Below are 288,358 nucleotides of genomic sequence, written 5' to 3'. Positions count from 1 at the left end.
AGCAGGTCCGTCATTATATTATATATACCTGCAGTAGTGATATATATATATTTTTTATATCATTATCATCTCTATACTAGCAGACGCAGTACGGTAGTCCATGGCTGTAGCTACCTCTGTGTCGTCAGTGCTTGTCCATAATTGTATACCTACCTGTGGTGGGTTTTTTTTTTCTATCTTCTTCATACTAGTAGTTTAGGAGTCTGCTGACAGTGTCCAGCAGGTCCGTCATTATATTATATATACCTGCAGTAGTGATATATATATATATATTTTATATCATTATCATCTCTATACTAGCAGACGCAGTACGGTAGTCCACGGCTGTAGCTACCTCTGTGTCGCCAGTGCCTCGTCATCCATAAGTATACTAGTATCCATCCATCTCCATTGTTTACCTGAGGTGCCTTTTAGTTGTGCCTATTAAAATATGGAGAACAAAAATGTTGAGGTTCCAAAAATAGGGAAAGATCAAGATCCACTTCCACCTCGTGCTGAAGCTGCTGCCACTAGTCATGGCCGAGACGATGAAATTCCATCAACGTCGTCTGCCAAGGCCGATGCCCAATGTCATAGTACAGAGCATGTAAAATCCAAAACACAAAATATCAGTAAAAAAAGGACTCAAAAATTTAAAATAAAATCGTCAGAGGAGAAGCGTAAACTTGCCAATATGCCATTTACCACACGGAGTGGCAAGGAACGGCTGAGGCCCTGGCCTATGTTCATGGCTAGTGGTTCAGCTCCACATGAGGATGGAAGCACTCAGCCTCTCACTAGAAAAATGAAAAGACTTAAGCTGGCAAAAGCACAGCAAAGAACTGTGCGTTCTTCGAAATCACAAATCCACAAGGAGAGTCCAATTGTGTCGTTTGCGATGCCTGACCTTCCCAACACTGGACGTGAAGAGCATGCGCCTTCCACCATTTGCACGCCCCCTGCAAGTGCTGGAAGGAGCACCCGCAGTCCAGTTCCTGATAGTCAGATTGAAGATGTCAGTGTTGAAGTACACCAGGATGAGGAGGATATGGGTGTTGCTGGCGCTGGGGAGGAAATTGACAAGGAGGATTCTGATGGTGAGGTGGTTTGTTTAAGTCAGGCACCCGGGGAGACACCTGTTGTCCGTGGGAGGAATATGGCCATTGACATGCCTGGTGAAAATACCAAAAAAATCAGCTCTTCGGTGTGGAAGTATTTCAACAGAAATGCGGACAACAGGTGTCAAGCCGTGTGTTGCCTTTGTCAAGCTGTAATAAGTAGGGGTAAGGACGTTAACCACCTCGGAACATCCTCCCTTATACGTCACCTGCAGCGCATTCATCATAAGTCAGTGACAAGTTCAAAAACTTTGGGCGACAGCGGAAGCAGTCCACTGACCAGTAAATCCCTTCCTCTTGTAACCAAGCTCACGCAAACCACACCACCAACTCCCTCAGTGTCAATTTCCTCCTTCCCCAGGAATGCCAATAGTCCTGCAGGCCATGTCACTGGCAATTCTGACGAGTCCTCTCCTGCCTGGGATTCCTCCGATGCACCCTTGCGTGTAACGCCTACTGCTGCTGGCGCTGCTCTTGTTGCTGCTGGGAGTCGATGGTCATCCCAGAGGGGAAGTCGTAAGACCACTTTTACTACTTCCACCAAGCAATTGACTGTCCAACAGTCCTTTACGAGGAAGATGAAATATCACAGCAGTCATCCTGCTGCAAAGCGGATAACTGAGGCCTTGGCATCCTGGGCGGTGAGAAACGTGGTTCCGGTATCCATCATTACTGCAGAGCCAACTATAGACTTGTTTGAGGTACTGTGTCCCCGGTACCAAATACCATCTAGGTTCCATTTCTCTAGGCAGGCGATACCGAAAATGTACACAGACCTCAGAAAAAGACTCACCAGTGTCCTAAAAAATGCAGTTGTACCCAATGTCCACTTAACCACAGACATGTGGACAAGTGGAGCAGGGCAGACTCAGGACTATATGACTGTGACAGCCCACTGGTAGATGTATTGACTCCCGCCGCAAGAACAGCAGCGGCGGCACCAGTAGCAGCATCTCGCAAACGCCAACTCTTTCCTAGGCAGGCTACGCTTTGTATCACCGCTTTCCAGAATACGCACACAGCAGAAAACCTCTTACGGCAACTGAGGAAGATCATCGCAGAATGGTTTACCCCAATTGGACTCTCCTGTGGATTTGTGGCATCGGACAACGCCAGCAATATTGTGTGTGCATTAAATATGGGCAAATTCCAGCACGTCCCATGTTTTGCACATACCTTGAATTTGGTGGTGCAGAATTATTTAAAAAACGAGAGGGGCATGCAAGAGATGCTGTCGGTGGCCAGAAGAATTGCGGGACACTTTCGGCGTACAGGCACCACGTACAGAAGACTGGAGCAACACCAAAAACGCCTGAACCTGCCCTGCCATCATCTGAAGCAAGAAGTGGTAACGAGGTGGAATTCAACCCTCTATATGATTCAGAGGTTGGAGGAGCAGCAAAAGGCCATTCAAGCCTATACAACTGAGCACGATATAGGAGGTGGAATGCACCTGTCTCAAGCGCAGTGGAGAATGATTTCAACGTTGTGCAAGGTTCTGCAACCTTTTGAACTTGCCACACGTGAAGTCAGTTCAGACACTGCCAGCCTGAGTCAGGTCATTCCCCTCATCAGGCTTTTGCAGAAGAAGCTGGAGACATTGAAGGAGGAGCTAACACTGAGCGATTCCGCTAGGCATGTGGGACTTGTGGATGGAGCCCTTAATTCGCTTAACAAGGATTCACGGGTGGTCAATCTGTTGAAATCAGAGCACTACATTTTGGCCACCGTGCTCGATCCTAGATTTAAAACCTACGTTGTATCTCTCTTTCCGGCAGACACAAGTCTGCAGGGGTTCAAAGAACTGCTGGTGAGAAAATTGTCAAGTCAAGCGGAACGCGACCTGTCAACATCTCCTCCTTCACATTCTCCCTCAACTGGGGGTGCGAGGAAAAGGCTCAGAATTCCGAGCCCACCCGCTGGCGGTGATGCAGGGCAGTCTGGACTGAAGGACCTGACAACGATTACGGACATGTCGTCTACTGTCACTGCATATGATTCTCTCACCATTGAAAGAATGGTGGAGGATTATATGAGTGACCGCATCCAAGTAGGCAGGCAGTATACTGGCAGTAAAAAGAGGCAATTTGGAGGCCCTTGCACAAACTGGCTTTATTCTATCTAAGTTGCCCTTCCACAAGTGTGTACTCCGAAAGAGTGTTTAGTGCAGCCGCTCACCTTGTCAGCAATCGGCGTACGAGGTTACTTCCAGAAAATGTGGAGAAGATGATGTTCATTAAAATGAATTATAATCAATTCCTCCATGGAGACATTCACCAGCAGCAATTGCCTCCACAAAGTACACAGGGAGCTGTGATGGTGGATTCCAGTGGGGACGAATTGATAATCTGTGAGGAGGGGGATGTACACGGTGATGAATCGGAGGATGATGATGAGGTGGACATCTTGCCTCTGTAGAGCCAGTTTGTGCAAGGAGAGATTAATTGCTTCTTTTTTGGTGGGGGTCCAAACCAACCCGTCATTTCAGTCACAGTCGTGTGGCAGACCCTGTCACTGAAATGATGGGTTGGTTAAAGTGTGCATGTCCTGTTTATACAACATAAGAGTGGGTGGGAGGGCCCAAGGACAATTCCATCTTGCACCTCTTTTTTCCTTCATTTTTCTTTGCGTCATGTGCTGTTTGGGGAGTATTTTTTGGAAGGGCCATCCGGCCTGACACTGCAGTGCCACTCCTAGATGGGCCAGGTGTTTGTGTCGGCCACTAGGGTCGCTTAGCTTACTCACACAGCTACCTCACTGCACCTCTTTTTTTCTTTGCGTCATGTGCTGTTTGGGGAGTGTTTTTTGGAAGGGCCATCCTGCGTGACACTGCTGTGCCACTCCTAGATGGGCCAGGTGTTTGTGTCGGCCACTTGGGTCGCTGAGCTTAGTCACACAGCTACCTCATTGCGCCTCTTTTTTTCTTTGCGTCATGTGCTGTTTGGGGAGTGTTTTTTGGAAGGGCCATCCTGCGTGACACTGCAGTGCCACTCCTAGATGGGCCAGGTGTTTGTGTCGGCCACTTGGGTCGCTGAGCTTAGTCATCCAGCGACCTCGGTGCAAATTTTAGGACTAAAAATAATATTGTGAGGTGTGAGGTGTTCAGAATAGACTGAAAATGAGTGTAAATTATGGTTATTGAGGTTAATAATACTTTGGGATCAAAATGACCCCCAAATTCTGTGATTTAAGCTGTTTTTTAGGGTTTTTTGAAAAAAACACCCGAATGCAAAACACACCCGAATCCGACAAAAAAAATTCGGTGAGGTTTTGCCAAAACGCGTTCGAACCCAAAACACGGCCACGGAACCGAACCCAAAACCAAAACACAAAACCCGAAAAATTTCCGGTGCACATCTCTAGTTTGCAGGGAGAGTTCCTGATGTCAATTCCGGTCCTGAACAGGCTGAAGTAATCGCAGCGGCTGAGTAAGTCCTGGGCTGTGCAGAGACTGCACAAGATCTGTTTGTGCAGCTCAGCTACACATGCGTTCACACACTTGCACAGCTAAAATACACTCCCCCTGTAGGCAATGACAATCTGATTGCAGCAATGCAAAAATCACTTGCTAGCGATCAGGTCTGAATTAGACCCGATGTGTATTATTATGTATCTTTTTTATGCTGTATGTGAACACAATGGTAAATGAATGTTCCATTCCTTGAATTGACTCTCACTCATTTTTAATGTTTATTGTGTGCAATGATATTACAATTTTTAAATAGGTTGGTGTTATTATCAATATTGTGGAACTGATGGATCGGTTACTATATATTTTTTATATATTGTTTTCTATCTGGAAATTTGTATGTATAGAGATCTGATGGGTATTTCTATGTATAAATATCGCCCCCAGCATCAGCCTCGCCAGCCTCCTGACGAAGTCTATGATGAAACCGGTCGGGGCATGGCGTGGCTTGGCTGACGCACTCTTCACCTGGTGATCCACTTGTCTGTGTCCTGCAGCTCAAGGTCCCGGCGAGCTGTCATTTTTGAAAGGAGCAGTGGTGCGGTGTGCAGGTCCCAGCATATGTAGGAGCAGCTTGCCTTGGATCTATACCATTGTGGTGATGTACTATGCCATGTGGTTTTAGCCCACAGTGTTCTTTTATATGGTACGAGCAATGTCCTATGCTTGGTTTTAAAGTGAAAATCATTCGTTTATTAAACGTTTTTCATGCAGGATAGAGCACCCTCTTATATATTTTTATATATATATATATATATATATATATATATATGCCATATGTACATATCTGGTACTCAGGGTGAGCAGTAGCAGCATACTCAGGTGCCTTTCACAATAGTAGTATAAATACACACACACACACACACACACACACACACACACACACCTCTTTCACTTACACACACACACACACACACCTCTTTTCCTTGCACACACACACATGCCTCTTTCACTTAAAACACACACTTCTTTCACTTACACACACATGCCTTTTTCACTTACAGTTACACACATGCCTCTTTCACTAACTCACACTTGCCTCTTTCACTTACACACACACACACACACACACACACACACACACACACACACCTCTTTTTTAAGCTAAGCGACAGCAGTGGGCAACAAACACGTGGCAGTTAACAATATATTTTTAAATGCTATAATCATCTGTTCAAATTATTTTAAAATTAGGATCAAGTTCCTCTGTTCCTCAAAGATATCTTTTACATGCAGAAGGTTAGTTATATTCATTTAATTTAAATTAAGTTAATTTATAATTATTATTAATAATATTAATTCTAATTAATCACAATGTGGAGACATGCAGAGTTATGAAAATAGGACAATAAGTTATACCATAGGAATATGAGCTACAGGCACAGCACCCTGAAATGGACAGAGCACGCCCAGATGTATACTTGGAGGAAACAAATTTTTAATTTTTTATTTTGGGTGGACTGACAGAACACTCTTAGATGGAGGGAGCAGCTGCAGTCCCTGGACATATACTGGGATGACACAGCACAACATATAAAAAGAAGAATGTATTTAAAAAAATTCATTAGGCAAGGCTCAAGATTTCAGTTCACAAAAAGATGAATTGGGCAAAGAAGAATAAAAAAGACAATTTTTTAGATACTGTAATCATGATTTTAATTTATTTTGGATCAAGTTCTTCTGTTTCTCAAAGATATCTTTGATATACAGAAAATTCACTATACAAGTGTGGAGAGTTTAGTTATATTCATTTCATTTAAATGTAGTTAATTTATAATAATAATAATAATAATAATAATAATAATAATAATTATTATTATTATTATTAATATTAATTTAAATTAATCATAATTTGATGATAAGAAGACTTATGAAAATAGGATAATAAGTTATAACATAAGAATATGAGCTATGGACACAGCACCCTTAAATGGATAGAGCACTCCTGTAAGTGTACTGGAAGGATACAGCACAACATATAAAAAAATGATGTATTTATTTTGGGTGGACTGACAGAAAACAACTAGATGGATGGAGCAGCTGCAGTCCCTGGATGTATACTGGGATGACACAGCACAAAATATTAATTTAAATCAAAATATATATAATATTTTTTATATCACACACTGCGGTTACAGTGTCACACAAATGAGTAAAAAATATGTATTATTTTTTTATATCTCACACCGGCGTTAACAGTGTCGCACAAACGAGTCAGAAATATATATTATTACACAGTGCGGTTTAGCTTCACCAACAGCATCGCACAATACGTGTATGAATAGGAAATAATATACTGCGGTCTGACCGGCAGTGTCACAGTACTTATGAAAATAAAATAAAAATTGTAAAGCACACTGGGGTACAGCACAAACAAATATATATATATATATTTTTTTATAATGATAATTTTAGGCGTTTTGTTTTTAGCTTTTATTAATTTAATTTTCACTGTCAGAGCCCCTGGAAAGATCAGACAGAGAGAGCAGCCTTATTTAAGATACAGCAGACAGAGAAAGCACCCATTTTTCAGATACAGCAGACAGAGAGAGCACCACTTTCAGATACAGCAGACAGAGAGCACCCCTTTTTCAGATACAGAGACAGCACCCCTTTCAGATACAGCAGACAGAGAGAGCACTCCTTTCAGATACAGCAGACAGAAAGAGCACCCCTTTCAGATTCAACAGATAGAGAGCACCCCTTTCAGATACAGCAGACATAGAGAGCACTCCTTTCAGATATAGCAGACAGAGAGAGCACTCCTTTCAGATACAGCAGACAGAAAGAGCACCCCTTTCAGATTCAACAGATAGAGAGCACCCCTTTCAGATACAGCAGACAGGGCACCCCTTTCAGATACAGCAGACAGAGATAGCACCATTTCAGATACAGCAGAAAGAGCACCCCTTTCAGATACAGCAGATAGAGCACCCATTTCAGATACAGCAGACAGAGCACCCACCCCACACCAGACAACACAGTACTGAGATGGGCACATCTTTTCAGTACACTATCCACAGCCGGAGAAATCCACCACTGCTTACTAAGGACCTCTTTAGGACATTATAGTGCAAACTATTTTACCACAGTTGTGCTGGGGATACTGCGTGTTTGGGCTGATATATTAGGACAAGTAATTCTCCCTTCTACAGAGCAAATAAGAAACTCTGACCAAGCAGACAAGGGAAGCAAAGAGCAAACATTGCATTCTATGCTGCCTTTTAATAGTATAACACACACCCAGTGGCGTAACTAGACATTTTTCTCTCCCAAGCCAAAATATTCTCTGGCGCCCCCCACCCATAATTGCCATTAGTAAAGTGATGAATCTGCGCGTGCCGCAGGCGTGCACTGCAAAAAAGGGGCATGGCCTTCCTGAAATGGGTGTGGTTTTGCTTAAAGGGTCATGGCATTGCAGGAAAAGGATAGATTATACCCCAGTTTTGCAACCTGCACGCCCAGACATTGGCCACCACAGGAAAAAAAATAATCCTGATTCATGCCCCTTACATTATTTGTCATTTTTCCTCCTTATAGTAATGCCAAGTTTACATTATGCCACATACTGCAATGACCCTTAGACATTATACCACACACTGTAATGCCTGTGACACATTATGCCACGCATTGCAATGCCCATTATACATTATGCTACACACTGTAATGCCTGTGACACATTATGCCACACATTGCAATGCCCATTATACATTATGCTACACACTGCAATGCCCCTGAGACATTATAGCACATACAATGGCTGTGATACAGTACACCACACACCGTCATACCTGTGACACATTATGACACACACCGCAATGCACGTTATACATTTTGACACACACAGCAATACCCCTGAGACATTATACCACATACGACAATGCTTGTGATATAGTATACCACACACCGTAATGCTTGTGACACATACCGCAATGCCCGTAATACCTTATGCCACACACCACAATGCCCTTTATACATTATGCCACACACTGCAATGCCCCTGAGACATTATACCACATACCACAATGCCCGTGATATAGTATGCCACACACCTTATTGCCTGTGACACATTATGACACACACCACAATGTCGGTGACACATTATGACAGACACCGCAATGTCCGTGATACATTATTCCACACACCTCAATGCCCATTACACATTAAGCCCTACAGTAAGACTTCTAATTACTTTTAAATTGCCTGCTCGTTGCCGGGGGTTTCATGCTCTTGGTTCCATGCACGGTGCCATGCCAGGGGTTTTCATGCTCAGGGTGTCATGCTTGTTGCCAGGGGTTTCATGCGCTAGGTATTATGCTTGTTGCCAGGGGTATCATGTGCTGGGTGTCAAGCTCATTGCCCGGGGGTAATATTTGTTGCCAGGGGTTTCATGAGCTGGGTGTCTTGCTTGTTACCAGGGGGCAATGCTTTTTGCTAGGGCTGTGCCCCCAGTGCCACATAAGCCGCCAGTGCCAGATATTCCCCCACATAGCCAGATAAAAATATGCCTCCATAGTGCCAGAAACACATATGTCCCCACAGTACCAGATACACATATGCCCCCAGTGCCAAATATGCCCCCAAGTGCCAGATACACATATGCCCCCAGTGCCCCATATGCCCCCCCAGTGCAGCTACACATATGCCCTCAGTGCCAAATATGCTCCCTTAGTGCCAGGTTTCCCCCCCTCCCCCCACTGCTCTGCTGTCCAGGAAGGAAGGTACAGTCTGTGAGTCCGGGAAGGAGTCGGAGGGCACAGCACGCACCTATCCTGTGTCCGTAATGTGTCTCCAGCGGTGTGTCTGTCAATTTAAGTGCCGCTTCATGAGCCAGTCAGAGCTCTGATTGGCTCTCGAACCGGCACTTCATTTGACAGACACACCGCCACCGCAGCTGGAGACCCAGGAGGGCCATAGGAGAGGCGTGCTGTGCCCTCCAGCTCCTTCTTGAACTCACAGTCACACACACACAGCAGGAATCAGTGGCTGCGCCCCCGCAGCCCTGCACCTCCAGGCCTCCGCAGTGGCTGCGGGGTGGTAGTTACGGCACTGCACACATCACAGAGCTATGTGAGCTAAGATACACAATTTCCATTATAGCATAAGCAGTACTAGTTTATTACATGAAAAATGTCACTCCCTTAATGGTTCATCTTTAAGAACATATGAAGCTGTAGTATATACAGTACATTGCCAGACAAATACTTAATATACTGTACAATATAGTATCCTTCATACAATACAGAAAATATTCTAGTGACCACAATATTACACTGAGCACATTTTAGATTATACCATACAAAACGAACTATTCTACCCACTTACATACAAAACAAGCTATCCTTCTCTTATGCAACCTAGAGAATGTTTCAATGACCAATATCAGGGCCGTAACTAGGTGTGTGCGATTGGTGCCTTGCACACAGCGCAGATCTCTGGGGGCGCACCGTCTCTCCCATTTTGTTCCACTTTTTTCCTCCCTGCCATGCTGTCAAGTCACTTTTTACCAGCACTCCTCCACAACCTCCTTATGCATCTCCCTCTACTCCTACCCTGTGCCGCTATGTCTCCTCCCCATGCCGCTCCTTCTCCTCCTCCCCTCCTACCCTGTGCCGCTATGTCTACTCCCCACGCTGCTTCTTCTCCTTCCCATGCCACCTCCGAGTCCTCCTACAGCAGCAAAGAGCTACCAGTGATTGGAACCAGTGGAGTGCTAGGCTGCCGGCATGCAGCTCCTAGCCGCCAGCTATTAACCCATGGGAGCCATCAGGTCACGTGGGAGGTTCGTTGCCGCAGGTAAGATTTTACCACAAGGCAGTTTAGATCGGCGCTGCTGCTGGGACTGGTCACCTATACAACTCCTGGCAGACACTTTTGGCTCAGCCGCAAACACTACCCGTGCCGTCCAGATAACCTACAGGAACGGCCTCCTATGCATCATACAGCTGTCCAGCCTCCCTTCTGCCCTGCCTCTTTACCATGTCTGCTTAGCTGTGAGTGTCATCCGCTGACACACTAGTTCAACAGCCTCCTGCCTGTCTGACGCTGCTCAGTGGGATAGGGACACAGGACTGTGGTGGAGTTCAGCCTGTGAGGATGGAGGAGGAGCAGCGGAGACATGAGGACCACAGTGCTCTGGCCAACTGACTATGAGATGCTGCTGGACAGACTGGACAGGTACAACTAATCATAGACCAGGACGTTCACCTGTTATTCTGAGTGGGTCACATTAGGATTTGTGGGGCAAATATTTTACTACAAAAAAAACCACAAGAAAAGTTTAATATGTACTCTTCCACAGGACACCAGCCTTCCACAGGACACCAGCCAGTCCAACACCAGCCACTCACATATGTCCTCATACTCACCAGCCTGTGACACTGGTCCCCATGCCCGCCAGCCTGCCACACTCGTTCCTATGCCCACTAGCCTGTCATACACTTGCTGCTAAGATGACATCACAGTCTTGGCAGGGCAGATAGGAATAGCCGTCCTGCCCCTGCCTGCAGTTCCTGTGCCCTCTCAGACTGAACCAACCAAGCCTGCCATGCTGCTCTCATACACTGCCTCCCCAGTCACCCACTATCTCTCTGTCACACCTGCCTCTACCATCACCCAATGCCTCTCACTGTTACCTGGTGCCTCTCTCCCACTATCTCTAATGTGTAAAATTTGACTCTACCTGCCGTAATTTGTGACAGAGGCTCCACCTTGTGTTATGTGTGTAAGTGGTGCTACTGTGCGGCATAATTTGAATAATAGAGACTACTGTACAGTGTAATATGAATTGGTATTTTTGGCCATGCCCCATCCCATGAAGCCACGCCCCTATTTTTGATGCTTGCACTAGCCCTATTTCATATATATGGGGGAGTGTGTGTGTGTGTGTGTGTGTGTGTGTGGGGGGGGGGGGGGCGGGGGGCACCAATGCTGTTTCTTGCACACAGCGCTAAAATGTCTAGTTACGGCACTGATTAATATACAGTATAATACACAGGGGGGGATGATTTCCAAATGCTGGATTTCGCCATAAACCAGAGGTTCTCAATTCCAATCCTCAAGTACCAGCAACTGGCTATGTTTTGTGGATGTTTTTAGTAGAGATGTGCACTGGACACTTTTCAGGTTTTGTATTTTGGTTTTGGATCTGGATCTCCATTTGTGTTTTGGATCTGGATTGGTTTTACCAAAACCACCCTTTTGGGTTTTGGTTTTGGATCTGGATTTAAAATAAAAAACCCATAAAACAGCTAAAATCACAGAATTATTTTTTTTTTTGTTCCTACAGTATTCTTAACCTCAATAACATTCATTTCCACTCATTTCCAGTCAATTCTGAACACCTCACACCTCACAATATTGTTTTTAGGCCAAAATGTTGCACCAAGGTAGCTGGATGACTAAGATACTGTAAGTGACACAAATGTGAGGCACAAACACGTTGCCCATCTAGAAGTGGCACTGCAGTTGCAGACAGGATGGCATTTTTAAAAACTAGGACCCAAAGAGCACATACTGCCAAGAAAAAAAAAGAAGCACAAGATGGAATTGTCCTTGGGCCCTCCCACCCACCCTTATGCTATATAAACAGGAAATGCACACTTTAACAAACCAATCATTTCAGCAACAGGGTCTGCCACATGACTGTGGCTGAAATTATTCGTTTGTTTGGTCCCCCCACCAAAAAAGCATCAATTAATCTCTCCTTGCACAAACTGGCTCTACAGAGGCAAGATGTCCACCTCCTCCTCATCCTCCGATTCCTCACCCATTTCAGTGTTTACATCTTCATAGAGTATTAATTCGTCCCCACTGGAATCAACCATCACAGGTCCCTGTGTACGTTTTGGAGGCAATTGCTGGTAAAGGTCTTCCTGGAGGAATTTATAATTCATTTTTATGAACATCATCTTCTCCACATTTTGTGGAAGTAACCTCCTACGCCGATCGCTGAGAAGGTTACCGGCTGCACTAAACACTCTTTCAGAGTACACACTGGAGAGGGGCAACTTAGGTAAAATAAAGCCAGTTTGTGCAAGGGCCTCCAAATTGCCTCTTTCCTGCCAGTATACATAGGGACTGTCTGACATGCCTACTTGGATGCTGTCACAAATATAATCCTCCACCATTCTTTCAATGGTGACAGAATCATATGCAGTGACAGTAGACATGTCAGTAATTGTTGGCAGCTCCTTCAGTCCTGCCCAGATGTCAACACTTGCTCCTGACTGTCATGCATCACCTCCAGCAGGTTGGCTAGGAAATTTTATTATTTTCACAGCAGCCCCAGTTGCAGGAGAAAATAAAGGAGGAGCTGTTGACAAGTCATGTTCCGCTTGAGCTGACAATTTTCTCACCAGCAGGTCTTTGCATCTCTGCACACTTGTGTCTGCTGGAAAGAGAGATACAGTACAACGTAGGTTTTAAACCTAGAATCGAGCATGGTGGTCAAAATATAGTGATCTGATTTCAACAGATTGACCACCCTTGAATCCTGGCAAAGTGAATGAAGGGCTCCTTCCACAAGTACCACATATTTAGCAAAATCGCTCCATCTTAGCTCCGCCTTCAATTTCTCCAACTGCTTTTGCTAAAGCCTGATGAGGGGAATGACCTGACTCAAGCTGGCAGTGTCTGAACTGACTTCACGTGTGGCAAGTTTGAAGGGCTGGAGAACCTTACATAATATGGAAATCATTCTCCACTGTGCTGGAGTCAGGTGCATTCTCCCTCCTTTGCCTATATCATATGTGGATGTATAGGCTTGAATGGCCTTTTGCTGCTCCTCCATCCTCTGAAGCATATAGAGGGTTGAATTCCAGCTCGTTATTACCTCTTGCTTCAGGTGATGGCAGGGCAGGTTCAGGAGTGTTTGCTGGTGCTCCAGTCTTCAGCACACAGTCGCTGAATGTCGAAAGAGGCATGTAAATTTTTCGGGACACCAACAGCATCTCCTGCATGCCCCTGTTGTTTTTATAAAAATTCTGTATCACCAAATGAATTGTGTGTGCAAAACATGGGACATGCTGGAATTTGCCCAGATGTAATGCACGCACAATATTGGTGGCATTGTCAGATATCATAAATTTCCAGGGGAGCATAAGTGGTGTAAGCCATTGTGCGATGATGTCCCTCAGTTTCTGTAAGAGGTTGTCAGTGGTGTGCCTCTTATGGAAACCAAACAAAACCGATTGTTACACAGGGTAGCCTGCCTAGGAAAAGAGATGTGAGATGCTGCTGCTGATGCCGCTGCTGTTGTTGCTGTGGAAGGCAATACATCTACCCAGTGAGCTGTCACAGTCATGTAGTCCTTAGTTTTCCCTGCTCCACTTGTCCGCATGTCTGTGGTTAAGTGGACAGTGGGTACAACCGCATTTTTAGTACACTGAGGACACTTTTCTTAATGTCCCTGTACAGTCCGGGAATCACTTTCCTAGGGATTTGGTACCGGGGACACAGTACGTCCATAAACTGTCTAAATTGTCTAAATACCACTGCACTAATGGCAGATACCTGATGCATGTCTAACACCAGCATAGTTGTTATAGCCTCAGTAATCCGCTTTGCAACAGGGTGACTGCTGTCATATTTCATCTTCTTCACAAAGGACTGTTGGACAGTCAATTGCTTAGTTGAAGTAGTATAAATGGTCTTCTGACTTCCTCTCTGGGATGACGATCGACTCCCAGGAGCAACAACAGCAGCGGCAGCAGTAGGCGTACCACTCAAGGATCCTCCGGAGGAATCCCAGATAGGAGACGACTCATCAGTCATGCCAGTGACATGGCCTGCAGGACTACTTCCATTCCTGATTGAGGAGGAAATTCACATTGAGGGAATTGGTGCTGTGGATTGCAGGAGCTTGGATACAACAGGAAAAAGGGATTTAGGTGTCAGTGGACTGCTTACACTCTTACCCAAAGTTTCTGAAATTGACAATGACTTCTGATGAATGCGCTGCAAGTGATATATAAGGGAGGATGTTCCTAGGTGGTTAATGTCCTTACCCCTACTTATTATGGATTGACAAAAGCAACAGATGGCTTGACACCTGTTGTCCAGATTTGTGGAGAAATAATTCCACTCTGAAGAGATGGATTTTTATGTATTTTGCCCAGGCATGACAATGGGTTTTTTCATCCCATGGACAACTGTCTACACTGGTGCCTTCTTCAAACAAACCACATCACCATCAGAATCCTCATTATCAACTTCCTCCTCAGTGCCAGCTACACCAATATCCTTCTCATCCTGGTGTACTTCTACAGTAGCATCCTCAATCTCAATGTCAGCAACTGGACTGGCGGTGCTCCTCCCAGCACTTGCAGAGGGTGTGCAAATGGGGGTGGGAGCCTCCTCTTCCCATACAGTCTTTGTAAGGTCAGGCCTAGGCATCGCAACCACGGACACACTTGGACTCTCCTTGGGGATTTGTGATATCTCTGAGTCTGAATGCACTGTTGTTTTTTCCTGTGATTTAACAAACTTTATTTTTATTTTTTTTCAAGAGGGAGGAGGGTTTCCATCTTCATGAGAAGCTGAACCACCAGTCATGAACATAGGCCAGTGCCTTAGCCTTTCCTTGCCACTTTGTGTCTTGAATAGCATATTGCCAATTTTATGTTTCTCATCAGATCATTTCTTTTTTTCTTGTTATTAATTTTTGATTCTTGGATTTTACATGCCCTCTATGACATTGGGCATTGGCCTTAGCAGACAACATTGATACAATTGCATTATCAATGTCATGACTGGTCGCAGCAGCAGCTTCAGTACTTGTACTAGGAACTGGAAGTGGTTCCTTATATTTCACTATTTCTTCCTCCAATTTTTGGTTTTCGATTTCACAGGACAGCGCCCCTTTATTATAACAGCACACAGAACAGTGCCCCTTTATTTTTACAGCAAACAGAACAGTGCCCATTTATATTTACAGCACCCCTGTATTTTTACAGCATACAGGACTGGGACACAGCACCTGTCACGGCTGAGGTTATTTGTGAACCCGGACTGGTACTGGACACTGGGTTTGGTCTTGAGCGCTGTGAGCAGAATCAGGCTGGCTTAGTGAACGATCGCTCGTCCAGATGTGGCAGTCAGGCAATGTTCTCTATGAGGGAAGGTGACCAGCTATGGGTACTGGAACACTGGTAGTGGATGCCACCAGTGCAATGGGTAGCTGGGTTGTCGCCTAATGGAGAGTCACGTGAGAACTGGTGAGTTGATGGCATGCTTATGGAATCAGCAATGCAGGAAAGTCACAGATCACTGGCTGGAACCAGTGTAATGGCTGTCAACAAGGCTGAGGACAACATCAGTACTTGAAGATGAAGCAGAGGATGTCAGTGATACTTGTACAGGAAGCCAAGGATGTCAGCAGTGCTTGTAGCAGAAGCTGAGGATGTCAGCAATACTTGTAACTGAAGCTGAGGATGTCAGCAATGCTTGTAGCTGAAGCTTAGGACGTCAGCAATACTGTATTTGTTACTGAAGCCAAGGACGTCGGCAATACTTGTATACAGAGCTGAGGTCATCGGCAATGCTTATAGCAGAATCTGAGGATGTCATCAATACTTGTAACCGAAGCTGAGCATGTCAGCCACACAGGTTTCCAGATGCTGGGCAGCTGCAGTGTCGGCACTGCTGGTTTCCCAGTAGCTGTGATGCGGTGGTTCTGCACAATGGATACTGCAATGTTGTAGACAGCAGTGGCAGGTTTTCTGGAAACTATGGAGCGCTACCTTGTGCAGCGGAAAACTGGAAGCTGGCAAGAACCAGCAAAGTCTCTAAGGCCGCTAGGGATATAGGACTGTCCCTCTGGTTTACTGGAGAATCTCCAGTAAGTCTGGAGATGCCAGGATGTAGTGGCAGCGAAGGCCCTTTAAATCATCCATGGAGTCAGGAAGTGCATGAGTTGACAATTGCTAATGCCACTAGGGATATAGGATAGTCGCTCTGGATCACTGGAGGACTTCCAGTGAATCTGGAGCTGCCGGGATATAGTGGCAGCGATGGAGCTTTAAATCATCCAGGGAGTCAGGCAGTGCGGGGAATGGTAACTGGCACAGAGTCTATTACCAGCAGGAGATTCTGGAGCTCACTCCAGGCTGAGAGAAACCAAAGTACTGACATCTTTATTAGATGGTATTTTTATTAGATTATTGTGAACAATAAATACATATACTTTTTATTAACTTATTTGATTCATTGGTTGTTATTGAACCTGTGAAAACATGGTGTGTGGATTTCATGAGCACCTCTATTAATCTCTGTATCTGCTAGTGCTTGAGACCTGGAACTTATACCCAGTGCTTACAGCTGAGTGGATGAGCGGCTCACATGATGCAGAAGTGAATCCGGATTGGACCCTAGAAGGTCAGCTGACCAGGAACTGTCATGGTGATGTCCATAGCTGGTTTTAGAGGGAACTCTAGCGTGGTGTGTGCATAGACAGGCAATAATGGCAACGGATCCTGAGAGCACAGGAAGGTATATCTGGTAACCACTGGACTTGTGGATACAGCATGAGAATCCTCAATAATTGCTATGCAGGCACACTATGCAGAGACTTACTGAGTTCTGAATTCACACAGAAGATTAATCACTACAGCTGCACTCGTTATCAGAGAGTGAGCTCAGCACACAGAGAACTCATGATACTGGTGAGCTGTTTATCTCAGCCAGCAGAAAACATGCAGGTTACAGGACAAATGGCAGAGGTAAGTCACCAAATGATATGATTTTAGTCAGGATTGTGACAGCACCCCTGTATTTTAACAACACCCCTGTATTTTTACAGCATACAGGACAGGGCCAGTGTTCCTTTATTTTTACAACACCCCTGTATTTTTACAGCATAGAGGACACAGACACAGCACCCCTGTATTTTTACAGCATACACGAAGGGACACAGCACCCCTGTATTTTCACAGCACCCCTGTATTTTCACAGCACCCCTGTATTTTAACAACATCCCTGTATTTTTACAGCATACAGGACATGGACAGTGTTCCTTTATTTTTACAACACCCCTGTATTTTTACAGCACACATAACAGTGCATTTGTACAGTAGAGGACAGCAACACCCCTGTACAGCACCCCTAACAGCACAGGACACCCCAAGACAGCACCCCTGTACAGCACCCCAAACAGCACAGGATACCCCTGTACATTACCCCAAACAGCACAGGACACCCCAGGACAGCAACACTGTACAGAACCCCTAACAGCACAGGACACCACAGGACAGCACCCCTAACAACACACAGGACAGAGAGATGGGATGTAGTTAATATTCTGGTGGTTGGGATCCCAGCGGTCAGAACACCTATGCCAGGATCCCGACCGCCAAGAATGACGGCAGCTGCACCAGGGCTATTCCCACTCATGGGTGTCCATGACACCCATAGACTGGGAATAAAACCTCTGGCTAGCCCGCAAGGGGCTTTTTAGTGATCGCCCTGCTGCTGGCATTTTATATATATATATATATATATATATATATATATATATATATACATACTGTATAAATATATACTGTTGATACGCCCCTCAGGGAAGTTACTGTTCTTGGTCTCTGACAGGGTGGAAAGTACAGGAAGCAGGCTTTCCTCCACTATGAAGTGCTCTTCACTTGTGCCCTGTCTATCTTTCTCCTCCCTGGATGCAATAAAAGCTCTGCCTCTTTTTTCAGCTCCTCTTCCCCCAGACTTTACACTCCCCCGATAAGCAATCCCTTTTCTCACTCTCTAGCCTCTTGGTTTTCTGGGAAGGAAACCTGGCTTCCCATTGATTAACAGAAGCCATCTTTATGTAGCCTGCTATGAGGACAGCCATTTTCTGTTAGCCCCTGCTAGCTGAGCAGCAGTCAGAAAACAAGATCATTCTCTGCCTGCCTCAGTGCCTCGTACAGCCATGCAGCCCTGGAAACTAAAATCGTACAAGCCCGAGGGGAAGATGGAACCATGCCCCCTTACCAGTCCTGCTACTGCTCTATGATTTTAGTGAAAACAAAACCAGGCTTTCTGGCTGTGTTGTAGCTTGACTGATACTGAGAATGTTCAAGATACAGTATAGTGTAAAGTCTAGGCTGAGTTAGAGGAGGAGAATAGAATTGTACAGCAGATTATCCTTACCTATCTGAACAAGCAAATGTAAAAACTGTAAGCAAGATTCAAAACATACAAACATGTGCTAGGCGCGGTAGAGAAAACATGTGCATAATTCTAAATGTACAAGTTTTACAACTGCAGCAAAAATCTGTAAATCAAGAAAAAATCCAGAACACTCTGACAGCTCTAAGCTCAAGTCATTCTACATCATGACCCTCCTCTGAGACCTTCTCATTTACATGACTAATGAGATCATAGTGTTTACAGCAGAAGGCAGTAATGGCTGAGAGTGGTGTTTCACCGCTGGAGCTCATAGGGAGATCTGTCAGATCAGAGGAATACAGCACCACGGATAAGAACAACTATGAATTTTTATTTTTGTAAATTACACTCACAGCTAGATTTCATAATTTCGGTGGAAGTAATTATATTTTAAACTAGTGCGTGGAAGATACTGTTTATTAACACAGGAAATTATACATAGGGAATTCAATTACCTCCTGCAATCTATTTTCGCTGTAAAAAATTGTGTTATAATCCTGTCATATTGCAAAATTTTTTGGGGGTAATTCATTCACCCCATGTTTTTTCACACGAAAACACACAGGTTCCAGGATAAGTTCCCAGATCCATGTGTTTTCGCAATGTGTTTTCTGGGCAGGTGAAACAAAATCCCCAATACTGCCGTTTATCGGGGAAAATTGAATTACCCCCCCTGGGATCAAGTAACCACTGTAATTTACCGAACTTAATTGAATCCCCCCCCTCAGTATAAAATAATCGAATTTGGGATATGTTATTAACAGGGACGTGCGGTGAGGTAAATGGCTCAAGAGACACTGGCTAGTACAAGAGCCAGATTTTGCACACAATAGGCTAGATGTAATAGTTTTCAGATTTTGGAAAACGTGCGATTTTTACCACAAATTTGCACATTTTCCAAATATCGCAAATGTAATAGGATGTGATTTTGGACAAATTTGCATCTTTTTACTTGTTCCATAAATTGCAAGTGTCAAAATCGCATCCAGATGTTTTCCCATTGAAAACACTGAAAATCGCAAATGTAATAGGATGCAATTTTGACTCTTAGACAGAAAACCTTACCAAAAATCACCAGAATAATAGACCAGGTTTACACTAGCGATTTCTGGTTAAGCATGCACAGATCAGTGATATCTGTGCATGCTTCTACATTTAAAAGTGTTTAAATAGGCTCAGTCTTAGGTCCTCTGCTGTTCTCAATCTATACCTCCTCTCTTGGTAAACTAATCAGCTCCTATGGATTTCAGTATCATTTATACACTGATGAATCTATAATCTTCCTATCCTCCCCAGATTTATCACCATCTGTATTGGCCCATGTCACTGGATGCCTGTCTGCAATTTCATCTTGGATGTCATCTCGCCACCTCAAACTCAACATTTCCAAAACCAAATTATTTTCCCACCAGCCAAGAGTAGTTACCAACCTGATATCTCCATAACTGTTGACAATGCAACTATCCACCCTAACCCACAAGCTCGCTGCCTAGGTGTCACCCTTGACTCTGAACTGTCCTTTGTTCCACACATTCAATCTGTCTCTAAATCATGTTACATGCACCTTAAAAACATATACAAAATATGCCCTTATCTTACACAAGAAACTGCAAAAACTCTAATCCATCCACTCATCATCTCCCGCATTGATTCTTGTAATAGTCTCCTTACTGGTCTTCCCAAACATAGGCTCTCACCACTACAATCCATTTTAAATGCAGCTGTGAGGCTAATCTTCCTCGCTAGATGTTCTTCCTCTGCTGATCCGCTCTGTCAGTCCTTCCATTGGTTACCGGTATTCTACCGTGTTAAATATAAAATACTTTTACTTACATAGAAGGCTATTAACCAAACTGCACCATCATACATCTCCTAACTCATCTTAAAATATCTCCCTACCAGACCTCTCTGCTCTGCACAAGATCTGCGTCTCTCATCCACATGTATTACCTGTTCCCACTCAAAATTACAGGACTTTACCTGGGCTTCACCCACGCTGTGGAATGCCCTCCCACGCACAATATGACTCTCCTTTAGTCTCCAAACCTTTAAATGTTCCCTGAAAACTCATCTCTTCAAAAAAGCCTACCAAATTCCAGACCCACCCACATAACCTTCAATGCTTCCCTATCCAGTTACATCCTCTCTGTACAGTACACATAAACTCACATTTTGTCTTCCAACATTGCTGGGTGATCATATCATACAACCCATTAAGAACCTAGCAATCTGGTGGACCATTATGTAACAGGTAGCATCTTTCCTTGTGTATCAATGCCTATTTCCCTATAGATTGTAAGCTTGCAAGCAGGGTCTTCCTACCTCTATGTCTGTCTGTCTGTCTTTGCCCAGTTTTGTTCAATAACTGTTGTTCTAATTGTAAAGCGCAACAGAATATTCTGCACTATATAAGAAACTGCTAATAAATAAATAATAAATACAAATGTAAAAAAAAAAGTGCTGGTCCCCCGCAAGAGCATAACCAGCCTTGGACTCTTTGAGCCGGTCCTGGTTTTAAAAATACAGGGGAAAAATTGATTGGGGGTTCCCCATATTTAAACAACCAGCACCAGGCTCTTGAACTGGTCCTGGTTCCAAAAATATGGGGAACAAAAGAAGTAGGGATCTCCCAGATTTTTGAAACCAGCACCAGGCTCCACTAGCCAGTGAGGTGATGCCGCAGCTGGGGGACACTTTTATATAGGTCCCTGTGGCCAAAGCATCACTCCTCCCAACTAGTCACCCCAGGCTGGAGTTCCCTGGGGGAGTCGGGACCCCTAAAATAAAGGGGTCCTCCCTCAAGGCACCCAAGGGCCAGGGATGAAGCCCGAGGCTGCCACCCCCATCCCTGGGTGGTGGATGGAGGGCTGATAGCCTTTAAAAGTTTAAAAAATAGAAAATTGTCTTTTTCTGTGGAACTACAAGTCCCAGTAAGCCTCCCCGCATGCTGGTACTTGGTGAACCACAAGTACCAGCATGCAGGGAATTAATGGGCCTGCTGGTACTTGTAGTTCTACAACAGTCTCCTGGGAGTGACGTGGCAGTCTCTGACTGCTGAAATCACTCCTGAAATCATGACACAGAATGCCTTGCCAGTGGTATTCCGGGGCGCATGCACTGAATCTAAATGTGCTGGGTGAGTAACATACAGTAGTTACATCCCCAGCACATCTATGCTGATCTCTGCATGTGCAGAGATAATTTGAAGCAGGGGGGACTAATGACCGGCACCCATGCTCCACTGCACTCTGCAAACAGGTGAAGGGCTACCACAAGGGAGGAGGGTAATGGGGGGCATCTTTTGGGGCTGAGGGGGGGGGGGGGTGTATGATGCCCCACAGTGTATTTGTCTGGGATATATATATATATATAAAGAGATCTATTACCAGTAGGGGGTGGGGGTTATAATACTGGAGATTATTTTGACACTGGGGGGGGGGTTTCTACTTGGGGGAGGGAAGTATTTTGCAATGGGGGTCCATGGACACAGGAGTGGGGGGGAGGAGGTGCAAAACACCCCCTTATTATATCTTTTTTGTAATAAAATATTTACAAATATATTTAAAAATACATTTTCAACTTTATTAAATAAAAAAATAATAATAATTCTTAGTGGTTTTGGGAAAGAAAGTCAGTTAAGTGGGTAATGAGATGGAAAAGCCTAGAACCTTAATCTACTTTATTTGAACACGACAGATAAAAACACTGACACAAATAAACAAATACAGCTATAGAAATGAAATACAGTTTCAGTTAAATAGGAATTACATTTCCTGTATTTATAACATTTATTGGGTATTAGAGGTCATTCTCCAGCCTGGCTTTCCTTTATCAATGTGAAAAGCACAATAAGTGTGATAATCTTGGCTATATGGAAAAATATATCTGATTCAGTGGAACTAAATACACATGAGTATTCTTGGCAAGTGCCCAGCAGATGGTAACCTCAATCATAACATAAATGAGATAATTTTGGTCATAGCCATTTATTTCATGGGGGATTGTGGCAAAATCTAACAGAACGAAAAGATTACGTGGGCTTTAAAAGTGGAGATATTCATTTCTTAAACATCCTGAGCATTGATCTTAAAGCAAGAAAGCTTAGTATTTTAAAAATTGTAGTATATTGAGGATCTTAGGAAATATGAATATAAAATGTTTTCTTTTCAAGGACTGACTAATTAATCTCACATATTTTGGTATTTTAAACAAACTCAGGGGCTAATTCAGACCTGATTGCAGCAACTAGTTTGTTCTCTAATGGAGAAAACCATGTGCATTGCAGGGGGGCAGATATAACATGTGCAGAGAGAGTTAAGGGCCCCATACACTACAGCAATGGGGGTCATTCCGACCCGATCGCACGCTGCACGTCTTCGCAGCGGTGCGATCGGGTCAGAACTGCGCATGCACGGCGCGCTCATTGCGCACGCGCGTTGTTGCCCAGTGACGCCCATCGCTGGGCAACGATGCCGGGAATGAAGAAAGCGGTCGCAGCGGCGATCGCAAGAAGATTGACAGGAGGAAGGCATGTCGAGGCGTCAACTGACTGTTTTCCAGGAGTGGTCTACTGAACGCAGGCATGTCCAGGCGTTTTGAGGGTGGATGTCTGACGTCAAATACGGGACCTGCATCGCTGGATCCGTCGCAAAGGGTAAGTAGGTCTAGGGCTACTCTTGGTTTGCTTTAAACTTTTTTAGCATATCAGCTCTGCACAAGCGATCGCAGCCCTGCTATGCTAAAATACACTCCCCCATAGGCGGCGTCAAGTTGATCGCATGAGCAGCAAAAAGTTGCTACGTGCGATCAACTCGGAATGACCCCCAATATGTCTGATGGCTGAAGTCTGATGCGATTTCCCTTGAACTCTCCCGGGAGCTTCCCGGGAGTGGTTCCATATGATTCTATACGATTTGGTACATGTGTGACTTTTTTTGCATGTGATATATCACGCGGTGACATATCGCATGCGATTTATCGCAATGCATTCACATGTACCATAAGATATATCTGATGGGCTGGATTAGGGTGCTAGGGGGGATGTGCCAAATAGGCATATAAATAGCAGCAGCCATTTTAGCCATGTGCAAACTGCTGCTCTGTGATTAGTGAGGCTGGTTTATACCTTCTGAGTATTCAACATTGCTACCGTGCTTTGCTTTGTCTGATTTTTCTGAACAAAGTGCTCTTTATTCTGTTCTGTAATGGATTGCTACAGGTATCAACTTCTGTTAGCCTATGGCTATATGAAGCTGAAACGTGACAATGATCTTAAACGGAAGAGGATGAGGTCTGTTTGGAGCAAGGAGTGGCTGCTGAAGAGCAGGACTCTCTCTCACATGTCGCCCCTGACCGAGATTAGGGATAATAACCCTGAAGATTATTGCAACTTTCGAATGGATGACGCTACCTTCCAGGAGTTGCTGGGCCTTGTGACTCCCTACATCAAGAGACAGGATACCAAGATGTGGAGAGCCATCACTGCTGAAGAGAGGCTGATTGCTACGCTGAGGTACCTGGCTACTGGCGGTCGCTGGAGGACCTGAAGTTCGAGACCCTCATCTCCCCCCAGGCTTTCAACTGTGCAAAAACTATGCAATGATTTGCCAACATGGCAAATATAACTATAAAACATGACATCACAATTTGGATATATATGTAATAAAATAATTAAAATGATTAAATAACATTTTATTTTACTTTTAATTCCCAATAAATATGGTGCGGAACTTTCACTCCTAAGGTAGAGGGCTTTATGGTGTTTTGGTCACAGATTGGATTGGGAGAATACACACATGCTGTAAAGTGCAGAATGAATGGACCCGGTCCCATTATTATGCACCTACAGCATGAGTGTATCCTCCGCCAAAAATCTGGGCCCAAAACACCATATAGCCTATACCGCCCTATATTTATTGGGAATTAATAACTTTAAAACAAGACCCTTAACAATGTTAAGTGGCCTGGCCCCACTATTATTAGAGATGAGCGGGTTCGGTTCTCTGAGAACCGAACCCTACCAAACATTACGACCCAAGCCCGGATCCGAATCCGGCTTGGGACTTCCTGGCAGACTTGGAAACCAGAACGAGGCAAAATGTCATCATCCCACTGTCGGATTCTCACGGGTTTTGGATTCCATATAAGGAGCCGTGCATCGCCTCCATTTTCACTCTGTCATTGGAGAGTGTAGCAAGATGACGTGTCTCCGTCCTCACTCAGTGTCTGTGCGGGAAAGTAGGTTGGTGATTCCAGTACTGTCTTGTGCTGCTCAGTCCAGTGTAGTGTATTATGCTGCATCAGTTCAGTCACAGTGGTGGTGTCCTCTGCTGCTATATGTCCAGTGCTGCTGTATAAGTCCAGTCCATTGCAGTGGTGCTGTGTTGTCCTGCATCAGTCCAGTGGTGATGTCCCTGTGCTGCTGTATATGTCCAGTGGTACTGCCATATAAGTCCAGTGATACTGCCGTATATGTCCAGTGATACTGCCAAATATATGTCCAGTGTGGTACTGTGGTATAAATCCAGTGATACTGCCGTATATGCCCAGTGGTGTACTGCCGTATAAATCCAGTAGGAATGGCATACTGTATATGTCCAGTGGTACTGCTGTATATGTCCTGTGGTACTGCCGTATAAATCCAGTGATACTACCGCATATGTCCAGTGGTACTGCCGTATAAATCCAGTCCCGTGATACTGCCGTATATGTCCAGTGGTACTGCCATATAAATCCAGTGGTACTGGCATATATGTCAGTGGTACTGTGGTATATATGTCCAGTGGTACTGCCGTATAAATCCAGTGATACTGCTGCATATGTCCAGTGGTACTGCCATATAAATCCAGTGATACTGCCGTATATGTCCAGTGGTACTGCCATGTAATTCCAGTGATACTTCCGTATAATTCTGGTGATACTGCCGTATATGTCCAGTGGTACTGCCATATAATTCCAGTGATACTGCCGTATAAGTCCAGTGATACTGCCGTATATGTCCAGTGGTCCTGCCGCATAAATCCAGTCCAGTGATACAGAGCCCGGTGCTGGTTGTATTAATATGGGGGAACCCCTGTGCATTTTTTCACCTGTATTTTAACAACCAGGACCAGCTCAAAGAGCCCGAGGCTGGTTATGCTTAGGAGGGGGAACCCCACGCAAGCCATTCAGACCCTTTCCCATAGATAAGCATGCACGGATCTCACTGATCCGTGCATGACTATCTGAACACGCCACCAAAAAGCAGGTCTATTTTAAAACTACTTTTTCTTTATGAATTCTATGCTTTCCCGGCAGTGTTTGGCTATTGTCGGCAAAGATTGAGAATACAAGTTTTTAGTAAATTACCGAGTTGTATCAAATAACAGCCGCATTTGACCGATGGTCTATTGATTCGTATTTGTGACCTCTGCTGAGAAAAACAATACAAATAGCCCCAACACTGACGAGATTTGTGTTTAGTAAATTCCCGAGATGACACTTAGAAAAAAAAAGAAACATCAGAAAAAATCAGTAGCTTCGTAAATATACCCCCAGATCTTTTGGACTGTTTTTTTTGTGTTCTTTGAGGAACACAGTACGCAGGTTCTGTATCTTTTTCTTTACCCAGTCCTTGTCAGCACCGGACACAAAGGGCCTGCAGTACTCCACTGGCTCCTCCAAGGCCGCATACTGTCACACTTTATCAGAATAACCCTTGGCTTTGATCTTCCATAAACATTCATACCCACGGTACATGCTAGTAGGCCAGTGATGAAGTCTGTATGTTTATCCAGAGACATATCTATAATGAAAAAAAAGTGGTGCACAAACTGTTATATATTTTGTGTTTAAAAATGGTTTTACTTAAGTTATATGGTTATATGGTTAAATGGTTATATGGTTATGGTTATATGGTATATGGTTAAATTTGGATAATATATGGTTTTCTAATAAAGTTGTTTTTTGGAAATAGTTTCCTCATTACACAAACATCAATGGTGCAGCATTGGGGTACAGTGGTGGTGAAAACACATGGGCATTTAGGGGTTAAAATTACTTTTGTGCCAGAGAAACACATGGTGCAGCATTGGGGTACAGTGGCCGTGAAACACATGGCCATTTAGGGGTTAAAATGATTTTGGGGACACAGAAACACAAGGTACAGCATTGGGGTACAGTGGCGATGAAAACACATGGCCATTAGGTGGTTTTAAAATGATTTGGGCCCACAGAAATGAATAAAATGTGAACAATAATTTAGAATACATTGGTGGTCAGTGTGATTACATTGGTGGTCAGTGTGATTACATTGGTGGACAGTGTGATTACATTGGTGGTCAGTGTGGAAATATACATACTTGGGACAATGTGAAATCCAATCCAATCAAATCGATATCTTTGATATGCGCTCTCCTCCTCCTGCGTCGTAGCGTGCCGCTGATGCTGCTGCCGCTGATGGAAGTGTCTTGAGAATGCCAATCAAACTTCCTACGATATATCGCAGGCACAAAAAACACACCTTTTTCCATATGATTCCATGCGATTACGATATATCAAGAGCGCAGCACTTGCGACATACGGGATCTGACACGACACTCACGGGAATGCGCATCATATCGGATGGATACACATACGATTTGATACTTTTCATCCGATGTTTCGGACCGAAAGGTCAAAATCTCAGGAAATCGGCCTTTATGGGGTTCTTTAGATTTGGGAATGTAAATTGCAGTGTAAAAATAAAGCAGCCAGTAATTACCCTGCACAGAAACACTATAACCCACCCAAATCTACCTCTCTGCATATGTTATATCTGCCCCCCCCCCCTCCTTCCCCTTCAGTGCACATGGTTTTGCCCATTAGAGAACAAATTTGCTGCTGCGATCAGGTCATATTTAGGCCCTTAGATTTCTAGTGGTACAGTATTTTACAGTGACCTGAACAAATGTCCCATTCTTGTAAACTGTAACATACATTACCCAGCAATAATAGGTATTCCAGATCAGTGATCAACTCAAATCATACTTGCCTACCTGACCCTTTCCATGAGGGAGAAAATGCTCTGCTCCCGGACTTTCCTGGTAATGTATGATTGCCATCACCTGTGGTGAGCTAGTTAATTGATAAGAAAAGTGTTTCACCACAGGTGATGGCAATCATACATTACCAGGAAAGTCCAGGAACAGAGCATTTTCTCCCTCATGGAGAGGGTCAGGTAGGCAAGTATGTCTCAAATAGTTTGAGGTTCGTTACAGTTATTCATTGACATTTATAGTATTACTGTTGCTGAATGAGTCTCAGGTACTGGTTATTAGTTTTGGATGAGAGCCACAGCAAGTGAAAGTAAAAACCAATTCATTTAAGCAGAGGCGTCACCGGGTGTGGTGACACCCGGTGCGCACCCCTGATCTCCTGCCGCGATCGCGGTAAAAAAGGGGCGTGACCTTGTATGTAGGGGGCGTGGCTTCGTGGGGATCCCGGAATTGTCAGTCTGGGGGCGTGCCCAGCATCTCCGGAGATGCTGGGCTTCCCCCAGACCCAGTCTCCGTCCGCTGTCGGCTCCTCTTCTGTGACAGGAGCCGGGTGCTGTAAGAGACTTTCTCACTGCAGCACCTGGTTCCTGTCAGTGCGGAGGAGCTGACATTTGGTGTCACCCTCCTCCAGGCGTCACACCCGGGTGCGGGCCGCACCCCCCGCACCCGCCTTGTGACGCCACTGCATTTAAGACAGCCATCAGCTAGAGATAATGCTGCAGTTCCTGACAGCTAATTAAATCAACAGACCCTAACTACGGGGGTAATTCAGAGTTGATCGCAGCAGGATTTTTTTTAGCAGTTGGACAAAACCATGGTGGTCATTCCGAGTTGTTCGCTCGTTGCCAATTTTCTCTGTATTGCAATTAGTCGCTTACAGCACATGCGCAAGGTTCGCAGAGCGCATGCGGATAGTTATTTTACACAAAAGTTAGGTATTTTACTCACGGCATAACGAGGATTTTTCATCGCTCTGGTGATCGTACTGTGATTGACAGGAAGTGGGTGTTTCTGGGCGGAAACTGTCCGTTTTCTGGGAGTGTGCGAAAAAACGCTGGCGTTTCTGGGAAATACGCAGGACTGTCTGAAGAAACGGGGGAGTGTCTGGGCGAACGCTGGGTGTGTTTGTGACGTCAAACCAGGAACGAAACTGACTGAACTGATCGCAATGGCTGAGTAAGTCTCGAGCTACTCAGAAACTGCTAAGAAATTTCTATTCGCAATTCTGCTAATCTTTAGTTCACAATTCTGCTAAGCTAAGATCACTCCCAGAGGGCGGCGGCTTAGCGTGTGCAATGCTGCTAAAAGCAGCTAGCGAGCGAACAACTCGGAATGAGGGCCCATGTGCACTGCAGGGGAGGCAGATATAACATGTGCAGAGAGAGTTAGATTTGAGTGGGTTATTTTATTTCTGTGCAGGGTAAATACTGGTTGCTTTATTTTTACACTGCAAATTAGATTGCAGATTGAACACACCACACCCAAATCTAACTCTCTCTGCACATGTTATATCTGCCTCCCCTGCAGTGCACATGGTTTTGCCCAACTGCTAAAAAAAATCCTGCTGCGATCAACTTGGAATTACCCCCATGGTTTTGCCCAACTGCTAACAAATTTGCTGCTGCGATCAACTTGGAATTAGGCCCTATGACTTTTAAAGCATGTAAAGTGGACCTATCACCAACACACATTAGACGCATACATTTTATATTATTATCTGAAACAGAATCACTTAGTAGGAACCAGTAAGTTTATTATATGACATATTTAAGAGGTATGTTCATTCTAGAAATACATTCCAATTAGTGATGTGCACTGGAAATTTTTCGGGTTTTGTGTTTTGGTTTTGGATTCGGTTCCGCGGCCGTGTTTTGGATTTGGATGCGTTTTGGCAAAACCTCCCTGAAAATTTTTTGTCGGATTCGGGTGTGTTTTGGATTCGGATGTTTTTTTACAAAAAACCTCAAAAACAGCTTAAATCATAGAATTTGGGGGTCATTTTGATCCCATAGTATTATTAACCTCAATAACCATAATTTACACTCATTTCCAGTCTATTCTGAACACCTCACACCTCACAATATTATTTTTAGTCCTAAAATTTGCACCGAGGTCGCTGGATGACTAAGCTAAGCGACCCAAATGGCCGACACAAACACCTGGTCCATCTAGGAGTGGCACTGCAGTGTCAGACAGGATGGCAGATTAAAAAAATAGTCCCCAAACAGCACATGATGCAAAGAAAAAAAGAGGCGCAATGAGGTAGTTGTGTGACTAAGCGAAGCGACCCAAGTGGCCGACACAAACACCTGGCCCATCTAGGAGTGGCATTGCAGTGTCAGACAGGATGGCAGATTAAAAAAATTGTCCCCAAACAGCACATGATGCAAAGAAAAAAAGAGGCGCATTGAGGTAGCTGTGTGACTAAGCTAAGCGACCCAAGTGGCCGACACAAACACCTGGCCCATCTAGAAGTAGCACTGCAGTGTCAGACAGGATGGCAGATTAAAAAAATTGTCCCCAAACAGCACATGATGCAAAGAAAAAAAGAGGCGCAATGAGGTAGCTGTGTGACTAAGCTAAGTGACCCAAGTGGCCGACACAAACACCTGGCCCATCTAAGAGTGGCACTGCAGTGTCAGACAGGATGTCACTTCAAAAAATAGTGCCCAAACAGCACATGATGCAAAGAAAAATGAAAGAAAAAAGAGGTGCAAGATGGAATTGTCCTTGGGCCCTCCCACCCACCCTTATGTTGTATAAACAGGACATGCACATTTTAACAAACGCATCATTTCAGCGACAGGGTCTGCCACACAACTGTGACTGAAATGACTGGTTGGTTTGGGCCCCCACCAAAAAAAGAAGCAATCAATCTCTCCTTGCACAAACTGGTTCTATAGAGGCAAGATGTCCACATCCTCCTCATCGTCCGATTCCTCACCCCTTTCACTGTGTACACCCCCTCCTCACAGATTATTAATTCGTCCCCACTGGAATCCACCATCTCAGGTCCCTGTGTACTTTCTGGGGGCAATTGCTGGTGAATGTCTCCACGGAGGAATTGATTATAATTAATTTTGATGAACACCATCTTCTCCACATTTTCTGGAAGTAACCTCGTACGCCGATTGCTGACAAGGTGAGCGGCTGCACTAAACACTCTTTCGGAGTACACACTGGAGGGGGCAACTTAGGTAAAATAAAGCCAGTTTGTGCAAGGGCCTCCAAATTGCCTCTTTTTCCTGCCAGTATACGTACGGACTGTCTGACGTGCCTACTTGGATGCGGTCACTCATATAATCCTCCACCATTCTTTCAATGGTGACAGAATCATATGCAGTGACAGTAGACGACATGTCAGTAATCGTTGGCAGGTCCTTCAGTCCGGACCAGATGTCAGCACTCGCTCCAGACTGCCCTGCATCACCACCAGCGGGTGGGCTCGGAATTCTTAGCCTTTTCCTCACAGCCCCAGTTGCGGGAGAATGTGAAGGAGGAGCTGTAGACGGGTCACGTTCCGCTTGACTTGACAATTTTCTCACCAGCAGGTCTTTGAACCTCTGCAGACTTGTGTCTGCCGGAAAGAGAGTGTCAAAGTCAGAAAAATATCATGCTGCACGTTGCCATATATTCACCTCATGCGCTCGACCGCTGCACATGCACTTTCTCTGGCGTGCGTGCACATATTTGCAGTTGCGTGACGGCGCCCCTACGGGCGTGCGCTTGAACGCATGGTATGTGCATTTACGGTAGAGTTTGTGTGCGTCTAGCGAGCGACACAATCGCTACTTAATAAATCCATATAGCAGGTTTAATAGATAATGTTCCCCTTAATAGTAACAGTAAGTTTGGTTAGTGTAGTTGGTCCCTGGACAAAGGAATTCCTCTTTTTGTTGTACGAAGGGCCAGACAGGGTTTGAGCAGATGTGTTTGGTACCTAACCGAAGAGTATTTTAATAGCAACAATCCGGTGTTGGTTAGTAAAGATTAATTGCTCCTGCATATAGTTATGGCCATTAGTAGTTTCTGGACATTTCTTATATTGCAGTTCATTATCCATGCGGCGGGAATCCGGCGATTCCCTCCCACCTGAGCTGTTTGTAATAGTCACAGCCCACCTGTTCAAACTAACCTATGACCTTTTGTTATGATGCGAGGAGACATTCCTGTGTCCAATGAACAATGAGATTATAGGTCCCTTTGTAGTATACTGTATGCAGTGTATATAAGATCAGCCAGCCTGGACAGCTCACTCTCTCACTCCACAAACGGTTTTCATATTGACTAACTTGGAGCTGGTACCAGGAATAGCGCAGCGATCGTTCCCAGTGTGTGTGTAAGTAATTCTCTGTAAATCAACTTGTTCTCTGTATTGGCCATTCTCTCTCTCTCTGTTACAGTATAAGATTGTGACGCTATTGTATATTCCTGTCTAGATATTCTGTTAGAATTATATGTTAGCTTGTAGTGTATGACTTGTAAACTGTTTACCCCTTTTCGATATAACTAAAAGCTTGTTAGTAAAGGTGTTGGAACCTTAGCACGGTATCGTGTGTTCATTACATTGCAGAGGGTAATAGGAGCGTCTCGATCGCTCAAACAGCTTTAGGATTAACAAGGTTAAGCAGCGTTATATCGCTGCAGTATTTCAGTACAAGGTTTACAGCATAAGAGTATCCTTTCTGTGTGTTACATTCAAGGTTTACTGATTGTCATCCTGTGAGCGTCTGCGCCGTTCGTGATCTCCTCGTGGTCTCGAGCATCCGCTACGCTGGTAGCGTAGCATTACGGTAGTCGCCCGCCTATAGCGTGCTCGACACCACGCATTAAGCTGTGAGCGAGCGTGCCGCATGTGCGTCTCGATCACGGCCGAGCGTATGCTACGCTAAGCGTGTACCCTTACGGTACCCCATACGCCAATTGCGTACTGAGTCTCTTACCCATATAGTGAAGGTTCTAAGGTAATCAAAATCAGCATTATCAATTGGCGGCTCGTCCGTCCTCCACATATCCGCACTAGCGAATAAAGACTTTATCTGTCAGCAAGGGCGGGAAGGCAGTATCCCTTCGTATCGGGATACAGTAGTGCTGGCTAGATAAGCGTCTATTTCGCTACGTTGAAGGAGTGCTGGTGGAATCCGGAACCGGAGGTAAGAACAATACGCTATTGTCTTTTTAAAACTGTTTTATTTCTGTTTTGCGTACGCACGCATACATCTGCATTTCTTTTCATTTGTGTATTTTCACATCACTCTCCTGGTTGCCATTTCATAATTGATAACGTGCTGAGAAAGATTTGTTGCTATTGGTAGTTAAAAGTAATATTAATACGTTAAGGAGTAATTTGTAAAACACGCGCACGGCTTGCCTAAGATACAAGGAGGTCCGTGTGGTGTTCGGTAGATGATTACAGTTAAAGATCATCTACATTGATATAAACGTGTTAATTGTATTTCTGTGGACATATCTGGCTGGCGTACACGTGTCTCTAACAAAAGGGTGAGACTAGCGTACGCGACGCAAGGGCCGACGCACGGAGCGTATATTACGCAACGGAGCGTCTGGGCACGCCCACATAATACAAATCACACGATAGTATTATTTTAAATAGGCGAAAAGGAGGCAACGCGATAATAGCGCAAATCGATCTCAGTGTCCAAAATTTTAAGCTAATAGATCCTTCTCTAATTTGCAACTCATCTGGACTAGACTGTGTTACTGAATGAAAGGGATTTCTGCGCAGAAACAAAAGTAAAGTGTACATGAGGTGAAAGTGTGTGTATACATATATAAGTATTCTCTTTTTGATTGGAACGTAGAAGTCGAGTTCTCGTGAGGACATTCACGTAAGTGACGGCGTGGTGGCTTGGGAGGCATCCCTTGTTAAACATATACAAAAGCATTAGAGTATAGCAGAGTAAAAGTCTACTGTAGACACCGACCAGGAGGTCACGGACCAGGAGGTCCAGAGAGACAGACCAGGAGGTCTAGGTACAGCGGACTAGGAAGTCCGTTATAGATAGAGAAAAGAGGCACAACCCAGGGGGTTGGTGCAGTACCCATATAGGCCATTAAGCTCCGGCTGAAGGAATTCGCAGCCGCAATTTTCGATTCCACTGGTCGTTCCACACATAAGATTAGTTGCTTATGTGCAGTACGATTGTACCGCACGTAATTGTGTGCATTAGTTAGTAACTTGACCCAGTACCGTTTGCGTACGCTAGAGGGGTCATAAACGCTATTTGTACATTCTAACGTGATTTGTGAATTTTTTTTTATTTTAAGGGAGGTTCGCTGGTCACTCGGGAATTCTCTAACAACCGATACTTGCTGGGGACGGGTAACCTACTCCCACACGCCCCAGAAATAAAGGTTTATAGGGGCCCTAGGTTGGGTACAGCAGCTCTGAGTCAGTGATTGCAGTATTGGCCAACGTGGGCGAGAGTTTGTAAAGGTACTCGGTAAATTTTCACCGTCGGCCTACCGGACATCTTGGTTTTTGTAAGGGTTCGCTGAAGACCCTGATTTGAAGGTCAGAGGTAGTGAAAGCAACACCTGCAAGGATGGGGGCCAGTTGTTCAGGTAGGGGGCGATCAACCATGGTTCCGGTTGATGTCATAAACCGGCCAATAGGGTCGGCAAGGTATATCATGTGTTAAAAATACGGTTCACACACAGAGGTTTTGTGCAATGAATGGGAAAGAATGACTGTGCATGACGGGGAAAAGTTCCCACGGGTTGGCAGTTTTAGCCCAGATGTGTTACAAAATCTAAGGAGAAGGATATGTCTCATTAAATCTGCAAAGAGACGAATCAAGCATTATGACTATTTACAGTTATGGCAACAGGAGGGTGAAATACAGAGAGGATTGGCTCAAGCGGGTGGATCTAACCCTATCAGAAAACTGATAGCCACCGCGCCACCACCACCATACATAACGGGAGAGCAGGTGGTTACAGAGAATGGCACACTGGTGAATGATAAACATGCACTTAGTAACTGTATAAATGTTAAGAATAATGTGACTAAGATTATTGATGCAAATACTAATCCGTGCAAGCTGTACCCTGTTTTAAACTTTCCCCAGGAGTGTGATCAGGAGGATGAGCCAACAACAATATCGGCACTCTCTCTAGCAGCCACCATAGCAGAAACAACAGTGGGCACGGCCCAACACGTACGATTAGTATCAAAGGCCCCTAGCGGAGGGACAGGTGAGGTCGTATCAACCGGTAAGTACGGCACCATACACTATGCTGAAACCATTTCACCACATGTTGTAGAATCTACTCAGAATGATGTTATTGAACTTAATCCTGTTAGGATAATTGCAGTGCCAAATGGGAAAACTGATACTTCAGGAACCACTCCCATCAGAAACATCGCCATGCACTTCCCCTTTTCCCGAACAGAATTAAGATCAATGGTGTCAGAATTCCCTGATCCTAGGAAAGATCTAGTTGCAAGCCAGAAGTACATTAGAGAGCTAGGACATACTGTAGAACCCAATAACAAAGATTGGCGGACATTGCTAAGGGCATGTTTACCCCCCAATGTCGACTCAGCGAGTTTTATAACTGACTGTAGACTACATGAAGTAGTACCCCTTACTGAGGAGTACAATCAAGATAATGTGAAAAGAATTAACTTGCAGCTGGGAGTATATTTCCCAGCAGTTGCTAAATGGAACAAAATTTTCTCCATCAAGCAAAAGGAGGGAGAAACAGCGGATGATTATTTTCATCGGGCATTGCAGGAAATGGCTAAGTATACAGGGATAGAAGACATTAAAACAAATTTAAATCATAGAGAAGTAGCAGTATCTGTGTTAATGGATGGTTTAAAGGAAGTATTGAGGACGAGGGTACAGACCACCCAACCATGTTGGCGAGGTTTGTCGGTGGCTACTTTGAGAGAGGCCGCTATTGATCATGATCGGAATATCACCAAACACAGGGAGTCACAGAGTGATAAGTTAATGGCCGTAAGTATACAGGCCCTGACCACAAGGCCACCTCAGAATAAGTTTCAGACCCCTGTGGGTAAGTCAAATGTGGTAACTTGTTATTGCTGTCATAAAGAGGGACATTTTGCACGAGACTGTAAAAGTAAAAACATACAGCGCTCATACCAGACCCCTAGACAACGACATGACACACGAAATTGGTATCAAGGACCGCAGAGACAGAGTTATGAGCCACATGCAGGGGAAACAAGAAGGTATCCCCCAAGGAGAGACTGGCAAGTCTCCGACAGTTCCCATTTATCCCCTTCACAGGTAATAGCTGCCAGTGCGATACAGGGAGGTCACCATACACCATAGGGGTGTGGCCACACCTGTAATCTGCAGCCAGTGAAATTGATTGCGAGCCTTGGAAGCGAACCCGAGGTCACAATTGATATAGCTGGTAGATCTCTAAATTTCCTTGTAGATACGGGGGCGGCCAAGACAGTGATAAATTCGACCGTGGGCATGAGAACCACTGGTAAAACAATTCCAGACATGGGAGTAACAGGAGTAGTACGACAACATCCTTTAAGCAAACCAGCAGAGATTACGATAGGGCCTTTGCATACCAAGCATTCTTTTCTGCTGGCTGCATCGGCTCCGACTAATCTCTTAGGGAGAGATTTACTGTGCAAAATGGGATGTGTCATATACTGTACTCCTGAAGGTGTGTTCTTGGACATACCCGAAAACCACGCTCAGGAAGCGCAAGATATGCTAGACTCCCCAACAAGATTAATGTCACACACTGTTATTGTAAATAGGTGTCCGTCCAAGGTAGAAGAAATGACGTCCCAGATACCAGAGTCACTGTGGACCAAGGACGGACAAGACACTGGATTGATGGCAAATGTAGCCCTAGTAGTTGTGCAAGTAAAAGATGGTAGGATAGCTCCAAAAATCCCACAATATCCTCTGAAGCCAGAGGTGGAGTTAGGAGTTTACCCGGTAATAGAGCGCTTGCTACAACAGCGCATTCTGGTAAGGACGTCCAGCACTGAAAATAGTCCCATCTTCCCTGTTAAAAAGAGTGGGGGGAGGGGTTACAGATTAGTGCAGGATCTAAGAGGGATCAACAAAATAGTTGAGAGTCAATTCCCCGTAGTGCCAAATCCAGCTGTCATCCTTATGCAAATCCCTCCCACTGCCAAATTTTTCACTGTAATTGACCTTTGCTCCGCTTTCTTCTCAGTACCTCTGCACCCTGACAGTCAATACTTATTCGCATTCACATACAGAGGAGTCCAATATACCTGGACTCGCTTACCACAAGGTTTCATAGACAGTCCAAGTATCTTCTCACAAGCTTTGCATGATTGTTTACAGTCTTTCCAACCAGAGAGTGGATCAGTATTGATCCAGTACGTGGATGATTTACTACTGTGTTCAGATTCACTGGAAGCATCCCTGAGAGATACGAAACAGCTCCTGTTTCATCTTTCAGACACAGGACACAAGGTTTCCAAGGACAAGTTACAATTATGCCAGGCCCGGGTGAAGTATTTGGGACACTGTCTGACACAAGGACTGAGACACCTCACCGCTGATAGAATTCAAGCAATTCGTGACATGACCCTGCCACAAACCCAGCAACAGATTAGAACGTTTTTAGGAATGTGTGGGTATTGCCATAACTGGATCCCAGGTTTTTCCATACTAGCCCTACCTTTGCAGGAGATGGTCTCATCAAGTAAACCTGATCGGATTTCGCACACAGACGAATCTGAGATGGCATTTGAAAGACTAAAACAGTGCCTAACACAGGCACCGGCATTAGGTATGCCTGACTATGGGAAACCCTTTGAGCTGTACGGAACAGAGAGTGCTGGTTGCGCAGCAGGTGTCTTAACGCAGAAGCATGGTGATGCCAGCAGGCCGGTAGCCTACTACAGCGCTCAGCTAGATACGGTAGCGCGATCCCTCCCCACATGCTTGCGAAGCGTTGCAGCAATAGCATTGCTAGTCACAAAAAGCGAAGATGTAGTGCTAGGACACAACCTCACAATTCATACACCACATGCAGTGTCAGCCTTACTGAATTCTGCCCAAACCAGACACGTCTCATCAGCGCGGTTTACAAGATGGGAATTGGCATTGATGGCCCCCGTAAACATTACCATAAGGAGATGCAGCGCATTAAATCCTGCAACGTATCTCCCAGGTGTGCCTGGACAGGCACAAAGGGTGGAGGATGAGAGTGATGGTGAAGGAGGATTTAATACAGGGGATGACACGCATGATTGTATGGAATATTTGACCCAAAATTTCACGGCAAGGCCTGACATCAGTGACAACCCACTGGAAGATGTAGATTTTACTTTCTACACTGACGGTAGTTGTCACAGACAGACGGACTCGGGAGACTTGTGTACTGGATACGCAGTCGTAGATGACCAAGGTACCATAGAAGCAGAACCGCTAGGCCCACCACACTCAGCACAAGTTGCTGAACTGGTTGCCCTAACCAGAGCATGTGAATTGGCTAAGGGCAAGTCAGCCAATATCTACACAGATTCTAGGTACGCCTTCGGAGTAGTCCATGATTTCGGAGCCCTATGGCGCCTCAGAAATTTCATGACGGCAGCTGGCACACCCGTAGCGCATGCAGCCCACATCAAAAGACTTCTAACAGCGATACAGGAACCCGACAGAGTGGCTGTTATCAAGTGTAAAGCTCACACATACAGCCAAGACCCGGTATCACTTGGTAACAGCCGAGCAGACGAAGCTGCTAAATCAGCAGCCGGTACCCCCATACAGACAGACACCACACAGCTGATGGTATTTAATACTGTAAACACACAGAAATTGCGTGAAATGCAAAATTTGTGTTCCCCACACTGACACACTCCCCCCCCCCCCGCGGCCTGCGCTACATCACACTGACACACTCTCCTCCCGTGGCCTGCACTTTACCACACTCCCTCCCCCCGCGCTATATCACACTCACACACTCCCTCCCCCCTCACTCTATTACATTCACACTCCCACCCCCACAATACAATTTATTACATTAACACACTCCCCTCCCCCACGCCCTACGCTTTAGCACACTCTCTCCCCACATGCTCTATCACACACTCCCTTCGCCTGCTCTTTATCTGGACAGATGGACATGGTAAACCAGTGGCACCCAGAGCATACCTTCCAAGTCTAGCGGAAGCAGCACATGGGCTGACTCATCTAGGCAAAGAAGGGATGTGCAAGCTAGTAAGAGCTTATTGGTGCGCCCCAGGATTTTCTTCCCATGCGGGTAAAAGAGCGATGACATGTCTCACCTGCTTGAGGAAGAATATCGGAAAGGCAATACCAACAGAACCATCCCAAATCTCTCCGACAGATGGCCCTTTCCAGGTAATACAAATTGATTTCATACAATTGCCACCTTGTAGAAATTTAAAATATGTTTTGGTCTGTATTGATGTGTTCTCAAATTGGGTTGAAGCATTTCCCGCGGCCACAAATACCGCTGTATTTACTGCAAAGAAAATTGTGCAGGAATTTGTGTGTAGGTACGGTATCCCTAGTATAATTGAGAGTGATATGTCAGGAATCCACATTTTCCATTGCATCTCTGCTGTGGAACTACAGGTCCCAGCAGTTCCAGTTCTGGTCTTCAGTCTCCTGCAGCCCACAGCTCACCGTGCTCCATCTAACCAGTTCAGTTCTGTTCCAGTTCTGGTTTTCAGTCCTCTGCAGCCTGGAATGCTTCAGCCAACTCACAGCTGATCTGGACACCTAATCCAGCTAGTATCTCTGCCTGCAGTTTGTGTCCAATCACTGCTGGGCAGGAGGTATAACTTCCAGTTTGTGGCTCTCTCACATCGCCTTGGACAACACGTCACATCCCGTGAACAGACGGTTCCTGTTTGCAATCCTCTGAGTACAGAGATTTCCTTGTGTGTTAGACCTGTGGAACAACAGGTCCCAGCAGTTCCAGTTCCCAGTGGTTCCCTGTGTTCCAGTCTCCAGATCCCCTGTGTTCCTGGTTATCCTTCTGCATCTGTGGAACTACAAGTTCCAGCAATCACTCCAGCTCTCCTGCTGCATCCAGTGGTTCCCTGTGTTCCAGTCTCCAGATCCCCTGTGTTCCTGGTTATCCTCCTGCATCTCTGTGGAACTACAAGTTCCAGCAATCACTCCAGCTCTCCTGCTGCATCCAGTGGTTCCCTGTGTTCCAGTCTCCAGATCCCCTGTGTTCCTGGGTCTCCTCCGTGTACCTGGCTATTCTCAAGAGACTTAGTACTCCTGGTTACTTCACTCTGCTCCGTGGAACTTCAAGTCCCAGCAATACCTGCATTCATCAAAAGGCTTCACACCCATCATTACCTGGTGTGCTTCAGCCTTGCAGTAGAGACTGACTCCAGGTGTGTTCCATCTCTCACCTGTGATACAGCTTGCTCGCTGTCAGTGCTTCTCCACCTGCACTGTGGACACAGTCAGACTCCTGCCTCTGCTATCAGGTTTGCCATACTACAAACATCACTGTTAAGTTCCATGATTCAACCTGCACTGGTTCCTATACCAGAATATTACTACAAGTTACCTTCCCATCTGTTTATTATCATTACTGGACATTATTTCTTCAAGTCATTATCCAACCTGTTTCAATAGACTTTCAGCTATCACGCTGTATAACTGACATTTGCATTTATTATCATTTCTGCTGCCGTATTGTTTACCTCCTGTATAATAAATACCATTGTGCACATGCGCAGAGACCCAGTACTGCCTCCTCACTTCATTCTTCCATCCTACCTCCACTGACCCACTAGCGCCCCCTCCGGGGACACAAACCAGACCGAACCTGACAGTTTGTCCAAGGCCAATGGACTCGGATGGTGGTCAGAATGTGGGGTCAGGGGCCTTACAAAATCTGGTCTCCCGTTTGGATGGTCAAGAGGCTGCGCAGCAGCAGATGTTCCAGTTCCTACAGGGAATGTCTATCCGTTTGGATACCTTGCAGCAATCCCTTTCAAGTTCAGTTGTTTCTCCAGTTCCTGTTCAAGTCACTCCTGCTCCCGTCATTTCAACTTTCCCTGCACAATCCGTTCCTGTGGATGGCTGTTGCTCAAGTCAGTCCTATGGCAGTCCCTTCGCAGCAAATTCTCCTGAGAGAGCGACTTCCTCCTTTGAAAGCTTCAAGACTCCCTTGTTGTCTGCTGTGAACTCTGAACCACTAAGCACTCTTTATCATCTATTGGAACAACTTCAAAATCTCCTAACAAAAATCATTCCGATAATGCCAGAAATCCTGAGTGGTGCTTTAAACGCAGTGAAGAGTACTGCTCAAAGTATTAAGACTAGTGCGACCTCCGTGACAACTTTTTTTCAAACTAAAGTCTCTCCTCTTGTGCAAAGAGAGGGCAGATTCCAGAGCTACCCGCGCTCCAAACTCACGGAAGCTGAACGCCGCCATCGCAGGCAGCTTCACCTCTGCTTTTACTGTGGGAGTCCTAGTCATCTTATTAAGGACTGTTCCTTTCGCGACTCAAAAGTTGGTGACAGGTCCCAGCATCACAGTGTTTTCACCTGCAAACCTTCCAACGTATCCTCTACAGTTTCAAGTTCCTTTACCCCAGACAGAAGTGTCCAAAAAGTATACGATTGGGGTCCTGTGACAAATAGACCCAATCCCAAGTTCAGAAATCAACAGAGACTATCTATGTTGCCCATAACTAAAGTAGCGTCTGTGCCCACAGCCCGAGAAGGGGCGTCTGTGCCTACAGCCCGAGAAGGGGCGTCCGTGCCTACAGCCCGAGAAGGGGCATCTGTGCCTTCAGCCCGAGAAGGGGCGTCCGTGCCTACAGCCCGAGAAGGGGCATCCGTGTCTACAGCCCGAGAAGGGGCATCCGTGTCTACAGCCCGAGAAGGGGCATCCGTGTCTACAGCCCGAGAAGGGGCATCCGTGTCTACAGCCCGAGAAGGGGCATCCGTGCCTTCAGCCCGAGAAGGGGCGTCTGTCTCTACAGCCCCAGGTGGGGCATCTGATGTTGTGACCCCAGTAGGGGTATCTGATGTTCAGGTTCCAGAAGTGGCATCCGGGCATGCAACTCAAAGAAGTGTGTCCGATCTATTAACCCCAGGAGGGGTCTTTGGAGTTTCATCCTCAAGTGAGGAATCCAGGGCCAAGATCCCAGGAGGAATTCTTAAAGCCACAGATACAGACGTGAACTTTTGTTTGCCAACTTCAGAGAGTGCTACCAGCTCAGTACCACTCCAAAAGGGATCATCAGAACATCCGGATTCTGTCTATACAGAATCAAGTGTCAATGGACCTAGCCCGGTTCCAGCCGTCGGTCCAAAGTCTCCACTGGTTCCAGCCAGCCTGAGTGGCTCCAATGATGGGCTACCTCCTTCGGTTCCAGCCGATTCCAGCATCCTCGGATCAAATCCGGTCCTATCCGTCAGTCCGAGGACTCCACCGGTTCCTGTCGCTTCAAGCTCTTCCGGACCCAATCCGGTCCCATCCGTCTGTCCGGATCAGCCTCCTCTGGTTCCAGCCAGCCCGAGTAGCTCTGTTTCCAATGCTGAGCTGCCTCCTTCGGTTCCAGCCGATTCCAGCATCCTCGGATCAAATCCGGTTCTATCCGTCAGTCCGAGGACTCCACCGGTTCCTACCGCTTCAAGCTTATCTGGACCCAATCCGGTCCCATCCGTCTGTCCAGATCAGCCTCCTCTGGTTCCAGCCAGCCCGAGTAGCTCTGTTTCCAATGCTGAGCTACCTCCTTCGGTTCCAGCCGATTCCAGTCTCTTCGGATCAAATCTGGTCCTATCCGTCTGTCCGAAGACTCCTCCGGTTCCAGCCGGTTCAAGCTTTTCTGGACCCAATCTGGTCCCATCCGTCTGTCCAGATCAGCCTCCCTCAGTTCAAGTCAAGTCAAGTAGTCCTGTACAAATCCCGGATCCATCCATTTGTCTAAAGTTGCCATCGGTCCCTACCGATTCCAGTTCCTCTGAACCCGGTGTGGTTCTCTCCGGTGCTTCAAGTAAACAACTCCTGTCGCTATGTCCAGAGTCTACAGTTCTTGCAGATGTTGCAGTTGCCTCAACCCAGATGGAGGCTCTACGCATCTCACCCCAAGATGAAGCTTCTAGCATTCTGTCAACCTCAGCAGAAAATTCCCGTCAGTCAATCCAGGAGATGACGTCCTCTCTCCACCCTCGAGCATTTCAAGTTGATTCTACTCCTGCTTTTGAATGCTTATTCCAGTCCTCAACTCTCAAGTGTCCTACATTGTCTTCCGAGACTTCAACTGACATTCAGCCTTCCAAGTGTCCACCAGATACAAAAGCTCCAGTCTACTTTGATGGTGACTATGCTCAGTTTCCTGCAGTGGCGAGCCAATACCTCGCTTTTACTGAGTCTGAACCTTCAGTGACTATTTCTCCAGCCAATGCAATCAGATACTTCCTCCTGTTCTTCAAAGGTAAAGCATTGGACTGGGCGAATCCTCTCATTGAATCTAAAGATCCGCTACTGAGTGATCTTCCCGCTTTCTGCGAAGCCGTAAAACAGGAGTTTGCTCCAAAGTTTATGCAGTCAAAGTCATCTGGGCATTCCGGCCAATTTGTCAACAGTTTGTCTACTGCTAAATCCTCTCCAACATCTCTGTCTGTGCAAGATCAGGATACATTAGACCAAGCTATTAAAGATTTCCAAGCTGTAAAGTCAAGACAAGGTTCTCAGTTTTTCGACTCAATTCCTTCCAAACATGAACAGGTTCTGTTGAATCAATGTATCAGAGATTTCAAGAATCACAGGCTTTGGAGAGCTCCAGAATCAGTTCAAAGTCTACCATCTGACGTAAGTGTTGGCTATGCTGCCGTAAACCCTAGTCCTGGTGTCTCGCATAGCTTCAAATTCACTGGTCCACAGATTGTCTCAGATTCTGTTGTTCCTAAACAAAAGGCTCCCATGACCACACTAGACCTGGACTCTGACTCTGAAAGTGAGTTTGTTGATGACGACTCAAGTTACATTATGGGGGGTTCTATCCTTCCGAGTTATGCCTTCTCCCAGGAAGTAAAATCTGTCTCAAATGACCATGAATGGTCTACTTATTCTGAAGATGAAAGTTGGGAAGACTTTTGAGGACCTCTGCTTTTGTGTATTCCTAAGCTCTTTTTCAAGGATCCTCCAAGTTCCAGCGTGGGTGTTCGGTGCCCACCCATAAAAGGGGGGGTACTGTCAGGAATCCACATTTTCCATTGCATCTCTGCTGTGGAACTACAGGTCCCAGCAGTTCCAGTTCTGGTCTTCAGTCTCCTGCAGCCCACAGCTCACCGTGCTCCATCTAACCAGTTCAGTTCTGTTCCAGTTCTGGTTTTCAGTCCTCTGCAGCCTGGAATGCTTCAGCCAACTCACAGCTGATCTGGACACCTAATCCAGCTAGTATCTCTGCCTGCAGTTTGTGTCCAATCACTGCTGGGCAGGAGGTATAACTTCCAGTTTGTGGCTCTCTCACATCGCCTTGGACAACACGTCACATCCCGTGAACAGACGGTTCCTGTTTGCAATCCTCTGAGTACAGAGATTTCCTTGTGTGTTAGACCTGTGGAACAACAGGTCCCAGCAGTTCCAGTTCCCAGTGGTTCCCTGTGTTCCAGTCTCCAGATCCCCTGTGTTCCTGGTTATCCTTCTGCATCTGTGGAACTACAAGTTCCAGCAATCACTCCAGCTCTCCTGCTGCATCCAGTGGTTCCCTGTGTTCCAGTCTCCAGATCCCCTGTGTTCCTGGTTATCCTCCTGCATCTCTGTGGAACTACAAGTTCCAGCAATCACTCCAGCTCTCCTGCTGCATCCAGTGGTTCCCTGTGTTCCAGTCTCCAGATCCCCTGTGTTCCTGGGTCTCCTCCGTGTACCTGGCTATTCTCAAGAGACTTAGTACTCCTGGTTACTTCACTCTGCTCCGTGGAACTTCAAGTCCCAGCAATACCTGCATTCATCAAAAGGCTTCACACCCATCATTACCTGGTGTGCTTCAGCCTTGCAGTAGAGACTGACTCCAGGTGTGTTCCATCTCTCACCTGTGATACAGCTTGCTCGCTGTCAGTGCTTCTCCACCTGCACTGTGGACACAGTCAGACTCCTGCCTCTGCTATCAGGTTTGCCATACTACAAACATCACTGTTAAGTTCCATGATTCAACCTGCACTGGTTCCTATACCAGAATATTACTACAAGTTACCTTCCCATCTGTTTATTATCATTACTGGACATTATTTCTTCAAGTCATTATCCAACCTGTTTCAATAGACTTTCAGCTATCACGCTGTATAACTGACATTTGCATTTATTATCATTTCTGCTGCCGTATTGTTTACCTCCTGTATAATAAATACCATTGTGCACATGCGCAGAGACCCAGTACTGCCTCCTCACTTCATTCTTCCATCCTACCTCCACTGACCCACTAGCGCCCCCTCCGGGGACACAAACCAGACCGAACCTGACATGATAGGGGTACCCATTTCACCGGTGAAGTCTTTCAAACAATGTGTAAGTTGATGGGAATTAATAGTAAGCTGCACACTCCGTACCGCCCCCAGGCGAGTGCGAAGGTGGAAAGAGTTAACAGCACTATTAAAAATAAATTGAGCAAGGTAATGACTGAAACAGGACTGTTATGGCCCGAAGCTTTGCCAATTGTATTATACAGCATCAGAACCACTCCCAGGTCCCCTCTTAATCTGCCTCCTTTTGAAATTCTGTTTGGTCGACAACCCCATGTTATGATTAACCCCCAGGATGATTTGAAATGTAACAATGAAGTAACCGTAAAGTACTTGGTTAAGATGAGTAAGCAATTGAGGAATCAGAATGATAATCTAAAGTTGGTGATTCCTGATTTGCCAGACAGTAATTGTCATGACATTGAACCTGGGGATTATGTAATGATACGGAATATTCTACGCTCAGGTTGCCTTATTGGGAAGGACCATATCAAGTCTTATTGACCAGCACAACAGCATTGAAGGTTGCCGAGAGAGAGACTTGGGTCCATTCGTCTCATTGTAAAAAGGTCACTGACCCAGAGAGGTCCCGTGATAAAGAACAGACGGTAGAGGTTGTATCACTAGAGTGTCTGTTCAGGGAGGATTGAGACGACACCTGAGTGCTGAGAATAATAAGACCAGAAGCTTGTCGAGCTAGATTTCTTTTTCCCATTTGTTATTTTCTCCAGTTCCCACCTCCCTCCTATTTCCGTTCCCCCTTCTTATTTTTCTCCTTTTACTCCTCTAAGATGGACTTGCCCCAAGAGACTGTGATACGGATTTTCCTGTTAACCATGATGTTGACCAGAGCAGTCTGTTTCGGTGAGAGTACCATGGAGGTCGAGGAAGGATCTGGAATGGGTTCTGATGACCAGGATGGAGGCGTAGATTTCCAAGAACAACATAATCACTGAGTAAAGGCGAGTATCAGAAAACGATCTGGTAGCATTGACAATAGAAGGGATTGTGAAGGATTGTTAGCTGAAGAGAACTGCATCTGTAGGCATTGTGACAATATAGTTGAGGATGGGTGTATCAAGAAATGTCAATCCAGTTTTAATATCCATATGGACCGGCATCCATTGAGTGACTATCACTCCTTAGTGGGTAAAGTGTTAAACCAGACAGACTGTTTGGTATGCTCTCAAGTACCTCAAGGCCATAGCAAATCAGGACCAGTACCATTCCCTTTAATGGTAGGAGAGGTACTTGAGCTAAGTGGTGGGAGGCCGGTGGACAGGAGGTTTAATATCTCTAGTCCTCCTAGTTTGAAGCTCCACCAATATCATGTGGATAGGTCCTTAGTGTGCTTTAACATTTCCAATCCCCGAAAGCCGGGAAATTGGGAAGTGTCATGGAGTAATCAAACCATGACATTTTCACATAGAGCCGACAGAATGCCCATAGACACACAACTTATACGCCAGATAGCCGACCATAGGAAATTCTTTCGGTATAGGTACACCTTAGGAAGTAGGACCATGCGAGTTGGAGAAGTATCACCAGGATACTGTGCACAGATCGTACAAACTGATACGTGTACTAAACAGATGGGAGAATTAGGGTTAGGAGATTTCACATGGAATATTTGTAACATGATAATGTCATACTCCGTCCCATATGTTCTCCCCGATGATGCATATTTCATATGCGGGAGGAAGGCGTATAAGTGGCTTGCCCCAAACTCAGAAGGGTTATGTTATATTGGAAAAGTACTGCCTGAATTAATGACTGTATCCCATAACAAAATGAAAGATATTCACCGCAGTGCACAAGCTCCTTATACTCACACCCATTACGAGCACATCGTTAAACGGCACCTGATAGAGAGAACAGAGCATCCGGCCTCTGACCTGATCCATGAATCCACCGGGATTCAATTCCTAATCGCGTTAGATATCACTCGTACCGCCAGAGGAGTGTTAAACTATAGATATATATCTGCACTTGCAAATTTATTAGACAATATCACCGAAATGTATGACGACACATTCAGGTATACTGGAAGAGAGTTACAAGCCTACAAAACAGAACTGGTTCAGCATAGGATGGTTCTCAATTACCTCACGGCAGTAACAGGCGGGTATTGTGTTACCCTAGCGACTCAGTATGGAATAAAGTGCTGCACGTACATTACAAACAGCACTGAGGACCCGGTCGAGATCATAGACCAAAAGATGGATGACATTTTGCAATTAAAGTGGGAGTTCCGAAGGAGACATAATCTCACTCTCGCCGCTGTGGGCAATGAGCTGACCGGTTGGGTGTCATGGTTGAACCCACGAAATTGGTTTTCGGGCTTAGGAGAATGGGCCCAAGGTATTATCATGGATGTAGGGAAGTTTCTCTTGTGTATATTGGGAGTCGTCATATTTGTTGGCCTGATATTTAGATGCGTTCGGATTTTAACGAAGTGTAAACGTAGTACCCGAGTGATGAGTCTAAGGAGTGAAGACACTGTAATTACAACGACTAATTTGATTTATGACCCAACGATAGAGACAATGTTGTGATGAAAATGTGATTCCACGGTCCATTTCTTTCACCCATTTCTTCTTTGTTTTCCTCCAAGGTACGAAGACATCCGCTTGGAAGAAGAATTTGACAACCTTTTACACAGACCACTGATGGACAATGCCATAGACCCCCAATATCCCTAGTGACTTTAACTTTTACGATAGCCCAATACTTTAAAGATTGTAAGTCTATGGAGATTGAGAAAGCTTTTTGCACACCATTTATAGCAAAAGCAACGGGAGACTACAGTCAACATGTACATCGAGACAAGACACAAGACAAGACCTCAATCGGCAAATGTATATTAAACTCACATAGTTTATGACTGCATTTACCATAATTGCTTCTTATCTTAATTTCTACAACCTTCAGGTAATAACACACACATAGTCAATAGGGAACATAGGCACAGATATCAGCACTCACATACCTCCCCATTCATGTATCATCAACTAAAATGTGCTCCCCCATTTTGTTACAACCACAAGCCGAAAAGAGCTCGGTAAAGTTTGACAGCCCATCCACAGACCCTTGATACGGGATAAGAAGGAATTCAAATGTATACTTCGCAATACCTCGAAGCTTGATTTAAAACACGTACGGCACGATGATACATGACCCCTCAAACATGGACTCATACACACATGCTTCTACTATTTCACTAGGTCATACTTTTTTCCCACCTTCTTCTCTTCACCCTCACCCAATCATAGAAATGTATTACATATGACATATATTTTTCTCTTTTTGAACTGTTTTAGGAAGTGGCAGTTATTGATGACTGCCAAAGGGTGGACTGTCAAAGTCAGAAAAATATAATGCTGCACGTTGCCATATATTCACCTCATGCGCTCGCCCGCTGCACATGCACTTTCTCTGGCGTGCGTGCACATATTCGCAGTTGCGTGACGGCGCCCCTACGGGCGTGCGCTTGAACGCATGGTATGTGCATTTACAGTAGAGTTTGTGTGCGTCTAGCGAGCGACACAATCGCTACTTAATAAATCCATATAGCAGGTTTAATAGATAATGTTCCCCTTAATAGTAACAGTAAGTTTGGTTAGTGTAGTTGGTCCCTGGACAAAGGAATTCCTCTTTTTGTTGTACGAAGGGCCAGACAGGGTTTGAGCAGATGTGTTTGGTACCTAACCGAAGTGTATTTTAATAGCAACAATCCGGTGTTGGTTAGGTAAAGATTAATCGCTCCTGCATATAGTTATGGCCATTAGTAGTTTCTGGACATTTCTTATATTGCAGTTCATTATCCATGCGGCGGGAATCCGGCGATTCCCTCCCACCTGAGCTGTTTGTAATAGTCACAGCCCACCTGTTCAAACTAACCTATGACCTTTTGTTATGATGCGAGGAGACATTCCTGTGTCCAATGAACAATGAGATTATAGGTCCCTTTGTAGTATACTGTATGCAGTGTATATAAGATCAGCCAGCCTGGACAGCTCACTCTCTCACTCCACAAACGGTTTTCATATTGACTAACTTGGAGCTGGTACCAGGAATAGCGCAGCGATCGTTCCCAGTGTGTGTGTAAGTAATTCTCTGTAAATCAACTTGTTCTCTGTTTGTATTGGCCATTCTCTCTCTCTCTGTTACAGTATAAGATTGTGACGCTATTGTATATTCCTGTCTAGATATTCTGTTAGAATTATATGTTAGCTTGTAGTGTATGACTTGTAAACTGTTTACCCCTTTTAGATATAACTAAAAGCTTGTTAGTAAAGGTGTTGGAACCTTAGCACGGTATCGTGTGTTCATTACATTGCAGAGGGTAATAGGAGCGTCTCGATCGCTCAAACAGCTTTAGGATTAACAAGGTTTAGCAGCGTTATATCGCTGCAGTATTTCAGTACAAGGTTAACAGCATAAGAGTATCCTTTCTGTGTGTTACATTCAAGGTTTACTGATTGTCATCCTGTGAGCGTCTGCGCCGTTCGTGATCTCCTCGTGGTCTCGAGCATCCGCTACGCTGGTTGCGTAGCATTACGGTAGTCGCCCGCCTATAGCGTGCTCGACACCACGCATTAAGCTCTGAGCGAGCGTGCCGCATGTGCGTCTCGATCACGGCCGAGCGTATGCTACACTAAGCGCGTACCCTTACGGTACCCCATACGCCAATCGCGTACTGAGTCTCTTACCCATATAGTGAAGGTTATAAGGTAATCAAAATCAGCATTATCAAGAGATACAACGTAGGTTTTAAATCTAGGATCGAGCACGGTGGCCAAAATGTAGTGCTCTGATTTAAACAGATTGACCACCCGTGAATCCTGGTTAAGCGAATTAAGGGCTCCATCCACAAGTCCCACATGCCTAGCGGAATCGCTCTGTTTTAGCTCCTCCTTCAATCTCTCCAGCTTCTTCTGCAAAAGCCTGATGAGGGGAATGACCTGACTCAGGCTGGCAGTGTCTGAACTGACTTCACGTGTGGCAAGTTCAAAGGGTTGCAGAACCTTGCACAACGTTGAAATCATTCTCCACTGCGCTTGAGTCAGGTGCATTCCCCCTCCTTTGCCTATATCGTAGGTAGCTGTATAGGCTTGAATGGCCTTTTGCTGCTCCTCCATCCTCTGAAGCATATAGAGGGTTGAATTCCACCTTGTTACCACCTCTTGCTTCAGGTGATGGCAGGGCAGGTTCAGGAGTGTTTGCTGGTGCTCCAGTCTTCGGCACGCGGTGGCTGAATGCCGAAAGTGGCCCGCAATTCTTCGGGCCACCGACAGCATCTCTTGCACGCCCCTGTCATTTTTTAAATAATTCTGCACCACCAAATTCAATGTATGTGCAAAACATGGGACGTGCTGTAATTTGCCCACATGTAATCCACTCACAATATTGGTGGCGTTGTCCGATGTCACAAATCCCCAGGAGAGTCCAATTGGGGTAAGCCATTCTGCGATGATGTTCCTCAGTTTCCGTAAGAGGTTGTCAGCTGTGTGCCTCTTCTGGAAAGCGGTGATACAAAGCGTAGCCTGCCTAGGAACGAGTTGGCGTTTGCGAGATGCTGCTACTGGTGCCGCCGCTGCTGTTCTTGCTGCGGGAGGCAATACATCTACCCAGTGGGCTGTCACAGTCATATAGTCCTGAGTCTGCCCTGCTCCACTTGTCCACATGTCCGTGGTTAAGTGGACATTGGGTACAACTGCATTTTTTAGGACACTGGTGACTCTTTTTCTGAGGTCTGTGTACATTTTCAGTATCGCCTGCCTAGAGAAATGGAACCTAGATGGTATTTGGTACCGGGGACACAGTACCTCAATCAAGTCTGTAGTTGCCTGTGAATTAACGGTGGATAACGGAAACACGTTTCTCACCGCCCAGGCTGCCAAGGCCAGAGTTATCTGCTTTGCAGCAGGATGACTGCTGTGATATTTCGTCTTCCTCGCAAAGGACTGTTGGACAGTCAATTGCTTACTGGAAGTAGTACAAGTGGTCTTCTGACTTCCCCTCTGGGATGACGATCGACTCCCAGCAGCAACAACAGCAGCGCCAGCAGCAGTAGGCGTTACACTCAAGGATGCATCGGAGGAATCCCAGGCAGGAGAGGACTCGTCAGACTTGCCAGTGACATGGCCTGCAGGACTATAGGCTTTCCTGTGTAAGGAGGAAATTGACACTGAGGGAGTTGGTGGTGTGGTTTTCAGAAGCTTGGTTATAAGAGGAAGGGATTTAGTTGGCAGTGGACTGCTTCCACTGTCACCCAAAGTTTTTGAACTTGTCAATGACTTCTGATGAATGCGCTCCAGGTGACGTATAAGGGAGGATGTTCCTAGGTGGTTGACGTCCTTACCCCTACTTATTACAGCTTGACAAAGGCAACACACGGCTTGACACCAGTTGTCCGCATTTCTGTTGAAATAATTCCACACCGAAGAGGTGATTTTTTTTGTATTTTGACCAGGCATGTCAATGGCCATATTCGCCCCACGGACAACAGGTGTCTCCCCGGGTGCCTGACTTAAACAAACCACCTCACCATCAGAATCCCCCTTGTCAATTTCCTCCCCAGCGCCAGCAACACCCATATCCTCATCCTGGTGTACTTCAACAGTGACATCTTCAATTTGCCTATCAGGAACTGGACTGCGGGTGCTCCTTCCAGCACTTGCAGGGGGTGTGCAAATGGTGGAAGGCGCCACCTCTTCCCGTCCAGTGTTGGGAAGGTCAGGCATCGCAACCGACACAATTGGACTCTCCTTGGGGACTTGTGATTTAGAAGAACGCACAGTTCTGTGCTGTGTTTTTGCCATCTTATGTCTTTTAAGTTTTCTAGCAGGAGGATGAGTGCTTCCATCCTCATGTGAAGATGACCCACTAGCCATGAACATAGGCCAGGCCCTCAGCCGTTCCTTGCCACTCCGTGTCGTAAATGGCACATTGGCAAGTTTAAGCTTCTCCTCAGACGATTTTGATTTAGATTTTTGGGTCATTTTACTGAGCTTTATTTTTTGGGATTTTACATGCTCTCTACTATGACATTGGGCATCGGCCTTGGCAGACGACGTTGATGGCATTTCATCGTCTCGGCCATGACTAGTGGCAGCAGCTTCAGCACGAGGTGGAAGTGGATCTAGATCTTTCCCTATTTTACCCTCCACATTTTTGTTCTCCATTTTTTAATGTGTGGAATTATATGCCAGTAATATATCAATAGCAATGGCCTACTACTATATATACTGCGCACAACTGAAATGCACCACAGGTATGGATGGATAGTATACTTGACAACACAGAGGTAGGTAGAGCAGTGGCCTACTGTACCGTACTGCTATATATAATATACTGGTGGTCAGCAAAATTATGCACTGTCCTCCTACTATATATATATACTGTGCAAAACTTAAATTCACCACAGGTATGGATAGATAGTATACTTGATGATACAGAGGTAGGTAGAGCAGTGGACTACTGTACTGTACTGCTATATATTATATACTGGTAGTCAGCAAAATTATGCACTGTCCTCCTACTATATATATACTGTGCAAAACTTAAATGCACCACAGGTATGGATGGGATAGTATACTTGATGACACAGAGGTAGGTAGAGCAGTGGCCTACTGTACCGTTCTGCTATATATTATATACTGGTGGTCAGCAAAATTATGCAGTGTCCTCCTACTATATATATACTGTGCAAAACTTAAATGCACCTCAGGTATGTATGGGATAGTATACTTGACGACACAGAGGTAGGTAGAGCAGTGGCCTACTGTACCGTACTGCTATATATTATATACTGGAGTCAGCAAAATTATGCACTGTCCTCCTACTATATATATACTGTGCAAAACTTAATGCACCACAGGTATAGATGGGATAATATACTTGATGACACAGAGGTAGGTAGAGCAGTGGACTACTGTACCCTACTGCTATATATAATATACTGGTGGTCAGCAAAATTATGCACTGTCCTCCTACTATATATATATACTGTGCAAAACTTAAATGTACCACAGGTATGGATGGATAGTATACTTGACGACACAGAGGTAGGTAGAGCAGTGGACTACTGTACCGTACTGCTCTATATTATATACCGATGGTCAGCAAAATTATGCACTGTCCTCCTACTATATATATGCTGTGCAAAACTTAAATGCACCACAGGTATGGATGGGATAGTATACTTGACGACACAGAGGTAGAGCAGTGGACTACTGTACCGTACTGCTATATATATACTGGTGGTCAGCAAAATTCTGCACTGTCCTCCTACTATAAACTACAATGCAGCACATATATGGAGCGTTTTTCAGGCAGAGAACATATAATACTGGTGGTCACTGGTCAGAAAAACTCTGCACTGTCCTTCTACTATATAATACTGCTGGTCCCCAGTCCCCACAATATAGTAATTAGCACACTGAGCACAGATATTCGCAGCACACTGAGCACAGATATGGAGCGTTTTTCAGGCAGAGAAGGTAGATATTTGCAGCACACTGAGCACAGATATTTGCAGCACACTGAGCACAGATATTTGCAGCACACTGAGCACAGATATTTGCAGCACACTGAACATAGAAACTGAGAGGACGCCAGCCACGTCCTCTCACGATCATCTCCAATGCACGAGTGAAAAATGGCGGCGACGCGCGGCTCCTTATATAGAATACGAATCTCGCGAGAATCCGACCGCGGGATGATGACGTTCGGGCGTGCTCGGGTTAACCGAGCAAGGCGGGAGGATCCAAGTCTGCTCGGACCCGTGCAAAAAATGGTGAAGTTCGGTGGGGTTCGGATCCCGAGGAACCGAACCCGCTCATCACTAATTCCAATGAATATTGGTTCATCTGACAATGGGGGGTCATTCAGTTCTGATTGTCACAACTGAGGGCCTGAGTTGACGGGAGGCAACCTCAGTTGTAGGGGCTGAGATGTAACGGAACCTGGGAGGTTGTATCAGACCCCTAGACATGTAAGTAACATGTAGAATAACTGCCCGAAGGCGTGACCACGACAACCAGGATAAAAGTCAATGATGTTTATTATGACAAACTCCGTAACACAGCAGAAAATAAGAAAACATAAAAGTCAGCAGGGCAATAATACAGTTCCTGGGTACTACAGGGTGGCAAGGGCCACAGGCACTGGTAGTGTGAGACAGTTCTAATAATCTTCTAGTTGGAAAGTCCTTACCAGGCCTGACTGTAGCAATGGAGAGAACCCAGGATCGTACCAGCTGGTGTTCCAGGAAAGGCTGGGCTGCTGAAGATAAAACGGCTGCTGTGGATACTGGCTGGAACCAGACTGTTGTTGGTACGGAGTGGATACTGGCTGGAACCAGTTAAATAATAAACGAACTTGAGAGCGATGAAATAATAATACCGGTGGAGAGTGGTAAACTGCAGAAAGGACACCGGCCCTTTAAGGGAAGCTGTACACTGCTGGAAGCTGGGCTGGAAGCAGGTGATTGACTTGAGAGCGATGAAATAATAATACCGGTGGAGAGTGGTAAACTGCAGAAAGGACACCGGCCCTTTAAGAGAAGTTGTACACTGCTGGAAGCTCGGCTGGAAGCAGGTGATTGCTGTAGCTGGAAACAGGTGAGTCCAGAATGGATCGGAGAGTCAGGCTACACCGCAGATGGAATGCTGGTGCGGGTCTCTATAGCAGAAGTCTGGAGACAGGAGCTGGAACCTGGAAGACAACCACAGGAGAGAGACAAACTGGAACTAGGTTAGACAACCAAAGCACTGACGCCTTCCTTGTTCAGGCACAGCTTACTTATACCTGCAGCAAGGAAGGGGTTGGCTAGGCAATTATGCAAATCAACAATACAGACAGCAGATTGGTGGAAATGATCAGATGACAAAAACCAAGATGGCTGCGCCCATGCAGACACTTGGAGGGAAGTTTGGTTTGTAATCCATGTGAGAATTGAAACAGTAATGGCGACGCCGGCCACAGGAGACAGGAGACGCCAGACTGACAAGCGCACATTTAACCACGCGGGCACAGCGGAGGCCGCGGCTGATGAAATCACCACTCTGACATTCTGCATGTGGAAACTCAGAAACAGCGGGATCCGGTCCTGGAATGCTGAGCCAGCCTTAGGAGGCATCTGAAGGGTAAGTAATGGCGTCCAGATACCCGGATCGTGACAGCACCCCCCCCTTTAGGAGTGGCCCCAGGACACTTCTTAGGCTTTAAAGGAAACTTTGCGTGGAAATTTCGGACCAAGGCAGGAGCATGGACGTCTGAGGCATTGGTCCAAGAGCGTTCTTCAGGACCATAGCCCTTCCAGTCAATGAGGTATTGTAACTGACCGTAACGGAAACGTGAGTCCAAAATCTTGGCCACCTCGTACTCGACTCCCCGTTGAGTCTGAACTTTGGGAGCTGGAGGAAGTGCGGAATGAAACCGATTCAGGATCAGCGGTTTCAACAAAGAAACATGAAATGTCCTGGGTATTTTCAAGAAGGATGGTAACTGTAACCTGTAGGCAACAGGATTGATGACTTGTTCAATCTTGAAGGGTCCGATGTAGCGAGGTGCAAATTTCATGCTGGGAACTCTCAACCTCAAATTCTTCGTGGACAACCACACACGATCACCCACCTTGAGAGCAGGAACCGCTCTACGCTTCCTATCGGCAAACTTTTTATACCTGAATGAGGCTTTAAGCAGGGCTGCGCGGACGTTCTTCCAGTTATTTGAAAACTGACGCAAGGTGACATCCACTGCTGGAACAGAAGTTGCGGGAAGCGGTTGGAATTCTGGGACTTTAGGGTGGAATCCATAATTAATGAAGAATGGTGTAGAAGAAGATGAGGAATGGTATTGATTGTTGTGGCTGAACTCGGCCCAAGGAAGGAGTTGAACCCAGTCATCTTGAGAGGAAGACACATATATACGGAGGAAGGCCTCCAAGTCCTGATTCACCCTCTCGGTTTGACCATTGGTCTGAGGATGGTAAGCCGTGGAAAACTTTAACTTGACTTGGAGGGCTTGACACAAACTTCGCCAAAATTTGGCTACAAATTGTACTCCACGATCCGAGATGATCTCTTCAGGAAGACCGTGAAGTCGGAAGATCTCTTGTATAAACACTTGAGCCAACTTGGAAGCTGACGGAAGACCGGTGAGAGGGATGAAATGTGCCATCTTGGTGAACCGGTCAACTACCACCCAGATGGTATTAAACTTGTTGCAGATAGGTAGATCGGAAACAAAGTCCATCGACAAATGGGTCCATGGTCGACGGGGAACAGATAATGGAACCAGTTGCCCCGCAGGCGACTGGCGGGAGACTTTGTGTTGGGCACACTTTGGGCAGGAGGCAATAAATTCCATAACGTCCTTCTTCAGAGTTGGCCACCAGTAGGACCTAGAAATAAATTCAAGGGTTTTCTGAATGCCTGTATGTCCAGCAAAACGGGAAGCATGGGCCCAATGCATGAGCTTCTTCCTTAGAACTGGCTTAACAAAACTTTTCCCTGGTGGAGGCGTAGAGTCCATCCCTACCGTGGAGAATGCCAACGGATTAATAATAGGATGCTTGTCTGCAGACTCGGACTCATTTTCTTGCTCCCATGAGCGGGAAAGGGCATCGGCCTTACGATTCTGAGAACCCGGACAGAACTGGAGTTTAAAGTCAAATCTGGAAAAGAAAAGTGCCCATCTGGCCTGACGAGGGTTGAGACATTGTGCGCCTTTGAGATATAAAAGATTTTTGTGGTCGGTAAGTATGGTGATTGAGTGGGAAGCTCCCTCCAACAGGTATCTCCACTCCTCCAGAGCGAGCTTGATGGCTAGCAACTCCTGATCGCCAATGGCATAGTTGCGCTCAGCTGGGGAGAACTTCCGGGAGAAGAAACTGCAAGGATGTAGATGTCCATCTTTGGCCCTCTGGGATAACACTGCTCCTACTCCAACGGAGGAGGCATCTACCTCTAAGATAAAAGGAGAGTCGGTGTCAGGCTGTTTCAGAACTGGTGCAGAGATGAACCGTTGCTTCAGAAGGTGAAAGGCCTGTGTAGCTTCCTCGGACCACTTGGACGGATTAGCACCTTTCTTGGTTAATGCAGTGATAGGCGCCACAATGGTGGAAAAGTCTCGTATAAATTTTCTATAATAATTGGCGAACCCTAAGAACCTCTGGACCCCTTTGAGGCTTAAGGGTATAGGCCAATTCTGGATTGCTTGGAGTTTCTCAGGATCCATCTCTAGTCCGGAACCGGACACAATGTAACCTAGAAACGGAATGGTTTTAACTTCAAACACACACTTCTCCAATTTACAATAGAGGTGATTGACACGGAGACGGGAAAGAACCTCTTTTACCCAGAAACGATGATCTTCGAGATTATTAGCAAAGATGAGGATGTCGTCTAGATAAACCACGACATGGCGGTACAAGATGTCCCTGAAGATCTCATTCACGAAGTGCTGGAAGACTGCTGGAGCGTTGCTCAATCCGAAGGGCATGACGAGGTACTCATAATGTCCGTCACGGGTGTTAAAGGCGGTCTTCCACTCGTCACCCTCACGGATTCGGATGAGATTGTAGGCACCCCTCAAGTCCAGCTTTGTGAAAATGGTTGCACCACTAACTCTATCAAAGAGCTCAGTAATCAGGGGTAAAGGGTATCGGTTCTTGACGGTAATGTCGTTCAGACCCCTGTAGTCGATGCACGGACGCAGACCACCGTCTTTCTTCTTAACGAAGAAGAAGCCTGCGCCGGCTGGAGAAGAAGATGGTCGGATGAAACCCTTCGCCAGGTTCTCTTTGATGTACTCTTCCATGGAGTGTGTCTCGGGCAGAGACAACGGATAAGTTCGGCCTCGCGGTGGAACCTTCCCTGGAATGAGGTCGATTGGGCAGTCCCATTCTCTATGAGGAGGAAGGATATCAGCAGAGGCTTTACTGAACACATCCGTGAAGTCTTGATATGGAGGAGGCGGAACATCAGTTGACCTGGGGAAGGAAGAACAAACAGGAAGAACTTTGGCTAAACAAGTCTCAGCACAGGAGGGACCCCATGCCAGTATTTGCGTAGTCGTCCAGTCAATTGATGGGTTGTGGAGACAGAGCCATGGAAGGCCTAAAACCACTGGATGTGTGGCTCTTGGAATCACTAAAAAAGAAATATACTCAGAATGAAGAACTCCCACTCTCAGACGAACTGGAAGAGTCCTTAAGGAAATGACTGCGTCAAAAATCTTGCTGCCATCCACGGCAGTCAAAGAGATGGACGAGGACAGTCTCTCGGTGGGTAGGGACCACCGTTTAACATAAGCTTCGGTTATGAAATTCCCAGCTGCTCCGGAATCAAGGAGGGCAATGACGTTCCTGTAACGTTGAGCAATTTGGAGCGACACTGGGAGGTTACAGTCATGAGGAGATGGAGAGGAGATCATCACTCCTAGCCGGCCCTCTCCTTGGCGAGCTAGGATCTGGAGTCCCGGACGTTTGGGACAGGCATTGATAGTGTGCGACGGAGCTGCACAGTAGAGACAGAGAGACTCAGAGAGACGTTTTCGGCGCTCAGCAGGAGATAGACGGGAACGACTAATTTGCATAGGCTCATCCTTGGATGGAGATGGTTGACGAGAAGGAGGAGCAGAAGATTTAGGAGTAGATGATCTTCCTCGCTCGGTTGCTCTCTCTCTAAAACGTAGATCAACCTTTCCTGCAAAGAGAAATTAGCTCATCCAACTTAGAGGGCAAGTCTCTGGTAGCTAACTCATCCTTGATGCGTTCTGATAAGCCATGCCAGAATGCAGCATACAGGGCCTCGTCGTTCCATGCCAGTTCGGATGCCAGGATTTTAAACTGTATAAGATACTGTCCCACAGTACGTGTTCCCTGGCGTAAACGAAGAATCTCAGATGAAGCAGATGTTATCCGGCCTGGCTCGTCGAAGATGCGCCTGAATGTAGCTACAAAGTCAGTATAGGAGGATAGCAGGGGATCAGACTTCTCCCATAAAGGTGATGCCCAGTCAAGGGCTGAGCCACTGAGAAGGGAGATGATATAGGCAATTTTGGTACGGTCACTGAAGAAATTGCCAGGTAGAAGCTCAAAGTGGATTTCACATTGATTGAGAAATCCCCTGCAGAACCTTGGAGATCCATCAAATTTTGCTGGCGTTGGAAGATGAAGATGTGGACTGGAAATGGGTAAGGTGGGTGGGGTTACAGCTGGTGTCACTGTAGTGGACGCACCGGACGTGCCAGGTCCACGGAGGGTCGTTTGAATCCCATCCAGCCGTGTGGAGAGATCCTGGAGACAGCGGATGATGTGGCCCTGTGCAGCCTCCTGATGTTCAAGTCGGGCTGCCAGTTCTTGCATCGGCCTGGCCGCTTGATCCTGGTCTCCGGCTGGATTCATTAGGTCAGTGCTTACTGTCACAACTGAGGGCCTGAGTTGACGGGAGGCAACCTCAGTTGTAGGGGCTGAGATGTAACGGAACCTGGGAGGTTGTATCAGACCCCTAGACATGTAAGTAACATGTAGAATAACTGCCCGAAGGCGTGACCACGACAACCAGGATAAAAGTCAATGATGTTTATTATGACAAACTCCGTAACACAGCAGAAAATAAGAAAACATAAAAGTCAGCAGGGCAATAATACAGTTCCTGGGTACTACAGGGTGGCAAGGGCCACAGGCACTGGTAGTGTGAGACAGTTCTAATAATCTTCTAGTTGGAAAGTCCTTACCAGGCCTGACTGTAGCAATGGAGAGAACCCAGGATCGTACCAGCTGGTGTTCCAGGAAAGGCTGGGCTGCTGAAGATAAAACGGCTGCTGTGGATACTGGCTGGAACCAGACTGTTGTTGGTACGGAGTGGATACTGGCTGGAACCAGTTAAATAATAAACGAACTTGAGAGCGATGAAATAATAATACCGGTGGAGAGTGGTAAACTGCAGAAAGGACACCGGCCCTTTAAGGGAAGCTGTACACTGCTGGAAGCTGGGCTGGAAGCAGGTGATTGACTTGAGAGCGATGAAATAATAATACCGGTGGAGAGTGGTAAACTGCAGAAAGGACACCGGCCCTTTAAGAGAAGTTGTACACTGCTGGAAGCTCGGCTGGAAGCAGGTGATTGCTGTAGCTGGAAACAGGTGAGTCCAGAATGGATCGGAGAGTCAGGCTACACCGCAGATGGAATGCTGGTGCGGGTCTCTATAGCAGAAGTCTGGAGACAGGAGCTGGAACCTGGAAGACAACCACAGGAGAGAGACAAACTGGAACTAGGTTAGACAACCAAAGCACTGACGCCTTCCTTGTTCAGGCACAGCTTACTTATACCTGCAGCAAGGAAGGGGTTGGCTAGGCAATTATGCAAATCAACAATACAGACAGCAGATTGGTGGAAATGATCAGATGACAAAAACCAAGATGGCTGCGCCCATGCAGACACTTGGAGGGAAGTTTGGTTTGTAATCCATGTGAGAATTAAAACAGTAATGGCGACGCCGGCCACAGGAGACAGGAGACGCCAGACTGACAAGCGCACATTTAACCACGCGGGCACAGCGGAGGCCGCGGCTGATGAAATCACCACTCTGACATTCTGCATGTGGAAACTCAGAAACAGCGGGATCCGGTCCTGGAATGCTGAGCCAGCCTTAGGAGGCATCTGAAGGGTAAGTAATGGCGTCCAGATACCCGGATCGTGACACTGATCGCACGCTAGCTTTTTTCGCTGCGCTGCGGTTAGGTCAGATCTGCGCATGCGTATGCACCGCAGTGCGCAGGCGTGTCGCTCGGGTACAAAGCAGATTGTTACTGTGCGATGGGATACAATGAATCGATTCACACAGCCAATCGCAAGGAGATTGATAGGAAAAGGGCGTTTGTGGGTGGCAACTGACCGTTTTCTGGGAGTGGTTGGAAAAATGCAGGTATGTCCAAGCGTTTGCAGGGTGGATGTCTAACGTGAATTCCAGTCCCGGACAGGCTGAAGTGATCGCAGTGGCTGAGTTAGTCCTGGGCTACTCAGAAACTGCAAAAGATCTTTTTGTACCACTCGGCTGCACATGTGTTTGCACACTTGCACGGCTAAAATACACTCCCCTGTAGGCGGCGACTATCTGATCGCAGCGCTGCTAAAAACTGCTAGCGAGCGATCAGGTCTGAATTAGGCCCAATGCCTCTATGCTTTTACTTATACAAATTAAGTGGCTAATTGAGGTTGGATCGCAAATTGCAATCCAACCTGAATTATTACAATCGCCCCGCGGGTGCATGCAAAGCACTCATCCTGCGCATGCACCTGCACTTTCTATGGGGGGGCCACAGAAAATGTGATCACCTCTGTCTGTCAATCAGGCAGAGGCGGTCGCAGGGCAGGGGGGCGGCAACCCTTCTGTTTCTAAGGTGGAGACGGAGCGTTGAGGGGGTGGTGCCGCGTGAATGGGGGGCAGAGGCAGCCAAACAGGGGGTGTGATCATGGCCGCTGTGTGACATCACACACAGCCGCCACGATCGAGAACATGGTGGCGGGCCTCCTGCTGGCGCAGCTAAGCTGCGCCAGCAGAAGGCTTCCTCAGTTTCTGCTAACAAACAGAAATTGCGATGTTTCACAAATTTCTGCTTGTTGAATGGGGGGAGATGCTGCTCAGCATGCTGGACGGCCTTGCCCAGCGATGGGCGGACCCCAGCATGCACTCTAAAGGACTGCAAATTCTGCTAATTAGCAGAATTTGCAGTCCTTACTGAATTAGGCCCTAAAAGTACAATTTAGAGAGGTGACTGATCTCTTTTTGTTATTTACAGTCTGTGCAAACCCTATTCCAGAATAAAATGCTTTCTTTGCTCCATTTACACTTTTATATCACAACATTGTTCTTACATCAAGGCAGGGTTGGATGTTTGGTGCCAAGTGTGCAAACCAATAAGGCGCACATCTTCCTTTCCCATGTTTTGATGGCAAAGGAGGTACTCAAGTGTGCCTGGATGGTGTCTCTGCAAAAAATGCTGTTGTCAACAAAGAGTCTACAGGCACTAAAAATCTTTATGAGAAGAAATCCTCAGTGTAAGTGTCCATAATTCTTTTTCTTAAGAATCATTATCTCCATTAACATGTTCCCAAAATAGAAGGAAAAAACACACAATAGTGTAATACTGCAGCACCAGAGGAAATATGTTCAGTATACACTCTGTTATGATAAACTCGTACAGGAACATATACCTGTTGTCTACCCAAATACTGTAAATTGACAATACGCATGAGGGGTAGACAGATAGTTTTTCCTTATAGTAGGCCAACTGTTCCTTCCTATCACCTCTTTTCCTGGTAATCTTTCAGCTCCAACCAGCATACAGTATATAATCATATGGAAAGGAGACTCCAAATAGTTTAATATGGCATTTATAAACACACAAAATAGAAGGTGGAAAAAAAACTTATTATACTTGTGGCAACCTTTTTCTTTCCAGTGTCACATACCACACTTCAAATAATATTGGTTTGGCATTGAGGTTGGATGTTCATATCAGTTTAACTGAAAAATATTTTTTCGCTGGAAGAGATTCATGGAATATGAGAAAAGGACATGGAGTAATCAGAATTCTATGGTTTCAATTTCCATATTAGGACTGACAGGGCAGAACGCACATTTTATCTGGACACCTGTTATCTCTTCTTCTGCTGAAGTGGTATATATTGTGATAATTACTGTTTTATCCTTAGGAATGAAAGCTATACCTTAAACATACCTTAAATACACTTTACCATGGAGCCGCTGCGGCCGCTGTACTTAATACACACTCTACGTACTTTGTACGCTATTAGCGTACAAAGTCCCGTTCTGTGTACGGACTTAGCGTACAAACGCCGCGCTGACGGTACAAAGTACTCACAGCGCGTACACACCCAGAGATACACTTTAAACCTTTTACAGCAATGCAATGCAATGATAATACACTTTAAACCTGAGCAGGGCAATGAAGACACGACACCAGATTGTAATTAAACCACTGTGTTCCGACACCACAGCGTATTATTGCTGAAAGGGGATTACAATACAAATAATACAATACAATATAACAGAGTAAATGGCTACATTCAATGGTACATACGTGAGTGGTTTCGCTTGCGCTACCCGGTCCAGTTCTCCGTCATCTGATAGATAACGTTGTGAGTCTTGTGTCTGACCAGGCCCGCAGCATGCTCTCTTTATACAATTCTTCCAAAAGCAATACAATTGATACTGTAATCTCTTTGTCCATTGGACACAGGGATGCACATTTACAGTACAGGAGAGGTCATAGGTCAGTTTGAATAGGTAGGCGATGTCTTTCCCAACTGCTCTTGTGGGTGGTCTCCTCTGGATTCCCGCCGCATACATAATGTACAGTAAATACAGTTTATATCTATATTCTGCTCCTGCACATAACTATCCGCAGGAACATGCAATATTTCTCAAACCAACACCGGAATGTTATCCTTAAAATACCCTTCAGCTGGATACCAAACACCACCTTATAACCTTGTTCTGTCTCCTCCTATTCTGTAAAGGTGAATCCCTTTGTTCTGAAACCATTTAAACTGCTGTCATTTTCTGATGTGGTGCAGGGAAGCTATGTGTACATTGTGCACTATTTGGATTAAATATGTAATGTGTTTTGATAGCTTTCCATGCGTTCACAAACTCTACCGTAAATACCCATACCACGCGCTAATGCGCAGGACCGCGGGAGCGATCATACGCAAACTGCGAATATGTGCACACACGACAGAACAAGTAAACGCTCGGAGGCCATCTGTGTGTAGTTTGTATGTGATGTGTGTACCGCAATGTTTTTCGACTTTGACAGTCCACCCTTTGGCAGTCACCAATAACTGCCACTATCTAATCACTAAACAGAAAAATATATACACAATATCTACAGAAGTTTGGATGGTCGGGGGAGAGTGGTAGGTAGGAAATGTATGACCTAGTGGGATAGTAAAAAGCATGTTTGTATGAATCCATGTCTGAGGGGCATGTATCATCGTGCCGTATATGTTCTAAATAAGCTTTGAGGTATTGCGAAGTATACATTAAATCCTTCTCATCCCGTATCAAGGGTCTGTAAATGGGCCAAAAAACACTACCGAGCTCTTTTTGGCTTTTTTTTTGTTAAAACAAATGGGGTGCACATTTAGTTGATGATACATGGAGGGGGAAACATATGTGAGTGGTAGTATATGTGGATATCACCTGTCGACTATGTGCGCTATTAACTGGAGGTTGCAGAGGTGAAGATAAGACACATATCTAAAATACATTCATATAAACATTTTGGGTAGGGCAGATGTCTTTTCCGGATGGATGTATCTGGGCAGAGGGGGAAACAAAAGAAAAACGGGTGAAAGAAACAGGCCATGAAATTCATTTGCAATCCTTATCATATCACTGTCTCTATGGATGGGTCATAAATTAAATCTGCTGCTGTAACAGCGCCCTCGCTCCTTAGACTCATCAATTTTGTGCCGTGCTTGCACCGCGTCAGAATTCGAATACACCTAAATATCAAACCAATAATTATGACGACTCCCTGGATACAAAGGAGAAACTTCCCTACACTCATAATAACATTTTGAGCCCACTCTCCTAAACCTGAGAACCAATTTCGTGGGTTCAACCATGAGACCCAGCCGGTCAGTTCATTACTCACAGTCGCCAAGGTAAGGTTGTGTTTCCTCCTGAACTCCCACTTCAACTGCAAGATATCGTCCATCTTTTGATCGATAATCTCCGTTGGATCATCAGTATTGTTCGTAATATATGTACAGCACTTCACCCCATATTGAGTTGCCAGAGTAACACAGTACCCACCTGTCACGGCTGTGATATAATTTAGATCCATCCTGTGCTGAATCAGTTCCTTCTTGTAAGCTTGTAACTCCCTTCCCGTATACCTGAAGGTGTCGTCATACATCTCAGTGATATTATCTATCAAGTTCGCTAGCGCATGGATATACCTAGAATTTATAATTCCTCTGGCAGTACGGGTGATGTCTAAGGCGAGAAGGAATTGAATCCCGGTGGATTCGTGGATCAAATCAGAGGCTGCGTGCTCTGTTCTATCTATGAGGTGTCTCTTGATAATGTGTTCATAGTGAGTATGAGTATAAGGAGCCTGAGCACTGCGGTGAACATCTTTCATCTTATCATGGGTTATGGTCATGACCTCTGGTAGTACTCTCCTAATACCAATATAACACAATCCCTCTGAGCTCGGGGCAAGCCACTTGTACGCCTTCCTCCCAAATATGAAATAGGCATCATCTGGGAGAACATAGGGGACAAAATATGACATCACCATATTACAAACTTTCCAAGTAAAGAAACCTATCCCTAGTTCTCCCATCTGCTCTGTACAAGTATCGGGCTGGATGATATGAGCACAATACCCTGGCGATACTTTTCCAACCCACATGGTCTTGCTTCCACGAGTATACCTATACCGAAAATACCTCCCACTGTTGGCTATTTGGCGTACAAGTTCAGTGTCTATGGGTATCCTATCAGCTCTGTGTGAAAAGGTCATTGTCTGGTTATTCCACGTCACTTCCCAATTTCCCGGTTTTCGGTAATTGGAAATATTAAAACATAATAAGGATCTGTCTACATCATGGGTCTTCAACCTGCGACCCTCCAGCTGCTGTGGAACTACACATCCCAGCATGCCCTGCCTCAGTTTTAGCATACCTTAATAGCAAAACTGTGGCAGGGCATGCTGGGATGTGTAGTTTCACAGCAGCTGGAGGGCCACAGGATGAAGACCCATGGTCTACATGATACTGGTGGAGCTTCAAACTAGGGGGCCTAGAATTATTGAATTTCTTGTCCACCGGTCTCCCACCCCGTAATTCGAGTACCTCATCTATTGCTAAAGGGTACGGTACTAATCCTGACTTGCGCTGACCTTGAGGTACCTGTGAGCACACCCAGCATTCTGTCTGGTTTAAGACCTTACCCACTAGTGAGTGGTAATCACTCAACGGATGACGGTCCATGTCGATATTAAGGTTGGACTGACATCTCTGGATGCACCCATCCTCAACTATATTCTCACAATTCCTACAAATACAATATTCATCAGACAATAACCCCTCACAGTGCCTCCGAGCTCCCTGACTACCAGAGCGCTTACTGATGCCAGCCTTTACCAAAATGATGCGCTGATCCTGAGATCCTACAAATTCATACTTGCCATCAGAACCCATTCCAGATCCCTGCTCGACCTCTCTGGGACCCTCACAAAAACAAACTGTCCTTATCAAAACCATAATTACTAATAGAACCCGAAACGCAGTCTCTTGTGATTGATCCATTTCGTTAGGGGAAAGGAGGAAAATAAGAAGGAGAAAAGAAAGGAAAAGAATGCAGGGGGAGGTGAAAAAAGAAAATGGTATGACAACCGTTCTAGCTCTTGTTACTCTCTGTGCTCAGATGCCATTCAACAGTCCTGCCTCTCAACTTTCCCGGAACAGACACTCCAGTGATACGAGGTTCTCTACACTCTGCTCTTTGTTACGAGTTCTCTCCGGGTCAGCGACCTTCTTGCAGTGGGACGAGTGGATCCAAGTCTCTCTTTCGCGACCTTCAATGCTGTTGTGCTGGTTAACAAGACTTGATACGGTCCTTCCCACCTGTCTATGAGGCAACCTGAGCGTAAGAAATTTCGAATCATCACATAATCTCCAGGTTCAATGTCATGACAATTACTGTTCGGCAGGTCAGGAATCACCAGCTTTAAATTTTTTTGTTGATTTCTCAGCTGCTGGCTCATCCCAACCAAATATTTCACAGTCACTTCATTATTACATTTCAAATCATCCTGGGGGTCTATCATTACACGAGGACCAAAAAGAATTTCAAAGGGTGATAGGTTAAGGGGAGACCTGGGAGGGGTTCTGATGCTGTACAACACTAGTGGCAAAGCTTCTGGCCACGACAATCCAGTTTCAACCATTAACTTGCTCAGCTTGTTCTTAATAGTGCTATTCACTCTCTCCACCTTTGCAATCGCCTGTGGACGGTACGGAGTATGCAGCTTGCTATTAATTCCCATCAGCTTGCACATGACCTGAAAGACTTCACCTGTAAAATGGGTACCCCTATCACTTTCAATTATTCTAGGGATACCATATCTACACACAAATTCCTGCACAATTTTCTTTGCAGTGAACGTAGCAGTATTTGTGGCAGCAGGGAACGCTTCTACCCAATTAGAAAATACGTCAATACAAACTAACACATATTTTAAATTCCTACAGGGTGGTAACTGTATGAAATCGATTTGTATTACCTGAAAAGGTCCGTCTGTCGGAGGGATATGGGATGGATCTGTTGGTATTGACTTTCCAATATTCTTCCTCAAGCAAGTAAAACATGTCATTGCTCTCTTACCTGCATGAGAAGAGAATCCTGGTGCACACCAGTAGGCTCTCACCAGCTTACACATACCCTTTTTACCCAGATGAGTCAGACCATGTGCTGCCTCAGCTAAGCTTGGAAGACATGCTCTGGGGGCTACTGGCTTACCTTGTCCACCTGCCCACAGTCCCTAGGATTCCTGGCCATATCCCTTTGACCTCCAGACTGTATTTTCCTGTAATGAACACAAATCTTGTATTTCAATGTGTTTAACTGTTGTGTATTATCAGTTGTGTGAAGCAAACCGTCTGTAGAAAGTGAAAAGAGAGGGGAAATAGTAAAAAGAAAATTTGTCAGATTTGCGTTCACCATCAGGCTGTCACACCATCATGCATATCGGTATCTATGCACAGTCTCCCTTCACCAGTATTCTCATTCTCCACCCTTTGTGCATGACCAGGCACACTGCGTAAATACTGGTGTCCCTATGCTGGTGAGACATACTGGATTTGGGCAGAGTTCTGAAAGACCGAGTAGGCATGTGGCGTTTGAACTATAATCCTGTCAGTGAACGTAAGAGATGGAGAGGAAGCTTTAAAGACAAATCACATAGAGTTTAGTAACAGATAATTTTGTAGAGGCAAAGAATATTTTACAAAATTTGACATCTGGATTGGGCACTACGGGGGAATGATTCTCTACTCGGTCTGCTCCCCTAAAAGAAATTCTATGTGTGTTATATCTCTACTGGGACTATCCCAGCCATCAATCCAGTGTCCTGTCCATTCTAAGTTCATAGGGAACCCGGTATCTTTGAGATCATTTCCTCTACCTGTGATGGACATGCATCTAGAACAGTGAAATGCAACGTTAGTCTTCGTGGGTATCCCACATACTTTGTGCTTCCTGGGTGGGAGCACTCTATATGTATACCATCTCTAACAAAAACTCCTGTTAAGTTAATTAGAGGTCATTTCTGCTAGAGAGAGAAGCAGAAGTTTAGAGACCTCCTCCTAACCCCAGTAAGTTCTGTCAAAAGAGTAAAGTTACATTTATTCTGTTCTTCCCATTAACCGAATCTGTGTTTTCTATATGGCTCGTGATTCCATACTATATGTCTCTTGATCCCGTCTATGTGTTTAATAACGTGGCTTGTTTTCTCTGTCTAGGGGTCTATATTGGCTATGTGTTCTACTATACCTACAATCTCTGGCAAAATGCCCTTCCTTTTTACAACTGTAACATATTCTCGGTCTTTTCCAAACAGCAGGGGTCTGGGGTTTAGGCTGATAAGACTTTAGTGTAAAAGCCTGTATACTTTCAATCCTCAGCCTCTCCTCCTGTTGTTTTCTACGCCTAACAATATTCTTGTGGTGTACAATTGCGCACTATCTAAGACAAGCTACTGTGACCCCTTTCCAATTAGGCAAAGATGTTTGTACCCTGTCCCTTACTGTCTTATTGAGTCCGTCCATTAGCACAGAGACAGCCACTTCCCTATAATTCGCATCGTTCCCTGTATCTGATACCCCAATGTATCTATCCATTATTTGCAGGGCCCGATGGAAATATTCAGATGTCATTTCATTTTCCCTCTGTTTTATGGAGAAAATTCTTCTCTACTTAACATTAATGGGGAAACACAATTCTAGTTGTCTATTAATTCGTTCTAAGTTCTCCTGATTGTTTTTGTCAGTCATAAGACTATCCGACTCTAACCTACAATCAGTGATACATTTTTGGGTGTCAATATTAGGGGGCAGGCACGCTTTCAAAAATATCCGCCAGTGTTTGTTTGTCGGTTCATACGCATTACCCAGATCTCTGATAAATTTCTGACATCTTGCTAAATGCTTCCGAGGGTCGGGGAATTCTGAAATGATTGACCGCAGCTCATCTCTGGGCCACGGGCAATACATTGCATTATTCCTGTGAGGATTACTCCCTGACTATTGGTTCCCCCATTGGGAGTTACTATTTCCAAGACAGGGTGTAATTCTACCATTCCGTTCCTAATCTGTTTACTGTGAGGTGTTGTTGTCTCTGTGCAATGAACTGTCTCACACTTACCGGTAGCTGTGACCTCACTAGTTCTTTCATTGGGGAATATTGGCCATCATTCCGAGTTGTTCGCTCGCAAGCGGATTTTAGCAGATTTGCTCATGCTAAGCCACCGCCTACTGGGAGTGAATCTTAGCATCTTAAAATTGCGAACGATGTATTCGCAATATTGCGATTACACACCTCGTAGCAGTTTCTGAGTAGCTCCAGACTTACTCGGCATCTGCGATCAGTTCAGTGCTTGTCGTTCCTGGTTTGACGTCACAAACACACCCAGCGTTCGCCCAGACACTCCTCCGTTCCTCCGGCCACTCCTGCGTTTTTTCCGGAAACGGTAGCATTTTTTCCCACACGCCCATAAAACGGCCTGTTTCCGCCCAGTAACACCCATTTCCTGTCAATCACATTACGATCGCCAGAACGATGAAAAAGCCGTGAGTAAAATTCCTACGTGCATAGCAAATTTACTTGGCGCAGTCGCAGTGCGGACATTGCGCATGCGCATTAAGCGGAAAATCGCTGCGATGCGAAGATTTTTACCGAGCGAACAACTCGGAATGAGGGCCATTGTTACTGCTCTACCTGGTTGGACAGGCCCCACCTGAGTGTCCTGCAAAGTGACTGCTTGGAGAAGAGCTGCGATTTGGCTGGATCCATCATCTTCTTGTGACCTATAACCTTGAAAAGACTTTAAAACAGGATACATCTTGCAAAAATTAGGGTTAATACATTGTTTTTGCATACTACTATCATTTACGGATATACCATTGATTGTAGCCATCTCTTCCCCTTCGACCTGTGTCGACAATGGTGTGTTTGTGTTCTCATTCCCGCTAGGTTTTGAACCTGTTTTGCAAATTTGTTCTCTTTGCATATCCCCCTCTTGCTGCCATAATTTTAAACAATCATTATGTCTAATCCTTTGTTTTCTGGATTTAAGAAGACATATTTTACTGCTTACATTCTGCAGTACCTCTGGTTCAAAGCTGCCCACCTTAGGGAATGGTTCCCTATCTTTGTCAGTCACACGTTCCCATTCAGACAAAAAGTCTTCAATACTTTTTCCTTTAAACTTCGCTGACCCCCTGGGCCGCGGCTCTTCAACCTGAACCCTGGTTACAAAACGTCCCTTACTTGAGCAACTGGCTCCCATAATTGTGGGCCTTTTCCCACAAACACCAAAATACTCAATATAAGGCAACGGTGAAAGTTCTCCGAGCGCTCTTCACCCGCTCACCGCCCACGTTGGCCAGTACTACCATACACTGTCGATAGAGAAGGCAATGTACCCAACTTAGGGCCCTATGTGACCTATATTTACTGGAAGTTTTTAGGAATAACTTACCCTTTCCAGTAAAGTATCGGCCGTTGGAGAATTTCATGAGAGAGACCAGCGAAAACTCCCTATGCACTTTATTATACACAAATCAGGCTTGCGTATGCTCTATGCAGCGCTAATGATACCGCGATTTTACGCAAAAGCTCGTAAAAAGGATATCAAGTTGTGCTATCTATCGCACCCACAAACGCGCGGTCCAATCGTACAGCGTATAGGTACTTGTTACTTATCTGCCGTATGACCACTGGAATCAAATTTCAAGCTGCGAAACCTCAGCCGGAGCGTATAAAAAAAAACTATATGGGTCACAACACAATTCACAATTCCCTACCACGCTCCTGTAAGTCTCCTCACGACTTACGTATTAAACCTTATACTAACGTGAGTCAGCCGCGTCACGCCACCAAGTCTCTACTCACTTGATGTACCAAACGACGGGAACCCGAATTACTGGGTTCGAATTTCACTCACTCCTACGTTCGCTCACTCAGGTATACTTGGTTTTTCTGTACAGAAAATTAGGATTCATTCAAGTTGGCAGCTTTACCCCCAGAGGCAATTAAAAAAAAATATTTATACTAAATTTTGTTTTTATACTAAATTTCTTTAGAAACCGGGTAGTTTGGTGCTATTGTAGCGTGGCTACTGTCCCGCCTTTAAACTAAACGAACTATTATGTAATTTGTACTTAGCGACCGTATTCTTACGCACTTTGCGTAAACACGCGATCGTGCGTGTCTCTTACACTGCATGCGCAGTCCTGTACTTTGTCGGAGACACGTGTACAAAACCGTACGTCCGCAATAGCGCAAATCACACAATTCTATAAATGTGAGCAATAAAACTACTATTGCCCACTAAACACAATCCACACTTGTTCCATTTTAACCCTCTTACTACTGGGCCAGAAATGCGTTTTGTGATTTTACTCTTACTTCCTTAAATACTTATTTTATTTTTAACTATATAGCAACAAATATCTCCGGTTTCACACAGGTTTAAATGAATCTAGCAATTTGAATGTTATGGCAACAATGTGAGAGAGTATGCAAAGTATGGGTGCTGTGTACGCTTTTGGCGCCCAAAAAAATTCACAGATTTTAAATAGCTTTTTTCCTGTTTACCTTACGAGTTCTACCAGCATCTCTACAAACCATACAGAGCAGACGCCATCTAATCAGCAATCAAGTAGGGTTTTTAGTGCATCCACCGACCAGGAAAAGGATACATAGGATACTTTCTGTCCACCCTTTGCTGATAGATTACGTCTGCTGTGACCTGTTAGGTAGTAAGTATGTGGAAAACCAGAGGAGCCCCCATTTGATAATTACTGTTTTATCCTTAGGAATGAAAGCTATACCTTAAACACACCTTAAATACACTTTACCATGGAGCCTCTGCGGGCACTGTACTTAATACACACTCTACGTACTTTGTACGCTATTAGCGTACAAAGTCCCGTTCTGTGTACGGACTTAGCGTACAAATGCCGCGCTGACGGAACAAAGTACTCACAGCGCGTACACACCCAGAGATACACTTTAAACCTTTTACAGCAATGCAATGCAATGATAATACACTTTAAACCTTAGCAGGGCAATGAAGACACGACACCAGATTGTAATTAAACCACTGGGTTCCGACACCACAGCGTATTATTGCTGAAAGGGGATTACAATACAAATAATACAATACAATATAACAGAGTAAATGGCTACATTCAATGGTACATACGTGAGTGGTTTCGCTTGCGCTACCCGGTCCGGTCCTCCATCATCTGATAGATAACGTTGTGAGTCTTGTGTCTGACCAGGCCCGCAGCAGGCTCTCTTTATACAATTCTTCCAAAAGCAATACAATTGATACTGTAATCTTTGTCCATTGGACACAGGGATGCACATTTACAGTACAGGAGAGGTCATAGGTCAGTTTGAATAGGTAGGCGATGTCTTTCCCAACTGCTCTTGTGGGTGGTCTCCTCTGGATTCCCGCCGCATACATAATGTACAGTAAATACAGTTTATATCTATATTCTGCTCCCGCACATAACTATCCGCAGGAACATGCAATCTTTCTCAAACCAACACCGGAATGTTACCCTTAAAATACCCTTCAGCTGGATACCAGACACCACCTTATTACCTTGTTCTGTCCCCTCCTATTCTGTAAAGGTGAATCCCTTTGTTCTGAAACCATTTAAACTGCTGTTATTTTCTGATGTGGTGCAGGGAGGCTATGTGTACATTGTGCACTATTTGGATTAAATATGTAATGTGTTTTGATAGCTTTCCATGCGTTCACAAACTCTACCGTAAATACCCATACCACGCGCTAATGTGCAGGACCGCGGGAGCGATCATACGCAAACTGCGAATATGTGCACGCATGACAGAACAAGTACACACGCGGAGGCCATCTGTGTGTAGTTTGTACGTGATGTGTGTACTGCAATATTTTTCGACTTTGACAATTGTATGTTAAATTAGGTATGCACCAAGATGCACCAAGTGCCAATAAACTGGAAACATATCACTTCTACACTAGTTGGGGGGATGAATATCTGTTTTTTTCTACTTCCATTTCACAATATTTATGCCTCATTTCCCAATTAAATGTAGCAATCACAAAAATAAAAGGAATCTAATGTAGCACTTGGCAGTATAACAGTGACCTGTTAAAGCGAACACCAGAACTGTATTCACAGTACGAGAAGCAGACAGCTACAATTCCATGCTACTGCATGAATAACATACTAACAAAGCACAATACATTTTTTTATGATGATGAAATGTTCAAGAACAGGCATTTTTAGCGGAGGCAGATTTATATTTTCTGCATATTGAAAACAAGTCTGGTATTATTCCCACTGCTAAGGAAACATGAATGTATAAGAACTGTAATGCAACACATTCTGCACATTTGCGCTAAAGCACATGAAAAATTACCAATACTGTTTGCTGTCTTTTCACGTCAATTCCATGAATCAGGAATCCTGACCAACAAATTGTTAATATGGCATTTGAATATATGTCTTCTAAAGAGGAGATTGTCAAAAACATATTTTCAAAGGAAGAACATAAAAGGGAAAAAAATCTTGCATTAAAGGACATGTGAAAATGATATATGTGTATTCATATCTGCTGATGCAGCACCAACAATGACTGTCAGGAACAGAGGATTTGCAGGGGATTCAGTTAATATACTAGCTGTCGGGATCCTGGCGTCCAGGAGACCGTCGCCGGAATCCCATCAGCCGGTGTAATGCCACCGGACGGAATCCCGACAAAGCCGAGCTATTCCCACTGGGTTGGTGGGTCAACGTCACCAACAGGGCCAGTTCCGGGGCTTCTGGCGCCCTGGGCGGCATTATGGGGCGTGGCTTCATACAGGGGGCGTGGTCAGTTACGCCCCCTGTACTGTAGTAGGATGTGCGGTGCGCGATGACGTCATCGCGCACCGCACAGCAAAGGTCCTCTTCACGAAGGAAAACTAGACGCTAAGCTTCTAGTTCCCTTCGTGGAGAGGACCTTTGCTGTGCGGTGCGTGATGACGTCAACGCGCACCGCACATCATTACAGTTAAGGTCCTCTCCAGGAAGGGAAACTAGACGCGTAGCGTCTAGTTTCCCTTCACAGCGGGCAGCCGACGAAGGGAGACTAGACGCGTTGCGTCTAGTTTCCCTGGACAGCGGGCCGAGGCAGTGGGGGGCACCACAGCAGCAGCGGATCTTGCCATGGTGCGGCACCCTCCGGATGGCACCGGCGCCCTCCGGAAGGCGGCGCCCCGGGCAAAAGTCCTGCTTGCCCGTGGCAAGATTCGCTACTGGTCACCAACTGTGTGGGAATATAACCTGTGGCAAGCAAAGCAAGGCATTGGGCCTGAAGAGTGGGAATCGTAGCAAGCCGGCAAGATTCCGGCAGACAGGATGCATTTTTTTAAGCAGTCCAGTTGATGCCAGAAGTCTCCAAAGGTGTTAATTCTACTTACAAGACAATAAAACAGAACATACAAACCATTCTCTGCACAATGTTGTCCAGTGGATAAGCCAAGGTAAATGTTTGCAAAACTGTGGGGATTTACTGACTGAAATGACAATAAGTTCTTCTTAGAGAAGTGGGTTACAAGCAGTTGCAAAATAAAGTGTGGCTACTAAATTTAGTTTATTTACCTGACCTCCAGATATATTGAATGAACAATGTCACGGAAAGTTCTGTTGAAATGAATATTATTTTAAACATAAACTAAAGTTGATGTGTTTGCAAGTGCAGCAGTACGAACAGCAATGTAATGTCCAAGCTGGATCTTCAGAGGAAATAGTGTTTTCAGCTTGATATTGGTAGATATATGGGACAAATGCTGAATTTCACAGCACACTTTGACAGGCATTTCAAGGAATTTGCAGGTCTTGAACCTGATTTGTGTTCACATTGATGTCACTGACATTTCAAAGAAAATTTCATCTTCAGTGACAATGAGATGATAACTTTGCAAAATGACAACCGCATTGAAGCCAGGGACTCCGGGGGAAACTTTTAAAACCTACTGGTTGAGCACAAATATCAAAACATAAGATAAGCGCATTATACTTGACAGCACTTTTGGATTCACATACCTTTGTGAGTCACCATTCTCACTACTGAAAACAATTAGATGAAAATAACAGTCATTCCTAACTGATAACTGCCAGTGTGCTTGCTTACGGCTAGGAATCCGCAGCACCTACATGGCTGGTTTTGCTGACACCATGCTGTGCAAGTGCTCTCAATGAAATAAAATGCAATTGTCATCATGTATCCAGACTTTTCTGCTCTCATGATAAAGTATTAATCCCATTATATAGAAAATTACATTTAAGGTTGAAAATGTTTTTATATGAAGTTGTTATATGCATACCTCCCAACTTTCTTCTTCGGGGAAGCGGGACACTCGCGCGGCGAAGCCGCGCGCGCTCCCAAAAAGGGGGCGTGACCTACGAAAAGGGGGCGTGGTTTCGCGGGAGGACCCGCGATCGCGAGTCACGCCCCCGTTTTCGTCACTGAGGGGGCATGCCCAGCGCTCTGTGAGCCACTGGCATGCCTCCTCTCCCTCTGTCTGCACTGAATAGACGCTGTGCGCATGCGCACAGCTACTAATCACCGCTGCTCTGCTAAGCAGGGCAGCGGGTGACAGAGACTCCCAACTGCCCCCCCCCACCGCGGGACACTGCGGCCCGCGGGTGGGACAGCGGGACAGTCTTCAAAAAACGGGACTGTCCCGCGAAAATCGGGACAGTTGGGAGGTATGTATATGTGCACCCATCTGTTGGGATGCTAATAAAGCTGTAGCTGGTATAAACAATATAAACAAAGAATATAGCACTGGGCGCTTTTATGAACTTGCAGAGCAGTGGTTGTAAAACGTGGTCCTCAAGACCCCAAACAGGTCATGTTTTCCAGGTCACCTAGCAGGTGCAGGGGTGTAATCATTACTCACTAACACATTTTAAAAGATGCATAGGTGGAGCTACTGTAATTATTTCACGTATGACTCTGTTAGGAGACCTGGGCCAAAATTTACTAATATTCGTGTTTGTGTCGGTTTGTGTAGTGTTTAAACTCGTCTTGTATCGGGTGCATTTTCATGCAACTTTTTGAAACTATATACGCCAAGTTACTAAGCATCCGAGTTTATTGTTTTCGTGTTTTCCGATGTCGATGCCAGTCATTTTTTTTGGCACATTTACGGCAGTCATTGTCGTTTGCGTACGTGTTTTTGTTGTTTTTGCTGGGGTTTTTTCTAAGTTAAACGCAGCAGGGTTTTTTTTTCCCGCGGCCGCATTTTCACTTTTAGTTTAGTTTTTCATCCCCGTTCGTGATTGGTTGTGTTTCAGATGGTAGGAGTGTCTGTGCGCAACCATATAAATACGCCCTAAACCGTCCGCACCTCGTGGGTTTAGTTAGTGGTGAGGAGGGAGGTTGTGCTGTGGAGGTTGGTGAGTAGTTGGTTTGGTGAGGAGTTTTTTGGGCGATTTCTGAGTGTAGTATTGTGTTTGAAAGTAGTCTTGTCATTCTTGTAGTCTTGTTTTTTGTGGTTTTGTCTCATTTTTGGTCCAAGTATTTTTTATTTATAGTCCCTTGTCAGTGTTTGTATGTATGTGTGTGTGTGTGTGTGTGTGTGTGTGTGTGTGTGTGTGTGTGTGTGATTTGTGCAGTGGTAGTGGAGGAGTGTGTTGTTTGACTTTTTATTTTTCTCTGTTAAGTGTTTAGACACACAATTATGTGTGACTCAGAGGTGGGTGAGGTGGAGGGTGTGAGTGAGGGGGAGGAGGTCGGTCAGGTGGAGGAGGTGAGTGTGAGTGAGGTTAGTGAGGTGGAGGAGGTGGGTGAGGTTGCTGCATCAGCCTCAAGTGACAATGATAGTGACAGTCAGAGTGCTCCGCAGCCACGCACCACTACTAAGACTGGGCGGAATGTCAAGTTTAGTTATGCTGAAAATGTGGCATTGGTGCGGGAGCTGATGAAGTATCAGCGGCAGCTATTTGGGCCTGAGTCCGCCAAGGTGCCAACACGGAAGAAGACGGTGTTGTGAGCGAAAGTTGTTGCTGCTGTCAATAGTGAGGGGCTGGTCAAGCGGACGGAGGACACGTGCTGCAAACGGTACTATGACATAAAGCGACGTGTCAAGTCCAAAATGGCCAAGGAGGCGAAGTCGGCTCGAAAAACCGATGGTGGGCAGCCCTATATTGCAAGATATCTGAACTATGAGGAGCCCATGCGGAGTGTAATACCTCCTGAAGTAATCTTTGCAACCCATGTCCGGGATTCAGATAGGCCCAGGAAGAATGGTGAGCATGTGTATTTGCATTAACATTCTATGACCTTAATTTTTTTTTTTAAATGTGTGTCATGTGATGTTGCATATTACTTCCATCTTCAAGTGTGTGTCAGCAAATAATTTTTGTTTGGTAATGTTTTCTACAAAAGCCAATGTAACATCTTACTTTATTGTATGTCATGTGTTTTTTTCTGTATATTTTCCATGTGTAGTTTGGACTTGGTGTGTCATTGAATTGTCCAGCAATAATGTTTTCCTTTAGCACATTTTTTAGTTTTTAATTTGGACTATGTTTTATATGTAGGTTATCCATGTGCAATGTTGCAAAAACAGTGGTTGTCATGTTAGAGGCTGGAGTAGTGGGAAGTGGTTTGGAAACCACTTACATGTGTACTGTCATTATTACTGAATGTAATAATTTGTTTTAAAAACCCACTATTTGTTTGTTGAGTTTGAGTCTGTATTTGTACCCTGACACAACACTGCAGGTTTTTTTGGGTTTTTTGTTTTTGTTTTTTTTTGGCTCATATAGTGGTAATGTGTGTTTGGAGTGCCACATCACAGAGCAATTTCTATATTGCATCTGTACATTTTTTCCTTTCATTACAAAATGAAGATGTGTGTGTTTTTGGTTGTTAGTGTATGTATTTTTACTTGTGTCCTATGTCTGTGTCATGTACATGCTTTCCTGTGTTGCACTTTCCATAGTGCATATGGCTATTGGACAATGTTTATTGTTTTATGTAGTGGTTTTTTGGTTTACGGTCCTTATGTTTTTTTTTATAATAAAACAAGCATTTTTTAAAGAATTAATATTTATAAGCATAATGGGTGGATCTATCAACAATAGCATGAATACATGAGATTTTATTTTGGTTTTACAGTGTTGGAAAAAAGCAGTACTGGTCATCCTACAGTAACTCCCATGACATCTGATGATGATGACGCTGCGGAAGCAGGTAAAGTGTCCATTGTAGTATAGGGTATGTTTGTAAAGGAATGGCCATAACAAAATTTAACTTTCAATACTAGGTCCATCAAAAGAAGTCTGGAGCAGCAGAAGTCGGACTTCTGTAACACCAAAAAAAAAAACATGTGGCAGCAAAGAAAGCAAGGTCTGATGTCCAGGGCCAACCGCAGCAGGCTACCCCGCCACGAAGATTATCGACAGTATGTTCGGTCCCCCCACTCCAAATTTTGGACACACCTCCAAGACGTGTACCACACTCCCCTCATCTTGATTGTGAGTATCAAACTGAAAAAAATTAAATAAATTTGAGTTCGTAATAAAACTTTTACTTAAACGCATTAAGTCAAAACACATCAAAATCTGATATACTTACCAAAGTCAGTAAAACATGAAATGGAATCCTAGCAAAATGGCCTTGTCCACATCCTGTAAATATATGTATGTCCACTTCAGCCATACAGTAGCACATTGTGTGGAAGATGCTGCAACAGAAACTCATGTTTAAGCTTGGCAAATAGTAAGGTTGTTTAACAAATTATCACATGTGTGTTTGACCTAACATTGCAAAATACATATAAAAACATTACTATGTTTTTTTTTGGAAAAGCTATAAGGTAACACATTATGGATTACAATGTGTTTTTATGTTGGAGTATGTCTGATATACAATAAAACTAATGTGTTTGCTTTCACAATGAAGTAACCAGACACATTTGCCACAAACAGGCATATGTATGTATTGAAGTTATGAGTGATGATGTTGCTAGGCAGGATATCTGAAAGAAACAGTCAATGACATGTGTTCCATGTGTAGTGATTTGTTTAAATTTTTCAAACATATGGATAGCTAATGTCTAATTTTTCCAAATTTCAGCTTCTAGTCCTGGTAACAGCATCCCTCCGCAACAACAGCAACACAGTGACATGGATGAGACAATCATGTTAGAAATGCAGCCATTAAGCCAAGGAATCAGGCCCCCAGCACCTGTGAGTACACCACCACAGCAAAGCACACCACCACCACAACACAGCCCAACCACACAGGTAACACATGGCCCTGATCACGTGTTTTGGAGCAATTGGGCTAGACAGCAGGCCACTAATGAAGATTGCCTGCGTAGGCAGACACAAATGTTTGCAAGCCTACCATGTCACCTCAGAAGAATAACCAGAAATATGAGTAGACAAAATGAACAAACCACGAGAATTGGCAATACCATGGAACTCATGCGTGCAGACATTACACAGATCATGGGCAACTTACAGCGCATAATGGAAGAACAGCACAGACTAATGGAAGAACAGCACAGACAACAGCAAAGCTATATGAACATTTTTCAACACAATCAAAAGATAAATGAATCTTTATTCCGAATTGTAGACAATCAAAATGCTGCTACACGTGAACTCAATGCCACCCTCACTAACCTCAATGAAACACTCAGATCCATGCACCAACAGCAAACAAGCAGCAGTTCAGGTACGACTACTCCAAATATCACGCCAGTGTCCTCACCACCAAGGCGCTCCACCAGAGCACGCCAACACGACAGTGGTAAAGGCAAAGGCCAGTCCAAGCAGCCAACACCAAATAAATAAAAATTAGATACACCGATCTCTGTATAGAGAAGAAAATAAACACAGTTAGTAAGTGTAGGTTTTTCACAATATATATAACACCACCTTGACAATTTGTTGAACATTATTAATTATAAGTGTTACAAACAACAACAGGATTTTGGCCAACACATTTATTCTTTCACATCTTAATGTTTTTTGTGAGGAGGAGAAAGTTATTGGATCTGCATATTGATGTTAGCATGCAGTAACAAGACCACTTGATTTTTTTCTAATCATTACTCTTTCTAGATTCCAATCATTCTCATATCCTGCAGGCAGACTATTTGGCAGCCATGCAGAATGTATTTAGCATGCAGTAACAAGACCACTTGATTTTTTTCTAATCATTACTCTTTCTAGATTCCAATCATTCTCATATCCTGCAGGCAGACTAATTGGCAGCCATGCAGAATGTAGTTAGCTTCAGTAACAAGACCTCTTGATTTTTTTCTAATCATTACTCTTTCTAGATTCCAATCATTCTCATATCCTGCAGGCAGACTAATTGGCAGCCATGCAGATTCATCCATGACCAATACAAATTACAATGTGTTTGTTAACTCATTTACCTTTCTTCTGTATACGACATTACAAGAATAACACAATTGAGTTGGCTAAAAAGGTTGTAATATGTTGTAATAGCATTTAGATAATTCAGTGCCAAAATGAATGTCATTATTGTTGTGCCATGTTTGTGTGTCTTAAAAATGAGTAATCAGTTTAGTACATATGATGCAGAAACAAATAAATGGTATTTGTATTTAATGAGCACAAATAATGTGCATAATAATGAATATATGTGGGAAACTGTGTATTGACTTACAAATCAGCAAGTTTACTGCAGCAAACATTACGAATTAATTTTTTTTTTGATGATACTAAGTTTGTGTCCCTTAAATACGATGGAGCATCACACATAGGGACACATGTATTCCTCAAGGCTAACATATTATATGTGGAGGAGTGTTTCATTAGAACACAGGTTCTCTAACTCGGTCCTCAGGACCCCAAACAGTGCATGTTTTGCAGGTCTCCACACAGAATCACAAGTGACATAATTATCTCCACCTGTTCAACTTTTAAAATGTGTCTGTGAGTAATTCATACACCTTTGCTCCTACTGGGTTACCTGCAAAACATGCACTGTTTGGGGTCCTGAGGGACGAGTTTGAGACCCTGTGCATTAGGACGTTACACACAATCTTAAAGTAAAATACTAAAACAAATACTTTGTGGATTATGTGTGCTTGTAATAAGTTATCAGTGCAAGTTTAATAACACTTATCCAGACTTCATGCATGCCACTCATAATCTGTTTTGAGTTGTAAAATAAACACAATACACATGCTACATTTGTTTTGCATAAAGCGAGGGTATGTTTGTTTGTCTCAAGGAGACAGAAACATTCTGAGTATTGGTTTTTAAAAGAAAAATGGGATAACATATATTAATGCTTACATAACAAATGAAAGAAGCAAACAAAACTTACCTTAAAAAAATATTTATGAGTTCTTGCCTAACCTGCCTCCCTACATCTGTACTCCAAGTATCACCAGATGTGTCTAATTCCTCTGCTTGCTGGCTGCTTTCTTCCTCCTCCTCCTCCTCATGTGGCAGATGTTGCTGCAAACACATGTTATGAAGAAAGCAGCAGCAGAACACAATTTGAGTCACCTTCAAGGGACTATACAACAAAAGGCCACCAGACTTATCCAGCCACCGAAACCTAGATTTCAGCACACCAAAACATCTTTCTATCACATTCCGCGTGGACTTATGTGCATGATTGTAATTGTGTTCAGCAGGGGTATCAGGTCGGGACAATGCAGTTAGAAGCCAAGAGAAACAGCCATATCCTTCATCACCTAAACAAAAAATATAGTAGCATGATTCATGTTAAGATACGGCAACACATAAGTAACACCTAGTGGGGCAGATGTATTAACCTGGAGAAGGCATAAGGAAGTGATAAACCAGTGATATGTGCAAGGTAATTAAGGCAGCAGGCAAACAGATCCTAACTGATAATTGACATATTGGAGCTGATTGTCTGGTGCCTTTATCACCTTGCACAGATCACTGGTTTATAACTTCCTTATGCCTTCTCCAGGTTAATACATCTGGCCCTGTATTTGGACAAAGTATACACATGCCTACACATATCAAATTACATACCCAGCAGCCACCCATCTGGCATTTGTCCGTCTTCAAACTTATCAAAGAGGGATGACTGACTGAGGATGAAGGAGTCATGGCAGCCTCCAGGGTAACCAGCAACAACACTCATTATTTTGAGATTTGCATCACAAACCACCTGCATATTTGTGGAGTGCTCTAGATGTCGATTGGTATAGATGTGCTGCCTGCCCCTAGGTGGTCTCAGCTGAATGTGTGTGCAATCTATGGCTCCAAGTACATTGGGCATGCCAGCCAGCTCATAGAAATCTACCCTGACGGCATGCCACTGAGACTCCTGAGTAGGGAAGCAGATTGAGGCCTCGATGTGGGGCTGCAAAACAGCCAACACCTGTGTGTATATTTTAAAGAACAATAAACATGAGATTTTAGGACAGAACTGGCAACTGAGAAATTAAAACAAACACAAACAGAAGAGGTAGTTAGGTATACATCACCTGTGTTAAGATTCTGGAAAATGAGGGCTGTGAGATTCCTATGACATCCCCAGACACAGCCTGAAAGCTGCCAGTAGCCATAAAGTGCACCACAGCCAGGAGTTTGTGCAGGCCTGAGACAGAGCGAGAGCGTGCTGTCTCAGGGTCTAGGCCCAGTTTGACAAGGTCATACAGACAGAAAATGTTGTTACGATTTAGACGGAACATCTGTATAACCCTATCATCGGACAATGCGTTCAAGTTTAAACGCCCCCTAAAAAAACGAGGCCTGCGCAGCCTCCGCGGAACCTGTACCACCTGCTGACCATGTTCAGTTTGTTGGCCCTGGTTACTTACAGGCTGATGTCTGAGTCTGAGGAATCCCACAGCACACAAAATATCACTGGCCCACAGTCCTGCTGCCATTTCTGAGAATAGGTGGATTGAAATGGGCCTAAGATCCTTTTATAGGCATCCTAATTCAGGTGTGAGTGATTTGTTAGTTGCAACACATGTAAACACGCCTGGAAAAAGCAGGTCTATTTTTTTGCAGCTTTTTTTAATGAATCGCAAAAAAATATGACCGCAATTGAGCACTCAGAGACTTACACCCAAATACGAATGAATAGTGAATACCCATGTTGTATGAAATAACAGCCGCGTTTGACCGATGGTCTATTCATTTGTATTTCTGAACTTTGTCATTCAAACCATTACGAATAGTCCAAACACTGCCGAGATTGGTGCTTAGTGAATTCCCGTGTTGGGACTTAGAAAAAAAAAAACACAAATCGGACAAACACGATTTTTTAGTAAATATTGGCCCTGGAAAACAAGAACTGTTTGGTGTCCTGAGGACCAAGTTTGAGAACCTATGTTGTAGAGGATGCAAAATATCTAACATGTTAGAATGAGCTGAATTCTGCAGTGGTCACATGATCACAACTCTGTGTTCAGCTAGGGATTGGTTGACTGGTGTTAGAAACAACCAGACAATTCTATACGTAGCTGATTATGCATTAGTAGTAAGATGAAATTTTGCCTCCAGTTCATTGGTTATCAAGCCTTTAAATTAGAGATGTGCGGCTGGCACTTTTCGTGTTTTCTGTTTTGGTTTTGGTACTAATTCCACTTTCGTGTTTTGGTTTTGACTTCGTTTTGCCAAAACCACCCTTTCATGTTTTGGTTTTGGATCAGAAATGATTTTTGAAAAAAAAACATAAAAATGGCTAAAATCACAGAATTTGGTGGTAATTTTGATCCTACAGTATTATTAACCTCAATAACATTCGTTTCCACTCATTCCCAGTCTATTCTGAACACCTCACACCTCAAAATATTGTTTTTAGGCCAAAAGGTTGCACCAAGGTGGCTGTATGACTAAGCTAAACGACACAAGTGTGCGGCACATACACCTGGCCCATCTAGGAGTGGCACTGCAGTGTCAGACTGGATGGCACTTTTCAAAAACTAGGCCCCAAACAGCACCTCATGCAAAGATGTAGAAGAGGTGCAATGAGGTAGCTGTATGACTAAGCCAAGCGACACAAACATTTGGCCCATCTAGGATTGGCACTGCTGTGGCAGACAGGAGGACAGATATAAAAAAAGGCCCCAAACAGCACATGATGCAAAGAAGAAAAAGAGGTATACCGAGGTTGCTGTATGAATATGCTAAGCGACACAACCACCTGGCCCATCTAGTAGTGTCATGCGGTGGCTGAATGTCGAAAGTGGGCCGCAATTGTTCAGTCCACTGACAGCATCTCCTGCACACCCCTGTCATTTTTCAAAAATTCTGCAATTGGTGGACTTATACAGCAGTACCCCAGGTCTAATACAGCAGTATCCCTGGACTCATACGGCAGTGTCAGACAGGATGGCACTTCTCAAAAACTATGCCCCAAACAGCACCTCATGCAAAGATGTCGAAGAGGTGCAATGAGGAAGCTGTATGACTAAGCCAAGCGACACAAACAATTCCCACTGGAATTATACGTCAAAATCACTGGAATTATATGTCCAAATCATTGGAATTAAATGGCAAAATCACTGGAATTATACTGCAAAATCACTGGAATTATACTGCAAAATCACTGGAATTATACGTCCAAATCACTGGAATTATACATCCAAATCACTGGAATTATACGGCAAAATCACTCGAATTAAATGGCAAAATTTCTGGAATTATATGGCAATACCACTGGAATTATACGGCAAAATCACTGGAATTAAATGGCTGTACCACTGGACATATACGGAAGTGTCAGACAGGATGGCACTTTAAAAAAATAGTCCTCAAACAGCACATAATGCAAAGAAGAAAAAGAGATGGAATTGTCCTTGGGCCCTCCCACCAAGCCTTATGTTGTATAAACAGTACATGCACACTTTAACAAACCAATCATTTCAGTGACAGGGTCTGCCACACGACTGTGGCTGAAATTAGTGGTTTTCTGGGCCCCCACCAAAAAAAGAAGAAATCAATCAATCTCTCCTTGTACAAACTGGCTCTACAGAGACAAGATGTCGACCCCATCCTCATCCTCCGATTCCTCACCCCTTTCACTGTGTACATCCCCCTTCTCACAGAGTATTAATTCGTCCCCACTGGAATCCACCATCACAGGTCTCTGTGCACTTTCTGGAGACAATTGCTAGTCAGGGTCTTCCTGGAGGAATTTATAATTCATTTTGATGAACATCATCTTCTCCACATTTTGTGGAAGCAATCTCCTACGCCGATCGCTGACAAGGTTACCGGCTGCACTAAACACTCTTTCAGACTACACACTGGAGGGGTGGCAACTTAGGTAAAATAAAACCAGTTTGTGCAAGGGCATCCAAATTGCCTCTTTTACCTGCCAGTATACATACAGACTGTCTGACTTGCCTACTTGGATGCTGTCACTCATATAATCCTCCACCATTCTTTCAATGGTGACAGAATCATACGCAGTGACAGTAGACATGTCAATAATCGTTGGCAGGTCCTTCAGTCTGGACCCGATGTCAGCTTTCGCTCCTGACTGCCCTGCATCAATGACAGCGGGTGGGCTAGGAAATCTTATCCTCTTCCTTCAGCCCCAGTGGTGGTAGAATTGAAGGAGGAGCTGTTGACTGGTCACATTCCGCTTGAGTTGACAATTTACTCAGCAGCAGGTCTTTGCACCTCTGCACACTTGTGTCTGCTGGATAGAGAGATACAACATAGGATTTAAACCTAGGATCGAGCATGGTGGCCAAAATGTAGTGCTCTGATTTCAACAGATTGACCACCCTTGAATCTTGGCAAAGCGACTGAAGGGCTCCATCCACATGTCCCACATACTTTGCGGAATCACTCCGTCTTAGCTCCTCCTTTAATTTCTCCAGCTGCTTCTGCAAAAGCCTGATGAGGGGAATGACCTGACTCAAGCTGGCAGTGTCTGAACTGACTTCACGTGTGGCAAGTTCAAAGGGTTGGAGAACCTTGCACAAGACGGAAATCATTCTCCACTGCACTTGAGTCAGGTGCATTCCCCATCCTTTGCCTATATCGTAGGTGGATGTATAGGCTTTAATGGCCTTTTGCTGCTCCTCCATCCTCTGAAGCATATAGAGTGTTGAATTCCACCTCATTACCACCTCTTGCTTCAGTTGATGGCAGGGCAGGTTCAGGAGTGTTTTCTGGTGCTCCAGTCTTCGGCACGCAGTGGCTGAATGTCGAAAGTGGCCCACAATTTTTCGGCCCACCGACAGCATCTCCTGTACACCCCTGTCATTTTTCAAAAAATTCTGCACCACCAAATTAATAGTATGTGCAAAGCATGGGACGTGCTGGAATTTGCCCAGTTGTAATGCACGCACAATATTGGTGGCGTTGTCCGATATCACAAATACCCAGGAGAGTCTAAGTGTGGTAAGCAATGTGCGATGATGCCCCTCAGTTTCTGAAAGAGGTTGCCAGCAGTGTGCTTCTTATGGAAAGCGGTGATACACAGCGTAGCCTGCTTAGAAATGAGTTTGGATTTGTGAGAAGGTGCTACCAGTGCCACTGCTACTGTTGTTGCTGCGGGAGGCAATACATCTACCCAGTGGGCTGTCACAGTCATATAGGGGGTCATTCCGAGTTGATCGCTATCTTAATTTGTTCGCAGCACAGTGATCAGGCTAAAAAAACAGCAGTTCTGCATGTGCGTATGTGGCGCAATGTGCATGCGCGACATACGGGCACAACGAATTATGTAGTTTTGCACAGGGTCTAGCGATACATTTCAGTCGCACTGCTTGCCGCAGAGTGATTGACATGAAGTGGGCGTTTCTGGGTGGCAACTGACCATTTTCAGGGAGTGTGCCAGAAAAAACACAGGCGTGCCAGGAGAAATGCAGGCTTGGCTGGGCGAACGCTGGGCGGGTTTGTGACGTCAAATCCGGAACCGAATAGTCTAAAGTGATCGCAAGCGCTGAGTAGGTTGTGAGCTACTCTGAAACTACACAAACATTTTTTGCAGGCGCTCTGCGATACAATCGCTCGCACTTCTGCTAAGCTAAAATACACTCCCAGTGGGAGGCGGCATAGCGTTTGCATGGCTGCTAAAACTAGCTAGCGATCGATCAACTCGGAATGACCCCCATAGTCCTTAGTCTGCCCTGTTGCACTTGTCCACATGTACATGGTTAAGTGGACACTGGATACAACCGCATTTTTCAGGACACTGAGGACACTTTTTCTGACGTCTCTGTACATTCTCGGTATCGCCTGCCTAGTGAAGTGGAATCTAGATGGGATTTGGTATTGGGGACACAATACCTCCATTAATTGTCTAAATCCCACTGCACTAATGTCGGATACCGGACGCACGTCTAACACCAACATAAGTGTCAAGGCATGAGTTATCCGCTTTGCAACAGGATGACTGCTGTCATATTTCATCTTCCTCACAAAGGACTGTTGGACAGTCATTTGCTTAGTTGAAGTAGTACAAGTGGTCTTCCGACTTCCCCTCTGGGATGACGATTGACTCCCAGCAGCAACAACAGCATCGGCGGCAGCAACAGCAGCAGTAGGCGTACCACTCAAGGAACCTCCCGAGGAATCCCGGTTAGGAGAGTACTCGTCAGTCTTGCCAGGGACATGGCCTGTAGGACTACTGACGTTCATGGCTGAGGAGGAAGTTGACGTTGAGGAAGTTGGTGGTATGGATTGCAGGAGCTTGGGTACAACAGGAAGAAGGGATTTAGGTGTCAGTGGACTGCTAACGCTGTTACCAAAATTTTCATAACTTGACACTGACTTCTGATGAATGCGCAGCAGGTGACGTATAAGGGACAATGTTTCTAGGTGATTCACGTCCTTACCCCTACTTATTACAGTTTGACAAAGGCAACACATGGCTTGACACGTTGTCCGGATTTGTGGAGAAATAATTCCACACCGAAGAGGTGGCTTTTATGGTATTTTGCTCAGGCATCACAATGGGCTTCTTCATCCCACGGACAACAGGTGTCTTCCCCGGTGCCTGACTTAAACAAACCACATCACCATCAGAATCCTCATTGTCAACTTCCTCCTCAGCGCCAGCAACACCCATATCCTCATCCTGGTGTACTTCAACAGTGACATCTTTAATTTCAATATCAGGAACTGGATTGTGTGGTGATACTTCTAGCACTTGAAGGGGGCATGCAGATGGTGGAAGGAGCCACCTCTTCCCATCCAGTGTTGGGAAGGTCAGGCATCGCAACTGCTGACACACTTGGACTCTCCTTGGGGATTTGTGATACCATCTTAGAATGCACAGTTCTTTTCTGTGCTTTTGCCAGCTTAACTCTTTTCCTTTTTCTAGCGGGAGGATGAGGGCTTCCATTGTCATGTGAAGCTGAACCACTAGTCATGAACATAGGCCAGGGCCTTAGCCATTCCTTGGCACTCAGTGTCGTAAATGGCATATTGGCAAGTTTACGTTTCTCCTCAGAACATTTAAATTTATTTTTTTAGGTCTTTTTACTGAACTTTGGCTTTTTGGATTTTACATTCCCTTTACTATCACATTGGGCATCAGCCTTGGCAGACATTGTTGATGGCATTTCAATATCTATGTCATGACTAGTGGCAGCAGCTTCAGCACTAGGAGGAAGTGGTTCTTGATCTTTCCCTATTTTATCCTCCAAATTTTTGTTCTCCATTATTTTTCTGGAGTTATATAACACAATATGTGCACAGGAAAGCATACCCCTACACCTCGCAGGGCAAGCCCTGTAAAAATTATTTGGATTAAATATTAATAACCCCTTTATTTGGAGTAAATAGTATATAGCACAGGACAGCACCACTGAATTTATATGGCAACAGCACTGGACTGGATTTATACGTAATTATATGGATTATACGGCAAAATCACTGGAATTATATGGCAGGATTACTTAAATTATTTGGCAATATCACTGGAATTATACGGCAATATCACAGGAATTATACACCTGTATTCCGAGAATTATACGCCAATATCACTGGAATTATACGCCAGTATCACAGGAATTATATGGCAATATCACAGGAATTACTGTATACGCCAGTACTCTGAGAATTATACAGCAATATCACAGGAATTACACACCAGTATCACGGAAATTATATGGCAATATCACTGGAATTATATGGCAATATCACAGGAATTATACTCCAGTATTCCGAGAATTATACGGCATTATTGCAGGAATTATACACCAGTATCACTGGAATTATACGGCAATATCACAGGAATTATACGCCAGTATTCCGAGAATTCTATGGTAATAGCACAGGAATTATATGGCAGTATCACGGGAATTATATGGCAATATCACAGGAATTATACGGCAATATCACAGGAATTATATGGCAGTATCACGGGAATTATATGGCAATATCACTGGAATTATACGGCAATATCACAGGAATTATACACCAGTATCCTGAGAATTACACAGCAATATCACAGTAATTATACACCAGTATCATGGGAATTATACGGCAATATCACGGGAATTATACGGCAATATCACTGGTATTATACGCCAGTAACACTGGATATATGGCAGCAGAGGACACCACCACTATGACTGGTCACTGGACTGATGCCGCACAAGAGAGACACTACCCCTGGTCTGATGCAAGACAACACAGCAAAACTGCAAGGGACTTATACAGCAGTACTGGGTACATATAGCAGCAGAGGATACCACCACTGTGACTGGTCACTGGACTGATGCTGCACAAGAGAGACACTACCCCAGGCCTGATGCAAGACAACACAGCAAAACTGCAAGGGACTTATACAGCAGCCAGCAGCACTGGGGACATATTGCAGCAGAGGACACCAACAGTGTGACTGGCTGGACTAATGCAGCAAAAGACACTGACTACACTGGACTGAGCAGCACAAGACAGCACTAGAATCGCCACCCCACTTTCCCGCCCACACAGACACTGAGGACGGAGACACGTCCTCTCACTACACTCTCCGAGACTGGAGTGAAAATGGCCGCGGTGTGCAGCTCCTTATATGGAATCCAAATCCCGTGAGAATTAGAGATGAGCGGGTTCGGTTCGTCGAGATCCGAACCCCCCCCTTCCCCCCCCAAACTTCACGTGGTTTACACGGGTCCGAGGCAGCCTCGGTTCTTCCCGACCAACACGCAAAACCCGAGCGGGGGAAAACGTCATCATCCCGCTGTCGGATTCTCGCGAGATTCGGACTCCATATAAAGAGCCGCGCGTCGCCGCCATTTTCACTCATGCATTGTCGATTGAGCAGAAAAAACAAAAGTTCAGTAAAATGACCCAAAAATCTAAATTAAAAGCATCTGAGGAGAAGCGTAAACTTGCCAATGTGCCATTTATGACACGGAGTGGCAAGGAACAGCTAAGGCCCTCTCCTATGTTCCTCATGACTAGTTGGTCAGCTTCACACGAGGATGGAAGCACTCCTCCCTCCGCTAGAAAAATGAAAATAGTTAAGCTGGCAAAAGCACAGAAAAGAACTGTGCATTCTTCTAAATCACAAATCCCCAAGGAGAGTCCAATTGTGTCGGTTGCGATGCATGACCAACACTGGATGGGAAGAGGTGGCTGCTTCATTTTCTCCCACCACTGGAGCTGCCAGGAAAAGGATAACATTTCCAAAACCACCCACTGGCGGTGATGCAAGGCTGTCAGGAGCGATAGCTGACATCTGGACCGGACTGAAGGACCTGCCAACGATTACTGACATGTCGTCTACTGTCACTGCATATGATTCTCTCACCATTGAAAGAATGGTGGATTATATAAGTGACAGCATCACTGTAGGCATGTCAGACAGTCCGTATGTATACTGGCAGGAAAAAGAGGCAATTTGGAGGCCCTTGCACAAACTGGCTTTATTTTACCTAAGTTGCCCCCCCTCCAGTGTGTATTCCGAAAGAGTGTTTAGTGCAGCCAGTAACCTTGTCAGCAATCAGCGTAGGAGGGTACTTCCAGAAAATGTGGAGAAGATGATGTTCATCAAAATGAATTATAATAAATTCCTCCGTGGAGACATTTATCAGCAATTGTCTCCAGAAAGTACACAGGGACCTGTGATGGTAGATTCCAGTGGGGACAAATTAATACTCTGTGAGGAGGGGGATGTACACAGTGAAAGGGGTGAGGAATCGGACGATGAGGAGGAGGTAGACATCTTGCCTCTGTAGAGCCAGTTTGTGCAAGGAGAGATTGATTGCATCTTTTTTGGTGGGGCCCAAACCAACCAGTCATTTCAGCCACAGTCGTGTGGCAGACCCTGTCACTGAAATGATGGGTTTGTTAAAGTGTGCATGTCCTGTTTATACAAAATAAGGGTGGGTGGAAGGGCCCAAGGACAATTCCATCTTGCACCTCTTTTTTATTTATTTATCTTTGCATCATGTGATGTTTGGGGCCAATTTTTTTAAGTGCCATCCTGTCTGACACTGCAGTGCCACTCCTAGATGGGCCAGGTGTTTGTGCCGGCCACTTGGGTCGCTTAGCTTAGTCATCCAGCGACCTCGGTGCAAATTTTAGGACTAAAAATAATATTGTGAGGTGTTCAGAATAGACTGGAAATTATAGAGTGGAAATTATGGTTATTGAGGTTAATAATCCTATGGGATCAAAATTACCCCCAAATTCTATGATTTAAGCTATTTTTAAGGGCTTTTTGAAAAAAAAAAACACCCGAATCCGACAAAAAAATTTAAGGGAGGTTTTGCCAAAACGCGTCCGAATCCAAAACACGGCCCGCGGAACTGAATCCAAAACCAAAACCCAAAACCCCAAAAATGTCTGGTGCACATCACTAGTGAGAATTCAACAGCGGGATGATGACGTTTTGCCTCGTTCTGGTTTCTGAGTCAGATGGGAAAACCCAAGCCTGACTCGGATCCGGACTCGGGTAGGGAGGTTCGGTAGGGTTCGGATCTCAGGAATCCAAACCCGCTCATCTCTAGTAGAAATACAGGTGGGTAGGGAAAGCATAGGGAAATGCAGATCATATATGACTATACAGACCCCTCCCCCTATATAATATCACATACTCAGTGTGTGTGCTGAGGGCTTATTACTCATGCACAGGTACAGGGAAGATGTCAGGCGTGGGTGTCCCTCTCCCTACCCGGACTCTCTCCCCCTTTGGCCACAGGGTGCAGTCCGGCGGTGGATTTATCATCTGGCGGAGGTGGTGGGGTCCAGGCTCTAGTCTAGCATGTCCATGTGTCGGGGCTTGTGTGGCGCTGGTGGTGCAGCAGCAGGCTTAGGACCGTGGTCCGGGGCAGGGAGGAGGAGGTGGAGGCGTGGCTGGTGGATGGTGTGCTCACAGGGGCAAACAGGGATTCCTCGCCTGCCTCTCCTGCACCGCTGCCTGGACACTTGTGGAGCAGGGAGGTAGGGAGAACACTACAGCACTACCAGGTTCAGTGGCTGCAGCTCGAACACACGGAGGTGGTACGCACCAAGCATCACCGGCAGCACCGAGGATGGAGGCAGGAGCGGGAGGAAGGACGGACCCGACACACACAGCGAGCACAGCAGGAGGGTGATGACACGCCAGATCTGTGAATCCGCCCAGCATTAGCAAATGAGTCACAAAGTCACAGATCTGGGCAAATATATAGGAGATTTCATGTGACATACTGTAGGTGCTAATATTGCATTAAACTATTTCATTGTTTCTTCTGTTGCTTTTTTTCCCTTAGAAACTGTAATGTCCAATGGGCCTAATTCATGTTTGTACACAATGCTGAAGTTCACACAATGGAGCCATTATCAGCAGACTGCACGTGTGCTGCAATCGCAATGTGCATGCATCAAGGTGCTGCTGCGATCATGCTCTCAATGAGGATGTCATGGAAAAGTGATTGACAGGAAGTGACCATTTGGAGCTGTTAACGGGGAGTGGTTGAAAGGGTGTCTATCCGTAGTTAGCTACCAGCTCTTATGTGCAAAAACATAATGCCTGCATCGCTACTCCTATGTCCAGTCTGCGTAGCCATAGACCTACCCTTAACCTCAATGTTCCTCATTTTTGTGTACAGGCTGTGAATGTGTAAGAAATGGTGAATGAGTTTGCGATGTCCTTGGTGGACATCTATCTTCATATCTGGACTGCCGCTTCACTTGCTAACATTAGCAGTTCCGAAGCCTAAAAAAAATCGCAATTATGCAAAATGCATACAAACATGAATTAGGCCCAATATGGGATCATAGTTCAGGTATTGCCGTTCCATTTTAAATGTTTCCTACCATTAGAGGAGTGCAAAAAGTAGGTGTTATTATTTAAAAACAGAACAAATCAAGCAAACTTTTAAGTTGTCCATTTTCTAGTATTCTATGACTACTCATGACTGGGAGTGTAACACACAATCACCAGGCACCATAGCAAAATTATTGATTTATCCACTCTAGATGACTGTGTACAGATTTTCTGAGCCTGTTCCAGGAATGGTGCATATTCAGAAAAGCGCATACTTGCCTGGCTCTCCCAATCCCTAGGAAGAGTAAGCAAGTCTCCCAGAATAATCAGTGCACTGCTGGCAGCAACTGTGGAAGAATAAGTAATCCCAGAATCAGTACCCTGATGCCTGCACCTGTAGAAGAGTAAACAATACCCACGGAATCAGTGCCTGCTGGCAGCACATGTGGAAGAGAAGGCAAGTGTTACAACTGAAGGATCCTCTTCCTAAGAGTCTGTGTACTCCAAAGATCTTCTGACCAGTAACCCTTGTACACCCCGGTTAAGACTCGTAGAACACACCAGCAGGTCTTCTAGACTATAATAGCCACTTTATCTATAAGGCGTGATGTACCTACCGGTACTGGGATGCCACCAGGACTTACGCACTGGTGGTAGTATGAGCTTAACCATGAGTGACCCAAGTTAATGCCGGTAGAAGGAAAGACCCAAGGAAGAGAACAGTAACTCAGAGACAGATGACGAGAGAAATAGAATGTCACTGTAGTGTCAGGGGAAAGACCCGGAGAACCAAAGAAATAAGGACTAAAGAGTAAGTACAAAGACACGACTGGAGAAGCAAGGTCTAAAATGCAAAGAGAGTACGGGAGCACATGACAGGGAGGGCCCAGGACCAGCAGGTAGAATTACTGGAAATGGGAGCACTGGAGAAAGGGAACACAGAGAGGCACTACACTGTAACAAATAAATGAGAGATTGAATAGCAGAAATAGGATGCAATAATGTGGCAGATGCCACTGACACTGGGCTGGACACAGGTACTCTGTGGAAGATGTTAGTAAGGTACCCAGGCAGAGGAATCCATGGCTAATACTAAAACCAACAGACAAGGGCTCCTTCTGCAGCCAGGAACCATGACCAGCACAGGGGAAGAGGCAGACCAGGAAGATAAAGGGAGCATGAGCTAATCAGAAATCAAATGATGACAAGCCTCTCCTTAATTCCAATTCATCACAGTTGCCCCTCAGAATGTCCCTGCTCCCCTGTGAGTGCCTGGCATCTTTGTAACCAGGCAACTCACAAGGACGCCGGGCGGAAGCTTCCCCCACCTGCTGCAGGCTGAGCGTCCTGGTTACCATGGAGTCAGTGGCCAGGGATGAAAGGACGCAAGCGTCCCGGTTGCCTGGCAACACCTGGACACTGCCGGAGACACGGCCTGCACTCCGCAACAGCGTGGCCCATTACAGCAAGTCACCCAGAATCAGTGCCATGCTAGCAGCACCTGTGGAAGAGTAGATAAGTCTCCTGGAATCAGTGCCCAGCTGGCAGCACCTGTGGAAGAGGAAGCAGGTCTCCTGGAATCAGTGCCCTGCTGGCAGCACCTGTGGAAGAGGAAGCAAGTCTCACAGAATCAGTGCCCTGCTGGCAGCACCTGTGGAAGAGTAAACAAGTCCCTGGAATCAGTGCCCTGCTGGCAGCACCTGTGGATGAGGAAGCAAGTCTCACAGAATCAGTGCCCTGCTGGCAGCACCTGTGGAAGAGTAAACAAGTCTCCTGGAATCAGTGCCCTGCTGGCAGCACCTGTGGAAGAGGAAGCAAGTCTCACGGAATCATAGGCAAGTCTCCTGGAATCACTGCCCTGTGGACTTCCTGAGTGAAGTGTTCAGTGGGGGCTTGAAACTGCAACTCATGTTGAATCACATCATCATGGCCTCAAGACCCTCTTTTTAATGTCAGGGAATTACATAGTTACATAGTTACATAGTTTGTGAGGTTGAAAAAAGACAATCCATCCGTCGAGTTCAACATATTTATGTTCTCCTAGTCTGTATTATTTTCATGAGTAATTTTATCTGTTGATAAAGTCAGCCATTGTGTTGTGTTTCCTCATTTTATTATAACTATGGTACGTGATCTATCCACCATAACCCTGTATATCCTTATCCATTAGGAATTTATCTAGGCCATTCTTAAAAGTTTTAACCAAGTCTGCCATTACTACTTTCTCAGCCAGGGAATTCCAAACTCATATTGTCCTTACTGTGAAAAAAACATTTCCGCCGCTGTGTGCGGCATCTCCTCTCCTCTAACCTAAGTGGGTGTCCACGTGTTTTCTGTGCTGGTCTTAACAAAAAACAGATCTCCCGAAAGCTCTGTTTATTGTCCCCTTAAATATTTATAAATGTTTATCATGTCCCCTCTTAATCTCCTCTTTTCTAGTGTGAACATGTCAAGCCTTGCAAGTCTTTCCTGGTATTCCAGCATCTCCATCCCCTCCATTAGTTTAGTCGCCTGCCTCTGAACCTTTTCTAGTTCCAGGATATAATTTTTGTAGTAGGGTGCCCAAAATTGTGCGCAGTATTCCAGATGGGGCCTCACTAGGGCTTTATATAATGGGAGTATAACACTCTCATCCCTTGCATCAATACTCCTCTTTATGCATGCTAGTACCTTGTTTGCCAATTTTGTCGCTATCCTACATTGGGTGCTGCTGCTAAATTTTTTATCTATATGAACACCTAAATCTTTTTCCAGTATGGAGTCCCCTAAAATCACCCCATTAAGTATGTAGGTGTTATTTTTGTTCTTGCTACCAAGGTGCATTACCTTACACTTGTCTGCATTAAACCTCATTCTCCATTTTGCTGCCCATGATTCCAGTTTAAATAAATCGTTCTGGAGAGACTGAGCGTCTCCCTCCGAATTTATAACCTTACATAGTTTGGTATCGTCTGCAAAAATTGACACCATGCTCTCTAGACCTTCCGCTAGATCGTTAATGAAAATGTTGAACAATAGCGGTCCGACAACAGACCCTTGTGGCTCACCACTTAGAACTTCAGTCCAATTTGAAAAAGTTCCATTTACCACAACGCGCTGCTCCCTATTATCTACCCAGTTACTAACCCAAGTGCATATTGTGCTCCCTAGCCCTAGTTCATGTTATAGATGTGTGGCACTGTGTCGAAAGCTTTAGCAAAGTCTAAAAATATTACATCCACCGCCTTACCCTGATCAAGATTCGCACTATTTAATAAAAACGTAGTAAGTTTGTTTGACATGATCTATCCTTCACAAATCCATGTTGGTTTTTAATAATAATCTTTTTGGCTTATTAAAGCATAATGATGCAATCGTAACACCATGCCCACCACACTCCCCTTATTCTGGGCCTAATATAAACATACAGGGCCTGATGCTTGTCGGCTGCAAATGTATTTGCATTGAGAGTATGGAACTAAGGGGGTCATTCTGACCCGTTCGTATGCAGCGTTCAGCACTGCGTTCGGGTCAGAACTGCGCATGCGCAGCACCCGCAATGCGCTCGCGCATCGTTGCACAGCGACAGCTGTCGCTGGGCAATGACCAGAAGAAAGAAGAAAGTGATAGCTGGCGTGATCGCAAGAAGATTGACAGCGGGGAGGCGTTCCGGAGTGGATACTCACCATTCAGCCATGTCCCTATTTTTTCACCCTGGCACCACAAGGTCTAGATCCGGCCCTGTGTACAGTATTTATATTTAAAATCTCATTTAACCCCTACAAGGAGTTACATAAAGTAGGCTACCAGTTAGTACACTGAAGCAGTTCTTGAATTTTCTGTACCCTATCATGTCCTGTGAAATGAGAGGCATGTGTCCATTTAAGCAGTGCCTTTTGGATACAAATATGTTGACCCTAGAAAGGGTGTTGTTGACTGAATTGACTGCAATGGAGATTGGACTAATAACCGGACGATCTTCAGGAAATGTAGAAAACCCCTCTTCCATAGAACCGGACAGAGCATCTGCTTTTCTTTAGCTGATAACCGGGTGAAAGGTGATCTGGAATTCAAACCTAGAGAAAAATACTGTAGAGAACATAGCAAGAGTTTACCCATTGTGGTAAGAACTGCTTCTGTCACAGGAGACCTACAGTGCATCCGGAAAATAATCACAGCGCATCACTTTTTCCACATTTTTTTTTATGTTACAGCCTTATTCCAAAATGGAATAAATTATTTTCCCCCTCAAAATTCTACACACAATACCTGCCATATAATGACAACATGGAAAAGTTTTTTTTTTTTAGATTTTTGCAAATTTATTAAAAATAAAAAACCATGACGCTCAAACTTGAACTCAGGTGCATCCTGTTTCCACTGATCATCCTTGAGATGTTCCTACAGCTTAATTGGAGTCCACCTGTGGTAAATTCAGTTGATAGGAAATGATTTGGAAAGGCACACACCTGTCTATATAAGGTCCCACACTTGACAGTGCATGTCTGTGCACAAACCAAGCATGAAGTCAAAGGAATTGTCTGTAGACCTCCAAGACAGGATTGTCTCGAGGCACAAATCTGGGGAAGGGTAAAGAAAAATATCTGCTGCTTTGAAAGTCCCAATGAGCACAGTGACCTCCATCATCCGTAAATGGAAGAAGTTCGGAACCACCAGGACTCTTCCTAGAGCTGAGTGATCGGGGAAGAAGGGCCCTAGTCAGGGAGGTGACCAAGAACCCGATGGTCACTCTGCCAGAGCTACAGCATTCCTCTGTGGAGAAAGGAGAACCTTCCAGAAGGACAACCATCTCTGCAGCAATCCACCAATTATGCCTGCATGGTAGAGTGGCCAGATGGAAGCCACTCCTTAGTAAAATGCATATGGCAGCCCTTCCGGAGTTTGCCAAATGCACCTGAAGGACTCTTAAACCATGAGAAACAAAATTCTCTGGTCTGATGAGACAAAGGGGTACATTTACTAACATTCGTAATTCCCGAAAATAGGTCAAAGTTCAATCACGAATGACATCGACAGTGTAAAACTGCAACTTTTTGAATTTATTACGATGGATTTACTAAGCTGTCGTATTCGTGTTTTTCTTTTCTTCCGATGTCGATGTCATTCGTTTTTTTTTTACCTAATTTTACGGCAGTGATTAGCAAAACACTGCCTTTTTTTTTTTACAATCAATCTCGGCCGGATCTGTGTGATCCGTGCTGGGGTTCTTTTTTTTTTTTTTTTTTAATTAAACAATGTAAAATCCCCAAAAAAAATGCGTGGGGTCCCCCCTCCTAAGCATAACCAGCCTCGGGCTCTTTGAGCCGATCCTGGTTGCAGAAATATGGGGAAAAAAATGACAGGGGTTCCCCCATATTTAAGCAACCAGCATCGGGCTCTGCGCCTGGTCCTGGTCCCAAAAATACGGGGGACAAAAAGAGTAGGGGTCCCCCGTATTTTTAAAACCAGCACCGGGCTCCACTAGCTGGACAGATAATGCCACAGCCGGGGGTCACTTTTATATAGTGCCCTGCGGCCGTGGCATCAAAAATCCAACTAGTCACCCCTGGCCGGGGTACCCTGGGGGAGTGGGGACCCCTTCAATCAAGGGGTCCCCCCCCCCAGCCACCCAAGGGCCAGGGGTGAAGCCCGAGGCTGTCCCCCCCCATCCAATGGGCTGCGGATGGGAGGGCTGATAGCCTTTGTTGTAAAATAAAAGATATTGTTTTTAGTAGCAGTACTACAAGTCCCAGCAAGCCTCCCCCGCATGCTGGTACTTGGAGAACCACAAGTACCAGCATGCGGCGGAAAAACGGGCCCGCTGGTACCTGTAGTACTACCACTAAAAAAATACCCAAAAAAACACAAGACACACACACCGTGAAAGTATAATTTTATTACATACATACACACATACATACATACATACTTACCTTATGTTCTCACGCAGGTCGGTCCTCTTCTCCAGTAGAATCCAAGGGGTACCTGTTGAATAAATTCTACTCACCAGATCCAGTGGTCCAGGCTCCTCGGCAAATCCAGGGATAATCCACGTACTTGAATAAAACAAAAAAACGGTTGCCCGACCACGAACTGAAAGGTGACCCATGTTTGCACATGGGTCACCTTCCCACGAATGCCAGAAACCCACTTTGCCTTCTGGCTAAGTGGGTTTCTTCAGCCAATCAGGGAGTGCCACGTTGTAGCACCCTCCTGATCAGCTGTGTGCTGCTGTCCTCACTGACAGGCGGCACACGGCAGTGTTACAATGTAGCGCCTATGCGCTACATTGTAACCAATGATGGGAACTTTCTGCTCAGCGGTGACGTCACTTTAGGTCAACCGCAGGGCAGAAAGTTCCCATCATTGGTTACAATGTAGCGCATAGGCGCTACATTGTAACACTGCTGTGTGCTGCCTGTCAGTGAAGACAGGAGCACACAGCTGATCAGGAGAGTGCTACAACGTGGCACTCCCTGATTGGCTGAAGAAACCCACTTAGCCAGAAGGCAAAGTGGGTTTCTGGCATTCGTGGGAAGGTGACCCATGTGCAAACATGGGTCACCTTTCAGTTCGTGGTCGGGCAACCGTTTTTTTGTTTTATTCAAGTACGTGGATTATCCCTGGATTTGCCGAGGAGCCTGGACCACTGGATCTGGTGAGTAGAATTTATTCAACAGGTACCCCTTGGATTCTACTGGAGAAGAGGACCGACCTGCGTGGGAACATAAGGTAAGTATGTATGTATGTGTGTATGTATGTAATAAAATTATACTTTCACGGTGTGTGTGTCTTGTGTTTTTTTGGGTATTTTTTTAGTGGTAGTACTACTGGTACCAGCGGGCCCGTTTTTCCGCCGCATGCTGGTACTTGTGGTTCTCCAAGTACCAGCATGCGGGGGAGGCTTGCTGGGACTTGTAGTACTGCTACTAAAAACAATATCTTTTATTTTACAACAAAGGCTATCAGCCCTCCCATCTGCAGCCCATTGGATGGGGGGGGACAGCCTCGGGCTTCACCCCTGGCCCTTGGGTGGCTGGGGGGGGGGACCCCTTGATTGAAGGGGTTCCCACTCCCCCAGGGTACCCCGGCCAGGGGTGACTAGTTGGATTTTTGATGCCACGGCCGCAGGGCACTATATAAAAGTGACCCCCGGCTGTGGCATTATCTGTCCAGCTAGTGGAGCCCGGTGCTGGTTTTAAAAATACGGGGGACCCCTACTCTTTTTGTCCCCCGTATTTTTGGGACCAGGACCAGGCGCAGAGCCCGATGCTGGTTGCTTAAATATGGGGGAACCCCTGTCATTTTTTTCACCATATTTCTGCAACCAGGATCGGCTCAAAGAGCCCGAGGCTGGTTATGCTTAGGAGGGGGGACCCCACGCAATTTTTTTTTTAAAAAATAAGCACTTTCCCACCCCTTCCCACTGATATACATGCACGGATCTCATGGATCCGTGCATGCCTATCCAAACACGAATAAAAAAAAAAGTTCTGTTTTTTTTTAGCACTTTTTTACGAGTTGTAATTTTTCACGGCAGTGTTTGTTCTTTTTTTGCTTTGCACTTCTTAGTAAATGACCGAGATTCATACTTAAACTGCCGCGTTTTGACCGATGGTGTATTCATTCGTAATTTTTTACCTGAACTAGCAAAAAATTACGAATGCCCTCATCACTGCCGTGATTAGTGTTTAGTAAATGACCGAGATTAACCGAGATGACACTTTGAAGAAAAAACGGCATCTCGGTCAAAATCGGGAGCTTAGTAAATATACCCCAAAGATTGAACTCTTTGGCGTGAATGCCAGGCGTCATGTTTGGAGGAAACCAGGCACCGCTCATCACCAGGCCAATACCATCAATACAGTGAAGCATGGTGGTGGCAGCATCATCATGTGGGGATGTTTTTCAGTGGCAGGAACTGGGAGACTAGTCAGGATAGAGGGAAAGATAAATGCAGCAATGTACAATGAGACATCCTGGATAAAAATCTGCTCCAGAGCACTCTTGGCCTCAGACTGGGGCGACAGTTCATCTTTCAGCAGGACAACGACCCTAAGCACACAGCCAAGATATCAAAGGAGTGGCTTCAGGATAACTCAGTGAATGTCCTTGAGTGGCCCAGCCAGAGCCCAGACTTGAATCTGATTGAACATCTCTGGAGAGATCTGAAAATGGCTGTTCATCGACACTTCCCATCCAACCTGATGGAGCTTGAGAGGTGCTGCCCAAAGATAGGTGTGCCAAGCATGTGGCATCATATTCAAAAAGACTTGAGGCTGTAATTGCTGCCAAAGGTGCATCAACAAAGTATTGAGCAAAGGCTGTGAATAGTTATGTACATGTGATTTCTTAGTTTTTTATTTTTAATCAAAACTTTTTTCACATTGTCATTATGAGGTATTGTGTGTAGAATTTTGAGGGAAAAATGAATTTATTATACAATTTTATGTTAATTATATATAATTATATATGAATTTATTTATATAACAAAATGTGGAAAAAGGGAAGCGCTGTGAATACTTTCCGGATGCACTGTAAGAGGTTAGTTGTACTAGCAATGGACAAATGATGCAGATAAATTTGAGTAGGGAGCTCTAGCACAGGATTGGATGTGAAAGTCATGAGCAGCATACAGACACTTTTGAATGGCTGAATCTGTTTCTGCTGATGTCATGCAGCTATAAGGGAATCCTGAGATGACTGGTCAGCAGACATGCACCACTCAGTAATTCACCAGCGCTGGGTTGGGTAAGATGGTCTAAGTACCTAATTTGGAACACAGTACCTATTAACATTAAGTATGGAGGGCAGGTTTGGTATAATTTACTGGCGGTTGGGATCTCGGCGTTCAGGAGACCGACTTCAGAATCCTGACAGCCCGAATATCTCAGCAGCGAGCATAGCAAGTCCCCTCGAAGGCTCGCTGTGCTCACCATGCCTCGGGCCGGTGGCAAGTTTATCTCACCACACTATTATATTTCCCCTCGGGTGGTGGCGTTGACATCCACCCGAGTGGGAATAGCTATCGTGGCTGTCCCTGGCTGTCGTGTTTCCGGCATCGGTATGCTGAACACCGGGGATCCTGACAACAGGTAAATTAACTGCATTCCTGGAGGGCAGTGTGATCCTGAATCAGGTTACAGATATCTGCAGTCCTGGGACAAATGGTGAGCAGCCCTGCAGTTTCAGCATTTATACATAGATGGCTTAACACAATGGTTCTCAAGCTTTTTTGAACTACGGTGCCCTAGAGCAGGCATTCCCAACCACGGTCCTCAAGGCACACCAACAGTGCAGGTTTTAGTGATATCCAGGCTGCAGCACAGATGGTTAAATCAAAATAACTGAGCTACTAATTAAGTCACCTGTGCTGAAGCCTGGGTATCACTAAAACCTGCACTGTTAGTGTGCTTTGAGGACCATGGTTGGGAATGCCTGCCCTAGAGTATCAGAATGTTTTTCATGGCACACCTAGGCCCAAAGTTTGTTACTGAGAAATTTTGAAAGAAATATTAAATGAAGTAAATTGTGTTTATGTGTCATCCTTAGGGTCAGTTATGTGTTGAGGGACAAAATTTGCCTCTGTTTGTCTACATATTTTATGAATAGCAGTCACCAGCACTGGTTATGCCTATTACATTGGGGGTCATTCCGAGTTGGTCGCTAGCTGCCGTTGTTCGCAGCACAGCGATCAGGCTAAAAATCGGCATTTCTGCGCATGCGTATGGTGCGCAATGTGCACGCGCGACGTACTTTCACAAAAGGCGATGCAGTTTTACACAAGGTCTAGCAACGCTTTTCAGTCGCACTGCTGATCGTTGAGTGATTGACAGGAAGTGGGTGTTTCTGGGTGGTAACTGACCGTTTTCGGGGAGTGTGTGTAAAAACGCAGGCGTGCCAGATAAAAGCGCAGGAGTGGCTGGAGAAACGGGGAAGTGGCTGGGCGAACGCAGGGCGTGTTTGGGACATCAAAACAGGAACTAAATAGTCTGAAGTGATCGCAAGGTAGGAGTAGGTCTGCAGCTACTCTGAAACTGCACATTTGTTTTTTGTAGCAGCGCTGCGATCCTTTCGTTCACACTTCTGCTAAGCTAAGATACACTCCCAGAGGGCGGCGGCTTAGCATTTGCACTGCTGCTAAAAGCAGCTAGCGAGCGATCAACTCGGAATGAGGGCCTTTGACCATAAATAATTTGCATTGGTCCTGACGACTAATCCAAGGCACCCCTACAAGTGTCCTGAGGCATCCCAGGGTGCAATGGTACACAGTTTGAGAACTATTGGCTTAACACTTTATCTTTTACAATACACAAAGTGGAAAGCTGCTCAATCAGATTGTAATGTCACTCAGGTGCTAAAAGGGGAGGGGTAATTCTGTGTAGGAAAAAAACTGTGTTCCCTAATGCACACCGAGTGAATAATATTACTACATAATAATAGTCAGATAATACTACTATTATTATGTAGTAATATTATTCACTCGGTGTGCATTAGGGAACACAGTTTTTTTCCTACACAGAATTACCCCTCCCCTTTTAGCACCTGAGTGACATTACAATCTGATTGAGCAGCTTTCCACTTTGTGTATTGTATATAGAGAGGCATAAATGGGTCAGCATTAGGAGGGATTGCTGACTCCAGAAGTGCCATAGGGGAAGCCAGAGGTATCCCCAGGTAAGCTGGCTCTCAGATGCTGTAGGTGCCATTACCATGTGGCCTTACACTGGGAATTTAACCCAGATATATTTGTAATTATTTATGGGGTGGGTGTGGGGTGCGGTGGCCCCTGTGTCGGTGTGGCTGGGCTGCTTCAGGTCGGCACACCCTAACACTTTATTAACACTTATTATTTTTCCTATCACTTTGTATATATTATTTTAATCACACCACTTACATAGCACTTCTGTGCTTCTTATTAACCCCTATTAATTCTCACCTGTGTGCTGACCTGGGGTGGCCGACCTGTGCCGACATCGTGGGGTCCTGCACCCCAGGCCCATACCTAGTATTAGGGACCCCCAGTGACGGAGAAGCCTTGTCGATCGGCCTGGGGGCTTAACCCTATATCTGCAGATATACGCAACTAAGATCTCCGTATTATCTGACTATTATTATGTAGTAATATTATTCACTCGGTGTGCATTAGGGAACACAGTTTTTTTCCTACACTTTATCTTTTAGCCAGTTATGGTGACATGGATTGTGGCACTAACTGCTAAGTCACCTTGTGGCATTTATTGAGATTTAAGGTACCAGCTCAACCTACTGTACTTCTCTAGCCTTCTAAAGTTCTTATTCATATTTAATTTATTCGCGTACAGTATAATGAGACATATTCATTAATTTTCTGTAGAGGGAGCATTATATTTGATTAATGCATATACTGTAGGTGGTGTATTATACGGGTGTGGTTCATCAAATCGACAGTGTCTAGGTCGACAATGTTTAGGTCGACCACTATAGGTCGACAGTCACTAGGTCGACATGGATGGAAGGTCGACAGGGTTTCTAGGTCGACATGTGCTAGGTCGACAGGTCTAAAGGTCGACATGAGGATTTTTTTTTTTTGGTGTAGTTTTCTTCGTAGAGTGACCGGGATCCCAAATTAGTGCACCGCGTCCCCTCGCATGGTGCCTTCGCTCCGCTACCGCTTCGCTCGGCACACTTTACCGTTCCAATCGTAGTCCACGTGGATCGTTAAGTATGAAAAAATTCAAAAAAAGAAACAAAATGTGAAAAACTCATGTCGACCTTTAGACCTGTCGACCTAGCACATGTCGACCTAGAAACCCTGTCGACCTTCCATCCATGTCGACCTAGTGACTGTCGACCTATAGTGGTTGACCTAAACATTGTCGACCTAGACACTGTCGATCTTCAGACCGAATCGCGTATTATACAGCAAAGCCTGTTTGCTATTTGAACATTTACTATTTGAACATTTACTACAGTTTTCTGACACAAAACCCCGGATTCACTACATCTTCATATTCAAGTTTGGACTCTAAACAATTTATATGGGGTTAATGTCAAAATGAACTTACATTGCTGCTTGATACAGTACAGTACATTTGAAACTATTCCCAGTTTGATTTTATGTATATTGTAATAGTGTGGTCTTGTAATGACTTTTATCTGCTATTTCATTGCTACACTTGGGACTTTCTGACTTTAGATCCTGAAGCGCTGTTTATCACTTTGTTTAGGCTCCTTCCTTTTAAACAACATAGAAGTTTATCTTAAACAGCTGCTGCGATCCGAGTATTTTTATTTAATTTAGCAACATTTGGTAATTTGTTTTATTGACATAATGTGGTGTATGTTTTAAAATCTTACTTCACTATTGGGTGCTTCTATTTCCTTCTTTTTCATTTATTATTATTATTTATTATTATCCTTTATTTATATGGCACCACATGGGATCCGCAGCTCCCAACTACAGAGCACATAAACAAATAAGCAAAACAACAGTGACTTACAATTCAAGACAATATAGGACACGTACAGGGTATATAAACATAGCTGTGTCAGCAGACGACACTGAAATAAGTGTCAGGGTGGCAGAAAACAGAGGGATTTGGTGCCGCCAAAGGGAATATTGAAGAGAGGATAGGTTGGGTGTAGTATGTTATGCCGGCGCTTGGAATCCCGGCGCCTAGCATACTGGCGCCGGGATCCTGACCGCTGACATGCAGGAAGTGGGGTGAGTGCAAAATAGTCACTTGTGGGCTTGCTGCTCTCACCACGCTGCGGGCATGGTGGCACGCTAAGCGTGCCGCGCTATGTAGTCTTTCTCCAGGGGTGTCGTGGACACCCAAGAGGGAGAATAGTTGTCGGTGTGCCAGTACACAGAAAAGATCACTCCAAACCAATTGCGCCCTGCACCCAGTGAATAGGTATCACTTTTTACCTTAAACATCTTTCTACCAGACCTTAGTATCACTAACTTTCTCAGGCGCTATACAATTTAGGGATCACTGTAGAATTTTCTCTAATTCAAAGACATAAATATACAAAAACCATCATAGTGTAATTGTGTCTTATTTGTCTTGTTGAATTGAATGTCCCATATTGGACTCTTACCAATAATAAAGTCTAAAAAAACGTAGGCTATTCAAGAATATAGTGGCGGACACAGCCGATAAGATCGTCAATCCAATGGCAAACCTCCAATATGTCTCAGATGTAGCATGCAAGAGAAGGTAATAATCCAAGAGTGTAATCCTGATATTTACCCTTTAGTAGATTCCAAAAATCCGAATAATTGGACTCTTACACTCACGGGTGGTCGACCATGAATGTAGACTACTGTGCAGATAATAAGAATTTACTTACCGATAATTCTATTTCTCGTAGTCCGTAGTGGATGCTGGGAACTCCGTAAGGACCATGGGGAATAGCGGCTCTGCAGGAGACTGGGCACAAAAGTAAAGCTTTAGGACTACCTGGTGTGCACTGGCTCCTCCCCCTATGACCCTCCTCCAAGCCTCAGTTAGGACACTGTGCCCGGACGAGCGTACACAATAAGGAAGGATTTTGAATCCCGGGTAAGACTCATACCAGCCACACCAATCACACCGTACAACCTGTGATCTGAACCCAGTTAACAGCATGACAACAGAGGAGCCTCTGAAAAGATGGCTCACAACAATAATAACCCGATTTTTGTAACAATAACTATGTACAAGTATTGCAGACAATCCGCACTTGGGATGGGTGCCCAGCATCCACTACGGACTACGAGAAATAGAATTATCGGTAAGTAAATTCTTATTTTCTCTGACGTCCTAGTGGATGCTGGGAACTCCGTAAGGACCATGGGGATTATACCAAAGCTCCCAAACGGGCGGGAGAGTGCGGATGACTCTGCAGCACCGAATGAGAGAACTCCAGGTCCTCCTCAGCCAGGGTATCAAATTTGTAGAATTTAGCAAACGTGTTTGCCCCTGACCAAGTAGCTGCTCGGCAAAGTTGTAAAACCGAGACCCCTCGGGCAGCCGCCCAAGATGAGCCTACCTTCCTTGTGGAATGGGCTTTTACAGATTTTGGCTGTGGCAGGCCTGCCACAGAATGTGCAAGCTGAATTGTACTACAAATCCAACGAGCAATAGTCTGCTTAGAAGCAGGAGCACCCAGCTTGTTGGGTGCATACAGGATAAACAGCGAGTCAGATTTTCTGACTCCAGCCGTCCTGGAAACATATATTTTCAGAGCCCTGACTACGTCCAGCAACTTGGAGTCCTCCAAGTCCCTAGTAGCCGCAGGTACCACAATAGGCTGGTTCAAGTGAAACGCTGAAACCACCTTAGGGAGAAATTGAGGACGAGTCCTCAATTCTGCCCTGTCCATATGAAAAATTAGGTAAGGGCTTTTATAGGATAAAGCCGCCAATTCTGAGACACGCCTGGCTGAAGCCAGGGCCAACAGCATTACCACTTTCCATGTGAGATATTTTAAGTCCACAGTGGTGAGTGGTTCAAACCAATGTGATTTTAGGAACCCCAAAACTACATTGAGATCCCAAGGTGCCACTGGAGGCACAAAAGGAGGCTGTATATGCAGTACCCCCTTGACAAACGTCTGAACTTCAGGAACTGAAGCCAGTTCTTTCTGGAAGAAAATCGACAGGGCCGAAATTTGAACCTTAATGGACCCTAATTTTAGGCCCATAGACAGTCCTGTTTGCAGGAAATGCAGGAAACGACCCAGTTGAAATTCCTCTGTAGGGGCCTTCCTGGCCTCGCACCACGCAACATATTTACGCCAAATACGGTGATAATGCTGTACGGTTACATCCTTCCTGGCTTTGATCAGGGTAGGGATGACTTCATCCGGAATGCCTTTTTCCTTCAGGATCCGGCGTTCAACCGCCATGCCGTCAAACGCAGCCGCGGTAAGTCTTGGAACAGACAGGGTCCCTGCTGGAGCAGGTCCCTTCTTAGAGGTAGAGGCCACGGGTCCTCTGTGAGCATCTCTTGAAGTTCCGGGTACCAAGTCCTTCTTGGCCAATCCGGAGCCACAAGTATAGTCCTTACTCCTCTCCTTCTTATGATTCTCAGTACCTTGGGTATGAGAGGCAGAGGAGGGAACACATACACTGACTGGTACACCCACGGTGTTACCAGAGCGTCCACAGCTATTGCCTGAGGGTCCCTTGACCTGGCGCAATACCTGTCTAGTTTTTTGTTGAGGCGGGACGCCATCATGTCCACCTTTGGTTTTTCCCAACGGTTCACGATCATGTGGAAGACTTCTGGGTGAAGTCCCCACTCTCCCGGGTGGAGGTCGTGTCTGCTGAGGAAGTCTGCTTCCCAGTTGTCCACTCCCGGAATGAACACTGCTGACAGTGCTATCACATGATTTTCCGCCCAGCGAAGAATCCTTGCAACTTCTGCCATTGCCCTCCTGCTTCTCGTGCCGCCCTGTCTGTTTACGTGGGCGACTGCCGTGATGTTGTCTGACTGGATCAGCACCGGCTGACCTTGAAGCAGAGGTCTTGCTAGGCTTAGAGCATTGTAGATGGCCCTTAGCTCCAGGATATTTATGTGAAGTGATGTCTCCAGGCTTGACCACAAGCCCTGGAAATTTCTTCCCTGTGTGACTGCTCCCCAGCCTCTCAGGCTGGCATCCGTGGTCACCAGGACCCAGTCCTGAATGCCGAATCTGCGGCCCTCTAGAAGATGAGCACTCTGCAACCACCACAGGAGAGACACCCTTGTCCTTGGTGACAAGATTATCCGCTGATGCATCTGAAGATGCGACCCGGACCATTTGTCTAGCAGATCCCACTGGAAGGTTCTTGCGTGGAATCTGCCGAATGGGATTGCTTCGTAAGAAGCCACCATCTTTCCCAGGACCCTTGTGCATTGATGCACTGAGACTTGGCCTGGTTTTAGGAGATTTCTGACTAGTTCGGATAACTCCCTGGCTTTCTCCTCCGGGAGAAACACCTTTTTCTGGACTGTGTCCAGGATCATCCCTAGGAATAGAAGTCGTGTCGTCGGGATCAGCGGCGATTTTGTAATATTGAGAATCCAACCATGCTGGCGCAGCAATATCTGAGATAGTGCTACTCCGACTTCCAACTGTTCCCTGGATCTTGCCCTTATCAGGAGATCGTCCAAGTAAGGGATAACTAAAACTCCCTTCCTTCGAAGGAGTATCATCATTTCGGCCATTACCTTGGTAAAGACCCGGGGTGCCGTGGACAATCCAAACGGCAGCGTCTGAAACTGATAGTGACAGTTCTGTACCACAAACCTGAGGTACCCTTGGTGAGAAGGGTAAATTGGGACATGTAGGTAAGCATCTTTGATGTCCAGAGACACCATATAGTCCCCTTCTTCCAGGTTTGCAATCACTGCTCTGAGTGACTCCATCTTGAATTTGAACCTTTGTATGTAAGTGTTCAAGGATTTTAGGTTTAAAATTGGTCTCACTTAGCCGTCCGGCTTCGGTACCACAAATAGTGTGGAATAGTACCCCTTTCCCTGTTGTAGGAGGGGTACCTTGATTATCACCTGCTGGGAATATAGCTTGTGAATGGCTTCCAATACTGCCTCCCTGTCTGAGGGAGACGTCGGTAAAGCAGACTTTAGAAAACGGCGAGGGGGAGACGTCTCGAATTCCAATTTGTACCCCTGAGATACCACCTGAAGGATCCAGGGGTCCACTTGCGAGTGGGCCCACTGCGCACTGAACTTCTGGAGACGGGCCCCCACCGTGCCTGAGTCCGTTTGTAAAGCCCCAGCGTCATGCTGAGGATTTTGCGGAGGCGGGAGAGGGCTTTTGTTCCTGGGAACTGGCTGTTTGTTGCAGCCTTTTTCCTCTCCCTCTGCCACGGGGCAGAAATGAGGCGCCTTTTGCCCGCTTGCCCTTATGGGGCCGAAAGGACTGCGCCTGATAATACGGCGTCTTCTTAGGTTGAGAAGCTACCTGGGGTAAAAATGTGGATTTTCCAGCAGTTGCCGTGGCTACCAGGTCTGATAGACCTACCCCAAATAACTCCTCCCCCTTATAAGGCAATACTTCCATGTGCCTTTTAGAATCCGCATCACCTGACCACTGCCGCGTCCATAAACCTCTTCTTGCAGAAATGGACAGCGCGCTAACTCTTGATGCCAGTCGGCAAATATCCCTCTGTGCATCACGCATATATAGAAATGCATCCTTCAAATGCTCTATAGTCAGTAATATACTGTCCCTATCTAGGGTATCAATATTTTCAGTCAGGGAATCCGACCACGCCAGGCCCGCACTGCACATCCAGGCTGAGGCGATTGCTGGTCGCAGTATAACACCCGTGTGAGTGTATATACATTTTAGGATATTCTCCAGCTTTCTATCGGCAGGTTCCTTTAGGGCGGCCGTATCAGGAGAGGGTAGTGCTACCTGTTTAGACAAGCGTGTGAGCGCTTTATCCACCCTAGGGGGTGTTTCCCAACGTGCCCTATCCTCTGGCGGGAAAGGGTACGATGCCAATAACCTTTTAGGAATTATCAGGTTTTTATCGGGGGAAACCCACGCCTCATCACACACTTCATTTAATTCCTCGGATGCAGGAAAAACTACAGGCAGTTTTTTCTCACCAAACATAATACCCTTTTTAGTGGTACTTGTATTATCAGAGATATGCAATACATTTTTCATTGCTTCAATCATGTAACGTGTGGCCCTAGTGGAAGTCACGTTTGTCTCCTCGTCATCGACACTGGAGTCAGTATCCGTGTCTGTGTCTGCCATTTGAGGTAACGGGCGTTTTAAAGCCCCTGATGGCGTTTGAGACCCCTGGACAGGCACAAGCTGAGTAGCCGGCTGTCTCATGTCGTCAACTGTCTGTCGTAAAGAGCTGACACTGTCACGCAATTCCTTCCATAAGCTCATCCACTCAGGTGTCGACTCCCTAGGGGGTGACAACTCTATAATAGGCAATTGCTCCGCCTCCATCTCATTTTCCTCCTCAAACATGTCGACACAATCATACCGACACACCGCACACACACAGGGAATGCTCTGATAGAGGACAGGACCCCACTAGCCCTTTGGGGAGACAGAGGGAGAGTATGCCAGCACACACCAGAGCGCTATATATAGACAGGAATACCACTATAAAATGTGCTTTTCCCTTTATAGCTGCTGTTAGTATTAAAACTGCGCCAAATTAGTGCCCCCCTCTTTTTTACCCTTTTCTGTAGTGCAGGACTGCAGGGGAGAGTCAGGGAGACGTCCTTCCAGCGGAGCTGTGATGGAAAATGGCGCCCGTGTGCTGAGGAGATAGGCTCCGCCCCCTTCTCGGCGGCCTTTTCTCCCGCTTTTTGGTGAGTTCTGGCAGGGGTTAAAATACATCCATATAGCCCTGGGGGTTATATGTGGTGTATTTATGCCAGCCAAGGTGTTTACATTGCTGCTCAGGGCGCCCCCCCCTAGCGCCCTGCACCCTCAGTGACCGAAGTGTGAAGTGTGCCTGAGTAACAATGGCGCACAGCTGCAGTGCTGTGCGCTACCTTGTTGAAGACTGATGTCTTCTGCCGCCGATTTTTCCGGACCTCTTCTTGCTTCTGGCTCTGTAAGGGGGCCGGCGGCGCGGCTCTGGGACCGAGCTCCGAGGCTGGGCCTGTGTTCGGTCCCTCTGGAGCTAATGGTGTCCAGTAGCCTAAGAAGCCCCAGCTGGCTGCAAGCAGGCAGGTTCGCTTCTTCTCCCCTTAGTCCCTCGATGCAGTGAGCCTGTTGCCAGCAGGTCTCACTGAAAATAAAAAACCTAAAACTAAACTTTCACTAAGAAGCTCAGGAGAGCCCCTAGTGTGCACCCTTCTCGGCCGGGCACAAAAAATCTAACTGAGGCTTGGAGGGGGGTCATAGGGGGAGGAGCCAGTGCACACCAGGTAGTCCTAAAGCTTTACTTTTGTGCCCAGTCTCCTGCGGAGCCGCTATTCCCCATGGTCCTTACGGAGTTCCCAGCATCCACTAGGACGTCAGAGAAATTGGAGCGGTCAATGCCAATTACGATATCCAACCATAGTCATCCAGATGAATATACAAAAAAAAGAATAGAAATGCTCCCAATAATGTATTACAGAATTAATAAAATAAAACATCCATATAAATATCTTTAAAAACAGTGGGATCAATTGGACTCTTACCAAAGTTTTATGTCTACATACAAGCAGACAAAAAACGCTTGAATACAACAGGCATCCCCGGATAACTAATCATGTGAAACCTATTTTCAGACATAGACTTCCTATTATGCTAAAATCCTATCCTGCGGCTCTCTAGGGATTCTGATCCTAAATCCATATGTTTGTTATGTCCAATTAGAGCACGTTGGTAGCGGATATAGATAGCCACGGCTAACCGTGGTCCGGAAGTGTCCGTCCCGATATGCGTTCCACCAACCGGAAGTGTATTGCCCGGTGAGCTTTACTTCCTGTGACGCACTTCTGCCTCGGCCAGTCCGGATGCATCATCACGGTTGAGCCCATAAATGCTATATTGCAGAGGTGTCCCTTATTCCTCCAGTTGGTTTTAGTTGGTTTTCCTAACTCATCTTATACATGCATCTAGTTTGTCATAGTCCGGAGTGAATGATTCATATAATACATGAAATATAAAATTCATAATTAGATTACAATAATAATTTTAAACAAAACAATTTTACTATAAATTCAATGTATAACTAGGGTACATTTCAATATTAGTAAAAAATTCACCACTAAAGAAACCATTTAGTTTACAAATCCTTGTTTAGTCCCCAGGGTAACAATGTGTTATAATTGTAAATCATTTGCATTTAATTTCTGGTGATTTTAGAAGTGATATCATTACTTTTCACATCTTCTTCTATCTTCTTTAGACCATAAAAGTTTTTTATGTATTTGGTATTACTCTGATGTACTGATTTGAAATGCATTTATAAAGCATGGGTTTCTAACCCGTTACGGATATTGCAAAGGTGCTCGCTGTCGGTATGCTGGCTGTTGGGATTCTGGCATCGGTATGGTGAGCGCCGGGATCCCGACAGCCGGCATATCAAATGCCTCCCGATAGGTTAAGTAAGAGATGGAAAAGCACAAGAGGTAAAAGGGCCTTCCTTCTGAAAACTTACATTATAAAGAGGAGGGGCCCACAGACACCGGTGACACAGATGGGGTAGAAAGTGAACGTGGGACAGAGGGCTTAGGATGAGAGATGGCTGGCTTTGGTGAAGAAGTGGGTCTTGAGCGCCCATTTGAAATTTTGTAGAGAGGCGGAGAGTCTGTAGCTGTATGTATAGATACTGTATTTGGTATCCGGACTCTGGGTCGACTCATTAGTCGACAGTGAATAGGTCGTCACTAGAAATAGGTCAACATGACCATCATGTCGACATGAAGAAGGCCGACATGCAAAAAGGTTGATATGAGTCTCACTTTTTTTCTTTTTTTGAACTTTTTTCATACTTTACGATCCACTTGGACTACGATTGGGAACGGCAGCCTACCCAAAGCATGGCGAGTGAAGCGAGCCATGCGAGGGGGCACGGTGCAGTATTGGGGTTCCCGGTCACTTTGCGAAGAAAACGACACCCCAAAAAATTAAAAAGCCCATGTTGATCTTTTTCCATGTCGACCTTGTAAAGGTCGACCTAATGGCCATGTTGACCTATTTTTTAATGTCGACCTAGACACTGTCGACCAATAGGTGTTGACCCAGACACTTTTGACCCTGAGTGCCATACCCACTGTATATATACTAATATTTTGGACCCGTCATTTACCAGGTTTGCAAGCATATAGTATTTATTGAAATATTTTACTTTAATGGGTACTTGGTAACAAATATTGTCATTCGGGAATCCTTTGCTGAAGAAGAATAACCTTTTGATACAGGACAATGAATGTGGTTTGCCTTAAGAATTTTGTCGTAAAAGGTCTGCTAAAAAAAACATGCACATTAAATATTATGAAGCCACTAATGTTTGGTTACGTTAAGTTACCGAGTTAGACTTTCTTGTATACACCGTTTTAAATAAATAATGGTGTTGCTTTTAGCTTACTCTGCTAATTATTCGGTTAAATGTGAACTTTGACTTGATGATATAATATTTATATTAAAAAGGCAGCATAAAGAGCTATATGAATATTAATGTTATATGTAAAATGGGAAGAAATGTGGACAGTGTTGAATTTGTTAGGTTACAGTTTTTTTTAAATAGTTTTTTTTTTAGATTTACATAAGCCATAAATAATATGTTTATATAAAGCAAATATGTCTATGTAGACAGCATTTTTTATTATATACTCATTCTTCTTGTTTTAGAATATCTTGACTTTAAATCACTGAAGTGATTTTGTTTGTGAAAAGTCAACATAAAGTTGTCCATGACTATAATGGTAAAGTTTGACACTGACTTTATTTTATGCCATGGTGAAATAAAGTTTGAGAACTTGTTTTGCTTTAATGTGAAGAGTAGGACAGAGGGGTAGATGTACAAAGTGGTGATATTGGGAGAAGTGGTATCAGCGCACTTTATGTGTGGTGATGCCGCTTCTCCCCCATGTATTAATGCAGCAGTGTGTGCCCAGTGGGGATGGATTCAGTATGGGATCCCGACGGTCAGGATATCGGCGGTCATAAGACCGATGGCGGAATCCTGACAGGCTGGATTCCGATGGCAAGCACAGTCGGTCCCCTTGCTCACCGCGCTTTGGGCCTAGTTTTTGCTTGCAACACTAATTTATTCCCCATCAGGGGGTGGCGTGATCCACACCCCGTGTGGGGATTCCGGGCCACGGTCTGGATTCTGACCGCCGGCATTTCCTTGGATGTTGGGATCCCATCGTCGGTATCCTGACAGCCGGGATCCCAACAGCCGGGAAACTATCTATTTCCTGTGGGGACAATGTATGAATTTTCAGTGGCACTGGCCATTCCTACACCTGCAGCTATCAATTTTGACAGCTGCAGGTGTCATTGCTGATATACCACAGCAGGGACAGCGCTCTGGGCTGCATTTGAGATCTTGCACGTAAAGACTGGAGCTGGCCGGGGAAGAGACACAGTGCATCAGCACTAAGCTGATGCACTGTGGGCTCTAGCAGGGATTTCCGGAGGAGGGAGCTTTCTCCACCCACTTCAGCATCCGAGATTTTTATATGTATCGGCAAGTTGCTGCTTCCTGCTTCTCCTCGGTAAAGAGGTAAAGCAGGACGCATTATACCCGCACATATCATGCGGGAATAATACATTCACCCCAGGATCACTTGGTGTTAGTACATTTCTAAGGACAAATATTCTTTTACTGTTTGAAGAGCCTGTAAGGACTTCATAGTCAATCAACTTTGACGTCATTTACTTGATAACTTGTCTGGTGCCATTACACGGGGCCGGGCTAGTGTCAAGAATTTGTAGAAAAATAACTAATGCTCTGACATTAAATACAGCTTATGAGGAGGCATTCTTCAAGGAGTCAGATTGTTTAGAAATGTAAGTGGGCATTTTTAATTTTCTTCAGCATTACCACTATTCTGTGGTACTGAGTCTATGCTAAGATATGTTTTTTATTATCCTCCACATTGAACTATTAAAAGAACTTCTCTATTGATTTCGGTGCATCCTCATTAAAGGAATGAGAACTATGCCTTAGGTGAAAAGCTATGCACTTTATCAGATGAAATAATTTTTGGAAAAATTGCATCTATAATTGAATCTTTGACAACACAAATTGGATGAAATTGCAAATATTCCTTTGGTTACTTCAGACTTTTGTCAGTTTTGTTCGCCAACGTTGTAAAAGCCTTCAGAAAAATTCAGTGAACTGAATATTACTTTTATCATATTTGTTTATCAAATTGCAAAAGTTGATGTTGTCCCAGCATTTGCTATATATAATGCAAGCTGAAAGTATTTGTGTTTGAATACCACGAGGAACAACTAAAGTTTGTCTAAAGTCACCACCTTCAAAGAAAACTGCATTTCCAATGTCTCTGTACGCTTGAACAAATGGATATTTGGTAATTTGACATAATTTCTAGCAAAAAAGTGTCCCCGGCATTGACACTTGGTGCTGGCGCCATTGATGCTTCATCCAAAATTATCAATTGCGTGGATTTAAAGGCATTAGCCTTTTTATTTAGTTTCAAGTGGAAGTTTCTACTATGAATTACCAGCGACCGGATGCCGGCCATCAGTATACCGACAGCGGCATCCTGGCCACAAGTATGCCAGCAGCAGGGCGAACGCTAGAAAGCCCCTTGTGAGCTCGCTGCACTCGCCATGCTGCTGGCACGGTGACTTGCTGAGCTTGCCACAGGTTATATTCTTCCTCTATGGGTGTTGTGGACACCTACAGAGGGAGAACAGCCTGTTGCACTGGTATTCCGGCAGTGGGATTTTACCGCTAGTCAGGACTCCGGTGTCGGCATTATGACTGACATGATCCTGAATAGTGGTATTTTAACTGCTTCCCATTGGATCAAGAAGCTTAAAATGTCTATGACAAATATAACTTCCTGCCAGCAAATTTGCTGCAATTCCAGTAAATGTACGTGGTAAATCTATGTTGCCTTGACTGTGGATGTGTCAGGAATCGGCATTCAGCAACGTCTTACCTACCGGCGCGCTGGTGTGCAGACCTCCGGAGGTCACGGCCCCAGTTGCGGCTGCATGGAGGTGTTGACCGCGAGCATCACTTTCCGTGTTGCTGAGTGCCCCTCATTCAAGTTTCAAGTGTGCCTTGCTGTGTGCCGGTGTCCGGCCGTGTGGATGCCGCCATGACACCTGTCTTCAACCGATCCAGGCATCCAATCCAGTCCTGTGCTTACCCTCAGAGTTCAGGAACCAATCACCGCAGAGCAAGGGGTATAAAATTTTGTCCGTGGCTCAGACACATTGCCTCGGACAATGAGTCAGATCGGTGCCTCTAGTTGTCCTGGTTCCCATGTTCCTGACTCCAGTGGTTCCTTGTGATTTTCTCATCATTCCTTTCCATCATACTGCATTTCCTCATTCAGCTACAAACTCCAGCCACAGCCAGCCACAGCCAGACGCAGCTCATCAGCAGTAAGAGACTTTCTCCTCAGGTGTTGTTCACTGCTTTACCTGCGCACCTCGTTAACATCATACAACTTATGCAAGCTTGTTATACTGGGACTGTATCCTGCCTGGGCCTGTGTAGTAATAAGAACTAAGCTATACAGAGACTGTGTGTTTTTTTATCAATACTTACGGAGTTCTGTTTCCAACTATTCCAACTACCAAGTTATTTACGTTTTGTTATCAGAGACTTTATTTAGTTCAAATATTCTGCATTCAATCATCAAGTGTTCTTCATATATATTCTGTTGCCAGAGACTTTCTACCTTGGATTCAGTTATTGTTATTATTTCCTTTCTGCCATCATTAATGCAAAGTATCATCTGTTGTTACATCTCTACTCTGTGACCTCTGTGTGCATTAAACATCAGCGCATATGCGCAGGACTTTTATCTTGCGTCCACGCTTTATATTTTGTACCAACACTGACCCACTAATGCCCCCTCCGGGGACAGACAAAATCAGAAACATGACAGTATGAAGTTTATTAATGTGTTATAGAGGTACTGTATGTTTTACCACTTCTACCAGGGCCATCAATAGAGAAACAGGCATTTAGTAAGTTGAGGTTTTCAATGGCCTCACACTATTTTTGTAAGAGCATATATTTGTTCTGGATTTAAAGAGGTGTACTGTTTCTGAAAATTATCTTTTCCTTGTTAACATACTTACAGTATTTTCATATACTCATAGTCATAAGTAATTATAGGCATAATCGAGAATGCATGGCAAACCAAAGCCTGTTAATATTTTTTTATGCCCTTGCACCACATTCCCATTAGCTTGTAAAGTTAAATAACGTGCTCTGTCACCGTTAAGATATTATAATTTTTAACATTATTTTCCATTAGATGGTGGTTGTACCTTTTGAACAGAGCAGCACATGACATAACTGTCTTAGGGGCTAATTCAGACCTGAGCGCTAGGGTGCGTTTTTTGCATCCCTGCGATCAGGTAGTCGCCACCTACAGGGGGAGAGGGAATTCGCTTTGTAAGTGTGCATTCGGATGTGTAGCAGCTCTGACTAATTACTGTGCAGTCTCTGCGCAGCCCAGGACTTACTCTTCCAGTGCAATGATAGGTGGCCAGAGCTGACATCAGAAACCCTCCCTCCAAACACCTGATCCCTCCTGCATTTTTCCGGACACTCCTTGAAAACGGTCAGTTGCCACCCACAAACGCCCTCAATCTCCTTGTGATCGCCGGTGCGGTCGGAATTTTCGCACCATCCCGTCACTGCCCGGCAAAACCCGTTGCTGCGGTCCATCGCGCCTGCGCATTGCGGTGCATATGCATACACAGTTCAGACCTGATCATCCATTGTGCGAAAATGCACAGCATCAATCAGGTCTGAATTAGCCCCTTAATTGCACAGGTGTTTGCATGCCTTTGGCTTCAGGCAAACAGGTGTCTATTAAGTGTCATCATCAACCATGCATCAAGCCATGCATGTTGCTTGGTATGTTTCAAATGGCACTAATTTCCAATAAACATTCTCATGCCTTTAAAAGAGGTTTCCCCTTTTACATGAAGTACTGTAGTATTCTTAAAAAAAATTGTTTTATCAGTAGAACTTACAGTACATGAAACATTCTGCTAATGGTAGTTTTTGCATGTCTTTGTCAAGATTTCCCTTTTCTATCCTGGTTTTCCCTGATGTACTATAGTGCTTGGGAGTGCCAGAGTATAAGTACTGGCTTGCATTCCAATTTTGCTGGTTTAATGGAAACCAACTTAATATTTTTGATTTATAAACTTTAACAGTAATGTCTGTTACTTCTTGTCCAGGTTTAAAATAAACTGAATGTTTGTTTTGTCCGTGTACATCTCGCTGATGGTGCGTTAGTATCTTACTAGGGTGCATTCATTGATTACATTAACTACCAATACACTTTGTAAATATACTTATTACATCCAAAGTGAAATTTATAACAGTGTGAAGTGACCATGCCAAGTCCTTAGAATAAAAACACATGGCCTTAACAAATATGTCAGGTTTGGGTTCACCACCATGTAACTTTCAAGTTGTATTTTCTCCTCAATACCGCAAAGTAGGTGAAGTCTGGGTGTAAGATGCCATATTTCAGAGTAGACTTAAATATGGTACTCTGCTTCAGTCACTGCTTGTTTTATTTACTGGTATTGAGATTAGAACTACCACTCTCATTAGGTCACATGGGACCAAAAACCAAAAAGAGAGTAGTGCAACGCCTTCTAACAATAAAAACAATTCAGTTTCACAATACACTCACATTTTAAAAACAGTAATAAGCATATGTATATCCCCAAAGTATTGCAGCTCCCCTTTAACCACTGCCTTAGGACACAGATCGCCTACCAAGTGAACTGGATAGTATAAGGTCTAGCTTCAAGCATGCTGTCCCAGAATCCGGCAGTCTTAATCCAAGGTAAGTGTCCAGAAGTGGAATGTCCATTTTCTGTACTGCCAGCCATCCACAGGAGCCGGAAATCATGTCATACTTTGAAAAACAGAAAATGGCCACCATGCATTCCATCTCAGAAAACAGAAACAAGATGGTCACTGTGTGTTCCAAATGCATTCCACCATATTAAAAAAAATGGAAGTAGAGCATTTTCTTAATGGAATACATAGACCAATGAAACTATTTCTTGTTCACTTTATCTACCTTAATAACAATATTGGGGATAATTTAATAAAGTGGAAACCATCTTTATTTCCCATGTTCATCCAGTTCCAATGAATTCCGGCATGTACAGGAATCATTTACTGTACGGGGCATAGATGTAAACTTTTTCAAACACATCATGTAAAATGTCAGTTACCAGCTGATTGGTTGATACTTTATCTCTCTTCAAGTTTTAATATATATCCCTTGAGTCTCCAACATGCTGCTGGTGCACTGATATATCTTGCGTCTAGAAATCTCTATTTTGCATCCTTTTAACTTATTGCTTCTTGTTCAGTGTTTACAGTTGTGAATTGTTTAGAGTCATGGCTTCTGAAGACATACTGGTGTGGTGTAGCCGTGGGTGGGGGAGGGGTGGGTGTGGTGGTGCCACCGGTGGGGTAGGGTGTCTGGAGGCACTTTGGGTGGGGGATGGGTGGGGGTACAGCGGATGGGGGAGGGGCGGGGGTGCCGTGGGTGGTGTACGGGGTCCGGAGGCACAGCAGGTGGGGGAGGGGCGGGCGCAGGGTTGCTGTGGATAGAGGAGGGGGTCCGGGGGCGCTGCGGGTGGGGGAAGGGCCAGGTGCTGGGGTGCAGTGGGTGGTGGAGGGGTGGGTATTTTAAGGTATATATAATGGGGTATATAGGGGTGTATGTGTGTGGTGTGTAGTATATAGGGGTGTATATGTGTGTGCTGTGTACTATATAGGGGTGTATATGTGTGTGTGTTATGTAGTATATAGGGGTGTATGTGTGTGGTGTGTATAATATAGGGGTGTATATGTGTGTGCTGTGTAGTATATAGGGGTGTGTGATGTGTACTATATAGGGATGTATGTGTGTGGTGTGTAGTACTGTATATAATGGTGTATATATTTGCGTGCTGTGTAGTATATAGGGGTGTATATGTGTGTGGTGTGTAGTATATAGGGGTGTATACTGTATGTGTGTGGTGTGTACTATATATAGAGGTTCTGCTGTTCACCCTGATAAGTGTTACCCCACTTTTGGATCTACCCCGCTGGACTGGGAGCTAAGGACAACAAACGAGACTCCACACACCTGTCGCTCCAGCTGAGCCGTAATCAGAGGAGACGCGGCTAGCCAGGTGGGGAGTCTTCTCTGCATGTGTCCGCATACAAGCACGCTGAGGGGTAGAGACCATCCAGCACCGCTACCACCGCAAAAGAGAGACGGGAGAAGGGAGAGCTAAACAACGCCGCTGTGCACAGCGAGGATCTCCCCAGCACATCCGTGCTCACGGCTGTGGTGGTAAGCGGCATTCATCTGTCTTAAAATTGACAGTTTACAGACTGTGGCCAGTATACAAACAGGAACTGTGTTTCTATTTAGAGGACTGAGTTCCAATATATTTGGAAAAACATCACCTATTGTTGAGGGAATACAAGTTATTTATTTACATACATCAGTGGAAGAAATAACTGTCCCTAAAAATAGATCTGAGCACTGGATGCTTAAACATAGAATTAGTGTTACAGTTTTTAAGTGAGCTCATAGTGAATATGCATGCATATTGAGATTTTATATATATTCACATTTGTGATATTTTTGAATTTAAATAAAAACCAGAGAGGTAATTTTAAATGTGTCTTTATTCATATACGCACCTGGTAATATAGCGCAATCAGTTATTACTTTTTCTTTCTATATATAGAGGTGTATGTGTGTGGTGTGTAGTATATGGGGGTGTATATATATGTGTGTGGTGTGTAGTATATGGGGGTGTATGTGTGTGCGCTGTGTAATATATAGGAGTGTATGTGTGTGGTGTGTAATATAGGGGTGTACAGTATATGTGTGTAGTGTCTAGTATATAGGGGTGTATATGTGTGTGGTGTGTAGTATATTTAAGGGTGTATGTGTGTGGTGTGTAGTATATAGGGGTGTATATGTGTGCGCTGTGTAGTATATAGAGGTGTATATGTGTGTGGTGTGTAGTATACAGGGGTATATATGTGTGTGCTGTGTAGTATATAGGGGTGTATGTGTGTGGTGTGTAGTATATAGGGGTGTATATGTGTGTGCTGTGTAGTATATAGGGGTGTATATGTGTGTGGTGTGCAGTATATAGGGGTGTATGTGTGTTGTGTGTAGTATATAGGGGTGTATATGTGTATGCTGTGTAGTATATAGAGGTGTATATGTGTGTGGTGTGTAGTACATAGGGATGTATGTGTGTGGTGTGTAGTACTGTATATAATGGTGTATATATGTGTGCGCTGTGTAGTATAAAGGGGTGTATATGTGTGTGGTGTGTAGTATATAGGGGTGTATATGTGTGTGGTGTGTAGTATATAGGGTTGTATATGTGTGCACTGTGTAGTATATAGGGGTGTATGTGTGTGGTGTGTAGTATATAGGGGTGTATATGTTAGTTGTGTGTAGTATATAGGGTTGTATGTGTGTAGTGTGTAGTATATATGGGTGTATATGTGTGTGGTGTGTAGTATATAGGGGTGTATGCGTGTTGTGTATACGGGTGTATATGTGTGTGGTGTGTAGTATATATGGGTGTATATGTGTGTGGTGTGTAGTATCTAGGGGTGTATATGTGTGTGGTATGTAGTATCTAGGGGTGTATATGTGTGTGGTGTGTAGTATATAGGGGTGTATGTGTGTGGTGTGTAGTATATAGGGGTGTATATGTGTATGCTGTGTAGTTTATAGGGGTGTATATGTGTGTGGTGTGTATTACAAAGGGATGTATGTGTGTGGTGTGTAGTACTGTGTATAATGGTGTAGATATGTGTGCGCTGTGTAGTATAAAGGGGTGTATATGTGTGTGGTGTGTAGTATATAGGGGTGTATATGTGTGTGGTGTGTAGTATATAGGGTTGTATATGTGTGCGCTGTGTAGTATGTAGGGGTGTATGTGTGTGGTGTGTAGTATATAGGGGTGTATATTTTAGTTGTGTGTAGTATATAGGGGTGTATGTGTGTGGTGTGTAGTATATAGGGGTTTATATGTGTGTGGTGTGTAGTATATAGGGGTGTATGTGTGTGATGTATAGGGGTGTATATGTGTGTGGTGTGTAGTATATAGGGGTGTATATGTTAGTTGTGTGTAGTATATAGGGTTGTATGTGTGTAGTGTGTAGTATATATGGGTGTATATGTGTGTGGTGTGTAGTATATAGGGGTGTATGCGTGTTGTGTATACGGGTGTATATGTGTGTGGTGTGTAGTATATATGGGTGTATATGTGTGTGGTGTGTAGTATCTAGGGGTGTATATGTGTGTGGTATGTAGTATCTAGGGGTGTATATGTGTGTGGTGTGTAGTATATAGGGGTGTATGTGTGTTGTGTGTAGTATATAGGGGTGTATATGTGTATGCTGTGTAGTTTATAGGGGTGTATATGTGTGTGGTGTGTATTACAAAGGGATGTATATGTGTGGTGTGTAGTACTGTGTATAATGGTGTAGATATGTGTGCGCTGTGTAGTATAAAGGGGTGTATATGTGTGTGGTGTGTAGTATATAGGGGTGTATATGTGTGTGGTGTGTAGTATATAGGGTTGTATATGTGTGCGCTGTGTAGTATGTAGGGGTGTATGTGTGTGGTGTGTAGTATATAGGGGTGTATATTTTAGTTGTGTGTAGTATATAGGGGTGTATGTGTGTGGTGTGTAGTATATAGGGGTTTATATGTGTGTGGTGTGTAGTATATAGGGGTGTATGTGTGTGATGTATAGGGGTGTATATGTGTGTGGTGTGTAGTATATATGGGTGTATATGTGTGTGGTGTGTAGTATCTAGGGTGTATATGTGTGTGGTGTGTAGTATCTAGGGGTGTATATCTGTGTGGTGTGTAGTATATAGGGGTGTATGTGTGTGTGGCGTGTAGTATATATGGGTGTATATGTGTGCGCTGTGTAGTATATAGGGTGTATGTGTGCGGTGTGTAGTATCTAGGGGTTTATACTTGTGGTGTGTAGTATCTAGGGATGTATATGTATATGTTAGGTTCCTGGTGCTCAGAACAAGGGAGATGTTGCGTAGTGAGTCCTGAGCACCAGAACGTGAAGCTGAAATAAAGTGTGGTGTGGAAATGGGAAGGAAATAGCCCCTAGCACCCTACCTCCGTTGTCTTACCCGTGTTATCAATTCACGCCTGAACAACTATGGTTTCTTGGGCCCATGGCAGCCGCGTTTGAAGGGCGGATTAGGTCTGCCCAACTCCGATGCCCCCTCAGGTCTTAAAGAGAGACAAGGCGTGAACTGAGACAGGGTAATAACAAGGGGACCTCTAACTGAAACAACCACGCTAGGGGCTATAAACTACCTAAAAACTAAACGTATGTGCGGCACACCGCCAAAGGAAAAGAACAACAAAGGAAATGCTGTCCACACGCCGACACAATACTTTTGTGTACCAACGGTGACAGCATAAGCAGAACCCTCTGCAAAACACCAGGAACTAAATATAACAAAAGAATACTGTGGCCTAGGCCGACGGACGCGGCAAAGCCGCTACTCACGGAACCAGTACAAATGCTGGCAAACAGACAGGAACCCCCAATGTAGCCGACACAGACTCTCAGAACCGGAGGACTGGCAGAATCCCAATACGACAGACTCGTGGACACCAAGAAGCTAGATACTCGACCAGGCAAAGACTAAGCCACAGGACTTCTGGACAGGAATGCTTCACGGCAGGACACGGAATCAGACACAGGAACTGACACAGGAATCGACACAGGAACCGACACAGGAAGCAGCTAGACAGACACCGCTAGACAGGAGCTCAGGAACTGGCAGGGACTTGCTCAGAACTCAAGAACTCTGTAACCCTGGAAATATCACCAGCGTCTGTGAATTGCACTGAGCCAGAATATAACAGAGAGTCTTAATTAATTATGTCGTGCAGCTGACCTGCTGCTCAACTGAGAGGTGCAATCAACAGACAGGTGAGGCTGAACACATGGGAACAAGCTGCAATTACACAGACTCACCACCGGTAGCAAACAAGAGTATTCTTAAACCAGAGCAATGGGAAATCCTGGCCTGCAAGACAACTATAAAGATAAAATAGGAATGAACCACTTCCTGTGGTTCATAACAGTACCCTCTCTTTAAGGGTGAGCTCCGAACACCCCATGACACCCACGGGGAACATAAACAGAAGTATAACATAAAATACATAACCAAAATGCAAAACAGGAATGAGCCACAGCCGTGGCTCATAACATTACCCCCCCCCCCTTGAGGAGGGGTCAAAGGACCCCAAAATTCAGACTTTACAAAACAAGGGATACAAAAAAAAACCTGACACACTGGTCTAACAAAAACAAGCTGTGGCAACAGCTTGTAACGGTGCCCCCCACTTGACGGTGGCCACTGGACACAAGACAAGGAAATTTTTTTTTTTTTTTTTTAACAAGGCAAGAGTCAATAATCATTTCTTTTTCTTCTTCTTCTTTTTACAAAGCTCTTGAGGTCTGACCAAGGTAATTCCCCAAACATTGTCTGAACTGATGGTACCACCCAGCTAGGCTGCGTTCAAATCAGAGATAGGTTTCTTAACCTTGGGAGCTGAACTTTCAGGTAAAGTACTACTATAAGAAGAAGACAGAAAAGCACATGCTGCAGTCAAAACAACGGGCTGAGACTCTTGTGCCGAGTTTACAGTATACGGTGAACTCTCAGCAGATAAGACGGGTGACCTAGAGGAACCTGAACCAATTTCTTTGGAACCATATCTTTTAATAACTGCATCACTGAATGCTGGGGGATCCTGAAGAATGGGATCTTCAGCTTTCATTAGGCTGGTCGCCCACTCAAAAGGCTCTCCTCTAAAGGAATATATCAGATAAAGCACAAGGTTCTCTGAAGTGATGCCCAGAAATGGTCTAGACAACAAAATGGTGTAATAGTGTTTGTAAAGCGCCAGAAATTGGACTAAGTCCCCATCAAAGATTATAGATGTTGAGATATCAACAGAGTCAGAATCTGCTTCCTTCCCATCTGACTGACTAAAGTGCTTAGCTAGGACCTGGTCACTATTGACCTTACTCGAGGCTGAGACTTTCTGAACCCCACCTGGAGCAGTGACTTTCTGAACCCCACCTGGGGCAGTGACCCTCGGAACACCACCTGGGGCAGTGGCCCTCGGAACCTCACCTGGGGCAGTGGCCCTCGGAACCCCACCTGGGGTAGTGACTTTCTGAACCCTACCCGGGGCAGTGACTTTCTGAACCCCACCCGGGGCAGTGACTTTCTGAACCCCACCCGGGGCAGTGGCCTCCGGGAACCCCGCTGGGGCAGTGGCCTCTGGGAACCCCGCTGGGGCCAGAACCTCGGATTCTTTTACTGGGACCGAGCCGTCGGCCTCCCTCACTGGGACCGGGCCGTCGGCCTCCCTCACTGGGACCGAACCGTCGGCCTCCCCCACTGGGACCGAGCCGTCGGCCTCCCTCTCTGAGTCGATAATTATCGAAACTTCTCCCGGGACTATGACTTCCGGGACTTTTGCTAAAGCTATAACCTTCAGAACCTCCACTAACGCTATGCCTCTTGAGTCCTTTCCTGGGGAAGCGACTTCTAGACCCTTCTTTGGGGCTTTGTCTCTCGAGACCCCACTTGGGGATATTACTTCAAAGATCCCTTCTGGGGTTTTGCTTCTCGAGTTCCTTTCTAGAACTATGGTTTTAAACACCTTCTCTGGAGTTGCGCTTTTCAAGTCTCTACCTTGGGTAACAGCTTCTGAGACCCCTTCTGGTAATGACACCTGAGCTAAAATATTCGATGTCCCTCTATAACCTAGAGCATCGGGTACCGCTCCAGGACTCTGGGCTCCGGGTACCGCTCCAGGACTCTGGGCTCCGGGTACCGCTCCAGGACTCTGGGCACCGGGTACCACTCCAGAACTCTGGGCTCCGGGTACCGCTCCAGAACTCTGGGCACCGGGTACCGCTACAGAACTCTGGGCATCGGGTACCGCTACAGAACTCTGGGCATCGGGTACCGCTACAGAACTCTGGGCATCGGGTACCACTCCAGGGGCTTGCAACTCTGCTTCAACAGGAAAATCAAGAGAGGAGAGAAACATTCTCCTTTGGTTCCTGAATCTATAATGGGGCTCCCTAGCCCAAGGACCCCAATTATAAGACAGAGTGCTTTTTAGTGTGGGTTGTGTGACAAGTACCTCCGCCACAGTAGTGACAGGAGTAGGTCTTGTATCCTGACTAAACTTGGCCAGAGGGCAGGACTTGTCGCCACACTTTGGCTTGCGCAACTCACAGGTCTGCAAATAGTGGCCTGAACCCCCACAATATAGGCATAAATCTAAGTTTCTGCGACGCAGACGCTCCTCTTCTGAGAGCCTGGGCCGCAGAAAACTTTCAAACTTTTTCTCTCTAATTGAACCAGAGGATTCTCTTGTCACCATATTGTGAGCAAGAGTTTTTTTAGAGGTAGATGAACTCTCCATAACTTCTGGCAAGATAAGCAAAATCTTAGTCAGAAGGTTTTGCAGTTGCTTTAAGAATTGTTGCAAAACTTCCAGTCGCTCAGGTCTCAAAGCACTGAAAGCAGAGTTCAGGGCTGAGAGAGACGCCTGCAGGGCTTGCATAATTGGCATAGGAGGATTTTAAACTAGACAAGACAAGACTAAACTAGACTAGACAAGACAAGACAGGACCTTTAAGCTCTGGACTGGATTCTACACTCTGAATTCTAGACAGGACTGGATTCTAACACCGGACTGTATTCTGCACACTGAGTTCTAGACAGGACTGGATTTCTAAACACCGGACTGGATTCTAGAACCCCCACAATATGGTGACAAGAGAATCCTCTGGTTCAATTAGAGAGAAAAAGTTTGAAAGTTTTCTGCGGCCCAGGCTCTCAGAAGAGGAGCGTCTGCGTCGCAGAAACTTAGATTTATGCCTATATTGTGGGGGTTCAGAATCTAGATTCTAGACTAGACACTGGACTGGGCCAAAAAAGAAAAAAGTTTTTTTTTTTTTTTTTGCGGTATGGCTGGTGATAATGTTAGGTTCCTGGTGCTCAGAACAAGGGAGATGTTGCGTAGTGAGTCCTGAGCACCAGAATGTGACGCTGAAATAAGGCGTGGTGTGGAAATGGGAAGGAAATAGCCCCTAGCACCCTACCTCCGTTGTCTTACCCGTGTTATCAATTCACGCCTGAACGACTATGGTTTCTTGGGCCCATGGCAGCCGCGTTTGAAGGGCGGATTAGTCCTGCCCAACTCCGATGCCCCCTCAGGTCTTAAAGAGAGACAAGGCGTGAACTGAGACAGGGTAATAACAAGGGGACCTCTAACTGAAACAACCACGCTAGGGGCTATAAACTACCTAAAAACTAAACGTATGTGCGGCACGCCGCCAAAGGAAAAGAACAACAAAGGAAATGCTGTCCACACGCCGACACAATACTTTTGTGTACCAATGGTGACAGCATAAGCAGAACCCTCTGCAAAACACCAGGAACTAAATATAACGAAAGAATACTGCGGCCTAGGCCGACGGATGCGGCAAAGCCGCTACTCACGGAACCGGTACAAATGCTGGCAAACAGACAGGAACCTCCAATGTAGCCGACACAGACTCTCAGAACCGGAGGACTGGCAGAATCCCAATACGACAGACCGGTGGACACCAAGAAGCTAGATACTCGACCAGGCAAAGACTAAGCCACAGGACTTCTGGACAGGAATGCTTCACGGCAGGACACGGAATCAGACACAGGAACTGACACAGGAATCGACACAGGACCGACACAGGAAGCAGCTAGACAGACACCGCTAGACAGGAGCTCTGGAACTGGCAGGGACTTGCTCAGAACTCAAGAACTCTGTAACCCTGGAAATATCACCAGCGTCTGTGAATTGCACTGAGCCAGAATATAACAGAGTCTTAATTAATTATGTCGTGCAGCTGACCTGCTGCTCAACTGAGAGGTGCAATCAACAGACAGGTGAGGCTGAACACATGGGAACAAGCTGCAATTACACAGACTCACCACCGGTAGCAAACAAGAGTATTTTTAAACCAGAGCAACGGGAAATCCTGGCCTGCAAGACAACTATAAACATAAAATAGGAATGAACCACTACCTGGGGTTCATAACAGTATATGGTGTGTAATATATAGGGGTTTATATGTGTTTGGTGTGTAGTATATAGGGGTGTACTGTATATGTGTGTGGTGTCTACTATATAGGGGTGTATATGTGTGCGCTGTGTAGTATATATGGGTGTATGTGTGTGGTGTGTAGTATTTAGGGGTGTGTGGTGTGTAGTATATAGGAGTGTATATGTGTGTGGTGTGTAGTAAATAGGGATGTATGTGTGTGGTGTGTAGTACTGTATATAATGGTGTATACATTTGTGCGCTGTGTAGTATATAGGGGTGTATATGTGTGTGGTGTGTAATACACTCTCCGATATGATATCAGGGGGGTGAGATAGGAATCGGCGGCTGCGGGCCCGGGATGAGGTGTTCCGGCCACATCATCGCTCCTGGCTGCCCTTTGTCTGCCCCCCACAGGCCAGCCTCCGGTCCCTATACAGAACAGTGCCGATGCTGCGGCCTAGCTGCCCCCGGTGTCCCCCAGCACTCACCGCCTCTACTGCCTGCTGCAGGATGGGCATCAGCTTAGAGAACATCTTCCCCCTCTGCTGCAGCAGCTTCTCCCGGGATTGCCTGGCGAAATCCGAGATCTGCTGCCCCCGCCGCTCCTGTGTGTCACCGGTTGCTTACAGCGCAGCCAGCCCGGGGGCCGGAGACTCCGCTGCACCACGCTCTGCTGGTCCCGCCACTCCAGCATGTCACTGGCTGCGCACAGTGCTGCCAGACCGGGGGCCGGAGACTCCACTGCACCACGCTCTGCTGGCCCCACTGCTCCTGCATGTCACTGGCTGCTCACAGCGCTGCCAGACCGGGGGCCGGAGAAACCACCGGAGATGGGGCGGGTGCGGGGGTTGGGAGGCTCAGTGGGTGGAGGAGGAGCGGGGTTGATGCGAGTGGGGCAGTAGCAGGTGCATGGGTACCACAGATGGGGAATGGGGTCCATAGGCACTGCATCAACTACTCACCACACTGTCAAATCATCATGGCCTGCATCCAGCCATCTCTCCTATATTTTTGAGCAGATCTGTGTCTGTGGGCGGGATGTACTAACCTCCGGCGCCGCGTTAAGTGCAGTTTTCTCTGTGATCTCTGCTTTCTCATCTCCTCTCCCTCCTCATCACTGCCGGGGCCACTGACTTCTCATATCGCCACACTCGCCCTGGCCATTAGCGCATGCGCACATCTCACTGTTTTTCCGGGCATGCGCACACAGGCTTGTTGGACTTGTTCAGATGTGCGCATGCGCCAACGGCCAGGGGGAGCGCAGCGATATGAGAACTCAATGGTCACGGCGGTAATAAAGAGGGAGAGGAGATGAGAAAGCAGACGGGTGAGCTAAGGGGAAGCGGCGGCTAGCCTGTGACTCCGTCCATCATTAGAGGCCCAGGCACAGAGTCACAGATCTGGGCTATTATATAGGAGATTTTGGAAGTCTTTTGTGCATTGTTTGTTATCCATGCATGGACCTTTTGGATTTAATAGCCTGCATGGTCCATGAATCATGCAATTTTTAATAACATAAAAAGTCTCTGATTTAGTTCTTTGTTTGGCAACTCAACAATTTTATCCATTTAATCCTTCTCTAAGGTTTGGTCTTTGGGTATTAAGATGTCTAAAAAGTAATACTTCAACATGACTACAAATGTGTTTTTCTTTGTTGCCCCGTACCAAAGATTTTAGTTAAACCTGAGAAACTATTGCCATCAAATCTGGTCTATCGCTATGTCGTTGTCCAGGAACCAGATTTTCTGTAATTTCATTTCCATTTTTAATTGCAAGTACTTGTAGTAAATAGATCTGGATTTCCATACCATAGTATCTTGGTAGTTTTGCTGGGTGTTTCTTAAACTTCATTGGAAGGCAGATGGTATTGACTTTTTTTTACCTGGACAAGGTTATTTTGAATAACATGATTGTTGGCACATTTGGTTAACACAGCATAACCTTCATCTTGGGTTTGTGTCTGATTCATAATAATCTAGTTTCATCTGTTTGCTTCTATTTTACAGTATATTGTACATTTACTATATATTGATGAGCGACTTTGGCTACATTTAGGACATTATTATAGTCACCATTTATTGCAAAGTGTTATGAATACCATCACAGTTGTGTAACAGTTTGGTCATAAATTTAGCAATTTGTTCACATTCCAGTATGACCTGTTCTCCCTTTTTTTTTAATGATGGTTGTCCAATCCAAGGGGTATATTTACTAAGCTCCCGATTTTGACCGAGATGCCGTTTTTTCATCAAAGTGTCATCTCGGTCAATCTCGGTCATTTACTAAACACTAATCACGGCAGTGATGAGGGCATTCGTAATTTTTTGCTAGTTCAGGTAAAAAATTACGAATGAATACACCATCGGTCAAATTACGCCTGTTTAGATATGAATCTCGGTCATTTACTAAGCAAAAAAACACAAAACACTGCCGTGAAAAATTACAATTCGCAAAAAAGTCCTAAAAAAAAACAGACCTGCTTTTTTTATTCGTGATTTGAGATGCATGCAGGGATCCATGAGATCCGTGCATGTATATCAATGGGAAGGGGTGGGAAAGTGTTTTTTGTTGTTAAAAAAAATTGCGTGGGGTCCCCCCTCCTAAGCATAACCAGCCTCGGGCTCTTTGAGCCGATCCTGGTTGCAGAAATATGTTGAAAAAAATGACAGGGGTTCCCCCATATTTAAGCAACCAGCATCGGGCTCTGCGCCTGGTCCTGGTCCCAAAAATACGGGGGACAAAAAGAGTAGGGGTCCCCCGTATTTTTAAAACCAGCACCGGGCTCCACTAGCTGGACAGATAATGCCACAGCCGGGGGTCACTTTTATACAGCGCCCTGCGGCCGTGGCATCAAAAATCCAACTAGTCACCCCTGGCCGGGGTACCCTGGGGGAGTGGGAACCCCTTCAATCAAGGGGTCCCCCCCCCCCAGCCACCCAAGGGCCAGGGGTGAAGCCCGAGGCTGTCCCCCCCCATCCAATGGGCTGCGGATGGGAGGGCTGATAGCCTTTGTTGTAAAATAAAAGATATTGTTTTTAGTAGCAGTACTACAAGTCCCAGCAAGCCGCCCCCGCATGCTGGTACTTGGAGAACCACAAGTACCAGCATGCGGCGGAAAAACGGGCCCGCTGGTACCTGTAGTACTACCACTAAAAAAATACCCAAAAAAACACAAGACACACACACCGTGAAAGTATAATTTTATTACATACATACACACATACATACATACATACATACTTACCTTATGTTCCCACGCAGGTCGGTCCTCTTCTCCAGTAGAATCCAAGGGGTACCTGTTGAATAAATTATACTCACGAGATTCAGGGGTCCAGGCTCCTCGGCAAATCCAGGGATAATCCACGTACTTGAATAAAACAAAAAAACGATTGCCCGACCACGAACTGAAAGGTGACCCATGTTTGCACATGGGTCACCTTCCCACGAATGCCAGAAACCCACTTTGCCTTCTGGCTAAGTGGGTTTCTTCAGCCAATCAGGGAGTGCGACGTTGTAGCACTCTCCTGATCAGCTGTGTGCTGCTGTCCTCACTGACAGGCAGCACGCGGCAGTGTTACAATGTAGCGCCTATGCGCTACATTGTAACCAATGATGGGAACTTTCTGCTCAGCGGTGACGTCACTTTAGGTCAACCGCAGGGCAGAAAGTTCCCATCATTGGTTACAATGTAGCGCATAGGCGCTACATTGTAACACTGCCGCGTGCTGCCTGTCAGTGAGGACAGCAGCACACAGCTGATCAGGAGAGTGCTACAACGTCGCACTCCCTGATTGGCTGAAGAAACCCACTTAGCCAGAAGGCAAAGTGGGTTTCTGGCATTCGTGGGAAGGTGACCCATGTGCAAACATGGGTCACCTTTCAGTTCGTGGCCGGGCAACCGTTTTTTTGTTTTATTCAAGTACGTGGATTATCCCTGGATTTGCCGAGGAGCCTGGACCCCTGGATCTCGTGAGTATAATTTATTCAACAGGTACCCCTTGGATTCTACTGGAGAAGAGGACCGACCTGCGTGGGAACATAAGGTAAGTATGTATGTATGTATGTGTGTATGTATGTAATAAAATTATACTTTCACGGTGTGTGTGTCTTGTGTTTTTTTGGGTATTTTTTTAGTGGTAGTACTACAGGTACCAGCGGGCCCGTTTTTCCGCCGCATGCTGGTACTTGTGGTTCTCCAAGTACCAGCATGCGGGGGAGGCTTGCTGGGACTTGTAGTACTGCTACTAAAAACAATATCTTTTATTTTACAACAAAGGCTATCAGCCCTCCCATCCGCAGCCCATTGGATGGGGGGGGACAGCCTCGGGCTTCACCCCTGGCCCTTGGGTGGCTGGGGGGGGGGGACCCCTTGATTGAAGGGGTTCCCACTCCCCCAGGGTACCCCGGCCAGGGGTGACTAGTTGGATTTTTGATGCCACGGCCGCAGGGCGCTGTATAAAAGTGACCCCCGGCTGTGGCATTATCTGTCCAGCTAGTGGAGCCCGGTGCTGGTTTTAAAAATACGGGGGACCCCTACTCTTTTTGTCCCCCGTATTTTTGGGACCAGGACCAGGCGCAGAGCCCGATGCTGGTTGCTTAAATATGGGGGAACCCCTGTCATTTTTTTCCACATATTTCTGCAACCAGGATCGGCTCAAAGAGCCCGAGGCTGGTTATGCTTAGGAGGGGGGACCCCACGCATTTTTTTTTTAAAAATTACATTGTTTACTTTAAAAAAAAAAAAAAAAAAAACCCCAGCACGGATCACACAAATCCGGCCGAGATTGATTGTAAAAAAAAACGGCAGTGTTTTGCTAATCACTGCCGTTAAATTAGGTAAAAAAACACGAATGACATCGACATCGGAAGCAAAGAAAAACACGAATACGACAGCTTAGTAAATTAGTCGTAATCAATTCAAAAAGTTGCAGTTTTACACTGCCGATGTCATTCGTGATTGAACTTTGACCTATTTTCGGAAATTACGAATCTTAGTAAATATACCCCCAAGTGAGGGGATAACAGACAATAACACACAGCTAGCTTAAAATGTTAATATTTTGTATGACACAACATATAAATTTAAACTATTCAATGGTTGTCAATGTCTGCATTGTGAAATATTATTGCTATAGCCATAGCAACTGTTGGAGTGTTATAATCTCCAAGAATGTACTGATTTGTCTTTAAGTAATGTTATGCAAATTGCATTGTGCCAATGTCCTTCAAATTTTATTTTGTACAATTCTTTTTCAAACTTAAACATATTTTATGTTGCTTAGAAAATGGGTTTATTTAAATAAAAATGTTTTGGAGGTTATCCATAACCTCACGCATACTTTATGTTGGAAGGATTATTTATATGAATATCTGCTGCTTTGTTAGAATCTAATACATCTGGGCATATTGAGCTATGTTATCAGGATGTAACGCATAGAACCATGATAAATGTGGCCATGCGTTTGAAAGCAGAATGGACTGTATTTTTTTGATTCATCCACTTGTGCTCCCATAAATGTAAAAGTCATTGCAGTTTTGTAAGACAATATACTATTTTTTTAATTAGAATTTGTATGCATATACCCTTTATTGGAGGAGTGTAATGTAATCGTAGCAGTTCCCCAATGTCACTTTCTTCTTTGTTACAATATTAGACAATACAAACACTTTGGCACTGATTCAAAGGTGGATGCAAAAGCGTGCACACTTGTGCCTATTGGCCGCCACCTTTCTGTGACTTTATATAAATGGCAATACTAAATACTTCCCTTGTGTTCATACATGCGTACAAAAAGTAATAATGATTAGTGCATCCTTAGACACCACCATCGACCTTCCCATTGAAACTTGCAACAGCTCTAAGGCAGATGCAGTTAAGCTATTTGAGTATGACCTCCTATGCAAGCTGTAGAGCATTTGTGTACTCAACTACATTCAGTGACACCCATAAGACAGACAATCTCTGTGTGTGTGCTGAGACCCCTCCCTGTTGCCAACTAGGAATGCCCACTACATCTTCAAATCACTTCTACCTGCGTGCTCCTGAAACTGTGACTCTGTACGGACGCAGGGCCTAATTCAGCATGGAATGCTGAAGCCCTGTGAAGTGTGCGCACGTGCAAAAGCTGCACTGTGCGTGCACACACTGTGAGATGCGGCTGCATCTCACATATGCAAATGCCACTGCCTGATTGACAGGCAGAGGCTTTCGCAGGGCAGGAGGGAGCGTCACGGTGGTGTTGGGGGGCAAGGTGTCTGGACAACGCAGGCATGTGTGGACAATTTGCGGGATGGACCGCGGCAGCTGCGTGACGTCACACTAAGCCACTGCTACAACAAACATGGTGGGAAGCCATCTGCCCTCGCTGCCGTGCAATGGTTTTGTGTGTGCAGGGAGGCAGCTGGGTCCGACATACATGGTGGACTTGCCCTGTGCTGGGTGTCCCCCTGCATGTCAGTGTAATGGATCGTAGCTGTGCGATTTTTCTCACATCTACAATCCATGTTGAATTAGGCCCACAATCCAGGACACATGTGCAGTGTATTTCGCTGTGCAAGTGTGCGAACGCATGTGTAGCAGAGATGCTCAAAATCAGTTTGTGCAGTCTCTGTGCAGCTCAGGACTTACTCTTCCAGTGCGATTGTATCCTGCTGATCGGGGCCGGAGCTGACGCCTGCATTTTTCTGGACACTCCCTGAAAACGGTCAGTTGCCACCCACAAACGGCCTCTTCCTTTCAATCACTTTGCGAACACCCGTGCAAATGTATCCTTCACACCATTCCCGTCGCTGACCTTCGATGCCCGTTGTAACCATCCGACGCGCCTGCGCATTGTGGCTCAGATGCATGCGTAGTTCGGTTCTGATTATCCACTTTGCGTAAATGTACAGCTGCGATCAGATCTGAATGACCCCCGACATTGACAGTGTGTACACCTTTGAATCAGGCCCTATTTTTACGTTCAGTCTAAGTAGTTTCATCAGTTTAATTTTCAATTAAATTCTTATCAAGCAAAGCTGTATTACAGAAACGTAAATTTTAATTAAATGTCCTAATGTATAAATAAATTGTCATTTTTTGAGATGTTACTCAATTGTATGGCATGCTTATTTAGTGCATCATCAGTGTAAGGCAGTTTTTCACACTATTGTTCTGTGTGTAATTTTTGCGCAGTTGCTCTTCTTTACTTCTGTCACTTCTTGTGAGAGAATTTTACACATGAGAGGCATTTTTTTCCCTTTTATGTCAGTTGGTATTTACTATAAATTGTAGTTGTTTGACCAAGACTTGTAATTTGAATGACAGTTGTTAATTGCTTTTGCTTGAGTAACAATGTTTATTTTTTCACACTACCCTTATCTTGCTTCTGTACTTTTTAATTGTTTGTTAATTATTGTCTATTTTTATTTGTAATTGTAAATTTACTTAATTAGTTTATTTTATACATTTTTAGTTTGATGCAGTTAAGTGTTTATCTGTGTATTTTTGACTGGGTTTTTCTTTGAAGCTGTTTGTAATTTATGAAAATGTAAATTTTGTTTGTGTTAATTTGAAGGAAATATACTTTTGTTTTATTGCTTTCTTTTTAATTTCCTTCTAATACAGTATATGTATGTACTGATATCTCAGTGTAATTTGTTTTTATTTTGAGGTGCTTAAATCTTTTTATTCTTTTTTAAAGAATATCACCTTTATACTTCACAACCCCTTAATTTCTCACTTTCATCAATAGCACCTTATACTCAATTTTTTCTAATCCAGCACTTTCACATGTGTAATTTTTTTAGTATCCTTTTGTTAGTGTATTATGGGGGCTATTCAGAGGTGTATGCAGATGTCCAAAAATCACAAATGGGACTCAGTGCACCTGTGCAAGCTAACATGATACGATCGCATTCCGAATGGATCATGATTGACCGGTGGTGGACGTCCAGGGGAGGCGACATGGCATTGTGGGGGAGTGGACCAGGAATGGCCATTTTCGGGATGCCCGATAATGTTGCCTGCGTTTCCTTCAATCAGAAACATGGTGGAAGCCAGGCTGCATAGGAAGGTGTGAACCTCTATTTGAGGTTTTTGTGATGCGATTGCAATTGAATTGTACTCAAATGGCTGGGCGGCCTTGCCCTGTGCTGGGTGACCTCCAGCATGAGATTTTAGTGGTCGCATTTTTAGCTAAAATAGTACAAACTGCGATCAACTCTGAATTTCCCTTGTATCTCTTTCTCTTTTACTGTATATGCCCTTCTTACTCCTTCACATTCCTTTTCTCTAGTATCTACAGTGTGTACTTTCTTTCCAACTTTCAGTCCTTTTTTAACAATTGTGGTCAGGGGCCAACGCAGGATTTTTGAAGGGGGGTTTCCAAGCGTATATATATGGGATGTAGTTATGTGACCACTGGTCACAATACCGACCACTACAGAGGTTCCCAAACGCAGTCCTCAAGGCACCCCAATGGTCCAGGATTTAGGTATATCCATGGCTCAGCACAGATGGTTACATCAAATAGACTGGGGTGCTAATTAAGTCACCTGTGGCCAAGCATGGATAAACCTAAAACCTGGACCTTTGGAGTGCCTAAAGGACCGCATTTGGGAATCTCTGGACCACTACATCATGAACCCTGAAAATCCCGAAGGTCGGCATGCTGACTAACAGGGACTATTCCCAATCATGGGTGTCCACGACACCCATAGAGTGGGAATGGAACCTGTGGCAAGCACAGCTCACCACCGAGCCTGCAGCATGGTGAGTACAGAGAGCCCGCAAGGGGCTTCATTGTGCTCGCCCCCACTGCCGGAATTCTGTGGCCGGGATCCCGGTATCGGGATGCTGACTGAGCCAAACTGTAGTATCATTGCATGGTGCTACTGTACCTGAGCCAGCCGGACAGTTGTTCAATTTCTTACAGGGCTCACATAGTGCAGGTTGCCGGGAGCCGTGGATGTGCAAACAGGAGGGGGAGGGGGGGAACCCGGTGAACATCCTCATACTGTCAGCAGGAAATACTGTGTAGAAGCAGCCCGGCCACTGTCACTGCACACTCAGAGTGGCTGGGCAACTTCTCCAACCTGTCTCCCGACGTTTAGCTTGTGGGGGATCTAGGCGCTACTGTCTCCCGGCTGCCCACTGTGGTGCGCAGCTCAAAGCCCGGGGGAAGGAGAGGACAGGACGGCGGCGCTGAGCCCTTATGGTGTGCCGTGGCTTCCTTAATATAAGCAGCATCCTGCACTTGCATTCCCCTGCTGCTCCACACCTGTACCTCGTGGTGTCTGATTGATCTGTCACGTTTGGCACAGACGGAAATGAATCAGCTCAGGGGGGGGGGGGGTTCTGGGTACCGGTAGTTGATGCTCAATTCTCCTTAACACATCAGAAAGCTAAAACTACTATTCTCTGTTTACAGCAGCTGTCCAGAATCAGTCAGATTGTGTGCGCCACCGACTTTGCAGTTAATAATAGCAAAATACACGTTAACAGCTGTCAAACAGCCACAGGCTCCTCGCTTACTACTATGCTGCTGACATGCTCGAATGCAGTGCTTATCTTGGCCAGTCAAGTTGTCAGCCATCAACTCCATTCACATTCCTTCCCCATTCACTCTTGTGGCACACTGATGCTACAGGAACATTGGTCCACTGAACCCTAACACAGGGGGTCATTCTGACCCGTTCGCTCGCTGCATTTTAACGCAGCAGAGCAAATGGGTCCCTGCTGCGCATGCACGGACGTGCGCCTGCGCATGCCAGATGGCCGAATGGCCGTAGCAGGGATGCGATTGCCTTTGTCTGATTGACAGACAGAGGCGATCGCTGGGCGGGAGGGGGCGGAATGGCGGCATTTAGCCGCCATTTCGTGGCTTTGGTCTGGCCAACGCAGGCATGGCTGGACCGAACGGGGGGCGGGCGGCAGTGGCTGTGTGACATCACATGCAGCCACTGCGGTCCAGGGAGCGATGAGTAGCTCCCGGCCATCACGCTAAAGCTGCGCTGGCCGGGAGCTACTCTTGAAGTGCAAAGGCATCGCTGCTGTGCGATGCCTTTGCACTTCAAGAGGGGGGGCCGGACTGATATGCGGGGCAGGCTAGCCCTGTGCTGGGCGTCCGCCCGCATGTCAGGGAAGAAGATCGTAGCTGTGCTAAATTTAGCACAGCTACGATCATCTCGGAATGACCCCCACAGTCTTCAATGATATAAGTATGATAGTCCCTTTGAATTTACAGCAGAAAAGGATTTCATTTATTTTGTTAAACTGGATTTACCTGTGCAATTAGTTATAAATATAAATAGTTGTTAAATTGTTGTTAGTATTTTAAAACTTCAGTGAGACAAGAAAACAAAACAGCATGCCCTTTAACAGTCACAATAATTTCTGCATCAGCATTACTGAATTTGGAAAAGAAAAAAACAACAATAGCAAGATGATATAAAGTATCAAACAGTGCGCAAAAGGCTGCTAGTCATACAGTGCACCACAAGAGGCTTTTCCCACCACCCACATGAAATACAAGCAAGAATTGATACGTGGAATACCGCTCAACCAGCGCCTCACTCTACGTCAGTAGAATTTTATTTTCCCCCGACTCTCAGATCCATGTAACTCCTTAGGCGTTTTATGCAGGAAGAAATTCTCAGAATAGATCTCAGGAGTTTTACCGAAAAGAGAGATAATGGGCAACCATAGTGTGATACTGTTTAAAAATGTAATACATCACACATGAAACATCACATTAAGAACAATTAAAACACACAAAGAAACCACACAGTTGTGGTGCAGACATTCACTGCTAGGGCTGGCACCCTTGGCAACGACAGTAGCAATGGCTGATTACCGGCTAAATGTGAGAACTGGCTCACGTCAGTTCTAAAAGCATGAGTGGTACAGAGTATATCACCAGGCTGCAGCACAGGGATTCCCCGGTCTCAGGACTCCTTCGTACACCGGATCAGTCCACATTCGTCGTCCACATTCAAGGGGTCAGTCCAAAGAGCACCTACGCGTTCCGACCCTCCACGGGTCTTTCTCAAGGTCAGCTCAGATGTGGACGTCTTACAAACTCTGTTCATTTAGTATAAATCCCTGCTATTTAGCTCCTATTGGTCCCAGCACAGCTGATTCTTAAACATAGTTTATCTACAAGTCTGTGGTCATGTGCGCTAGGACCGCCCCTCACTACTATAATGATTTCCTAGCAACCCCAATCACGATGCATATCCCAGACGTGGCAGTCTCCGACTTCCGCTATTCCTGCGGTCACGTGGTATCTTGTCACGCGGCATCATGTACTCCTCCCCTCTAGAAACTCTGATCACGTGATCTTCTGTATTATCAGCAATCACGTAATGATTCCTCGGGCAGTGTCATAGGCTCCTCCTCTCTGGGTTCCCGCTCACGTGACCCATCGTACTCTGTAACTTTTATTATCTTCAATCCTTTCACGGGCAGTGCACATTTCCCATGTAAATGTCTACACATATGCTGACGTGCCTATAGCATCTAGATCTTCCTGCTCCCCCGAATCATGTGACAAAGTATACTTTCCGGGTTTGTTGTTAAACATCCGGTTGACATGGTAACACATCAATCTTTCAAATAGATGTTGCATCGTGAGTGGGTGATTTATCATCAATAGTGCTTCTTAATTAGATGAACCATAAATCTCCAAATATCCCTAGTAAGCCAAAATAAATAAAACTCATTAAGAGACATGCAGAGCATATATACATATATATTTTATAAAAGGAACATCCTACAAGAACCATTTCACCTCGAAATCCAAATTGAGGCACTTTGGTTGAAGGGTCCCCAATTCGTAAATGGCCCTCATCTCTGCCTTTGCTAGTTGATTCATTAGGTCCCGCCTCCTCCAATGTCCCCTTACCCATTGGATGCCCACAAAACGTCTGATTGCAGCTGTAGAGCACCCATGTTGTTTCTTAAAGTGGTCTGAGAAAGCATGTGTCTCCAAGCCTTTCTTAATATTTCTTAGGTGCTCTCCCAGCCGCACTTTTAGGGCTCTTGAGGTCCTTTCAATGTAAAACAAACCACAGTCACATTCTACCACATATATAAAAAAAATTGTGTTGCATGTTATAAAGTCTCTGATAATTGACTTTTTTCCATTTATTGTGACCTCGTTTGTTTTACTTTGGTTTTCCATTTTAATCTCCCTACACGCTATGCAGTTCATACACCTATGAAATCCTTTAGATCTTATCCCGACTGGCATTGTTGGAGGTAGTGCACTTCGTACCAGGCTATTTCCTAAATTAGGAGCCATCCTGTATATACACTTTGGTCTTGCTGGAAGGCGCTGACCCAAAATGGGGTCTTTTTGTTGGACTCCCCAATTTTTGATTATGATCTTCTCAATTGATTGAAATTGGCCACAAAAAGTCCTGTTTTCCCACCTGATCCACTTTTCCCTTTCTCTCTAGAAGTTTCTTCCTGTCAATCTTTTCAGTGTCTTCCGCTGCTCTCTTGACTACAGTTTCCTTATAGCCACATGAAATAAATTTGGATTGCATATTCCTTGCCTGTTCCTGATATACATCTTTCTTTGTACAGTTCCTTTTTACCCTTTTAGGTTGTCCCACCGGGATGGTTTGATTTGAAGCCAATTAGGGTGGTGAAAACTCGTGGCATCAATATAACTGAGGGAGTCAGTGGGCTTAGTATAGGTTTTAGTCTGTATGGAACCTTCTATATATATGGTGATGTACAAAAAATTGATGGAGTCTCTACTACTAATGAAACTGAACTCGATATTTAAAGAGTTGTCGTTCAAATACATGAAAAAATCCCTTAGGGAGTTATCATCTCCCCTCCACAGGAAGAGGACATCATCTATGTATCGGGACCACGATACCAGGCTCGCCCCAAACTGATGGTCATTCCAAACCCAGAGAGGAGGAGCCTATGACACTGCCAAAGGAATCAATCCGTGATTGGTGATAATACAGAAGATTACGTGATCGGAGTTTCTAGAGGGGAGGAGTACATGACGCTAGAGATGTGCACCGGAAATTTTTCAGGTTTTGTGTTTTGGTTTTGGGTTCGGTTCCGTGGCCGTGTTTTGGGTTCGAACGCGTTTTGGCAAAACCTCACCGAATTTTTTTTGTCGGATTCGGGTGTGTTTTGGATTCGGGTGTTTTTTTTCAAAAAAATTTTGATCCCAAAGTATTATTAACCTCAATAACCATAATTTCCACTCATTTTCAGTCTATTCTGAACACCTCACACCTCACAATATTATTTTTAGTCCTAAAATTTGCACCGAGGTCGCTGGATGACTAAGCTCAGCGACCCAAGTGGCCGACACAAACACCTGGCCCATCTAGGAGTGGCACTGCAGTGTCACGCAGGATGGCCCTTCCAAAAAACACTCCCCAAACAGCACATGATGCAAAGAAAAATGAAAGAAAAAAGAGGTGCAAGATGGAATTGTCCTTGGGCCCTCCCACCCACCCACCCTTATGTTGTATAAACAGGACATGCACACTTTAACCAACCCATCATTTCAGTGACAGGGTCTGCTACACGACTGTGACTGAAATGACGGGTTGGTTTGGACCCCCACCAAAAAAGAAGCAATTAATCTCTCCTTGCACAAACTGGCTCTACAGAGGCAAGATGTCCACCTCATCATCATCCTCCGATTCATCACCGTGTACATCCCCCTCCTCACAGATTATCAATTCGTCCCCACTGGAATCCACCATCACAGCTCCCTGTGTACTTTGTGGAGGCAATTGCTGCTGGTGAATGTCTCCATGGAGGAATTGATTATAATTCATTTTAATGAACATCATCTTCTCCACATTTTCTGGAAGTAACCTCGTGCGCTGATTGCTGACAAGGTGAGCGGCGGCACTAAACACTCTTTCGGAGTACACACTTGTGGGAGGGCAACTTAGGTAGAATAAAGCCAGTTTGTGCAAGGGCCTCCAAATTGCCTCTTTTTCCTGCCAGTATACGTATGGACTGTCTGACGTGCCTACTTGGATGCGGTCACTCATATAATCCTCCACCATTCTTTCAATGGAGAGAGAATCATATGCAGTGCCAGTAGACGACATGTCCGTAATCGTTGGCAGGTCCTTCAGTCCGGACCAGATGTCAGCATCAGCAGTCGCTCCAGACTGCCCTGCATCACCGCCAGCGGGTGGGCTCGGAATTCTGAGCCTTTTCCTCGCACCCCCAGTTGCGGGAGAATGTGAAGGAGGAGATGTTGACAGGTCGCGTTCCGCTTGACTTGACAATTTTCTCACCAGCAGTTCTTTGAACCCCTGCAGACTTGTGTCTGCCGGAAAGAGAGATCCAAGGTAGGTTTTAAATCTAGGATCGAGCATGGTGGCCAAAATGTAGTGCTCTGATTTCAACTGATTGACCACCCGTGAATCCTTGTTAAGCGAATTAAGGGCTCCATCCACAAGTCCCACATGCCTAGCGGAATCGCTCAGTGTTAGCTCCTCCTTCAATGTCTCCAGCTTCTTCTGCAAAAGCCTGATGAGGGGAATGACCTGACTCAGGCTGGCAGTGTCTGAACTGACTTCACGTGTGGCAAGTTCAAAAGGTTGCAGAACCTTGCACAACGTTGAAATCATTCTCCACTGCGCTTGAGACAGGTGCATTCCACCTCCTATATCGTGCTCAGTTGTATAGGCTTGAATGGCCTTTTGCTGCTCCTCCAACCTCTGAAGCATATAGAGGGTTGAATTCCACCTCGTTACCACTTCTTGCTTCAGATGATGGCAGGGCAGGTTCAGGCGTTTTTGGTGTTGCTCCAGTCTTCTGTACATGGTGCCTGTACGCCGAAAGTGTCCCGCAATTCTTCTGGTCACCGACAGCATCTCTTGCACGCCCCTGTCGTTTTTTAAATAATTCTGCACCACCAAATTCAAGGTATGTGCAAAACATGGGACGTGCTGGAATTTGCCCAGATTTAATGCACACACAATATTGCTGGCGTTGTCCGATGCCACAAATCCACAGGAGAGTCCAATTGGGGTAAGCCATTCTGCGATGATCTTCCTCAGTTGCCGTAAGAGGTTTTCAGCTGTGTGCGTATACTGGAAAGCGGTGATACAAAGCGTAGCCTGCCTAGGAAAGAGTTGGCGTTTGCGAGATGCTGCTACTGGTGCCGCCGCTGCTGTTCTTGCGGCGGGAGTCAATACATCTACCCAGTGGGCTGTCACAGTCATATAGTCCTGAGTCTGCCCTGCTCCACTTGTCCACATGTCCGTGGTTAAGTGGACATTGGGTACAACTGCATTTTTTAGGACACTGGTGAGTCTTTTTCTGAGGTCTGTGTACATTTTCGGTATCGCCTGCCTAGAGAAATGGAACCTAGATGGTATTTGGTACCGGGGACACAGTACCTCAAACAAGTCTATAGTTGGCTCTGCAGTAATGATGGATACCGGAACCACGTTTCTCACCGCCCAAGATGCCAAGGCCTCAGTTATCTGCTTTGCAGCAGGATGACTGCTGTGATATTTCATCTTCCTCGCAAAGGACTGTTGGACAGTCAATTGCTTGGTGGAAGTAGTAAAAGTCGTCTTACGACTTCCCCTCTGGGATGACCATCGACTCCCAGCAACAACAGCAGCGCCAGCAGCAGTAGGCGTTACACGCAAGGATGCATCGGAGGAATCCCAGGCAGGAGAGGACTCGTCAGAATTGCCAGTGACAATTCTGCAGGACTATTGGCATTCCTGGGGAAGGAGGAAATTGACACTGAGGGAGTTGGTGGGGTGGTTTGCGTGAGCTTGGTTACAAGAGGAAGGGATTTACTGGTCAGTGGACTGCTTCCGCTGTCGCCCAAAGTTTTTGAACTTGTCATTGACTTATGATGAATGCGCTGCAGGTGACGTATAAGGGAGGATGTTCCGAGGTGGTTAACGTCCTTACCCCTACTTATTACAGCTTGACAAAAGCAACACACGGCTTGACACCTGTTGTCCGCATTTCTGTTGAAATACTTCCACACCGAAGAGCTGATTTTTTTGGTATTTTCACCAGGCATGTCAATGGCCATATTCCTCCCACGGACAACAGGTGTCTCCCCGGGTGCCTGACTTAAACAAACCACCTCACCATCAGAATCCTCCTTGTCAATTTCCTCCCCAGCGCCAGCAACACCCATATCCTCCTCATCCTGGTGTACTTCAACACTGACATCTTCAATCTGACTATCAGGAACTGGACTGTGGGTGCTCCTTCCAGCACTTGCAGGGGGCGTGCAAATGGTGGAAGGCGCATGCTCTTCACGTCCAGTGTTGGGAAGGTCAGGCATCGCAACCGACACAATTGGACTCTCCTTGTGGATTTGTGATTTCGAAGAACGCACAGTTCTTTGCTGTGCTTTTGCCAGCTTAAGTCTTTTCATTTTTCTAGCGAGAGGCTGAGTGCTTCCATCCTCATGTGAAGCTGAACCACTAGCCATGAACATAGGCCAGGGCCTCAGCCGTTCCTTGCCACTCCGTGTGGTAAATGGCATATTGGCAAGTTTACGCTTCTCCTCCGACGATTTTATTTTAGATTTTTGAGTCCTTTTTTTACTGATATTTTGTGTTTTGGATTTTACATGCTCTGTACTATGACATTGGGCATCGGCCTTGGCAGACGACGTTGATGGAATTTCATCGTCTCGGCCATGACTAGTGGCAGCAGCTTCAGCACGAGGTGGAAGTGGATCTTGATCTTTCCCTATTTTTGGAACCTCAACATTTTTGTTCTCCATTTTTAATAGGCACAACTAAAAGGCACTTCAGGTAAACAATGGAGATGGATGGATACTAGTATACTTATGGATGACGAGTGACTGACGACACAGAGGTAGCTACAGCCGTGGACTACTGTACTGCGTCTGCTAGTATAGAGATGATAATGATATAAAAAATATATATATATCACTACTGCAGGTATATATAATATAATGACGGACCTGCTGGACACTGTCAGCAGACTCCTAAACTACTAGTATGAAGAAGATAGAAAAATAAACTCCACCACAGGTAGGTATACAATTATGGACGAGCACTGACGACACAGAGGTAGCCACAGCCGTGGACTACCGTACTGCGTCTGCTAATATAGAGATGATAAAGATGATAGAGATGAACAAAAAAAATATAACACTACTGCAGGTAAATATTTATATAATATAATGAATGACGGACCTGCTGGACACTGTCAGCAGAATGCGTTTATCGAATAAAAAAAAAAAACACCACAGGAGTGTTTAACTTTTTCAGGCAGACAATATACTGGTGGTCACTGGTCAGTCACACTGGCAGCAAAAGTGTGCACTGTACTCCTGCTATAACTGCACCCCAGTCTTCCCCACAATTCAGCTGTGTGAGCAGTGAGCACTCAGCACAGTCAGATATACATAGATGATATTATCATGCAGCACACTGAGGCTGAGCACAGATATGGTATGTGACTGTGTATCGTTTTTTTTCAGGCAGAGAACGGATTATATTAAATAATAAATAAAACTGGTGGTGGTCACTAGTAACTATCAGCAAAACTCTGCACTCTGAGTACTCCTAATGCTCCCCAAAATTACTAAGTTAGTAGTAAATCAACTCAAGTGTCTCTATCTATTCTAACAGAGAGGACGCCAGCCACGTCCTCTCCCTATCAATCTCAATGCACGTGTGAAAATGGCGGCGACGCGCGGCTCCTTATATAGAATCCGAGTTTCGCGATAGAATACGAGCCTCGCGAGAATCCGACAGCGGGATGATGACGTTCGGGCGCGCTCGGGTTAACCGAGCAAGGCGGGAAGATCCGAGTCTGCCTCGGACCCGTGTAAAAAGGCTGAAGTTCGGGGGGGTTCGGATTCCGAGGAACCGAACCCGCTCATCTCTACATGACGCCGCATGACGAGTTACCACGTGACCGCAGGAATAGCGGAAGTGGGAGACCGCCGTGTCTGGGATATGCATTGTGATTTGGGTTGCTAGGAAATCATTACAGTAGGGAGGGGCGGTCCTAGCGCACATGACCACGGACTTGTAGATAAACTATGTATAAGGATCAGCTGTGCTGGGACCAATAGGAGCTAAGTAGCAGGGATTTATACTAGATGAACAGCGTTTGTAAGATATCCACATCTGAGCTGACCTTGAGAAAGATCTGAGGAGGGTCGGAACGCGTAGGTGTTCTTTGGACTGACCCCCTAAATGTGGACGACGAGTGTGGACTGATCCGGTATACGAAGGAGTCCTGAGACCGGGGAATCCCTGTGCTGCAGCCTGGTGATATACTCTGTACCACTCATGCTTTTAGAACTGACGTGAGCCAGTTCTCACTTTTAGCTGGTAATTAGCCATTGCTACTGTCGTTGCCAAGGGTGCCAGCCCTAGCAGTGAATGTCTGCACCACAACTGTGTGGTTTCTTTGTGTGTTTTAATTGTTCTTAATGTGATGTTTCATGTGTGATGTGTTACATTTTTAAACACTATCACACTATGGTTGCCCATTATCTCTCTTTTTGGTAAAACTCCTAAGATCTATTCTGAGAATTTCTTCCTGCATAAAACGCCTAAGGAGTTACATGGATCTGAGAGTCGGGTGAAAATAAGATTCTACTGACGTAGAGTGAGGCGCTGGTCGAGCGGTAATCCACGTATCAATTCTTGCTTGTATTACTGAATTTGGGTTGACAGTGTTTGGCTGGTTCCAGTCTGGTTGCTTTCTGGGTCGTTAGATATAGTTATGGCTTTATAGACACAGAGTTATCTAATATCAGAAGAATTCATTTTTTCTGTCTTGCATATCTTGGTTTATATAGTATTTTGGAATAAAAACCTAGGAAAAGGTAGCATGGTGTTGTGGTATTAAATTAAAAATAAATAGTATAATTTTTTTTTAGAAGACTGAACCTCTGCTGCCCTTTAAGAGGATACTGCAAATTTCTCTAAAGGAAGACAACTATAAAAAAAAATGTATAAAAGAAGTGCTGAGTGTAACATACCATGCGGTATATTCATAAAGCAATGAAAAGAGTGGAGAAGTGAGCCTGTGGAGAAGTTGCCCATGGAAACCAATCAGCTGCTCCATACAATTGTATAGTATGCAAATTATAAATGTTATTTCAATGCTGATTGGCTGTCATGGGCAACTTCTCCACTGGCTCACTTCTCCACACTTTTCACTACTTCATGAATAGACCCTCATATAGGTAATCAATTAAATCCTTGAGGTAGATCTATGTAATTATAACCAAGGTATACTCAGTGGCGTGCGGTGAGGTCAGTGGCTGGTGAGGCACTGCAGCCATAATGTCAACCGTGTCCCACAGATGAACCTTACCACCGGCGAGCCGATGCCTTCTACCACCAGTGCTAATGGCCACTGCCTACGCCAATGTCCTACAAAAACGCCACCATTGACCACCTCGGCCCCCCTGCCGCTAATTCGCAACTCAGTCCAATGCTGCCAATGCCTGCAGCCTGCCTGATCCAACTTGTGATGAGCAGGTGGCTAATATACTGTAAATTTTTATAAAATATTAGGGAGAAGGTGACAGGGAGAGGTTGATGCCAGGGAGGATGACAGCAGTGGGTGACAGAGAGAGGGTGACACTGACAGCATTGGGTGACAGCAGTAGGTGACAGGGACAGGGTGATGTCAGGAAGTGGGTGACAGGGAGAGGGTGATGCCTTGGTGAGGGTGACAGCAGTGGGTGATGCCAGGGAGAGGGTGACAGGAAGAGGGTGACAGGGACAAGGAGACACCAGGGAGGGGGTGACAGGAAGAGGGTGACGCCACGGACAGGGTGACAGCATTGGGTGACCGTAGGCAGGGGGAGGGTGAAACTAGGGGGAGCACATTACATTCTAGGGAAAGCACATTACTTTCGGCAATATAAAATACAACATAAACAGTACTGCCTGGGGTCTGCGGAACAGCACGTGTGAGCTTCCTCCAAATTGCCTCTTTTTCCTGCCAGTATACGTACGGACTGTCTGACGTGCCTACTTGGATGCGGTCACTCATATAATCCTCCACCATTCTTTCAATGGAGAGAGAATCATATGCAGTGCCAGTAGACGACATGTCCATAATCGTTGGCAGGTCCTTCAGTCCGGACCAGATGTCAGCATCAGCAGTCGCTCCAGACTGCCCTGCATCACCGCCAGCGGGTGGGCTCGGAATTCTGAGCCTTTTCCTCGCACCCCCAGTTGCGGGAGAATGTGAAGGAGGAGATGTTGACAGGTCGCGTTCCGCTTGACTTGACAATTTTCTCACCAGCAGTTCTTTGAACCCCTGCAGACTTGTGTCTGCCGGAAAGAGAGATCCAAGGTAGGTTTTAAATCTAGGATCGAGCACGGTGGCCAAAATGTAGTGCTCTGATTTCAACTGATTGACCACCCGTGAATCCTTGTTAAGCGAATTAAGGGCTCCATCCACAAGTCCCACATGCCTAGCGGAATCGCTCAGTGTTAGCTCCTCCTTCAATGTCTCCAGCTTCTTCTGCAAAAGCCTGATGAGGGGAATGACCTGACTCAGGCTGGCAGTGTCTGAACTGACTTCACGTGTGGCAAGTTCAAAAGGTTGCAGAACCTTGCACAACGTTGAAATCATTCTCCACTGCGCTTGAGACAGGTGCATTCCACCTCCTATATCGTGCTCAGTTGTATAGGCTTGAATGGCCTTTTGCTGCTCCTCCAACCTCTGAAGCATATAGAGGGTTGAATTCCACCTCGTTACCACATCTTGCTTCAGATGATGGCAGGGCAGGTTCAGGCGTTTTTGGTGTTGCTCCAGTCTTCTGTACGTGGTGCCTGTACGCCGAAAGTGTCCCGCAATTCTTCTGGTCACCGACAGCATCTCTTGCACGCCCCTGTCGTTTTTTAAATAATTCTGCACCACCAAATTCAAGGTATGTGCAAAACATGGGACGTGCTGGAATTTGCCCAGATTTAATGCACACACAATATTGCTGGCGTTGTCCGATGCCACAAATCCACAGGAGAGTCCAATTGGGGTAAGCCATTCTGCGATGATCTTCCTCAGTTGCCGTAAGAGGTTTTCAGCTGTGTGCGTATTCTGGAAAGCGGTGATACAAAGCGTAGCCTGCCTAGGAAAGAGTTGGCGTTTGCGAGATGCTGCTACTGGTGCCGCCGCTGCTGTTCTTGCGGCGGGAGTCAATACATCTACCCAGTGGGCTGTCACAGTCATATAGTCCTGAGTCTGCCCTGCTCCACTTGTCCACATGTCCGTGGTTAAGTGGACATTGGGTACAACTGCATTTTTTAGGACACTGGTGAGTCTTTTTCTGAGGTCTGTGTACATTTTCGGTATCGCCTGCCTAGAGAAATGGAACCTAGATGGTATTTGGTACCGGGGACACAGTACCTCAAACAAGTCTATAGTTGGCTCTGCAGTAATGATGGATACCGGAACCACGTTTCTCACCGCCCAAGATGCCAAGGCCTCAGTTATCCGCTTTGCAGCAGGATGACTGCTGTGATATTTCATCTTCCTCGCAAAGGACTGTTGGACAGTCAATTGCTTGGTGGAAGTAGTAAAAGTCGTCTTACGACTTCCCCTCTGGGATGACCATCGACTCCCAGCAGCAACAACAGTAGCGCCAGCAGCAGTAGGCGTTACACGCAAGGATGCATCGGAGGAATCCCAGGCAGGAGAGGACTCGTCAGAATTGCCAGTGACAATTCTGCAGGACTATTGGCATTCCTGGGGAAGGAGGAAATTGACACTGAGGGAGTTGGTGGGGTGGTTTGCGTGAGCTTGGTTACAAGAGGAAGGGATTTACTGGTCAGTGGACTGCTTCCGCTGTCGCCCAAAGTTTTTGAACTTGTCACTGACTTATGATGAATGCGCTGCAGGTGACGTATAAGGGAGGATGTTCCGAGGTGGTTAACGTCCTTACCCCTACTTATTACAGCTTGACAAAAGCAACACACGGCTTGACACCTGTTGTCCGCATTTCTGTTGAAATACTTCCACACCGAAGAGCTGATTTTTTTGGTATTTTCACCAGGCATGTCAATGGCCATATTCCTCCCACAGACAACAGGTGTCTCCCCGGGTGCCTGACTTAAACAAACCACCTCACCATCAGAATCCTCCTTGTCAATTTCCTCCCCAGCGCCAGCAACACCCATATCCTCCTCATCCTGGTGTACTTCAACACTGACATCTTCAATCTGACTATCAGGAAATGGACTGCGGGTGCTCCTTCCAGCACTTGCAGGGGGCGTGCAAATGGTGGAAGGCGCATGCTCTTCACGTCCAGTGTTGGGAAGGTCAGGCATCGCAACCGACACAATTGGACTCTCCTTGTGGATTTGTGATTTCGAAGAACGCACAGTTCTTTGCTGTGCTTTTGCCAGCTTAAGTCTTTTCATTTTTCTAGCGAGAGGCTGAGTGCTTCCATCCTCATGTGAAGCTGAACCACTAGCCATGAACATAGGCCAGGGCCTCAGCCGTTCCTTGCCACTCCGTGTGGTAAATGGCATATTGGCAAGTTTACGCTTCTCCTCCGACGATTTTATTTTAGATTTTTGAGTCCTTTTTTTACTGATACTGTATTTTGTGTTTTGGATTTTACATGCTCTGTACTATGACATTGGGCATCAGCCTTGGCAGACGACGTTGATGGAATTTCATCGTCTCGGCCATGACTAGTGGCAGCAGCTTCAGCACGAGGTGGAAGTGGATCTTGATTTTTCCCTATTTTTGGAACCTCAACATTTTTGTTCTCCATTTTTAATAGGCACAACTAAAAGGCACCTCAGGTAAACAATGGAGATGGATGGATACTAGTATACTTATGGATGACGAGTGACTGACGACACAGAGGTAGCTACAGCCGTGGACTACCGTACTGCGTCTGCTAGTATAGAGATGATAATGATATAAAAAATATATATATATCACTACTGCAGGTATATATAATATAATGACGGACCTGCTGGACACTGTCAGCAGACTCCTAAACTACTAGTATGAAGAAGATAGAAAAATAAACCCCACCACAGGTAGGTATACAATTATGGACGAGCACTGACGACACAGAGGTAGCCACAGCCGTGGACTACCGTACTGCGTCTGCTAATATAGAGATGATAAAGATGATAGAGATGAACAAAAAAAATATAACACTACTGCAGGTAAATATTTATATAATATAATGAATGACGGACCTGCTGGACACTGTCAGCAGAATGCGTTTATCGAATAAAAAAAAAAAACACCACAGGAGTGTTTAACTTTTTCAGGCAGACAATATAGTGGTGGTCACTGGTCAGTCACACTGGCAGCAAAAGTGTGCACTGTACTCCTGCTATAACTGCACCCCAGTCTTCCCCACAATTCAGCTGTGTGAGCAGTGAGCACTCAGCACAGTCAGATATACATAGATGATATTATCATGCAGCACACTGAGGCTGAGCACAGATATGGTATGTGACTGTGTATCGTTTTTTTTCAGGCAGAGAACAGATTATATTAAATAATAAATAAAACTGGTGGTGGTCACTAGTAACTATCAGCAAAACTCTGCACTCTGAGTACTCCTAATGCTCCCCAAAATTACTAAGTTAGTAGTAAATCAACTCAAGTGTCTCTATCTATTCTAACAGAGAGGACGCCAGCCACGTCCTCTCCCTATCAATCTCAATGCACGTGTGAAAATGGCGGCGACGCGCGGCTCCTTATATAGAATCCGAGTTTCGCGATAGAATACGAGCCTCGCGAGAATCCGACAGCGGGATGATGACGTTCGGGCGCGCTCGGGTTAACCGAGCAAGGCGGGAAGATCCGAGTCTGCCTCGGACCCGTGTAAAAAGGCTGAAGTTCGGGGGGGTTCGGATTCCGAGGAACCGAACCCGCTCATCTCTACATGACGCCGCATGACGAGTTACCACGTGACCGCAGGAATAGCGGAAGTGGGAGACCGCCGTGTCTGGGATATGCATCGTGATTTGGGTTGCTAGGAAATCATTACAGTAGGGAGGGGCGGTCCTAGCGCACATGACCACGGACTTGTAGATAAACTATGTATAAGGATCAGCTGTGTTGGGACCAATAGGAGCTAAGTAGCAGGGATTTATACTAGATGAACAGCGTTTGTAAGATATCCACATCTGAGCTGACCTTGAGAAAGATCTGAGGAGGGTCGGAACGCGTAGGTGTTCTTTGGACTGACCCCCTAAATGTGGACGATGAGTGTGGACTGATCCGGTATACGAAGGAGTCCTGAGACCGGGGAATCCCTGTGCTGCAGCCTGGTGATATACTCTGTACCACTCATGCTTTTAGAACTGACGTGAGCCAGTTCTCACTTTTAGCTGGTAATTAGCCATTGCTACTGTCGTTGCGAAGGGTGCCAGCCCTAGCAGTGAATGTCTGCACCACAACTGTGTGGTTTCTTTGTGTGTTTTAATTGTTCTTAATGTGATGTTTCATGTGTGATGTATTACATTTTTAAACACTATCACACTATGGTTGCCCATTATCTCTCTTTTCGGTAAAACTCCTGAGATCTATTCTGAGAATTTCTTCCTGCATAAAACGCCTAAGGAGTTACATGGATCTGAGAGTCGGGTGAAAATAAGATTCTACTGACGTAGAGTGAGGCGCTGGTCGAGCGGTAATCCACGTATCAATTCTTGCTTGTATTACTGAATTTGGGTTGACAGTGTTTGGCTGGTTCCAGTCTGGTTGCTTTCTGGGTCGTTAGATATAGTTATGGCTTTATAGACACAGAGTTATCTAATATCAGAAGAATTCATTTTTTCTGTCTTGCATATCTTGGTTTATATAGTATTTTGGAATAAAAACCTAGGAAAAGGTAGCATGGTGTTGTGGTATTAAATTAAAAATAAATAGTATAAATTTTTTTTAGAAGACTGAACCTCTGCTGCCCTTTAAGAGGATACTGCAAATTTCTCTAAAGGAAGACAACTATAAAAAAAAATGTATAAAAGAAGCGCTGAGTGTAACATACCATGCGGTATATTCATAAAGCAATGAAAAGAGTGGAGAAGTGAGCCTGTGGAGAAGTTGCCCATGGAAACCAATCAGCTGCTCCATACAATTGTATAGTATGCAAATTATAAATGTTATTTCAATGCTGATTGGCTGTCATGGGCAACTTCTCCACTGGCTCACTTCTCCACACTTTTCACTACTTCATGAATAGACCCTCATATAGGTAATCAATTAAATCCTTGAGGTAGATCTATGTAATTATAACCAAGGTATACTCAGTGGCGTGCGGTGAGGTCAGTGGCTGGTGAGGCACTGCAGCCATAATGTCAACCGTGACCCACAGATGAACCTTACCACCGGCGAGCCGATGCCTTCTACCACCAGTGCTAATGGCCACTGCCTACGCCAATGTCCTACAAAAACGCCACCATTGACCACCTCGGCCCCCCTGCCGCTAATTCGCAACTCAGTCCAATGCTGCCAATGCCTGCAGCTTGCCTGATCCAACTTGTGATGAGCAGGTGGCTAATATACTGTAAATTTTTATAAAATATTAGGGAGAAGGTGACAGGGAGAGGTTGATGCCAGGGAGGATGACAGCAGTGGGTGACAGAGAGAGGGTGACACTGACAGCATTGGGTGACAGCAGTAGGTGACAGGGACAGGGTGATGTCAGGAAGTGGGTGACAGGGAGAGGGTGATGCCTGGGTGAGGGTGACAGCAGTGGGTGATGCCAGGGAGAGGGTGACAGGAAGAGGGTGACAGGGACAAGGAGACACCAGGGAGGGAGTGACAGGAAGAGGGTGACGCCACGGACAGGGTGACAGCATTGGGTGACCGTAGGCAGGGGGAGGGTGAAACTACGGGGAGCACATTACATACTAGGGAAAGCACATTACTTTCGGCAATATAAAATACAACATAAACAGTACTGCCTGGGGTCTGCGTAACAGCACGTGTGAGCTTAGACCATGTCACACTGAAGTGCTTGTCACTCTTCCCTGCCAATCCTGGCCAGCCCCTGCCTTTGCTGCAGCCGGTAACAGAGAGAGGAAACAGCAAACCTGCTCATCCTCCAGCACTTCCTAGCTCCACCTGTACAGGGTCACGTTGTCCGCTGAGTGCACTGCAGGCTGCTGGGAAGTAGGCCGCAGAGTTACTACTTTGTTATCCAGGGGCGGCTCCAAGTTTTACAAAAACCGAACCCACAGAGCGCATCGACAGGAGGTGTACCTGCTGCTTGACTGGACCAGACTGTCAGATGGCCAGTGTGGCACTGCTGGTAGACATAGGTGATGGGGCAATGGGCACAGGTCAATTATGCCCACTCTGCAGAACACTATGTGGGTATATAGGACTGCTGCAGCAGCTGGGATTGGGGCTGCAGGATACATGGATTGCCAGCACCTTTAGGCACCACCACTGCTGCCTCTCCATCTATGGGCTGCTGATGCCCAGTGACAAATTGCTACGGGTGCGCTGCCTGATCACCGAATTGGCACTATGATCTACATACACCATAGAGGACCCTGTGGCGCCCAGGACACTGTCCCAGATGGTGTCCTCACTGTGGATGATCAGGCTGCCGCCCTCAGGGTCCCTATCATATTCTGTCCACGATTCCTTAGAGTCGTGGTCAGTCTAATTTGATGACACAGAAGTGGGAAGCGCAGGCAGCAGCGGCGGCCAGGGGCTGGCTACTGCCAGGGCCAGAGTAAGCCTTGTGGTCGCCATGGGGCAACTAAAATTGGTGCAGCCTCTATCTTGCTGTGTCTGCTATGCCCTTGCATAATGGTAATAAAAATAAATAATAATAATAATAATAATAATAATAATAATAAAGAAATAAATGACAGGCATGATTTGCGTGGTACGTGGGGGCAGTGGGACAAGGGAGGGTGGCCTCTATGCAGCCATGTGCCAGGCCAGCTGGAGCACCCCATCACAGCCACTGTCATTGTAACTGGCAGGGGAGGGCAAAGTGTGCACACATAGTAACATACAAAAACATACTGTAGAGGGCCAAAAACTAGTGCCTTACCTGTCAGTGCCCCAACAGCTATTTGATTGTGATGGGGAAGATCATGCCCTCAACCACCATCTTCATTCAGCTGGTGCTGCAGTCAGCACCCATTCACTTTGCAGCAGCCTGGGTTGGGCTAGAAGAGTATGGAGCAGAGCTCCCAGGCATGCGAGTAGAGTGCTGAGCACATTCATCCCCACACAACCTGCTTTAAATCCGGCACAGGTGCTGCAGCCGGAGTCTGGTGCTAAGATCCGGATGCCCACCTACCCGCTGTCTCTGATCCTCAGCCGCCTGCTGCAGACTGGGGGAGCTGGGATTTCAGAGCCGGGGGAACATCTGCCCCAGGGAGGCTGAGAGGCTGCTGCTGCTGCTTCACTGCTCTGGGTCACTGGGGGAGTACAGCGCAGACATCCTGGCACCCAGTGTGGTCCTCTTCTGTCACCGCAGCTCAGATATGGCAGTTGCATGTGAGAGGAGAGGGAATTGCGGCCGTTCCTCCCCCTCAGGTCGGACTGCACTTGGCAGCAGCTGTGCGTTACTGGGGGAGGGGCAGGTGCATAATAAAGTAATGTAAATAATAATAATTGGTGCACCCCCCCTGCCCCCGGAATCGGCCAATCACATGAGATCAGTGACAGGGACTTGCTTGCATGATATGTGCTGTCAGCACGCCCCTGTCAAAGCGGCACTTCTAGAGGTGCCGCTTACTAGTTGTTGTTTTTTAATGGGCTATGACTGTTCGATGCTTGGCCCCGCCCCCCACTTCCGGCCCTTCATCATTGACAGCGGGAGGCACCAAGAGCGGTGCCTCCAAAACACATTGAAACTGTTTTTAGTAGGTAAAAAATGATTAACATAATGCAAAGGCTAAAGTATATACTTATGACACAGAATATGTGTCTTAAGTATCTTCTTTGTATTATATTAATCATTGATGACAGGGGACCTTCCTTCCCTGACTGCACGTCCCTGGGTATACTAGAGTTTGCCTTGTCACCAAGATAACGCCTACTGTAAGAAAAACACAAGAGGGTCTACCAGGATTACTCCATTGAAGAGAAAGCTATATAAGATTTGAAATTCCAGAGAAAACAACAGTCATTTATGTGCACAACCAAATAAACAAGGAAGTAGTACCCTTTTTTTTTAAAAGGAGGCAGAAATCAAACTTCTTATTTTACATCAGAATACACTTCAATAATTATACCTTTGTACAATCAAGAGAACAGAGAGTGGGAAGTGTCCTAAGATGAATATATATTTTAACAGTATTGTTAGGATTGTCATAAAATAACAATACTGACACCAAGTCATATCGTGAAAACAAAACAGTTTTACTAACTCACAGGTTCTTTTCTACATAAAATAAAGCAAAGTTGTTCACACCACAACTTGGAGTAACAACAATCTCCCTGTCTGTTTAACATCACACAGCCGTCAGGTGATTATAGACCCAACATACAGTCTACAAACCAATGAATCCAGCAGTATAAAGCTTTTTTACCAACAGTACTACAAATAAAGATTCACAACACAGTGTCCTGGGTTATAGTCCCCAGTGCGTGCAGCGTCCCTGCTTCAACGGAAATGTGTCCTGACAGGAACCACTGATCCCGAAGTCCCTTCCGACATACACAGTCTTCCAGACCCCTGACACTAGCCCTCAGCCCTTCCTTACAGGCCCTAGCTTCTGGCCGCTAATCAGCATCAGAAGTCCTGCACCTGTGAAAACTCCAGCCCTCTCTAGGTACCCTACAGGTGCACAATTGCTCAGCCATCCTGGCTGCAGAACTCACAAGACCCGGACTGACCTTTGTGGATGGGGCCTGCCCTCTTCTCCCATCCACCCCCAGGGACCCTTACTGGTTTTCTATCAAAACCAATCTACAGGAGCTAAAATAGTTCCTGCTGTCTCCCTGAGTTTTTTTCTAAAGTCTGCTGTAGGCACTTTCCAGGTCGTCGCAAAATATGGAACGGATCCCATTTCCTTTTTTGCAAGGCTCCTTTCTATTGGTCTGGTACTCCACTTCAGACCATATATATAAATATATATATATATACATACATATATATGAAAAGAGCAGGGAGCGCCAATAGTGCATTAAAAGTGTAAACAATTTATTTAAAACACATCCACGGTAATCATGTAAAAACCCGTACCGTAAAAGGCGGTTAAACCACCGCTTGTATAACCAGCATGAAATTATCCCACAGTGTAAATCAGCATTCGGGATTCAGTGTCCGCACGTCAGACCACGCCCATACGCGTTTCGTCATCAGACTTCGTCAGTGGGCTTGGTCTGAAGTCACAATCACATTATTTAAATACCTGCCACAGCATTCTGATTGGCCAGTGCAAAATGTGTTAAAAAACCACAAATAATCCATACAGCGGCATACCCCCATGATGGATTCATATATCTAATACTACATTTTATACACACTTAGGCAATAAGGAGAATTCATAAGGCATCAAAATACAATAATATGTACATAGCATCAACATTAAAAATTGAATTAAAAAAAAATATTAAAATATAATAATACAAATGTGTACAAACAACGCCAGGAACTGATCATATTTAACTATTCAAATATCTGAAAGATGGATAATCTCGTAATCTACGATATCCTATATATACACTATAATATAATAAGTAGTAGTGACTCTGCTCATAAATACATCACTTTTCATGAATTAAAGTGAGGTATATTTACTAAGGTCCCGATTTTGACCGAGATGCCGTTTTTTCTTCAAAGTGTCATCTCGGTAATTTACTAAGCAAAAATCACGGCAGTGATGAGGGCATTCGTAATATTTTGGAAGTCCTAGGAAAAAATCACGAATCCATACACCATCGGTCAAATACGCCTGCAATTTGGTAGAAATCGGTCATTTACTAAAAAGTGCAAAACACAAACACTGCCGACAATAGCCATACACTGCCGTGCTAAAATACAAATCGTGAAAAAGTGCTAAAAAAAACAGACCTGCTTTTTTATCCCGTGTTTGTATAGGCATGCACGGATCCATGAGATCCGTGCATGTTTTCCAGTGGGAAGGGGTGGGAAATGTTATAATTTTTCAAAAAAAAAAATACGTGGGGTCCCCCCTCCTAAACCAAACCAGCCTCGGGCTCTTTGAGCCGGCCCTGGTTGCAAAAATATGGGAAAAAAATTGACAGGGGTTCCCCCATATTTAAGCAACCAGCACCGGGCTCTGCGCCTGGTCCTGGTTCCAAAAATACGGGGGACAAAAAGCGTAGGGGTCCCCCGTATTTTTGAAACCAGCACCGGGCTCCACTAGCTGGACAGATAATGCCACAGCCGGGGGTCACTTTTATACAGTGCCTTGCGGCCGTGGCATCAAATATCCAACTAGTCACCCCTGGCCGGGGTACCCTGGGGGAGTGGGGACCCCTTCAATCAAGGGGTCCCCCCCCAGCCACCCAAGGGCCAGGGGTGAAGCCCGAGGCTGTCCCCCCCATCCAATGGGCTGCGGATGGGGGGCTGATAGCCTTTGTTGAAAGTAATGAATATTGTTTTTAGTAGCAGTACTACAAGTCCCAGCAAGCCTCCCCCGCAAGCTGGGACTTGGAGAACCACAAGTACCAGCATGCGGCGGAAAACCGGGCCCGCTGGTACCTGTAGTACTACTACTAAAAAAATACCCCAATAAAGACATTACACACACACCTTGAAAGTATAACTTTAATGCATACATACACACCACCATATACACATACTTACCTTATGTTCACACGAAGGTCGGTCCTCTTCTCCAGTAGAATCCATGGTGTACCTGTTGAAAAAATCCTACTCACCAAATCCAGTGTAGAGGGCTCCTCGGATAATCCATTTGTAATCCACGTACTTGTAAAAATAAAAAAACGGGACACCCGACCACGAACTGAAAGGGGACCCATGTTTTCACATGGGACCCCTTTCCCCGAATGCCAGAAACCCCCTCTGACTGATGTCTAAGTGAGTTTCTTCAGCCAATCAGGGAGTGCCACGTTGTGGCACCCTCCTGATCGGCTGTGTGCTCCTGTACTGTCTGACAGGCGGCACACGGCAGTGTTACAATGTAGCGCCTATGCGCTCCATTGTAACCAATGGTGGGAACTTTGTAGTCAGCGGTTGACCGAAAGTGACCTCACCGCTGACCACAAAGTTCCCACCATTGGTTACAATGGAGCACATAGGTGATACATTGTAACACTGCCATGTGCCGCCTGTCAGACAGTACAGGAGCACACAGCCGATCAGGAGGGTGCCAAACGTGGCACTCCCTGATTGGCTGAAGAAACCCACTTAGACATCAGTCAGAGGGGGTTTCTGGCATTCGGGGAAAGGGGTCCCATGTGAAAACATGGGTCCCCTTTCAGTTCGTGGTCGGGTGTCCCGTTTTTTTATTTTTACAAGTACGTGGGTTACAAATGGATTATCCGAGGAGCCCTCTACACTGGATTTGGTGAGTAGGAATTTTTCAACAGGTACACCATGGATTCTACTGGAGAAGAGGACCGACCCTCGTGTGAACATAAGGTAAGTATGTGTATATGGTGGTGTGTATGTATGCATTAAAGTTATACTTTCAAGGTGTGTGTGTAATGTCTTTATTGGGGTATTTTTTTAGTAGTAGTACTACAGGTACCAGCGGGCCCGGTTTTCCACCGCATGCTGGTACTTGTGGTTCTCCAAGTACCAGCTTGCGGGGGAGGCTTGCTGGGACTTGTAGTACTGCTACTAAAAACAATATTCATAACTTTCAACAAAGGCTATCAGCCCCCCATCCGCAGCCTATTGGATGGGGGGGACAGCCTCAGGCTTTACCCCTGGCCCTTGGGTGGCTGGGGGGGGACCCCTTGATTGAAGGGGTCCCCACTCCCCCAGGGTACCCCGGCCAGGGGTGACTAGTTGGATATTTGATGCCACGGCCGCAAGGCACTGTATAAAAGTGACCCCCGGCTGTGGCATTATCTGTCCAGCTAGTGGAGCCCGGTGCTGGTTTCAAAAATACGGGGGACTCCTACGCTTTTTGTCCCCCATATTTTTGGAACCAGGACCAGGCGCAGAGCCCGGTGCTGGTTGCTTAAATATGTGGGAACCCCTGTCAATTTTTTTCCCATATTTTTGCAACCAGGGCCGGCTCAAAGAGCCCGAGGCTGGTTTGCCTTAGGAGGGGGGACCCCACGCAATTTTTTTTTAAAGTTTAAACGTTTTTTTTTTTTTTTTTTTACAAGGTGCACAATGAAGCCCTGCACGGATCTCTCAGATCCGGCCGAGATTCATTGTATTAAAGTCGGCAGTGTTTTACAAGTCACTCACGTAAAACACTGCCTAAAAAAACGAATGACATCGACATCGGAAAAACCGAAAATGCAGAATACGGCAGCTTAGTAAATTAGTCGTAATCAATTCAAAAAGTTGCATATTTACACTTTCGATGTCATTCGTGATTGAACTTTGACCTCAAACGGGAAAATACGAATCTTAGTAAATATACCCCTATGTCAGAGTAGTGTGAGCAGTGTTCACTTCTATGTTACATACTAGTAAACCCTGTGTTGATTGTAACCTCGTTACCATTAGTAACCCCACCAAGGTGATTAGGCAGACAGAAATTTTTTCTGACATCGACAGGTTTAAATGATGAACTAATTATAAGGACATAGCAAAAATACCCATGTCCAAAAAGCCCTTTTTAACATTAACATTTAACCAAGGAGAGACTAAAAAGTTGGTTGAAAATCTTACCACAACCAGAGAAGATTCTTAAATAGAGATATAATGCTATTAAGTTAAATGCTCAGAGGAACGTCACATAAAACAGAATGATTTAACAAACTGCACAATAGGCGGAGAGGCCTGACCTATTTGAGGAACGGAGTAAGTTCAAACCCCTCATTCAGACCACTTGGATGTAGAGTATTCAGTGTAAGTATCCAAAATGTTTCCTTTTTGTTCAGCATGTTTTCTCTATCTCCGCCACGCTTATCAAGTGGTATGTGCTCCAAACCTATGAATTTTAACGAGGCTGGATTGCTGCAATGATGCTGCTTGAAATGACGAGGAACACTATGATTTTCAACATTGTTCCTGATATTTCTTAGGTGCTCTAAAATTCTCAACTTTAGCACTCTCTTCGTCTTACCAATATATCGCATCCCGCATCCACATTCTAACAAATAGACGACGTATGTAGTATTACAGTTGATAAAATTATTTATTCTAACATTTTTTGCTATACCTGGACTGCTAAAGGTTTTTGTACCTTTTAGTCCGTGTTGACATACCTTACATTTACCACATGTATAGAATCCATTTACTTTAGGCAGCACAGTGCTATTGGATGAACGATCTTCTTTGTTATTCAAGACTGGCAGCAAACTAGGTGCTAGATGGGTTTTAAGAGTTTTCGCTCGTCTAAACACCATATCTGGTCTTGCTGGTATATGTTGTGATAATACCGGATCCATTTGTAGGATGTGCCAATTTCGATTGAGGCTCTTCTGAATTTCATAATTGGATGAATTGAACTGAGTCACGAAAGGACAGAACATCCTCTCATTTTTCACTTGGTTCTTATCCTCACGTTTCTTATACTTAATAAGCTCTGTTCTATCCAGCGCACTTGCTTTTTTAAAGGCCGCTTCAATTAAAGGCAAAGGGTAGCCTTTTTCTAAAAATCTCCTTTTATATTCTAGAGCTTGTTCTTCAAACTTAACTACTGAGGTACAATTTCTTCTCAAACGTATTAATTGAGAAAAAGGTAGATTGCTCTTCCATTTCTTTAAATGGCAGCTATTATAGTCCAAATAATTATTGCTATCTACCTCTTTAAAGAACGTAAAAGTTTCTATGGAATTAGTAGACACATAATCCCTAGTATCAAGAACTAGGTCTAAAAACTCAATTTGTTTTTCTTGTAAGTTAGATGTGAATTGAAGATTAAATTTATTGATGTTTAAATATTGTACAAACTCATTGAATTCCTCATCCGTTCCACGCCATATGACCAAAACATCATCGATATAGCGTTTGAACAGGATGATTTTATCAAGAAAAGGATTATTAGCTAATATATGAACCTATTCCCACTCACCCATATACAGGTTGGCGACACTGGGGGCGCAAATCGTCCCCATCGCCACACCACATACCTGTATAAAGGATTCTTCCAAAAAGGTGAAATAGTTGTGTTTGAAGATATACCTGACACAATCTATAAGAAACTGCACTCTAGGCATGTCCATTTCCAAATCACTCTTCAAAACCTCCTCCAAACAAAATAAACATTTATCATGTGGTATTGAATATGGGGAAGCGACAGTTGGAAGTTCCAGAGGTGCACACTGATAAAAATCGATTGACCAGAGAGACTGGGTGTCAGTGATTGTGAGGAACATTTGCTTCTCGTCCAGCCTGGGACTTGTAGTTCCACGGGACTCTGACTTTTCCTTTTCTTGGCGCTCATACTTATTACTTTATACATACATATATATATTTATACATATATATATATATATATATATATATATATATATATATATACTAGGTGCTTCATCGCGCCCTACGGGCGCTTTTCACACCGTCGGAAGGGGCTGCGCCCCTTTAACCCCTGCAGAGACGCAGGGCATCGGGGAGGGGACACAAAGACGCGGGGCGGCGGGGAGGAGACAGACGGGGAGGGGACACAGAGATGCGGGGCGGGGACAAAGAAACGCAGGGAGGGGACACAGAGACGCAGGGCGGGGACACAGAGATGCAGGACGGGGACACAGAGACGCAGGGTGGCAGGGAGGGGACACAGAGAGGCGGGGTGGCAGGGAGGGGGTGCAGAGAGGCGGGGCGGCAGGGAGGGGATGCAGAGAGGCAGGACGGCAGGGAGGGGAAGGGAGGCAGATACAAAGGGCGGCAAGGAGGGGATGCAGAGACACGGGGCGGCAGGGAGGGGACGCAGAGATGCGGGGAGGGAGGGGTCGCAGAGACGCAGGGTACCAGGGAGGGGACACAGAGATGTGGGGCGGCAGGGAGGGGACGCAGAGAGGCGGGGCTGCTGGGAGGGGAGGGGAGGCAGATACGCGGGGCGGCAGGGAAGGGACGCAGAGACGCAAGGCGGCAGGGAGGGGACGCAGAGAGGCGGGGCGGCAGGGAGGGGACGCAGAGACGCAGGGAGGAGATGCAGAGACGCAGGGAGGGGACACAGACGCGGGACGGCAGGGAGGGGATGCAGAGAGGTGGGGGCGGCAGGGAGGGGGCACAGAGAGGCGGGGCGGCAGGGAGGGGACGCAGAGACGCAGGTGGCAGGGAGGGGACGCAGAGAGGCGGGGTGGCAGGGAGGGGGTGCAGAGAGGCGGGGCGGCAGGGAGGGGATGCAGAGAGGCAGGACGGCAGGGAGGGGAAGGGAGGCAGATACAAAGGGCGGCAAGGAGGGGACGCAGAGACACGGGGCGGCAGGGAGGGGACGCAGAGATGCGGGGAGGGAGGGGACGCAGAGACGCAGGGTACCAGGGAGGGGACACAGAGATGTGAGGCGGCAGGGAGGGGACGCAGAGAGGCGGGCGGCTGGGAGGGGAGGGGAGGCAGATACGCGGGGCGGCAGGGAAGGGACGCAGAGACGCAGGGCGGCAGGGAGGGGACGCAGAGAGGCGGGGCGGCAGGGAGGGGACGCAGAGACGCAGGGAGGAGATGCAGAGACGCAGGGAGGGGACACAGACGCGGGACGGCAGGGAGGGGATGCAGAGAGGCGGGGCGGCAGGGAGGGGGCACAGAGAGGCGGGGCGGCAGGGAGGGGATGCAGAGACGCAGGTGGCAGGGAAGGGACGCAGAGACACGGGGCGGCAGGGAGGGGACGCAGAGACGTGGAGCGGCAGGGAGGGAACGCAGAGACGCGGGGCGGCAGGGAGGGGACGCAGAGACGCTGGGCGGCAGGGAGGGACGCAGAGACGCGGGGCAGCAGGAAGGGAATGCAGAGACACGGGGCGGCAGGGAGGGGGCGCAGAGACGCGGTGTGCAGGGAGGGGATGCAGAGACGATGGGCGTCAGGGAGGGGACGCACAGACGCTGGGTGGCAGGGAGGGGATGCAGAGACGCAGGGAAGGGACGCAGAAACGCGGGTGGCATGGAGGGGATGCAGAGAGGCGGAGCTGCCTGTGCACTCTCTCTCACCTGTGAAGTTGGTGTAGCAGCCACAGTAGCAGGCGCGCTGTCCCCCGTCTCTGGCCTGTGGAGCCGGCAGCCCAGTCCCTGTGGTGTACAGTCCGGGTCTCTGGGGATGGTGGGAGGCAGCGTTGTGATCGGTGTGCGGAGGAGGCGGCGGGTGTATGTACGCGGCGCAGGGAGGGCTATGAAGCCTTCTCCTGCGCCACCCGTCCCTCCTGATGTGTATGGCGGCGGCAGCAGTTACAGGCGCGGGTGATGCTGCGCCGTAACTGCAATCTCTTCGTCCGTTGTGCGGACGGCGTCTGGCGGGACAGTGGGTCCCAGGCGCGGATGCAGTGCGGGAGCTGGCGTTGGGGGGGTACTGAGGGCGGGAGCGGTGGTGCGGGCTGCGGCTGCCTGGTCGGCCGTGGTGCGGGCGGCGGGGCCCGGCCACCATGTCCGTGCTGTGGATGGCTGTGGGAGGTGCTGGCTTGTGCAGCGGGTGGGTTCGGTGCGGTGGGTTAGGCTGGGCAGTGTGTGCTGGTGAGGTATGCAGGCGTCGGGGTCGGGGTTGTCTGGGCTGTCAGTGGCTGCATGTGGGAGCTACTGGAGGGGGGTTTGGGGTGTGTGGTGCGGGTGGCATTGGGGAGGGGTCCATGGTTACCTGGCAGTGTGGGGTGTCCATGCCCTGGTGGCTTCTGGTTGGTGGGCGGATTATGTGTCTGCAGCTCCGTCCTGCTAATGGTGTGCTGGGACAGGGCAGGAGCTGCTAACTCCGCCCACCACTGTGACTCCACCCAGCGATAGAGGGCCAAGCACAGAGTCACAGGGCAAATATATAGGAGATATATATATATATATATATATATATATATATATATATATATATAGGAATCAAACAAACGGCGGCACTCAGGAGACGAAGAGATGGTGAAATAAAACGGTGCTTTATCTACGTTTCGGGGTACATAGCCCCGTCATCAGGACACACACAGTGAAACATCAAACAGTGTAAACTTAAATACCTTACCTGGCGCTTGTTCTAGCCGTCCATGCCACGCCTCTGCTCCGCTTCCGGGATCTATGCTTCCGTTCACAGGGATGGTCACCTGACCGGATGCCTGCTCACCGGGCTATCAGTCAGAGGCGGGAAGGATTATTGCTAGGCAACGCCTGAAAACAATAACAACACACATATGAGAACATCGTGAATGAATAAAACTAAGACAGGCTATTACTCAATAGCGCCTGAATAACAGTGAAAACGAACAATTCTGATATGAAAGTGCTTACATTGTTATGTGCTAAAAACTCATGTGAAATTAAAAGGCAGTATAAAATTAAAAAGCCGTAAGCATCAATGGCACAGTGTGATGATAACTTACCCCAGATTGGGGGATATGGGTTATCTAAATATACTATACATATTAACAGCCTGACAAATATTAGATGGAGCTGTACTGTAACAAACTATTAAACTAATAAACTAATAGGGCATCCTACATCAATCATTACTGTGCCCTGGGCTACTCAACCAAATTACATAAATCAAAATCAACAGAGATAGCCAGACAGAGTGACTTTAGATGAAATTACTCATACCCAGGGATTCATTCAATCCCTTGGGGCTGAGTGTGTTAAGGGTTAGAATCCACCTAGTCTCAAGCTGTAATAGGCGTCTAGCCCTGTCTCCACCCCTTAATGAAAATGGAACCTGGTCTATAATGCAATAGCGTAGAGTCGCCAGGCTATGTTTAGCTAGAACAAAATGCCTGGCTACCGGTTGATCGCTGGAGCCTGTATTCAGAGCAGCTCTAATGGCTGATCTGTGTTGCGTCATTCTCACTTTGAAGCTGCATTCCGTTTTCCCTACATAGTGTTGTCCGCAGGGACACTTCAGTAGGTACACCACAAATTTTGAATTGCAATTAACCGCATTCCAGCATCCATATACCGGTAAAAAAATTAACATCCGAGTAGCGGTTAATTGCAATTCAAAATTTGTGGTGTACCTACTGAAGTGTCCCTGCGGACAACACTATGTAGGGAAAACGGAATGCAGCTTCAAAGTGAGAATGACGCAACACAGATCAGCCATTAGAGCTGCTCTGAATACAGGCTCCAGCGATCAACCGGTAGCCAGGCATTTTGTTCTAGCTAAACATAGCCTGGCGACTCTACGCTATCGCATTATAGACCAGGTTCCATTTTCATTAAGGGGTGGAGACAGGGCTAGACGCCTATTACAGCTTGAGACTAGGTGGATTCTAACCCTTAACACACTCAGCCCCAAGGGATTGAATGAATCCCTGGGTATGAGTAATTTCATCTAAAGTCACTCTGTCTGGCTATCTCTGTTGATTTTGATTTATGTAATTTGGTTGAGTAGCCCAGGGCGCAGTAATGATTGATGTAGGATGCCATATTAGTTTATTAGTTTAATAGTTTGTTACAGTACAGCTCCATCTAATATTTGTCAGGCTGTTAATATGTATAGTATATTTAGATAACCCATATCCCCCAATCTGGGGTAAGTTATCATCACACTGTGCCATTGATGCTTACGGCTTTTTAATTTTATACTGCCTTTTAATTTCACATGAGTTTTTAGCACATAACAATGTAAGCACTTTCATATCAGAATTGTTCGTTTTCACTGTTATTCAGGCACTATTGAGTAATAGCCTGTCTTAGTTTTATTCATTCACGATGTTCTCATATGTGTGTTGTTATTGTTTTCAGGCGTTGCCTAGCAATAATCCTTCCCGCCTCTGACTGATAGCCCGGTGAGCAGGCATCCGGTCAGGTGACCATCCCTGTGAACAGAAGCATAGATCCCGGAAGCGGAGCAGAGGCGTGGCATGGACGGCTAGAACAAGCGCCAGGTAAGGTATTTAAGTTTACACTGTTTGATGTTTCACTGTGTGTGTCCTGATGACGGGGCTATGTACCCCGAAACGTAGATAAAGCACCGTTTTATTTCACCATCTCTTCGTCTCCTGAGTGCCGCCGTTTGTTTGATTCCTGCATGTGCACGGACCGCAGCGTCCGCGAGGAGGGCACCGGAGCAATTACACAGGTGACTGTTATCAGTGGGAGTGCCGGACATCAGTACCTATATATATATATATATATATATATATATACAAGCTAAGCAGTACTGGGCCTGGTCAGTACACGCTAGGAGACTACGTGGAATACTAGGTACAGTAAGTATATCTATTTATCATAGAACAATTGGCAGTGGTAATACCTCAGTTTGGCATGGTGCAAAGCCAGTTAGGCTTTCTTGATGATAACCTTCTTGCACAAGCTGAACACGGTATAGTATCCCTCACGGACGATGATGCAGAAAAGGTCCTGTTTGACCAGTTAGATTTTGACACTCTGCCCGCAGAGACACCCACAGATCTATACCACCAACTCCTCAGACTTAAACGGAGGGAAGTTGATCTCACCCTGCATGGGCAATTCCTATCTGAGTATTATCGAAAGAAACAGATACCACGGGGATTTAGGATTAATAACATTCCGACTCTAGGCAGGAATAACCCCACCTTTGCAGTCGCTGGTGTGGGGTAGTTAACAAGTACTCCCTTGACCTTATGCTTTTGGTTGTGGAGGAGGTTGGTATAGAACTAAACAAAGTGAAAACACAAATTGATGCTTTCAGCAGTGCACACTTGGTTACTATTAAAAAAGACAAAACCAACAATTTAGTTGAAAAACTACAGACAGTTAGACACCTATAAGAAAGAGATTACTGCTTTTAAATGCAGTAAACTTGCCACAGTCACAACGGATTACCAGAATCATACCGTTTACAGATGGCTGACTGGTGATTCCAGACCGAATAGACCACAAAGGCCCTATAGAGCTCGACGTCAAGGCCGTAGACAACCTTATACTAATGAGACTGGGTCCTCTGCGTCTGACACTGATTTGTCTGACAGTCGCCCAACACAGAGGCCTTTTTTAGACCATACCACTACCCCCAACCTACCTCCGGTGGCAGGCCGCGGAGACTGCACCCAAGGAAGGGCAGACACTTGGCGCAGATGCAGGGACAAACCCAGGACTTAGTTTTTAACTTGTCAAGCAAGACGCTTGATGAGGCAACAACACGACTCCTTTCTAGGGGCCTTTCATTTGTACCCACAGCTCCACACCGATGCTTTGACATAGCAGTTGATATATATAGATTCAGTCATAAGTTAAGATTACGTGAACATTTCTCAACAGGATTGAGTAAGGAAAGTGCACAGTTTCGGAAACCCTCCACGTTCGACCCAGCCTCCTCCAATCCTAGCATTAAAACCTTTACCCGCCTTATGGAACATGATGTCCATGTACAGTCTCCCTCTAAGCGCTTTGACAATTTATCAATCGCAGAACGCAAGGCCCTTGCCTTACTTAAACAAGACGATAGTCTTGTGGTTAGGCCAGCTGACAAGGGAGGGGCAGTGGTAGTGCAGGATTGGGTTGACTACAATAGTGAGATCTTGTGGCAGCTACAGTATGAGGCTACCTACACTAGCCTACAACACAACCCCATCCCCGAAATTAAATTGACTATTGATCGCTTGTTAGATAAAGGGTATAAAGCTCAACATATTGACAAGAGTACATTGGAGTTTCTTACTGTTGAAAATCCTGTATGCCCCATCATTTACACCCTCCCCAAGATCCACAAGACTCTCTCACATCCACCGGGTAGACCCATAATCTCAGCTAGGATCTCTTTGCTACAGCCACTTGCCATCTATGTGGATACGTTCCTGCAACCCATAGTACAACAGGGAGATAGCTACGTGTGTGACACGTCGGATTTTCTACAGAAGCTGATGGCCTTCCCCTATGATCTCGAGGATACACTGGTGGTCACCATGGATGTGTGTTCCCTGTACACCATCATTCCTCATGAACAAGGTCTACAAGCTCTATCAAATGCCTGGCAACAGTACCCACCAACTGGACCGTCTACTGGTTTTCTCCTGGAACTGGCAACGGTAGTCCTCAAGCACAACCATTTCCTCTATCAAGGAAGGTATTACCTGCAACGCGAGGGGACCGCGATGGGCTCGATCCTTGCGCCGGCCTACGCAAATATTTTCATGACTGAATATGAGCAACGGCACATCTTCCCGAGATATGGAACACAGATCCTATTCTACAAAAGGTTCATCGACTACATATTTCTGCTGTGGAAAGGGTCAATGGACTCATTTAACCAAATGGCTAGCACGTTGAACAGACTGGACAGTCCAGTGAAATTCACTCATCAGATTGACGCCGCCAGTATTAATTTTCTGGATATTTCCATTTCATTGGAAGGAGGCCGCATTAACACAAGTCTATTCAGAAAACCCACTGACCGGAATACCTTGTTGCTTGCAACTAGTCAACACCCGCCTGCCCTCAAGGACAATCTCCCTGTTTCTCAATTCCTGAGGGTCATGCGTAACAACACAAACAAGGACACCATGGAAACACAATTATCCGAAATGACCTCACGATTCCTTGAGCGGGGATATGATAAGAAGACTGTCCTGAATTGTCTCAAGAAGGCGAGGAGGACATTTGAACCCCCCACAGTTACAACACAGGCCACACCCACACCTGACCGGATGGTTTTCACGACTACATATGACCATTTATCGAATAGGGTCCGAGGAGCCATTCGGAAGAATTGGCCTATCCTAACCACAGACGACCAGCTTAAACTGAAAAAAAGCCCTCCCCCGATTATGGCCTACCGTAGGGCGGCCAACCTAAAACAACTACTGTTAAGTCCTATGGCTGGACAGGAATCACCCACGACAACTACATGGCTGCATGAAAGAAAGGCCTGGTTGCTTTAAGTGCACTGGGTGCACCACGTGTAGTGGCATGTTGACAGGTCCAACATTCCTGCACCCCCATTCGGGGAGACCGATAGCCATCAGATACAGACTGCACTGCTCTATGGACCATCTGATATATATCTTAACGTGTCCATGCGGGTTGTACTATGTCGGAATGACGACCAGACGGTTTCGCGATAGGATGGCGAATCACAGAACATCGATACATCAGGCAAACACTACAGGGACTGCCGCTTTGCCGGTAGCCAGACACTTTATGACTTTACGACATCAAGTATCGGATCTGAGGTCCAAACTGATTGACTGGATACCTCCATTACCGCGAGGCGGTGACCATGCCCTCTTGCTTAGAAAAAGAGAAAGCCTTTGGATACATAAACTGGACACGATAGCACCAAGAGGAATGAATGAAAATAATCCTTTATCAATTTTTCTGAAATAAATTAACGAACTGTTTAATGATATTCCTTATGACAACTGTTTAAATCATGTATAAGGTGCACATGTTATAAGTCCCACTGGGTGTGGGATTGATTATGTCTTTTGTTGAATTGCCTATTTGTCACCTTGTTTATTGTTTAGTTTTATTTATTTTTATTTCTGCTCTATTTATCATTCTAAAAAATTTTTTCACTTGTAGAGAAAGATATAGCCCCAACTTGTGAGCTCACTGGCCTCTGTTATGCCCAGCTATAATCAAAACATATGTGCCCCAATTGTGATGTTAATTTACATCAGGTTAAAAGCCCTCTGGTTAACTAATCATAAGGTGGGTGTTGTATACAACTTACTGGCTCGTTTGGGGCAGATTTCCATCGCTACAGCATGTTATGTGTGTAACTATGTTGTGAAGTGGACGGACGCGGCTCATTTCCGGCAACACCGGGAGTGACGCTTTGCGTTCCACCATATGCCTGTCCCCGCTTCCGGGTTGCGCTCCACGGCGCGCCCGAGGAATTCACTCGACACTAGTTTGACGCAACGCACTTCCGGTGAAAACGGAAGTGACGTTTGCGTTCCAACACACGGCCCACTTCCTGATTGTGCAGCACGGGGCGCCCGATGACTCCTTCCAACAGTGCGGACCCAGCACACTTCCAGCAATGGCGGAAGTGATGCCTGCGTTCCACCCCACTTCCTGCGTTAGTGGGGGTGGAATTAGGCGCCAAACATGCCTATTATGCTGGCTATTTAACAGGGGTCGGTGAGGCAACATCTCCAGACTCCAGTTACCTATTATATTGACTTTTGCTGTGATGCTGACTGTTTTGACAAAGCTGTGAATCCTTGACAAAGGTCCTGGTGTGGACCGAAACGTCGGATGGATATGGACATTACCTTTGAACTGTGAGATTACCATTTACATTAAATATTCTTTTTGCTGAATTATTGATTTGAAATCTGGTGAGTGCTATCTGTTCCACTTTGTGGTTCATACTGTATTGTACTATGGGTCCCACCTCTGTGTGGGTCGGACTCTGATTGGCACCCCAGTAGTTGGCAGAGCTGTGTGAGAGTGCAGGGATCTTTGGTTATATATACATATAAATATATATATATATATTTCGGGGTCTTTAGGATGTGCCACCACTACAGTATGTCTTTATACACGTTCAAATAACACTTCAAAACTCTGGATGGATATGTTCATTGGATACATTTTCTGCAGATGGAGTATTTGAGAGGATTTCTTCTATAGCTTTCTATAATGAGACCCTTACATCAGAGTTCATTATAGAAATCTAAAGATGAAAACCTGTAATTATATATATAAATATATATATATATATATAGAAAAACACAGAAGTAACTTTATCTTGCGCCAACTCGGGAGCGACACACTGGGAGAGGTCTTTGTTGGGAGACCTCAGAAACATACAAAAAAAACCACAGATTCCCAAGTGCGCTAATAATGTAATGTAATTACACAATTCTTCCAGCGTTTATTTCATCAGAAAATGTGGACTGGAGGATGTTTAGATCTGGGGACCTGTAACAGACACCCCTCACCAAAAAGTCACCCAAACAAGAGGCCAACAGGCCAATTAATAAAAAGTTATTTTAATAACATATGATTAAACATATGAATTTTAGTACACAATATAAAATTATATCAATAAAACACAGCCACAACCAACATGTTTGTAAGATGGATTCTAGATACTCCCTCACCTTTTTCAAGGTGCGAGCTCGAAGGGAGTATCTTCACAAACTAGGGTGCGATTTTCTGACTAACAAACCCAACGCGTTTCGTCTTATCGACTTCATCAGGGGTAACTTGTTTGGGGACAAGATAATATTCTATTTGAGAAAAACTGCTATTGTGAAATAGGAATATCATATATACATATATGTATATACATAAATATGCACCTATATATATATATATATGTGGTATGAAAAAGAATATATACCTACCGCATATAAGAAAAAAGGCTAATTCACTCTCGATGGATTTATATGGCAGAACGTAACCTGAAATATGAATAACACATTCTAAGATGTGTTTGTTTGATGGGACTACTGAAACATTGTTATTATTATCTGCTTTGGTACCACAAAACATACCTCAAATGGGAATTAATCACAGTCTCCTTTATCAGGATTTAGTAGGTGGAGTTCCTATATTCAGGCTCCTAGCCGGAGTGGTAATTCTTTTTGGATATAAAATCTATAGAATAATAGTGTTTTTGTAAACACTGCCTGATAGAAAGGGAAAAGGGAATCAAATGTAGACTACTTTTAATGGTTTCTCACCTATTGAAACCTATCAATTGATAGGTTTCAATAGGTGAGAAACCATTAAAAGTAGTCTACATTTGATTCCCTTTTCCCTTTCTATCAGGCAGTGTTTACAAAAACACTATTATTCTATAGATTTTATATCCAAAAAGAATTACCACTCCGGCTAGGAGCCTGAATATAGGAACTCCACCTACTAAATCCTGATAAAGGAGACTGTGATTAATTCCCATTTGAGGTATGTTTTGTGGTACCAAAGCAGATAATAAAAACAATGTTTCAGTAGTCCCATCAAACAAACACATCTTAGAATGTGTTATTCATATTTCAGGTTACGTTCTGCCATATAAATCCATCGAGAGTGAATTAGCCTTTTTTCTTATATGCGGTAGGTATATATTCTTTTTCATACCACATATATATATATAGGTGCATATTTATGTATATACATATATGTATATATGATATTCCTATTTCACAATAGCAGTTTTTCTCAAATAGAATATTATCTTGTCCCCAAACAAGTTACCCCTGATGAAGTCGATAAGACAAAACGCGTTGGGTTTGTTAGTCAGAAAATCGCACCCTAGTTTGTGAAGATACTCCCTTCGAGCTCGCACCTTGAAAAAGGTGAGGGAGTATCTAGAATCCATCTTACAAACATGTTGGTTGTGGCTGTGTTTTATTGATATAATTTTATATTGTGTACTAAAATTCATATGTTTAATCATATGTTATTAAAATAACTTTTTATTAATTGGCCTGTTGGCCTCTTGTTTGGGTGACTTTTTGGTGAGGGGTGTCTGTTACAGGTCCCCAGATCTAAACATCCTCCAGTCCACATTTTCTGATGAAATAAACGCTGGAAGAATTGTGTAATTACATTACATTATTAGCGCACTTGGGAATCTGTGTTTTTCTATACATATATATAGCAAGCAATATCCGGCACTCCAATCAAACAACAAAGGTCAATGCCGGGTGCCATCCTCTTGTTGATGGAGAATATCACAGAATTACAGGCGGCACTCACGGACTCACTCAGAAAACGACTGGGAACCCCAAGTCTGCTTACAACGTTTCGGAATTTTATTTCCTTCGTCAGGTAACAATACATACAATATACAAAAGCTTACCTTTATACCAAACAGTTAGCGTGCATGTGCAAGTGTGAGCGGTGCCCGGCTCCCCCCCTGTACTTCCGCTGACGTCATCACTGTCAGACGGCGCCAGGCGGAAGGCAGGGAAATGTGTAACACAGAGTCCGTCACCATGGAGACTATATACAAAGGACGTCATAGTAGTTTACATAACCAGAACATCAGGGATAAAAGGCATTTTGTAATGTGCAATGGCATGTCATCACAACACATAAGCAGCCATCATCATAAAAAACAATTCAAGGACAGCATCTCATTCAGACCTTTAGGGGCAATCGTATCTAAGAGGTGAATCCACCTTGCCTCACATTGCAAGAGCGCTCTGGCCCTATCACCACCTCTCCTGTCCTCGGTGACATGGTCAAGTATCTTATATCGCAAGGAGGATAAAGAGTGTCCCCTGGCCTTAAAATGTTTAGCGACCGGCTGGTCAACATTCTTGCCCTCCAGAGATTGTTTGATGGCACTGCGGTGCTGCGCCATGCGTTCCTTAAACTGGCAAATCGTTTTTCCTACATAATATAAATTGCAGGGGCATTTAATACAGTATACAACGTATTTACTGGAGCAGGTCAGTACATGTCTTAATTTGATTCTCCTGCCTGTGTGGGGGTGTACAATATAATCCCCTGTCTCCAGATAGGAGCAAGTTGTGCATCCTAGACACTTGTAATTACCTGGTTTTCTCGTCATAAAGTGCTCAGTGCCTTTCTTAGATCCATCTGATATATCAGCATGAACCACAAAATCCCTAATATTTTTACCTCTGGTATAACAAGGGAGTAGCTTACGTCTAGATAGATCTGGTAAGTCACGATCTGATTGAATAATCGTCCAAATCCCCTTAGCTGTTGAAACCAGTTTCTTGGAGGCAACTGTATAATTATTCACCCAGACAATAGAGGTGTCTGTTTTGTTCTCAGTTATTCGTGTATCAGTGGTGAATTTGGGGGTCGCTAGTGCTTTGAATCTAGCTAACTGTAGGTCTTTATTATGGTAACCTCTCTCTAGGAATATTTTAGATTGAGAAGTACAAAACCAAATTCATTAAATTCGAAACTAAGAAATTAGCGACAGTTACCAAAGATTACACTGAGAACAGGGTTTACTTTTGGGTGAATCAACAAGGTGGGGGACGGAGACCCTATAAGAAATGTAATAATAAGGTCAACATGAGAGGAGACCGCTCTGCTATGGATACAGAGACCTCTAGTGGGGCGTCTTGCAGCAAGACTGAGCCATCAAGCTCCAAATACCCTAAATCCAGGGGTCGCTCCCCTTTAGGGGTAATAACGAGGGCACGCATAGAAAGCCCAGGAGATCTAGAACCTGCAGAGGCCGACAGTGCGAAAGGCAAGGGAAAGCGAGCGGCAAAATCAAAGAAATTATTTTCAATCTGTCCTCCCGCACCCTGAAACAGGATGAAATCTCAGTGTTAAAGAGGGGGTTGAGCTTTATTCCTACAAATCTCCATAACTGTCTTAAAAGTAAGGTAGATCTACATCGGTTAAACCGACAGTTGCGTTTGAAGGAATTTTTTTGAAAGAACCAAGAGGTGGGAACAGTGGAACTGACGGCTGCTATGACATGCCCGATTAGGGTGAAATCCAACTTTGAGCCCATCTCAAGCAATATTTCAATTAAAACCTTCACCAGGACTGTGTCAAATTGCATTGAGTGTTGTGATAAAGAAAATAGGCTTGTCACCAAAAATGTATCCACCAATGAATGGAGAGCACTGCGGGATTTGTCCAGTTACAGAGACATTACTATACGCCCTGCTGACAAGGGTGGGGGGATTGTGGTGCAGGACGTGGAGGCGTATAAGACTGAAGCTTATCGGCAACTACGGGATGAATCTGTCTACATGCTCTTACAGAAGAACCCGACTGATGAATTTTTTATGGAATTAAGGGACACTTTACAACTGGCACTTGATGGGGGAATCATCACTGAATCAGTGATGAAGGCCCTCTTGAAGGACTGTCCACGGGTTCCGATTTTTAATATGTTGCCTAAAATTCATAAAGATGCATGCAATCCGCCAGGGAGACCTAATGTCTCTGCAAGAGATTCCTTATTTTTTCAGTCTCTAAATTTTTGGACTTTTATTTACAGCCTGTGGTGCAGAATAGACCCACGTATCTCAAGGACACTGCCATGTTTTTGCAGAAACTCAGGGATTTTGACTTGGTTCCTGACAATTGTTGGTTATGTACGGCCGATGTGGTGAGCTTATACACCAACATTCCCCATAATAGGGGCATAGAAGCGGTGCGGCAGCTCATAACCAACAATCCTTTGTACAAGGGCCCTGAAATTGATTTTTTCCTGAAATTGCTTGGTTTGGTGCTTGAAAGAAATTATTTTATTTTTAATGATGAATTTTTCTTACAGAAGCAAGGGTGTGCGATGGGTGCGTGTGTCGCACCGACGTACACCAATGCATTCATGTTTTTTGTGGAAGACAAATTGTTCTTTGATAAGAACTATGTTGATTTCATTCCCCTATATACTAGATTCATAGATGACGTTTTCTTTCTGTGGACAGGAACTCAGGATATGCTTCATAACATGATGAAGGTTATCAATTCCTCAGATCAAAATATTAAATTCACTTATGACATACAGAAAGAGGGAATACATTTTCTGGATGTAGAAGTGAGGATTAGGGATTCCAGATTTGTAACTACAATTTATCAGAAGCCCACTGATTGCAACAATTTGTTGCAAGCAGCCAGTCATCACCCTGATTCTCTTAAGAGGGGGCTCCCCTATTCTCAGTACCTTCGGGTGCACCGCATTTGCAGTGACACCGCTGATGAGGCTGTGAAAATGGAAGCCATGACTAAAAAATTCCTAGAGAGGGGTTACCATAATAAAGACCTACAGTTAGCTAGATTCAAAGCACTAGCGACCCCCAAATTCACCACTGATACACGAATAACTGAGAACAAAACAGACACCTCTATTGTCTGGGTGAATAATTATACAGTTGCCTCCAAGAAACTGGTTTCAACAGCTAAGGGGATTTGGCCGATTATTCAACAGATCCTGACTTACCAGATCTATCTAGACGTAAGCTACTCCCTTGTTATACCAGAGGTAAAAATATTAGGGATTTTGTGGTTCATGCTGATATATCAGATGGATCTAAGAAAGGCACTGAGCACTTTATGACGAGAAAACCAGGTAATTACAAGTGTCTAGGATGCACAACTTGCTCCTATCTGGAGACAGGGGATTATATTGTACACCCCCACACAGGCAGGAGAATCAAATTAAGACATGTACTGACCTGCTCCAGTAAATACGTTGTATACTGTATTAAATGCCCCTGCAATTTATATTATGTAGGAAAAACGATTTGCCAGTTTAAGGAACGCATGGCGCAGCACCGCAGTGCCATCAGACAATCTCTGGAGGGCAAGAATGTTGACCAGCCGGTCGCTAAACATTTTAAGGCCAGGGGACACTCTTTATCCTCCTTGCGATATAAGATACTTGACCATGTCACCGAGGACAGGAGAGGTGGTGATAGGGCCAGAGCGCTCTTGCAATGTGAGGCAAGGTGGATTCACCTCTTAGATACGATTGCCCCTAAAGGTCTGAATGAGATGCTGTCCTTGAATTGTTTTTTATGATGATGGCTGCTTATGTGTTGTGATGCCATGCCATTGCACATTACGAAATGCCTTTTATCCCTGATGTTCTGGTTATGTAAACTACTATGACGTCCTTTGTATATAGTCTCCATGGTGACGGACTCTGTGTTACACATTTCCCTGCCTTCCGCCTGGCGCCGTCTGACAGTGATGACGTCAGCGGAAGTACAGGGGGGGAGCCGGGCACCGCTCACACTTGCACATGCACGCTAACTGTTTGGTATAAAGGTAAGCTTTTGTATATTGTATGTATTGTTACCTGACGAAGGAAATAAAATTCAGAAACGTTGTAAGCAGACTTGGGGTTCCCAGTCGTTTTCTGAGTGAGTCCGTGAGTGCCGCCTGTAATTCTGTGATATATATATATTATATATATATATATATATATATATATATATAGATATAGATATATATAGATATAGATAGCAATAGGAGTACGGCGCCACAGGTGAGCGTTATTAAACTCAAATAAGTGGTAACTGTTGACACAAAACAAACACTCCTTAATTTTATAGGGTGTCAGCTAGCCCCTAAGTATTTGGCATAGGTAAGATGCCTTTTAAAAGTAAATAGAAGTGGGGGATAGGGGTATCAGCGACCGACGGTGTCTGAATAAATATAAATGTCTATGAAGAAATGGCATAAAAAGATACGTAGTACTGGGGTAAAAAAGTTTGAAACAATAATTTATTTCTATATATAATTTTAAAAAAATATGGTAAAGGATACAATTATAAAATGAAATGGACTATAATAGAGGGAAGGGAATAGTAAGGCACTGAATATTAGTAAAGGGCTAAAACCATGAATTTAAATAAACAAGAGATAAAAAAATAGATTAAAAAAATAGAGATTCCTGCTTATCTTAATATGGAGAGTCACATGAGGTCTACCCAACTCTCTGACTTCATCAAGGAGTTAGGTTTTTTTTTTTAGTATATATTGAAATAAATTATTTTTGTTTAAAACTTTTTTACCCCAGTACTACGTATCTTTTTATGCCATTTCATCATAGACATTTATATTTATTCAGACACCGTCAGTCGCTGATACCCCTATCCCCATATATATATATATATATATATATATATATAGATAGATATATATATATATATACATATTATATATACATATATATATATATATATATAAATGAACAGCAGCACTCAGGGTCTTGCAGTGTAATAAGTTCTATTTGAAAAGTTGTCACATATGCAAAGCCAATGTTTCGAGGCCTATAGACCCTTTGTCACACTTGACAAAGGGGCTATAAGCCCCGAAACGTTGGCTTTGGACAAATGCACTATGTGCAAAGCACCATCTGTCCCACCCTAATTTCAGCCATGATAAATGACATACATGATAAATGTAATGTAGGAGAATATAAATATATTACGAGCAGTCTGTCTCTTACCAGTCTTTTCACCTGTCACTGTCTGGACAGGTCAGAACAACAGTTCCTCCTATCACAGTGAGGATTCTACTCCTGAGTTGGAGGACATTCAGGGGTAAAGGGGTTGCTGATACAGAGTGTTTCAAGTGGGGAGGGTCCATGTCATATTGGCCATGACCCTCCCTGCTTGCCCACAAATCATGGCAACAGGGGGTGGGCATAATAATGGTGCTGGTAAAAAAAAGTCAGTCAGGAGGATGTCGGTGTAGTTTTGGGTACTCAGAACACCCCTGTGTATAAAAGACTACAGGGTTTATTCAGAGTTGTTAGCAAACCAAAAAAGTTAGCAATTGGGCAAATCTATGTTGCACTGCAGGTGGGGCACATGTAACATATGTAGAGAGAGTTAGATTTGGGTGGGGTGTGTTCAACCTGAAATCTAAATTGCAGTGTAAAAATAAAGCAGCCAATATTTGCCCTTCACAGAAACAATATAACCCACCCAAATCTAACTCTCTGCGCATGTTACAGCTGCCCGACCTGCAAACTCTTTATTGAAGCATTTCCCAAAGTATGGCATTCTGCAAGATACTGTACTTGTTATTAGCAATACAGAAATTATTAGCAGACCAAAAGCCACAAAGTAGTGTATCCATAAAAGCGTCAATATATTTTGTCCGCAGGGACAGACATGTTGCAATTTGCTATATTTAATCAATCAATTTGACACAATGATCAGCAATGCTGCAAATTTGACACAATGGTCAGCAATGCTGCCTCACAGCTCTAGGTCCATGTGTTTAGTCCAACCTAGAAACGATCAGTGCGGAATTTGTGTTTCTCTTACGTCCTAGAGCATGCTGGGGACTCCGTAAGGACCATGGGGTATAGACGGGCTTCGCAGGAGACATGGGCACTATAAAGAACTTTAGAATGGGTGTGCACTGGCTCCTCCCTCTATGCCCCTCCTCCAGAACTCAGTTATATCCTGTGCCCAGAGGAGACTGGGTGAATTACAGGGGAGCTCTCCTGAGTTTCTCTGAAAAAGAATTTTGTTAGGTTTTTATTTTCAGGGAGCACTGCTGACAACAGGCTCCCTGCATCGTGGGACTGAGGGGAGAGAAGCAGACCTACTTAAATGATAGGCTCTGCTTCTTAGGCTACTGGACACCATTAGCTCCAGAGGGTCAGAACGCAGGTCTCACCCTCGCCGTTCGTCCCGGAGCCGCGCCGCCGTCCTCCTCACAGAGCCGGAAGATAGAAGCCGGGTGAGTATAAGAAGAAAGAAGACTTCAAAGGCGGCAGAAGACTTCAGATCTTCTCTGAGGTAACGCTGCGCGCCATTGCTCCCACACACAACACACACTGCAGGCACTGATGGGTGCAGGGCGCAGGGGGGGCGCCCTGGGCAGCAATAATAAACCTCTAGGACATGCTAACAGGCATATATAGGCAGCGGAGGCAATATATATTAAAATCTCCAGCCAGTATTGAAAAATTGAGCAGGACCGAAGCCCGCCACTGAGGGGGCGGAGCTTGATTCCACAGCACTAACCAGCGCCATTTTCTCCACAGCACACTGCAGAGAAGCTGGCTCCCCGGACTCTCCCCTGCTGAACATGGTGACACAGGGCAAAAAAGAAGGGCACTTGTAAGGCGCAGTAAGTGTATAGATATACATATATTTATGTAAAAGCGCTGTTTATCTGGGAATCTTGTTTCCAGTGTCAGTTGGCGCTAGGTGTGTGCTGGCATACTCTCTCTCTCTGTCTCTCCAAAGGGCCTTATTGGGGAACTGTTTCCACATTGATATATCCCTGAGTGTGTGGGGGTGTCGGTATGCGTGTGTCGGCATGTCTGAAGCGGAAGGCTCGTCTAAGGAGGAGGTGGAGCAGATGATTGTGGTGTCTCCGTTGACACATGATTGGATGGATATGCTGAATGTTTTAAATGCAAATGTGTCTTTATTACATCAGAGGTTGGACAAAGCAGAGTCCAGGGATAGAACAGGGAGTCAATCCATGGCTTTTGCTGTGTCACAGGGCCCTTCAGGGTCTCAGAAACGTCCCCTGTCCCAAGTAGCAGACACTGATATCGACACGGATTCTGATTCCAGTGTCGACTACGATGATGCGAGGTTACACCCAAGGGTGGCCAAAAGTATTCATTATATGATTATTGCAATAAAGGATGTTTTACATATAACTGATGACCCCTCTGTCCCTGACAAGAGGGTACACATGTTTAAGGAAAAGAAACCTGAGGTAACCTTTCCCCCATCTCATGAGCTAAACGCGTTATTTGAAAAGGCTTGGGAAACTCCAGACAAGAAACTGCAGATTCCCAAAAGAATTGTTATGGCGTATCCTTTCCCTGCACAGTACAGGTTACGGTGGGAATCCTCACCCAGGGTGGACAAGGCGTTAACGCGCTTGTCCAAAAAGGTGGCGCTGCCGTCTCCAGACATGGCCGCCCTCAAGGATCCTGCTGATTGCAGACAGGAAACTACCTTAAAATCAATTTATACACATACGGGGGCCTTGCTCAGACCGGCAATAGCGTCGGCTTGGGTTTGTAGCGCTGTTGCGGCTTGGACGGATACCTTGTCAGCTGACATTGATACCCTGGATAGGGATACCATTTTATTGACCTTAGGTCACATTAAAGACGCAGTCTTATATATGAGAGACGCTCAGAGAGACGTTGGTCTGCTAGGTTCGAGAGCCAACGCCATGGCGATTTCTGCTAGGCGAGCCCTGTGGACCCGCCAATGGTCGGGTGATGCCGACTCAAAGAAGCATATGGAAGTTTTGCCTTACAAAGGTGAGGATTTATTTGGGGAAGGTCTCGCAGACCTGGTTTCCACAGCTACCGCGGGCAAATCTACTTTTTTACCTTATGTTTCCCCACAGCAAAAGAAAACGCCGCAATATCAAATACAGTCCTTTCGGTCGCATAAGTCCAGAAGAGGTCGGGGCTCTTCCTTCCTCGCCAGATGTAAGGTAAGAGGGAAAAAGCAACCTGCTACGGCTAGTTCCCAGGAGCAGAAGTCATCCCCGGCTTCTACTGAATCCACCGCATGACACTGGGGCTCCACGGAGGGAGTCTGCGCCGGTGGGGGCACGTCTTCGACTCTTCAGCCACGTCTGGGTTCGGTCAGAGGTGGATCCTTGGGCAATGGAAATTGTGTCCCAATGTTACAAACTGGAATTCGAAGACAAGCCTCCTCGCCGGTTTTTCAAATCAGCCTTACCAGCTTCTTCCCCAGAAAGGGAGATAGTTTTAGCTGCTATTCAAAAACTGTGTCAACAACAAGTGGTTGTCAAGGTTCCCCTACTTCAACAGGGGCAGGGGTACTATTCAACCCTGTTTGTGGTCCCAAAACCGGATGGCTCGGTCAGACCCATTTTAAATTTAAAATCCCTAAACCTGTACTTGAAAAAGTTCAAATTCAAGATGGAATTGAACCGGGCAGTTATCTCCAGCCTGGAAGGGGGGGATTTTATGGTGTCACTAGACATAAAAGATGCATACCTTCATGTCCCCATATATCCCCTTCCTCAGGCATACCTGAGATTCGCTGTACAGGAATGTCATTACCAGTTTCAGACGTTGCCGTTTGGGCTTTCCACGGCCCGAGGATTTTCACCAAGGTAATGGCGGAAATGATGGTGCTCCTGCGCCGGCATGGAGTCACAATTATCCCATACTTGGACGATCTCCTGATAAAAGCGAGATCAAGAGAACAGTTGCTGAAAAGCGTGTCGCTCTCCCTGAGAGTGTTGCAGCAACATGGCTGGATTCTCAATCTGCCAAAGTCACAGTTGGTTCCAACGACTCAGCTATCTTTCTTGGTCATGATTCTGGACAAAGAACGAAAGAGGGTTTTTCTCCCGATGGAAAAAGCCCAGGAACTCCAGAACATGGTCAGAGACCTGTTGAAACCGAAAAGGGTGTCAGTTCATCAATGCACTCGATTACTGGGGAAAATGGTGGCGTCCTACGAGGCCATTCCCTTTGGCAGGTTTCATGCAAGGACTTTTCAGTGGGATCTTCTGGACAAATGGTCCGGGTCCCATCTTCACATTCATCAGAAAATCAGCCTGTCCCCAAGGGCCAGGGTGTCTCTTCTGTGGTGGCTGCAGAGTGCTCACCTTCTAGAGGGTCGCTGGTTCGGCATTCAGGACTGGGTTCTGGTGACCACGGACGCGAGCCTCCGAGGATGGGGAGCAGTCACGCAAGTAAAAAATTTTCAGAGACTATGGTCAAGCCAGGAGGCTTGTCTACACATCAACGTACTGGAATTGAGGGCCATATACAACAGCCTGTGTCAAGCGGAGAACCTTCTTCGCGGCCTACCGGTTCTGATTCAGTCAGACAACGTCACAGCCGTGGCTCATGTAAACCAACAAGGCGGAACAAGGAGCAGGGTGGCAATGGCGGAAGCCACCAGGATTCTTCGCTGGGCGGAAAATCATGTAAGAGCTTTGACAGCTGTCTTCATTCCGGGAGTGGACAACTGGGAAGCAGACTTCCTCAGCAGACACGATCTCCATCCAGGAGAGTGGGGACTTCATCAAGAAGTTTTTGCAGAGATAACAAGTCGTTGGGGACTTCCTCAAATAGACATGATGGCATCACGCCTCAACACGAAGCTTCGGAGGTATTGTGCCAGGTCAAGGGACCCTCAGGCAGTAGCGGTGGACGCCCTAGTGACACCGTGGGTGTTCGGTCGGTCTATGTGTTTCCTCCTCTTCCACTCATATCAAAGATATTGAGAATCATAAGACGAAAATGAGTGCGGACAATACTCTTTGTTCCCGATTGGCCTCGAAGGATCTGGTATCCAGATCTTCAGGAAATGCTCACAGAAGATCCGTGGCCTCTTCCTCTCAGAGAGGACCTGTTGCAACAGGGGCCCTGCATGTTCCAAGACTTACCGCGGTTACGTTTGACGGCATGGCGGTTGAACACCGAATCCTAGCTGGAAAAGGCATTCCGGAAGAAGTCATCCCTACTCTGATAAGGGCTAGGAAGGAGGTGACGGCGAAGCATTATCACCGTATCTGGAGAAAGTATGTATCTTGGTGTGAGGCCAAGAATGCTCATGCAGAAGATTTCCATCTGGGCCGTTTTCTCCACTTTCTGCAGACAGGAGTGGATTTGGGCCTGAAATTAGGCTCCATTAAGGTACAGATTTCGGCCCTATCAATTTTCTTTCAGAAAGAATTGGCTTCTCTCCCGGAAGTCCTGACTTTTGTAAAGGGAGTGCTGCACATACAGCGTCCTTTTGTGCCTCCAGTGGCACCATGGGACCTTAACGTGGTGATACAGTTCTTAAAATCTCACTGGTTTGAACCTCTTCAAACGGTGGAATTAAAATGTCTCACTTGGAAGGTGGTCATGTTGTTGGTCTTGGCATCTGTAAGGCGGCTGTCTGAATTGGCGGCCTTGTCTCACAAGAGCCCCTATCTGATTTTCCATGTGGATAGAGCAGAATTGAGTACTTGTCCTCAATTTTTGCCTAAGGTGGTTTCATTGTTTCATATGAACCAACCTATTGTGGTGCCTGTGGCTACGGGGGACTTGGAGGATTCCAAGTCCCTTGACGTAGTCAGGGCATTGAAAATTTATGTAGCCTGAACGGCTCGGGTTAGAAAAATAGAGGCTCTGTTTGTCCAGTATGCAGCCAAAAAGGTTGGCGCTCCTGCTTCTAAGCAGACTATTGCTCGCTGGATCTGTAACACGATTCAGCAGGCTCATTCTACGGTTGGATTGCCATTACCAAATTCGGTTAAGGCCCATTCCACTAGGAAGGTGGGCTCTTCTTGGGCGGCTGCCCGAGGCGTCTCGGCATTACAGCTTTGCCGAGCGGCGACTTGGTCGGGTTCAAACACTTTTGCCAAATTCTACAAGTTTGATACCCTGGCTGATGAGGACCTCATGTGTGCTCAATCGGTGCTGCAGAGTCATCCGCACTCTCCCGCCCGGTCTGGTATAAACCCCATGGTCCTTACAGAGTCCCCAGCATCCTCTAGGACGTAAGAGAAAATAAGATTTTAAACCTACCGGTAAATCTTTTTCTCCTAGTCCGTAGAGGATGCTGGGCGCCCGTCCCAGTGCGGACTATCTTCTGCAAGACTTGTATATAGTTTTTGCTTACATAAAGGTTATGTTACAGTTTTGATCAGTCTCGGGCTGATGCTGTTTTGTTTCATACTGTTAACTGGTTCGTATATTCCATGTTATACGGTGTGGATGGTGTGGGCTGGTATGAATCTTGCCCTTAGATTAACAAAAATCCTTTCCTCGTACTGTCCTTCTCCTCTGGGCACAGTTTCTCTAACTGAGGTCTGGAGGAGGGGCATAGAGGGAGGAGCCAGTGCACACCCATTCTAAAGTTCTTTATAGTGCCCATGTCTCCTGTGGAGTCCGTCTATACCCCATGGTCCTTACGGAATCCCCCGCATCCTCTACAGACTAGGAGAAAAAGATTTACCGGTAGGTTTAAAATCTTATTTTTTCTCCTCTGCTTGAGTGGGTTTCATCCCACACTCCAAAGATATACTGTTACTATATGTCAATTCTGTTAGACAGTGGATCACTCTGCTGTCTTTCTCCATTCCCTGCCCTAGTGTTTTTCCTCCTAGGGGGTAATTCGAACCTGATCGTAGCAGCAAATTTGTTAGCAGTTGGGCAAAACCATGTGCACTGCAGGGGTGGCAGATATAACATGTGCAGAGAGAGTTAGATTTGGGTGGGGTGTGTTCAAACTGAAATCTAAATTGCAGTGTAAAAATAAATCAGCCATTATTTACTCTGCACAGAAACAAAATAACCCACCCAAATCCAGGGGCATCTCTAGAGAGGAGGGGACCCATGTGCAGACTCCGTGTGTGGGCCTCCTCCTCTCACGTAGCTGTTGTGCCGCTGCTAGCGCTCTGAGCGCTGTAGACTCTGAAACAGTGCCAGAGTCTACAGCTCATGCGAGGACTCAGAAAAATGGCCACTGTGCCATTTTTTCAGAGTTCTTCGCATGCGCTGTAGATTCTGGCACTGCGCCAGAGTCTCTAGTGGTCAGTGCGCTAGCAGCGGTGCGACGGCTATGGGAGAGGAGGGGGCCCACACACGGTCAGCGATGGACTCCAGAAAGGTAAGTATAGGAGAAATGGGTGCAGTGTGTGCGGTGTGGGCCCCCAGGGACTCAGGGGTCCTTGTGCACCGTACACACTGCACCCTTTATAGAAACGCCAATCCCCAAATCTTACTCTCTCTGCAAATGTTATATCTGCCACACTTGCAGTGCACATGGGGGGTCATTCCGACCTGATCGCATGCTGATGTTTTTCGCAGCGCAGCGATCAGGTCACTACTGCGCATGCGTATGCACTGCAATGCGCAGGCGTGTCGTACGGGTACACAGCAGATCGTTGCTGGGCGATGGATTTAAGGAAGAGTCCATCTGCACAGCCGATCGCAAGAAGATTGACAGGAAGAAGGTGTTTATGGGTGTCAACTGACTGTTTTCAGGGAGTGGTTGGGATAACGCAGGCGTGTCAAAGCGTTTGCAGGGCGGGTGTCTGACGTCAATTCCGGGACCGGACAGGCTGAAGTGATCGCAGCAGCTGAGTAAGTTCAGACCCACTCAGAAACTACACACACTATTTTTGTAGTGCTCAGCTGCACAGGCGTTCGCACACTTGCAAAGCTAAAATACACTCCCCAGTGGGTGGTGACTATGCATTTGCACGGCTGCAAAAAGTAGCTTGCAAGCAATCAACTCGGAATGACCCCCATGGTTTTGCCCAACTGCTAACAAATTTGCTGCTGCGATCAGGTCTGAATTAACCCCATAGTGTCAGATCAGTGCAGGAGGAGGTGCTTAGTGCACAGTCAGAGAGTTCTTCCTGGGAGAGACAACGGCACTGACGTGCAGCTTCTGCTCTCCTGAGTGTGTGACCTTGTCTTCCCTACAGCCGCAAGCTGTATGTATACAGCTGCATCCTGTGTGCACTGAATCGCTGTGTTACCACTGTACTGCATCACATGTATACTGTCAGTTCCTGCTGCTGCAGAACATCTATATACTACAAGCTGTTATATCTGTTATCTGAATAAAACAATCATCCTGGTTAAGTGCCATTGTGTGGACTAACATCCCTATCCAACACCTCAACACTCTGCCAACAGGTTGTGGGCTCAGGACCCCAAGTTGGAAAGGCATTCTAAAACAGAGGTACATAAGAAATAAAAGTGCAGCTGATTAAAGAAGGAGTACTTTTATTAAATATATAGAAGAATGTACAGTACAGGGAACAGCGTGAACTTTATAAAGCTAAAAGGCTCGGAGAATTATACAACGTGAAAATTTGCCATGGAGATGAAGCTTAAGTGGGATAACTTGTGGAAAGTTACAATTGAGCCAGGAGCAGACCCATACCATGTCGAAGTGGATAGAGCCATCAGGGCGATAGGTTTGGCCATGGAACAACATGTCTACTCCATTTTCAGTGGGAAAGTGTCAGCCAAAGACATGCGGGCAGCTCTGCAAATGGCATATGAGGACAAAGGTCTGATGAGAAGAATACATTTGAGACGTATGCTGTATGGGACAAAGTTAAGTGTCTGTAAAAACATGAACGATTATATTGATAAAATACTGTCAATAGCTCAGCAGCTGGCATCTGTGGGGGCACATGTGGATGGCGAGAAAGTGGAGGTTGCGATGTTAAAAAAAATCTGACACTAGAGTTCGATTTCCTGGTAGTAGCTTTGGAGTCTAACGATACCAAGCTGACAACAGAAATTGTTAAAGCCAAGCTGCTGCAATTCCAAGAACATATTCCTGTCGAGACACATGCTGAGGGTTCTTCCTTATTTACAAAAGGTACTAAGTCCAGAAAGTTCAAGTTCAAGCGCTTTATATTTTACAAGGTGGGGAACAAGGTCTCAGATTGCAGACTGAGAAATTGCAGTGGTACACAAAAGAAGCGTGACAAACCAAATGACTCAGTATTTAATGTAGCAGATAGTCACTAGAAGGATTGCTGGTACATGGACTCAGAGGCCACGAGGCATTTCAGTTGTAATCAAGAATGGTTCAATTCACTGACAGCATGTGAACCCATTACAGTGAAAGGGATTGGAAGCAAAGTCCTTACTGCTTCAAAATTTGGGACAGTCAGAGTGCATCTGAGAATTAAAGGTGAAACAGTTATTAGGGACATCCAAGACATCTTCTTCATGCCAGAATTGGAAAGCAATCTCATTGCTATAAGCATCCTGGAAAAAGGGTTACAGAGTCTAGTTTGCAAAGGGCAAATGTATGGTGCAAAATGAGAAAGGGACTGTAATTGCTTTAGCAACCTGGTGCAACCAACTGTATGTCCTAGACACCGAGCAGTATTCTGCAATGGTGCGCTCTGATTCAAACCAGTCGATGGAGCTGTGGCACAGGCGCCTAGGCCATCTGGGATATAACAACGTCCAAAAACTACTTGATGGAATGGCAACTGGAATCACTGTGAGTAATACTGAGACCTGTGTGTGAGAGTTGTATAAAAGGAAAGCAGACTCGCACCCCGTTTCCTAAGTCTACTAGTAATGTGGAAATACTACTAGCCCTAGTGCATACTGACGTATGTGGTCCGATGGAGATGGAATCAATGAGTGGCTACAGGTATTTTGTAACATTTATGATGCCACAAGGATGACAAATGTGTATTTTATGAAAGCTAAAAGTGAAGTTGTTAATAAAATTGTGGAATACAAGAACCTGATGGAGACTCAGACGGTCTGAAATTAAAAGTCTTGGGATCTGACAATGGCGGAGAGTATGACAACTAGAGATGAGCGGGTTCAGTTCGTCAAGATACGAACCCCCACGAACTTCACCTATTTTACACGGTTCCGAGGCAGCCTCGGATCTTCCCGCCTTGCTCGGTTAACCCGAACGTGCCCGAACGTCATCATCCCGCTGTTGGATTCTCGCGAGATTCGTATTCTATATAAGGAGCCGCGCGTCGCCGCCATTTTCACTCGTGCATTGGAGATGCTAGTGAGAGGACGTGGCTGCGTTCTCTCAGTTTCTGTGTTCAGTGTGCTGCAAATATCTGTGCTCAGTGTGCTGCAAATATCTGTGCTCAGTATGCTGCAAATATCTGTACTCAGTGTGCTGCAAATATCTACGTTCTCTGCCTGAAAAACGCTCCATGTCTGTGCTGCATTGTAGTATATAGTAGGAGGACAGTGCAGAATTTTGCTGACCACCAGTATATATATAGCGGTACAGTAGTCCATTGCTTTACCTCTGTGTCGTCAAGTATACTATCCATCCATACCTGTGCTGCATTTTAGTTGTGCGCAGTATATAGTAGGAGGACAGTGCAGAATTTTGCTGACCACCAGTATATATATAGCAGAACGGTACAGTAGTCCATTGCTCTACCTCTGTGTCATCAAGTATACTATCCATATCTGTGCTGCATTGTAGTTGTGTACAGTATTATAGTAGGAGGACAGTGCAGAATTTTGCTGACCACCAGTATATATATAGCAGTACGGTACAGTAGTCCATTGCTCTACCTCTGTGTCGTCAAGTATACTATCCATCCATACCTGTGCTGCATTTTAGTTGTGCGCAGTATATAGTAGGAGGACAGTGCAGAATTTTGCTGACCACCAGTATATATATAGCAGAACGGTACAGTAGTCCATTGCTCTACCTTTGTGTCATCAATTATACTATCCATATCTGTGCTGCATTGCGGTTGTGTGCAGTATTATAGTAGGAGGACAGTGCAGAATTTTGCTGACCACCAGTATATATATATAGCAGTACGGTACAGTAGTCCATTGCTCTACCTCTGTGTCGTCAATTATACTATCCATATCTGTGCTGCATTGTAGTTGTGCGCAGTATTATAGTAGGAGGACAGTGCAGAATTTTGCCGACCACCAGTATATATATATAGCAGTATGGTACAGTAGTCCATTGCTCTACCTCTGTGTCATCAAGTATACTATCCATATTTGTGCTGCATTGTAGTTGTGCGCAGTATTATAGTAGGAGGACAGTGCAGAATTTTGCTGACCACCAGTATATATATATATATATATATATATATAGCAGTACGGTACAGTAGTCCATTGCCCTGCCACTGTGTCGTCAAGTATACTATCCATATCTGTGCTGCATTGTAGTTGTGCGCAGTATTATAGTAGGAGGACAGTGCAGAATTTTGCTGACCACCAGTATATATATAGCAGTACGGTACAGTAGTCCATTGCTCTACCTCTGTGTTGTCAAGTATACTATCCATCCATACCTGTGCTGCATTGTAGTTGTGCGCAGTATTATAGTAGGAGGACAGAGCAGAATTTTGCTGACCACCAGTATATATATATATATATATATATATATTTATCTCTGCATCATGTGCTGTTTGGGGACTATTTTTTTAAGTGCCATCCTGTCTGACTCTGCAGTGCCACTCCTAGATGGGCCAGGTTTTTGTGTCAGCCACTTGGGTCGCTTAGCTTAGCCATCCAGCGACCTTGGTGCACCTCTTTTATTCTTTGCATCATGTGCTGTTTGGGGACTATTTTTTTAAGTGCCATCCTGTCTGACACTGCAGTGCCACTCCTAGATGGGCCAGGTGTTTGTGTCGGCCACTTGGGTCGCTTAGCTTAGCCATCCAGCGACCTTGGTGCACCTCTTTTTTTCTTTGCATCATGTGCTGTTTGGGGACAATTTTTTTAAGTGCCATCCTGTCTGACACTGCAGTGCCACTCCTAGATGGGCCAGGTGTTTGTGTCAGCCACTTGGGTCGCTTAGCTTAGCCATCCATTGACCTTGGTGCACCTCTTTTTTTCTTTGCATCATGTGCTGTTTGGGCACTATTTTTTTAAGTGCCACCCTGTCTGACACTGCAGTGCCACTCCTAGATGGGCCAGGTGTTTGTGTCGGCCACTTGGGTCGCTTAGCTGAGCCATCCAGCGACCTTGGTGCACCTCTTTTTTTCTTTGCATCATGTCCTGTTTGGGGACTATTTTTTTAAGTGCCATCCTGTCTGACACTGCAGTGCCACTCCTATATGGGCCAGGTGTTTGTGTCGGCCACTTGGGTCGCTTAGCTTAGCCATCCAGCGACCTTGGTGCACCTCTTTTATTCTTTGCATCATGTGCTGTTTGGGACTATTTTTTTAAGTGCCATCCTGTCTGACACTGCAGTGCCACTCCTAGATGGGCCAGGTGTTTGTGTCGGCCACTTGGGTCACTTAGCTTAGCCATCCAGCGACCTCGGTGCAAATTTTAGGACTAAAAATAATATTGTGAGGTGTCAGGGGTTCAGAATATACTGGAAATGAGTGGAAATTATGGTTATTGGGGTTAATAATACTATGGGATCAAAATGACCCCCACATTCTATGATTTAAGCTGTTTTTGAGGTTTTTTTGTAAAAAAAAACACCCGAATCCAAAACACACCCGAATCCGACAAAAAATTTTCAGGGAGGTTTTGCCAAAACGCGTCCGAATCCAAAACACGGCCGCGGAACCGAATCCAAAACCAAAACACAAAACCCGAAAAATTTCCGGTGCACATCACTAATGACAACAGAGTTTTAGCACAGTTCCTGAAAAAATATGGTATACAGCATCAACTAACAATTGCTTACATGTCAGAAAAAAACGGTGAGTAAGTGTGCAAATTGTACAATTGTTGAGAGAGCACGGACTTAGTTGAGTAACGCAGGCCTAGAGAAAAGCTTTTGGGCGGATGCAGTGTCTACTGCAGTATATCTTAATCACCATGCACCCACAGTAGCTGTAAAAAGTAAAACGCCACTGGAGGCATGGTCCAAGAAAAAAACAGCTGTCAATAATCTCTGTGTCTTCAGCTGTAAAGCTTATGTGCGTATACCTAAGGGGAAAAGAAGGAAATTATATCCAAAGTCAGTGGAATGTATTATGCTAGGATACTATGAAGAAAGCAAAGGATACAGGCTTTGGGACAGTACAAACAAATGTCTTCTAAAGTCTAGAGATGTAGTTTTCCATGAGACAGCACCAATCACTAGAACAAGAATCACAGCAACAAAATGTATCGCTGGATATACAGGCAGTGTAAAGCGTGTTTGAACCTTAAAGAGTTATTGCGGATACCCAATCAGGAAACAGAAGTTCCATGAGGAGCAATAAAGGTGTTCCATCCAAAAGATACAGTGTGGAATATGCAAATATAGCTTACTGTGAACCCCAAAATTTACAGGAAGCAAAATCAAGTAGCAACTGGAAAGAATGGAAGTCAGCAATAGATACAGAGCTGTCAGCTCTGGATGATAACAGTACATGTACTTTAGTTCACAGGCCGAATAACCATAAGACAATCAAGAACAAGTGGGTCTTTTGCAGAAAGCTGAATGCAGACGGGACTATTACTCATTATAAAGCCCACCTCATTGCTAAAGGATACACAAAATTCCGGGATCGATTACAGAGAGATCTTTTCGCCTGTCGCAAGGTACAGCACCTTGAGGTTAGTTATTGCCATTGCTACACTTCATGATTTATTGTTATACCAGTTAAACTTTGATTCTGCATTCCTGAAAGGAGAGTTAATTGAGGAGAGGAAAAAGTTTGCCTCTTAAAGAAATCTTTGTATGGCCTAAAGCAAAGTGGTCATTGTTGGTATATAAATCTGGATGCTGTGCTACTAGAGATAAACTTTGTTAGGTCAGAGCTGATCACTGCTTATATCACAAAACTATAGAAGAAAAGCGGTTCATCATAGTTGTGTATGTGGATGATCTATTGCTAGCAGGTCAAGAATAGCACATTACTCGTGTAAAACAGCAGCTGAAACAAAGATTCAAGCTAAAGGATCTAGGCCTTGCAAATCATTTGTTAGGCATGAGGATTGTACAAAGCCTGAAAGATGGGTCTGTTACAACTGATCAACAGACATATATTGAAGCAATACTTTGCAAGTATGGAATGTCTGATGCAAAACCAGTGAGCATTCCTATTGACAAAAGCATAAAGATGGTAAAGACCATGTCACCAACCAGCCAGGAGGAGATAGAGGAAATGAGAGTGATTCCTTATCAAAATTCTGTTAGTAGCTTTATGTATGCAAGTACTGGGACTTGCCCCGACATCATACATGCAGTGAGCCGGGCAAGCCAGTTTGCAATTATCCCTGGGAGGCAACACTGGATTGCGAGAATCCGACCACGGGATGATGACGTTCGGGCACACTCGGGTTAAACGAGCAAAGCGGGAGGATCCGAGTCTGCCTCGGACCCGTGTAAAATGGGTGAAGTACGTGGGGGTTCGGATCCCGAGGATCCGAACCCGCTCATCACTTGTTATTATTCATATGTAAAATAAATAACTGTACCGGAGCACACACCATAAACACCAGGAAGACATTTCTTCCTTACAATATGTGGGATTTTCTAATATAGTCATAACAGAGAGGAAAATTAATTTTCAAATTTCACAGCTAAATGAAAAACAATAGCACAAATAACAAATACATAATTAAAGACCTCTATATATACACATTAGCTTCAGTGATGAGACATTTACAACCAAAACAGTCTTATAAAATCTATTTTTGTACTTGGTAATTAGTTGTAATTATCAGACATCATTAGCATGGAACACATTGAAAGAACAAATGTTGCAATAGATAGCACATAGGCCATGTATCATATGCTTAGAATCAATGGCGCCAGCAGGGAACAATGAGCTTATTTAATAAAGTACAATTACTGTAAATATAATACAAAAGCATTTTTACAACATAGACTTATTTTGAAATGTGCAAATAATCATTCTATAGTTGCAATTTATAGTTTGCATTTTTTTTAATCTTATTGTTTTTCTGCCATATATTGTATAACCTTTTTGTTTCTTACTCTAAGAAATAAATGTTATTGTGTTCTTTTTTTGGACTGGGGGCAGACAGGGCCAGTTTCTAATCAATTTAGCTCCCAGTGTAAACAGTAAAAAATTGTGCCTTACCCCCCCATAAACATTCTAAAAGGAAGAATGGCTGTGGCATCATTAAAATGTGCGTGGCCTTGCTAAAATGGACATAGCCTTGCAGGAAAAGACTACAGTACCTTACCTCCACAGTTTTTTACCCTATACCATAGACCTAATCCACCACAAGAAAGCCAAAATTCCACCATATTAAGTCCCACACAGTAATGCCCCTTGCACGATATTAGGCCCTCTGCACCATATTATGCCCAATGCACCATATTATGCCCCACACAGTAATGCCCTCTGCACCATAATACGCCAAACATAGTAATGCCCCTGACACCTTATTATGTCCCAAAAAGTACTTCCAGGCACAACTTATTATGTCCCACAATTATGCACCTGACATCTTAATATGCCCCATTGTCTTAGTACCTTTTAATTTCTTGCTCATTGTTAAGAGGTTTCACGCCAGGGACTGCCTCCTGTTTTGTGCCTGCGATCACTGCAGCGGCTCCCGCCATCTCCCTGGAGGCTCCCGGCACTTCTGGGTACTGGTGTCCTTCCCTGACAGATGTTAGAGGTCCAGTGGGACCTCTAGCATCTGTATCCTCTAAGGCAGTGGCCATTTTGAAGAGGATATTGTCTACAATATGCGGTCGGCTAGCTAATACTGCTGCCTTACAGATGCTAGAAGTCCAGAAGAACCTCTAGTATCTGTCTTCTCTAAGGTGGTGGACATTTTGGATTGGATTTTTTTTTCAGTAATCTATGTGGTCAGCTAGAAATGGCCCTGGAGGCAGAGCCACTATAAGGGGAGGACTGCCAGGACAGGAGTCCCGGGCACAGAAAGAGAAGGGGTCCTGGCCCAACACCTACCACCAAAAGGGCAGGATGTACTGAGCATTGCACCACGATGCAATACATATTGCCACTTATCTGGTACATACAAGTGTTAATAATGCCATTATGTACCTAGTCATGCAATTAAAAATTCAATGGACAGCTCTACCGTTAAGAGATGTCCTTTGCAATAGAAGGACTTCCGGGTTTAGGACCCGGAAATTCTTCTGTGCATGCACAGAGTGACACGTGCAGCCACAGAATGAGCTGGGATGTATCTAATTGGATCCCTCTCAGGGATAATACACAAAGAAGCCCATAGGCTTCTATTGGGTAATGCCATCTAAAAGTGGCATCACCAACTGGGTACAAGCTCGGGAATGTGTCTAAGACTCATAAAACTGGATTTTTGGCTGCATTTTCGGCTTTAGTACATCTCGCCCATAGTGTGAACTAGAATACCCCCCAGTCTTACTGTACACCGGAGGTAATAGTTATGCCCTTGCCGTCTCACACCTTGCAAACAACTACTTAAAAACGACACATTCCAGCCCCTGCTCTCCAGTACCAGGCTATTATAAATGATTCCTGCTGCAGCTCTCCTAAGACCAGCTGCTCTGGGTGGGAGAAGAAGAGTCCTGCAGGGAGATGGCTTGCTGACTGTGATGGGAGGAGGATGAGGACCCAGTAAGTTGCACAGATCTAAAGACGACGATTGAGGCAAACAGAAAACAGTGCATCTATGATTAGTCTGCTCAGCACACAGTGCAACTGGGACCACCATCTCAGTCCCCCCACTAAGGTGCATATGATTCTGTAGTATTCTAGTCAGTGCTGGGTCAGAGCACTCTCTCTCTTCCTCTATTGTTTTTCTCTCTCTCTCTCTCTCTCTCTCTCTCCCTCTCTGATTTTCCTCTCTCATTTTCTCTCTCTCATTCACTCTCTCTCATTCCCCCTATTCTTTCTCTCTCTTCCTCCTCTCTCTTGTTCTCTCCCATTCCATACATTCCTTCTCTTTATTCCCCCTCTCTCTTCTGTATCCCTCTATTCCTCCTCTCTCTCCCATTTGCCCATATTTCTTCTCTCTCTCTCCCATCTTCTACTATTCTTCCTCTCTCTCCTGTTTTCCCCAATTCCTCCTCTCTCTCCCGATTCCTACTCTCTTCTGTCTCCCCTTATTCCTCCTCCTTTCTCTCTCCCATCTTTCCCTATTCCTCCTCCTCTTTTTCTTTTGCATCTGCCCTTATTCCTCTTCTTTTTCTCCCATCTGTACATACTGCTCCCCCTCTCTTTCTCCCAGCCCCCCTATTCCTGCTCTTAATTCCTCCTCTCTCTCTATTCATCCTCTCTTTCCCCCTATTCATTTTCACTCTTTCTATTCCTTATCTCTCCAGTCTCCCCCAATTCCTCATCACTCTATTCCTCCTCTCTCTCCCACCCCCTATTCCTTCTTACTCTCTCTTCCTAATCTCGCCCATCTCCCCTTATTCTTCCTCTACCTCTCTTATCTCCCCATATTCTTCTTGTCTCTCTCTTTCACCTATTCCTTTTATTTCTCTCAACCATTTTCTTCATTTATTTCTCTCTGTTTTTTCACTCTTGCTCTTGCTTCCTCCTTTCCCCTTGTTAATCATGTTGAGGGTGCCTGTCTATTATTTGTCAGTCCTGGGCCCAACAATTTCTGATAGCAGCCCTGGGTGAGGTGGGGGGAGGGGCCAGACAGTGCTTTCTTTTGGTACCATAGTTGAGTACATAGCACTGATTATGGGCATTAGTATAAGTAGGTGAAAAAAAATAACTTGTGTTAGAGTTTTGGTCTACAATTTGGGCCATAATAAATATCTGTGTAAAGTGTGCATTTTTATTATTATTTTTGTATATTATTATTATCTTCATATAGTAACATGAAATTTAACTTGTAATTTCGTAGACTTGAATATCATGGTTTCCTAACTTCAGTCTTCACGGATCCCCAAAATCTGATATTAAAGGATTTGTTTAGTCATGCACAGGTGACTTAGTATACTTGGCTGGGTCAGTAATTATCCTGTTTCCACAGACAGAAAAACTAAAAAGATGAAATCTTTAGGATTTCCAAAAGATCTTTGGAAACACTTCCTCAGCCCTACTAGCACCCGCCATAATCTTTTATTAGACTGGCTGCAACAGTGTATTATAAATAAAGAGTCTCCTGTCAGCACTTTGGGAGCCCCCCTTCATCAATAACAGTGTTTTCTTCTATAACCTAAAATACTGCTTGTCCAGCCTCATTTATGCCGCAAGCTAATCATGAGAGTGATGGAACATCAAAACTGTCTTAATAATTTTTTTGCATTTGTGTTTTTTAATGTATTTATTAATTGGGGTTGTTTCAATAAGTTTTACCCTGTGAGTCTGTCCTAGTAAGTGTGGCTATAGATCACACTTATGGTAGTCCCAGACTCATTGCATTTTATTTGCATTACACTCCTGTAATGCACATTTTCACTCTACCAATCTTATCTAAATCATGTTTTTGTATGTGTATACACAACTGGGCAAATTTATGTGCTAGCATGAACTCACAAGAAAGGTCCCAATCCGCCCAGCTACCCCATCATCTGTACTGATAAACCACTTTCTTCATGTACTTCACATAAAACTGTAAATTACCTTTAGTTCTTTTACTCTCTTAGATCAGGGTAGACCACAATCAAACAGAGCATTCTGCATACAAATGACTGACTTGTTATGAGAGGGGTTAATCCAATTAGGTGCAAAGGGTGCAATGTGCTGTTGCCACAGCATGTCAATGCCGGCAACAGCACCTGAATTTGCACCCTTCCAGGCTGGTTTTAGCACAAACTCACATAAAATTGCTTGGAGTCCTATAGGGGTGGCAAGCACTTTTGTGCGAGTTTGGACCACCATAGAGTGCAGCCACTGCTGCAATGACTCCCACCAAGGAGATGATCGCGGATAATTGGATTAACCCCATGGACTGCTACTGATTTATTTTCTCTCGCTGCTGTCCTCTTCCTTAGGTCACAACTCCTCTACCTTATATACAGGGGAGACAACCAGAAGATTGAGAGGGAAGTGGGTGCTCACCAGGGCCGTCTTAACAGCAGTGTAGGCCCCTGGGCACAGCAATGCACTGGGCCCCCTACCCATCCTCCAGCGGTAAGGCTGGGGGGTGCTATCAGTGGCAGCTTTGATGTCCTGCGGGCGGTAGGGGGTGTTCTATCTTCCGCTCAGCATGTAGGACCTGGAGCAGTAATTTCTGATAATTACTCCTTTACTGCACAGATGGGGCTGAACTGTAGAAGGGGGCATTGGGCTGAATGAAGAAGTCCTGATACATGACTTCCAGGGTGTTAGGGGGTGTTTAATAGGTAGGGGAGGGGTGGATAGTGGAGTGGGCTTAATATTTGTCATTTTCTGGTGGGAGGGCAGCTTGCTTGACTGCAGATATCTCATGTTCCTGAAAATATATTTCTTAGCTTTGAATGGGATAAAAAAAAACTAGAGAGTCTCACCTTTCAGGAGGTACTGGGGACTTGGGGATCAGAGTTCAGGAGCCAGAGCAATCCACCAAAGAAAATCTAAAACTGCATATTAGGCGTGTGGAGCTGGAGCAGGGACCAGCTGCTGGAAGGCTGATATCTCTGGTTCTGGGCATAGTAGAGACAAGCTGCCAGTGTCCACCAAAAGTGGAGAGTCCCAGCTTTTTGGTTATCCACTCAGAGAAACTCTAAGTCAGACAGAACCGGAGATATCTTTCTGGGAATAGCAATTAACAGGCTTGGATGGGGACCCCTGCTTTCAAGTCGGATATCTCCAGTTCCCCGATTTTCAAAAACCTGGTACCCCTGGAAAGAGGGGACCCTCAGCTATCAGCCTAGAGACCTTACACTCCTGGGGCCCTTGGGCAAGAGCCCATTGAGCCCATACGAAAAGACGGCCCTGGTGCTCACCACCCAACGACAAGTACAAGGGAAGCACTATAAGAAAGAAAACTCTTACACCTTGTCACAATAATTTTATGCAAATCCCATGTCAGCGCCTATAGCAGTGCCTCTGTAAATCCACTTTATTTTGTTCATGCAAGAAAACCACATCAAAAAGCAATCAGTTTTTTCTTTCAGTCATCAGCTGAAAATAGACCAGATAAAAAGTTCTCCAACAAAATGCAAAATGCTGCAAAGTAAAATATTGTATACGTATGCATGAAATGTGCATAAAAATATACATCTATAAAATCAGTAGCACTAGTCATCTGGTATGACATATGCGTAGTGACAAATTATTTAAAAGTCAGTGTTACAAATGAGCATTTACTTGTGTAACCAAGAAGAAAATGTGATTAATGACGAAGCAGTTATATTTTTTCTAATACATTGTAACAGTATGATTAACCAATATCAATACATCTAATAAATCTGAATTTACAATGTCAGAAACACAGCTACTCTCCAGTGGAGTTTAAATAATGTAATCAAAAGACGGAAAGGAAAGCAATATGACTACATCTACAACCACCCCTGTTTTAACTGAGCTGCCACAGGCAGAAAAACACAATTTTCATGCTCTAGTAGTTGAAGAAAATTAGAACTGTTTTGTCCCCTTCTGCCACAAATACCTTCAGAGACCTAACACAACATAAAATGTAAATAGCGTGTTGCCTAAAGAACATTGCACAGGAATATTTTTCACTGCTCTGGTAATACAGTTACAGTAGTTCGGAACTTAGCAAGCCTTAGTTAAAACTAAATATATATCTAGTGATGTACTGTACAATGCACATTGCGGCTGCTTCAGAATCTGTTGTGGACTGTAAGGCATTTTGGGGCAGATGTATTAACCTGGAGATAAGTGCCAGGTGATAATGCACCAGCCAATCATTACAAATTTGAAAAATGACAGTTAGGAACTGACTGGCTGGTGCGTTATCACCTTGCACTTATCACTGATTTATCACTTCTGTATCCCTTCTCCAGGCTTAATACATCTGCCCCCATGTTCTGAATAAGCATTTTATGATTGTACATAACAAATATATGTAACATATATTATCTTAAGTCATCAGTATTTTGCTCATTCACCAGACCTATTCTATGCACATTGCTGAAAGTACAGTAGGATGGTACGGGGTGGTACGGAGTACCATTAAGAAATATGGTGGTGGTATGCAGTACCACTAGCCCTCTGCCAGTGCCGCAGGGTGCAGGGTCTCTGTCTGCAATGAGCATGCAACCCCTGGCAACAAGCAAGAAACCCCTGACAATAAGCATATAACACCTGGCAATGAGCAAAAACCCCTTGGCAACGAGCATGTAGGGCGATAAGTCCTACTAGAAGCATTGAGTGTAAGTGGCACTGCAGGTGGCATTATGTGTGTAAGCAACACTAGTGTGGCATTATGCGTGGAAGCAGCACAGCAGGGGGCATTGTGCGTGTAAGCTGCACTACAGGGGGCATTATGCATGTAAGCAGCAGTGCAGGGAGCATTATGCATGTAAGCAGCACTTCAGGGAGCATTATGCGTGTAAGTGACACCTCAGGGGACATTATGCATATAAGCAGCACTAAAATGCCATGGGGGGTGCAAAATGTATAATTATGCCACTGCATGTAAAGTATTACCCAGAATTGCCAGGAATACTGACACCACCAGGAGGAGATGCAAAAAGCTGCATTTTTTGCCATGAAAACCCTGGCAGCAATTAAATAGAAGCCTTACTGTGGGCATAATTTTTAAGGGGCATTTTTGTGTGTGGGACATAAAATTGTGTCAGTGGCATAACTGTGTGTTGCATAATATGTAATAGACATTATGGTATGTGGTATAATACTGTATGTAATGGGCATTTTGGTGTCTGGCATAAGGTGTAATGGGCATTACAGTGTGTGGCATAATGTGTAATGGATGTTACGGTGTCTGGAATAATGTCTAAAGGGGATTACGGTGTGGCATAATGTGTAATGGTCATTACGGTGTGTGGCATAATGTGTAATGGGCATTACGGTGTGTGGCATAATGTGTAATGGGCATTACGGAGTGTGGCATAATGTATAATGGATGTTACTGTGTCTGGCATAATGTTTAATAGGCATTAGGGTGCGTGGCATAATGTGTAATGGGCATTACAGTGCGTGGCATAATGTGTAATGGGTGTTACGGTTTTTGGCATAATGTGTAATGGGCAATATGGTCTTTGGCATAATGTGTAATAAGCATTACGGTGTGTGGCATAATGTGTAATACCCATTACGGTGTGTGGCATAATGTGTAATGGCCATTATGGTGTGTGGCATAATGTGTTATAAGCATTACGGTGTGTGGCATTACGGTGTGTATCATAATGTGTAATGGGCATTATGGTGTTTGGCATAATGTGTAAGGGGCATTATGGTGTGTGGCATAATGTGACCATGCCCCTATTGTTATGTAGCCACTCCACTAGTTGCATGTGACCATGCCCCCTCATAACACGTGACCACACCCATTTTTACTATCAGTTCCACTAAGATAAATGTATACTTACACCACTGACTATGCATGTGCAGTACGCATATTGTGCATGTGCAGTATGGGTCCTGCATCATTGGAAACAGAACAGCTGCAGATGTCAGTTGATTGACAGTCTGTAGACATTTCAGTACAGCAATAGACTACGTTTCTCAAAATAACTCTCAATACTTTTGGTGTGAACAGGTTTGTGCAATGTTTTCATATTGTACTCATCGACTTGGTAATTTAAATGAGCATTGGCATGTATTTAGAAGACTGATGCCCTTGATCAGTAAACAATTGTGTACTATGACTTCACAGATTTAGTAGTATAGTGGGTTCCTTGCGCATATGAATTTAAAGGACCGGATTGCCTATCTGACAGTTCTGGCAAATGCCAGAATGGTCGATGGTTTGATGGTCCGGGGCGGCCACTCAGAAAAACTTGGGCTGGCCGGGCAGTATTGGCACTCTCAGAGCCGGCCATAGGCACAGGCATTTGGTATGCCATGGGGCACAAACTCCTTCTGCTGATTAAAATGATATGCAGCATGCCTATATTCTGTGTGTGACTGCAGCTTTATCTGCATATGAAATGATAGGTTACAGCGTATTCCTGGATATCACTGTAGCATAGCATTTCGTATGCAGATACAGCTAAAATCGCACACAGTATATAGCCATGCCTCATATCATTTTAATCAGCAGAAGCTGTGTGTGCATTCTAGCCCCATAGTAATGCAAATAAGATGCATTTTCATCAAAAAGGCACCCAACGTTAGCAGAGCTGCCAGCTGACTCATGCCAGGCATCTCCTGCTGCATGGCGTATTGAAGCAAGATGTATGAGGACACATCTGTATCCAAGCAGAGGCAGAAGTCACTGTGTTAGTGGCCATGTGAGTGCTGTGTGCAGGTGGGTTGGTTGTGCAATAGTGTTTGGCATATATGTAAGGGGAATTATGTGTGTCATGTGTATAAATGCATTAATAATGTGCGGCATATACATAAGGGGCACTATGTGTGTCATTATGTGTATAAGTGCACTGATAATGTGCGGCATATGTGAAAGGGACATTACAGTATGTGTGTCATTATGTGTATAAGGGCATTAATAATGTGCAGTATATGTGTAAGAGACATTATGTATATAAGGGCATTGATAAAGGTTGGCATAATGTGTAAGGCGCATTATGTTTATAAGAACATTAATAATGTGTGTCATTTGTGTAAGGGGCATTACTGTGTGGTATTATGTGTATAAAGGCATTTCTCTAACGTCCTAGTGGATGCTGGGGACTCCGTAAGGACCATGGGGATAGACGGGCTCCGCAGGAGACATGGGCACTTTAAGAAAGAATTTAGGTTCTGGTGTGCACTGGCTCCTCCCTCTATGCCCCTCCTCCAGACCTCAGTTTGATACTGTGCCCAGACGAGCTGGGTGCTTTTCAGTGAGCTCTTCTGAGTTCGCTGAGAGAAAGTATTTTGTTAGGTTTTTTATTTTCAGGGAGCTCTGCTGGCAACAGACTCCCTGCATCGTGGGACAGAGGGGAGAGAAGCAGCCCTACTCTCTGAAGCTAGGTCCTGCTTCTTAGGCTACTGGACACCATTAGCTCCAGAGGGATCGTACGCAGGATCTCACCCTCGCCGTCCGATCCCAGAGCCGCGCCGCCGTCCCCCTCGCAGAGCTGGAAGACAGAAGCCGGGTGAGTATGAGAAGCAAGAAGACTTCAAATCGGCGGCAGAAGACTCAGTTCTTCACTGAGGTAACGCACAGCACTGCAGCTGTGCGCCATTGCTCCCACACACCTCACATACTCCGGTCACTGTAAGGGTGCAGGGCGCAGGGGGGGGGGCGCCCTGGGCAGCATTTGGATCCTCTGTTTGGCAAAAGTAAACATATATACAGTTGGGCACTGTATATATGTATGAGTCCCTGCCAAGAAAATGCATATTTAAGCGGGACAGAAGCCTGCCGTCCAGGGGGCGGGGCTTCTTCCTCAGCACTCACCAGCGCCATTGTTTCTCCACAGCTCCGCTGAGAGGAAGCTCCCCAGGCTCTCCCCTGCAGATTCACAGTAGAAGAGGGTAAAAAGAGAGGGGGGGCACATAAATTAGGCGCAAAAACACAATATAAACAGCAGCTACTGGGTTAACATTAAGTTACTGTGTTATTCCTGGGTTATAGCGCTGGGGTGTGTGCTGGCATACTCTCTCTCTGTCTCTCCAAAGGGCCTTGTGGGGGAACTGTCTTCAAAAAGGGCATTCCCTGTGTGTGTGGTGTGTCGGTACGCTTGTGTCGACATGTCTGATGAGGAAGGCTATGTGGAAGCAGAGCGGGAGCAAGTGAATGTGGTGTCTCCGCCGATGGCGCCGACACCTGATTGGATGGATATGTGGAAGGTTTTATATGATAATGTTAATTCCTTGCATAAGAGGTTAGATAAAGCTGAAGCCTCAGGACAGTCAGGGTCCCAACCCGTGCCTGATCCTATGTCGCAGAGGCCGTCAGGGTCTCAGAAGCGCCCACTATCCCAGATTGTTGACACAGATACCGACATGGATTCTGACTCTAGTTTCGATGACGATGATGCAAAGTTACAGCCAAAGTTGGCTAAATCACTCCAATATATGATTATAGCAATTAAGGATGTTTTGCACATCACAAAGGAAACCCCTGTTCCTGACACATGGGTTTATATGTATAAGGGAAAGAAACCTGAGGTAACTTTTCCCCCCTCACACGAACTGAATGAGTTATGTGAAAAAGCTTGGGAATCTCCAGATAAAAAAATGCAGATTTCCAAATGGATTCTTAGGGCGTATCCTTTCCCACCAACGGACAGGTTACGATGGGAATCCTCCCCTAGGGTGGACAAAGCTTTAACACGCTTATCCAAAAAGGTAGCCCTGCCGTCTCAGGATACGGCTACCCTCAAGGATGCCGCTGATCGCAAACAGGAGGGTACCCTGAAGTCCATTTATACAGGAGGTTTTACCTTACAAGGGTGAGGAATTGTTTGGGGAGGGTCTCTCGGACCTGGTCTCCACAGCTACTGCTGGAAAGTCAAATTTTTTGACATATGTTTCCTCACAGCCTAAGAGAGCACCGTATTATCAAATGCAGTCCTTTCGATCACAGAAAAACAAGAAAGTACGAGGTGCATCCTTTCTTGCCAAAGGCAGGGGCAGAGGAAAAAAGCTGCACAACACAGCTAGTTCCCAGGAACAGAAGTCCTCTCCGGCCTCTACAAAATCCACCGCATGACGCTGGGGCTCCACAGGCGGAGCTGGGCCCGGTGGGGGCACTTCTTCGAAATTTCAGCCACAAGTGGGTTCACTCCCAGTTGGATCCCTGGGCAATAGATATTGTGTCTCAGGGATACAAGCTGGAATTCGAGGAGATGCCCCCTCACCGATACCTCAAATCGGCCCTGCCAGCTTCCCCCCACGAGAGGTAAATAGTGTTAACTGCAATTCACAAATTGTATCTTCATCAGGTGGTGGTCAAGGTTCCCCTCCTTCAACAGGGAAGGGGTTGTTATTCGACCATGTTTGTAGTCCCGAAACCGGACGGTTCGGTCAGACCCATATTGAATTTAAAATCCCTGAACATATACCTGAAAAGGTTCAAGTTCAAGATGGAATCGCTGAGAGCGGTCATCGCAAGCCTGGAAGGGGGGGATTTTATGGTGTCTCTGGACATAAAGGATGCATACCTTCATGTCCCCATTTATCCACCTCATCAGGCGTACCTCAGATTTGTGGTACAGGATTGTCATTACCAATTTCAGACGTTGCCGTTTGGTCTCTCCACGGCACAAGAATATTTACCAAGGTAATGGCGGAAATGATGGTACTCCTGCGGAAGCAAGGAGTCACAATTATCCCATACTTGGACGATCTTCTCATAAAAGCGAGATCAAGAGAGCAGTTGCTGATCAGCGTAGCACTTTCTCTGGAAGTGTTACGGCAACACGGCTGGATTCTAAATATTCCAAAGTCGCAGTTGGTTCCTACGACTCGTCTGCCTTTCCTGGGCATGATTCTAGACATAGACCAGAAAAGGGTTTATCTCCCGATGGAGAAAGCTCAGGAACTCATGACACTGGTCAGGAACCTATTAAAACCAAAACAGGTGTCAGTGCATCACTGCACTCATGTCCTGGGAAAGATGGTGGCATCATACGAGGCCATTCCCTTCGGCAGGTTCCATGCGAGGACTTTTCAATGGGACTTACTGGACAAGTGGTCTGGATCACATCTTCAGATGCATTGGTTAATCACTCTATCCCCCAGGTCCAGGGTGTCATTCCTGTGGTGGCTGCAGAGCGCTCACCTTCTCGAGGGCCACAGATTCGGCATTCAGGACTGGGTCCTGATGACCACGGACGCAAGCCTCCGAGGTTGGGGGGCAGTCACACAGGGAAGAAATTTCCAAGGTCTGTGGTCAAGTCAAGAGACTTGCCTTCACATCAACATCCTGGAACTAAGGGCCATATACAACGCCCTACGTCAAGCGGAGACCCTGCTTCGCGACCAACCGGTTCTTATTCAGTCAGACAACATCACCGCAGTGGCTCATGTAAACCGCCAAGGCAGCATAAGGAGCAGAGTGGCGATGGCAGAAGCCACCAGAATTCTTCGCTGGGCGGAGAATCACGTAAGCGCACTGTCAGCAGTGTTCATCCCGGGAGTGGACAACTGGGAAGCGGACTTCCTCAGCAGACACTACCTCCACCCGGGAGAGTGGGGACTTCATCAGGAAGTCTTCGCACAGATTACAAGTCGGTGGGAACTGCCACAGGTGGACATGATGGCATCCCGCCTCAACAAAAAGCTACAGAGGTATTGCGCCAGGTCAAGAGACACTCAGTCGATAGCTGTAAACGCCCTGGTGACACCGTGGGTGTTCCAGTCGGTCTATGTATTTCCTCCTCTTCCTCTCATACCCAAGGTGCTGAGGATAATAAGAAAAAGAGGAGTGAGAACAATACTCATTGTTCCAGATTGGCCACGAAGGACTTGGTATCCATATCTTCAAGAAATGCTCACAGAGGACCCGTGGCCTCTTCCTCTAAGACAGGACTTGTTGCAACAGGGGCCTTGTCTGTTCCAAGACTTACCGCGGCTGCGTTTGATGGCATGGCGGTTGAACGCCGGATCCTAGCAGAGAAAGGCATTCCGGATGAGGTCATTACTACGCTGATAAAGGCTAGGAAGGACGTGACAGCTCAACATTATCACTGTATATGGCGAAAATATGTTGCTTGATGTGAGGCCAGGAATGCTCCTATGGAGGAGTTACAGCTGGGCTGTTTCCTTCACTTCCTACAGTCCGGAGTGAATTTGGGCCTAAAATTATGTTCCATTAACGTCCAGATTTCGTCCCTATCCATTTTCTTTCAAAATGAGTTGGCTTCTCTACCTGAAGTTCAGACGTTTGTAAAGGGAATGCTGCATATTCAGCCCCCTTTTGTGCCTCCAGTGACACCTTGGGATCTTAACGTGGTGTTGAGTTTCCTGAAATCCCACTGGTTTGAACCATTTAAAACGGTGGAGTTGAAATATCTCACGTGGAAGGTGGTCATGCTATTGGCTTCGGCTAGGCGTGTGTCAGAGTTGGAGGTTTTGACACATAAAAGCCCCTATCTGGTTTTCCATGCTGATAGAGCAGAATTGCGGACCCGTCCACAATTTCTGCCGAAAGTGGTTTCATCCTTTCATATAAACCAACCTATTGTGGTGCCTGTGGCTACTACTGACTTGGAGGATTCCGAGTTACTTGATGTGGTCAGGGCTTTGAAGGTTTATGTAGCCAGAATGGCTAGGGTCAGGAAAACAGAGTCGTTGTTTATCCTGTATGCTTCCAACAAGCTTGGTGCTCCGGCTTCAAAGCAAACTATTGCTCGCTGGATCTGTAACACGATTCAGCAGGCTCATTCTGCGACTGGATTGCCGCTGCCAAAATCAGTTAAGGCCCATTCCACTAGGAAGGTGAGCTCTTCTTGGGCGGCTGCCCGAGGGGTCTCGGCATTACAGCTTTGCCGAGCGGCTACTTGGTCAGGTTCAAACACTTTTGCAAAGTTCTACAAGTTTGATACCCTGGCTGAGGAGGACCTTGTGTTTGCTCAATCGGTGCTGCAGAGTCATCCGCACTCTCCCGCCCGTTTGGGAGCTTTGGTTTAATCCCCATGGTCCTTACGGAGTCCCCAGCATCCACTAGGACGTTAGAGAAAATAAGATTTTACTTACCGGTAAATCTATTTCTCGTAGTCCGTAGTGGATGCTGGGCGCCCGTCCCAAGTGCGGACTTCTTCTGTAATACTTGTATATAGTTATTGCTTCAATAAGGGTTAAGTTATGGTTGCATCAGGTTTTGACCAGATGCTCTGTTATTTGTCATACTGTTAACTGGTCGTTATCACTTGTTATACGGTGTGATTGGTGTGGCTGGTATGAATCTTGCCCTGGATTACCAAAATCCTTTCCTTGTACTGTCAGCTCTTCTGGGCACAGTTTCTCTAACTAAGGTCTGGAGGAGGGGCATAGAGGGAGGAGCCAGTGCACACCAGAACCTAAATTATTTCTTAAAGTGCCCATGTCTCCTGCGGAGCCCGTCTATCCCCATGGTCCTTACGGAGTCCCCAGCATCCACTACGGACTATGAGAAATAGATTTACCGGTAAGTAAAATCTTATTTTCTAATGTGTGGCATTATGCGTTTAAGGTGCTCTACTGTGTTGCATAACAAATAGAAAGGGCACTACTATGTGGTCTAATGTGAATACAGTGCAATATAGTGTGGTGTAATGTGAATAAGGAGCAATTCAGTGTGATATAATGTGAATAAGGGGCACTATTGTAAGGAGTAATGTATATAAGGTAAAGTACTACTATATGATGTAATGTGAATTAGGGACACTATTGCATGATAAATTGTGAATAAAGTTGCACTACTGTGTGGTGTAATTTGAATTGGGGGTACAATTGTGTGGTCATGCCCCTTCCCAGCAAAAACACACCCCTTTTTGGGCTGTGTGCCGAATGTGCGCACTGTTTCTATTTAAAATATAGGGGGTAGGAGCACCAAAAATGAGGACTCCTTTGGGTGAGGGGTGATGGTGCTGGGAAAGGGGTCAGATGCAAAACTAGTTTCGGTGCTAGGGGGCACCAACCAAAATCTTGCCTAGGGCATCATATTGGTTAGGACCGGCTCTGGGCACTCTGCTTGGCCGCCCACATATAGCAACCCTGGCTTTGACAAAAGAGGAGAGAATCGAGGTCATTCTGCTGACAAATGTGTGCTGCATTGTGGGCTCTTCATGAAGGATGCCAAAACCATTGTTGAAGTTTTATCATCAGTAGCACTTTTTGGATGACCACTCCGTGACTTGTCAGCCACAGTCCCAGTTTCTCGGAATTTGGAAATTAGGCACCTGACAGTGTTATGTGAAATTGGAGGTCTTTCTGGGTGCTGGAAGTTAAAATCTGCAGCTATGACATATAAACTTAGTTCCCCAGATATCAAAATGACCTAAATTATTTCCTCTTTTGCCATCTACAGTTACCTGCAACAAAAAAGTGTTGTAAATTTTGAATCATAAATGCTATTATAAATCTGTAGACAGCAACTTTTTAGCAAATTCTGATGTTGTTTGACATGTTACATGACCCCCTTTCCATTTGAAAAAACTGACTTAGATTCAAGATGGAGATTTCAAGATGGCACCCATGTTCGGTACATACCCTAAAAGATAGCCTACCTCTCCCATACCATACTGGAGTATTCAGTTTTGCCATTTCCTGCAGTTTTTGAAACAAAAGGGTGTACTGCCACATTTGAATCATCCTGTATATATAACTATATATATACAGTATAGTGCATCCGGAAAGTTTTCACAGCGCTTCAGTTTTTCCACATTTTGTTATGTTACAGTCTTATTCCAAACTGTAATAAACTAATTTTTTCTTTCAAAATTCTACACACAATACCCCATAATAACAATGTGAAAAAAGTTTTTGGGGGGATTTTTGCAAATTTATTAAAAATAAAAGACTAGGAAATCACATGTACATAAGTATTCACAGCCTTTGCTCAATACTGATGCACCTTTGGCAACAATTACAGCCTCAAGTCTTTTTGAATATGATGCCACAAGCTTAGCACACCTATCTTTGGGCAGTTTTGCCCATTCCTCTTTGCAGCACCTCTCAAGCTCCATCACTTTGGATGGGAAGCGTTGGTTCATCATTAATTCTCTTACTTCCCGATACGTTGGGAAGCTGAAATTTAACATAGGTATTCTTCAGGTGGGAAATAGAAAAACGACGTACTGTACTTAGAATTTTAATAAATCTCCCCTAAGGGGATGAAAAGGTGGTAGACATAATGACATCATTACCGATGTGTGGCTTGCATTGCGTGAACGATGACGCCCAAACGGATCACAATTTGGTTTGCACCTCCAGTGTGTAGAATTTCCTAAACTACAAAAATGGTCCTGCAACTTTTTACCGTAACACTCACTCACTCACTCACTCACTCACTCACTCACTCACTCACTGACTGACTCATCACTAATTCTATTACTTCCTATGTTAGGAAGCTGAATTTTGACATAAGTACAGTATTCTGCAGGCGGGACCTAGGAAAACCACGTAATTAGAATTTTAATAAACCTTCCCTAAGGGGATGAACAAGGGGTTGACAAAATGATTTTATTATCGATGCGTTACGTGAACAATAATGCCCAAACAGACAATCAGATCAAATTTTGGATTGCTCCTCCAGTCTGTAGAATTTCATTAACTATAAAAATGTTCCTGTCACTTTTTACTGTCTCTGCTATAGGTGCTCCTTGGGTAACGCCAAGAACCATGGATTAATATTTACTTACATTAACACATCTCAAATTTAGATATCTATAGATTTACACATTTTTAACACTCATTTATATTTACAACTGTGAAAACCAGAGACTCCCATGCAAAGAATGGGTAGAACAGGTAGTATATACTGTATATATATATATATATATATATATATATATATATATATATACATACACGAAAAATATCTCTGTGGTGCGCACCTCAACGAATTGGACAATTATTAGTCTAATGGAAACTTCTATTTCTGAATATATATAAAGAGAGGATGACGTGACACATTTAGACACCCATATTTTAAAACACATATAACTTTTTATTGTTAAGACAAAAAAGTCCAAATTCACATTTGCATAGAAAAATTATTTTACAGCATAATGTTTGTCATTGGAAATACAATTGTTTGTACAATTGTATTTCCAATGACAAACATTATTCTGTACACAGAGGAGATTTAAGACAGCCCACCCTGCCTAGGCTATAAAGAATGCATTGTGCCTGCGATGCCAAGTCGCAGAAGGGGGAGCACACAATGCTCTGTTCTTGGACTTCCTTGCAGTGGCAGTTGCAGAGCACTCCATTATTAAAATAGGGGAGCCACATCAACTGCCACCCCTAAACAGTGTCAAACATTGCTGAGTGTGACGCCCCTATATGAATAATGGACTACTCTAAAACTGCCACTGACAAGGAAGTGCAGCCTTATGGTTCAGGAGATAGATTTCAGATACAAGTACTTAACTAACCTATTTCCAGTCAGGAGAGGGTAGTGTCTCAATTATCAGAGGTTAACCTGTCACTTGAACTAAACATTGCTAAACCTCTCAGAAAGCAATATGAGGAAAGGAGACTTTGGGGTCTATTTACTAAGCCTTGGATGGAGGTAAAGTGTACAGAGATAAAGTAGCAGCCAAGGCTTAGTAAATAGACTCCATAGATATTTTGACTCTTAAATGCATTAAAGGAAAGCTTGATAGTCATCAACTGCTTATCTGCTGTGTAAAGGGTACCCACAGCTCTTCCAGTGACCTTAAGTGTTGTTCAAAAATCTTTACCTTTTTACCTCAAAGGAGGAGCCCTAAGGAAAGTGAGAAGCTAAGCAAGGAGACCGCTGGCCCTTTGGAATAGAGTCAGCCTACAAATTTAACATACAGCGAGCGGAGCTTGGACTGTTGTCCCAGCATTTACAGCACTGAGCAGGGCAGCATCAGAGGTGGGGCAGAGCAGATAAGGAGGCAGATTATTCTCCTCAGCACCGGCCTTTTGACAGCATCAATCTAAGGAAAACCCACCCGGAGGTGCTGCCTGACAAAGATTGGCTGCGGCGGGCAGAGTATATACTGTTGTAAGTCTAGTTAGTTTACTAGGGAGACCTTCAAAATGAACACTATATGCATGGAAATAATTGAAACTCTGTAGCGATTCAAAGGTATTCAGCTAGGATATATATATATATGTGTAATATACAGTAAAAACACACAACAGGGTCTGATGAAAAAGAACCATGCAGTAAAATCACCTTTCTGCTTGAAAAGCAAAATGTTTCCTGGACCACAGTACACTTCCACTGACTGTCACATCTGATATTATATTATGTTTATTCTTTTACTGTAAGTAATCATTTCATGGACATTGACTTTCAATCATCGATTATTGTCCTCATTGTATATTCCTCATTGCAGTATTGCCAATTAATAATACAGGACTGTTATTTGCTGATCGAATTGGCAATCCCACATGTCCATAATTCTTCTGATGTGGTTGAATACCATATGAAATGCATGCTTTTCCACATCTCTGGGGATCCTGTTGTGATACATCACCCCCAGGGTGCCCAATTATATCAGGTATAGGGTCTATCACTTTCAAACTACTGTATCTCACTTTGTGAATGCACACATTCACAAATATATATATGATATATATGTTATGTAGTATAATTGAAATCATACATTAAAGATACAACACAATTTCTAAATATGCTCAAAGAGGTCAGGTGGAAAAATACATATCACTTCTTGACATGTGATGTAGAATCTTTGTATTCTAATATACCACATGAAAAGGTACTACAAGCAATAACTTATATTTTGGAGAGAAATCTGTAGGTCAACATCTAAAAACCTTTTTTGATGGCATCCATCAAATTTATATTGGAGCATAATTATTTCACTTTCAGCAACAAATTGCTATGGGGACCAGGTTAACGCCGAGTTATGCCAACCTCTAAATGGATGCACTCGAGGATGAGCTCAATTGGAGGGCGGACCTCATCGCGAACATAGTCCTCTACGGATGTTACATAGATTACTTATATTTCATTTGGGATGGGAACGTTATTTCAATCACATCCTTTGTTACTCACATTAACACTAACAAATATGGCTTCAAATTTACTAGCACTTTTAGTCAACATCAAATCACATTTTTGGACATTGCACTCCTGTCCAGTGGCGAGGCTATCCATACCAAAACCCACTTCAAACTAGTGGATACGAGCAATTTCTTGAAATATAGCAGTTTTTCAGGATTAAAATAAATTGCTCTAGAAATGATTGATATCAAGAACGGGTTAAGAAAGTACATTCTGCCTTCCAAGGTTACCCAGAACACATTCTCACAAAAGCACTTGAAGATATAGATAAGAAAGAGAGAAATACATTGTTGGTGAATAGAAATAAAATCAAAAATAAATGTAATGAAGAGAACATATGTAAAAACCAGTGCATATTTGCAATACAATACAACACTCATGCTGCCGAAATAATAATAAGAATAATACATAAAAACACATCCCTGTTATTGGAATTTGAGATTGGTACCAATATAAAAGTTGTTTATAAAAAATCAAAAATGTTACAGTTGAAATTAGCCCCAAACATGTCTAATAGTAAAAGGAGGAATCTACTATCTAAGAAAAAGTCAATAAAGGATGACAGAATGTGTTACTCCCAAAAAATTGGCTGGCTACAAAACCCAAGGGATTCTTTAAATTGCTAAAAATGAATGTCTCAGTTTTAAAAATGTAAACTCAAAAAATAAAATGTTTAAATCCAGAACCACAGGGGAAATATTTGATATAGACAACATTTTAAATTGTGACTTATCATATATGGTGTACCTCATAGAGTGTGGTTGTGGGTATCAATATGTAGGATGCACAATAAGAAAACTAAGAGTGCGCATCTTGAAACATAGAAGAAATATTGTGAAAAAAAGCTCTGTGCATACAGTAGCTTATCACAACATACAAACTATTGTGAGCAAGGCGGCATAACTAACATTAGTGTAAAAGCCTTAGAGCAAATTAAATCAACAGAAAGGGGAGGAGATCGGTTTAATGTTTTATGCAGAAGGGAAGCCTTTTGGATTTTTCATTTAAAAACCCTTGAACCATTTGTTTTAAATGAAAATATTGATTTAAATAACATTTAAATAATATTTCTGTGTAAGGTACCATAATTACATTATGTCAACATATTGTGAGCTATATATGTTTATGGGTAAAGAGTCTCATTTCATTATATATATATTCTGTTCCATCAGATTAGGATCTTGTTATTGTTTTTAAGAACATAAAATGATCGAATATATGTCTAGGTACTATCTTTATATTAATAAAAAATAGATAATAGTCTTCTCTATAATAATATGTTTCAATTAAGTTAAAAATTTTGAGTTAAAAATCGCAAATCACTTTGAACTGCTCTGTGATATATTTGTGTGATATTAATGTGATCAGTAATGTGAATGTGGGCTATATTTGATATTGTAATTAATAAGTATTGTTAATATTAAATACTCTAATTAGTGCCAACTGATTTATGTAGCACTGCACTGGCCTGTGTGCACTATATATAATTGGACTTTATTACCATTAATGGTTAAGATTTTGTCTATATCTATAGTGACCTGCATTCACATGTCTGGACACATACTGCATATGATTTGTTTAGAATTTAGTTTAGCAATAAGTTCTCCTTTATACATTAGACACCTCAATGTAAGAATGTGACAGCTATGTTAAATATGGAGCTGTACACGAGTTCAATTTATGTTTATAAATTGTTGCAATAAGCACTGATTACTAAATATAAGCTGCTGGTTGTTAATTAGTGTCTGGCTGCCATGTATAAGCTGTAAATACCAGTCTGAACAAAGTTAACAAATGGTTAAGAGTTGTGACCAATCAGGAGCCCACACTGGGGATAAATGGAGACCATAGTAACGAACAACCCAATCCCTGATGAAACCGCCATCCAATCAGGTGGAGAAACGAATCAGGTGACCGGAAAACGACCGGTGGAACGCAGGTGGAATGCACTGGAAGTGGAAGCTCCGAACCTGGAAGTCTTGGCATGTGACCGTGGCTGGTGGCCCCTTTTCCTTCTCAACACGCTGCATAGCATTGCAGGGCCTGCATAAGCTGCCACCTTAGCGGATGTCCCAGAAGGGTGATGGTTAAAATCTTTTGCAACTGAACTTTGTGCACCAGCTGTACAGTCCCCATAGTATTGCCGGGACACACTGAGGCTCTGCGAAGCAAAGAATCAACAGCAGATCCTTTGCTCTTTGGCTCTCATATCTCCAAACAACTGTGAGTCAATTGATTGAACAGCAAAGGCTGAGGACATAGGGAAAAGAATACCTCTACCTACCTAATCCTAATTGAGGGTTTAGTATAAACAAATGTTTACTGAATCTTCTAAACACTAAAGACTGTAGAGTTACAACTAACCAACAGCTTATGCATGCATTTTCTTAACCTGTAATTTATAAACCAGAAATTGCTAATTATATGTATATATTAAGGATAATAATAATAATAATAATAATAATAATAATAATTATTATTATTATTATTATTATTTTATTTATATAGCGCTCTGTCTCCAACAGGACTCAAGGCACTTTACAGACATAAAAAACAATGCACATAATACAGAGGATTTGAGTAATACAGCAATAGATCAGCCACACAGACATAAAAGAAAACCTTAAGCACACAGAAAGCATAATGCATGATTGGTGTAGGCATTTTGGGTAATAACTTCCAAGGGTTGTATATTCACCCTCCGAAGGTACCAGGTGCAGCAGCCATCTTGGGTGCACAGCGTAGGATTACCCAGGGTGGAATAGTCTACCCCTAGAAGAGATGATACAAAATGGGGGTGATTTCAGAGTCCTACAGTTCAGAGTAGGGTTCCAACAAAACCACCAGGTCCATGTATTTTTCATCCCATCCACAAGTGTTCTAGATGAGGCAGCCATGTTGGGTGCACTTCGAAGGTTACACTGTGGGAGGTGAGCCATACAAGGACCCAGTACATATATGGGAAAACTGACACTTATGTAGTAGTATGATGTACCCTGTATGTAGGGCGCAATGGCAGGGTGTTCAATCTGTGGAGGCAAACATTACAGGAAAAACACACATTGGGGTTGAAGAGAAGAAAAAAAAAATGGGGGGAAATAAATAATAGCAGGTAACCAGTGGCAGAAGGAAAATTGGTAAGACCATAGTATGGGTGGGTTTGAGAATGTGGGGGCACACTCAGGACCAATGAAGATGTCCCTGCTGAGCCTGGTCCTGGTGCTCTCCCCCCACACTACCCTGCTCATCTTGAGGGTAAGGCCCAGGGGCAGTCTTGATGTTCTCAGCCAGAAAGATGCTAAGCATGGTCCTGGAGTTCTCATGGTAGAGGTGAGGGGAGGTCACATAATGATTCTGAGTTTTGTGGTTGTAACGCAGTCCTTCTGTTATCTTGTTGGTTTGTTTGCCTTCTGTGTTCCTTCGGTTTAACACAAGTATAATACTGCTATTGATTTTAGCTGCCACTTTATAACTAGCCACTTCATATTCTAGGCACTACAGCATCCTACAGGACTGGCGCCCTGACCTATACTGAATAAATAAGTCTACAGACACATATTCATCCTGATTACAACCCCCTCCCCAACACAGCAACCCTCCACCTTCAGCAAAAGGTGTTCATCAAATTTAACAAATGTAAGGTCAGTAAACCCCACTCAATCACTATACATTTTTTGCATAGTACAGATATAATTCCACTTAGAACAGCTTTCTAAACTCTTAACCATGCAATGTAATGTGAAATAGTCTGCAGTATTTACCAAATAAAACTGTAGTAAGGCAGTTGAAATATTCTGCAGTATTTACTGAATAAAACTTTGGTAAGGCAGTTGTAATAGTCTGAAGTATTTACCGAATAAAACTTTAGTAAGACAGTTGAAATAGTCTGCAGTATTTACTGAATAAAACTTTAGTAAGGCAGTTGTAAAAGTCTGCAGTATTTACCGAATAAAATTGTAGTAAGACAGTTTAAATAGTCTGCAGTATTTACCGAATAACACTTTAGTAAGGCAGTTGAAATAGAATGCAGCATTTACCAAATAAGACTTTAGTAAGACAGTTGAAATAGTCTGCAATATTTACCATAAAAAAACCAATAAGGCAGTTGAAATAGTCTGCAGTATTTACCGAATAAAACTTTAGTAAGGCAGTTGAAATAGTCTGCAGTATTTACCGAAAAAAACTTTAGTAAGGCAGTTGAAATAGCCTGCAGCATTTACCAAAAAAGACTTTAGTAAGGCAGTTGAAATAGTCTGCAGTATTTAAAAAAAAAAACTTTAGTAAGGCAGTTGAAATAGTCTGCAGTATTTACAGAATAAAACTTTAGTAAGGCAGTTGAAATAGTCTGCAGTATTTACCTGTTGACAAAAAGGAGAGACAAGGAGTAAATTGTGATATCAGTTGAAGATGTAACTAATGACATACAGATATAACACTGCTATTGATTTTAGCTGCCACTTTATAACAAGCCACTTCATATACTGCACAGTGCACAATGATGCTACATTTCCCTTGTCGTATTCTTTGGGTAATGTGAACTATTACTGTTTTTAAGTAAATACTGTACATTATTTAAAAAAAATAGTTTTATATTAAATGAAATATGTTAATCAAACCAGCAGCCTATTTATTTAATGAATTTTTTTGCATTTTTTTTGTAATATTCAAATTGTGCGCCCACACTACTTTTCCTAATTAATAATACAGGACTGTTATTTGCTAGATTGAGTTGGCTATCCCACATGTTCACAATTCCACTAATGTGGTTGACTACCATACTAAATGCACATCTTTACATCTCTCTGGGGATCTTGTTGTGATACAAACAGAACCCTATCTGCACCACGGCCCTTATCTGCCTCCATCTGACTTACCAGGTACCTTTTCTCTTATTGAGTTAATAGATGCTATGTGGACTACTGCTCAGGATTCACCAGACTTATATGACAAGACACTGACCTAAAAGCAGGTGCTTCTTAAACTATTATGCTAATTCACTGATCACTGCAGTATTGCTTGCATGCAGTAAAAAGAAGTAACAGACCTCCACTACAGCTAAGTGCTCTTTTCTCCATAATTAACCCTAATGATCTCTAGAGTACCTTAATCACAAGTGTACCTAAATACATTAAGAGAGCTTAATGGCCTGTATATGGCTAATTATGTACCTTATAATTTTGAATATAAATAAATACATATTCCTACATAGGACTTATTTTTGGAAAATGTTGCTTACATTTTTATCTGAGTTCTTTTATCTCCTTATTACATTCTATTTTTCCTTACCTTCAACACCACTTTATGCTTTTCTATTTTTGTGGATCAAGGTGTCCTGACCTCTACTTATTTAATTTCTAGTGGTTCACTGGGATCCTTTATATCATACAGTTTTCATATACCTTAGGTTTTAGGAAATCACATTTAAGATTGTGTGTGTATACTGTATATATATATATATATATATATATTAGTGATGTGCACCGGAAATTTTTCGGGTTTTATGTTTTGGTTTTGGGTTCGGTTCCGCGGCCGTGTTTTGGGTTCAAACGCGTTTTGGCAAAACCTCACCGAAACTTTTTTGTCGGATTCGGGTGTGTTTTGGATTCGGGTGTTTTTTCCCAAAAACCCTAAAAAACAGCTTAAATCATAGAATTTGGGGGTCATTTTGATCCCATAGTATTATTAACCTCAATAACCATAATTTCCACTCATTTTCAGTCTATTCTGAACACCTCACACCTCACAATATTATTTTTAGTCCTAAAATTTGCACCGAGGTAGCTGTGTGACTAAGCTAAGCAACCCAAGTGGCCGACACAAACACCTGGCCCATCTAGGAGTGGCACTGCAGTGTCACGCAGGATGGCCCTTCAAAAAAATACTCCCCAAACAGCACATGACGCAAAGAAAAAAAGAGGCGCAATGAGGTAGCTGTGTGACTAAGATAAGCGACCCAAGTGGCCGACACAAACACCTGGCCCATCTAGGAGTGGCACTGCAGTGTCAGACAGGATGGCACTTGAAAAAAATACTCCCCAAATAGCACATGACGCAAAGAAAAAAAGAGGCGCAATGAGGTAGCTGTGTGACTAAGATAAGCGACCCAAGTGGCCGACACAAACACCTGGCCCATCTAGGAGTGGCACTGCAGTGTCACGCAGGATGGCCCTTCAAAAAATACTCCCCAAACAGCACATGACGCAAAGAAAAAAAGAGGCGCAATGAGGTAGCTGTGTGACTAAGATAAGCAACCCAAGTGGCCGACACAAACACCTGGCCCATCTAGGAGTGGCACTGCAGTGTCACGCAGGATGGCCCTTAAAAAAATACTCCCCAAACAGCACATGACGCAAAGAAAAAAAGAGGCGCAATGAGGTAGCTGTGTGACTAAGATAAGCGACCCAAGTGGCCGACACAAACACCTGGCCCATCTAGGAGTGGCACTGCAGTGTCAGACAGGATGGCACTTGAAAAAAATACTCCCCAAATAGCACATGACGCAAAGAAAAAAAGAGGCGCAATGAGGTAGCTGTGTGACTAAGATAAGCGACCCAAGTGGCCGACACAAACACCTGGCCCATCTAGGAGAGGCACTGCAGTGTCACGCAGGATGGCCCTTCAAAAAAAATACTCCCCAAACAGCACATGACGCAAAGAAAAAAAGAGGCGCAATGAGGTAGCTGTGTGACTAAGATAAGCAACCCAAGTGGCCGACACAAACACCTGGCCCATCTAGGAGTGGCACTGCAGTGTCACGCAGGATGGCCCTTCAAAAAAATACTCCCCAAACAGCACATGACGCAAAGAAAAAAAGAGGCGCAATGAGGTAGCTGTGTGACTAAGATAAGCGACCCAAGTGGCCGGCACAAACACCTGGCCCATCTAGGAGTGGCACTGCAGTGTCAGACAGGATGGCACTTGAAAAAAATACTCCCCAAATAGCACATGACGCAAAGAAAAAAAGAGGCGCAATGAGGTAGCTGTGTGACTAAGATAAGCGACCCAAGTGGCCGACACAAACACCTGGCCCATCTAGGAGAGGCACTGCAGTGTCACGCAGGATGGCCCTTCAAAAAAATACTCCCCAAACAGCACATGACGCAAAGAAAAAAAGAGGCGCAATGAGGTAGCTGTGTGACTAAGTTAAGCGACCCAAGTGGCCGACACAAACACCTGGCCCATCTAGGAGTGGCACTGCAGTGTCAGACAGGATGACACTTGAAAAAAATACTACCCAAACAGCACATGACGCAAAGAAAAAAAGAGGCGCAATGCGGTAGCTGTGTGACTAAGATAAGCGACCCAAGTGGCCGACACAAACACCTGGCCCATCTAGGAGTGGCACTGCAGTGTCACTCAGGATGGCCCTTCAGAAAAATACTCCCCAAACAGCACATGACGCAAAGAAAAATGAAAGAAAAAAGAGGTGCAAGATGGAATTGTCCTTGGGCCCTCCCACCCACCCTTATGTTGTATAAACAGGACATGCACACTTTAACGAACCCATCATTTCAGCGACAGGGTCTGCCACACGACTGTGAGTGAAATGACTGGTTGGTTTGGGCCTCCACCAAAAAAGAAGCAATCAATCTCTCCTTGCACAAACTGGCTCTACAGAGGCAAGATGTCCACCTCATCATCATCGTCCGATTCATCACCCCTTTCACTGTGTACATCCCCCTCCTCACAGATTATTAATTCGTCCCCACTGGAATCCACCATCTCAGGTCCCCGTGTACTTTCTGGAGGCAATTGCTGCTGGTGAATGTCTCCACGGAGGAATTGATTATAATTAATTTTAATGAACATCATCTTCCCCACATTTTCTGGAAGTAACCTCGTACGCCGATTGCTGACAAGGTGAGCGGCGGCACTAAACACTCTTTCGGAGTACACACTGGAGGGAGGGCAACTTAGGTAGAATAAAGCCAGTTTGTGCAAGGGCCTCCAAATTGCCTCTTTTTCCTGCCAGTATACGTACGGACTGTCTGACGTGCCTACTTGGATGCGGTCACTCATATAATCCTCCACCATTCTTTCAATGGTGAGAGAATCATATGCAGTGACAGTAGACGACATGTCAGTAATCGTTGGCAGGTCCTTCAGTCCAGACCAGATGTCAGCACTCGCTCCAGACTGCCCTGCATCACCGCCAGCAGGTGGGCTCGGAATTCGTAGCCTTTTCCTCGCACCCCCAGTTGCGGGAGAATGTGAAGGAGGAGATGTTGACGGGTCACGTTCCGCTTGACTTGACAATTTTCTCACCAGCAGGTCTTTGAACCTCTGCAGACTTGTGTCTGCCGGAAAGAGAGATACAACATAGGTTTTAAATCTAGGATCGAGCACGGTGGCCAAATTGTAGTGCTCTGATTTCAACAGATTGACCACCCGTGAATCCTGGTTAAGCGAATGAAGGGCTCCATCCACAAGTCCCACATGCCTAGCGGAATCGCTCTGTTTTAGCTCCTCCTTCAATGTCTCCAGCTTCTTCTGCAAAAGACTGATGAGGGGAATGACCTGACTCAGGCTGGCAGTATCTGAACTGACTTCACGTGTGGCAAGTTCAAAAGGTTGCAGAACCTTGCACAACGTTGAAATCATTCTCCACTGCGCTTGAGTCAGGTGCATTCCACCTCCTTTGCCTATATCGTGGCCAGATGTATAGGTGGGCTCGGAATTCGTAGCCTTTTCCTCGCACCCCCAGTTGCGGGAGAATGTGAAGGAGGAGATGTTGACGGGTCACGTTCCGCTTGACTTGACAATTTTCTCAACAGCAGGTCTTTGAACCTCTGCAGACTTGTGTCTGCCGGAAAGAGAGATACAACATAGGTTTTAGTTTCAAAACTTTATTGAATTTTTTCACCTTAAATGGAAAGATATAACTCACAATATTTCCATTGGAACATAATAATGTAATCTAGGCATTTATATACATGAAATACAATATTTCAGGAATGTAGGTAGATAAGGGATATAAAGTCCTAGTCCATACAACAACTTAGACACTTATAACAAATTTGAAGTTCTAGACAGTTTAGAACTAGGTTCATGACTAAGGCATATATATTCACATTCTATGCAGGTATCAAAGAACTTAGTTATCTTGAGACAGGATTAATGATATCCATAAAGCCAGATAAGAACTTAATATGAGGGGAGACGCAGACATGGGAGGTATATGGGAAGAAGGAGGGGAAGGGGAAGAACATGAGCAAAGCTCTAACCGTGAGATAAGAAATAATTCTGAGATACAGCTAAATGGGGACTTGAGACATACATTTCAAATGTCTATTTCACAAAAGAGTAATCTATTTCCAGCACAGTATTAAGCTATTCAGGTACCAGATTGTATATCCCTTAATATGCTTGTTTGTAAATCAACATCCAAGGAAGCTATGAATTGTCCCCATTTGTCGATGAATTTTGAAATTCGATAGCCTTGATTAAGAAATAGTGCCCTTTTATCAAAATATAACAACTGTAGTAATCGTGTTTTCAATTCTTGGATCGAGGGAGCATGCTTCTTGGTCCAGTAAGTTAGTATAAGTTTTTTAGCTAAAGTCAAAGCTACCGTTAGAAAAGGAATAGTATGTTTCTGTTGCGAAGTCAAAGCCCAGTTCGTAAAATTAAGACAAATGCAGGCTAAAGGGTAGGGAGTAAGGGTTAGGTTTAGTGTTGCATTAAGGAAGGAAAGAATCTTACGCCAGAATCGGAGTATTTTGGGACAAGTCCAAAAACAATGGAAGAATTTAGCATTATTCATTCTACATTTGGGGCATGAACCAGATTCTGAGGAATCAATATATTTCCTTTGTGCTGGTGCTATGTAAATCCTATGGATGGTTTTAAAATGGACTTCCTGGAGATATGCTGAATGTAGAATGGACATGGTTTTAGTATAGTGCTGCAATAATTGAGGAGTTCCATCAATATCCGGGATATCCTGTTTCCAGGATTTTAAGAGAGGCAACACTCCTGTATCAGTACGCGGAGCAAGTAGTAGTGTGTATAAGGAAGAAGATTTAAACTTACAGGATGGAAGAGAACGAAGAAGATTAGCAAAAGGGAGATTAACCTTAGTAAACGGGGAGGTACCTTGCAAGGAAGATATGTAATGGCGTATTTGAAGGTATAAGTAGAAATGAGTTTTAGGTATGTCGTGTTGTTCCATTATGTGTGTAAAGGATAAGATATGACCACCCGGATCAAACAGTTTGTTTGCGAGATTTAGTCCTTTTTCACGCCACACTTTAATTGCAGGGTTGCGCAGGGAGGGCTGAAAAGCTGGATTGCCCCATATTGGGATAAATGGAGAGTATTTGTGATTAGATTTCAATGTCTTGTGAATTGCAAGCCAGCTGTCATATGTGTCTTTAAAGAGAATATGCTGTAGAATCGATGAGGGGATAAGTTGTATTGGGGAGTGAAGGAGGGCTCCTGGGGATAACGGCTGGAAAATTGATTGTTCTAGAGTAAAATCAACATAGTCCGATGTCTCTAATAACCAATCCGATATATAACGGAATTGTGCGACCCTGGAGTACATCTGAAAATCAGGAATCCCTAAGCCACCTTCCTTTTTATCTTTTGTCAGTTTTAGAAGAGACAGCCTAGGCCTTTTGTTCTGCCAAAGAAAGGATGAAATGGCTCTATTAAGTTTGAGGACATCTGGATATGTGATGGTACAAGGAAGCATTTGTATAGCGTAGTAAATTTTGGGGAATATTATACTTTTGACAACTGCTGTCCTACCTAGTAGAGATAAAGGTAGTTTATTCCATCCATCCAATTGAGAAAGAACTTTGTTAAGTAGGGGCGTAAAGTTGGCTTTATATATTTGAAGTGGATTCCTAGTAATTTGGATCCCTAAATATTTTATTGAGTGAACCTGGATAGTAAATTGATTTATTATCGGTAAAGCTTGGGTTCGATTAGACATTGGTGTAATAGGCAGAATATCCGATTTAGAAACATTAATTTTGTATCCAGACTGGGTTTGATATGCTGATATTATGTCCATGATTGCGGGGAGGGAAGTTTCAGGGTTTGAAATAAATAGCAGCATATCATCAGCGAAAAGTGCGACTTTCAATTCTGATGAGGCTATCTTTATACCTTTAAACAGGGTAGCTGATTTAAGTGACATTGCTAGTGGTTCAATCGCTAAAGCAAAGAGAAGAGGGGATAGGGGACACCCTTGTCTTGTTCCTCTCTGAATAGGAAAAGGGGAGGATAGAAAGCCATTACAGGCTATCTGGGAAGAAGAGGATTTATACAGAGTCTGGATAAATGAGATAAAGAGAGCAGGGAAGCCAAAGTTTTTCATGGTAGTAAACAGATGGGACCAAAGTACTAAGTCGAAGGCTTTTTCTGCATCTACACTTAATATCATCTTTTCACCTGTGTCTGAAACCTTGCCATAGTATGCCTGAATCACTGCTAGAACTTTCCTAATATTTATAACAGAGTGCCTGCCTTTAATAAAACCTGTCCTGATGGATTATACGCGGCAACACAGGATTTAACCTAGTAGCGAGGATTTTCGTTAGTATTTTATAGTCAGAATTTAACAAAGAAATCGGTCTATAGGACCCAGGTAAGTCATGTGGTCTACCAGGTTTAGGAAGGACCTTAATGATGGCTGAGTTAAAATAAAGAGGGGTATTATGATTGAACAGGATAGAGTTAAAAACAGAGACCAAGATAGGGCAAATTCTAACACTGAACATCCTGTAAAAATCTCCACTAAACCCATCAGGACCAGGAGATTTAGCCTGCTTGAGTGTCTTAACTGCATCCCGGACTTCTGTTAATGATATGGGCTCAATCAGTTTCGGAATAAATTCCTCAGGGATATGAGTGAAAGAAATATTTGTCAGGAGGGAGGGAATATGTGGGGTGGATTTCATTTCCATGCTTGGTTCGGAAGTTTCTAAAGGAGAGGGTGTAGCGTATAATTCAGCATAGAACTTTCTCGTTACCTCAGTAATTTGTTTATTGGATGTAGTGTGGGACCCATCAGACATTAGTAATGGTTGGACAGCCATAGCAGGTCTGGTGCCATTCAAAATATTAGTGAGTAGTTTACTCGTCTTGTTACCAAATTGGTGATATTTAAAATTGGAGACGAACTGATATTTGTCTGTTAGTGATTGAAGAACTTCATCAAAGTGAGCCTGCGCCGTAAGATAATTTGTCCTATTTGTGGGTGTCGGGTCTCTAGTGTAATTAGAATATGCATCAGTAAGGAGTTGTTGATTAATAACGTAGGATTCTGAAGTTGACTTTTTCAGTCGGGACTCATAATACATAATAGATCCCCTTAGCACTGCTTTAGCCGTCATCCAGTATAGGGCAGGATCCGTAGCCAAACTACTTTCATTATTAAGGTGGAAGGCGTCCCAAGAATTATTAACATAAGAGATAAAATTCGGGGAATTATGTAGGTGCGCAGGGAACCTCCAAATTTTGTGGTCTGAGATTTCATTCTGCGTTTTAAATATTACCCATACCAGCGCATGATCTGAGATGGTAATTGGTTCAATGTCAGATTCAACTACTTGGGAAAACAGGGAGTTAGAGAGGGCGATGTAATCTATTCTGGAAAACGTGTGGTGTGCCGAGGACAAGCAAGTATAGCCTTTATCCGTTGGGTGGGTTGCCCTCCATACATTAATCGTTTGTAATAATTTAAAAAGGGTTGGGACCCCTAATTTAGGGAGAGAGGGTGCACGTGGTTTAGGGTGAGATTTATCCAAGTGTAGGTGAGAGATAAGATTGAAGTCTCCACATAAAACAATATTGGAAGAAGCGAAGGGAAGTAGTACACGGAGTATAGTTTTGAAAAAGGTTTTAGTGTAAGCATTAGGAGCATATAGATTGCAGAGTGTGTAAGTTTTAGTATAAAGTCGGAAGGACGCCACTACATATCTTCCATTTGGGTCCGCTTGAACCGTTATTTCATCGATAGGTAAGGATTTGGAAGCTAGAACTACTACTCCCCTAGATTTGGTATTATAAGGGGCTGACGCAAGAACCCGCCAATTGAGCATGTGTAACTTAGCCATTTCATCAGCTGATAGGTGAGTTTCCTGAATACAAGCTATATGTAATTTGAGTTTGTTCAAGTATGTAAGTGTCTTACGTCTCTTCGCCGGAGTATGAAATCCCCCGATATTGATGGAACCGATTTTAATCTTCGTTACCCTGGAATTAGGGAATGGTAAATCTGATGGAAGGAGTACGTCTCCAAGAAGCCACTTATTATCCTAGATAAGGGGAAAAAACATGAATGGGAAAGAACAAGAGGATAGGGGGAGACATAAGACAGACACAAACGAAATATGTATATCAAAATACAACAGTGCATGAGTAACATGCAAAGAAATTATTAAACTTCAACTATGATAACTTCCGAATTGTATGAAAAATAGAGATCAATAGAGCCGTGTAAAACCTCGGCTATGTGATAATCCTCGATCGGGACATGGCAGAGGCTCCATGGCCTAATACTATAGTATATTTACCCCTTATAGCATCCGTAAATATTAAAATAAAATAAATAATAAAATAAAGAGGATAGAGATGTGGAAGGGGGAGAGGAGAGGGGGTGGGGGTGGGGGAAGGGGATGGTGTGGGGGGGGGGGATGAGAACAAATTAAAGCAGCTCCACAGACCTCTTATACTAGCTAAAATATTATTTCACAGGGATCTTAAATGTATGATAATAATGGTCTTATATATAAAACCGCATATAATAAACGTTAATTAGAGTCCACACTTAGGGGAGAAATTGTAGCTCCTATTCAAAACACCTATGTCATATATCATACTTGTATTCAGAACATATATGGGAGCAGTATACTAGAATACTGTGTGGGGAAACAGGATAATGAAATTGATAATGCCTCTTCAAGCTTTGGCCGTCACTGGAGAGTCAGAGATGTCATCATATGCTGCTTGTGATCCTTCGTCCAAAAAGGCCTGAGCATCCGTAGGAGAGGTAAAGTCATAATGTTTATCGTTAATAAAGATGTGAAGCCTGGCTGGATACATAAGGGCAAATTTTTGTTTGGCTGCCACTAGTGAGGAACATATCGGTGAGAATGCTTTACGTGCCTTAGTAAGTTCCACCGAAAAATCCTGGAATATACGAATCCTTGAACCTTCCCAAAGCAAGGTGTGTTCTCTGCGGGACGCCTTCCATATAGCGAGTTTGTGGATGTAACTCAAGCATTTAAAGATAACTACCCTCGGCCTTTTGTCATGGGGTTTTGGGGAGGGTCCAATTCTATGAACCCTTTCCACTATTAGATCTGAACATTCAGCTTCAATTTTCAGAAGTTTAGGTATAGTGGTTTTCACAAAACACATAAGGTCAGGGCCTTTTACAGATTCAGGAACTCCGACTAGTCTTATATTACATCTTCTTGTCATGTTTTCAATATCGTCTATCTTGTTCCAGAGGTGATAATTATCTCTCTGGAGTCTGTCTATAGCACTTTGAGCATTGGCTAAATCATGGCAGACAGCTCCCACTCGGCGTTCAGTGTCACCTACCCTGATCTGCAGCTGCTGTATTTGCTGGGTAATCTCCGTGACTGCTTGTGCTAGGAGAGGAGTCATAGCATGTTTAATCGCCTCCACAATATCTCCATATGTGGCTGGGGTGTCTGGTGATTTGCGTACCTGCGGTAAATCTTCATCTGAGGAGGGCGCCGCTGTCTTCTTGGAAGCAGGGAGAGATGACGCAGCGTCTTGACCCGCCGCCATGTGAGGCTCTGCTCGGCGCTTCTCCATGCGGCTCTGCTGCTGCGGCTTAGCGGAGGGAGGAGAGGATAGAAATTTATCCATCTGGAGCCCCAAGTGCAGGGAGGGAGTTGTGCGGGGGGTAATGGAGGCAATGTGCCGTGATAAAGGTAATTAGCTGAGGGCCACGAAGCGGAGCTGAGCGATCACGCTGCTGCTCCCATGAACCCGGAAGCGGAAGTGACAACATAGGTTTTAAATCTAGGATCGAGCACGGTGGCCAAATTGTAGTGCTCTGATTTCAACAGATTGACCACCCGTGAATCCTGGTTAAGCAAATGAAGGGCTCCATCCACAAGTCCCACATGCCTAGCGGAATCGCTCTGTTTTAGCTCCTCCTTCAATGTCTCCAGCTTCTTCTGCAAAAGCCTGATGAGGGGAATGACCTGACTCAGGCTGGCAGTGTCTGAACTGACTTCACGTGTGGCAAGTTCAAAAGGTTGCAGAACCTTGCACAACGTTGAAATCATTCTCCACTGCGCTTGAGTCAGGTGCATTCCACCTCCTTTGCCTATATCGTGGCCAGATGTATAGGCTTGAATGGCCTTTTGCTGCTCCTCCATCCCCTGAAGCATATAGAGGGTTGAATTCCACCTCGTTACCACATCTTGCTTCAGATGATGACAGGGCAGGTACAGGTGTTTTTGGTGGTGCTCCAGTCTTCTGTACGCGGTGCCTGTACGCCGAAAGTGGCCAGCAATTCTTCTGGCCACCGACAGCATCTCTTGCACGCCCCTGTCATTTTTTAAATAATTCTGCGCCACCAAATTCAAGGTATGTGCAAAACATGGGACGTGCTGGAATTTGCCCAGATGTAATGCACGCACAATATTGCTGGCGTTGTCCGATGCCACAAATCCCCAGGAGAGTCCAATTGGGGTAAGCCATTCTGCGATGATCTTCCTCAGTTGCCGTAAGAGGTTTTCAGCTGTGTGCGTGTTCTGGAAAGCGGTGATACAAAGCGTAGCCTGCCTAGGAACGAGTTGGCGTTTGCGAGATGCTGCTACTGGTGCCGCCGCTGCTGTTCTTGCAGCGGGAGGCAATACATCTACCCAGTGGGCTGTCACAGTCATGTAGTCCTGAGTCTGCCCTGCTCCACTTGTCCACATGTCCGTGGTTAAGTGGACATTGGGTACAACTGCATTTTTTAGGACACTGGTGACTCTTTTTCTGAGGTCTGTGTACATTTTCGGTATCGCCTGCCTAGAGAAATGGAACCTAGATGGTATTTGGTACCGGGGACACAGTACCTCAATCAAGTCTCTAGTTGGCTCTGAATTAACGATGGATACCGGAACCACGTTTCTCACTGCCCAGGCTGCCAAGGCCTCAGTTATCCGCTTTGCAGCAGGATGACTGCTGTGATAATTCATCTTCCTCGCAAAGGACTGTTGGACAGTCAATTGCTTACTGGAAGTAGTACAAGTGGTCTTCCGACTTCCCCTCTGGGATGACGATTGACTCCCAGCAGCAACAACAGCAGCGCCAGCAGCAGTAGGCGTTACACTCAAGGATGCATTGGAGGAATCCCAGGCAGGAGAGGACTCGTCAGACTTGCCAGTGACATGGCCTGCAGGACTATTGGCTTTCCTGGGTAAGGAGGAAATTGACACTGAGGGAGTTGGTGGTGTGGTTTGCAGGAGCTTGGTTACAAGAGGAAGGGATTTAGTGGTCAGTGGACTGCTTCCGCTGTCACCCAAAGTTTTTGAACTTGTCACTGACTTATGATGAATGCGCTGCAGGTGACGTATAAGGGAGGATGTTCCGAGGTGGTTAACGTCCTTACCCCTACTTATTACAGCTTGACAAAGGTAACACACGGCTTGACACCTGTTGTCCGCATTTCTGTTGAAATAATTCCACACCGAAGAGCTGATTTTTTTTGTATTTTGACCAGGCATGTCAATGGCCATATTCGTCCCACGGACAACAGGTGTCTCCCCGGGTGCCTGACTTAAACAAACCACCTCACCATCAGAATCCTCCTTGTCAATTTCCTCCCCAGCGCCAGCAACACCCATATCCTCATCCTGGTGTACTTCAACAGTGACATCTTCAATTTGACTATCAGGAACTGGACTGCGGGTGCTCCTTCAAGCACTTGCAGGGGGCGTGCAAATGGTGGAAGGTGCAAGCTCTTCCCGTCCAGTGTTGGGAAGGTCAGGCATCGCAACCGACACAATTGGACTCTCCTTGGGGATTTGTGATTTCGAAGAACGCACAGTTCTTTGCTGTGCTTTTGCCAGCTTAAGTCTTTTCTTTTTTCTAGCGAGAGGATGAGTGCTTCCATCCTCATGTGAAGCTGAACCACTAGCCATGAACATAGGCCAGGGCCTCAGCCGTTCCTTGCCACTCCGTGTCGTAAATGGCATATTGGCAAGTTTACGCTTCTCCTCAGACGCTTTTAATTTTGATTTTTGGGTCATTTTTTTACTGATCTTTTGTGTTTTGGATTTTACATGCTCTGTACTATGACATTGGGCATCGGCCTTGGCAGACGACGTTGATGGCATTTCATCGTCTCGGCCATGACTAGTGGCAGCAGCTTCAGCACGAGGTGGAAGTGGATCTTGATCTTTCCCTATTTTTTTAACCTCCACATTTTTGTTCTCCATATTTTAATGCGCACAACTAAAAGGCACCACAGGTATACAATGTAGATGGATGGATAGTATACTTTATGTATGACGACGAGTGACTGAAGACACAGAGGTAGGTACAGCAGTGGCCTACCGTACTGCTATATACAGTATAATGGACCTGGTGGACACTGTCAGCAGACTGCGTTTATAGTATATTGAAAAAAAGACACCACAGGTATACAATGTAGATGGATGGATAGTATACTTTATGTATGACGATGAGTGACTGAAGACACAGCGGTAGGTACAGCAGTGGCCTACCGTACTGCTATATACAGTATAATGGACCTGGTGGACACTGTCAGCAGACTGCGTTTATAGTATAAAGAAAAAAAGACACCACAGGTATACAATGTAGATGGATGGATAGTATACTTTATGTATGACGATGAGTGACTGAAGACACAGAGGTAGGTACAGCAGTGGCCTACCGTACTGCTATATACAGTATAATGGACCTGGTGGACACTGTCAGCAGACTGCGTTTATAGTATAAAGAAAAAAAGACACCACAGGTATACAATGTAGATGGATGGATAGTATACTTTATGTATGACGACGAGTGACTGAAGACACAGAGGTAGGTACAGCAGTGGCCTACCGTACTGCTATATACAGTATAATGGACCTGGTGGACACTGTCAGCAGACTGCATTTATACTTATAGTATAAAGAAAAAAAGACACCACAGGAGTGTTTTTCAGGCAGACAAACGTATACTGGTGGTCACTGTCAGCAAAACTGTGCACTGTACTCCTGCTATAGCTGCTCCCCAGTCTCCCCCACAATTAAGCAGTGTGAGCACTCAGCACAGTCAGATATATCATGCAGCACACTGAGGCTGAGCACAGATATGGTATGGAGCGTTTTTTTCAGGCAGAGAACGGATAAAAAAAACTAGCAAAACTCTGCACTGTACTCCTCCTAACAGCTGCTCCCCAATCCTCCCCACAATAAGCTAAGCAGTAGCAATCAGATCAACTAACTATAACTATATAAACGGAGAGGACGCCAGCCACGTCCTCTCCCTATCAATCTCAATGCACGTGTGAAAATGGCGGCGATGCGCGGCTGCTTATATAGAATCCGAATCTCGCGAGAATCCGACAGCGGGAGGATGACGTTCGGGCGCGCTCGGGTTAGCCGAGCCATACGGGAGAATCCGAGTATGGCTCGGACCCGTGTAAAAAGGGTAAAGTTCGGGGGGGTTCGGTTTCTCGGAAACCGAACCCGCTCATCACTAATATATATATATATATATATATTCTTTCTCTAAATACAGTAGGCCCCAACTATTAGAGTACTGTTTATGCTGTTGTCTTCTAAATTTTATTCACTATTTGACGACAATGCAAGGTTTTATGGTCTAGCTCTGTTGACTGTTTTCTAAGTAGACTCTATTGCTACAGTATATTGTCAAGGCTTCAGTACAGGTTTATTGAAGTCTGCAAACAATTCTTTCTAAATTTGTCCATCATTAAAACTTTCTTTAAATACAGATGTGAGCTGCGCATTAAATCAGAGGAGGATTTAACACAGTGACTAAAACATACAGCTCCACTGTGCCCACTTCTTTCTTGAACTGGTTCAGAGCCACTTTAAATTGGATACAAGAGATTCAAGATCATTGATAGTTGAACCCTCTTTTATAAGAAACTAACCTTTATAAGAAGTTACAGTACACTTGGTCTAATATAACCGCTAAGCATTCCTTTTTAGCAGTAGCAGATGCATTGATCAGTCTTTTAAAAGGAATTTATTGTGCACATTCAATTGTACAGTATTTTGTACCCTAGAGGGTGATGAGCAGAATAAACAAACAGTACTGGATCTGCTGAACCCACAAGTTCCCTTACTTTCATTATTACAGGACTTACCTCCCCCCTGTAAGGAGGAACAAAATAGGAAGATTACAGCTGTTGTCCATTGCTGTTGTTTGCTTAACTCATCTTTGTCTTACAACATACTGGAAAGTACCAGAAAGTTTAAGACAAATCACCACATCCTGGGGTGATGGTTTAACTGCTACTGCATCTGATTATGCTATACCATACTTAGAAAAAACAATCAAGGTTTAGTTTATGTTTATAACCATATTTGGCAACTCATATGTGTGTTTTGCCTAGCTTTTGCTCTATAAGCTAGAAGAAGGATCTGTGCAACTGCCTTTCCTGGGTGAAACAACATTGACTTCAGATGTGCCGGGATTAATGACCTCTCCAGCTTCTAACCGATCGAAGAAAGGTTCCAGGACTGTGTGTGCTGATGTGAGTGCTGCATTTGAACATATCTACCTGATTGATCATCATCAGTGATCATTGATCAATCATCAGCAAGCTGTACTGCGTCTGCTAATTATCATATATGAATATCATGAATGCTTAGCTATAGGTATGTCTAGTGTATTAATTATTATTAGCAGATTTAATCAAGTTTTATTTTTAGTTATTTGGGGAATCTGTGATGGCTTTATCCCTACACACTATTTGTTTGTCTGAGTTTTATTGCGCCAAATGGGTGATGGGCTAGGGGAGGGTCCAATCAATCAATGTGCTTACATACACATGTTTGTTGGTCTATATATTATTGTGTAGTTTAGCTGAATCAGCGTAGCTGAATCATTGTTGGTAGAAAGATTTCAAAGGGAGAAAATTTCTAAGGTTTTCGTCTGGGGCTTATACTGGACTTTAACTGGACGGAAACTGCATGGAAACTCCAAACAAAAGGAAATAAACCATCACAATCCACCAATACTTGGACTGCAGCTACAAATGTTTGTACACACCTAATAGTCTCCAATCATCACTTACTCAGGAAACTATACATTCACTTTCTACAAAAGCACCTGCAATGCAACTTTTACTCTGACCTTGCAAATACCTGGAAAACAAATGTTTTATTGAGAAGCATAGTTGATGAAGTAACACTGACTTGTGGTTTGCCAACACTGTAATTTTCCATCTAACATCAGCAAATATTTTACTTACTGTTAACCTGTAGATATTAACACCATTTTAAATACTTGCAAATCATATTTATTTCTGCAAACTTCACTGCTCTCTTATTCAGCCACCACTCCTCCTCCTACTCTCATTTTACTTCCGCTTTTTACCCCATCCACACTATGGCCAGCATGGCAACATCCCCCATTAATCCTTGTCTTCCTAATCCTTTATTCTGTCCCCTGGTACCACCTCTCTCCCTCTCTCCCAGTCTCCTACATCTCATCCTCTCTCCTCTCCTCTGTCTACCATCTTCCCCTCTGCCTCCCTTTCCCTCCTCTTCTATTTCCCCATTGCAATTTACTTCTGCCACTTCACACCATTTCTACCCCACCACTCAACCCTGCTCTCTCCCTCCTCTACCTGTCTACTTACCTCTCCTCCACCAGCATCAAACTGCACTCACTCACTGTCTCACTCCTGCAATCTCCCTTCCTAGCCAAGGCCCCAGCTCCATCATTACACCCTCTTTATCCCTTCCTTCCAAATTACTCCTACCTCAATGCTACAGCAATCCTGATAATCTCATTCACATCTCTCCCACAAACTCATACCCCCTATCCTGTGCACTCTGGAATGCCAGATCGGTTTGTAACAAACTGGCCCCCGCTCATGACCTTTTCATTTCCAACTCCCTGCACCTCCTGGCCATTACAGAAACCTGGATTACTCCCCATGACACCACTTCTCCTGCTGCTCTCTCTACTGGGGGCCTCACATTCTCACACACACCCCGACCCGGGGATCGCCATGGGGGTGGTGTTGGGATCCTTTTACCCTCAAGCTACACATGCCAACTTATACCTGCAGAACCATCTCTTACATTCTCTACATTTGAGGTCCATGCAATACGCCTCTACCAACCTACTAATCTTCGAGTTGCTGTCATTTACCGTCCACCTGGCATTTCCTCCAAATTCCTCGACAACTTTGCTTCCTGGCTACCTCACTTCCTCTCTTCTGACATTCCCTCCATTATTCTAGGTGATTTCAACATCCCTATCGATAAACCCACAAAATCACCTGCCTCTAAACTTCTTAACCTCACCTCTTCACTTGGTCTCTCCCAGTGGACCACCTCACCCTACCATGTGAACGGGAGCTCACTGGATCTAGTTTTCACTCACTGCTGTGATATTTCTGATTTCTCCAATTCCCCTTTTCCCCTCTCTGACCACCACTTGCTCTTATCTATCTCTGCTTCCCCATCTCTCCCTCCTAAGGCTACCATCACTAAGCATAACATTGAGGCTATTGACACCTCATCCCTATCCTCCCTGTTTGACTCACTTCTCTCTCCTCTTCTCTCTCTCACATGCCCTGAACAAGCTACATCCCTATACAATGCATCTCTTACTTCTGTCCTTCACCCTGTTGCTCCACCAACCACTGTTCACCCTCGCAGATCAACACCTCAACCCTGGCACACCAAATGCACCAGATATCTACAAAAATGCTCACATACTGCCGAGCGACAGTGGAGGAAATCATGCTCTAAAGCAGACTTCCTCCATTTCAAATTCATGCTCTCCTCCTTCTGTGCTGCCCTTTCCCTCGCTAAACAATCATACTTCAATATCCTCATATCTACCCAGTCTTCCAACCCCCGGCGCCTCTTTGCCACTGTTAACTCCCTCCTCTGCCCACCACCACCTCCTCTCCCTTCCTCATTGTCTGCTCTTGACTTTGCCACTTATTTCACATCCAAGATTGACTCCATACGTCAGGATATCACATCCCACCAGACCAGCAACCAGCAACCACCCATCCCTTGCCACCCCTCCCCTTCCCTCTTACCAACTCTGACATCTTTCTCCCATGTATCTGGTGAGGAAGTCATGGCCCTCATCTGTTCCTCCCCCCCACAACCTCCCCGCTCGACCCTATCCCCTCCCACCTCCTCCGCTACGTCTCTCCTTCTCCTTGTTCCCATCTTGCCCACCTTCTCAATCTCTCCCTCTCATCAGGCACTGTCCCCTCTGCCTTCAAGCATGCTCTTGTCTCCCCTATTCTTAAAAAACCTACCCTTGAACCTAACATTCTCTCCAACTATCGACCCATCTCTCTCCTCCCCTTTGCCTCCAAACCTCTTGAGCGTATTGTCTATAATCACCTCACTGCCTTTCTTTCCTCTCACTCACTGCTTGACCCATTCCAGTGTGGTTTCCATTCTCTCCACTCCACTGAAACTGCCCTCACAAAAGTCTGCAATGACCTCCATGCAGCCAAATCTAAGGGCCACTACTCTCTGCTTATTCGTCTTGACCTCTCTGCTGCTTTTGACACTGTGGAACACCCTCTCCTTCTGCAAATCCTTCACTCTCTTGGTCTGCGTGATACTGCCCTCTCCTGGCTGTCCTCCTACCTCTCTGATCGTTCCTTCTCTGTCTCCTCTCATGATGCTACCTCCCCCCGACTTCCACTAACTGTTGGTGTCCCCTAAGGCTCTGTTCTTGGTCCTCTCCTTTTCTCTCTCTATACGTCCTCTCTAGGTGAACTCATTAGTTCTTTTAACTTCCAATACCACCTCTATGCTGATGACACTCAAATCTACCTCTCCTCCCCTGATCTCTCCATGGCTCTCCTCACTCGTACCTCAAACTGTCTTTCTGCTATCTATTCCTGGATGTCCCAGCGCTTTCTTAAACTCAACATGTCTAAAACTGAGCTGATCATCTTCCCACCCTCCCGCACAGCCTCGCCTCCGACAATCTCATTATCCATTGATGGCATGACTATCTCCCCTAGCCCCCAAGTATGCTGTCTTGGCATAATCCTTGACTCCTCCCTCTCCTTCAAACCACACATTCAGCCCCTCTCACAAACCTGTCATTTTCATCTCAAAAACATTTCCAGAATCAGACCTTTTCTCACCCAGGATGCCACTCACTGATTATTTCCAGACTGTAATCTCCTCCTAACTGGCCTCCTTGACAATTACCTCTCTCCACTCCAATCTATCCTCAATGCTGCTGCCCGGCTCATCTTCCTCACCAAACGCACTACGTCTACCTCCCCTCTCCTACAGGCCCTTCACTGGCGTCCCTTCCCTTTCAGAATCCAATTCAAACTTCTCATACTCACTTACAAAGCACTCACCCACTCCTCTCCCATCTACATCTCTGACCTTATCTCCCTTTATTCTCCCACCCGTCCTCTTCGCTCTGCTAATGAATGCCAACTCTTCTGTCTTCTGATTACTTCCTCCCACTCCTATCTCCAATATTTTTCACGTGCTGCTCCCTTTCTCTGGAATTCTTTACCTCTCCCCCTCAGACTCTCCACCTCTCTACAAAACTTCAAACGGGCTCTTAAGACCCATTTCTTTACAAAACCCAGCCAAATCTCATCCTAACCCTCTGTTGCACGCTCTCTATGTACCCCATCTGTGTCACCCCTGTCTGTCTACCCATCCCCTTAGAATGTAAGCTCTCACGAGTAGGGCCCTCTTCCCTCATGTGCTTATACTTTTCTTACTTTATTAATCCTCAACTGCCCAGATCCTGCAGTTTTTTGGCCACCTGGAACTTATCTCTATGTTGTTTACTGGTGTAGATATGCTTAGTTACCCTGTACTTGTCCTATATTGTCTTCAACTGTAAGTCACTATTTTCCTGTTTTGACTACATGCATATGTACTCTGTAATTGGGCGCTGCGGAACCCTTGTGGCACCATATAAATAAAGGATAATAATAAATAATAATAAATTGATCATCATCTCTTTTGCTAAATATACACTGCTCAAAAAAAATAAAGGGAACACTTAAACAACACAATGTAACTCCAAGTCAATCACACTTTTCTGAAATCAAACTGTCCACTTAGAAAGCAACACTGATTGACAATCAATTTCACATGCTGTTGTGCAAATGGAATAGACAACAGGTGGGAATTATAGGCAATTAGCAAGACACCCCCAATTAAGGAGTTGTTCTGCAGGTGGTGACCACAGACCACTTCTCAGCTCCTATGCTTTCTGGCTGATGTTTTGGTCACTTTAGAAAGCTGGCGGTGCTTTCACTCTAGTGGTAGCATGAGACGGAGTCTACAACCCACACAAGTGGCTCGTGTAGTGCAGCTCATCCAGGATGGCACATCAATGCGAGCTGTGGCCAGAAGGTTTGCTGTGTCTGTCAGCGTAGTGTCCAGAGCATGGAGGCGCTACCAGGTGACAGGCCAGTACATCAGGATATGTGGAGGAGGCAGTAGGAGGGCAACAACCCAGCAGCAGGACCGCTACCTCCGCCTTTGTGCAAGGATGAACAGGAGGAGCACTGCCAGAGCCCTGCAAAATGACCTCCAGCAAGCCACAAATGTGCATGTGTCTACTCAAATGATCAGAAACAGACTCCATGAGGGTGGTATGAGGGCCCGTCGTCCACATGTGGGGGTTGTGCTTACAGCCCAACACCGTGCAGGACGTTTGGCATTTGCCAGAGAACACCAAGATTGGCAAATTCGCCACTGGCACCCTGTGCTCTTCACAGATGAAAGCAGGTTCTCACTGAGCACATGTGACAGATGTGACAGAGTCTGGAGATGCTAAGGAGAACATTCTGCTGCCTGCAACATCCTCCAGCATGACCAGTTTGGCAGTGGGTCAGTAATGGTGTGGGGTAACATTTATTTGGGGGGCCGCACAGCCCTCCATGTGCTCGCCAGAGGTAGCCTGACTGCCATTAGGTACCGATATGAGATCCTCAGACCCCTTGTGAGACCATATGCTGGTGCGGTTGGCCCTGGGTTCCTCCTAATGCAAGACAATGCTAGACCTCATGTGGCTGGAGTGTGTCAGCATTTCCTGCAAGACGAAGGCATTGATGCTATGGACTGGCCCGCCCGTTCCCCAGACCTGAATCCAATTGAGCACATCTGGGACATCATGTCTCGCTCCATCCACAAATGCCACGTTGCACCACAGACTGTCCAGGAGTTTGGCGGATGCTTTAGTCCAGGTCTGGGAGGAGATCCCTCAGGAGACCATCCGCTACCTCATCAGGAGCATGCCCAGGCATTGTAGGGAGGTCATACCGGCACGTGCAGGCCACACACACTACTGAGCCTCATTTTAACTTGTTTTAAGGACATTACATCAAAGTTGGATCAGCCTGTAGTGTGTTTTTCCACTTTCATTTTGAGTGTGACTCCAAATCCAGACCTCCATGGGTTAATACATTTGATTTCCATTGATCATTTTTGTGTGATTTTGTTGTCAGCACATTCAACTATGTAAAGAACAAAGTATTTAATAAGAATATTTATTTCATTCAGATCTAGGATGTGTTATTTTAGTGTTCCCTTTATTTTTTTGAGCAGTGTAATCCAATGTTATCTGCTTAGCATTATTTCTATAAAGCATATTTAAATACATGTACTGTCTTGTCTGCTTTCTTTAACTACATGTATTCAAAAGAATCTACTAAAACCAAGACACCCCCCAGAGCATAAAGTGCAAAACACCCTGCCAACTATGAGTAGCCCCACTACACACATGGGTAAAATGTGCACAGTAATCCCAATAAGTATTTCCATTAATCCTCACAAACAACTTCCAAAATTACTGAAATATGCTCCAAAACCAGAAGCAGTATTCGCATTTTTCAGGTGCTTCAAGAGTTATTGTTACATGGCAAGGTCATAAGGATTTCTAGACCAGCTAATATGCCTATAATTTTAGTTCAGAAGCAGGCATGAGTAAAGGTTTGTGCAGGACTTGAAGCCTGTTATCTCCATAGTCCATCCCATGTTTCCTATTGTGCTCAACCAATCTACCATTTTGATGTATATGCCAACAACCAGCATGCGCTTTCTCACTGACAGATGTTCTGCTTTTTTATATCTATTCCTATATCCCAAGATAGTCACTATCGTTTTGCTTTTATCTACAAAGGTGTTTAATACACCTGGACCATATTTTGCCAGTGTTTCACTGATAGCTCATCCATTTATAGCCATGCTTTAATTGATAATTTAACCAATTTTATTCCTTAACAGGATTCTACCCTTGTACAGTATGTCGCTGATCAACCTGCTTTGTTTTCCATCTAAGTAGCCCTTGTTGTAGGTTACAAAAGAATTGCTCACCTTTTTGGCACAGAACCGGCATGAAGTATCCAGAGACCATCCCCAACTGTGCACCGTTAGAATTACATATTTAGGGCAGTGCCTCTCCCAGGCAATCACAATATAGTAATTGGGCACATAAAGAAAGTGTTACAAATGACAGTACCAATCAATAAAAAGCAAGTCCATATCTTTACAGGCATGACAAGATAGTGCAGGCAGTAAATTCCTAATTATTCACAGTTTGCTGTACCACTTTATGTATTGACCACAAAACAGATTAAGGAACAAATCCTTCACACTGAGCTGTGTTTCTCATGCTATAAAATCATTAACTGTGCCTCCGGCACTATACATCCCAAATTAAAACATGTCATTTTCTCTATTCAGTCATAAATGGGATTTTCAGCAGAGGTTCTCACAAAAAGGCATGGTGATCCCCGGAGGCCAAGTGTTTGCTACAGCAGCCCTCTTGACCCTGGTTGCTAGAGCTCTACCAGTATGCATCCATGCAGTGGCTGCTGCAGTCTTGTTGGAGAAAAAAACAGCTGATTTTGTTTTAAGAACCCATCTTTTTATTTATTTATTTATTAATTCATTTTTCACCTATTATCACACTTGTCATATCACTAATTCATGTATCACAAAATGGCAGCTGGCATTACTTGTCCCTTCTAACATAATCCTACAAAAATATAATACACTTAATTTAGTTGAACTAATTCCTATGAATTAAACTAAGCAAATTTAGAGGGAGAAATGAGGGGCATTAGAACAATATAAAATGGGTCACTGCTTGATAGCGCCTCTGTGAGAAAAGATAATGAATAAATTAGGTTCCACTTCCCTTATGCGCTACCGCAAAGGTACAGTGTATATGCCTTTAAATGTGAGCAACATACAAAAAAAATAGACAAATGGCTGCGCTATGGGAGGAGGAGCAAATGTAAAAATGGAGAGCTGATGTATATAAATGATTTATTAATATCTTGCATTTAAAACAAAGAATATCCACAATAAATTAAAATCATATATATGATATACTTTATACACTGAATAACTGTTAGCTATTAAGAGTCAACAAGGACCAAATAAGTTGGTGACAGAATACCGGATAGTGGAATAACAAGTCATTTTCTCTATTCAGTCATAAATGGGATTTTCAGCAGAGGTTCTCACAAAATGGCATGGTGATCACCAGAGGCAACTGTTGCAAATTGTGATGGATGTAACTATAATAAGTTACAATGTGTCATGGATAAAAATGCTTTACATGAACATGGATAGACAGTAAATGTTAAAATGTTCCACTCACTAATTGAAATACAAAATTGATGTTCGATTCCACAAATAGTGGTCAGCATTCCCAGTGCTAATCTAATGAATCCAGTGGTGTGTGCAGGGTTTTTACCTCTCCCATGGGCTGGTACAACCGAGTGTCCTTGGTTGAGATTTCCTGCAGTGCCCACAACGTTGCTTGGTGGGGAGAGGAACGTGCAGTAATGCACTTCGTTGAACCACTGGATGGTGGCGGTGAACAGCGTTGAGATGAGTGGATTGTGCCGCTCATGATAGCTGTAAATCCGGTGCCAGCAATGGTCCATTTTACAAACCAACCGGTAATCAGTGTTTCAGCCGGAGAGGGTATCTAACGCGTTTTGTCACTGGCATGCGCTTTCTCACTGACAGATGTTCTGCTTTTTTATATCTATTCCTATATCCCAAGATAGTCAGTATCGTTTTGCTTTTATCTACAAAGGTGTTTAATACACCTGGACCATATTTTGCCAGTGTTTCACTGATAGCTCATCCATTTATAGCCATGCTTTAATTGATAATTTAACCAATTTTATTCCTTAACAGGATTCTACCCTTGTACAGTATGTCGCTGATCAACCTGCTTTGTTTTCCATCTAAGTAGCCCTTGTTGTAGGTTACAAAAGAATTGCTCACCTTTTTGGCACAGAACCGGCATGAAGTATCCAGAGACCATCCCCAACTGTGCACCGTTAGAATTACATATTTAGGGCAGTGCCTCTCCCAGGCAATCACAATATAGTAATTGGGCACATAAAGAAAGTGTTACAAATGACAGTACCAATCAATAAAAAGCAAGTCCATATCTTTACAGGCATGACAAGATAGTGCAGGCAGTAAATTCCTAATTATTCACAGTTTGCTGTACCACTTTATGTATTGACCACAAAACAGATTAAGGAACAAATCCTTCACACTGAGCTGTGTTTCTCATGCTATAAAATCATTAACTGTGCCTCCGGCACTATACATCCCAAATTAAAACATGTAATTTTCTCTATTCAGTCATAAATGGGATTTTCAGCAGAGGTTCTCACAAAAAGGCATGGTGATCCCCGGAGGCCAGATGTTTGCTACAGCAGCCCTCTTGACCCTGGTTGCTAGAGCTCTACCAGTATGCATCCATGCAGTGGCTGCTGCAGTCTTGTTGGAGAAAAAAACAGCTGATTTTGTTTTAAGAACCCATCTTTTTATTTATTTATTAATTCATTTTTCACCTATTATCACACTTGTCATATCACTAATTCATGTATCACAAAATGGCAGCTGGCATTACTTGTCCCTTCTAACATAATCCTACAAAAATATAATACACTTAATTTAGTTGAACTAATTCCTATGAATTAAACTAAGCAAATTTAGAGGGAGAAATGAGGGGCATTAGAACAATATAAAATGGGTCACTGCTTGATAGCGCCTCTGTGAGAAAAGATAATGAATAAATTAGGTTCCACTTCCCTTATGCGCTACCGCAAAGGTACAGTGTATATGCCTTTAAATGTGAGCAACATACAAAAAAAATAGACAAATGGCTGCGCTATGGGAGGAGGAGCAAATGTAAAAATGGAGAGCTGATGTATATAAATGATTTATTAATATCTTGCATTTAAAACAAAGAATATCCACAATAAATTAAAATCATATATATGATATACTTTATACACTGAATAACTGTTAGCTATTAAGAGTCAACAAGGACCAAATAAGTTGGTGACAGAATACCGGATAGTGGAATAACAAGTCATTTTCTCTATTCAGTCATAAATGGGATTTTCAGCAGAGGTTCTCACAAAATGGCATGGTGATCACCAGAGGCAACTGTTGCAAATTGTGATGGATTTAACTATAATAAGTTACAATGTGTCATGGATAAAAATGCTTTACATGAACATGGATAGACAGTAAATGTTAAAATGTTCCACTCACTAATTGAAATACAAAATTGATGTTCGATTCCACAAATAGTGGTCAGCATTCCCAGTGCTAATCTAATGAATCCAGTGGTGTGTGCAGGGTTTTTACCTCTCCCATGGGCTGGTACAACCGAGTGTCCTTGGTTGAGATTTCCTGCAGTGCCCACAACGTTGCTTGGTGGGGAGAGGAACGTGCAGTAATGCACTTCGTTTAACCACTGGATGGTGGCGGTGAACAGCGTTGAGATGAGTGGATTGTGCCGCTCATGATAGCTGTAAATCCGGTGCCAGCAATGGTCCATTTTACAAACCAACCGGTAATCAGTGTTTCAGCCGGAGAGGGTATCTAACGCGTTTTGTCACTCTTCACGGTTGGTTGGCTGCTCCAACATTAAACTATACAATTATTCCACTATCCTGTATTCTGTCACCAACTTATTTGGTCCTTGTTGACTCTAAATAGCTAACGGTTAATTCAGTGTATAAAGTATATCATATACATGATTTTAATTTATTGTGGATATTCTTTGTTTTAAATGCAAGATATTAATAAATCCTTTATATACGTCAGCTCTCCATTTTTACATTGGTTCCTCCTCCCATAGCGCAGCTATTTGTCTATTTTTTTTTGTACGTTGCTCACATTTAAAGGCATATACACTGTGCCTTTACGGTAGCGCATAAGGGAAGTGGAACTTAATTTATTCATTATCTTTTCTCACAGAGGCGCTATCAAGCAGTGACCCATTTTAGATTGTTCTAGTGCCCCTCATTCCTCCCACTAAATTTGCTTAGTTTAATTCATAGGAATTAGTCTAACTAAATTAAGTGTATTATATTTTTGTAGGATTATGTTAGAAGGGACAAGTAATGTCAGCTGCCATTTTGTGATACATGAATTAGTGATGTGACAAGTGTGATAACAGGTGAAAAATGAATTAATTAATAAATAAATAAATAAAAATATGGGTTCTTAAAACAAAATCAGCAGTTTTTTCCTCCAACAAGACTGCAGCAGCCACTGCATGGATGCATACTGGTAGAGCTCTAGCAACCAGGGTCAAGAGGGCTGCTGTAGCAAACATATGGCCTCTGGGGATCACCATGCCTTTTTGTGAGAACCTCTGCTGAAAATCCCATTTATGACTGAATAGAGAAAATGACATGTTATCCCACTATCTGGTATTCTGTCACCAACTTATTTGGTCCTTGTTGACTCTTAATAGCTAATGGTTATTCAGTGTATAAAGTATATCATATATATGTTTTTAATTTATTGTGGATATTCTTTGTTTTAAATGCAAGACATTAAGAAATCATTTATATACGTCAGCTCTCCATTTTTACATTTGTTCCTACTCCCATAGCGCAGCCGTTAGAACAATGTGCATCATATGATTGCTTAAAAAATGTGAAACAAAATTGTACTCCACAACCTGATCTCATTGAAACTGCTATTTCTAAAGCAGACCTCATACTTTTCACTACCCTTACTTCAGGATACATTGTGGTTACATGACACAAGTAGCTAAAAACAGAAGCACTTCCTCTACCACACTCTGCATAGATAGCAGATTTGATAGCATTAACTGAAGCATGCAAACTTGCTAATGTAAAAACCAAAAGCATTTCTACTGACTCTTGCTATTCTTTTGGTGTAGCACATGATTTTGCAGCTCTGGGAAAACACAGAGACTTCCTGACATCCAACAGTACATCTAGAAGCAGTAAAGATAGTTTTGGCATCCCTGTTACTGCCCAAACCAACCTTAGTGATCAAATGTCAAGCACACACAAAAGAACAAGTGAAAAAAAATTGTATGGCTGATGCCTATAGAAAGGTAGTTGCTGACAAGGGTTTTGACACAGTACAGATGTGTCCAGATGCACCTTTGCCCATATGGCCAAATTAGCCATGCAATTGAATCTGCGACTTAGCCACGCTTTGTGATTTTTCTAAAAATATGCTACTATTAATCTGGTATTTATACAAATTCTTTTTGCGGATAAAAATTTGGGAATCTATCCAATCTCTACTTATGGTGGAGCATCTTAGCCATGCTAAATGTTTTGAACCAAATGAAGCAAAAAGGGAAAGTTGTATGAGGACACATCTGCATGCATTAGTAAATGTTATACCTAATAAACAAACTTTAATATATATATAATCAGCTTGTTTCCAACAGGAGGTCTTCTAATGGAGGGATAGGTGATATGTCACTGATACTCAAGGACTGTGGCACAGCACAACAAGGAAACCAGTGGAACCCAAATCTCTAATGCCTGCACTGGCTGAGTTGTCACATGGATTGACATGTGTGTTAGACAGGCATGGCAAGTCTTTTTAAGACCTACTGGCATGCACATGGGTACACTACTTTTGCTGCAAAACCATGTGAAAGCTGTCTCATTTGCTCAAGTACTAATGCTGGAAAACATGTGCATATAGAAACATCCCATATCCCACCTAAGTGACCCTTCCATGTGTTGCAGATTTACTAACTCTAAATCCCAAGTGTAAGAATACTGCAATTTGTGTTTATTTGTGTACCCATGTTCTCTGGATATGTGGAGGCTTACCCTACAGCAAAACACCTAGTGTAACGGCTAAGAAACTGACAGAAAACATTGTGCACAGATGTGGAATAAGTCAGGTAATTTCCTCTGACCAAGTTACACATTTTACTAGACTTTTAGAAAATGGAAATGCACACCCCTACCATTTGCAGGCAGGTAGCAAAAGCAATATACTGATGGGTCCACATTTATCTTGACCTTTAATAGGAATAACTGAGACTGGCCAATCGGACTTAATCCCCTGCTGTAATGACTTAATCCTCTGCTGTATTGTTCTCTGTATTGTATTGCAGTTGAAAACAATAGATGAAGGGTTTATGCTAATAAGTCATGTTGTGCCTAGGTGCAGAAAACTAGTCAAGATAACCGTGGACCCATCTGTACTTAATGGTATTTTTAAGAATAAACTGGCTAAATTTATTTAACAGACTGATGTCTAATATTGGCTAAATTGACAAAACTGGCTGATTTATTATGGCTGCAAATCTTGCCCCTTATTTTGCATGTCATTAGGATCACCCCAGGAGGCCAACTGAACATTTTACCCTATGAGATACTGTATGGAAAACTCCCTAATTTAATGCAAATCACTTCAACTTACTTGTCTACTGCTCATTACGTGACTGTGAACTACTGTATTTGCTAAAATTATTAATAATTAAAAGGATTTTCAAGCAACTGTAATTAGCACACACTTAAAGTTGTCTCTCACTTGCCAGATCATAAAAGCTGTAGATGTAATCATGATTAAACAATTTTTACATTCTGATTCTTTGACACATCAATGAGAATGATCCAATCAGCTGCTGCTAACATCATCTATGGCCATGGATGACAAGGAGAAATTACCATGAATACTCATCTATCACTGTAAAAAGGTAACTCCTCTAAAACCAATGGTCCAAGCAGAAAATATTTTGTCAAGCACCAGTACAGACCTGGAAGGATGTTTACACTGGAAGTAGTCATGAGAGAGCACAGACTCACTAAAGTGATCTTGGGCACTATTTTTGACTCAGTTACTCTTGACATCATAATAATGATTTTAAATATATAAAGAAAGACTACAAGCTTAAAGAAGGGTACAACTCACTTTTAGCATCACAAAGTCTTGATAGCCAGCTGTCAGAACATTTGTTGGATATGTTCCCACTTGTCCTTAGTGTTAGAGGAATGTAGGGTCGGACTGGCCCACAGGGGTACAGGGGAAACCACCAGTGGGCCCCACTGCCTGGGGGCCCATCCCCTCCTCTAGGGCTCAGTATCCAGACTGAGCACTTGAGTTTTACACTATACTGTACATAGGTTACCTTATACTGCACAGGACTATGGTGTATTCACTACAGTACATTGCTGTTATTAATCTGGTACATTATCATGTATTCACTAGCAGTATTTACTCTAAACATGGGCTCCTACCACTGCATTCCCCCGGTGGGCCCTTCATGCCCCAGTCCGACACTGGAGAATTGCCACTGATTCTAGATTATATGTTATGGATGAACCTGGCCAATCCATACATTGAACATAAATTATTCAAGTTATCAGCTGCAGGGATACTTAATTCCCCTTATTTGAATATTGTAGCAACATTCCAATCTTCCACATTATTGTTTGGGTGTAAAAGATGCTAGGATGACTATTATTTGATTAGGAGGGCAGAATAACTATGAAACTATAACTGTTGTAGTTAAGGAAGTCCATGATGGTTTAATAAAAAATGGCAACCCAAATGACATGACCCAGTTTTTAAAGAACAACTACACTTGTAACCCAAAATGAGTGCAATGCCAAGGTGCATGCTTGTAGCGCAAGGGGCTGGTATAAGTTTTGTGCATGTGCAATGTGACAATTTTTACATGAAATATGAAAATCCAAAATGAATTCACTCCATCTATGCCTTAAAATAACATTTTAAAATAAATATACAAATATTTGTATTAATTGTATTAATATATCCAGTTATTTTAAAACATGGGATACATATGCAAGTAGAACATTACACAAATATGCTATGTTAAATGTGCTAAGAGTAATTATTTAAATTCTATAGCATTTTACTATATGTACTCCACTGCATTTTTAACAAAAGAGAAAAATAAATAATAAAGTTTAGGCCCATTGTAGGCACAGGTTACAAAGGGAACATGCTAATGTTATCAACTACCATTTGGAAACACTGGTGTACAATTAAATTCCAGCAGCTTCCTCATGTTGCTTCCTGTGACATGTACCATTTTAAAGGTATCTGTATAAGCAAGAATGGAAAAGGGAGACGGTGCACCAAGAGCCGATGTAAGTGCCTGATCGGTTCCGGTTCAGTTCACTCTACTGGGCTTCTTTGTAATTAATGCTGCGTATCTTATTCCTCCCAGATGTATGACTGTAGCTGAGGCAGTCCAAATTTAGTGATATTTCCACTAGTGTGATCAGTAATGCCTCTGTCCTGATGATCAGAATGTTGGTTGGATCACAGTAGAGCAGGCTTGAACAGGTACAGTGTGCACCATTATCTGATGAAATGCAGCAGTGCATGTAAGGTGTTATAGGAGAAAGGCGGTTTAGGGATGGATTAGTGCTACAAAAGTGGTCTTCCCATTGTTACATGAGCAACATCAGTCATCTAGTTGTGTCGTTGCATTATACCCTTTCTTGCACACATTATGGGCCTGATTGTAGGTTGGGAGCAAAGCAGAAAAGAGCAAGTTACTGTGCACCTCCAGATTGGGCAGATTTTAATTGTGTAGAGATATTTTAATTTGCTATGGGTGTGTCTAATATAAAATCTAAATTAAAGTGTAAAAATAGAGCTGTCCAGAATTTATGGATTACTTGCAAAAGCAGCCAGTATTTAGCCGTCATTCCAAAAATGTACCCTTCACTCAATAATAATAAATTAAATAAATGTATTTGCACCCCTTTCATGTCCATGTGCACAGTTATGTTCTATTTTGTACTTTACTCCAATCTCAGAATCTGGTTCTATGTCCTGATATGACTTTTCAAAAGTTGGGAGGTATGTTCTCCATGAAAAAGATCAAAATGATTTAATCATTTATTTATAGACAAATACTAATATTTAGAATATGTATTGTCCTCTGTAAGCTTTTAACATTTAATTTATCTGATTAACCTTTTCATTCATTGAGCACAACATTTTTTTTAAACAGGACAATTGATAGCTAGTTTAATAATAATGAAAGAAAGTCAAGTTTTGTTAATATTTAAGAAGTCAAATACTGGTGATGTGGTGCTATTCACTGGATCTAATTTTTTGTATATTATTATTTGGTCTCTTGACAGATCTGAGTATATTAAAAGTGTATTTGGTAGCAACTGTCCAACAGTGTTCTTCCAAATGTACTCTTCAGCAGAAACATGGAGCCATGCTTTTTTTTTTTTTTTTTTTTAGCTTACAGGAACAGTCCCGTTATATAAGATGTAGAAAACTGTTGTGTTGTTTTCTGTGCGCTGGTCATGTGTTGGTTGTATTACTGGTGGTAACAAGGAGCACAAAAAATTACAAAAGGGAAAAACTTTTACAAAACTGAAACATAAAATGAATACAATGAGTTTCTGCATAGAAACCCAAACTCTGTTGGCAAAGAAAAATAAAGTTTATTTTTTTAAATCAAGTATATTTAAGCAATATTACAGTGTAATAAGTTGCAATGCATGTTATGATTATTAGTTTTCAGTGTCAAAAAAATAAATTCTGAGTTTTGTTAAATTTTAGGGATAGCGCAGCTAAATATAAGTTCTCAAAAAAGAATTTGGGTATTTGGACTACAATTATGTTTTAAAATGTTGCTTTTACACAAAAGTATCTCTAAAAAATGTAACAAAAAATCCACATGTTCTAAAAAATAAGAACAAACTAAACCAGGATATTATAAATTCCATTGTATACTTTTAAAATGTACAGTTAGGCAAATGTTTATGTTTGAGCTATAATACTTTTTTATAAATGGATTTGCTTCAAACTATTAGCACAATAATGCAAATTTCTCATATACTCACTCATTTTCATATCTAGAATTACTGTCTATGGTATATGAGCCCAATATGACCCAATTGCTCTCGAAGTACAGTATAAGCATACTGTTCATAATAGCTCCCTAATATATATAAGTTAACTTAGAAAAATGTTTACAACAGTATAAAATGCTATCTCTATGATCATTGTAGAAGGACTGTCCTATCTCCTTAATGTGTACGCATTGCAAGTCAGGACGAGCTCCCCAACAGCACCCCCAGTGAGGAAGATGGGACAGAGCTAGAAGAGGAGGACTGGTTGCCAGGAATGAGGTAAGTATTGGGACTGGGAAGGCACATTACTGAGCAGCAGGAAGAGGGTGGCCAGAGACGGGTTCAGGAAGTCTGTGTCCGACAATGCAGACCCTGGGCGGGTATGCCTACAAAGCAGCGAAACATGTGTTTCATGGAACTATAGATGTTTCCTACTTCATCTTACATGCAATTGCTTGCCACATGTATGCACATTGCATGCACCCTGTTGTGACTAGTCACAGCATACGTACAATCCATGTATTCTTGTGGTGCCATATAAATAAAGGATAATAATAAATAATAATAATAATAATAATAATTCCAGTGGAAGCAGGTGCATATGCACATACCCGCACACAGATGCGGGCACATTATTGGCTGCAAAACAGTCATGGTTACCGCACAGAAGCTGTAAGATGAAGGACAAAACTGTATGTTATCCTCCTTGAACTTTTGATATAGATGAGTTGCTATTCGCACGGCATTTTGAGGCAAAATTATGGGTGTGATGTCGGTGGTCACAGACCGCAACATCACTCCAGGGGCCACAGCAGCAGGAGGAAGTGTGTTCTGCACTTGTGCAGAATGGATTACCTCCACAATAGGTGGAGGAAGCAGCAGGGTTTCATGGACATATGGGATATGACCTGGTCAGGCACTCCTGGCTGTGGTCATATCCCATACTTTAAGCCAAGCAAGTGGTTAAGAGTTAATTGCCATTGGTCTTCCAAAATGAGACTCACAGGTGCTTTAATCCATTGTAGATTTCATTTTATAAGACATTCAGTGCACATTTTTAAAAGAGACATATGACCCTATATAGTAAAAACGGCAAAAATAGTTTGAAATATACTGCTTGTTTTCGCAGCATATCTCAAAACAATTTCATGCTATGTAAATGTTAGCTGATGCCAGGACAGACCGTGTGGTAAAGGTCTGTCCAGGTGAAGTTCCTAGCGATCAGTCTTATTGATCTTCAATGTACTGTACATGTACCAGCTGCAGCTGCCTATACTGTTCCCCCTTCCCAGCCGCCTTGTAGTCTGGCGTGTTGGCCGATGGGTGGTGATTTGAGACTGTGGCATTTGAGATGTTCCGAATGTGCTAGTTTGGTGGGGGTGCTTATGACAATTGTTAAAATTTTATATACAGTATACTACATTATAATGAATGTTCTGCAAAAGATAAAAAAATATAAGAAATGTATGTTTTCTAACAGACTTAGCTAACCTCCAAAGAAAGATGAATGATAAAATAATCATATTTCAATACTTTTTCTTTTAATTACTTTTTGAAATGCTGTAGTTTTTTTCTCAGCACATATTCCCTAATAATATAGACTGGCCTCTTCCCGTTCATTTTGGACCCCATGTGCACATCCTGACTCCCTAAAAGCCAGAAAACCTACTGTATGGGACTAAGGACCTCATTCAGGTTCAGTAGCAGATTCTGCTACATAGTAGAATCTGCGACTGCTTCCTACCACTGCAGGGGAGCTGCCGAGCCCAGGGCAAGACCACCCAGCATGCAAAGTGTCACCCAGAGATGTGATTGCAATTCAATTGCGATCGCATCGCACACCAGGCAATCTAAGGAAGCCCCCTGAGTATGCAGCCAGCACTCTACCACCATCTTTTGCTTCACAACTGCTGCATGTGATGTGTGTAGATCATTATATTTTTTTCTCTGGATCACACATATGTAACATAGTAACATAATAATTGAGGTTAAATAGAGGCAAAATGCCCATCATGTTCAACCTGTGTTCTGTATTAAGTTGAGTTGATTTTACTGTACCTGCTGAAGTAATGTTTTATGACTAGTTAACAACTATAAATCATGTAACACCCGGATTATCAACGTCAATATTTTAAATGTTATAACCTTGGATATAATTTTCAATTAGAAGTGTATTGAATCCTTTTTTAGATGCATTTAGAGTCTGCCATTACCACTTTCCCTGGCAGGGAATTTCAAATCCTTATCGCCCTAACAGTGAAGAACCCTTTCCGCCGTTGCGTACAGAATTTTCTCTCCTCCAGCCTCAGCGAGTGCCCACGTGTCCTAAACAGAGTTCTTTTAATAAATAATTCCTTTGATAACTATTTCTAATGTCCCTTTACATATTTGAAGATATTAATAATGTCTCCTCTTAGACGCCTCTTTTCCAGTGTATACATACTCATCCTAGTAAGCTTTTCCTCATAATCCAGTCCCTCTAGCCCTTTAATCAATTTAGTAGCTCACCTTTGAACCCTTTCGAGTTCACCGATATCTTGTTTATACAGTGGTGCCCAAAATTGAACGTAGATGTATATATAATTTGTAACATGCTTCAGGCCTGTTCCACTTTTGTATTTGATATTCAGTCTTTTTACGTGCACTTCAACTGTCTGCAGTGATAATCTTTGCATGGCTGTCTATATAATTTTTAATGCCACTTGGACATGTAATATAGTAGGTGGTATTTATTATTCATAATTCCCAAGTGGACGAATGAATGTTCTCTGAATGAATATTCTCAGTAAAAAATATATAATAGTATACAGATTTGTACTTATTCAGCCATGCTTTTTGAGCCATATTGCATGAGATGCATGGCGTGACTTAGAAGCTCTACAACAGGTAGCAAATACAGTTCTTTTGTAATGATCCCAGCACACTATAAAGTTGTTTATAGTGTGCTGGGAATTTAGCATTAGTATTCTTGTTACAATGCCAGTGGTACAGTATAAAGTCACAGATTAACACTGTGTGTTGGGATGTATGGCATAATTCTCTGACTTTTGCCTTTTTATGCCAATTGAACAGCTACTGGGATAACTATAGAGATACCCACCAGAGTCTTCTCAGCTGCCTGCAACTGCATACACTTTTGCAGCATCGATGCAGATCTGGAAAACATCAAACTACTGAGTGAGTCTATGGTCACTCAGATATGCTGTCACAACTGAGAGACCGGAGATGTGATTCCTGCATATAGGATCAGATCAATCACTTACTAATGAATCCTCACTGCAAGCACAGTCACAAAGCAATTGCTGTGGTGACGCATGTGTAGGTCCCCGATAATCACTCAGTTGTCAAATAATTAGCATAACATACAACTCTGAACAGGGCCCTAGTCTATTTGTGCATTGCACTTTTCTTGCCTTAGCAATGCATATAAGATGCACCATTGGTATAAAGCTAGTTGGCAGAATGCATGGTGCGGTTTAGTTGCGCAATCTATCACAGGATTTGAGGATAAGTGTATATTGACATATCTGTGGTTATACTGTAATTCTGGACAACTACTTCTGGAAATTAAAATAATGAACAGAGTCAATATAGCTGTCATTAAAAGCTACCATGACTAGCCATTTGTGGCCATTGTATTTTTACATCATGACCCTGTTGCTATTATCACTATTATGATAACAGCAGCTACCCTGGATGTATCAGTAGAGGTGGGAAGTTCATGTGAGGACTGCATTTCCACAAAAGCCACTTTAGCTAGCCTAAGGATACCTGAAAAGAGCAACAGTATCACAAATTATATAAAAAAACCAGTAACCAAGCGCTTGATATTAGTTAGCTATTAGAAAACACCTGTTTATCCCTGCCGCTGTTACACAAGGGATTCTCAGCCCTTTGAAATGAGTAAACTGCAAATAATAGATGTGAACCACAGTGCAGAGGAACGAATAAGTTTTTATCACAATTATATATTTATTATAATGAAATACACTACACACACCGGCAGGTATTCACAATAAAAGCTATACAAATAAATTTATAAAATACATATGGGTATGCCACAATAAATTTCCCTATAGTCTCAATTTTGGATCACAGAGAAAAAAAAGGAGATTTAAAAATTGCTCCCTGCTGTTATGACTGGTAAAGGTTTTTCTTAAAAAGCGAACTACTTGATATTTAAATGGCATCCAAAATAATCATCCAGTCACAATGCCAGAGAGGTTAAATACTTAAAAAATTATTTTGCAGAAATAATCATCCAGAGGAGATATTTTAATTTAGCAGCATATATACTGTAACTAGCTCATGCACTCCAAAGCCTTTTCTCTGTTACTTTGTAGCAGTCCTGTGATACCTGTAACAACCTAAAGTAGCAATTTAGATGTTTCAGCTTTAGGCAATCACAGTCATGTAGCATTATAGCTTCTGCAGTCTGTAATGTTACACTGCAGTAATCCCAAAATGATTTTACTTATAGAAGCATCCATTCAGTTTGCTGAACTTGTACAGTCAGCTAATTGCCACGAGATGTATATTTACGTCGGCCAGACATATTGTTATATCTAAATAGTCTCACCACCTTTGGATCCTCCTTTAATTTTATATGTCTTCCAACTGCTGGTGCATTCCTTTAAAACGCAGTCGTCTCCGGACCCATCCACATCCACTGTGTCCTTTAAACAAGGGTCGTTCTTGGCTTGTGTGGTGTACTGATCTTTAATCTCACTCTTAACGTGTTTCCCCGCCTACTGTTGGCATCAGTGGCTTCCTCACTACTACCATGCTAAGCAGCCTCCAACCTTAATTTGTTTGTGTTTGTTGTCCCACTGCAAAGATGCATAGGGTCACATCTGTACCAATCAGTCAGCTATTATTTGCCATTTACACACACACAGCTTGTAAAATGGCAGTTAGGAGCTAATAGTACTTTACATCTCCACACTTTATCTCTGTTCAAGCTTTGATATATCTTCCCCTTATTATTTTAAAGAGGAGGATCTTACCTTTCATGTAAATTACCTGAATGTGACCAAAAACATTCCTGAGACAGATGTAAAAAATGAGAATTCCTGCTGGCTCTGGTCCAAGGATTTATACATATTCCTCCAAGTCAGCTGACCGCTACACCACAAATGAGAATCCAGTTCCTGGTTCAACAGAGGTCTCAGCCAATTCACAGCAATCAGTCCCTAAGAAAAGGCTTTCTGAAGCGTAGGCAGAAGGCCAGTGCAACATTACTCACAGTCTGCAGTGTGGCCAAACTTTCTGTGCTTCTCAGCATTTACTCAATGATTCTTCTATTGTGTCAAGAACCACTGGTTCCATCCCATTGTCTTGCACCATCTTTTCCAGCCTGGTGTTCATCACTTATACTACTGGTTCCAGCCCAGTGTTCACCTCCTTTACCACTGGTTCCTGTCCAGTGTCCAGCTCACATACCACTAGTTCTAGTTCAGTTTTCAGCTCATGTACCACTGGTCCAAGCCCAGTGTCCAGTTCCACTGGTTCCAGTCCAGTGTCCCGCTGAAGTACCACTGGTCACAGTCCAGTGTCCAGTTCCACCAGTCCAGCAAGGTGTTCAGCTCTCATCTCACTGGTTTATGCCTAGTGTCGAGTTCCAGCCCTGTGTGCAGCTCAAGTACCATATTTTTGAGACCAGCCTCCAGTAACTTTGGTACTAGTCCACAGTTCAGCATTCTGGATTTTCAAGCCACAAGTTGTACCAAGTCTCAAACAACTCCTAGCCTTGTATTCTACTGGTCCCATACCATTTCCAGCTTCAAGGTCTGCCGGTCCTAACTGGCTTCTATGTCAAACCTCACGGTTCCTGCCTAGCTCAGTTGTATTCCATGTTCTACAGATTTTCAACATTCACTGATAGCTATTCCCCTGCATTTCCTTTGTGCTTACACAGTATCCAATTCAGTCCATGTACAGGCACTTCATGAAAACACATAGCTTCCTGCACACAGCTTTTGCTTCTACTCCAACCTTAGTCTTTAATCCAGGAACACAAACTCACCCATACCTGTTCCTATCTGCTCATCTGTGATTCAGACTCACAGCTGAGCAGGAACCTGTAGATTGCCAACGAGAGTGACTGGCACCTGGAGCACAAGTCTAATTGCTCTGTCAACTTTGCTGCATCTCCCTCATCATTATGCAGTTGATCTTCAAACAATTCTAAAGCCTATGATACTCTCTCGCACAGCATACATTATGCAAATGGTAATGTACTGCTCTCTATATAAAGTGATACTCTCTATATTTTAAATATTAAAGTGTGTATCAGTGTATGGTATTAATTTACCATCATACTTTGCAACTGGATATTATGCACTTATGTGAGTTATACCCTTGACTTATTAATGTGGCAAAGGAAGGCTGACAAGGCATTTTGGAGATACTCAACATGTAAAGAGAAAGGTAACAAACTTTCTAAAAAGATAAGGAGTTGACTATAGATTCTAGCTATCACCTTAAAGAATGTACTAGACATAGCTGGAAGCTGATTGGTTGCTATGAATAAATTCTCACCTAGTTCCCTTAAGAAGGTTGATACTAGAGAGGATCAGGTTGGCTAGGCTTTGTCTGTGACAATCTTTTCAAATTACTGTATAATTCTACATGAGCCAGCAAAAAATGAAATTCAGAAATTGAAGCCTACACCACTTCATTTACATTTATGTATCTGTCAAAAATCCTTCTTAAAGCTGCTTAATAATAACATATACATTCTGTATAAAGAAAATGCTACAAAGAATTTACTCTGCATTTCTGAATCGATACCCATTCATAAGTTAACAGCACACTGAGTTGTTTTATATAATGCTATTCAAACTACAATGGTATCTCCAGATAAAACCCAGAGAATTGCAACTCTGTGATAGCCTAATACTTGATTTTATTCTCTAATGCCCTCATTTTATTCCTTTGTGCAGCAGAATGATGTTGCTAAGGAAACGTACATTGAAAAAAAACCTTATAATCTCATCTTTGTCTTGGTTTAACATTAAAATGAGCTATTATGTGAAAACACAGTGGAATTAAACATTCAGCGCAGGAGAGTAATTTGTGAAAATTAGGAAACCCCAAAGTTTGCAAAATGCACAAAACTGATTTCATTATATAGTATTAGGTGAAAGAAATATGTTTCATTTCCCTTAATTACTGCAGCATCACGTCTATAGTAAATGTATGTCAGGTACCGGAGTAGATTGTGAATGCATTTCTAATCAAGAATTATTCTGTAATAATGTACATTAGCTACAATTGTATCCTCAGGGGACTGTACACTTTATATTATATGCTTAAACAGAAGCAGCTTGACTGGCTAATTACAAGGGATGTACTGTAAGGCTCTACCTTTTACACAAGTGCCAATATAAGATCCATTTTGTTATGCCATTACTCAGATTAACATGTATTCATTTACCTCCATTAATGCTCTTAAATGTGGTATAACTTCAGAACCATCTACGGCCATATAGCAAATATATTCAAATCTTTCTCTCTTGTTTTTTAATGAAGAAATTATTTAACCACTCACCTAGTGTGGACATATCAGATGTGACCTGATCAGGCTGGGTTTTTTCTGACCTTGTCACATCTGATGAGAGCAGTCAGAAATGTCCACTGGGCAGCTGTCGGAAGAAAATCTTACAGCAGCCACCAATCAAAGAGGGACCTCCCGTCCACTGTGCATCATTTTCCATCCCTTTGGAATTAATGGCACCAGTGTGGCATATAAAGACCTTTGTGTAACATGCCTCAATAGTGTTATTACTTCATGGTTCCTGCAAAAATGTCTCTAATGAGTGTAGATAATGGATCCACTTTAAAAGTTGTTGCATAACATGTTTATTCATCAGGCAAAATGGTTATTATTCTTATTATTCTTATTATTAACCTTTATTTATATGATGCCACAAGGGATCTGCAGCACCCAATTACAGAGTACATAAACAATAAGCAAAACAAGAAAACAGTGACTTACAGTTCAAGACAATATAGGACATGTACTGGGAATATTAGCATAGCTGCATCAGCAGAAAACAATGAAATAAGTATCAGGGTGGCAGAAAACTGAGGGATTTTGTGCCATCAAAGGGAATATGGAGTTGAAAATTGTTTAAGTAAGAGAAGGAAAACCACATGAGGGAAGAGGGCCCTGCTCATGAGAGCATTTATTCTAAAAGGAAGGGACACACAGACAGGGGTGACACAGATGGGGTAGACAGTGAGTATGGGACAGAAGACTTAGGATGAGCGTTTACTGGGTTTGATGAAGAAGTGGGTCTTTAGAGCCCATTTTAAGTTTTATAGAGAGGTGGAAAATATGAGGGGGAGAGGTAGAGAATTCCAAAGAAAGGGAGCAGCACATTAAAAATCTTGTCAGCAGGAATGGGAGGAGGTAATCAGTAGGCAGGAGAGGTGGCATGCATTAGCAGAGCAAAGAGGATGGGCTGTAGTATAAAGGGATATAAGGTCAGAGATGTAAATGGGAGAGGAGTGGGTAAGGGCTTTTTAAGTGAGTGTGAGAAGCTTGTATTGGACTCTGAATGGGAAGGGGAGTCAGTGAAGGGCTTGTAAGAGAGGGGAGGAGGACATAGTGTGTTTGGTGAGGAAGATGAGCCAGGCAGCATTGAGGATAGATTGGAGTGGAGAGATGAGTTTGCCAGGGATGCCAGATAAGAGAAGATTACAGTAGTCCAGTCTGGAGATGACCAGTGAGTGGATAAAAGTCTTAGTGACTGCCTGGCTGAGAAAGTCTGATCCTGAAAATATTTTTGAGATGAAAATAGCAGGCTGTGAGAGATGCTGATTGTGTTGTTTGAAGGATAGGGAGTAGTCAAAGATTACTCCAAGACAGCGCACTTGGGGGCTAGAGGAGATAGTAGTGCCATTAATAAATAATGAAATTGTTGGAGGTGAGGTTGTGTGGGAGGGTGGGAAGATGTTCAGCTCAGTCTTAGACATGCGAAACAAAAGGAGAAACCAAAAGTAGTTGCTTAGTTGGGCGCACAAATGAAATTTGTATTGATTTTAATTTCTTTAAAACTTAGCTTTTATTGCTTCACCTTCTAAAATGCTCCCTTTATATGGGGATTACACAGCAAAACATAGAGGTTAAAATTAGTACATACAAACATATAAGTGAAAAGAAAAGATATAAGTGTGGATAGATTTAAAAAGCGGTACTTCCACTGTTACTCCGGCAAGGTGTAGGAATGGAATTGCTTATGGAGCCCCTGAGACTCTGGAGTGTATTAACTAACAAAATCTCCCGATGTGATATGGCTTTGGTCATGCAAAGGGCCAATAATGGCAATTCAAAGAATTATTCAATATATTGTATGTACTGGTATTATAAGTTTAGAATATATGTTGTATTTGTGGAAGCCATATGTTAGGCAGTTCAGATGTGGAGACTCATTTATCACAATAAATTGTTGCTGTAAATATGATGTGTGTTTTACTGTGTGTTCACTTATGCTATATATCTTTAGTATTCTTTACTTTGGTATTTTGTACACATTTATCTCATATTCTGTATCACTAATATTTATTGAAAAGAGCAGGGGTAAATATCCCTAATATGAAAAATTGTTAATCAAGGGGTAGGTCATATGATTGTCTTACAACCCTGCATTAATATGAGTGACAGACCAATCAGTCACACAGTTACCAATGTATTAAACACACTGATGCTCTCACTAAAATGCTGTGGCAGCCTGTGTTTCCTGCAGGAATGATATTCGCTACATTAGTATTCTTTCTCAGAATACACCTGTGATTGGATATATTGTATCTAGATGTATGAGCCAGTTCCCTTCCTTTACGTGTCACTGACTTGTATCACTAAGATACTGTAGCAACCTGTGTTTACTGTCTTGTGACACATGATTAGTATTTGCTACTTTAGTATTCTTTCTTAGGCTATATCTATGCTTCAGATACAATATATCAGGATATGCTGGCCAGTTCCCTTCCATTGCATATCACTGACTTATACTTAAGGGCTGGCAGATATGCACTTAGTAACTGGTAAAAGAGTGACCAGAACACAACATTCACATATAGAGGTGCTATTGGCCAACTTAGCCTGGCAGTACTGCTATGACAATATTGTTCTATTGACAGATTGCGTTCTGAGTCTAACACATTGACTGGTAACCATCCGGTGACCTCCCAATACTGTTGCTAATGACAACGGCACATACTGGTCAATTAATCACAGTACTCTCTGGGTGGATTGTATACACTCTCCGTGCTCCCTAACGACCAACACTGACACTTGAGCTTAATTCTATTAACCTCATTGTACGAGGGTGCCAGTGGAGGTCTAATCTAACTATCTTTCTTAATTAGAATCTACACCATTTGCGAAAATTAGGAGTGTGGGAAGCCGACAACGGCGTATGTGCCGTTGTCATTAGCAACAGTATTGGGAGGTCACCGGATGGTTACCAGTCAATGTGTTAGACTCAGAACGCAATCTGTCAATAGAACAATATTGTCATAGCAGTACTGCCAGGCTAAGTTGGCCAATAGCACCTCTATATGTGAATGTTGTGTTCTGGTCACTCTTTTACCAGTTACTAAGTGCATATCTGCCAGCCCTTAAGTATAAGTCAGTGATATGCAATGGAAGGGAACTGGCCAGCATATCCTGATATATTGTATCTGAAGCATAGATATAGCCTAAGAAAGAATACTAAAGTAGCAAATACTAATCATGTGTCACAAGACAGTAAACACAGGTTGCTACAGTATCTTAGTGATACAAGTCAGTGACACGTAAAGGAAGGGAACTGGCTCATACATCTAGATACAATATATCCAATCACAGGTGTATTCTGAGAAAGAATACTAATGTAGCGAATATCATTCCTGCAGGAAACACAGGCTGCCACAGCATTTTAGTGAGAGCATCAGTGTGTTTAATACATTGGTAACTGTGTGACTGATTGGTCTGTCACTCATATTAATGCAGGGTTGTAAGACAATCATATGACCTACCCCTTGATTAACAATTTTTCATATTAGGGATATTTACCCCTGCTCTTTTCAATAAATATTAGTGATACAGAATATGAGATAAATGTGTACAAAATACCAAAGTAAAGAATACTAAAGATATATAGCATAAGTGAAAACACAGTAAAACACACATCATATTTACAGCAACAATTTATTGTGATAAATGAGTCTCCATATCTGAACTGGCTAACATATGGCTTCCACAAATACAACATATATTCTAAACTTATAATACCAGTACATACAATATATGGAATAATTCTTTGAATTGCCATTATTGGCCCTTTGCATGACCAAAGCCATATCACATCGGGAGATTTTGTTAGTTAATACACTCCAGACTCTCAGGGGCTCCATAAGCAATTCCATTCCTACACCTTGCCGGAGTAACAGTGGAAGTACCGCTTTTTAAATCTATCCACACTTATATCTTTTCTTTTCACTTATATGTTTGTATGTAGTAATTTTAACCTCTATGTTTTGCTGTGTAATCCCCATATAAAGGGAGCATTTTAGAAGGTGAAGCAATAAAAGCTAAGTTTTAAAGAAATTAAAATCAATACAAATTTCATTTGTGCGCCCAACTAAGCAACTACTTTTGGTTTCTCCTTTTGTTTCGCATTAAATTTGAGTTGCATATGGGCTGCACCCCCACACTATCATCTCTACTATCAGAGTGAGATACTCCAATGGGGTTCAACTGGTTGATATAATCTAATTAGTTCACTGACTGTAAAGTGTGCAGGTACATTTCTTTTTCTATTCAGTCTTAGACATGTAAAGTTTAAATAAACACTGGGACATCCAAAAAGAGATAGCAGAGTGACAGTTAGATACGAGTGAGGAGAACAGGAGAAAGGTCAGGGGAGGAAAGATAAATTTGAGTGTCATCAGCATAGAAATTATATTGTAAGTCAAAAGAGCTAATGAGTTCACTTAAAGTGGACGTATAGAGGGAAAAAGGAGAGTACCAAGAACAGAACTTTGGGGGACACCAACTGGTAGTAGAAGAGAGGGCGAGGTAGACTCATGAGAGGAGACAGAGAAGAAATGGTCAGAGAGGTAGGAGGACAGCCAGGAGAGGGCAGGATAACACAGACCAAGGAAGTGAAGGACTTGCAGAAGGCGTGGAAGGTCCACAGAGTCAAAAGTAGCAGAGAGGTCAAGAAGAATAAGCAGAGAGTAGTGGCCCTTGGATTTAGCTGCAAAGAGGTCATTGCAGACTTTCGTGAGGACAGTTTCAGTGGAGTGGAGAGGATGGAAGCCTGACTGGAATGGGTAAAGTAGTGAGTGGGAAGAAAGAAAGGCAGTAAGGCAGTTATAGACAATATGCTCAAGGAGTTTGGAGGCAAAAGGGAGGAGAAAGATGGGTCAGCAGTTGGAGAGGGTGTTAGCATCAAATGTAGGTTTTTGTAAGAATAGGGAGATGAGTGCATGCTTGAAGGCAGAGAGCACAGTGTCTGATGAGAGGGACAGATTGAGTAGGTGGGCAAGATGGGAACAGGCAGAAATAGAGAGGTAGTGGTGGAGGCAGGATAGGACAGGACCGAAACGGGAGGTGGAGGGGGAAATAGATGAAGGCCGTGACTTAACCAGATGCATGGGAGAAAGTTTTCAGAGTTGGTAAGATGGAACGGGAGGGGTGAAAGGGAAAGAAGGCGGCTGGTAGCTGATGGTCTGGTGCGATTTGATGTCTTGATGCATGGAGTCAATTTTGGATGTGAAGTAAGTGGCAAAGTCAAGAGCAGAGAGTGAGGAGGGGCATTGAGGTGGGGGTTGGCAGATGAGGGAGTTAATTATGGCAAAGAGGCACTGGGGGTTCAAAGACTGGGAGGAGTTGAGGTTCTTGAAGTACAACTCTCCATAGAGGGAAAGGGCAGCATTGAAGAATAAGAGCATAAGTCTGAAATGGAGGAAGTCTGCATTAAATCATGATTTCGTCATATGTCACTCGGCAGTACATGAGCATTTTTGCAGATATCTGGTGCATTTGGTGTGCCAGGGTTGAGGTGTTGATCTGCTAGGGTGTATAGTGGTCAGATGAGTGACAAAAGCAGGAGCAGAGGTAATGGATGCATTGTATAGGGAAGTGGCTTGTTCAGGGCATAAAAAAGAGAGAATAGGAGAGAGAAGTGAGTTGAATTGGGCTAATAGGGAAGTGGTTTTTATAGCCTAAATTTTACGATTTATCATGGTAGCCTTAGGAGGTAAAGATGGAGAAGCAGAGTGAGATAAGTTAAAAGAGAGCAGTTGATGGTCAGAACGGGGAAATGAGCTGTTGGAGAAATCAGAAATTGTGAGTGGAGACCAGAGAGTCCAATGAGAGAGACCAAGTGAAGATGATGGGAGGTTAAGGAGTTTGGAGGCGAGGGATTTTGTGTGGATATCAATTGGGATGTTGAAATCACCTAAGATAATGGAGGTAATGTCAGAAGAGGGGAAGCCAGGAAGTTAAGGTTTTCAATGAATTTGGAGGGAATGCCACAGAGACAGTAAATGACAGCTACTCAAAAACTGATTGGAAGAGGCATATAGCACATCAGAAGATGCATATAGCATGGATCTCAAAAGTAGAGAATGTAATGAATGGTTCTGGGCATATGAGTTGGTAGGAATAGCTAGAGGGTAAAAGTACCCGAACACCATTGCCTTGGAATCCCCTAGGTTGGGGTGTGTGTGAGAAAGTGAGACCCCCAGCAGAAAGAGCAGCAAGAAAAGAGGTGTCAGAGGGGAAAATACAGGTGTCAGTAACATCTAGGAGATGCAGGAAGTAGGAGATGAAAAGGTCATGGGCGCGGACCAGTTTGTTCTAAAGAGATTGGGCATTCCAAAGTGCACAGGATAGGGAGTGTGACTTTCTGGGAGAGATGCAAATCTAATTATCAGGATTGCTGTAGCATTGAGGTGAGATTAATTTGGATAGGAGGGATAAAGCAGGCATAGTGTTGGTGTGGGCTCCTAAACTAGGAGAGGAAACTACAGGAGGAGGGGCAGGAATGGGGTATAGTGTGATGCAGATGGAGGTGAGGTGAGGTGACAGGGAATGGAGGAAGGGAGCAGTGCTGATTGGTAGGGTGGTAGGCCCATGGTGGAGTGGAGGTAACTGAAAGTGGGGTAACAGGAGAGAAGGGAAAGGGAAGCAGAGTGGTGGATGGAAAATAAAGTAAGGGAGAGAGTAGGAGATGTAGGAGACTGGGGGTAAGATAGAGGAAAAATAAATGATTAGGAAGACAAGGAGTGATGGAGAGGGTTGATGAAAACCTGGACATACTGTAGTATGGATGAGGTAAATGGTTGAAAAAAAAATTGTAATTGGAGATGAGACTGTATGATAGAGACAGAACAGTAGAATTGCATGAGTGCAGGTAAAAGTACGGTGTTAGTAAATATGTATGTTCAATGACAATAATATAGCTTCAAGCAAAATAAAAGTGAAGATTAAAAGGTTGCATAAGTTGAGTTAGAAAGTAGACTGCTAGAATTGAGAGATTGGGAGAGTAGGGAAAAAGCAATGGTAATTCAGACAGTACTTGCAAAGGCAAAATTACACTGGTACAGCTGAGAATTCAGATGTTTGTGGTAAACTAAAAGCATGAGTAGTTGCAGATTAAGAGGAAAAAACTTGCAGCATTCTTAACACTGATTGAAGTGATAATTGTATAGGTTACTCAGACTGGAGTTGTTTGATGTCTAGAGATTATGAAACTTTGTGTTGGCTAATTTCATATCATGGATAGAAAAAGAAGATGTATCTGCACACTTCTAGAGTCAATGAACTACTAAAGTTTGATCAAGCAGTTAACCCCCATTGAAATTTCTCACTCTAATAGTAGGAATAACTTTGCGGGGGTGCAGCCCGATTGCAACTCTAATCTAATATACAACAAGAGAGAACCAAAAAGTAGTTGCCTAGTTGGGCGCACTAATTAAATTTTTTATTAATGTGATACTTTAAAACTTAGCTTTTATTGCTTATACCTTCTAAAACTCCCCCTTATCTGGGGATTACATAGCAAAATATAGAGGTTAAAAAGTTTTTTGGACATGTACAAACATATAAGTGAGAAGAAATAGATATGAGTGTGGATAGATTTAAAAGGCGGTACTACCACTGATTACTCCAACCAGGTGTAGAAATATGATATTAAATGGAGCCCCTGGGGGGCTGGGATGTATCAATTAGCCAAATCCCCCAATTCTCTTAGGCTATTGTCACTCAGGGTTAATATTCCCAATTCAAAAGTTATAATTTCATATATTATATGTGTATTTATAATAGCCTGATGTTATACAAAAATAAATTGCTACTGCAGAAATACTGTTTTTTTCTCCAGTGTATTCATATATAATACAGATCTTTATTGTTTATTATTTTAATCAACTCCACATATTCATAAACCAAGGGTAAATATCCCCACTGTGAAAATCATAAACAGTGAGGAGTATTATTACACTAATATACTCCGCATATTCATCAAACACTGAGTGTCACTGATGTTTATTGAGGGAAACAAAGGTTAATATCCCTACTATAAAAGTTGTTGATAATCAGGAAATAGATCACATAATTATCTTGCGGCCCTTAGTTATACGGATAACAAATCGATCAGTCATACGATTGCCAGTAATTATTAAACACTATTATTCCCACTGTATTACTATAGCGGCCTGTATTTGCCTTACTGTGATGTGAGGATAGTGTTTGTTACATTAAAGTTCTTTCTTGAGCTACATTAGTATTCTTTCTCTGGCTACATCTGTGCTCAGCTTCATACAATGTATCCAAGTTATACTGGCCAGTTCCCTTATCTTGCGTGTCACTGACTTGTGCTCGAGAACTGGCAAATGTATTACTTATTACTGATTGAATTAATAAACAGACCACAGTATTCGTATACAGCTATCATTAAGCAGAGTAGAATTATTATGACACTGAATTGTCTGCTAATTCTGACACATTAACTGATAACCATCAGGCAGTCACACAATGCTGTTACTAATGACAACGCCACGTGGAAGTCAGTTATTCAAAAAATATCTGGGTAGATTATATGCTTTCCCCTATCACTCTCATATTGCTCCTTAATGGCCGTCACTGTCACTATGACTTAATTCAAATGACCTCAATATAAGAGGGTGACAGTGGAGGTCCGTTCAAACTTCCTATCTATTTAAAATCTACACCATTGTATGCATTATTATGGAGTGTGGTAAACCGCTGAAACGCCGACGTGTACATTTCGCTGTATAGCTTTAACGAGGATGACGTTAAAGCTATACAGTGAAACGTGCACATCGGCGTTTCAGCGGTTTACAAGGCAAATACAGGCCGCTATAGTAATACAGTGGGAATAATAGTGTTTAATAATTACTGGCAATCGTATGACTGATCGATTTGTTATCCATATAGCTAAGGGCCGCAAGATAATTATGTGATCTATCTCCTGATTATCAACAACTTTTATAGTAGGGATATTAACCTTTGTTTCCCTCAATAAACAGCAGTGACACTCAGTGTTTGATGAATATGCGGAGTATATTAGTGTAATAATACTCCTCACTGTTTATGATTTTCACAGTGGGGATATTTACCCTTGGTTTATGAATATGTGGAGTTGATTAAAATAATAAACAATAAAGATCTGTATTATATATGAATACACTGGAGAAAAAAACACACAGTATTTCTGCAGTAGCAATTTATTTTTGTATAACATCAGGCTATTATAAATACAAATATAATATATGAAATGATAACTTTTGAACTGGGAATATTAACCCTGAGTGACAATAGCCTAAGAGAATTGGGGGATTTGGCTAATTGATACATCCCAGCCCCCCAGGGGCTCAATTTAATATCATATTTCTACACCTGGTTGGAGTAATCAGTGGTAGTACCGCCTTTTAAATCTATCCACACTCATATCTATTTCTTCACACTTATATGTTTGTACATGTCCAAAAAACTTTTTAACCTCCATGTTTTGCTGTGTAATCCCCCGATAAGGGGGAGTTTTAGAAGGTATAAGCAATAAAAGCTAAGTTTTAAAGTATCACATTAATAAAAAATTTAATTAGTGCGCCCAACTAGGCAACTACTTTTTGGTTCTCTCTTGTTGTATAATTTCATATCATAAAAGGCTAAAGCTGCTGCTCACCTGTATTGGGGGAATTCAAGTGTTTTGTGCACCGGTGGCCACTAGATGGCATTTGATGGAGCAATTAAAGTTTTGCTACATGCGCACACAGCCACCAGCGCTGACATTACTGTTATGTTGTTCCCTCATTTTGACGGGCTGGTAAATAGTAGAGTTATAATTTACTCTAGTGGTCTGAAAGTTATTAAATTGAGAATACATGATGTAACGTATGTATAAGCATATCACCACAAGGAAATTAAACTGGTGCAGAAATGTAGCTTGTTTAATTACAGTAGATTAGAATTATTCCACAGAATGAATATAAGCAGTTGGTGTAACAGTTCCCACTATCAATTGACACAGTAGTTTCTTAAACAATTACATCACATTTAGCATCCACAGCTGTCTTCTTGACAACAAATTGTATTACATATTTTAATGAATATAGTTTTGCCATAACTTTGAATGACAAAATGTTAATTATAATACAGAAATAAACACATTTGGGTCTTATTTGTTAAATGGAATTTAAAGATATATTTTCTAAAAGCTGAGAACTTCACAGGTAATCTCAGAAGAAGACTCCATCTTATGCTATGGCACTTACTATAAATAAGGGGCAAGAGAAGTCAAATGTTTAAACCAGTGCCATATGATTTCCCAGCCAAAGTTGATTATGTGCATAGAAATTGGGGCATATGGTGTGCTAGCGATTCCAGAGATTGTGCACTCCACACCAAACTGTCCTCTATACCAGATGCTCATGAAGTATAGTAAATTGAGATTTATGCTTTCTTTGCAGATCCTGACTACTTAGAGTATGGCTGTTGGACATTAATATCAAGAGCATTAAAAGCACCACTTTAGGTGACACTTTGAAATCTGTCCTGTAATATTGTGTTACATCTGTACTGTATGTATATTCATACAAACAGCATGACTGGATTTATTTATAAAAAAATAAAGTTAGTTTATTATCTATATATTACTCCAACACATCATTTTAGACACCACTGATGTGTACCTTGCTTCTTCTCCTCTCTCATAACCTCTTTTCGTTACTTCTTTCACGCCACCACAAATTGAATTTGGAATTATGGCATGGAATTCTCTACCAATCTTTCAACCTTTAAACACTCTCTAAAAACCTACCAGTTTTCTAAGGCCTACCCTACTGTCAGCTATACAACTCACACTAGAACACCCAAGATGCTGTCCCTAGCAGTGGCGTAAGTTAGTCACTGTTGCCCGGAGGCAAGATAAATATTGGTGCCCCCCTATTTCCTATATTAAGATAAATATATGTATGTATGTATGTATGTATGTATGTATGTGTGCGTATATATGTGTTGTGTGTGTGTGTGTGTGTGTGTGTGTGTGTCTGTGTGTGTGTGTGTGTGTGTTTTTATGCAATGTTCTGAAAAAAATGTATATACTGTATTTACACAATTAATTGTCTTTTATTTTAAATCACACAATTCTTAGCAGTCATACCCAGGATTAGAACCCATGACCTGTTGCACTAACAGCAGACACTTTACTGATGGAGCTATTTGCTCCTGTAGAGGAAGCATGAGAATTCTAACTTTATGAAGTTACGTGTAATTGTCAGAGAAGTATCTTCATATAGTTAAAATTCTCATATTTTCTATACAGGAGCAAATAGCTTCATCAGTAAGGTGTCTGCTTCCAAAGTAATAGGTTGTGGTTTCTAATCCTGGGTGTGATACTTGTAAAATGTGTATATTCAGTATAATAAAGAGGGTGTGATTTGTAAGGTGCAGGGACCAGTGAGGAAGTCGGCCACTGAAAAGACAGCGACAGCTATCAATGAACGTTATTCAATGGTGTCACAGAATGGGAGGAGAGGTGCCCCCCTTCAGAGTAGGAGCCCGGCGGCAGATGACTCCGTTGCCTCCCAGAGTTCTGCCTCTGGTCCCTAGCTCCACTTTGAACCAAACTTTCTACTCTTGTCTTAGCTCTGCCCTTATCCTACTGAACTATAAGCTCTCTTTACTGTTTGTTTTCAAATTTGCACTTCTTTGGCATACATTTGAAGACATTTAAATCAAACCTCCCTTTTCATGTAAATACAGGACAACCTTTGTCAACCACCTACTTCTCTCACGTGTGTCACACTACTCTCTATAAGCCATAGTGTTATTTTTCTTATGTGTTACTTTTTAAATTACTTTTACATGACTTGGGACTACCTTTTCCTTCTTTAAGAATTAACTAAACTCAGAATCTTATTACAAACAAGCCCCACGAAGGCTTGCCAAAGGGATGTAGTTATGTGACCGGTGGTCAGGAGACTGCCGGTCACATTACCGATGGCTACATCCTACCCCCCTCTAAATCCCGGCAGTCAGCATGCTGATTAGCAGGGACTCTTCCCATTTGCAACCGAGCCCGCAGTGCATCAAGCACAGCGAGCCCACAGGGGGCTTGTTGCGCTCGACCCTCCCTCCCCCCACACACACACACACTGGCATTCCGCCACTAGGATCCTGTAGTCGGTATGCTGACCGCCGGGATCTCCAGCGGCTGTAACGCGTACCCAATCCGGCTCAAACACATATGCTCAATCATTCATATTATGGAAAACAAAGTTTTAACTGGTTCTTTGTAAAATAAATAGCAAAAGGAAATACTATATATATTATACTAAATATATATATATATATATATATATATATAAGGGTTTATCAAAATTCTGGTTCACAACCTGACTGTAAGAGTTTCCACCCTAGAGCTCACACCTCTTAAGGTGAGGGTGGCAAAATATGTCAACTACTCTAATGTTGGATTATGTGTACGGGCTCCTATTGTTAATTTTGTAACTGTTCTACAGGAATTATGCATTGTTAACTACCTCTAAACCTGTAAAATAACTTGTCTGGTATATTAAACTAATTGATTCTCTCAGAAATTCTTTGGGTGACTCTTTTTGGTGAGAGGGTATATCCACAGGCCACCATTGGGGTGATCTGAAAAGGTCGAAAAATTAAGAAGACCTCTGAATAAAAGCTCCAAACTGGGCAGACTTCACACATTCAGACACATCCATATATCAATGCACTCTGGAATTTATTGTTTGTATATATATATATATATATATATATATATATATATATATAAAACAATTCAGAGGGTGCTCACTGCTTATAATGTTATTAGAAAACCATATAACAGTTGTGTACTATATTAATGTTAGGAAACCGTATAGCACTCGTACACTAATAACATAAACATTGTTGTAAAACATAAAAACATTCTAATGAATATAAATAAAATGTATTCACAATTCCGCACAGAAAAGCAAATATGCTTAGATATACAATAAGTTTTACACAAATGTATAAGAAATTGGTCCACTTGAACAGGACAGATTACTTTGCCGAAAAGTTGTTCAGGTGGTGATAATATGGATAACAGAAAGACACAGAGTCCTGACTAGCAGGGGGCTCTTCTAGAGGTGCTGCTGTCTATTTGTCCTAGCGCAATTGGGTAATTGTGTTTATATATATATACATAGGCGTGCGCAGGGGGGGTGCCTGGTGCGCACAGGCACCCCCTAATGTCTGGCACACCGATCTCAAATGCCTGATGCAGCGATCGCCGAGCAGGCTGATTACTGTCCCCTCTGCGCTGCACCCTGTCAGGACTGCATTACTGACCGGACGCCTGGGTTAATCAAGGGTGCCACGGCCACCGGCTTTCAAACTCCCGGCTCCACCTCCATGTACAAAAACAGCGTGATGTCATGCTGCTCGCACGCCCACCCGTCACACCCGCCCACCTCACTCCTTCTCTATGCCAACACCAGCCACTGATGAGCTGCAGCATGCAGCCAGCGTTCCTCTTAGGAAGACAAATTCAATACTGGCAGGCGGTCGGCAGCAGCATTGACACGTCACTCGTTTTTCCAGCAGCAGCAGTACTAGTCTGCGACTGTCAGTGTCAGTGAGTGACTGACTTGTAAGTAAGCTGCTGCAGCTTGCAGGGGAAAGAGAGGGGGAGCCAGACCAGGCTGAGGTTGAGCAGTATAATTGCAGTGAGTGCCATCAGGGGTATTTGTTTGGTGCACACCACTACATCTGACAATGTATCTGCATTATTAGGATTGGTACAAGGGTGGATATTTTATATTGTGTTGACCATCATCAATAGATGGTACTAGACACGCCCAAAAGGCGGTGCTAGACACACACCTCCAATGGTGCACCCCCTAATAAAATGTGCTGCGCACTCCTATGTATATATATATATATGTAGCAGTATCGGCCGGCACTCTGTCCTGGGTGTAGTAAGCACCTTGGTGCCCTCATTAACACTCGAAGAAGTGGAATATAGAGACGGAAGAGATTAGGCGGCACGCACAGGACTGAATATGAACAAAGTAATATCGAGTCAACTAGTGCTAATTATCATCAACGTTTCAGCTTTACTTTCCTGATGAGTTCTTTTTAATAAAACTGAAACGTTGATAATTAGGCATTAGTTGCCTCAATATTACTTTGTTCATATTCAGTCCTGTGAGTGCCTAATCTCTTCCATCTCTCTCTCTCTCTCTCTCTCTCTCTCTCTCTCTCTCTATATATATATATATATATATGTATATATTTCAATGTATTGTCTAAAGTTAGATAATAATATATTTTACTTATAAGTAAAAATTAATTAACAGCAGATTAGAGATATGCAATATAGAGAAAAAAAAAACAATTCAGCCAACAAAATTATAATGACAGGTCTCATTAACATCTTGGTGGCTGGAAAGGTGGAATGAAAACTCCCCCGCCTAGAAATGCTTGTTAGTGGCCACAGTGCATCAGCACTAGGATCAACCCTCCACCCCCAGCCATCTCATTAGGCATGCATGAGATTTTGCAAGTATTATGCATGCATGAGATTTTGCAAGTATTGAGAGATCTCACATGCAGCCCGGAGCCAGCAGCCGCCACAGCAAGGGATAGCGCTGTACCTGGCTTTGGTGAATGGTCAACGACACCTGCAGCTGTTGAAATTGATAGCTGCAGGTATTGGGATGGTCAGTGTTACTGACTGGTCATACATTGACATGCATATCGGTGTGCTATCTTTTAGACAGCAGCGCCAATATAGACAGAGGCGCTATGTGCCCCTGTCTATATTGGCACTGGTGGGGACAGCGAGGAGCGGGAAGCCAGACCCACACAGCTCCGTCCCAGGAGAGTAAGCAGCAGGAAGATCCGGCATGGCACAGGTTACAGGGCAGCAGCTGCAGCAGGGCACGGCTATGCTCCTGCTAATTAGTGATGTGCACCGGAAATTTTTCGGGTTTTGTGTTTCGGTTTTGGATTCGGTTCTGCGGCCGTGTTTTTGGATTCGGATGCGTTTTGGCAAAACCTCCCTGAAAATTTTTTGTCGGATTCGGGTGGGTTTTTTTTTACAAAAAACCCTCAAAAACAGCTTAAATCATAGAATTTGGGGGTCATTTTGATCCCATAGTATTATTAACCTCAATAACCATAATTTCCACTCATTTCCAGTCTATTCTGAACACCTCACAATATTATTTTTAGTCCTAAAATTTGCACCGAGGTCGCTGGATGGCTATGCTAAGCGACCCAAGTGGCCGACACAAACACCTGACCCATCCGTGTCGTAAATGGCATATTGGCAAGTTTACGCTTCTCATCAGATGCTTTTAATTTTGATTTTTGGGTCATTTTACTGAACTTTTGTAGTATACTTGACGACACAGAGGTAGAGCAGTGGACTACTGTACCGTACTGCTATATATATATACTGGTGGTCAGCAAAATTCTCCACTGTCCTCCTACTATATACTGCGCACAACTAAAATGCAGCACAGGTATGGATTGATAGTATACTTGATGACACAGAGGTAGAGCAGTGGACTACTGTACCGTACTGCTATATATATACTGGTGGTCAGCAAAATTCTGCACTGTCCTCTTATTATATACTGCGCACAACTAAAATGCAGCACAGGTATGGATGCATAGTATACTTGACGACACAGAGGTAGAGCAGTGGACTACAGTACCGTACTGCTATATATATACTGGTGGTCAGCAAAATTCTGCACTGTCCTCCTACTATATACTGCGCACAACTAAAATGCAGCACAGGTATGGATGCATAGTATACTAAATGACACAGAGGTAGAGCAGTGGACTACTGTACCGAACTGCTATATATATATACTGGTGGTCAGCAAAATTCTGCACTGTCCTCCTACTATATACTGCGCACAACTAAAATGCAGCACAGGTATGGATGCATAGTATACTTGATGACACAGAAGTAGAGCAGTGGACTACTGTACCATACTGCTATATATATATACTGGTGGTCAGCAAAATTCTGCACTATCCTCCTACTATCTACTGCGCACAACTAAAATGCAGCACAAGTATGGATGCATAGTATACTTGACGACACAGAGGTAGAGCAGTGGACTACTGTACCGTACTGCTATATATATACTGGTGGTCACAGCAAAACTCTGCACTGTCCTCCTACTATATACTACAATGCAGCACAGATATGGAGCGTTTTTCAGGCAGAGAACGTAGATATTTTCAGCACACTGAGCACAGATATTTGCAAGCACACAGAACAGATATTTGCAGCACACTGAGCACAGATATTTGCAGCACACTGAACACAGAAACTGAAAGAACGCAGCCACGTCCTCTCGCTATCATCTCCAAAGCACAAGTGAAAATGGCGGTGACGCGCGGCTCCTTATATAGAATACGAATCTTGCGAGAATACGACAGCGGGATGATGACGTTCGGGCGCGCTCGGGTTAACTGAGCAAGGCGGGAAGATCCGAGGCTGCCTCGGAACCGTGTAAAATGGGTGAAGTTCGGGGGGATTCGGATCCCGAGGAACTGAACCCGCTCATCACTACTGCTAATGGTAGCTTTGTTAAATGGAGCTGGCTCCCATTACCCATAGAATTGAATGGGGAGCTGGCAGTTGCAGAGGGCTGTGGTAGGCTACACTACTGTATGCTGTGATGCCTATACATCTCAACAGTGCCATAATACGCTGTCTCGCCCAGCAACAATGTAGTAGGGCACATCTGTATGTAAATGGTAACCTGCTGCTGCTATACTACATATACTGTATATGGTGACATGCTGCTGTTGCTATAATAATTGTACATTATGTGGTGGCTAGAGATGAGCGGGCTTAGTTCTCAGAAAAGGCTCCCCGGATAACAGTTCTGCACAGTGCATTCTACCATGAGGTCTGACAGACCCCAACCCCCTAGTAAGTCTTCTGGGATCCAATCTTATCACTCTGTGAAGTTTTCATTCAAATCCATCTCGTGACAGGCTCAGAATAACCTCACCAGGTCAAAGTTCAAGCATACACCAAAGGGAAGTCTGACTGGGACTCTAACTCACTATTATTTCTTCTGGTATCCAAAATGACCACTGTAAAGTTTCCATACAAATCTATCCAGTGGCATGCCCAGAACAGGCTCCCCAGGTCAAAGTTTTGGCCAGTGTACACCACTGGGGCATACTGTACATCTGGGATCCCAACCCCTTAGTATGTTTTCCGGGCTCCAATGTAACCACTCTGTGAAGTTTTCTTCCAAATTCATCCAGTGGAAAGCCCAGACCAGGCTCCCTGTGTCTAGTTCTATAAAGCGTACACCAAATGGAAGGTCAGACCGGGACCCCAACCTCCTAGTATGTTTGCTGGGATCCAATGTTACCACTCTCTGAAATTTTTCTCCAAATCCATCCAGTGGAAGGCCCAGATCAGGTTCCCTGGGTCAAAGTTCTGCTAGCACATTCCGCCGTGAAGTCCGACTGGGTCCCTAACCACCCTAAAACATGACTTGAATTTTTCCCTGGTAGGTCCATGCTGCTACAGTTTGAAACAATGTTTATATTATTTATTGTATATTTCTTTAATAGATCATAACTAGCAACACATCCCAGGCTACCTATGAATGATTAACTAAACGGTACACTGTACAAACCCATATTGTTAAGCCTTTGCTGAAATTGAGCCTGTATAATATGCCACGCCTAATGGAAATTTGACTAAATGGAATTTATTGACTATCAACTTACTGAAACTTTGATTGACTATACCTGTAAATATTTTCATTGTTCTCTTTCTCAAGAAAATTGTTTTGTTTTGGTTTATCCATCTTTTTGTACCTCTCTTATGATTTCTTATATATTCTTTCTAAAATATTTGTCTATGTTTTTTTAATGCATACTAATTAAAAGTTATACCTTAAAACTGAATACATATAGGCAGAGTGCCCCTTTAAGAGAGTTCTTCTCATATAATTTCTTGTATATTTCTGTCTCACCCTAAAACCTGTCCAGGATCCAAATGGACAACCACAAATTGGTTTCAATCTAATCGGTGTGGTTTTCTTTCAAATCCTTTCAGGGAAAACCAAGAACAGCCGTATTCCACCGTGAGGTTTGACTGACCCCATGCTTCTAGTATGTCTTCTGGATCCAGTGATACCACTCTGTGAAGTTTTCTTCCAAATACAACCAGTGGAAGGGCCATAACAGGTTTCCTGGGTCAAAGTTCGTTCCAGTGCATTAAGGTGCTGTAAGGTCCAACCGGGACCCTAACCCCGCGAAAACCTGGCCAGGATCTAACTGGACCATGTCACATTAGTTTTATCTCAATCAAAGCAGGATTGTCCGAATGCATAACCAGATAGTAAAACAAACAAACAAAACAGGCCAATTATATATATATATATAAAATATATATAAACACACACACACACACACACACACACACACACACACACAAAGAACCCTGCACTCTCCTTAGTTTCATTCACCTTAATGCTTTAATATACAACTAGATAAATAATGGGGTTTGGGTTTATAAATTGTACAATGTATGGAATGCTTACCTGGTTTAAGCTCACTTGCGAAGTTGGCAGGTGAGCTTTAAACCAGGTAAGCATTACATGCATTGTACAATTCATAAACCAAAAAACCCATTGTTTATCTAGTTGTATATTAAAGCATTAAGGTGAATGAAACTGCTAAGGAGAGTGCAGGGTTCATTGTATATTTATATTTGAGTTAGGTGGTCACAGCCCACTGCACCCCAACCTAGGGGTGGGGAGTACGTGAATACACTCCTCTCCTGGGAATGGCGAGTGCAATGGATTCCTGTATCTGTATAATTTGGTTAATTTTTAATTGGACCATCTGTGATCATATCTCTCTCATGCACCCCATAGCTCCTATTTAGGTGTGTAGACTGTCTCAGTTTGAAAGCTAGAAGTCAGTTGGCAGGTGGATTCCCGTGTGTATGTATATATATATATATATATATATATAATGGCAAAAAACACTGCGGCACTCAGGGTCTTGTGAAAAAGCTGTATATTGGTCAACAATCACATCAGAAAAGCACCAACGTTTCGGGGAATTCAACCCCTTTGTCAAGGTGTGAGTGAAAGAAAGAAGAAAGTAAAACGTACTCTCCCATAAGTAGAGAGAAGCCCGCCAAACCCCGTGCGTAGCGGCTCCCGAGCCTCCGTCCCCGTCGCTGGGTGACGAAGGATGATGACGAATGATGACGCCAGCGCTGCATTACGGCCGGCCCGTTACTAGGCAACCCGCAACCAACGTTGCCTGGGCGGAGGCAGGGGAGCTGCAAGAAAATAAAAGAAATGTGTCAAAACGGGCTAAACATACGTCAGCAAGTTACATCCTGCAACATATTCAGTACACTGTAAAGCGCAACACAAGGGTGCTCTAAATACAAGTCATTAACAGCACCGTGACCAGCACTCGAAAGGGAGGCAGATACCTGATATAATATACAGTGCGTAGCACATACTGGGGACCGTATTAGATAAAACAGCATGCACCCCACCATGATCAGTGCCTAAAGACAGGGAATGCAACAATAGAAGAGGCAGGAGGCATGCATAGAGAGAAGCCCCAGTGGAATACATGGGACAGCAGCAGAACCACCACTATGTGGCCCTCAACAAAACTCAGAATGGAGTACCCTGCACTGGGCTAGCAGACCTCACCACCTGGTGGGCTGCCGTCCTCAGTGGGCCCCAGGCCGAGGCCCCCTCACTTGGGGGGTATGGACCTATACCAACAGTCCATCTCAAGTTAGGGACAGGCAGTCTTGTACTCCACTATCCGAAAATGCTCCATGCAATTCTTTCATTGAGACCTGCCGGGTAATTGGTGTTAAGTTCATGAATCCACGTTGCTTCCTTACGGAGCAATCGGCCATCCCGGTCTCCTCCCCATAAACTTTTAGGGACCTGATCGATGATAATGTGTTTAAGGTCCTTCAAAGTATGTTTGGCTTCCTGGAAATGCCGGGCTACTGGTTGGTCAGATGGAGCACCGGTTATAGCGGCCTTTATGGCAGAGCGATGCAGTACCATATGTTCACGTAAGGTCCTTATCGTCTTTCCCACGTAACACAAGCCACAAGGGCAAGTAATGAGATAGATGATGTGGGTAGAAGTGCAAGATAATATGTGACGGATGGAAATCTTCCTTCCAGTTAACGGTAAGGTAAATGCTGACCCTGTGATCATATGGCTGCACGTAGTGCAGCCCAGGCACCGATAACAGCCTGGTTTCTTAGACAGGAAAGATCCGTTTAGCCTGTTTTGACACATTTCTTGTATTTTCTTGCAGCTCCCCTGCCTCCGCCCAGGCGACGCTGGTTGCGGGTTGCCTAGTAACGGGCCGGCCGTGATGCAGCACTGGCGTCATCATTCGTCATCATCCTGCGCCGCCCAGCGACGGGGACGGAGGCTCGGGAGCTGCTACGCACGGGGTTTGGCGAGCCTCTCTCTACTTATGGGTGAGTACGTTTTACTTTCTTCTTTCTTTCACTCACACCTTGACAAAGGGGTTGAATTCCCCGAAATGTTGGTGCTTTCCTGGTGTGATTGTTGACCAATATACAGCTTTTTCACAAGACCCTGAGTGCCGCAGTGTTTTTTGCCATTATTGATTGATCTTTCTGAAGGCACAGGGGCACGGATTCCAATGAGGGAGTGCCGGGCTATACGATTCTCTCTCTCTCTCTATATATATATATATATATATATGTGACCCTGGATCTCAAAGGGGTGGACTTTTTTAAACCCCAACACTATTTTTAGTTGCATAATTAAAGGTATGTGTGCCAAGTTATGTCCAGATCCATCAAGCTATGTAGGAGCCTCTGTATGAAGAACAAACATACATACATATTTTCACTTTTAGTATATATCTTTATATTATAAGGGCATGGTCGTGCCCTTATATTAAGGCTGAATCGAACAAATGTAATTCTCCCATAGGGAACTTCTGAGATGGGGGCATGGTGTTTGAGGGGCTACACCTCAAAAGTGATTGGACGTACTGAGCTGAAATTTGTCATGAACATGTAGAATCGTTACTCGGTGCTGCATGCAGGGCAAAATAATAAAAAATGAATAATTGGGAGCAATCTACAGTTTAAACTGTCAGTTTTTTCTGTTACTTCCTGTTTGGCTAACGTGACAGTTTTCTCATGTATATATCTATAGGGGGATTTTTGGGAAGGCATAACTCAGGGTAGAGGACGAATTAAGACTAGGGATTTGTTTTATTAGATAGAGCTTGTCATAGTGTAGTGCCTTTTCGGGTTAAAGTTTTTCAGAAAGTTACAGTTTTTTTGTAATTTAGTAAAAATATGCCCCATTTTAAAGATAGTGCATTTAAATTTGTTGCTCATGCTCAGTAGCTGACTGCAGGGGGTGTACTCAGAGTAGATTCAAATGAGTGTACAAATATGGCTGACTTTGAAGCAATTCCAATGACCTGTTTCTGCCCGGTCCCCCCCTGGAGACAATTCTACTCTACGACAAGCCTGGGTGACCTGCCCATTATATGTACAGCTACTGTATCTCACCCATCAATGGGTAGAGGAAAAAGGAAGGAGACAATTCCCCAAAACAGAGAAAAGAGTGTAAGTGGGAGCGAGAGTGTGAGTGAGGCAGAGATTGGCACTTACTCATCCGAGAGAAGAGTGTGAGATCAGTAGTGTACGGCAGGAAGGCGCTATAGTTGGGAGAGCTGTAGGGACTTGTGTACATGCCCGGAACAGAGGTGACAGCGGCAGTGGAAGTGCTGCCCAGCTCTGACCCTGCAGGCTTCCCTGATCCAGCTGCTGCCACTGCTGCTGCCGCGGCCAGAACCCCCTGTCGGTCCCCTCCTTAGACTGCCACCTGGCCAGCGTTATGTACTGGGGGTAGCCCAGCTGTGGGAAGGGTATGTCTCTGCCTCAGGCTCTCTCTCCACCAAGGGAAGTAAGCGCTGATTCTACGGCACAACAATAGGGAGGGCTGGCCTGCAGGAACACAGCACTGGAAGAAACAGGAGACCAAACTCCTGGCCAAAAAGTAAGCAGTGCAGTGAACAGCTCCCTGGTCTTTCCCTCTCTCTGGGTGCAGAGTGGTATTCTACAGAGAGAGCTGGGATGGGAAGAAGGGGAGAGGTGTGTGGGCTGGGTAGGGTGTCTATTCCCCCCTCCTCAAATCTCGGCTCTGCTGTGCTCCTAAATTCCTTAGATGTGATTTGATCATCAATTGAGCTCCAACTGATGTATCTGCTCTTAAGGGGGGTACTCACGGGAGAGATGTGTGCTGAACGATCTTAACACAGACCGCTCAGCACACATCTCTCACCCCGCTCAGCACAGCGCGATGTGCTGAGCAAGGGGGAAAGCCGACGGGGGGCCGCTCACTTCACACAACGGTGAAGTGAGCGACCCGCTAGATTGAGCCTGCATGCAGCTCAATCTAGCATCGGCGATAGCGATGTGCGGGGCCGCGCATCGCTATCGCTGGGGGGCATACACACGGCAGATCCGTGCTTAAAATCTAAGCAATCTAGCAAGATTGCTTAGATTTTAAGCACGGATCTCTCCGTGTGTACCCCCCTTTAGGTCCTGGGCTGATCTTTCACATACAATTTGAAGTTGATGCTTTGATTGGCATGCACCTGAGCTGCAGCCCCCTCCCCACCGGAGCATGTGGACTGGGCATTGGCTGGGCCCCTGTACTCTGTACACATGCGCACACAGCACCTAACACACACACATATACACGCGCAGCACCTGACACACACATACATATACACGTGCAGCACCTGACACACACACACGTGCAGCACCTGACACACACACATATACACATGCAGCATCTAACACACACAGACATATACACATGTGACACCTGACACACACACACACACACACACACACGTAGCATCAGACACAACAATATAAACATGCAGCACCTGAAACACATATACACAAGCAGCACCTGACACACACATACACATCCAGCACCTGGCACAGCATGAGACACACTAATATACTGATGTGTCCACTTACTGTACATCTTTGCTATTTTGCTCAATTTGGCACAATATGCAAAACACGGCTAAGCTGTTTTTCACGAGTAGCGAGTGGATGGATTTAAAAAATGTTGTTTTCCATAATAGAATATGTATAAAGTAACATTTTAAAAATGCAAATTAAGAAAAATTACAAGGCATGGCTCAATGAGTCTATGCAATGCAAAACCATACCATACATGGTGGGATATAGCAAAGATGTATGTGGACACATCTGTACATATGCAGCAACTGACACACACACACACACACACACACACATATACACACACGTGGCATTTAATACACACGCAGTACCTAATACTCACACACACATTTACACGCACAGCACCTAATACACACATATACACGCGTAACACCTGGCACACACACATATACACTTGCAGCACCTGACACACACACATACACACACACACACTTGGTAGCAGACGCATATACACACAGCATCATACACACTAATATAAACACAGAGCACCTGAAACACATATATACATACAGCACCTAATACATATACACACACAGCACCTGACATACACAAACACAAGCAGCACCTGACACACACACACACATATACACGCATAGAGCATTTAACATACATATACACATGCGTGGTACCTGACACATACACACGTACACGGGAGCGTGGCACCTCACACATGTACACACACGGTGGCACCACACACATACATATGTACACATGTGATAGATACCTCACACATTTATGTACACGCGTAGTACCTCACACACTTATGTACATGCGCAGCACCTTACATACACAGGCAGCACCTGACACACACATATACACGCATGTAGCATTTAGCACACATACCGATGGACAGAGCCGGCCATAGGCATAGGCAAACTAGGCAATTGCCTAGGGCATTTGATATGCCTAGGGGCATCAACAGCTTCTACTGATTAAAATGATATGCGGCATGCCTATATTCTGTGTGTAACATTTCATATGCAGATACAGCCACAGTCTCACACAGTATATAGGCATGCTGCATATCATTTTAATCAGCAGAAGCTGCCTGTGCATCCTAGCCACATAGCAATGCAAATAAGATTTATAGCATTGAGGCAAGATTTATGAGGACACATCTGTATCCAAGCAGAGGCAGAGGTCACAGTGTTATTGGCAGTGTGAGTGCTGTGTGTGAATGGTGTGCAGTAGTGCTACAAAAAAAGTGAAAAACCTCTTGGGCGCTCCTTATATATCGTTGGCTGCCTTCTAAATCCAATGTTGGACCTATCCCAAAAAGGATCCAAGAATTTAAACAGAAAAGGGTGATTTTGTGGACTAGATGGCGCTAACGTGCAAGCAAGAGTGGTAATTGTGAGGGAATAGGAATACTTAGCTATGCTCTGTATATCCCAATGGTGCACCAGAAGACTCTGTGTTCGGATCCTTGATGGAGCACTCGACCACAGAAAGGAATATGAAAAGAAAATACACAATGGGGTAAATTTACTAAGATTCGTATTTTCCCGTTTCAGGTCAAAGTTCAATCACGAATGACATCGAAAGTGTAAAACTGCAACTTTTTGAATTGATTACGACTAATTTACTAAGCTGTCGTATTCGGGTTTTTCTTTTGTTCCGATGTCGATGTCATTCGTGGTTTTTTTTCTATTTTTACGGCAGTGATTAGCAAAACACTGCCGACTTTTTTTACAATCAATCTCGGCCGGATCTGTGTGATCCGTGCTGGGGTTTATTTTTTTAATTTTTTTAATTAAACACTGTAAAATAATAAAAAAAAATGCGTGGGGTCCCCCCTCCTAAGCATAACCAGCCTCGGGCTCTTTGAGCCGATCCTGGTTGCAAAAATATGGGGGAAAAAATGACAGGGGTTCCCCCATATTTAAGCAACCAGCATCGGGCTCTGCGCCTGGTCCTGGTTCCAAAAATACGGGGGACAAAAAGAGTAGGGGTCCCCCGTATTTTTAAAACCAGCACCGGGCTCCACTAGCTGGACAGATAATGCCACAGCCGGGGGTCACTTTTATATAGTGCCCTGCGGCCGTGGCATCAAAAATCCAACTAGTCACCCCTGGCCGGGGTACCCTGGGGGAGTGGGGACCCCTTCAATCAAGGGGTCCCCCCCCCAGCCACCCAAGGGCCAGGGGTGAAGCCCGAGGCTGTCCCCCCCCATCCAATGGGCTGCGGATGGGGGGGCTGATAGCCTTTGTTGTAAAAGAAAAGATATTGTTTTTAGTAGCAGTACTACAAGTCCCAGCAAGCCTCCCCCGCATGCTGGTACTTGGAGAACCACAAGTACCAGCATGCGGCGGAAAAACTGGCCCGCTGGTACCTGTAGTACTACTACTAAAAAAATACCCCAAAAAAGACAAGACACACACACCGTGAAAGTATAATTTTATTACATACATACACACATACATACATACTTACCTTAAGTTCCCACGCAGGTCGGTCCTCTTCTCCAGTAGAATCCAAGGGGTACCTGTTGAAGAAATTATACTCACGAGATCCAGGGGTCCAGGCTCCTCGGGAAATCCAGGGGTAATCCACGTACTTGAAAAAAATAACAAAACGGTGTCCCGACCACGAACTGAAAGGGGACCCATGTTTGCACATGGGTCACCTTTCCACGAATGCCAGAAACCCACTCTGACTTCTGTCTAAGTGGGTTTCTTCAGCCAATCAGGGAGCGCCACGTTGTAGCACTCTCCTGATCAGCTGTGTGCTCCTGTCCTCACTGACAGGCAGCACACGGCAGTGTTACAATGTAGCGCCTATGCGCTACATTGTAACCAATGATGGGAACTTTCTGCTCAGCGGTGACGTCACTTTAGGTCAACCGCAGGGCAGAAAGTTCCCAGCATTGGTTACAATGTAGCGCATAGGCGCTACATTGTAACACTGCCGTGGGCTGCCTGTCAGTGAGGACAGGAGCACACAGCTGATCAGGAGAGTGCTACAACGTGGCGCTCCCTGATTGGCTGAAGAAACCCACTTAGACAGAAGTCAGAGTGGGTTTCTGGCATTCGTGGAAAGGTGACCCATGTGCAAACATGGGTCCCCTTTCAGTTCGTGGTCGGGACACCGTTTTGTTATTTTTTTCAAGTACGTGGATTACCCCTGGATTTCCCGAGGAGCCTGGACCCCTGGATCTCGTGAGTATAATTTCTTCAACAGGTACCCCTTGGATTCTACTGGAGAAGAGGACCGACCTGCGTGGGAACTTAAGGTAAGTATGTATGTATGTGTGTATGTATGTAATAAAATTATACTTTCACGGTGTGTGTGTCTTGTCTTTTTTTGGGTATTTTTTTAGTAGTAGTACTACAGGTACCAGCGGGCCAGTTTTTCCGCCGCATGCTGGTACTTGTGGTTCTCCAAGTACCAGCATGCGGGGGAGGCTTGCTGGGACTTGTAGTACTGCTACTAAAAACAATATCTTTTCTTTTACAACAAAGGCTATCAGCCCCCCCATCCGCAGCCCATTGGATGGGGGGGGACAGCCTCGGGCTTCACCCCTGGCCCTTGGGTGGCTGGGGGGGGGGGACCCCTTGATTGAAGGGGTCCCCACTCCCCCAGGGTACCCCGGCCAGGGGTGACTAGTTGGATTTTTGATGCCACGGCCGCAGGGCACTATATAAAAGTGACCCCCGGCTGTGGCATTATCTGTCCAGCTAGTGGAGCCCGGTGCTGGTTTTAAAAATACGGGGGACCCCTACTCTTTTTGTCCCCCGTATTTTTGGGACCAGGACCAGGCGCAGAACCCGATGCTGGTTGCTTAAATATGGGGGAACCCCTGTCATTTTCCCCCCCATATTTTTGCAACCAGGATCGGCTCAAAGAGCCCGAGGCTGGTTATGCTTAGGAGGGGGGACCCCACGCAATTTTTTTAGAAAAAATAAGCACTTTCCCACCCCTTCCCACTGATATACATGCACGGATCTCATGGATCCGTGCATGCCTATCTAATCACGGGGGAAAAAAAAAGGTCTGTTTTTTTTTAGCACTTTTTTACGAGTTGTAATTTTTCACGGCAGTGTTTTTTTTTTTGCTTTGCACTTCTTAGTAAATGACCGAGATTCATACTTAAACAGCCGCGTTTTGACCGATGGTGTATTCATTCGTAATTTTTTACTTGGACTTGCAAAAAATTACGAATGCCCTCATCTCTGCCGTGATTAGTGTTTAGTAAATTACCGAGATGACACTTTGATGAAAAAACGGCATCTCGGTCAAAATCGGGAGCTTAGTAAATTTCCCCCAATGTGTAGTATTGTTATGTACCCTACGGCGAAAACTTCACCAATCTCATCCGGCGTACCTCACTTACAAGGTGAGTCGTCGGATGATATACATAAAGGTATCTTTAAACTTTAGGTATCTTCACATGAACACACCTCACTTACATGGAGGCAGGTGTCTATACTCATATAAAGGTGTCTTTTCAGACCATAGCCAATGATTTTCACAGAGAAATAATGACAGATTTCTTTCAAAAATGTTGGTACGTGATCAACGTACCTAACACTCACTCTGACAGCTGAATGTCTCCTCACATCACGGTTTCTTTAAAAATAGGCTCCGTCCAAAGGGGGTAAAAGAATATAGATTTATTCAAAGATAAAAAACAACATGAAAGGCTTGATTCAGCGTAAGAGTCAAACTCCGGGGGAGGTAAGTGCCGTCTTGAAACATAAAAGTGGCCAACTTATGTAAGTTCCATAATAAAAAAGACAAGGTCTTACCTTCCCTCAGATAAAGTTGACTGGTCCGCTGATGCAATGCTCCCTCTTTTTCCAACGTGTTTCGAGTCAAGGACTCTTTTTCAAGGCATGAGGGTCTTAGACAATAGGTTTCCCTATTTATAGTAGTAAAAAATGAATCACTTCTGGTCATATGACCGGAACCGGAAGTGATGAATAAAATATAAAATTAAACATATATAAAAAGACTTCCTACTGTATACAAAGATAACTAATCTAAAAGTTCGTCCATATACATATTTACTCCAATGTCCTAATACTAATAATTCTTTAAAAAAGTGCTGGTATCGAAGAAAACGGAAGTTTTAATCCCTCTCGGGATTGTGGGTAATGTAGTCCTCAGAAATAAGGAAAATGGCGGCGACAACCGGATGTTACATCCCGCTTGGGATTGTGGGAAGTGTAGTCTCCTGCTGTAGTTCTTTATGCGCAGCGAAACAGAAGACGGAAACATTATGTCTCACTCGGAATTATGGGTAATGTAGTCTCCGGCCGTAGTCCTTCTACTGCTTACGCTGACGGGGTGACAGGTTGATCTCGCCGGAGTTTCTCAGTGATATTAATCACTTAGATGTCGACCAGCCGCATCACAAAGAATTATGGTCTTTGTGGTCCACATCAAAAGCCATTTTGGTAGTTCTGGATAGTTATTCGTGATTTGCAATGGATAAAATTAATTTTCCTAATTAGATTATCCCAGTTTCCAGGCTCACAGCTGCTGAAACAAACAGGTATAGAATTACTGTACTACCAAACATCGAAAAAAATACATAAAATTCCTAATAAAAATACATATTCACAGTGAGTCTGTCAATCAATGACAGGGAGTATTGTGAGTAAAATACTGACTCCATAAACTTGTTGATAACAAACCCTAACTGTCATTAAATTTCACATGCCAATAAAGCGGGATAGAGGAAATATATGTTTGATAAATATCTATTTCTCTCTCTGATATTAATTAGAGAAACCATTTAAGTTCAAAATCCTGGTTCAGTCCACCAGGGGTAAGGGTATTGAGTGAAAAAATGGTTTTCATCTCGGAGATGGCGAGGTTTTTATCGATGTTCTTATCTCTCCAAGTAGATTTAATGTGTTTAATTCCAATAAATTTCTTTATATGCTGAATGGAACAATTATGTTTAATTCTAAAATGGTTAGAGAGGTGATGGGTCTCTACTCCTTTTTTAACATTTCGCAGGTGCTCGCCTATTCTTATCTTGAGTGTTCAGAATATGTGTAAGGAGCATTATGTGTGTCATGTAAAAATGCATTAATAATGTGCAACATATGTGTAAGGGGCACTATGTGTTTCATTATGTGTATAGGGGCACTAATAATGTGCAGCAAATGTGTAGGGGGCACTATGTGTGTCATTATGTGTATAAGGGCATTAATAATGTGCGGCACATGAGTAAGAGACATTGGGGGAAATTTACTAAGCTCCCGATTTTGACCGAGATGCCGTTTTTTCATCAAAGTGTCATCTCGGTAATTTACTAAGCACTAATCACGGCAGTCATGAGGGGATTCGTAATTTTTTGCAAGTTCAGGTAAAAAATTACGAATGAATACACCATCGGTCAAAACGCGGCTGTTTAAGTATGAATCTCGGTCATTTACTAAGAAGTGCAAAGCAAAAAAAGAACAAACACTGCCGTGAAAAATTACAACTCGTAAAAAAGTGCTAAAAAAAAACAGACCTGCTTTTTTTATTCGTGATTGGATAGGCATGCACGGATCCATGAGATCCGTGCATGTATATCAGTGGGAAGGGGTGGGAAAGTGCTTATTTTTTCAAAAAAAATTGCGTGGGGTCCCCCCTCCTAAGCATAACCAGCCTCGGGCTCTTTGAGCCGATCCTGGTTGCAGAAATATGGGGGAAAAAATGACAGGGGTTCCCCCATATTTAAGCAACCAGCATCGGGCTCTGCGCCTGGTCCTGGTCCCAAAAATACGGGGGACAAAAAGAGTAGGAGTCCCCCGTATTTTTAAAACCAGCACCGGGCTCCACTAGCTGGACAGATAATGCCACAGCCGGGGGTCACTTTTATATAGTGCCCTGCGGCCGTGGCATCAAAAATCCAACTAGTCACCCCTGGCCGGGGTACCCTGGGGGAGTGGGGACCCCTTCAATCAAGGGGTCCCCCCCCCAGCCACCCAAGGGCCAGGGGTGAAGCCCGATGCTGTCCCCCCCCATCCAATGGGCTGCGGATGGGGAGGCTGATAGCCTTTGTTGTAAAAGAAAAGATATTGTTTTTAGTAGCAGTACTACAAGGCCCAGCAAGCCTCCCCCGCATGCTGGTACTTGGAGAACCACAAGTACCAGCATGCGACGGAAAAACGGGCCCGCTGGTACCTGTAGTACTACTACTAAAAAAATACCCAAAAAAAGACAAGACACACACACCGTGAAAGTATAATTTTATTACATACATACACACATACATACATACTTACCTTAAGTTCCCACGCAGGTCGGTCCT

This window comes from Pseudophryne corroboree, chromosome 7, assembly GCF_028390025.1.
Source record: "Pseudophryne corroboree isolate aPseCor3 chromosome 7, aPseCor3.hap2, whole genome shotgun sequence".
Taxonomy (NCBI): domain Eukaryota; kingdom Metazoa; phylum Chordata; class Amphibia; order Anura; family Myobatrachidae; genus Pseudophryne; species Pseudophryne corroboree.
This window is presented reverse-complemented; position numbering follows the sequence as displayed.